The 288,358-nt window shown below is 37.3% G+C and overlaps 4 protein-coding genes and 1 long non-coding RNA gene across 13 annotated transcripts; 3 read left to right on the top strand and 2 right to left on the bottom strand.

Moving 5' to 3' along the window:
• The first annotated feature begins 14,077 nt into the window (after nucleotides 1–14,077).
• On the top strand, nucleotides 14,078–16,900 carry LOC127155702 (uncharacterized). The gene is made up of 3 exons (XR_007825636.1): nucleotides 14,078–14,295; nucleotides 15,284–15,396; nucleotides 15,845–16,900. It is a non-coding gene; the product is annotated as an uncharacterized LOC127155702 (long non-coding RNA).
• A 56,968-nt stretch (nucleotides 16,901–73,868) lies between these two features.
• On the bottom strand, nucleotides 73,869–92,573 carry actr3b (actin related protein 3B). 2 transcript variants are annotated; one of them, XM_051098111.1, is made up of 13 exons: nucleotides 92,443–92,573; nucleotides 92,296–92,347; nucleotides 91,428–91,483; nucleotides 90,936–91,060; nucleotides 88,015–88,125; nucleotides 87,526–87,621; nucleotides 87,021–87,128; nucleotides 86,727–86,870; nucleotides 86,190–86,363; nucleotides 86,007–86,099; nucleotides 80,146–80,271; nucleotides 75,896–75,979; nucleotides 73,869–75,468 (listed from the first exon to the last, which is right to left on the bottom strand). In XM_051098111.1, the coding sequence occupies exons 1-13, from the start codon at nucleotides 92,537–92,539 to the stop codon at nucleotides 75,373–75,375; spliced, it is 1,362 nt and encodes a 453-aa protein (XP_050954068.1). In that variant the 5' UTR covers nucleotides 92,540–92,573; the 3' UTR covers nucleotides 73,869–75,372. The 2 variants fall into 2 exon arrangements, with proteins under 2 accessions (XP_050954068.1, XP_050954069.1); XM_051098112.1 differs by lacking the exons at nucleotides 73,869–75,468; nucleotides 75,896–75,979; nucleotides 80,146–80,271 and adding an exon at nucleotides 83,489–85,838.
• A 1,507-nt stretch (nucleotides 92,574–94,080) lies between these two features.
• On the top strand, nucleotides 94,081–98,212 carry xrcc2 (X-ray repair complementing defective repair in Chinese hamster cells 2). Its single transcript, XM_051098113.1, has 3 exons — nucleotides 94,081–94,147; nucleotides 94,459–94,540; nucleotides 97,014–98,212. The coding sequence occupies exons 1-3, from the start codon at nucleotides 94,109–94,111 to the stop codon at nucleotides 97,799–97,801; spliced, it is 909 nt and encodes a 302-aa protein (XP_050954070.1). The 5' UTR covers nucleotides 94,081–94,108; the 3' UTR covers nucleotides 97,802–98,212.
• Nucleotides 98,213–105,726: 7,514 nt separating this feature from the next.
• On the top strand, nucleotides 105,727–250,837 carry kmt2ca (lysine (K)-specific methyltransferase 2Ca). Of its 8 annotated transcripts, none has more exons than XM_051098097.1 (61): nucleotides 105,727–106,081; nucleotides 122,949–123,113; nucleotides 139,800–139,897; nucleotides 148,553–148,703; nucleotides 151,807–152,022; nucleotides 158,498–158,649; nucleotides 158,721–158,830; nucleotides 166,092–166,254; nucleotides 166,497–166,668; nucleotides 168,931–169,045; nucleotides 170,409–170,584; nucleotides 174,751–174,914; nucleotides 185,644–185,751; nucleotides 185,837–186,663; nucleotides 191,492–191,611; nucleotides 195,938–196,054; nucleotides 199,466–199,570; nucleotides 199,822–199,926; nucleotides 203,608–203,789; nucleotides 205,824–205,988; nucleotides 206,202–206,311; nucleotides 206,845–206,922; nucleotides 207,943–208,155; nucleotides 210,880–211,008; nucleotides 211,773–211,892; nucleotides 211,978–212,102; nucleotides 214,988–215,177; nucleotides 217,810–217,908; nucleotides 218,191–218,238; nucleotides 220,211–220,348; nucleotides 221,908–221,940; nucleotides 222,140–222,274; nucleotides 222,423–222,573; nucleotides 222,669–222,895; nucleotides 224,681–224,754; nucleotides 224,851–225,045; nucleotides 226,528–228,378; nucleotides 228,490–228,818; nucleotides 228,906–230,635; nucleotides 230,940–231,051; nucleotides 231,222–231,288; nucleotides 231,377–231,440; nucleotides 231,558–231,790; nucleotides 232,256–233,932; nucleotides 234,180–234,383; nucleotides 234,836–234,997; nucleotides 235,115–235,244; nucleotides 236,128–236,278; nucleotides 236,533–236,711; nucleotides 237,214–237,350; nucleotides 237,438–237,657; nucleotides 238,280–238,419; nucleotides 239,095–239,190; nucleotides 241,427–242,573; nucleotides 243,940–244,076; nucleotides 244,685–244,827; nucleotides 245,409–245,583; nucleotides 247,112–247,228; nucleotides 247,336–247,409; nucleotides 248,670–248,778; nucleotides 248,874–250,837. In XM_051098097.1, the coding sequence occupies exons 2-61, from the start codon at nucleotides 122,950–122,952 to the stop codon at nucleotides 248,964–248,966; spliced, it is 14,952 nt and encodes a 4,983-aa protein (XP_050954054.1). In that variant the 5' UTR covers nucleotides 105,727–106,081; nucleotide 122,949; the 3' UTR covers nucleotides 248,967–250,837. The 8 variants fall into 8 exon arrangements, 7 of the variants coding, with proteins under 7 accessions (XP_050954054.1, XP_050954061.1, XP_050954055.1 ...); XM_051098104.1 differs by having other exon boundaries at nucleotides 105,728–106,081; nucleotides 244,685–244,815; XM_051098098.1 differs by having other exon boundaries at nucleotides 105,728–106,081; nucleotides 234,833–234,997; nucleotides 244,685–244,815.
• Nucleotides 250,838–260,218: 9,381 nt separating this feature from the next.
• Nucleotides 260,219–287,894, bottom strand: galnt11 (UDP-N-acetyl-alpha-D-galactosamine:polypeptide N-acetylgalactosaminyltransferase 11 (GalNAc-T11)). Its single transcript, XM_051098334.1, has 12 exons — nucleotides 287,771–287,894; nucleotides 284,624–284,908; nucleotides 282,591–282,714; nucleotides 282,125–282,291; nucleotides 279,770–279,895; nucleotides 279,234–279,474; nucleotides 278,416–278,533; nucleotides 271,274–271,426; nucleotides 266,857–267,072; nucleotides 265,912–266,016; nucleotides 261,586–261,723; nucleotides 260,219–261,234 (listed from the first exon to the last, which is right to left on the bottom strand). Exons 2-12 carry the CDS (start codon nucleotides 284,868–284,870, stop codon nucleotides 261,103–261,105), a joined length of 1,767 nt encoding a protein of 588 aa, XP_050954291.1. The 5' UTR covers nucleotides 284,871–284,908; nucleotides 287,771–287,894; the 3' UTR covers nucleotides 260,219–261,102.
• Nucleotides 287,895–288,358: the final 464 nt, after the last annotated feature.

Here is a 288,358-nt window from a genome sequence, read left to right as displayed (position 1 = left end):
CAGAGCACAAATGCACCACAAGGGATTATGGGTGATGGCAGCAGGCAGGGCTCACAATTCAGATGTTTGCAGATGGCTAAAGCTGTGAGCCAAGTGACTTTTTCAATGAACTTTGGAAAAGTAAAATCACTCGTGTTTATTAGTATCCTCAAGCAAACTTTACTTTAGACGGTATTACCAGAAGCCACTGTGATCACAATTCATTTGTGCAGGACAGATGGTGTAGAGAGAATTCTTCAGGCTATATCTGAGGTGAATGGTGTTGTGGGGCATTCATAGAGGGATTTATTCACTGGAGGTCGCTGAATCACTGTGCTGTTGGTTTCTCGTAGGCATTACTAAATTGCAGCATCCACCTGTTTTAGATAGTAAATCACTGTCTAGACTCCAGTTGGAATTTGCTGCTTATTTGCATAAAGTTTTTGCATTTTTCATTTTGCAAGTTTTTGCAATCCACTAACCTTTCACAAACACAAAGTTATGTATGTCTGAATGTCTAAGTAAAAATACACTAATTTGAACTAAATTTGCACATAACTTGGACAGTTTAGCATTGGATAAAAAATAAACCTAAAAAATAAACCTTTGGATAAAGCTAGGTTTGAAATTATTTTCAATTTTACTGACAAATTTAAAGGTTTTTACAAGTGGTTTCGAAAAGTGATTTTCGAAATCTCTTTTTTTATCACTCCATAAATCAGAATATATTATCAACTGCCAGAAAAAAAAATAAATAAATGAATAAATAAATAAATGAATTAATGAATTAATGAATAAATTAATGAATAAATAATCACCAAATAAAATGTTATATAAATTATATATTATCTATATAAAGTTTATATATATAATTACCTATATTATTATTATATATATAAAGAATTATATATATAAAGGAAATGTTAAAGAATGTTAAAGAAAAAAAAAACACTTAAATGGCAAGTAATACAATGAATTAAAAATGGCATTTTGAGGTAGAAGGACTGAAATAGGATTTTAAAACTGAAAAGTTTGGTTCATGTCAGTACTGCTAAAGTGGATATTTTTGGCCCAGTGCATTAGAAAAAAAAAAAAACATTTTGAGAAAACTGCCTTTAAAGGGGTCATCGGATGCCCATTTTCCACAAGTTGATATGATTCTTTAGGGTCTTAATGAAAAGTTTATAACATGCTTTGGTTAAAATGTCTCAGTGGTTGTGTAAAAACACCTTTTTTACCTTGCCAAAATCAGCTCTGCAAAAATCATCCTATTCAGGTTGACGTTGCTTTAAATGTTAATGAGCTCTGCTCGCCCGGCCCTCTCTTCTCTCTGTTTAGCAACGAGCTCCAAGGCGACTGCAGAGATTCATAAAATAAAACCTTATACTCACTTCTGCTGTAAGTGAAGCTGGATCACGAATGATTCGAGCATAGACGCATTTGTTTAGATCGGGTGGCGCATTCCCTTCACAAACAAAAGTCATCCACTGCGTCTTCAGTGGCTCAGATGTTGGGAGAAAATGACGACTGTTACAACTGCTAGCTGGAGTGCCCATGAACTCCATTGGAAGGCACTCCAGTCCAGACTCTTGCTATAGTTTTCTGGACTCCATTTCCCATGTTTTCCTTGCCCCTCATGTGATCTGGTCATGTCTCACCCTTGTCTGTGTGTTATGTTCTGATTGGCTCCTCAGTTGCATGTGTCTGCTTCTCATTGGTTTGTTTTGTCATGTGTTCTCCTTGTCTAGTATATAAGTTGCTCACTCACTCTCTAAGTTCGCTGATTGTTGTTAGCTTGTAGCGTCTTTCTAGTTTCCGTGTTTCTTTGTTTGTTTGCCTACGTGTTCCTGACCTTACGCCTGTTTTTTGGATTACTCTCTTGGACTGTTCTTGGATGTTATTGTTTGTTGGTGATTGACCCTGCCTGTCTGACCACGCTCTTAATAAAAGCTGCATTTGAATCCTCAACTCTGGGTCATGCTCCAAACGTTACAATGACTACTATGATTATGACTATCATTATTACCTCCAACAACACAACACCTCAATCACTTAGGAGCCATTCTTGTCTACGTCCCTGTTCCGGCAAAGAAACAATGCCGATCGGACTGTTACTGCTCTTTCAAGGTGGGTCTAAGGTAAGATGGCCGTGTCAATCACCTATCATGGGAGCGGCCTCTGTCAGTGTGTTGTCACACAGACAAGATGCTGAGAACGGCTTGATTTGAAAAAGGGAATTTATTTTTACAGATTAAATAAAAACCACTGGGTGGATTTTTATCATTATAGGGTGGTTGTGTACACACACTGCCAATGCACATTTATGTTCAAACAACATGTAAAAGTTAACTTTGTATCCGATGACCCCTTTAAATATATGCAATGCATTGAAAATCTACAGATGCATATAGATGCTTGTGTTACGCTGTATATGTGTTATGGTGCTTATGTGATGAAACCACTTAAAATGTGCTTCTGTAAAACACTCTATAAGGTGCAGACTGAGATAAATGAATCTAACTAGTATCTCAGATTTTTGAAGAATGAAGAAATCTGAAATATCTGTTGCTTTCTTTTAATAAAACAGTTTTGTTAAATATAGAATTGCTTCTAAAGGCTTTCAGCTCAGACTCAAGAGGTTCAAGCTGTGCTCAGAACATTTAGTCAAGTACCTGTAGACTCAGGTTTCAATTAAACACAAGAAGTGTAATCCAAAAAATGTAAATGTTTCTTTTCATTATGCCATTGATATGTAACAGCACAGAAATGTAAAAGCACTTTCAGAAATGTCAGAAAACCAGACATCCTTTCTGTTGTTTCTGTGTGAAGCAGTATATCATTTGATAGTCCCTACCACAAAACATCTCAGTGCGTATTTCTTTTTCCTCCCTGCTGAATTCCCTCCAGTTGTTTGATAGTCTTTGAGCAGTCGTACAAGAGATTTAATGGTGTTTAAGCAGGATACAGTCTATTGCTTTGACTGATTGGTGTAGCGCTGTGAACCCAGAAGTAACATTGTGACCTAACAGCACTATTTGTTCAGTGATTTACTGAAGAATGTAAAGGGAATGAATTGAGTCTAAATGGCAATTATGTTCCGGCAGCGGTGGGCAGCAAACTTATGGCTTCATGTGTTGCTGCAGGAAATCACAGTGACATACACTATATGCCTGCCCAGGGATTTCTGTAGCGCTTGACATTGGAAAACTGGCAAGTCTAATACATCCTAAGGGACATATTACAGATGTCAAGTTCAGTTTTTTGCTAAGCTAGCGCTTTCATAGGACACAGCTTTTGCAAAGGTCTATAGGAGACCTAAAACAACATTTATTGGAAGAAATAAAATGCATTAGTTCCTAAAACCTATTATTTTCTGTGAAAGACTGCTGGGCAAAGCATATTGCAGATAATGCAGAATTTTTATTTATTAATCTTTTGCTTGTCATGTAGAACACATGATCTTCGGAACCAGAATCCAAGAGCAATATTAATGCATAACATATAATCTATATTTTACACTCATACTCAATTTTACACTACAACTACAAGGCCATAATAAGAGACTGAAGCAATTATACACACAAGAAATCACTGAACAAATGATTATTTCAGGTAAACAAAGATAGTATGCATGTTGAGCTGTGAAGTAAAACTAATGACTAACAATGCTGATTTATGAGAGAGCAATGTATCCATGAAAGAGATGGGACTGAATGAATAAGGTGTGCAGCTTTCACTTCACTGCAGATGAAACATTCAAAATATGAAAGAATTCTCTTTCATTTCGCACATGGACCACACACAGGGAAATTTATCTTAGGCTCCAAAAAAACAAATTTCCCTCAGGGACAATAAAGTATATAGTTAGTTAGTTAGTTAGTGTGTACTTGATAAATGAAAATATTCAAACAACTTATGTGTATTATTGTTGTCACGTAGGGAGGGAAACGAGAGACGTGCGGATCCATACGCAAACTTTTATTATAACGACGAGACATAGACATGGTCAAAGGCAGGCAGGGTCAGGCAACAGCAGACAGGAACACAGACAGCAAGAACAAGAGTAGAACTAAAACAGGCGGGGGTCAGTCCAGCGGCGAACGTTATCCGACAGGGGCTAGGCAGAAGAGTGGTCAGACGAGCGAGGGTTCAAAACGAGACAACGGAAAAACTAGACACGGGGGGAAACTAGGAGATACGCTTAGTACGACTGCAATGGAAAATACAATACAATACAATACAATACAATACACGGCCAGGAGTGACAGGAAGACCGGGGTATTTATACAGTCTCTGATTGGATGGGGGGAAGTGCAATGGCTGATGGGGAGTGTAGTCCGGGGTGTGGTGTGGCAGTCCGTGCGTGACAAAACGCAAGAGCGACGTCTGGTGGTGAGCGGTCCGCAGCTCACCGACCAGATCATGACATAGCCCCCCCCCAAAGAGCGGCTTCCAGACGCTACAAACGAACCATAGTCCAGGGGAGCGGTGGGGCGGGGGTGAGACAGGGCAAGGGCTGGAGGGCCAGGTCCCTGCGGAGGACCCGGTGATTGAGGCAGGACCGGCAGGGCAGGAGCCCTCCAGGGCGGAGCCGGAGGCGGAGCAGGCAGTGCAAGAACCCTCCAGGGCGGAGCCGGTGGAGCCCTCCAGGGCGAAGCCGGAGGCGGAACAGGCGGCGGTAGAACCCTCCAGGGCGGAGCCGGAGGCAGAACAGGCGGTGCTAGAGCCCTCCAGGGCGGAACAGGAGGCGCTAGAAGCCGGAGGCAGGCAGGCAGTGCTAGAACCCTCCAGGGCGGAGCCGGAGGCAGAACAGGCAGTGCTAGAGCCCTCCAGGGCGGAGCCGGAGGCAGAACAGACGGCGCTACAGCCCTCCAGGTCGGAGCCGGAGGCAGAGCCAGCGACACTAGAGCCCCCAAGGGCGGAGCCGGAGGCGCAACAGCCCTCCCAGGCGGAACAGGAGGCGGAGCAGGAGGCGCCGCAGCCCTGCGGGGCGGAACAGGAATCTGCATCACGCTCTGGGACCTGGGGAGAGCAGGGACAGAGGAGGCAGACAGAATAGAGGGAGAAGGCGCAGCAGCCCTCCGGGACGGAACAGGAGGCGCGGAGCAGCCCTCCGGGCGGAACAGGAGGCGGAGCAGCCCTCCGGGGCGGAACAGGAGGCGGAGCAGCCCTCCGGGGCGGAACAGGAGGCGGAGCAGCCCTCCGGGGCGGAACAGGAGGCTGCGTCATCGACTGGGACCTGGGGAGAACAGTGACAGAGGATGCAGACAGGAAAAAGGGAGAAGCAGAGTGTTTAGAGGTTAACGCCCCCTCCATAAGAGGTTTACGGCAGGCGCCGACACCTCTGGAGGCATTGGCGCAGCTTCTCCGCGGGGAAGGCCTCTGGTGCAGGCTTGTGATCCGACAGCCTCTGGATCAGGCAGCTCTGGTGCAGGCTTGTGATCAGACGAGAGCTCTGGTGCAGGCTTGTGATCAGACGAGAGCTCTGGTGCAGGCTTGTGATCAGACGAGAGCTCTGGTGCAGGCTTGTGATCAGACGAGAGCTCTGGTGCAGGCTTGTGATCAGACGAGAGCTCTGGTGCTGACCTGTGAACAGGCGTGTCCTCAGGAGCACAGTGTGCAGCCCACACACACCACATGGCCACTGCCACTAAGGGAAGAGCAGCAGTGATGACGTCACTTGGCTCGTGGGGATCTGCTGTAACGTGGCTTGACTCAACATGGCTTGACTCAGGAACAACATGGCTTGACTCAGGAACAACATGGCTTGACTCAGGAACAACATGGCTTGACTCAGGAACAACATGGCTTGACTCAGGAACAACATGGCTTGACTCAGGAACAGCATGGCTTGACTCAGGAACAGCATGGCTTGACTCAGGTGCATGGGCACAGCTGTGACAGGGCTTGACTCGGGAGAACAGCAGCTGTGGTTTGACTTGACTCAGTTGCTTGACCGGACTTGGAAGCTTGAACTGACCCTGGGGTAGCAGCCGCGACGTGAAGGAGCGCCACTTTAGCTGCCCATACCGCCCTTAGGGGTGAGTCCAGCACGTGGGCCATCATAAGCCGCAGTCTTGGGATGTCAGGAGAGACATGACCGGACTCAAGAACCACGGCTGCAACTTTGCTTGACTCAGGAACAGCCGCTGTTATGTGACTTGACTCAGAAACCGCTTCAGGAAGTGCGGCCATGATGGGTGCAGACTCAGGTGCAAAAGACATGACGTGAACAGGCTGTGGCTTGGCTGACGAGGCGTTAGCAGGCTTTGACGTAGCGCCCATCTTGTGCAGTGGCTCTGGCGTGGCAGCCATCTTGTGCAGTGGCTCTGGCGTGGCAGCCATCTTGTGCAGTGGCTCTGGCGTGGCAGCCATCTTGTGCAGTGGCTCTGGCTCAGGATTGATGGCTGTAATTTGACTTGAGACAGAAGCGACAACTGTAATTTGACTTGACATCGGAAACACAGTTTTAACTTCACTTGCCTTAGGAAGAGCAGCGCTGACTTGACTTGGTGCAGGAAACGCAGCTCCAGCCTGACTTGGCTTAGAAACTTGACTAGATTCAAGAAACACAGCTGCAGCGTGACTTGGCTCTGGCATGGCAGCTGTGACGTGACGGAGCTCTGTTTTTGCCGCCATTTTGTGAACGGGCTCCGCCGTCGCCGCCATCGCTCGAGCGCGCTCTGACACGGCCGCCATTTCACGAGCGATCCAAGCGGCAAACGTGTCCGTAGCGTCGCGCTCCGGCGCGGCCGCCATCTTGCGAGCGGGGTGCGCGGCCGCCATTACCGCATCGTCGCGTTCCCTCTCCGCGACCCCCACAGTAAAGGACGAGCCCACACACAGAAGAGCAAAGTCCAAAAATAAACAAAGTGATGAACGCGGACCCTCGCGTCTGAGTTTCGATTTTAATGGTTGTCTGGTTCCATCAATGAAAATGTCTATCAAAACACAGTCTGGGAGATCTGAGTAATGAGCAATGTCCAGAAATTCTTGGATGTAGCCCTCGAGCGTTCGTGTGCCCTGCTCGAGGGCTAACAACAGTTTTGTGGTGTTCATACCTGCGTAGTGTCCGGTTGAGAAGTTGCTGGATCCTGGTGAGGCCGAGTATTCTGTCACGTAGGGAGGGAAACGAGAGACGTGCGGATCCATACGCAAACTTTTATTATAACGACGAGACATAGACATGGTCAAAGGCAGGCAGGGTCAGGCAACAGCAGACAGGAACACAGACAGCAAGAACAAGAGTAGAACTAAAACAGGCGGGGGTCAGTCCAGCGGCGAACGTTATCCGACAGGGGCTAGGCAGAAGAGTGGTCAGACGAGCGAGGGTTCAAAACGAGACAACGGAAAAACTAGACACGGGGGGAAACTAGGAGATACGCTTAGTACGACTGCAATGGAAAATACAATACAATACAATACAATACAATACAATACACGGCCAGGAGTGACAGGAAGACCGGGGTATTTATACAGTCTCTGATAGGATGGGGGGAAGTGCAATGGCTGATGGGGAGTGTAGTCCGGGGTGTGGTGTGGCAGTCCGTGCGTGACAAAACGCAGAAGCGACGTCTGGTGGTGAGCGGTCCGCAGCTCACCGACCAGATCATGACAATTGTCGATGGAAATAATACTTTATTTAATTCTCACTGCAGTGGCTGGGGTGTGACCACTAGTAGCAGCAGTCCAGGTTTCATATTTATTTGCAACTGTAAAGTTCGACAGCGCAGTTGGTAACGTTACTTTATCAAAATAAAATACAGTGAACCAAACATCAGCGCACCCGCCTCACTGTGTCATCGTTAGAACGTGACTGAAGTACAAAGTCTATAATTTACATTATAAATAATAGTTTGGCATTTGGATGCATCGCAAATATGGAAATATTATGGAATATTTGGATTTGTGCCAAATGAGAGAGGTAAGATACAAGAGCACAAAGCTCCATTTTTGCAGACAGTTGATTGTGCAAGCCTTTAAAGTAACGTTATACTCCTTTGTCAGTGAGAGACACGTTCAGAATTACCACATGATCACTGTCTAGTGGGCTTTGTTTTTGTGCAACTCCTGGTATTCGCTGTTCTTCTGCTGGCAGTTATCAAACAGAGTTTCATTATTTCCCCCTTCTGGATTGAAGGTGAATTGCCTGTATTCGTTGTAAGACCTCATGCACCGAACCGAGATGCCCGTACCGTGACGGTTCAATACGAATACATGTGTCGTTACACCCCTAATATATATACTTACATTTTTATAGCGCCAGCTGTGGTCCAATCATTTCCATGGTTTATGACACATGGAAATTTACACTTACATTATACGGAAGACGCTGTATCCTATGCTGTGAGTAAAATTGTTTTATATTCACTTCCAAAAGATGATGTATCTACAAAGATTGTATTTTCTAGCGATCGTTCAAAAAATAAGTAGTTGTGTATGTTATGTTGTGTAACAACCCTGCACATGTCATGCTAACCGGCTAAATCACGCTTCTGTAGTTCTGTTGTTCAGCTGTGGACCCACTGTAGTCTGACAATTTGTGATTGATGAAGCTTGACTGTCTGTCTGTCTCATTAGTTGGAGTAATGATAAAGGATGGCACACGAAGCGGCTTTCACACCGAATGCGGAAAGCGCTGTGTTATGAAACCCATTCATTTCAATTTCTTCCGCCCTGCGAGGACGGCTTGTTTCGGCCTCGACCAAAGCGCACGCGCCGCAGAGCGTGCACGCCGTGGACAAAGTTCAAATGAGTTGTTCAAATGAACTTTTGCCGCTGCGCTCTGAAGGGCTGCACTGAATCCAGCGGCCAGCGCAGCGCTTTCCGCGTTCGGTGTGAAAGCCGCCTTAATGCATTATACATTGTTAAAGTTTACAACATAGAGGTGTGCCCGGTTCGCTTACATAAGCAAATTGCGAGCACTTTCCACGGTAGGCCGTGTTAACTTGTCGATCAGCCACTTCAGCCGTTTCATCGTCAGACTCTGGCTGGAATTGGTAAGGTAAAATCGATGCCATCTTTTCTATGTATTGACAAGTCTCCAGGGGTGTCAGTCAGTTATGGCAATGGGCGTTTCGTTTTCCGACACGCTGTACGCGGTAGACCAATCATAAAGGACTGCGCCATCTGACCAATCACAGCAGTGAGGGCTCACAGAAAGGAGGGGTTTAGAGAGACTGATTCTTCGAACTGCTTTGCACGAATCATTTAGAAATGGGGTAAAATTAAATCTATTTTTAGAGAAAACTGAAGTGTTTTTTGACCTTGCATACATGTAAACCTGTTTTGGGAGTCTATTAAAACAATATTAGCAACCTTTAAAATGGCATAATAGGGGCACTTTAAAACTTTGCGTGCTTAGAATCACCTGTTGCATGCACTCAGCAGGTTTCATGAAGTTTTGAGTGTTAATTTAGGCTTTATAGGATTTGGGGTAAATTTGAACAGGCCCCTTTTCTAAACAACCCCATTATACCTTCCCAAAGGGTAAATTTTCAAAAATATTTTTGATAATTATTGGCCTAGGGAGCCCAGAGAATTGTACTGCAGTGTTTTTTTTTTCTAGATTGTGTAAAGACTTAAGACTAGTTTGCAACAGTAGGTTTTTTACATCTTCTCAGTCATTGAACAAATGATTTAATTGACAGCAGTGGTTCTAGAGGCAAAGTTGTCCCGAATTAGGGGGGTTCTATTGTATGATATTAATATTGTGCATATGTGCGAAAAACTAGTTGACATACAACTGTTTACCTTTAAAAATGTGATATTTTCCCCCAGTGGCCAATTTCTTTCAAATTTCTCTCAGACCTTTGAGGCTGTGAGTCGAACAGGCCCACCAAGTTTTGTTCCAATCAGCCTCCATTAACCTTGTCTAACAGGTGCTCAAATTTTGGCAATGTTTTTTTGAGATATGCAAATGTCCTTGTAGGTGCTGTGGCACTTCGGACCAAGACTCTGCTCACCGATTTTCATGTTGATAGGACAAATGGTTACACAGTTTTTATGGGTTTTTTCCCCTCTTATTGTGCCACCAAGTGGCCAAGCTCTGCAATTTGGCCTGTGGCCTCAGATTGAGCTCTGACATAAATGTTCTGAGTTTGGTGGATATATCTCATTCCGTTCAGGAGTTAAAGGCATTTTACTAAAAGTGGCCCTGCTCCTTTCACACGTTTTAGCGCCCCTTTGCGATGAAAGTTCAACTTTTTTTGACAATCACTGATATGCACTCTCTAGAGAATCGTTCTGCACTGGTTTGGTTCTGATCAAGTGAAAAACCTAGGACTAGTACGCAAAAGTAGATTTTTCAAAAAATGCGAAATACCCGAAAGTTTCACGTTGTAAGCAGTGTGAGTACTACCATCCCTCCAAGTTTCAAGTCTCTACGGCATACAGTTTGGTCTGCATGATTTTACGTGGAGATTGTTGATCTGTGACCATTCTGACAGTTACAATAGGTTTTCAGTGCTATGCGCTTGAACCCCTAGTAAAAAATTAAATAAAACAGTCTAAAGTGTTTTACTGGTTTTACTGTACTTGGCCACCAAGCTGTATTCAGCTGGTCAAGACAGACTGGTGTAATGGGAAGGGACTTTGGGAACTTGTCATGCTGTGAGGCTGACTAAGACTAACAAACCACCCTAAGGGTTTTAACAATGGATTATATATGAATCAATGTTTCAACATGTTTGACTCCACGTGTATGCAGCCATGCCATTATTGTGGACTGATTATAATAAATATTTGACAGAAAAGTGGACTGAATTTTTCAAATGTTCTGCTTTCCTTACAGTTAGTCTGAGAAATTGATCCTTTCTTAAAGACACACAGTCATTAGAAGGATTAGTCCACTTGGAAAGAGGTTTCCAGTTGAAATTAGTCCAAGTAACATGCGGAGGGATTTTCTTTGGAATGGGTCTTAAATGAAAGCTGAACTCAACTGAGGTGCTGTGACCCCAGCAGGCTCCAGGCAAGACATGCTGACCTCTCCAATCAAACCTGAAACTCCCTGTGGTGCAGCAGAGAGAGGGTTCACTGTACACCAGGGACCCAATTTAAGCTTGCAGGTCGGTGACTTCATGGTTGAGGGAATGTGAGGATTCATTACGTGAGCTGAAAGAATCACACCCCGCTGTACTCTAGAGTGTTATTGCTTTCTCCAAACTGAGAGATGGGAAAACCATGCACTCCCGTTGCCTTAACAGAGTAACTGTATAAGACAGTAGCCTGTGACTTTTTTTGAGACAAACTATTGAATCACCTGTGGATAAACTAATCAGCATTATGACTTAAGCATAAGACTTGGAATATATCCACGGGTGGTATGGACCACTTTTATGGTGTTTTGTGTCCTCTTTACAGCTTTAAAAGAATTAGTTCACTTCTAGAAAAAAAAATGCTAAAGATTCATCCCTATGTCATCCAAGATGTTCATGTCTTTTTTTTCTTCAGTCGAAATGAAATCAAGTTTTTTGAGGAAAACATTCTAGAATTTTTCTCCATATAGTGGACTTCAATAGTGGCCAATGGGTTAAAAGTCCAAACACTATGCAGTTTCAAAAGGCTCTACACAGTCCTAGCTGAGGAATAAGGGACTTATCTAGTGAAATGACAGGTCATTTTCGTCTTAAGTTCTTCTTCTTAAATTGATGTACTTTTTAACCAGAAATTCTCACCTTGCAATAGTTTTTCGCCCTACCCTACCTTTCTGAACCGAAGAACACAGAAGAAGAACTAACCATGTGTGATCTTTCTAATGTAATTACGTAATGCGTGAAGATGCGCATGCGCATTACAGAGCTAGTGTAAGACCAGCATTTGTGGTTAAAAAGTATATACACATTTTGTCAGCACCGATAACCTTGTGGGCAGAACGCCGACGTGCAGCGTTGTTGCGCTTCGGGCGTCCTGTGTTCAAATCCCGGCTTGCAGACCTTTTCCGATCCCGTCCCCTTCTCTCTCCCACTTAATTTCCTGTCTCTCTACTGTCCTATCAATAAAAAGTATATACACATTTTTATTTTTTTTTTTAAAAATGACATTATTTCACTAGATAAGTCTAGGACTGTGTAGAGCCTTTTGAAGCTGCATTGAAACTGCAGTTTGGACCTTTAACCCATTGTCCATCATTGAAGTCCACTATATGGAGAAAAATCCTGGAATGTTTTCCTCAAAAAAACTAACGTGGTGTTAGTTGTAACACACATGGTTTAAATTTTTCCACACATGCTAGCATAACCAAATTTACGGTATTTACTAGTTGCCATAGCAACACTATACAGAGAAAAAAGTGTGCCAAAATTCAAAAGCAGTTTGAAGATATCGCTGAATATTTATTTTACCATAGTAAAGTAAATTTCTGGCTGAAGTAAATTTTTCATTTCAGTTTTTAGTAGTATTAATTTAAAATAAGACAAATATGCTATTATTTTAATCTCCAATCTGTTATTTATCAGTTCAGTTTATTAATGCTTGGCAAACCAGCAGAAGACAATAATTTTAAATTCCAGTCACGCTCATGGGGAACGTTGTAACACTGCGTTACAATCTGCCCCTCTATATTAAACTATGCTATTCTATGACATTAGCAATGTAATTTTCACTAATTATTTTGATGGATTTTAATAAGAAACCACAAGAAACATGTGAATAAAGACTGACAATCGATGTTTAATGTTCAGAAATTATTATTTCAAGAAATGTAAAGCATTTGGCTTGTTTATGTGTCTTGTGTTCTATGAGAGCTGTGTTTGGAGGAAGGGGAGGGTTTTTTTTGGAATGTCAGAATGTGTTTCATCTATTTGCGCACATTGTTTTCAACTATACTGTATAGCTGTGTTTTGCGATCAGGGTCCTCCCATGCATGGTTGCAATGTGTTCATTATTTTTATTTCTTAAAAAAACGGCATCATTTTATTTGAAAAAGTTAATCATTTTATTTTATTGACAAAATATTTTTGTTTGTGGTCTATATTTTTTAATTCGATCAGATAGCATTTTAAGCTGTCATATGGCCATGTTACAATGTACCCCACCTACGGGGGCATGTTGTCACATTTCACTTCCTGTCTTTTGAGGTAAATAACGAAAAACGTATACACTGTAATTATGAAACAAAGCAACATATTTGTACTAGACAAGTGTGAAATTAACATGGAAAAAAATGATACTCTGAACCCAACGTGGTATTAGACAAACTGATAAATTCAAAAAGTGTTAGGTTGTGGCCCGCACTCCCCTACACACAAAAGCATATGGGTTCAGAACACCATGGGAAACAGCATGATGAAACTATTCCTTTAACACACTTTCCACCTGTATCAATCTAATCAGTATGTACTCGTATTGAAGCAATAAATCGTTTAAAAGTGAACACAACTGCATTTTTACTGGGGCATCAGTTCAGTACAACAGTAGCTCGCTTATATAGACCGACTGTGGGCATTTGCACTTCAATTACAGGATTATTGAAGAATCAGCTATTTTTTAGGCGCTGTAATTTGGTGCAACGAACCAACCCCAGCCGTGTCTGTCGATTTGAGTGACCACCCTAAGGGGTTACTAAAATATGTATAGACAAATTTTAAATTACAAACCAGTAGAATAGTGTTGAATTATAGATAACCCCTGTGGATTTTCATACAGTACAGAAAACCACTTTTCTGTACAGTGTGCATTGGCAAGTTATCAAGTCAGTACAAGAGGATGAGAACATATGATTAAATGTTCTGCTGCAACATTACTCCATATATTCAGCCATCAAATCAATAGAAAAGCAATGCAGATGGTGTTGTAGAAATGTAAGGAGAAAATATATATATTTTCCTTGTCTTTATATTTTAGATTCAGAACCTGTTTATTTTTCAGTGCAAACAGACAACATTTTTATTGCTCAGAGGCTGCATATCTCAGAACACTTAAAGTATAGCTCATCCAAAAATAAAAATTCTTTTTTTATTCTATGGAACATATGTTTAGAGAAAAACAAAAGTTTCAAAACAATTCTCACTATTAACTAGCTACTTATTAGGATGCCTATTCATAACATATTGGCTTTTTATTAGTACGTATAAAGCACATTGTCACGTTACACAGTAAAAATAGCTGGGTTATTTTTTTAACCCAATAGATGGGTTACACATATTGGGTCACTGTGTTGGGTTATTTTCTAAAACGTTGGGTTATTTTTTAAACATCGTTGGGTTGTTTTTAATAATAACCCAGCGTTGGGTTTAATTGGTTCCCGCGGCGACAGTTCAAATTTTAACGGACGACGGTGACTGACAACAGAAGAAGCTGCTGCTGCATCAGTATGAGGTGAGTAATAGGGTTTTGATAACTCTTATAACATTATACTTATACGAAGAACGTGAAATGCACTTCAAAATTGAACTGTTGTTGTTGTATGTTTGTTTTTTAACGAAGTTGTAGTTTCCTTTAGTCAGTGTATTGTAACGTTACTGCAGAGAATGAGCTCCATTGTAAACGAATAACTTAACGTTAACGTTACCTTAGCTGTCCCAGTTAGGCCGCTAGCAGTAATAAAGTAAATTAAACTTAGCAGAAAGTTGTAACTGTTTAGAGATGTATTACAGTAACCTAAAGTTAATAATGTATGGTGAAATGTATATAGGACTAACGTTACTTATGTTACTGAAATCACCGTCTACCATTACTACAGGTTTAGTATTATTTTACAGCTGATGAAGGGTTCTAGACGTACGGTTTCTGACTACAGTTTGTTTGGTCGTACTAATGATTATCACATTTAACTTTAAATGGGAAATGGCTAATGCTAAATGAGACATTGGTGTTGATTTGAACCGCGCCGCACGGACCATTCAGCTTCGGTCCAGTATGTAACGTTAGCTCAGCGGCAGCTCAGGGAGATGCGCTCAAATTCAGTTAATTCTCTGTTAGAAAAGTCTAAAAATAATCACATTTTCCCAAAAGAAAGACGTGATGGGAGAAACGAAGCTTTTCAAAGTTTCGAATCAATTAAACGAATTGCTTCGCAAAATGATTCACTGCTTCCAATCGTTCGTGACACAACGGCGACGCCTGCTGGTCAAAACAGGGCAAGCGTCAGTTGTTTGGAGCACTAATTGTAATAACACTAAATTTGTTTTTATGGTTTATTTACATTGAATATTGTTATGCATATATTAGAATCGCCTCTACTTACAGCCATTTCTCATATAAAGCTATGACAGATTTGCATGTTTTTTTTTTTTTTTAAATGTGTACTAAATGTGTTTATACCACTGATCTATATATAATGACTATTATACTATGTCTATTATAGATCAGTGGTTTATACTTATTTTTAGACATTGGGTTCTTCAGTGAAGGGAAAACTACAACAGTGGAATCTCATACATTAAACATACACATGCCAATTAACTGAAATATTTCAAGGTAAGTAAACTATTTATATTAGTGATCCATATACATTACCAGTCAAAAGTTTTTGGACAGCAAGATTTTTAATGTTTTTAAAGAATTCCCTTCTCTCTAAGCCTACATTTATTTGATCCAGCATTTCAGGGGATCCAATACAGCATTTAAAATAACTGCTTTCTATTTGAATATATTTTAAAATGTAATTGTCCAGTCTTTTCAAAGCTTTTAAAATAGAAAGCAGTTATTTAAAATAGTAAAAATATTTCACAATATTACTGCTTTTACTGTATTTTGGATCAAATAAATACAGGCTTAGTGAGTAGAAAAGAATTCTTTAAAAAACTTTAAAAAAATCTTACTGTTCAAAAACTTCTGATTAGTAGTGTAGGTTTTCCAACAATTATGAAAAAATGTTTCTAGTTTATCTGTAAAATGTTTCTTCTTCTGCTTCATCTTATCACAGAGGAAGGAGTCAATGAAGGAAGTTTTATGCGACCGGATGACACCAGCATTGCTGCACTAACTCCAAGAACTCCTCCCAAGTTTTTAGCATTTTCAACGGTGAAGCAGTGGAACAGAAGACCTTACTACAAGCAGTGGATCTGTGTTTCAAACATTTCTACATGTATGACATCAACTACCCAAAGCTCCTCTGCACCCATTTGCAGCACACTGTCTTTAATATTCCAGGAGTTCTTTCAACACATTACCTCTTCCTTAGAAACTTTGTATTTATTGATCTGTAAAACTTTTTATGTTGCTGATTATCAGCAAGTCCAGCAGCCAGCAGATTTACTTTGTTTTATTATTATTATTATTACTTGTGTTTATGATTTTTTATTTTTGTTTTATTGATAAAGGTTTGTATGTTATGTTTGTTTTATTTGTGCACATTTGTGTATGTGTTGATATAAATAAATATGAATTGATACACATTTATGACCCTGGACAACAAAACCGGTCATAAGTATCATGGGTACATTTGTAGAAATAGCCAAAATTGCATTGTATGGGTCAAAATGATCAAATTTTCTTTCATGCCAAAAATCATTAGAATATTAAGTAAAGATCATGTTCCATGAAGATATTTTGTAAATCTCATAGGTATATCGAAACTGAATTTCTTATTAGTAATGTATTGCTAATAACTTCATTTGGACAACTTTAAAGACAATTTTCTCAATATTTAGATTTTTTTGCACCCTCAGATTCCAGATTTTCAAATAGTTGTTCTATCCTATCAAACCACATATTAATAGAAAGCTTATTTATTGAGCTTTCAGATGATGTTTACATTTAAATACAAAAAACTCGACCCTTATGACAGGTTTTGTGGACCAGTCACATTTGTTGGTTTTGAATTCAGTGTACATCTTGAAAATATGTCAGTTGTGTTTGCATATTTGTGTTCTGAATGTATTATATTTTCACATTCTTGTACACTTATTTTGTAAACATTTGCAGTATGACTGTTTTACATTTAAAAATATATTTGTAAAAAAAATATTTGCATATTTAAATAAACAAAATATTTATTTGAAAACAAAGTAGTGTTATAGTGTATTTTTATTAAAAAATAAATAAATAAATAAATAAAAACTGATATAAATGAATCTAAATAATTAACTCAACTATTGGGTTATTTTTAACCCAACTGGATTTTAACCCAATTCATTGGGTTAAAATAACCCATAGATGGGAAGGTGCTATACCAACCCATAGTTGGGTTACTAGTTGGGTTATTTTTAACCCAACATTTTTTAGTGAGTACGCTGGAGCAAGGGAATGTGAAGATGAGGATATGTTTAGAATACAATATAGAGATGCATCTCAATAAATTAGAATGTCGTGGAAAAGTTCATTTATTTCAGTAATTCAACTCAAATTGTTAAACTTGTGTTTTAAAAAATTTCAGTGCACACAGACTAAAGTAGTTTAAGTCTTTGGTTATTTTAATTGTAATGATTTTGGCTCACATTTAACAAAAACCAATTCACTATCTCAACAAATATGTTGACATGCCAATCAGCTAATCAACTCAAAACACTTGCAAAGGTTTCCTGAGCTTTGAAAAAGGTCTCTTAGTTCACTAGGCTACACAATCATGGGAAAGACTGCTGATCTGACAGTTGTCTAGAAGACAATCATTGACACCCTTCACAAGAAGGGTAAGCCACAAACATTCATTGCCAAAGAAGCTGGCTGTTCACAGAGTGCTGTATCCAAACATGTTAACAGAAAGTTGAGTGGAAGGAAAAAGTGTTGAAGAAAAAGATGCACAACCAACCAAGAGAACCGCAGCCTTGAGAGGCTTGTCACGCAAAATTGATTCAAGAATTTGGGTGAACTTCACAAGGAATGGACTGAGGCTGGGGTCAAGGCATCAAGAGCTACCACACACAGACGTGTCAAGGAATTTGGCTACGGTTGTCTTATTCCTCTTGTTAAGACACTCCTGAACCACAGACAACGTCAGAGGCATCTTACCTGGGGTAAGGAGAAGAAGAAATGGACTGTTGCCCAGTGGTCCAAAGTCCTCTTTTCAGATGAGAGCAAGTTTTGTATCTCATTTGGAAACTAAGGTCCTAGAGTCTGGAAGAAGGGTAGGGAAGCTCACAGCCCAAGTTGCTTGAAGTCCAGTGTTAAGTTTCCACAGTCTGTGATGATTTGGGGTGCAATGTCATCTGCTGGTGTTGGTCCACTGTGTTTTTTTGAAAACCAAAGTCACTGCACCCATTTACCAAGAAATGTTAGAGCACTTCATGCTCCCTTCTGCTGACCAGCTTTTTAAAGATGCTGATTTCATTTTCCAGCAGGATTTGGCACCTGCCCACATGCCAAAAGCACCAAAATTTGGGTTGAATGACCATGGTGTTGGTGTGCTTGACTGGCGAGCAAACTCACCAGATCTGAACCCCATAGAAAATCTGGGGTATTATCAAGAGGAAAATGAAATAATCCAAGGGGAAAATAACAAAGGAACTCAGGCTGACATGTATAACAGCGAACACCAGGCACAGGGAAACACAGCGCTTAAGTAATAGGGAGTAAACAAGGATAATTAATACAACACAGGTGTAGAGAATCTAATTAACAAGAACAGGACACCTAACCATATAAGGAAACAGGAACTAAGGTTCGGGGTAAAACACAGAACACAAAGTCCAGAATCCTGACATATTCTGCATGACAATCTACATCCCTAATCCTACCCAATATCTAAACGTAACAACAACCTGACTATTACTGATAAGCAGCAAATTAGTAATTTATTGAGGCAAAAGTCATAGCTAATGGTCTGTTAATAGCGAGAACTGGACCTAAATAAAGTGTGACCAAGAGTTTTTGTACAGTGAAAGTCAGTGGGATCCAGTAGTTTTTTAGACCCTACTTTCATTCCATGGCCAAAAGCTGTTCAAAATACTGTATCTTTGTGTTCCACTGACGGAAAATGAAAGGCAAACAGATTTTGAACTACATGAGGGTGAGTAAATAATGACTTTTTTTTTCATTTTTGGGAAAACTAATCCCTTTAATGGAGTTTTGAACTCAACATCACTCAGTAGTCTTTGGTTCATTAAATGAGTTTCAAACTTACATAATCTTTGCATAGAGTAATTTAGTTGTGTTCAAGAAAAATGCGGGGTGTGCTGCAGTAGAAAAGAGATGGATGGGTAATGTACTTCATGTTAATTTTGCAGTGACAATTTCAAATTATGTTTGTTTATTGTCATATAATGACACTGTTCAGTAGACATCACTATTGGGCTCATAATGGGATGCATTTGAAGGACTATCAGCACCAAAGACAGACAAGCATGTGATATGAGCTGTAGAGGTCTGGCGTGCATGTGAAACTCTTTTAGTCTGTCTTCAGTGCCATAAGTGACGCTTTTGAATCAAAGCTCAATTTACGAATGATCAGCAAATAATGCAACATTAATAATGCTAATACCTCATATCTAGATTTAAAAAAAAACATGGCTGTTATGTAGTATTGTACACTAACACACACACTCACACAAGAACAAATAAAAATGATATATTCTATATACAGGAAGCCAATGCTGACATTTCAAAGCTGGAGGATAGCTCTATGAAATCAGACACACAGGAGAGATGCACATGGAGGCGAGGAAATGTGGTGTAGAATTCCAAATCAAGCCACAGGACAAAAGTTACAAACTCCAATTCGCAAGTAAAGAGGAAATGATATTCTGGAACAAAAGTGTTGCCTATGGCTGATCTGAAACTCCCTCCAAAATATCATGTTCAAAATCCATGCAGGTTTCAAAATAGCCAAAATGAAAGATTAAGCTCGCTTCCTTCTAAAAATGTTATGGTAGCGTACGGTAAAGATGTTAAGGAGGGCAGGCCGCTCTTAAAAGCCCACAAACTAGATTATATGAAGCAGAAAGCCTTCTCTAACAGATCCTCCTTATATTCCTGCAGTCTTTAGAAGCTATAGGCCAAGTGTTGGGTTACAGTGGCACTGTAGCTTTGCTTTTAGCTGTAGTAGAGGTTTTAAATCCAATTTGATGTATTTTTAGGGAAGATGAACACTAACAATGATTGTGTATGGGAAATTGTGTTTGCTATAAGCTTTTTTTAGCCCACACAAGACTGGAATAACTAAAGGGCTGCTGGCATCATGTTTAATACACTTACAGGGTAAAACTGGTTCTATTTCGTCACATTTGAAATAGATATTTATTGAGCCTGTGGACGGAGTTGTTATCATTTGTATTCACATCCAAGTCAACATGAAACCATTCACAACCCATGTCACTTTTTGGGGTGAAACGGAATATTCAACAATATTCAAAAAAAATTAAGACAGGATGTCATTATATCTTTAGAATTAACTGGAGCACGAAACCCTCATCCCAATGTGTTGCCCCACCCAATTTTCCAGACTTCACTCTCGGTTACTTGGTGAATTGTGTTGGACAGTGGTGCAAAACTCATTTCCTGGAAGGCCAGAGCCCTGCAGAGTTTAGTTCCAACCCTGCTCCAACACACATACCATGTAATTTTCAAATAAGCCTAAAGGACCCGATTAGCTGGATCAGGCTTGTTTAATTAAGGTTGAAGCTAAACTCTACAGAGCTGTGGCCCTTCAGGACCTGTTTTGCACCCTTGGTGAAGGATTATTTCCTTTCTGAAACACCAGCACCCACTTTTGGGAAGGCTTGTCAACCAGAGTGTAAGTCAAGTTCACCATCTAGTGTCTCTATGTCCTAATGATAGTGATAGTGTGGTTCGTGAACGAATCATTTTTTTGAACCAGTTCACCAAATCACAGTTCACTCTTCTTACTCTAGTGCTCTAGTTACTCCAACACTAGACTGAGCTTCGAACAGCTTATTTCCGACATGACTGACATACTGAAAACCGTCTGTCAAGGATTTTATAAATGGGGTCAAAATGTGTGTTTCTGATGTCTTTTGTTGATCAGCACAAAGTACAACAAATAATATGCATTGTAAATACACAGTACAAATAATATGCATTGATTTTTTTTTTTTTCAAGTTAACAGTAGTTGTAGGCTACTGACAGCATTCTCTCTTGAGTTGAAAGTACAACACTTAAGTTGCTATATTCAGACTCCAGATCTTTTCAGACAGACTGTTCACACTATAAATTGCAATTGAACAAATCCAATTTCTGACTCCAGACATAACCAGTCTATCTGCATTGGATGTTTAGTGACATAGTCGTACCCACATGTGTGACAAGACTTTCAAAACAGATGCAGGAAAAGTGGAAGTGCATCATCTTGCTCTCCAAATAAGCGCCTTGTTGAGTTGCGGTCTAAAACTCCCCTGTCACACAAGAAAAACTCAGTGACAGAGGGGACTGGTATATATTGTGATGTTGTGTGATGTAGTCAGCTTCACTGTGCAGTGAGGGATGCAGTGTCTTCCAGCATTTCCATCATAGGTTTTGGCGTTATTGCTGTGTCACATTAAGAGTGGCACAAAAGACAATTTGAAATCCGGTTTGAGCAGCCAGAGCATCCAGACAGAGACAATTCTGTAAAAATTCAATTGGAATCACATTTAAAACCACCTCCATATGTAGTTTGAGTCAGATTTTTTTTTTTTTTTTTTTTTTTTTTTTTTTTTGTTTGTTTGTTTGTTATTATTTTTTTTTTCTGTCTAGACTTTCAAAAACCATCATCTGGATATGCAAAATAAATAAATAAATAAATAAAAAGAAAAGAAAAAACAGGCTTTTGACTACTGATACTACTACTTATTAGTTTGTGTGATTATGTAAATGAAATGGTTAAAAAAAAAACTGACCAGTTTATTGAAACAAACTGTCTGAAAGAACCATTTAAAAATTCTTATTACTAAACGACACACTTCTTTTAACATTGCCATTCACTATAGACCATTAAATTTTTTTTTACTAAAGAAAAACATAAAAAATGGAGTCAAAGGGGTGTCCAGGGTGACATCTGATTTGCCACCCCAAAATTTCATTTCCTGCTGGCAGTTTGATGCTGATAGACATCTCGTTTTACCTCTTGTTAAAAGAAGCATTTATTTTGATGTTTGGCAGAGTGAAGCATTTTTAAAATTGAGAACGAATGGAGAATATTGATTTGTTGGCTGCGAGATAAAGTGCAGAATAATAAGGATAAAAAGAACATACAGAAAAGAAGATAATATTTCCACGTCTCTATAAACTCTTTTCATGATTGGGAAAAAAAATGTTTACAATTTTAAGGTTTTGCCCATACACTCACTCACACACACACACACACATGTCTGGTTTATTATCTTTGTGGGGACTCTCCATAGGCGCAATGGTTTGTATACTGTCCACACTGTATTTTCTATCCCCTTACCCTAACCCTACCCCTAAACCTAACCCTTACAGAAAACTTTCTGCATTTTTACTTTCTCAAAAAATCTCATTCTGTATGATTTATAAGCTTTTGTACCCATGGGGACCATAAGCCGGTCCCCGCAATGTCAAAAATTTCAGGTTTTACTATCCTTGTGGGGACATTTGGTCCCCACAATGTAGCAAAAACAAGTACACACACACACACACACACACTCATGTTTGTTTTTGTGAATTGAGGGGACTTTCCATAGACTTCTATAGATTTTATACTGACCAAACGATATTGTCTATCCCCTAACCCAACCCTAACCCTAAACCTACCCCTTACAGAAAATATGTTTGCATCATTACATTTTCAGATAAACATCATTTACGATTTTTAATAATTTTTTAACAAAAATTTCAGGTTTTACTATCCTTGTGGGGACATTTGGTCCCCACAATGTAGCAAGAACAAGTACACACACACACACAAAAACACTGCAATTAGTCATAGCAGGAGGGCAGGCTGCAGGGCACTGAACGTTCCTGTTGTTGCATCATCCTGAAGAAAATGGAGGAGATTCCTACTTTCTTTAGATGTTTTGACAAAAATACCAGAAAAATATTTAAATTATATCAATGAGATCATATCCCACAGCTGCTTTTTATGCAGTAATTTTGACTTCCAGCATACAAACCACAACAACATGGATCATGTGGCTTGCTGATTATTTTAAGTATTCTAAGTACTTCGGCTGAACAGAACAGGAAGAAATTTGAAGCAAAAAGTTTTCAGGTGCCACTTGATGACTTGACTTTGATTTGCTAAATGGTAGTTCAGTTATTCCAAAGTAATTATGCCAAAAGAATTTTTAATTACCCAAAATTCAATATGGATTTCAGTTGGAATCAGTACAGAACAGGGGCCAGAAAAGGTGCAGTGGACATAATCACCATTAAAAAAAAAAGAGAGAGAGAGAGAGAGAGTTCTGAAGCTTTTAAGCTCCTGTCATAAGTGATAATGAAAACACATAGGACACAATATCCAAGCAGTTTGAAAGCATATCCCAGCTTAGAGCCTGCCCTGTGGCAAGGACATATTCATAAGCATTTTAATGAGTATATATTTAACTGAAATTAATGACAATTAACTTTTGTGCAATTAACCAGAACAAAAGTTATCATTAACAATGTCAAATGTTTGTGTACAGTCACCATGCAATTTACATATGCAATTATACACCATCTAAAGTAATAAAGCATTATTTTTCTTGTTTCTTCAGGACTTTAATTATAAACAACATACGGCATGGGTAAAAAAATGGGCCAGGCCCAAAATAGCTAAAAACAAATTACTGGTCAAAACTTTTTTTTTATCAATAATTAAGCAAAAGCACTCCTTAAAAGGTCATTGTTGTCTCAGAAAAATGTCAAAGACAGAACAAAGTTTTTGGCAGAATATGGGAAGTTTGATTCAGAGTGGTTCAGCACAATTATATGAAGTGATGAATCACAAGAAAACACAAGATGCATGGAGATGCTCCAGTTATGTCTTTGAAAATCTGGTGAGAAATACAGTAATGAATGTTTCTCTATCACGGTGAAGCATGGAGCATGTCATGATGTGCGGATCCTTTTTGGCTGCTGGTACTGATGAGAATGTTCTGCTTCCCACAACTAAATAGAAGTGGCCTGTCCATCAGGCTCATGTTTTGTCATGGTCAGAGTCCATATTTCAACCCTTTAAAGAATATTTGGTCTTTGCATTAAATGCCAACTAACTGGGAAACATTTTTGAACTACTTGTGAACTGTTTGAAGCCATCAGTATTGAGTGGAATGGTAACACTTTATTATAGGGACCAATTCACATTGTTAACTAGCTACTTATTAGCATGTACACTACCATTCAAAAGTTTGAGGTCAGGACATTTTTTTTTTTTACTTTTATTCACCAAGGATGTATTAAGTTAATAATTAAAAGTTTATTAAAAGTTAATAATAAATAATTTACATTGTTATAAAATATTTATATTTTGAATAAACACTGTACTTTTTAAACTTGTTATTCATGAAAAAATCCTGAAAAAAAAAATCACAGGTTCCAAAAAATATTTGGCAGCACAACTGTTGATATTATCCAACATTGATCATTCTAATAATAAATCCGCATATTAGAATGATTTCTGAAGGATCATGTGACACTTAAGACTGGAGTAACAGCTGATAAAAATTCAGCATTTCATCACAGGAATAAATTATATTTTAAAGTATGTTAAAATAAAAAACATTATTTTATATTGTAAAAACATTTTGCAATATTACTGTTTTTTTTTCTATATTTTTAATCAAATAAATGCAGCCTTGATGAGCATAAGAGACTTCTTTAAAGACTATTACAAGTCTTACTGACCCCAAACTTTTGAACGGTAGTGTATATTACTAGCATTTTGGCTGTTTATTAGTACTTAAAAAGCACATATTCTGCATGACCATATTGTACATCCTTAATTCTCCCAAATACCTAAACTTAACAACTACCTTACTAACTATTAACAAGCAGCAAAGTAGGAGTTTATTGAGGCACAAGTCGTAGTTAATGGTTTGTTAATAGCGAGAACTGGACCTTAAAATAAAGTGTGACCAGTGGAACAACATTGACTTTTCTTCCTGTAAAAAGCTGTCTGCAAGTTTAAACACACAGCTTAAACATTTAAAGAAAACAAAGGAAAAGGCTATTCCATACTAACTTTATCAACAGTAGTCGTGCAGTTCTTGCTAATTTCCAAATTTTTTTAGAAATTTGTGGTTAGAACAATAAAATGCGCACAGTTTGAAGCTACATATTTAGCCTTTTTGGCTTTGTCCCCTTTTTTCAGGAGAGTAATATAAAAATAAAGCAAGTACAAATAAATAACACAACACAACATAATGGGACAGTTCTCTCTTTTTAATTAAAAAAGCAGGAAAGCAGCTTTCAAATTTGACACGACAAGAAGGAAAGTAAACTTTTTTTTTAGGTAGACTCTTACTTACATATTGTATTATTTTGTGTACTTGCATATTATTTTTTATTGTATAACTATATGTTACATATAATAGTATACAGTGCGGCTTGAAAGATTGTAGAATTTTCTATATTTCTGCATAAATATGACCAAAACGTTAATCATATTGTCACACAAGTTCTGAAAACTGACAAAGACAACCCAATCAAATAAATGAGATGAAAATATATACTTTGTCATTTATTTATTATGAAAAATTATCCAGCGTTAAATATTTGTGAGCTGCAAAAGTATGTGAATCTCTAGGATTAGCAGTTAATTTGAAGGTGAAAGTCTAACAGATAGGAGTCTGTCTCTTCAGAAGTGTTTTCAGTCAGTTGGATGACAATTAGGTGTCAGTTTATGCCCTGTTTTATTTAAAGAACAGGGGTCTATTAAAGTCTGATCATTTTTGTGAAAGTGAATCATGGCACAAACAAAGGAGATCTCTGAGGACCTCAGAAAAAGAGTTGCTGTTGCTCATCAGGCTGGAAAAGGTTACAAAACCATCTCTAAAGAGTTTGGACTCCACAAAACAGTCAGACAGATTGTGTACAAATGGAGGAAATTCAAGACAGCGATCTCAACAGAGATCACTCCAAAGCAAGATGTATAATTTAAGAGGTTGCAAAGAACCCCAAAATAACTTCTAAGCAACTAAAGGCCTTTCTCACATTGGTTAATGTTGAAGTTCAACATTAAATCATTGTTTCCTAATAACTATTACCTTCCTAATAAATCAAAAATATTTTACACTTCCCATTAGGGATGTGCCTGAATCCGAATGCTGTGTTCGGAAAGGAAATGACATGTACTACGAAACCCCTAAACCGAATAAATACGAGATGGGAGAAAATATATATATATATATTTCTATGCTTTCTCTCGCAATTATATTGTTGGGAAATTATACTGCATGTAAAGTGCGCGCATCAGGGAGCCCTTATTAATATGCACACTTTTTTATGTCACTTTCGAGATTTGCGATTGCACATGCTCTGTGTATACTAGAGCGGCAGCACTTACCACACATTTTACAAGATTAGACGTCAGTGTCAGTGTCAGTGGTGCTCAGGATGTGCAAATCATTCGCCATCATTCTATCAGTCATCTCTCCTTATTCTGTGTATGTGGTAAGTGAAATTTTATGTAAGGTAATGTAACAGGCAACCGCTAACAGGCAGCTAACCATGTTCCTTTAGTGGCTGTGTAGAACATCACAATTACTTGCTCTGGCTGAAAATGAGGCAGGATGTATTTGTTTGTCTTCCTCCACTGAGTTGCAGTTTTGTTCCAACAACGTCCTGTTATTAGGCTAGGCTATTATTATTATTATATTAACTAGAAAATAGATTTTTTAAATTTGTGAATCGATGCAAATTACTAGAGGACTGAATCGTGATTCAAACGTGAATCGATTTTCCCCCCACCCCTATTAACCACCAAATCCTCCTCTTGGCAAAGGGCATCTCAGGAACTGCACTCCGATGGTTCAAGTCTTACCTTTTAGATAGGTCCTTGGAGGAGCGAGGTGTCCAAGTCGCAACATCTATCTACTGGAGTGCCTCAGGGCTCAGTTCTCGGACCACTCACTTCTTTTTTTGTCTACATGGCATCACTAGGTTCCGTCATTCAGAAACAGCTATGCTGATAACATACGGAGACGATGCTTATTCAATTTTCATTTCATTCCCGACGATCATCTCAGCATGTCTAACAGACATTTCTTGCTGGATGAAGTACCATCACCTTCAGCTCAACCTTGCCAAGACAGAACTGCTTGTAGTTTCAGCCAACCCATCACTGACAACTCATCACAATTTTCCATCCAGCTAGGCCCATGAACCATAACACCTGTCAGCGCAACCAAGAATCTTGGAGTTGTGATTTATGATCAGCTGAATTTCACAAACCACATTGTTAGAACTGCCAGGTCTTGCAGATTAGCCTTATACAACATTAGGAAGATTTCTTTCAGAATATGCAACTTGTTCAAACTCTTGTTCTGTCCAGAGTGGACTATTGCAATGCTGTCTTGTTACAGCTCTGTTTATAAATTTGTACTGGCTACCATTTTATGCTTACATAAAATTCAAGGCATTGATGTGTGCCTAGAAAACAACCACTGGCTTTGCACTCCTTTACCTACTCCGAATTCACTACTTCAGAAGTATGTGCCCTCCAGAAGCTTGCATTCTGTAAGTGAACAGCGCAATTATAGTGTTATCACAAAGAGGCACAAAATCACTTTCACAGACTTTTACCTTACCTGTCCAGCTAGTGGAATGATCTGCCCAACTCAATCCAAACAGCTTTAGCCATTTTTAGCCATCTTGAGGAAACATCTAAATAACACATCTTTTCCACCTAAATAATGTCTTGCACTTTTTGTTCTATTTTTATACATAATATATTTATTTTTAATTAAATGTATGTATATATTATTAAGATAAAGATTATTCATATAATAAAGATTGTTTTAGCAATATTAAATATCCATAGCTGTCCATGTCCAACGGAATCATGCAAGCACATATAAGTACTCAGCGGGAGCATATACATGCTCTGAAGAAGCGATAGTTTCATTCATGTTCACATTAGAGCAAAACATGTAGTCGCATGCCTGCCTGTGTATCTAGGTATTATAACAAATACTACTATTCTATCTGTGAGCAGGTTTCTTAAGTGCTGGTTTGAAGTTTCAGCACTCAATACAATCCCCCTGCAGTGAGAGCACCCATGGGCTCTTTTGAGCAGAATATCTCTCTGGATCAATCCTTGTGAAAGACTGAAACTTACAGAGGCCAACAGAATTAGTTCACTATAGAGACACTATAGAAAGCTGGAGAATGTTTGTGTTTCAGCTTTCTTACAAAAAGATGTGTGCATGATTTATGGAATGTATGTTTTTATGATCCATTTCACATTTCACATAGTTACTTTCTTAAAGAAACATGCTGTCCTTTTTCAGTTAGGGAGTTTTTCATTTTCTCCTTCGTCTAGACATACAGTCCTTTTCCAGATCTTGTGGTCTCTGTGTGGAATTTGCATGGTGTTGTCATTAAGGTGATCTAACAGCTCTTTTTTATAATGAGCATTTGATTTTTGCAGCTGAACAGAAAGATAAAAGTTATCTAGCTCACTCCATAAAGTGTCATTGTTTCGACACCCTCATGTGGTTTCAGATGAATTTTTTTGCTCTTTTTGTCATATGTTCTGTCCATTTTACATTGGCAAAAACTTTGAACTGATTACAAAGCTGTTACAAAGGACACTCTCTTGAAATAGGTTTTAAATGTTTTTTTCGTTATCAAAGAGAAATGACACAGAACAAATGGAGCATGTAAAAGAAACAGTGGCAGGACTTTTTTGGTGCTGCTTTTAACTATGAGGGCTTAAGTATGTGACAAATTTAGATTGCTCCCTTAATCAACTAAGCTGTCTACACTGCAAGTGCTTGTTGTGGTGAGTGATCAGTTTCTATTTTTAATGCTTTGCAGAGCTACTCTGTCCAACATATTATTCCTGCTTGTCTGTAATAAAATTATTTTTCCTGTAAATTTTATTCATTATATATTAATACATCATTCATACTAGTGTAAATATTTTTTTTTTCTTTTCAAATGTATAGATAGTTGTAACAATAATAAGCAATTATTTCATTGTTTAGGCCAGTGGCTGTTTTATACTGATGGATTTCCACTGAAAATGAAGACAGGGTTTCTGCAGGTTTTATGAGGGTATACATTTAATACATTTTAAGTCTTAATACTTTTTAAGACCAACTAAAGAAAATTTAACTAAGGAAGGAAAAAAAGGAAAGGAAAAAAAATTGAAGGGAAAACAAAAAAGCAATAAGTATAGTTCGAGATTTACTTTAATTTTCGAATTTGCGGCAATTCTAACAATTGTTTGTTTTTAGTTTGTTTTTTTTCCTATTTTCGTTGCTTTCCTTCAGTAAAAGTGCTGTGAACATTTTACTTTCACTTTCAAATTAGCGGCAATTCAGCATCAAGCAATTGTTTGTTAGTGTAGTTCGCTTGAGTTTTCCCTCATTTCTTCACTTTCCTTCGGTTTTAAGTAGTGTAACGGTGTGAGTGAGACGAGAGGCGAGCGGATCCATCTGCAAGCTTTTATTAATGGGACGAGGCAAAGACATGGTTGTACAGGCAGGGTAAAACAGTAGCAAACAGGAATATCAAAGGCAAGACGTAGAGAATAATCCAAGAAACGAGCAAGAGCCCAGTGGGCAGGCGGCGAGACAGTCGAGACGAGATGGCCAGGCGAGGGAACTAAACACAGGAAACTAGGAAACTAGGGAACTAGGGAACGCTAACAATGAAAATAACAACAACAATACTCCGTGACTTGCAAGGGGAAAGACCGGGGCTTTCATAGCGCCACTGATTGGTCACAGGTGCTGACCCAATCATCGCGCTGAATGATGGGGAATGTAGTCCGGGGTGAAGTGCAACAGTCTGTATGTGATGATAGGGTGAGAGTGACATCTGGTAGTGAGCGGACCGCAGAACACCGACCACCGCAACACAGCCCCCCAAAGAGCGGCTTCCAGACCTGAAAAACAGTCCTGGGGAGCGTTGGGAGGGCCAGGAGACTGAGGAGGGCAGAAGCCTCGGAGCAGGTGGAGCAGGAGGGCAGAGTAGGAGGCACAGGAGCCCTCCAGGGCGGAGCCCTCCATGGCAGTAGGAGGCACAGGAGCCCTCCAGGGCGGAGCCAGGAGGTGCAGAGCCCTCCAGGGCGGAGCAGGAGGTGCAGGAACCCTCCAGGGCGGAGCCAGAGGCAGAGCCGGAGCCGCAGGGGCCCTCCAGGGCGGAGCCGGAGGCAGAGCAGGAGGCGCAAAAGCCTTCCATGGCAGAGCAGGAGGCACAGGAGCCCTCCAGGGTGGAGCCGGAGGCGGAGCAGGAGGTGCAGGAGCCCTCCAGGGCGGAGCAGGAGGCGCAGGAGCCCTCCAGGGCGGAGCCGGAGGCAGAGCAGGAGGTGCAAGAGCCCTCCAGGGCGGAGCAGGAGGCGGAGTAGGAGGTGCAGGGACCCTCCAGGGCAGAGCCGGAGGCAGAGCAGGAGGCGCAGAAGCCTTCCAGGGCGGAGCAGGGACCCGCGTCAAGGACTGGGACCTGAGGAGAGCAGGGATAGAGGAGGCAAACAGAGTAGGGAGAGAAGCAGAAAGTTAACGCCGCCACCATAGGAGGTTCTACAGCTGACGCTGACACCTCTGGAGGCATTGGCGCAGCTTCTCTGACTGGTGAGGCCTCTGGGTCTGACTCGTGGTCAGACGAGACCTCTGAAGCGGACTTGAGATCAGACGGGACCTCTGGAGCAGACTTGAGACCGGACGGGACCTCTGGAGCAGACTTGAGACCAGACGGGACCTCTGGAGCAGACTTGAGACCAGACGGGACCTCTGGAGCAGGCTTGAGACCAGACGGGACCTCTGGAGCAGGCTTGTGAACAGACGTGACCTCAGGAGCTGACTTGTGAACAGACGTGACCTCAGGAGCTGACTTGTGAACAGACGTGACCTCAGGAGCTGACTTGTGAACAGACGTGACCTCAGGAGCACAGTGTGCAGCCCACACACACCAAATGGCAACCGCCATTAAGGGAAGAGCAGCAGCGGGTGGCAGGGTCTCTTTACTGGTGGGTTTAGAAGGTGCCGATGCCACTGGGAGGCTGGCTGCCCGCACTGACACCAGACTTGACTCTTGTCGATCAGGCGTGTCATAACGAAACTCTGGACAGACAGTGGAGATGTAACGGGGCTCTGAACAGACAGATGAAACGTGACCTGGCTCGGGACGGACAGACGTGACGTGACTTTGTTCTGGACGGACAGACGTGACATGACTTTCCTCTGGACGGACAGACGAGACGTGACTTGGCTCTGGGCGGTCAGACGAGACGTGACTTGGCTCTTGGAGATCAACTGAGACTTGACTTGGTTTGTGAAGTTCAGTAGTGACTTGACTTGATACATGAAGTCCTGCGGTGACTTGACTTGACTTGGCTTGTGAAGATTAATAGTGACTTGACTTGAATCGTGAAGATCAACTGTGACTTGACTCGGCTCACTAAGACCAGTTGTGGCTTCACTTGACTTTACCTTGCTGGAATAGCTGTGGCTTGACCTTACTAAAGCAGATGTGGCTTGGCTTGACTTAACTGGAACAATTGCGAGTTGACTTGACTTTACTGGAGCAGCTGCGGTTTGACGTGATTCAAGAGGTGTTGTAGTGTATTGACTTGACTTAGCAGGATCAGCAGCTGTAATGTGACTTGATTCAGGAGCCGCATCTGGAAGGGCGGCCATGACGGGTGCAGACTCAAGTGTGGCGGCCATCTTGTGCAGTGGCTCGGGGTGCTCGGGTGAGACCTTGCTTGACCTTGAAGGAACGGCAGCTTTGACTTTGCGTGACTCAGGGACAGCAGTTGCAATCTGTCTTGACTTGGGGAACACAGCTTTGCTTGGCTCAGGAACAGCAGCTTTTACCTTGTTTGACTCAGGAGCGGCAGCTTTGACCTTGCTTGACTCAGGAACAGCAGCAGCTTTGAATTGGTTTGACTCAGGAACCGTAGCTTTAACTTTGCTTGACTCAGGAACCACGGCTGTGACTTTGCTTGACTTGGGGGATACGGCTGTGACTTTGCTTGACTTGGGAGATACAGCTTTAACTTGACTTGCCTTAGGAAGGGCAGCTCTGACTTGACTTGACGCAGGAAACACAGCTCCAGCTTGACTTGACACAGGAACAGCAGCTGTAGCTTGACTTGACACTGAAACAGCAGCTGTAATCTTGCTTGACTCTGGGGTGGCAGCTGTGACTTTACTTGACTCAGGAAACACAGCTGCAACTTGACTGGACTCAGGAAACACAGCTGCAACTTGACTGGACTCAGGAAACACAGCTGCACCTTGACTGGACTTAGAAACTTGACTTGACTCGGGAAACACAACTGCAGCTTGACTGGACTCAGGAAACACAGCTGCACCTTGACTTGACTCAGGGACTTGACTTGACTCAGGAAACACAGCTGCAACTTGGCTTGACTTGGAAACTTGACTTGACTCAGGAAATGCAGCTGCAACTTTATATGGCTCTAGTATGGCAGCTGTGACGTGACGGAGCCCCGTCTTCGCCGCCATTTTGTGAACGGGCTCCGCCGTCACCGCCATCTTGTGAGTGCGCACTGGCGCAGCCGCCATCTTACGAACGGGCACAGCTGTCGCCGCCATTTTGTGCACGGGCTCTGTTGTCGCCGCTATGGTATGAACGCGCCCCGGTGCGGCCGCCATCTTGTGAACGGGCACAGCTGTCGCCGCCATTAGATGAGCGCTATCCGTAGCCGTCGCCATTGCTTGAGCGCGCTCCAGCGTGGCCGTCATTTCACGAGCGAGCCAGGCGGCCAGCGCTTCCGTGGCGTCGCGCTCCTCATCCACGACACCCACGGTAGATGGCGAGCCCGCACACAATAACACAAAGTCCATGAAAGCAGCCTGAGATGAGCGCGGGCCCTCGCGTCTCAGCCTCGCCTTTAAAGGCTCATTTACGCCATCGCAGAATATCTCAATGATTACACAGTCCGGGAGGGTAGAATAATTTGAAATGGCCAGAAACTCACGGATGTACTGTTCAAGTGTGCGTGGTCCTTGTTTGATACTGAAAAGAATTCTGTCTGTGTCCATATCTGTTGACTGTCCGGGGGTGAAGCTGCTGGATCCTGTTGACGGAGTATTCTGTAACGGTGTGAGTGAGACGAGAGGCAAGCGGATCCATCTGCGAGCTTTTATTAATGGGACAAGGCAAAGACATGGTCGTACAGGCAGGGTAAAACAGTAGCAAACAGGAATATCAAAGTCAAGACGTAGAGAATAATCCAAGAAACGAGCAAGAGTCCAGTGGGAAGGCGGTGAGACAGTCGAGACGAGATGCCCAGGCGAGGGAACTAAACACAGGGAACTAGGGAACTAGGGAACGCTAACAATGAAAATAACAAAACAATACTCCGTGACTTGCAAGGCATACACACCTTGATGTAATATAAAATAAAAAATAAATTACATAGTTTAAATAAAAATCAGCAAACTCTGTGGAACCTTAGATAAATGGCAGAAGTCAACAGGCTTTTCAAAATCCAAAATATTTTTAAAACAGATGCTTTTGCATTTGGTTTTTTGAAATTCTTTCTCCATAGGCTTGTCTTTCTCACCTCTCTCTTTTTGTCAGTCAGCTCGGCTCACTCTTTTGAAAAAATGAAATGTGATGCAACTGTTGTTCGGCACACTGCATTGAGCAGCCAAGTTCAGTTTTATTTGTATTGTCTGTTCTCTAACTGAACTAAATTATTTCTATTACTATTAAAGAAAAATTAAAACAACAAGTTCTTCTTTGGGTGACTGACCGGTAAAGCAGCACATACCGCCATCTACCGCATATTGTTTAATGAATATTGAGCGACCTAAGCCATGTAGCACAGAAATTACTCTTTCACTTTAAAATGAAACACGAAGAAACAACCCCTAACGAAAATGAATGCCATGATCATATGAATTTAAGACTTGCTGCTCTGATTTAAGACCTTTTCAAGGCCTTATTTCACAGAAAAGCAATTTAAGACTTTTAAGACTTTTTTAAGACCCGCGGAAACCCTGGAAGACCTTAACTTCTTAACATAATATTTGTTTTATTATTAATTTACTGCTACTGAAATCTAGCCTAACAACAGAACAGGTTTCTATTAATGAACACTTCCATAGTCACTTCCAGTCTACAGGGTGTGAAAAATACAAAACATGAGCACAGATATACTGGCAGTCCTGGTGGTGAGAGCACAGTTTGGATTCATGAATTATGAAAACAATCTTCGACATTCAACAGCACAGCGAGGGCAACTCACGCAGGACTCTTCAAAGTCATTCACAAAAGCCGGAGATGGCTGTAATGCTCAGGTAAACATGACCTGCTGTGAACAGCTAAAGGAGAGAGAGGAAGGATGATTGATATTTAGGCTGAGAGATGTTGAAAGTGGCATGAAGGTGATGTGTCTCAGCATACCCCTGTCTGTGGGGACTCACTGATGAGACATATCACTGCTGTTTACTGTGAGTCTCACCAGGGGACCGAATCCCCAGGTTGAGTCACCGCTGTGCCCATGTCCTCATTTACACTCGCAAGACGGCTACCTTTGAAACTTACTCTGACAATTTAAAAGGCCAGTTCAACTAGAAATGAAAAATCTATCCTCATTTACACACCCTCTAGCCTGTCCAAACCCATGTATGAATTCACTTCCAACAAAATACCATAAACTCAACTTGTGGCTGAATAAACAGACATCACATTTTACAGTTTACATTTTACAACACACTGACTGCACAAAACAACAAAGATAGTATGAAAACGTGTAGTATGCTTCACGAATTAATGATTTTAAAGGGGTCCTATTATGCTATACTTTTACAAAGTCTTGATTTTGTTTTGGGGTGTACTGTATGTTCGGTGGTTCGAAAAACGCATTATTTTTCACATAATTTACATTATTACAATACCTTTCTCCCAGCCTGGCACAAATGGCTCGATTAGTTCCGGGTTTAATGAAGGTCTGCCTTCTGAAAACGAAATGTGTTGTGATTGGTTAGCTGTCCCACTGCGTTGCAAATGGCGAACAGCTTAGGCGGTGTTTTGGTACTGCCATGCCCCTTGCCAAAGCAACAAGTTCCATGTACAACTCTTAGCGCAAGCTAGATTAAAACGATACTTACATTTTAAATATGGATATTTTTCTTTCAAAAACGCATCAGTTCACTACAGGAGGCTTATATTGACCCTCCGGAGCCATGTGAGGCACTTTTTATTATGGATGGATGCACTTTATTGGACTTGTTTTGGACTAATGAAGAGAAATACCCATCTATGCTGATCTAAAGCTTGGAAGTGCCAGGATAATTTTTAATATAACTCTGATTGCATTAGTCTGAAAGAAGGAAGTCATATACACCTAGGATGCATGGAGGATGAGTACATAATATGCTACAGTAGAGTTGGGTCCTCAGCCTGCGAGATCGCTGATACATGATTTTATCATGCTAATTTATTTAATTATTTACATACTTAGTTTCATTGCCCGAAAGTTTATGCATTTTAAAAAACAATCGTGGCCACTCTAGTCAGTGTTTGTGTTTATACCCGCCACACTGCGGATCGTTGAAGCATCTCAGAAGCTGCTCTCTACACTGCATAGCTAAAGTTAGGCTAATCCCCCACCTCGTCCCTACCCACCCCCCAACCACCTGAATTTCTGTAGGCGGGATTTATTTTAATGATATTCTAATGGACCGCATTGTGACATCATAACATACGGAAAACAACGAGGTTGTCCAAAGGAGCCATTCGTTGTAGTTCTTGAAAAGGGATTTTTTTAAAAACAAAATATCTCCCTTTGGAGTGGACTTTGAGATTTGTAACTTTGTAGACCCAAACATACACACCACACTGACTAAAATTCAAAAAGTGACAAATCATAATAGGACCCCTTTAAATAACTTTTTTTTAAAACCAAATTTTACCATTAAGCCCTGGTAAATACATTAAAGCATTATGGGTGCAAGGTTTGCATAGACAAGCACTACTCCCCTTTCACAACATTTTGTTTTTGTTATACTGTTTGAAATTAAATTTCAGTAGGTTTTAGAGAATCTTTTGAGTTGAATCTGTAGTTTCAACAATAAGTAACATCAAAAAATATTGCTAAAATCTTTTGAATTTGTGTGCCTTTTGTGGTCAGCTTGCTTTGACACCCTTTGATATCAACAACAAAAGATTTATATATGCATATTTAACCATTAGCAGATCTTACAAATAATCAGTGCAAGAGCTAATAATACAGTACTCCTATGTGTTGTTACCTGAATGATACACAGCTGTTTTTTGTTTGTTTGTTAAGTGATAGTTGTTCATGAGTCCCTTGTTTGTCCTGAATAGTTCAACTGCCTGCTGTTCTTCAGAAAAATCCTTCAGGTCCAACAAATTCTTTGGTTTTTCAGCATTTTTGTGTTTTTAAACCCTTTCCAACCATGACTGCATGATTTTGAGATCCATCTTTTCACACTAAGGAAAACTGAGGTACTCTTATGCAGCTATTACAGAACGTTCAAACACTCACTGATGCTTCAGAAGGAAACACAATGCATTAAAGGAGAAGTCCACTTCCAAAACAAAGATTCACATATAATGTACTAATCCCCTTGTCATCCAAGATGTTCATGTGTTTCTTTCTTCAGTTGTAAAGAAATTGTGTTTTTTGAGGAAAAGATTTCTGCATTTATCTCCATATAATGGACTGATATGGTGCCCCAATTTTGAACTTCCAAAATGCAGTTTAAATGCGAATTCAAATGATCCCAAATGTGGTTGCAAATGATCTGAGCCGAGAAGGAAGGGTCTTATCTATGAAACGATCAGTTATTTTCATTTAAAAAAGTACAATCGTATTTTCTCCCTCAACAAAAATCATTTCAAAATCATCCTACATTGCTGCAGAAGTACCGACCCAGTCTTTGCAAAGTGAAGATGCAAAGATCAAACGCCCTTAACAAAATAGGTAAAACAACAATATAGGATGATTTTGAAGTTGAGGGAGAACATGAGATGGGAGTTTTTCAACATACCCTAACTGTCATGAACCAGAAAAAAACAGTCCAGGCAGAGTAAGACAAGATGAGTGTTTGACATTAAAAAGTACAGTACTGTGCAAAAGTCTTAGGCCACTAGTATTTTCATCAGCTAAAAAATGGTTTAAAGTCAGTTAAAGTCAGTCTGTTGCTGTAGTGTGTCAGTAAGAAATATCAGTTTACATTTCTAAACATTCATTTTGCCATTAATTATAATAATCCAATGAGATTTTTGTATGGAGCACAGGCTGTTGTCAGACTCACTGTTGTCTGGTCTCACCAGACCACTTTGCACAGTACTGTATATACACTGTATTATTTTATAAAAATAACTGATCGTTACACTAGATAAGACCCTTCTTTCTCGGCTGGGATCGTTTATAACTGCATTTGGGATTTGAAGCTGCATTTAAACTGCATTTTGGAAGTTCAAAATCAGGGCATCCTATCAGTCCATTATATGGAGAAAAATGCTGAAATGTTTTCCTCAAAAAACAATCTCTTTATGACTGAAGAAAGAAAGACATGAACATCTTGGATGACAAGGGGGTAAGTACATCATATGTGAAACTTTGTTTTGGAAGTGGACTTCTCCTTTAAAGGGGTCATCGGTTGCAAAGTTCAGTTTTTTCATGTTGTTTGAACATTAATGTGTGTTGGCAGTGTATGTACAAATCTACCCTATAATGATAAAAATCCATGCAGTGGTTTTTAAAGAAACAAGAAACATAATAAAAATCCATGTAGTGGTTTTTAATTAATCTGTAAAAAATAATATCCCCTTTTTAAAATTTGAAAAAGGGGATATTATGTTTACAGATTAATTAAAAACCACTGCATGGATTTTTATTATGTTTCTTGCTTCTTTATGAGCTAGTCAGAACAGATCACCTGGAACAGAGAAAGTTAAGGCTCTGGAAAGTTACTTTGTACCCCATTGTGACTGAACACCAAAGGACAGGAGGGAACACAGACCTGAAGCATTTATTTTCCTGCTTGTCAAAACATCCTGTCAAAACTGTCATGCATTATAGACTGATCACTCACAAGTTGAGAACCACTTAACCCTAATGATGTCATTTATAAAATGTATTGGTCTCAATTAAACATGACTTTTGAATGTCAAATTTTGGATTTTCTCAATATATCAAATATTAGCATAGCATTAGTAGCAATTTCAAGCTAAATGTTGGGGAAAAGCTCAACTGATAAAAGCGGCTGAATGCGTTTGTCTTAACACTTCAAAGTTGTGAAGGATAAGGCCATATGTTAAGCCAATTAACACAACATTAAATGAGGCTTGACAGCAAAAACAACAAATAGGACGTGCGATAATGAAGGGTCTGTAAGATAATTACTTCCCCTCAATTAGTCACCATCATGACCTAATTTTCGATCACAAACACAGAAGTGCTGCGAGCACATTTCTCAACTCAATTTAACACTTGCATGCACCACAGGGGACAACTCTGCAAGATAACTGGCAGAATTTCTGAATATATAAAGAGAGAAAGAGGTGTGAATCCATATTGGTCTAATTCATGTGTTAATCAGTTAAGACACTGATAAGTTATGACGGTTGAATATCAAAGAACTATACTGTATGTTTTTGGCTGGCTTGCAATATTTAATGCCAAAACTGGAACCAGCACTGTAACGCATGAACACATCAACCAGTTTGGTCTATGTTGTTGAAATATTACTTGGGGGCTCGACTTACTATTTGGAAAGTCAACCCGAGTTTGACCAGTTTAAGGCTCTCCCCTGTTCCTAAATTAGAACCACGTCGAACAGGCTATAGCAACCCTTATGACATGCACATGTACTCACACACACACTCAATTATGCTCTTTAGTAGATTTTGTTAAATGGAATGGCCATGCTGTTTTTTCCTATTCACCGAATCATTTGCACAGCTGTCCTTTTATTTTCTCCCTTTTTCTATCCAAAGCAATAACAGCAACACTGAAAATGCCGTTTAGCAGCAAATCTCATGCAATTGCTGCCACCTCATTATTGATTATAGTTGTGCCATGTACCGATTGGTTTGACATGATTATCATGTTTTATCATGTTTTCAAGTTTGAATTTTGGGTCAGGCCCCCAAAATGCCATTGGCATGTAAATAAACAGCCAAAACTCTTAAAGCTGGACATATATTTTGTGATTTTCAATTGAAAATGATCCTACTCTGTTAACATGCTCACATCTCATTCAAAAATATACTCCCGAACATTAGCATGACGCAGTCAGTCATGAGACACACGAGAGCCAGAGATGGCAAAAGCAGACACATCCTTCACTCAAGTAGAAGTACAGATACTGATGTTTAAAAATACTCTTGTAAAAGTACAAGTACTGACTACACTTTTTTACTTAAGTTAAAGTAAAGAAGTATGGGCTCAGACATGTACTTAAGTAAAAAGTACCCATTATTACTACCTGTTTTTGTGTCACGCTGGTAACTGAACCTCAAGTCATATTGACAAATTAATACAAAATAACTTACATTTAAAATTTGTTAGCTAATGAATGTTGGCTAAACAACCAGAACAAGGCTCTCTCATAAACTTCCTTTTCAGACTCTTCATTTTCCATGATTTCTCTCTGCCTTTCACTTTGTGTGTGTGTGTGTGTGTGTGTGTGTGTATGTTTTTGCTACATTGTGGGGACCAAATGTCCCCACAAGGATAGTAAAACCTGAAATTTTTGACATTGTGGGGACCAGCCTGCAGTCCCCATGGGTACAAAAGCTTATAAATCATACAGAATGAGATTTTTTGAGAAAGTAAAAATGCAGAAAGTTTTCTGTAAGGGTTAGGTTTAGGGGTAGGGTTAGGGTAAGGGGATAGAAAATACAGTGTGGACAGTATACAAACCATTGCGCCTATGGAGAGTCCCCACAAAGATAATAAACCAGACTGTGTGTGTGTGTGTGTGTGTGTGTGTTTCACTAATTTTCTTGTACCTGTCACTTTTCCCATCGGCCATTTACTGTTATGAGCAGAACTGTCTCCACCTTGTTGCAAAACAACCACCTCATTATATTCTATTTGCAGTAACAATTTTCTTTTGGTTCAATTTAAAGTATCACATTATGACCAAATGTTCTTGTTTTATCTTAAAATGGCTTAAATACTATACATTTAAGAAAACTATATTTTGTTTGTTTTTTGGCAGATTGAATTGATTTAACTATAGTTACCATGGATTTTGGTTTTAATTTTCAGAAGGGTTGTATTGTTATCTGCCCTAGCTCCCTCTGAACTTATTACAAAATGATGTTTTATAAAATTTGTTTGCTAAATTGCTACTGTAACTTTACAGTAGATAATAATGATGTTTTGCCTCTATAATCCACCTGGGTGCTTCCACTCCATTCTCGAGTCACTTACAATAATTACTCTGATAGAAACCGTTTGGCGGAGACGCAGAGCGCACGCGAGCCGAATCGCGTTGCCAGTCAAGACTAACCGAACCGAAAATTAGTTTTTAAATGTTAATCCACCAAATGCTTATTAAAGGGGTCATCAAATGCTAAGTTTACTTTTACATGTTGTTTGAACATTAATGTGTGTTGGCAGTCTATGTACACATCTACCCTGTAATGATAAAAATCCATGCAGTGGTTTTTAATTAATCTGTAAAAATAATATCCCCTTTTTCAAATCGAGCGTCACAACGACAGAAGCTGCTCCCATGATAGTTGACTGACATGAGCATCTTACCTCAGATCAGTTGTAATAGTCCAACCTCCATTGTTTCGATGCCGGAGCAGGGAAGTAAGTTAAATAAGAATATCTCTGATTGATTGACTGAGGTGTTGTGTTGCTGGATGTAATAATGAATATAGTGGTCGTCATTTACTCCCGACATCTGAGCTGCTGAAGATGCAGTGGATTACGTTTGTTTGTGAAGGGAATGCGCCTCGCGTTCTACATATAGCTGTCTATGTTCGCACGAATCATTCGTGATCCAGCTTCACTTACAGCAGAAGTGAGTATAAGATTTTTTTATGAATCTTTGCGATCGCCTTTCCTAATAACGTGCTAGTTAGTAAGTTTAGCGGCTAAACGCGGCTAAAGTAAACAGGCTCCTCACTCCACAGAGAAAAGAGAGGGGAGGGGCGAGTAGAGCTCATTAATATTTAAAGAAGCCTCGACCAGAACAGAATGATTTTTGCAGAGCTGATTTTGGCAAGGTAAAAAGGGTGTTGTTTTAAACTACCATTGAGAATTTTTAACCAAAGTGTATTATAGACTTTTCATTAAGACCATGAAGAATCATATCAACTTGTGGAAAATGGGCATCTGATGACCCCTTTAAAACTAAAGTAACAAGCCTGGTTTGAAAATGTAAGAAGTAGAAAGTACAGATATTTGTGTAAAAATGTAAGAAGTAAAAGTAAAAAGTAGTCAAAAAAATAAATAGTGAAGTACTGATAAGTACAGTAACAAAGTATTCGTACTTCGTCAATTTGTGATGAGTTGGGAGTGAGAATGTGTTGATTTTTTTCTTCTCACGATAAGTCTTGGCGATGGATGTTGGTAGATTTAAGTATGTCGAAGCCACACCACACTAGCCATTTATTTTAATCTTAGGACACATACGCATATATCGTTACAGAAGCAGCACGGAGAGCCACTTCTGGGACGCTTCTCACACTGAAACGAGCCGCAGACAGCTCTGCAGACTTGTGCAGCATAAATAAGTGGTTATCCATGCTTTAATGGCAATGAAAGAATCACATAAGAGGTGTTTTTTTGGAGTTTATAGTACAAGAATCATCATGTGACTTATGTACGCATGGTGAGCTACAAATGCAAAAAAGCTGTTTCCATTGCAGTGTTGCGAAAAATTCCTTTTTTGAATTGCCTGAAAAACCACCTCATGCAAGCGTAAAAACTTTTTTGTGATATATGATTTTTGCGAAATTTACTTGCAGGGCCACCGCTATGGTTTCTGGGCCCCCTGGACAGCATATTCACTTGGGGGTTGGGGTGTCCCCCTCAAAAGAAATTACAATCACGTTCCTCTCATTAGAAATCGCATTCACCCCCATCGTCATGCCCTTGGAATCGCCCTAACCTTCCCCCCCTCTTACGGCACCCCTGTTTACATGTTCCCATTAGGCGTATTTTCAATTTGCAATTTCAAATTGTGCAGTTTGAAGGGTGATGGAAACGTAGCTACAGGCCCTCCATGGATGGAGGTAAATGGACTTATCTTGTTTGTCATTTGTTGGCAGTCGAATAACTAGTGAAGAAAATATTTTTTCCACTCAAAACTGGATTATGTGGCTGTGACGGACACACCAGGCTCTTCCACCAATCAGCAATCTCAATCTCCAGAGTTCTAATTGCATGCACCTGATCGTCATCCACTAATCACCAGCACCACAGTATAAGAGCACACGATTCACACAGTCACATTGTCTGGTATTCATTGTGGAAAGGACTCCATTATTATGCTTATCTGCTTCAGGCTTCCCCATTGCCTTTGGCTTCTCGTTGTGTTCCTGTGTATGTTTGTGTGCTCTGATGGCTTACCTGTTTCAAGCCAAACAAACCAGCTTCTGGAAAACTCCTCAGACATCCTTCAATCTCCGAAGTCTGGTAACGGAGTATACCTTCATCAGTATCAGCGTATTTCTCATCAAAGACTCTATATCTGTCATTACTCACCTGCTGCTGTTGTCTTTTACGAACTGTACAATAAACCCATCTGTTTGATTCTTACCTGTCTGTGTCTGGAGTCTGACTACACGTTACAGTGGCTCTGAATTATGTATTTGTTTCTTCGATTGCTAACCAAATTAATCATGTAATTAGCACCATGTGACACAAAGCTAATTTGAAAAAGTAGAAAGGTTTTAAAAAAAAAAAAAAAAAAAAAAATTTTTTTTTTTTTTTTTTTTTTTTTAAAGCACTGTTTCCCAGTCCTGTTCCTGGGGCACACCAGCAGCACACATTTTGGATGGACCTTATCTGCACTTTCATTTCAGGTCTTGGAGTCTCCACTAAAAATGTGACGAGTTGAATCAGGTGTGTTTGATTTTATAAAGAGTCTGAAAACGTGTTGGTGTGTTTTAAAATATTTGTACATGCCAACTGTCACATACAATCGAGTAGTGGTTTTAATTGACACATTTGAAGTGGGATACATGCAGATATCTAATAGTAGTGTTAGAACACATTAGAGATACAGATTATTTTAATTTTAAATGTTATTTCTCTTTAACTGGCTGTACAGTTCACAGTGTATCTCCTGCATTCACTTTACTCAATGCATACATTATGAAATGCAGCAGTAACAGAAGTATTTCTATTTAATCTGTCTTTTTGTGTTCTGAAGCACGTTACACATATTAGTGTTTAATGCTAAGTGTTGCATAATGTGCTGTGTATACTGGCCAGTACACAGCATACCAAACACACATTGTGTCTTTGCGATCACTAAGCAAAAACATCATCTGCAGCATGCCAATGGACCTGGTTTTGGCAATGATGTATTTTTGAAGCTCCAGCTGCAGGCTGGGAAAGAGTGTCATGCCTTATGTCCCCCCTCCTCTCTGTTGTTATGTTGTGTTGGGTTTGTTGGTCACTCTCAAAGGTCTGATGCCGTGTTAATGAGCCCCTTTGGGTTCAGTGTCAGATGCTTCTGTACTGACCTTATCCTCAGGCTGTCAAACAATGTTACGATGTGGGTGTTTGTTCAATTAGGGGAACTTCTTTGTCCTCTGGTTTGATTTTGAAGAAAAACAAAAAAGGCTTTTAAAATTGTTAGAGTTTGCAAGGGGACATCATAATAGCTTTCTTCTTTGCATCTCATTACGTACTTAATTTTAGGTTGCTGAAATTCTATTTTGGCCTTTCCTTATATGATACATTGTAAAATATGATCTGAGTGGCTTTATTAGTTGTCAAACTAGTGCCAAACTTGTCAGGCAATCAAGTTTTTGTGTCATAGCCTTCAACTTTTCTCCAAAAAGTCATAAATGTCATCACAATCACACAACATATGATAAAGTATCATTTTCAAGATTTCAATTAATCTGAAGTGCCCCATGTATGTGTGCTTCATGAGAACATTTAGGCAGTGGAAGCCAAACTAGGCTTTTGAGCAAAACTACTTTATTAATTATTATATATTCTTTTAATATGGAAATTCGACCCTTCAAAGGCATAGCACAGCACTACAACTATAACAAGCTTTATGGCAATGTTCTGAAGTATAGCTTGTTAAAAGGTGTCATGCAGTTCATAAAAAGTTAATACATTATTACATCAAATGCTGTCAACTATGTGAGTATTTTTGATGGCACAGCTGAAGGTCATATTCAGATAATGCTAATAGAGCTGAAGAGTAATTTAATGTCAAGCACCAATTAAGTGGATAATATGTATGCAGTCATTAAAATGGTCATGCTTTCATTTGTAATGAAAGACTTTGAATAAGAGGTCAAGATCATACAACTCTTTTAAGATCAAAAATGTCAACTAGAGTCAAGGTTCAAATGAAACTCCTGTTTAAAAAAGGTTCTTATTGTCCACTGATGTGAAAAATATTTGATTTATGTGTCATTTGTGCCAAAGATGAGTTTCGCTAAATGCCAGTCTGAACCCATTTAACTTTTGAAAGGATTCCGCAATTAAGAATTGTCAAACTCCAAAAACGCCCAATAAATTTACTTTTATTTTTATGCATTTAGTAGACACTATTATCCAAAGTGACTTACAATAGAGGAACATAAGCAATTCTTCATAGAGCTCAAGCTAGAGCAGAGGTGAAATGCAAATACTATAAGTGGAAGACTTAATTTTCTTATGTGTTTAAATGCCTGATATAAATAATCTGACTATCATCACTAAGTGCAGACAGCTCGCCTTGTTGGCAGAGGCTATTTACATTAACTCCACCTGACAGGGGCACGACAGCAAACAAAAGTACGAAATCGCTCATAACTCCTAAACCATCAGTCGCAGACTCAAGTGTCTTATGTCATTGGAATCCTTGCCTCAGATTTGACTGTGAGCCTAGTGAAATTTCGCATTTTTTGAAAAACCAAACCACTGCAGAAAGATTCTCTGGAGAGAAAACATCAATAATTATCAAAAAAAAAAAAAAGTTAAACTTTCAACTCACCGTCACAAAAGGATGCCAAAATGTTAGAAAGGGGCAGGGCCACTTTTAGTAAAATACCTATAACTCCTGAATAGAATGAGATATTTTAGCCAAACTTATCTAAGATCTCAATTTGGAGCTTGGCCACTTGGTGGCACTATTAGAGGGCTATAAAATCGCTATAACTGCACAACAATTTGTCCTTTCAACATAAAAATTGTTGTGCATGGTCTTGGTCTGAAGTGTCACACATGTCTATAAGGATATTTGAGTATCTCAAAGAACATGGCCGCCATTGGCCAACGAAGTTTGAGCACCTGTTAGACAAGGCAGATTGGAACGAAACTCACTGGGCCTGTTTGACTCATGGCCCCAAAGGTCTGAGAGAAATTTGAAAGAAACTGGCCACTGGAGGGGTAAAATCGCATTTTTCAAAGGGCATAAACGATTGTATGTTTCACGTTTTTTTGCACATAAGCGCTGTAATTCATATCATATGATAGAACTCCTCATTCTGGACAACTTTGCCTCTAGAATTACTGTTGTCAATCAAATCGCTTGTTAAATGATTGAGAAGATGTCAAAAACCTACTTTTGCAAACTAGTCCTAGATTTTTTGATCAATCTGGAAAAAAAAAAAACACTGCAGTACAATTTTCTGGACTCTCTAGGTCAATAATTACCAAAAACATGTTGAAATTTACCGTTTGGGAGGCTATAACGGGGGCGTTTAGAAAAGCAGCCTGTCCAAATGTACCCAAAATTACAGGAAAATATATATATATATATAAAGGGCTTATGCACTACATTCAGTGTGATATTTACTTTGCAAATATTCTTATTTATTTTTTGAAAGCATTACATTTGACTTTTCCGTTCATGCATTTTGCCAAAGCCATCAAAAGTGAACTTTCACTGTTATTTATTTTACTCTCGTCTGTATAAATGTAATTTGTGATCACCTGAACATAGTTTAGTAAACTGAATAGGTAAAATGAAATGTGTCTTGTCAGCTTTACTTGATAAGTTGTTTCATCAGTATAACCCTACTCGCACAAATATGTATGTGTATTTAGTACAGCAAAATTAATACACACAAAAAGTGGGAGAGAAATGTGTGTGAAAGTGAACAGAACCTGAAACATCAGTAAAAATATATCATAAATAATAAAACGTATTAGGCACGCACTAAAATATTCAGGTAAGCAGATAACTTTCACTAACTTTCACATTAAGCATATTCCCAGAGAAAATCTAGGCTAAAGTGGCTTAATGCATTAAGATGCACTATTCAGTATAGACCTTATTTATTAGATAGGCTATGTACAGGAAAGCAGATAAACCAAGAATATATCAAATTAAGCATATTCCCATTGAAAAACATTTTAAAGAAAATGCTTAACATGCAAATCAACATGTTGCATTCATATTCTGGGCTATTCAGTAATCTGCTTGCCTATGTATAATGCATGCATCAATAAGATATATAAGCTGAATTTGACCTTTTAATATTACGTAATACACTAGGTCAAGTTAAGCATTTTTCACATTAAATTTTTTAGAATGTCCCGCTGTTTTTAGTAATCGAACATTATAGCAGGTTCTGTGTATGGTTCGCATGAGCCCAAAACTTGAAGTTTGTCCACATATCTTGTTTTGTTGTTTTTTTTCTCGTCTCTCTCTTTCTCTTTTGAGAGGCAATCTAAATATTTGTGGCTTGAAACTAATGGAATATTGATTGGCCTGTGCTGCAGTTCTATGTGTTTTGCCCTCCAGGGCTCCACGTCAGTCACGTGAAACTATGAATTTATAATTTTGCTTTTCTCGTCATGTTTATTTATTTGTCATTTGCCTTTGGAAAAAGCATAATGGCTAATTTGGATCACCACTTCAGCCAATCATACAAAGGCAGTTAAGTCAGTGGTTGGCTTTCAAAATTAAAAATTAACAGTCCGTTACAGTTTAAGAACGCAAATTGCTAGTCACTAAAATTTAAGATTAAGTTTTATTCTGTTCACTTAAAAAAAAAAAAAAAAAAAAAAAAAAAAAAAAAAAAACAGCATGATACATAACTCTGATACTAGTCACTAAAATGTAATTTATTTGTTGAAATCTGGAAGCCATAGAATGAATACCTTTTTATTTATTTAGCAAAGTATTTATATTTTACCTTTATCATCATCATATGCAGCAGTCACAGTCATTACATTTCAAGTCTATTATTGAAACTTGGAGGCAACAGAAAGAACATATTTAATTTCCATTTAACAATATACAGTAGAACAAACTAATTTTATTCCTTTATTCATTAAAATGCATTTTTGAACATAAGGCATATAATAGTCTTTACAATTCAAGTCTAATTTCTGGTAAAATCTGAAAAAAAAATGTTTAGATAATACACAATATTACATATCTTTTATTAAATAGTACTGCGACACATATTTGCTGGTAATAATAAAATAAATGACTCATACTTGTCGCAAAATTCCCTTCTCTTAAAAATATAATTTTTACTGAGGTAAAATCTACTTATAATTCCCAACAAAAGTACTTTTTAGTGTAAAACGTTGAAGATTACGCTCTAAAAAACGCTGGTTGTTTTTTAACCCAACCGCTTGGTTATACCTGCTGGATCATTATGTTGGATAGTTCCCTTTCGAACGTTCACTTCACGTTGTGCATGGGGTTATCTGTCAAGGTTGGGGAGTAGGGAAGAGGCAAGGACTCAAGTTGCAGGAGAATGGGCTTTTTATTTATATAAAAATAAAACAAAAAACACAACAAAAACTACCCCGTGGGGGAAAAAACACTGCTGGCAGCTTGGCAGGACAGGATCGGGACACAGACAGGGAACCATACGATGACGAACTCGCCCAGGACTGAAAACACAAGGACAATAAATAGAGAGCAAACGAGGCAGGTAATGAGGACAACACAGGTGAGGCAAATTAACCAATTATCAGGAAACAAGATGGGTGGGGTCAAGACAAATTGACATGAGAGCACATGGCACATGAAAACAGAACAAAAGCCATGTGCTCACACAAAAACACGAGCACATGGCCAGCAAAACAATTTACCGGCCATGTGCAAAACAAGACAAACACGCAGCTAATGAGAAAACTCATAAGCTGCGTGTTCACACAACACACGACATGAAAGCACGCAGCCAGCGAAAAACCAGCTGCGTGCTACACATTACAAGACATAACATAACATAACAGCACGCAGCCAAAAACTTGAGCTGCGTGCAACACCAGCACAAGACAACACAAAACAAATCACGTGGACAGAAGAGCATACAGACCGAGCAACCTCCAGACCGCATGCTCCCGCAATAAGACAGAACATGGAGCATGAGTGTCCGAACCCCGACACGAAACCGAAACTCATCAAGACATGAATGGCGGGATCCGAACACCATGCTCCAACAAGAAACAAGGCACGCAGACAACATGAAAACAAGACATGATGGGAGTGCCAGGGCTCTGTCACAAAATCACAAGAAACCTAGACAGCATTGACAGAACCCTGACATTATCTCCCTTTTTACCCTGATCTGAAGCCTGATTTGTTCACATTTGTGTAGCTGCACAAACCAATGGTGCTTTGGCCCACCAGAAAGGGCAGAGCTTATATAAGTCGGCTTGCAGCGCCATTTCATCAGAATCTTCTTCTTCAGCAACAAGACCATCTTTTCGTTGACTCTGCAATCAAGAAGCCGAAGAAGGAAGAAGCTCAGCCTGCAGCTCGATGCCGTAGAAGAGAGCCCACACAGAGCAGTGAGCTCACTGAGACAAATTAGTCTTGCTCTTCTATGCTCACATATTACCTTCTTTATGAAGGCAGCCCTCGCTCTCCTGTTTCTCTTCTCTCAGCGAGCTCAGAGAAGAAAAGCAGTGGAGTCACGGAGCTGAGAAACCAGGTTTGAGTGATCTCACTACATGCTTTTACACACGAGGAGAAGCGCCCCTCATGACAACGACCAGCTCAATCCTTCTAGGCAGATCTGAGTAGAATGCTGTCACATCACTGCATAGATGTGTGCGTCACTGAGGCTGCGTTCACAGAGACAGACTGCCTTCAATTTAAAGCATGAATCTCACGCTCGCGTGTTGAATTCTTCACTGAGAGCAGCTGCCCTCCCATTTTTCTTCTCTCAGCGGGCTCAGGGAAAGAAACGGCGAAGTCTTGGAGCTGAGCAATCAGGTTTGAGTGGTCTCATGCCGGCATAAGCCTGCTTGCTTGCTCTTCCCCGGTGCTACGATCCGCTAAAGGCGGACCAGTCCTTATAGGTGGATCGGAGTAGAAGGTTATCACCCTGTTAGCACTCCCCGTGGCAGATGGCGATCAGGGTCCTAATGTTCTCTGCCCTGTAAGGGCTTTGAGAGTATGCTTAGAGCATTCGAGCCTGTTCAGACAGTCAGAGCAGCTTTTTGTTGGCTTTGGAGGCTGCCTCAAAGGGCTGCCAGTTACGAAGCAAAGGCTTTCTCGCTGGATTGTTGATGCCATAGCTTTGGTCTACGCCTCAGAAGGCTTACAGTGCCCTATAGGTGTGAGGGCCCATTTCACTCGGGGAATCACCTCTTCCTGGGCCTGGTCCAGTGAAATTTCTATTGATGAGATTTGTGCGGCCGCTGTTTTACAATTTAGACATGCCGGCCTACAGGTTCGGGTCTTGTCTGTTTAATTCGCCTATTTCCCCCTGTGGGTGGAAATGGTTATTCTAAAGGCCCCCAGCTATGCTTGGGGCCTGATTAGCTCACATTCTTGGGGGCCCTTCGAGACTGGGCTTGCAGGGCAGGTACACATCTGTATCTGCTCATAGTATGGCGTGATTGGATGCATTCTCCATACACAACGTGAAGTGAATGTTCGAAAGGGAACGCTCCGGCTACAGGCGTAACCTCGGTTCCCTAAAATAAGGGAACAGGCATTATGTCACTAGTCGTGCTATAAGCTGCATGCGAATCTATGTTGCTTCAGTCAAATGATTCTGATAAAATAGGACTGTGAGCTGATTTATATAGAGGTCAACTCCGCCCTTTCTGGTGGGTTAAAGCGCCATTGGTTTGTGCAGCTACACAAATGCGAACAAATCAGGCCTTAGATCAGGGTAAAAAGGGAGATAATCCCATACACAATGCTCATTCCCTTATCTCAGGGAATTCGGTTACGTTAGTAACCAGAGCGTTTTTTTGTGTAACCCAGCTTTTGGGTCAGTGGCTGGGTCAATCTCACTGACCACTGAAACTATACACCCCTCCCCCTCCCTCCGACGAAATAACCCAGCGTGGGCACTTTAACCCACCTGCTGGGTTACAGTTGGAGCGCTGGCTTTTCATTCTCCTCAGTAGAGAGCGAGTCCTCAGCGCTGGTGATTTAGTGGACTTCTTCATTGAAATTAAGGTTTGCATACGTTTTATTCCATTTATTTCAGACTTTATAGTCCTGTGCTGTAAATTATTTTTATTTTACGCAACACAACATACAGACGAGATGTCAGTCAACTAAATGCGTCAGCAAAGGTCATTTCGTGTGATGGAAACACTCTGCCTTGCATAACATAAACTGATTTTATTTGTTTTAATGCTGTTTTAAATAATTTGGATTTTAAAATATGTTATTAAAACTTAGTACTGTTTATTGACAGGTTATGAAGTCAGTCACATTATCTTTCAGCTACGAGTGAAATGCGAGGCGGTGGTCTGAAGTTCGTAGTTTTCACAGGAAATAACAGTCCATCGTCGGCTCAGATTTCAGCGACGCACGAGAATCTGCACTATTTCGTTTAACGAATAACGGAGAACCGTTTCATACACTTGAATTAAAATATTATTTTTGAATGTTATATTTTTATTTCTAAAATGCTTGTTAAATTAGTTTAAATGTATGCAAAATTGAAAACTATGCTGCATAATTTAATTTATCTTATATTTTTGTCCATGGATGTTTTTACTTATAAATAAATGTTCATGTTTGGATTATTACTGTTGCCTCTAGTAATTCTGTGTCTGATTTTTAATTTCCAACCTATTTTTGTTACATTTTAAGCCAACAATAGTAATTTTCAATTATTTTTTGAGTTAATTAAAACAACCCAGCATGCTGAGTGTAGCAAACAGGTTGTAGATTCAATAAATGATATTTGATATTAAATTATATAGCTATTTCCTTACAAATGCTGTTTGTTCAGCATAATGAAGCCTTCTTCTCCTCTCTTCATATTTTCCATAACCTCCTAATCTTTAGCAGAAGTGAAAAGTTAGTTAAGTCTTAGCAAGAAATGAATAGCATGTTCGGCATTTTTCACAGCATTGATCGGCTGTCTGCTACTGATGTCAAATTTTCATGCACACGCAGCACGCACTTCATAGTAAATCTTGATTTCAAGATCAAAGCCTGGGTTGACAGAGAAAGTTAATGATCAGCGCCATGGTACCAATACAGCCCCCTGCAGTACTGTGTCATCTGACCTAGTCCAGGGGTGCCTTAAGACCCCTTTTATTGCGGCACAAGCCCCAGTGAAGTGCTGCTGTGCACTAATAAAACATTATTGACAAATCCCTGTCTGTCTCTCTGTCAACAGAGACATTACAGTATATTGATCTGAGAATCATTTTGTCTGATCAGATTTGGACGCAGTCTTGTGATTAAGGAAGCATCAGCGTCAGCATCAGCTTTAGATTGAGAATTAGCAATGGTAAAATTGCAACTGAAATACTATTATGATTAGTTTGATCTGTCAGATTGCTTTGCAAAAGGGTTTGAGGTTGTTGCTGACCAGACATAGGTTCAGTTTGAATACTAAAGATCACCCACATTGTGTACACATTCAGCCAATGACAATTTTAGAAAACACCTAGGCATTGTTATTTCCTACATTTAGCTTTGAATTACACTTTAAGGGCAAGACCTTTATACTTGTGCTGTAGCTCCGCTATATGGAATAAAAATAACACTTTAAATCTCACTGAATGGATGAGTTTTGTTTTCCACACTACAGTGATGAGATTTTCATTCTAAGCATCTTTGTTGCCTTTGGCGATGATGGAGAAAGGAGCTGATTTTGAGTGGTGATTTATAACAGTGAATATCGCACAGCATACAACAGAATTACTCGGCATGCGGAAAAAAACTCAAGCAGACTGGGTTTTTTTATGGAAGAGTTAAATAGATAATCAAGCTAACATGTACTTATATAAATAAATAAATAACAAAAACAGAATATCCTGCAGCAATGGGTAATGCTGGAAAAAAATGAGAGCAATAGAGCAATACTATGAAATCCTTTAACTCTTCAACACACCCTTAAAGGGGGTGAAATTAAATGAATAGACTCTTCAACTATAATATGCTTAGTTTAGGAGTCCATAAAAGTGGTAGGTAAGACGTGCTTATGTATTAGCTTTAATGCACCCTATATGGCTGTGAATCCATGCCACAAACTGGTGCAATAAGAGGCTCCAAGTATGTAATATAAAATATGGAAAGTTAAAAAAAATTGCTACAGTAAAACTTGCCCAAAATGTGCATTTCATTAGAGCAGCAACTCTTACAGCTATGAAGCTTCTGTGTTTGCTTTGATACACTCTCTTGTGGTATGACTGACAAGAATACATTGAGGTCGGAGGAATTTACCTGTATCCTAGGGATAGTTCACCCCAAAAAAATAAAATTCCGTCATTGCAAACCTAATTTTCCTTCTTTTTTTGTAACTTTTTTTATACTTTTAATTCACGAGTTCACCCTTACATCTAATCTGGTTGAGTAAACAGTAAGAATATTTTGGCGTGCTGTCCTGGGGGAGGGCTCCAAGCCCGGAATATGGCCCGAACCCAGAGAACTCCCCCCATCCCAAGTATAGGATGAGTATAGATTAAGAGTGAGGAGTTGGGGTGGAGGGGGGATGCCCGAAAAACAGTCGAATGACGGAGGTAAGTCGGCTGTGTGCATATATATGACTTGTGCTAGTTTGGATGATTAGCTAGATGAGTTGCACCTGTGCCAAATAGTTGGTTATCTGATCGTGCTCCTCCCGAACTTTGTTATCAAACATCGTAACAATTCCGGTTCAAACATAAGGCTGAACACTGCTACTGAGAGTTTCTGATATTTTAAGTGCATGAGATTGTCTTGTCTTGTTTTTGCCATCTCTTGAAGCTTGCCCTCTTCTGAAAAGGGGGCTGGGAGCACCAGCTCATTTGCATTTAAAGCGACAAACACAACAACTGAGTGTTTTGGCTCATACCCTAAAAATGACAATTTAAACAAGCTATAAAAAATTATCTGTTGAGTATTTTAAGATAAAACTTCACATACACACTCTGGGGACATCAGAGACTTATTTTACATCTTGTAAAAAGGGGCATAATAGGTTACCTTTAAGTGGAGGGTCATGCATCAATTAATTACAAACAATAAAAGAGTGGCCTTTTATTGTGGCCAGCCTAAGTCACACCTGTGCAATAATCATGCTGTCTAATCAGCATCTTGATATGCCACACCTGTGAGGTGGATGGATTATCTCGGCAAAGAAGAAGTGTTCACTAACACAGATTTAGACAGATTTGTGAACAAACATTTGAGAGAAATAGGCCTTTTGTGTACATAGAAAAAGTGTTAGACTTAGAGAGTTAAGCTCTTGAAAAATGGGGGCAAAAACAAAAGTGTTGCCTTTATAATTTTGGTCAGTGTATATATTACATTACATTACATTATATTATATTATAATATATTATATTATATTATATTATATTACATTTTTGAACTAAGTTTAGCTAATTAATTTTAATCGTTTTAATAATTTTGTAATTTTCTGCACCTTGACCTTGTTCTTATTATAATGAACCGCTGTCTTTGAAATTTTAAGGATGAAAGCAACCTGACATGCATTGTATCCCTTTGCCAGTAGAGCCATAATGAAACCCTTATTTTACTCACTCAAAACTTTTCTTTTTTTTTTTTTTTTTTTTTTTTTTTTTTATTATTTGATTCCAATTACTGTTGAAGTACTACTAGCACTGTTTTTGCTATCCAGCTTTTCTTATTGCAAGAGGATAGCGATGACCACAACAGTGTTTTTATACTTTTCCTCATTAAATAAGATTTGGTTCAGGTGATAACAAAATCAGTACTTCATTAAGCAGAATAAGGTGTGCTTGTGTTGGAATTCAACAGACTGGAATGGAATGGCTGCCATACATGATGCTGATTTAAGAAAAAAAAAAAAAAGAATGGTGTCTTAATTTTTACCAGAGCTGTATATAATGTGTGTGTGTGTGCTTGTTTTTGCTACATTAGCTACAAGGATAGTAAAACCTGAAATTTTTGACATTGTGGGGACCGGCCTGCAGTCCCCACAATATTAAAAAAAAATATTAAAAATAGTAAATGATGTTTATCTGAAAGTGTAACAATGCAAACATGTTTTCTGTAAGGGGTAGGTTTAGAGTTAGGGTTGGGTTAGGGGATAGACAATATTGTTTGGTCAGTATAAAATCTATAAAGTCCCCACAATTCACAAAAACAAACGTGTGTGCATGTATACAAAAGTTGTATTTTTGGACCAGTTTTATTACATTTTCCCCTTGAAATAAACAGCTGTGTGTTTGTAACAAACAAATCCTTCATCAGGATGTTTTTAACTTAAAACTGTTGTTTCTCACTAAAATAGTCCTTTATCCATAACATTGCATTCTTTTGTGTTCTTTTAATTTGTAGTGCTTGTTTTGTGTATTTTTGGTGAATTTTGTAATTGTGTTGGCAGAAATGGCTGTTTATCGCACCAGTATTCTATACCTGCTTCTTTCACTTACTTTTCATCTTCTTCTTACAGTGTTTGCAGCACACTGATTTTCTGTGTATTCATTGATTCACCTCTCCTATTAGTTGTTGTGCCCACCCCAGGACATTTATACCTTTCCATTAGTGTGCCCTTTGTATGCAAAAACCTTTCTTCTTCTTATATTATGTGCTTCTCGCTGGATTTGCTTTTTGCTATGGGTGATTAAAATACAATGTACCAAAAACATACACTGTGAATCTCTAAATATGTATTTATAAATATTTATAGGTCATTGTACTATATTTATTGCACTAAAAAAAGATACTGTTTCAGAACTCAAACCTTCCTCTGCAGTTCAAAAGGAACATTTATTATTTCCATTCTACAAAACAACATTTTATTTTCTTTAATTTTCTTGCTTTTACTATAATTGGGCAGCGACAGCATTGACAATTTTATGTGTGTTTTTATGTCTCTGCATGTGTGTGTGTCTATACTGTATGTGTGTGCATATATGGGAGGGAGAGTGGGATAAAGAAAGCATGCTTTCCACCGATAGTAAAATGTAATTTTGTGGGATATGGTCTGTCATTTTTATCCTTTTGTTTGTTATATTTATTGGCTTGCTCACTGTCTTTGTGGCTTTTGGTTCTTTTGCTCTTAGGCTGTAAGAACCTTTGAAACTGCAGTCATCTGGCAAATTGATATGGTATAGTAAATTGGCTGAGACCTGCTTTTCCAGAAAAATTGCACACCCTAATGTTTGTCAAACAGCCAGATTGAAGCATTCAACAGCCTCGTAGTCTAATTTCATAGAATAGATTACACTTTCAATAAAATGTTTTCAACTGGTTTGTAAAAGGTCTTTATGTATTTTTTATTTATTGCCATTTTTCTATTGCATTTACACTGTTCTGACCAGCAGGTGTCAACAGCATGTGGCATTTTGAGCACTTCGAATAGTGGATCTTTTTGCAAAGCAATTGGTTCATTTGACTTAAAGTTTTCTCCCATTAACTGCTTAATGGACTGAACAGAAGAAATTAACAGAAAAGATTTAGTATTGTATGTAAAGTAATGTATTGTTTTGTTTAATGAAAAATAAGTTTGTAAGTCTTATGCTAGTGTTAAAATTCCATAGAATTGTTTTGTTTTTATATTATCAAAGTCAACTGGGACCAGTTTGATTACCCACATTCTTCAGAATATCTTCTTTTGTGTTCAACAGAAGAAAGAAACTCATACAGGTTTGGAACAACTTGAGGGTGATGAATTTTGAGTTAAACATTTCCTTTAATTACACTCAGGTTATGGCAACATTGTCATGGTATATGAATGCTAACTAGCAAATTTGCAGTTTGAAAGATGTAAAGTGTGCATTGTTTAGAGAAAATAAATCTCAGGAATTTAAATTTAATAAATAAATTTCATGTTGGTTTAATATGTTTTACCAGAATGGATTTTATATTGTAATGAGAAGATATATTATGCCGCTGAATGAATTACACCAACTGCAGCATTATTGAATTATCAGATCTATATTTAAAAAGGCAACATGATGTCACTGCAGCATGCATGTGGAGACTATTCAATATTCAGTCTGCTAAGGGGAAAAATGTGAGCTGTGTACAGAGGGCACTGAAGAGAAAGACAGAGAGATTTAAAGTGAGGTGGACAGACAAGAAGAATATGAAAGTGGGTTGTTTTTTTTAACATCCTAAGTTCTTGGCCCACTCTCTGAAATGATGCTGTGTACCGCCTCCAGCAGAAATCCATTCATCTCAGTCAAGTTTTCCTCTTTTGTTAAGCCATTCTCTTCAGTACAAAGCATCCACTGTGATAAAGTACAGTAGTCAGGGTATGGAAGTAAACAAAGGTCTGTACCTTAAAAAAAAAAAAAAACAGGGCAAGGACTTCCCTGCACTTCCATTAACAACATTGTGCATTAACACATACACACACACACACACACACACACACATTCATTCAGAAATACACAATATAAGCCCAATTATTTGTCTATCACAGTTCTCCTGAAGTTAGTTAGTGACCTTGCACCGTAAGCTGGGAAAGACCTGGAAACTGGCAGAGATGTTAGAAGAGACCAGGGTGAAGTAGGCGGAGGAAGTGCCCATGGAAGAGTGGATGGAAGAGTCCATGGAGAAGCAGATGGTGGAATTATCCATGGAAGAGTGGGTGGAAGAATCTATGGCTGAGTAGACCGCTGACAAGAGCCTAGAGGTCTGCACAGGCTTTAAACTGAAGCCCGAACCTGGCCCGTACCCGAGATCTTCTGACCCGACCTGACCTGGCCCGACCCAAATCTGTTAAATTTAGAGCCCGAACCCGACTCAAACCCGAAATTGGTTTTCACAACAAATAACTAAACTTTTCAAACATGCTGTATTTTGCGATTGCATGCAACGGCCAGTAGACAAATACAAAGAAACGGTTTCATTAAGGCTCACTGCCAGTTCAACATACAAGACAAAAAAAGTACTTACCAGTTAGGAAATTTTAAGAACAACAGGTGCAATGGTCACATAAATTCTGTTGAGTTTTTTTTAATGGTTGTAAAGACAAGATCATAATTCTTCCGCTGTGCAGTTTTCCTTGTAAACCATTATGAGTTTTTCTGATTGCTGCATCGCAATCATTGCACTCAGCTTATTAATAAGCGTATGCTGTTTGCCATGTTGTGACAGAGAGACAGCTAGATCAGAGCAGACACTAGAGCAAAACAAATTTAGTTTTAAATACAGCCTATTCAATAGGATATCCAGCTAGTATCAGCCAGTTGGCATGATTTTAAGGCACAAACACAGAGATTAAGTGTGGTAAGATCACATTTATTTGAATTAATTATAATATTTATATGAATTAATTAACCAGAGAGAGGGGAATGAAAGTTGCGTGTGTGATTATCTGCATCCGTGCATCTCTCTCTGTCTTTACAAACAATGAAGCTGAGTTTAGTTATAGCGATTTTACCACTCGTTGCTGAGAAATATAATGTAGCCAGTCAGTATCGATGCTATTTTATTAATAAACATTTCTCTGTGCCACAGAGTTTCTGTGTTTGCCCTGCACGTTCTCCGATCTCTACGTGCAAGTAATGTGTGTGCGTCAATGAAAGCGTAGCCTGCTGCACATAGTTTTACCGTAGCTACAAACCCAAGCCCGACCACGAAGCTATTCGTTAAATATTAACCCAGGTAGCAGACCTCTACAAGAGCCCAGAGCACAGCGGGAGGCAGCCAAGATGAGGATGACCCATGGCGGAACTGATGGAGAGAGTAGCTACGGTTGAAACTTGAGCTTGACCGACTGAAGATGGGGAGTCCCAGGCAATTCCGATGGACCAAGAGATCTGGCGACCAAGGACAAGGAGACAGAGGTGTGGTTCCGACAACAAGCAGCCAAGGAGGAGCCTGGGGGCTGGTGGACCAAGGAGACTCTGGTGTGAGCGTGTACCCAGGTAAAGCCTGAGGGATGAAGGAGCCCAACGGAGCCGTATGGGTGGAGGGCTGAAGTGCAGCAGACAGCCCGGAAGTCCGTGGTGACCCAGGTGGAACCGGTGGGACAAGGGTGCCCGGTGGAACCAAAGGGATGACAGTCCTGGGCAGATCCAAGGGTGCGAGGAGCCAGGGCATAGACAAATGGTAGACCCAGGGTGGAGCTTAGTGGTCCCCAACAGATGAGTCTGCTGGCTCAGGCTTAGTAACAGGCATTGGCTGGGCCTCTTGGTCTGCAGTAGGCTCTGGCTCTGAGGTGGTGATGAATCATAAAAAAATCCTTCCACCTATGGTGCAAAGTTGATATACTTTACCCAGCATCCAGCAGGAGTTTCCTCTTGGCATCACCATCCGGCTCTCGTCATCAAGTCTGACCCAGAATCCCTCCATGAGCATGATGTCACTGCAGGTGGTACGATGGCAGGTGCTCAAAAACTCCTCCACATTAGTGGTGTTCGGTTCTTGAACGAATCATTCTTTTGAGCTGGTATTCAGGAATTATCTGGTAAAGTCGGTTCGAACTGAATCAAACTTCAGTTCCGGGTTTTTGATGCAGGATGCACAGCCGAAGTAGCACGTCTGACTCAAAAAGAACCCAATGACTCGGTTCGACCAACTGTCGTAGTTTTCCAAGAGTTACCGAAGACGAACAATAAAGCTGAGTTTAGTTACAGCGATTTTACCCACTTGTTGCTGAGAAATATAATGTAGCCAGTCAGTATCGATACTATTTTATTAATAAACATTCCTCTCTGCCACAGTGTTTCTGTGTTTGCCCTGCATGTTATCCGATCTCTACGTGCAAGTAATGTGTGTGCGTCCGCAGTGGGTGTGGGCACTGGGTCTGGCTCGGAGGTGGTGATGGATGGTGAGTGGGGCTGGACACTGCCAATGAAATTCTCTTCTACCTCACCCACCATAAAAAAATACTTCCACCCATTGTGCAAAGTTGATATACTTTACCCAGCATCCAGCAAGAGTTTCCTCTTGGCATCACCAGCCAGCTCTCATCATGGAGTCCAACCCAGAATCCCTCCATGAGCGTGATGTCACTGCAGGTGGTACGATGGCAGGTGCTCAAAAACTCCTCCACATTAGTGGTGTTCGGTTCTTGAACGAATCATTCTTTTGAGCTGGTATTCAGGAATTCAAAAAGAACGCATTGACTCGGTTCAACCAACTGTCGTAGTTTGCCAAGAGTTACCAAAGACTCAGAAAGAACGTACTGGGCTGGTTAAACCAACTGTCGAAGTTTGCTGAGGATTACTGATCGAGGATTCTGATGAGTGAGTTGATGATACTGGGCAAGCCTGAGGCACGTACTGGAAATATGCTTATGATTACTGCTATAAATGAACATTTTATTAAAACCTGCAAAATCCTTTCTGTCGAGAGATACAAATACATTTCACTACAGTTTATTGTGCTTACAGACTATTTTTTTAAGTTATTTAAGCGAAATCAGTGAGTTTAGAAGACTGGTTTAGTCCTTCTTTATACTGTAGACATGTAAGGCATTCCGCGCTTGTGCATCAACGTCTAAAATGTGTACTGTAGGTGCTAAACGTTTAGGAATCTTAATCAAGTTATAGGCTAGTCAATATTGGACGTATCTGACATAAAGGATCCGCAAATGACACTGTGACCACAAATACCATTAACTTAAGTGAATAAAAACAATATGTGCTCACACAATAACTTTTTATTGAATTTCTCAATATGCGTTGATACAATTGACTTTTTGTTTTATTGATACAACATGACACAGAGTTGTTAGAAAAAAAGAAGCATAGTGACATCATTGTTTGACAGCACCAGGAACTGATGAAATCGCCTTTTTGAACCTGTTCAGTGACCCAAACTTTCTGATAAGATACGGTTCACAAAAATGAATTGGACTCTGAGTCACTACTCTACATAATCCTCCCTGTCTCAGCCATCTTAAATAAAAAATTTTAATCCCTTACGTCTGGGGAGAATTCCCCATTGGGGCTACATTTATGGAAGCAATCTCCATAATTTTGGAGTCTGGTATTCTGTTACAATCCAGTTCAGAAGATGATAAAAAAGAAGAAGGTTCAAACAGGTTTCCAGAAACAAAAGGATCTTAAATATAACAAACACAGATAAGACATATGCGAGAAGACACTATAACAGTGTGTCTACACACAAACAATGCCAGATGGCAACTAAATGAAAAGGAGGAACTTAAATACACATAAATGATTAACTCAAATGATGAACAGGTGATGACTCATTAATTAGAAACCATAGTAACAAACAAGGAGTGGGAAACTAGAACAAAGGAAAACAGGGGTGTATTCCAGAAAGCAAGATTAATTTACCATTTGCTAAACCCTGAACTCTCGGTTGATTCACCCAAACCTTGCTTACTCAGGTATGCTGGTTCCAAAAACACGTCAGAGAGTAAGTTCATTCAACATGGAGTATGTTCCTCGTTAACATGCAAGACATTTTCAACAGATGCTAAAATAAAGCACGCCATAATGCTTCTTTCTTCTTCTATCGTTCAAAAGGTAATTTACATACTTTGTGCATATCACCACCTAATTGGTGGTTGTGCAATCTTTTTTTTTTTGTTTAATCTTTAATCCATAAGAATAAACTGTATATTGCTTGTTTGATGCTAATTATATAAGTCATACCAGACATGTATTTTTATTATAAAAATAGCCTACATTGTAGAAAAGGCAGATCTATGACGTTGATGTGTGAGATGATATAATAAAAATAAACAGTGCCTTGTCATAATAGTGTTTTATTATTTATATTTAACTTATATTATAAATGGTTCGGATCACTAAAGAATTACACGATGAATCTCAGACGTATCCGGACGGGATTAGATTTCTCAAAGGACAAGTTAGCCGAGAAGCAGTAATTATTATCTGATTTACGAACAAATGTAAAAACAATTAGTTAATGAACTGGGCCGCGCTTTGTGTTTTTGTCTCAAAAAGAACTGGTTCATAAGAGTCATTTGTTAATGAAGCCGACTACACTGGGCGCGCTGCGTGCACATGCAACCATCGTGAACAATTTATTGAAAGACGTGTTTTTTGCCATTGTTTTTCCTTAAACTGTCATCGCTGCTTCTGAAAAGTAGCATATGAAACACTGCTTACATTTATATTTTATTCTGTGATAATTCCGGAGGGCTCCGCCCCTGCTGAGTCAAAAGTTCAACATTACTGTACAAAACTCTTATTTAAAAGGAAATTAGGGAAATTGTTGAGAATTAAGTACTTGCAAAAGAGGTGGGTTTAGCTGTTCACAAGTTGTGAAGGTCAGGTGGAGATTGGCAGCTTGCTGTACTACAGAAGAACAGAGAGATAAAATTACCAATAAAATTGCAAATATTAATTTAATTTATGCTACACTGAGTTTTTTATGATATAGCAAACCTTCCCCTCAACACATACACATGTACTTCTAAACTTACCATTCTAAAGCTGTTAGATATACAAAGGAAGATGGCTGAGATATGTGAGATATGTCAGTCCCAAGGCTGACTTTGATGATAAATCTCTGAGGAACAAGTGTTGGAGGTTCTCTTTGGATTAAGTAGGTATCTAAATAACAGCAGAGAAGCATAACGGACAGATTTATGTTGTCCTATTCCCAAGAATGGCCATATCCCTCCGGTAATGGCTGCTGAATCAAGGCCCATAAATCCATTTGATGTGATACAGCCCTGAACAGGTGATGGCCAGTGTGTGGCCCATGCATTTCATTGACTTACACTTTAATAGGACAACTCTTAGAGGCTGGACAAGACAACAGCAATGGCATCAAACCTCAGTGAGTTTGAATAAACATTTGTGAAGGCTGATATTATCCAAAGTCATATTTTAATAATTTATTCCATGTCAAAGCTCTGTCTGGTCTTTAGCTGTGAAAATTGAGTAACTGTAATGCAGAAGACAAGAGAGAATGCTGTTTAGCGCTTGTGCTATATTCGTAAAAATTCATTTAGTGTAATAAAGCAATAAGCATGTTACAGACATCCACATTCATGGAGTGGGAGGTTGTGAAATATAGATTAGTTCGCTTTTTAAACTGCTGGCAATTAAATAATACAAGCTTTCTCATGGTTTGCAACTACATCCTTTTTTAAGAATCTTAGATCTACTCTTGGAGTTATTTTTCAGAAACAAATTGTATTTGTTGCTTTCACCCATACAAAACATCCAATTTTGTGGTTGACAATTGAATTATGTTTTGGAAAACTGCAATTTGAGAGCTAGTTATTGTCTCGTGCTAATCATCCCTTGTTGAATATATAGTCTTCAAATCATTTATCTGTAAGACAGGATGAAAGCTATCTTCGGTCTTCTTTCCAGGAAATAATTTTCTATGTACAGTAGCTGAGGTAAAAATCCCTAGTGTGTTATTAGCGTGTGCATTACCATTTCCGTTCAGTAACCAGCTGTAGCAAGAATAGTTTGAAAGAATAGTTTTTAATTAAGGGATGAATGTTTTTCTCCGCATTTCGTTGGGAAAGTGAATTACTATGTTTCAGAAACAAATGGGGTTTATTGCGATTTATGCATATATGAAACATCCAATTTTGTAGTTATGCATTGTTGGAAAACTGCAATATGCTGGTTCCGAAATATTTAATCCTTAGTTGCTTAGATACAGCCTTCAAAACATTTCTACATAATTGAAAGCTACCCTAACCTGCTTTCCCACCAAATGTTCATCTATGTAGCGTTGTAACGCCAAGCCAGCAGAGGGAGCTCTCACCCTAGGACTGCCTGCACGCTCCCTCTGCTGCTTCTACTGCTGCTTCCTGTTTGGGACTATATAAAGACTGACCATGTGCTCTATACTTTGCGAAGTATTGCCAGTTGAACCTGCCTTACCGAGCGTTGTCAATTACTCTGTTGGATTACCTGTTGCTGTCTTGCTTTGTTTCTGGTTTTTGAGTTTACGGATTACCCCTGTCGGATTTGATTGCTGTATTGGACTGTCTTCTCGGTATTCGACCCACTGCCTGTGTTTTCACTCTGCTGTTTGGATTACGTTTATGTTTCGGACTGATTTTCCGGTTAATGACCCTCTGCCCGTTTCATCGTGTATGTTTGCTGTTGTTTTTAATAAACTTCTGCAACTGGATTCTAACACCGCCTCAGCGTCCACGTTACAGAATACTTCGCCTCCCATGAATCCAGCGGAAGTTGCTAATACACGTTCAACTATGGACCCAGCAGATCGTCTTATCCATCTCCGACAAGGTAACCGTCCAATCGAGGACTACGTGTCCGACTTCTGTGAACTGTGCTATCAGGTGAACTTCAATGACACATCTCTTAAAGATCTTTTCCGTTTTGGTTTATGCAAGGACATTTCATATTTGATGCCACGCAATACCCCACATTGGACTCTTGAAAATTACATAGATCTTGCACTCCGGTTAAGCGGTTCATCTTTCACTGTTGGGATTGCGGACGAGGGACCCCGCAATCCCGCAGTAACCACCACACCACAGCCAGCTCAAGTCACGTCCACCAAGCCAAAGCCTGTTCACGTCATGCCTGCCAAGCCAAAGCCTGCTCAGGCCACGTCCACCAAGTCAAAGCCAGTTCCAGTCACATCCACCAAGTCAAGGTCTGCTAGTGTCACGTCTGCCAAGCCACAGTCTGCTCACGCCACGCCTGCCGCTCCAGGGCCTGCTCACGCCACGCCTGCCGCTCCAGGGCCTGCTCACGCCACGCCTGCCGCTCCAGGGCCTGCTCACGCCACGCCTGCCGCTCCAGGGCCTGCTCACGCCATGCCTGCCGCTCCAGGGCCTGCTCACGCCATGCCTGCCGCTCCAGGGCCTGCTCACGCCATGCCCTGCCGCTCCAGAGCCTGCTCACGCCATGCCTGCCGCTCCAGGCTTCTCACGCCATTCCAGAGTCTGCACCTGTCATGGCCGCCCGTCCAGAGTCTGCACCTGTCATGGCCGCCCGTCCAGAGCCTGCACCTGTCATGGCCGCCATCCCAGAGCCAGTCCACAAGATGGCTGCCATCCCAGAGCCAGTCCACAAGATGGCCGCCATCCCAGAGCCTCTCCACAAGATGGTCGCTGTCTCCAAGTCACGCTACATGATGACCCACGTGCTGGACTCATCCCTAATGGCTGTATGGGCAGCTAAGATGGCGCTCCCTCATGTCACGGCAGCTACCCCTGATTCAAGTCCCCAGATTCAAGTCCAGCTGCAGAGCCAAGTCCAGCTGCAGAGCCATCTTCAGAGTCAGGTCAAGTTGCAGCTGTGTCTCCTGTGTCAAGTCAAGCTACAGCTGCTGCTCCAAAGTCCAAAGCTTCCAAGTCCAGTCAAGCTCCAGGGTCAAGTCAAGCTCCAAGGTCAAGTCAAGCTCCTGTGTTAAGTCAAGCTACAGTTGCTGCTCCAGGGTCAAAAGCTTCCAAGTCCAGTCGAGTTTCAGGGTCAAGTCAAGTTTCCAAGTCCAGTCAGGCTTCCAAGTCAAGTCCAGTTCCAGGGTCAAGTCTAGCTACAGAGCCCAGGGCTACAGAGTCAAGCAGAGCCCGGTCAAGCAACAGACAGAGCCCGGTCAAGCAACAGAGCCCGGTCAAGCAACAGAGCCCGGTCAAGCAACAGAGTCAAGTCAAGCAACAGAGTCAAGTCAAGCAACAGAGTCAAGTCAAGCCAAAGCTACTGTTCTCCATGAATCAAGCCAGGTTTCGGCTGTTCCCCATGAATCAAGCCAAGTTACAGCTGTTCTCCATGAGTCAAGCCAAGATACAGCTGTTGTTCTCCATGAGTCAAGCCAAGATACAGCTGTTGTTTTCCATGAGTCAAGCCAAGACACAGCTGTAGTTCCCCATGAATCAAGCCAAGTCACAGCTGTTTTCCACGAGTCAAGCCAAGATACAGCTGTTGTTCTTCATGAGGCAAGCCAAAACACAGCTGTTGTTCTCCACGAGTCAAGCCAAGTCACAGCTGTACCTCACGAGTCAAGCCAAGTCACAGCTGTGCCCCACGAGTCAAGCCAAGTCACAGCTGCTGTTCTCCACGACTCAAGCCAAGATGCAGCTGTTCCCCACGAGTCAAGCCATGTCGTTCCTGAGTCAAGCCATGTCGTTCCTGAGTCAAGTCACATTGCAGCAGATCTTCACAAGTCAAGTCAAATTGCTGCTGTCTTCCCTGAGCCAAGCCACGTCACAGTTGATCTCCATGAGCCAAGTCAAGTTGCTGCTGTCGTCCATGAGCCAAGCCAAGCCACGGTTGTTCTTCATGAGCCAAGTCAAGTTGCTGCTGTTGTTCCTGAGCCAAACCAAGCCACAGTTGATCTTCATGAACCAGGTCAAGCCACAGCAGAACTCCCTGTGTCAAGTCAGGCCACGGCAGGCCTCCCTGAGTCAAGTCAAGTCACGGCAGACCTCCATGAATCAAGTCAAGAAACCGTTGTTCTATCAAAACCTCACCAGATCCCCTTTGACCTTCTCAAACCACCTCATATATCAGCAGCAGAGCCCACGCTCCCAAGCAGAGCCCACGCTCCCAAGCCACGCAGAGAGCTCCCAAGCCACGCAGAGCCCACGCTCCCAAACCACGCAGTGTCCACATTCCCATGCCACAAGTCCATAACATCCACACCCTCGAGGTCAACAGACATCCCACTACCTACTGTGCTACCTGTAATGGCCATCGCCATTTTCAGTGTGTGGGCTGCACACTGTGCTCCAGAGGCCTCGCCTGTCCACTGTCCAGTCGGCCCCAGACGCCAGGGGCCTCTTCTGTCAAAGGGTCTGCGCCAATGCCCCCAGAAGTGGCAGCTCCGGCTGCAGAACCTCCTAAAGGGGCGGCGTTTCCCCACGGACTCTCTGCCTGTCCTGTCACGGCCATGAAGGCCATTGATAACTTCCCTGCCACACCTGCCAAAGCATCTGCGCCCATGCCCCCAGAGGTGTCAGCGCAAGCTGTAGATCCTCTTATGGGGGCGGCGTCCCAAGATGAACTCTCTGCCTGTCATGCCACGGCCAAGGAGATTGTTTGGGTGCACACCGCTCTGCTATGCATGTCATTAGGCCCACTATGGATAACTCTACTCCTGTGTGCTCTACCTGCCCTGCAATGGCTCCTTGTTCTGCCTGCTCTGCCTGCCTCGCCATGGCTCCCTGCTCTACCTGTTCTGCCTGCCCCACCATGGTCCCCTACTCTGCCATTGCTCCACGGCCCAGGCCCTCCAGTACTTCACAGTCTACTACTGCTCCACGGCCAAGGTCCTCCAAGGTTCCACTGTCTGCCATTGCGCCACGGCCCAGGCCCTCCAAGGTTCCACTGTCTACCATTGCTCCATGGCCCTGGTCCTCCAAGGTTCCACTGTCTGTCACAGCTCCACGGCCCTGGTCCTCCAAGGTTCCACTGCCTGCTATTGCGCCATGGCCCAGGCCCTCCAGTGTCTCACGGTCTGCCACAGCTCCACGGCCCAGGTCCTCTGAGGTTCCACTGTCTGCCACAGCTCTACGGTCCAGGTCCTCCAGTGCTTCACTGTCTGTCCCTGCTCCACGATCCAGGTCCTCCAGTGCTTCACTGTCTGTCCCTGCTCCATGATCCAGGTCCTCCAGTGCTTCACTGTCTGTCCCTGCTCCACGATCCAGGCCCACCTGCTCTACATGGACCTGGCCCTCCATCCCACCCCCTGTTTTGCCTCTGTTCCCCCACCCACCTGGACTGTTGTTGTTGTTTTGAGCGCCAGGAGTCGCTCCTAGGGGGGGGGATTCTGTAACGCCAAGCCAGCAGAGGGAGCTCTCACCCTAGGACTGCCTGCACGCTCCCTCTGCTGCTTCTACTGCTGCTTCCTGTTTGGGACTATATAAAGACTGACCATGTGCTCTATACTTTGCGAAGTATTGCCAGTTGAACCTGCCTTACCGAGCGTTGTCAATTACTCTGTTGGATTACCTGTTGCTGTCTTGCTTTGTTTCTGGTTTTTGAGTTTACGGATTACCCCTGTCGGATTTGATTGCTGTATTGGACTGTCTTCTCGGTATTCGACCCACTGCCTGTGTTTTCACTCTGCTGTTTGGATTACGTTTATGTTTTGGACTGATTTTCCGGTTAATGACCCTCTGCCCGTTTCATCGTGTATGTTTGCTGTTGTTTTTAATAAACTTCTGCAACTGGATTCTAACACCGCCTCAGCGTCCACGTTACAAGCGTAACACATTGTTTCAGCATGCATTAGCATTTCAATTCTGTAACATGTGCTTTAAACAGGTGCACAGAAGGGACTGCTGTGCAAAATTCCCTCTACTAGATCAATGCAAGATCAAGTAATCAAATGGTTCTGAATCTAATTTATCTGCAGTGCCAATAAGGCTTCATAAGACTGCCAAAAACATAACCTTACGGCCTTCACTTAATCAGACTGTGGAAGAACATTTCATTTAGGAAGTCTTAAAGTAAAGGTCATTATTAATGTCAGAGAACTGACGTCTTGTTTGGGCATGTGTCTGTCTCTTAAGAGAGGCTTACCGGAAAACATCACTGGGTCTAAAGGGCTAAGCAGCAAATACTTATTAAATATTGTAAATTAAATTTCAGTATTGAAAAATGTACCGCAGCAACTGGATTTTCATTACATTGCTATAACAGTGAGAAACTCGGGCCTAACTTCAGTAGTTTAATTGAAAGGATATTTATGCCTAAACATGCATGAAAATGTCTTGCCTTCGAGGAGAGAGAAAAATACAGATAAAAGAGCAATCAATTGTAGCGCATAATGAATAGTAAGTACAGAACTCATGAATAAAAATGCTAAATAATTTTGCCTTGTGCCATAAACATAGTGATTAGCATATCCTCTCTGTCTGATGCCAGTTAGCCCTATGAGAGTGTCTGAGTTTGGCATCCGTCACAGTCTGTCAATACAAATGTGTCAGTTGGCAGTGCCCAAGTGGCATGGTCGATACTCCCGCTGCCCTCTGACAATCCTGGCATCCTTCGCCTCAGCTCCCCAGGGACCAGCTGTGTGCCAGTCGGCCCGTTTTCTGTTGTGTTACCCAAAATGCCATGCCAATATTTCTCTGGCCATGCGTCCCTGAGATAATCAGCATGTTTCCACTGAATATTTCATTAATGGCTTTAGTACAGCTCTTTTTTGGCTCCTGAATACATTTGATTGTGTAAGTTGGTACAAAAATATAATTATTCTTCTACATAAACAAACACTAATAATGTACTAATGGGCAACAGCAATTTTGTTCGGTTTAAAAGCTTTTACATATCCTCTCACAAGCTGCATTCCTGTTTCAGGTTTAAATGACTAAATCAAAAACCAAAAGCCTGTTTTAGTGCACAAGCAGTAAATGGACTGGTCATGTTGGCTAAATTAATTTGTCCTTTACCCACCACACTGTATGTCTTATTTGTAAGTTGCTGTGGATAAAAGCTAAATTAATTAATGTAAATGACAAACATGTTGTTTGATCCTCAGACTGAATAAGTGATGTCTTTTGTTTGTTTGTTGTTTTGTTTCTGAATTTTACATGAAACCCATTCTCTGAATCCTAAAATGTTGGGGATTTTACTTTTCTGTTTACTTTTAATTAAGATACATTGCAATAACCAATTTTATATTGAAAGCTAGGATGTCTTTTTCCTTGGTCAAAGACAAAAATGAATAAAAATGAAATACTAGTTGAAAGAACATTGAAAGCACTCTTCTGAACAAACCCAAGGTGGGACATTTTCATTTTACATTTCATTTTTTAATTTTCTAATCAACATAGGCTTATGTTTAAAATAAATAAATATGTAAATACTTAAATAAATAGAGTTAATTAGAGTATGCAATAATATTATACATCATTGTAATTGTGTGTGTGTGTGTGTGTTTAACTGTGCTGTATTTTTTATTTTATTTATTTGGAATATTATATTATATTTATTTATATGGAAAAAAAACAAGGTCTGAAAGATTGAGGGACTTGCTATTTCAAATTTGATAAAAGCTTGTGTCTTGGATTCAGATTATATTTTCACTCAGATCAGATAAACCTCTCAAATCAGATTAGATCATTAAACTGTAAGACTGAGCAGTAAAACAGCACTGAAGAGGTGTGCAAACTATACATGGCTCTTTTACAAAACAGATTAAAGGACAAGTCCACTTCCAAAACAACAATTCACAAATAATTTACTCACCCCCTTGTCATCCAAGTTGTTCATGTCTTTTTGTTTTCAGTCGTGAAGAAATGTTTTTAAAGAAATGATTTCAGGATTCTTCTCCATATAATGGACTTCATTGGTATCCCGATTTTGAACTTCCAAAATGTAGTTTAAATGCAGCTTCAAAGGGCTCTAAATGATCCCAGCCGAGGAAGAAGACGTCGAAAGGTCAAGCGGAACTACAGACCAAGTGTTTACAAAGTGAATGCGCAAAGACTAAGAAAGTGCAAGCGAGTTTGAAAACGCTGTTTACAAACAAAAAGGTACAACGATGTCCTCCTCTCAAGTTGTAGAAGAAAATAAGATGGAGTTTTTCACCACACTCAGTACACAGACGATGAACTTACACGTGATTCGTAGTAGTGATGGGAAGTTCGGCTCATTCTACCGACTCGGACCTTTGAGTCTCCTTCAGCAAAATGAACAAATCTTTTTTCGAGTCATTTCATTCATTTTAGCAAAATGTAATTAAAATGTTACATTTTACTTCCCTAACACATTTACTGCTTACACAAACCTTGATCACACTACAAACAAGACAAAACCATAATGCTATAAGAAACAGAAAAGATTAATTCATTGTTTACCTGGGTCTTTAGTCTATGATTAGCTCACTTCACCTCTTATCTGACAAGTTTTCGGGTTGAGTCGTTCGTTCATCATGTGACAGCCCCATAAGACAAACGAACGTCTCGAAAAACCCGAAGATTTGAAACAGGTAAACTAATTCAGAACCTGATAGGACGTTGTGCATGTGTGACTAAATGAATCGTTCTTCCTGAGTCACATTAAAAATTTGTTCAAAATGAAAGAATCGTTCAAGAACGACCCATTACTAATTCGTAGCATCATGGACGCACATCCCAGAGGCTGTGCTACACATGCTTTTGTGCTTAAAAAGTAAAAAGTAAAAAATTGGGGCACCAATGAAGTCATTATATGGAGAAATTATTATATTATATGGAGAAAAATCCTGAAATGCTTTCCTCAAAAAACAATTTCTTTACAACTGAAGACAGAAAGACATGAACATCTTGGATGACAAAGGGGTGAGTAAATTATTTGTAAATTGTTGTTCTGGAAGTGGAGTTCTCCTTTAAAGCATTTGGATTGTTAAAAGATGTTTGTTCATGTATGATATGTGCATTTAATCTAATGTCTTTGTAAACCTCCCTATTGCATGTGATGAACATATTTTATACTTTAAAATAAATTTTAAAGAAATAGTACACACAAAAAGTTAAATACGCTGACTATTTACTCACCCCTTAGGCCATCGAAGATGTAGATGAGTTTGTGATGTTTTTATCAGCTGTTTGAACTCTCATTCTAATGGCACCCATTCAGTGCAGTGGATCTGTTGGTGAGCAAGTGATGTAATGCTAAATTTATTCAAATCTCTTCTGATGAACAGCAAATTTTATTTTTGAATAAACTATTCTTGGAAAAATTTACAAAATAAAAAGCAGATTACATCTTGTTCTGTGCGGTTGGTTTTCTGGGTAAAGTGTACTTGTGAGGTGTCAAAATGTGCTAATTGGACACAAGCTCCAGTTCTTGGGACAGGCCTGTAAAGTTGTTATTTTTTGGAAGATAAGCAGTGAATTAAAGAAAAAATCTTCAGAATGTCCAAATTACTTTCCATGCTCTTTGTTGGAAAACCTGGTTAAAGCTATCTACTGAGGTACAAACTAACACACAAATAGCTATTATAAAAGGACAAGACAGACAAATTTTCACTAAGGTTATTGATCTACCCATGGGGTAGGCCAAGCCACACTGTGATGGAAAATGGTGTGTCCTTTCAAACATGAAACATTTGAGGGCAATTTCACCTTGAGGAATTCTTTCTGAAGGTGCACTCACTATGAAGATCACAATCAATGTCTCTAATGTCACAAACTTCATAAATTCACTGTTCCTTTCTAGTTGTGGTCAGTTTGCTACCATTAAACAAATGCAGACACAACTAAAGTAAGGTTAGTTCACCAGCTCAAGGTACAGAGAAAAGCCTCATGTTAGACAGTTGCTGACAAGCTGTTACCTGAAGTCTTGTGTCTGATCAAAGGCAGGTGGATCAGGTGAATACAGTATAAAGTCAGATGAGCAAAAAGAGAACATGCCCTAAGGTGTTAATGGAAGCTCATAGGAGGGCTTGACTTCTGAGAAACTTCTAAAAAGGCCAAATGATGCACAGACAGGCAACTACTGAACTATGGGAAATCAAAAAGAATACCACTGTTCAGTTACAGTAGTAATTAAAGCAACAATCTTAAAAGATGGGTCGCTGTCAGGATTATGGACCTGTTATGTTTTCTGTTGCCTATCTGTTATGTCTTCTGTTGCCCATCTGTTCCTGGTTTCCTTATTTGGTCATGTTCCTGTCCTCATTTAGTTTGATTATAATCCCATGCACCTGTGTATTACCAATTACCTTTTGTATATAAATTCCTGTCTGTTCATTTCTCCCATCAGGTCTACTTGTCATGCTCCTGTCCATGCTTCCTGCTCCTGTCGTGAATTTCCCCGTGTTTGCATATTAAAGACTGTTTACGTTTACTCATGCCTCCTGCATGCTTCCTAAAGATCGAAGCATGACAGAAGACCTGACCAACAACAGTTTACTATGTGCTTTACTATATGCCGTTGATAGAGAGCCTGAGCTCGCCACAATTGAAAAACTATCGCCGCATGGAGCAACAGAACAACGGATCGCTGTGGAGCCGGAACTGCAAGTGACAACAGTCCAGGTGCAAGAGCTGGCTACAACGCCCACCACACAGACCTGGGAATAAGGACTGCGAAGGAGAATCTTTTAGACTGGGATGCTGACCTGCCCCCTCTCCTCCCTCCCTCTTTGGAATCCTCTGTCACCCCTGTTCCCACGTCCAGTCCAGAGTGGGTTGCGAATCCCATGTCCTGCCCAGAGAGGGTACTGCTTCCTTGTCCAGCCCAGAGGGGGCTCCCACTCCTGAGTTTAGCCCAGAGAGGGCTCCTGTTTTCAAGTCCTACCCAAAGAAAGATTCTGTTCTTAAGTCCTGTCAAAAGGTTTCTGTTCCCAAGGGCAGCCCTCCCACCCGCTCCTGCCTCCTCCGCTGTCATCTGGCAGTCCCTCTGCTCACCCTTAGCCCACCATCTGTGCGGTGGGCTCAGCGTGGGTCTGCCAGTCTTCACTGGCGTCGTGGCTGGAGGATCCCCTGTCTCCGCCTCCAGCCTCAGAGTCCGGGACTCCACCTCAGGCCATCAACCCAACAGCTCCACCATGGCTCCTAAATCCCTCCTCTCCACCGTGGCCTGGCAGTCCACTGGTTCCACCAGGCTCCCTCGTCCCTCCGGCTCTGCCTTGATCTGTCAGGACTCCACTCCTCAGGCTGCACCTCATCCATCCAGCTCCGTCAGACTCCAGCTCGATCAGATTCCTCCATCCCTCCGGCTCCACCGCGGCCTTCCGGACCCATGCCTCCGCGTCAGTCGCCGGTGGCGTCAGCTCCACCTTGGCCCTCCGGAACCTCCTTGTCACCCTAGCTCATCGGCTCTCCGTCTCCGCTTCGGGCTGCTCCACCACTTGCTCCGCCGGCATCGGTTGGCCCCCTGGAATCGTTAGCTCTTCCTCCTCCATGGCTCCTCTCTCCGTTGGCACCACCGTAGGTTGTAATCATGGCTCTGGCCTGGGTCCCACCTGGCTCCTCCTGCTCCAAGTCCCTCCTGTCTCCATCTGGTCTGCCCTGGTCCTTCCTGTCGTCTCCCTGCCTCCTTCTATTTCCTCCTTGGCTCCTCCCTCCATCATCTCCACCCAGGAATATGTTTGTTGTCCTCCTCCCAGGCATCCGTCCTTCTCCCGAGCCTTCTCCCGAGGGGCGGGGGCGGGGGTGATATGTCAGGATCATGGATCTGTTATGTCTTGTGTTGCCCCTGTCTCTGTTCCTAGTTTTTCTTATTTGGTCATGTTCCTGTCCTCGTTTATTTTGATTATAATCCCATGCACCATCTCCCCTGTCGGGTCTGCTTGTTATGTATGTGTGTTTGTTCCTGCTCCTGTCATGGATTTACCCCTGTGTATTAAAGACTGTTTACATTTATTTCTGCTTCCTGCGTGCTTTATAGTAATGGTATATTTAGAACTATATAACTTTCAAAGCCACCTTATTATTTATGATTTTTTTCTCTCTTGTGAACTATTTTCTTTAATAAACTAAAGATTTACTAGAGAAACCAGATGAGATTCAAAGGTAGGACAGGAGAAAGGACTAAATGAGACTAAAAATGGAAGAAAAGACTGAAAGAGACAAAGAGAAAAATAAAGGGAACTTTCAGAGAGAGGAGCTTTAATTAACACTAGCTTCAAACAGCAGATTTCTTCTTGGCAAACATAGTTGCTTAGATATTACACTAAGTGCTTCTTACTGCTATGTGTTGAAATAACATACATACAGTAAATAGTGTGCATATGAGGCATAAAATAAAGTACATTTTCTTTCAGACAAAAATAATTTAATAAATATTTCCTCTTATATCAGCTATATACCTAACCTCCAGTAAGAATACTGTACTGTTTCAAATTCACAGTTGTTAACTGACCGCCCCCAAATCCATTTACTGCATTTACTTTAATACAAATATAAATTAAATCTGAAATAACCCATCATATAATATGGAAAAACTCTATGTATGTACAATTCAATGACATTCTACTTTTCATTCAGTAAAGGCTGATACAACACAAGCTCAGGCACCTACATGCATCAAGATCACAGCAAAACACCATTACAGTGTCAAATCCTTCTTCTGAAGGGTCAATATCCAGCAATGTTTAGCTCCAACTAGTCCCAACACACCTGTCTGGAAATTTTCAGGCTTTACACCTTTACATAGTGCACAATTTGAGGTGACAGCCATTTGTAGTGGTGTCTGAAACCATAGTCATTTAAATGATTATCTTTCATGCAAAACAAAAGGAGAAGTCTTTCAATATAGCTAACGACCATGTCTATTAAGCTTAAAAAGGACAAAAAGCAGCATAAGTGTATCAAAACAGTTATCTGTATGACCATATCCCAAGTTTTTTGGGCTCAGTTGTTCAAAAAGTTTCCAGGATCTCCAGGATCAGGTAATCCATCTTACTTTTTTGACAGTTTTTCAAAGCAACAATGGATTGGATAACCCTAATTCAGATGCAAACTGTTTTAGAATACCTGGATAGCCTACTAGCTATTTGACTGAAAAACAGAGCAATTTTTAAGTCCTTATTCACAAATTCAATTTATGTTACTTTTATTTTTCAAGCTTAACAGCCACCAGTCACTGTATGCTTTTATTGTATAAAAAAGCTGTTTGGACATTCTGTCAATTTTTTCCGTTTGTCATATGGGTCTGAAATAGCCTGATGACAGAATTGTCATTTTTGGTTGAACAATTTTTTTTCTAAATTATGAATAGAACAGCAATGTGTTGCAAAGTATACAGACACAACTTTATAGATTCACCTGAGCAGCCTGCAGTCAGTGTGCAATTCTTGAATTCATCTTTTATGCTGCATTTGGAATATTGAACATTCAGCGCTTGCTATCAAAGCACAAGCCTCAAGTCTCCAGATCCAATCCACATAATACCCTTGTGCCTGGCTTTGACATTTTCACTGATAAACAAAAAGCTTTGTTCTTTCTATTCTAAGCTTGTCAAAGCCCGAATTATTCCTTTTCAAAGAGGAGTGGCAATCAAAGCGTAGTACGGGGAGGTGATAAATCGATTGAATTGATATCTAGGCTTACAGCGGGGTGCAAGACCAGCACTAGGACATGATGCCGAAGACTGGGTTGTGACGACAGATTCTGGGTCCATATTCCTCGTAGGCCTTCTTCGAGTGGCAGACATGGAAGAACTCAGGCTGTAACAAAGGAAATTTAAAGGGATAGTTCACCCAAAAATGAAAATTACCCCATGATTTACTCACCCTCAAGTAATCCTAGGTGACTTTCTTCTTTCAGACGAATACAATCAGAGTTATATTCAAAACAAATTCTGGCTCTTACTACTTTTTTAATTTTTATAATGGATGAATGCACTTTATTAGACTTCAAAATCTCAAAACCCATTCACTGCCATTACAAAGCTTAGAAGAGCCAGGGCATTTTTTTTTATATATAACTCTGACTGTATTTGTCTGAAACAAGAAAGTCATATACACCTAGGATGGCTTGAGGGTGAGTAAATTGTGGGGCAGTTTTCAATTTTGGGTAAACTATCCCTTTAATAAAAATGTTTTAAAAAATACTGTAAAGAGACTGTGACATAATTAAGTATATGAGCATTACCGTAGAAGCCAACATCGATCCCCCAAACCACACGGCATAGCGCTGCATGTGATGAGATATCACTTGTACCTCTATGGGCTTGGGCTGAAAAGAAAACCAGATGTGCATAAAGAATATACATAAAGTGATTCACAGAGAAACAACGCACACAAATTATAACTTTGCACACAAAGCACACACAAATATTGGATAAAATAATCCATTTTTTATTACTGTGATAGAGAGACCACGGAGCAGTCTTTCATCACTTTCATCGTTGTTTTGTTATTAAAGGGAACACTGGATGCCCATTTTCCATGTTGTATGATTCTTTAGGGTCTTCATGAAATGTCTGCAACATACTCAGGCTAAAAATCCTCAATGGTCATGTAAACCTCAAAAACAGCTCTGTTCACAGGGAGTGTTTCTGTGCATATCTCTTTAAATTATAATGAGCTTCTGCTCACCCCATTTCTCTCTTCTGTTTTTTTTTTTTGTGTGTATTAGGTGGCACGTTACCTTCAAAAAAAAAAAAAAAATGAAGACTCTTACAACATAAGGACAGTGATTTTAACGGTAAAAGACTGTAAAAATGTTACAGTAAAAACCTATTAACTGATTAAGTTGCCCTACTATTTATGGTGATAAACTGTATTGTACATTACATGCAATTTTACTGTTTTTAGAAGTAAAAAAGAATGTATACTTTACAGTGAAAAAAACGTAATTTGACATTCCCAGAATTCCCTGTCTAACATTTCACATTTGATGCTTTTTCGTTTAATTAACTGTGATTCATAGTTTTTTCTTGTTAGTTGTTAGTGTACATGAGCGTTATATGTTACAGCTAATGTTGTTAAATTAATGTTTATTGCATTATTTCAGTTTCATGTGTGTTACCATGATGGTGTTTAATGTTTGTGTACACTGTGCACCTCATATATATGTTAGTATTTAAAAGCTGTTTGTGATGAGATTTGATTCTTCATGTGACTTTTTCATCACCTGCTTTTGGTGAGTATCAGTGTATTGCAAAGATAAGTATTGCAAACCACAGCTGCCAGTTTTTTACCATAAACTTTATAGTTTTTTTTTTTTTTTTTTTTTTTTTTACAGTGTGGAAATGATCTTTAAAAAAATACTTATTTTATCTATTTTTGGAAATATTTATGTGCAAATGTATTGCTGGCTTCACGCCATGTCGTAATTACTGTAATTCCGAGATCACGTGACTTTTTGCTCATAGCTTTCCATGTTGTCGGACTCGGATGTAGCACCTAAGTAGCGCCAAAACTAACCTGAGGGTGGTCATGTGGTACATCTGTAACTGGTTTAAGTCATAATTCTAAAAACATTCTGAGTTTACAAGTTGTAATTACGAGTTCAGGAACACTTGAGGGATTTGGGATTGATAGTGTTGCCATAGAAACACATAATTCAGATGTCACGTGTTTTCATCTTGGAATTACGGCATGGCGTGAATGCAGCATATGTTTTGCTCTTATCCGTCCTATTTTTTTATATTTATTGGTGTTTGCTCTTAAAGGGGACATCAAATGCCCATTTTCCATAAGTTTGTATGACTCTTTAGGGTCTTCATAAAAGGTCTGCAACATACTTTAGTTAAAATTCCTCAATGGTTATGTAAAACATTCACAAAAACAGCTCTGTTCATAACGGGCCATTTTGGTGCTCTTTAAATGATAATGAGCTACTGCTCACTCCACCCTTTTCTTCCGTTTTTTGAAAAACGTTACCTTCAAAAACAAAACTAATCCACTACGTCCTCAGTGGCTCTGATATTGGGACAAAAAATAAAGCTAAAAAATGTTTACTTTTACACCCCACTACAAAACACCTGCATTGCTTGCAAACATTGTTGTCACTACAGCTGCCTAAGTGTGAAGAAAATGCCAGACAGCGTAAAACTGTCTGTGGTCGTGGGCGGAGCTTGAACAATATGACGTCATACAGCTTAGAAAATCAAAACAGCTTAATAATTGAGACTGTTTAGGGTTTTTAGGGATTAAACAAGCAGTGAATACATTTTTATTATTGTAGGGTGGTTTTGTCCACACACTGTTAAGACACATTTATATATATAAACACCATGTAAAAATGAATTTTGCATCCAATGTCCCCTTTAAGAATGTGTTCACACTTGTAGTTCAGTTCGTTTGGATTATTTGGTCTGGACCAAAAAGGAAAATGATACATTTAGAGTTCATACTGGCATTTTTGACAGCGAACCTAAAGATAACGAACCTAAAGGCATAGTGATACGTTCACAGTCTGATTGGTCAGGCTGAATGGCATATATTTTCTGACGGAACTCAATTAACACTCTAAATAAAGCTGCGAGTGTATGACATCTAAGTACCCATTCACTGATCGGTCTGCTCAGCACTGCTTTAAGTCGATATGTGTCGTCTGCTGGACTAAGTGGGCTTATTGTTGCATGTATATGATTTTATTTTCACCACCTGTGAATTCACAAAGAGCTCATAAAAGGCACTTTACCACCTCATTGCTCCATGTTTGCTCTCTGCTCATTTTGTTTTGGATACACCGCTTGTTCCCTTCATAAAATCATGTCGCATATCTTGTCATTACTTCCTGTCTTTGGTTTGTTTTGAAGTATTTGGTCCGTGTTGCATTCATATATCATTCAAACCACACCAGAGTTCATTTGGAAGCTTGTTTTGTGCGCACCAGAGTTCGGATGGCAGCATTCACACTTGCTCAAATGAACCGCACTACAGAGCAATACAGCCAAACACAACAAGTGTGAACACACCCTAAGTCATTTTACTTACTGAACAGAATCCATAAGACAAGAGTTACTTTTTATGAAAATGGTACATTCCAATTATTGATGCAGAAAATTGTGTGCATGTAAAGTTGCCGTCAGTAGTATGTTTGAGAGCTAGTGGACAGATTGTGTTTTGATATCAAATTATAAAATTAGGTTATTGTTAGTACTCCTTGAGTGTGGATATGCTCCAGCATTTTTTGAGGGGAGTTAGTACTGTGAAGACTGTGTTTTTATTAATAACCATTAATCAGGGATTCTGTGGCTCTTTAAAAGAATTCATAAAGTCATGTCATTGAATCTTGCATGAATTGCTAAAATTAAATATCTTCCTCTGTACTTGTATCTTGTTTTCTAGGAAAAATATCTAAACATTTGCTAAATCAAGATATATTTGCTTGATATGCAAAACAAAAATAACCATCTTTCAACTGTGTATGAAAACTTATTTTCCCTTTAAATTAAGTAGATTAATCTGAGCCCATTGGCAGATATTTGTTTTTGTTTAAAGGTCTCCCTAGACATTTTAATTTAGAGAACATATTTACATACTGTTTTCCATGCAATTTAACATTTTCTTTCCTTGGTATAAAAAGGTCTTTAAAAAGTAATAGAGTTACTTTGGTTATTTTCATTTTAAAAAATACAATTTAAATACTTTATAATCTCAAATGCTTGTCTTGCCTTGCTCTCGTTGAACTCTGTGTATTCTGGCTCAAGACAGTTAGGGTATGTCGAAAAACTCAGATCGTATTTTCTCCCTCAACTTCAAAAATAATTTCAAAATCATCCTACATCACTGCAGAAGTACCGACCCAGTCTTTGCAAAGTAAACATACAAAGAAAATCAAACACCCTTAACAAAAAGGTAAAACAGCGATATAGGATGATTTTGAAGTTGAGGAAGAACATAAGATGGGAGTTTTTCGACATACCCTAACTGTCCGGAACAATGAACCAGAACAAAAACAGTTTAGGCAGAGTGAGACAAGACGAGCGTTTGACATTAAAAAGTATATAAATTGTATTATTTTTATGAAAATAACTGATTGTTACGCTAGATAAGACCCTTCTTTCTCCTTGGTCCATCCAGGTGGGATTCTCCTTCCTACAACTCGGGAGCTTATTACAAATACAGTTAATTATTTTTACAGTTTAAGAACTGAATAAAAAATTAAATAAACATTTTTCTTATTTTTCTCTGCCATCTTATTTTTCCAACAGTGAAATTCAACAGTGCATTCTGATGCAAGCTGTTAAGATATATGGAGTGTTGGGCAATGCAGATTTTGGGCAAAATAATTAAGAACCGCTTAAAACAGCCTTTGTGTTGACAGAACCTATGACACCTTAAAATTCTGCCTCTCTAGGCGGTTCACTAGGTTTCAGAACAGAGCAAGAATCCAAACTGCACTGTAACAAATGATGAATGTGAGAGTGATTTGAAAAATTGTCAGACCTTTATTCTTCCGCCGCTGAGCTCCTCACTCAGTCTGAGTCTGGCGTCCACCACTCGCTTCAGGTCCCTCTGTAGTCTACGGCCAAAGTCCCGAAACATAGTGGACCCACCAGACAGGACTATGTTCTAATGCACACACAAACACACACACACACTTCACTAACACACACACACACAATTCGGAAATATCTGCCTTTTCATTATGTTCACCCAAAAGAACCATAGTACACAAATATATAATTCATGGAAAAACTAATGCAAAAGCATCTACAAACATGCACAAATTTGCTTCTGTTTACATGGACTCATTTTCATGACAAGGATAAAGCATCTACTATCAATGTGCTGTATATTAAGGAGTAAAACTTAATTTAAATAAAAATGAAATCAAAATACAATCCACAAGATTACAGATGCTAAATCACTGAAATGAAAAGGAACATTTCTGGGTAAAATGCAATACTGTGGAAACAAGTGATACATTTAGATTTTGTCCACTTTATTAAATTTTCCGGTCCACAGAATGTTGCATTATTTCCTTTATATTTCTGCAATAAACTATTGTTGTATTTTTTCGGCAGACACTGAAACTGGGCAAGGCCAGTAAAGTAACATGCTGGGAATAAATGACCATAGGCTGACTGAGGTCATCTTATAACTGGGTATCTGCAGGAGAAGTGTGTTTCATTACAGGGCTGAGGGTTCAATTTTTACCTAACAAACCTGAGAAGAGTTCCTGCTACTTGGATTAGAAAATGCTGGTTTCGTCTAGGAAATAAAAGGCTGGCTTCTTCCATCATTATTGATGATGAGTTTAAAGGGTAGAAGGAGCATGGCAGTGGACCCTTTCGCTGGGGTGAAGAGCTTTTAATCTACACTGCATGCCAGAAGCCAGTAAGAGACATGCATACTAACATGCACCTTTTTCATTTGCCCTCTGTTCTTCGGTGATATCAAGATGCAAATACTTCATAATTCATTTAATCTATAATTCATTTTTCTACCTGAAAACTTAACCCTCCTGGAGAGGATAATCAAATAATGTCAAATTTACACTGCAAAGGTGGCACAGAAGTGCTTCTGAAATGGCATTAAGGTTTCTTTATTATTTAATGCTGCTCAAAGGTGGAATAAATACACTGATACTGCAATTACAACTGCATAATTTTATACTAGCAGCTGAGGTGGGTCAGAGAAGGCATAATTTAGTGTGGCTTTTATGCAACATTATGTCTTTACTCTAAATTTTGAGCAGGCACAAAGCAACTATGCCTTAATACATTTGGTTTAAATTTTGTAAGGTCCTTTGCGTGACCATCTAAGCCTAAAGTGGTGTAAAATAATCTTTCTTTGGCCACTGCAAGATGTGATTGTCTTTTTTCCCCCTCAGGTTATAATGAAAGCTTTGTGACATTATGCAGCTTTACAGTTCACAGATTTCAATTGTAGATATCTGCACAATCAGTCCATGTACTCTACATCAAGTACAAACCTATTTCCTATGCCCATGAAAGACAACCAATGAAAGCCAATTACAGTATAAGTTATGTGTGTCGCTGCCTCAACACAATCTTTCTCTAACAAAAACCTCTACACTTTTTACCATTTTTTACCAAGTAAAATGAGTTAAAAAAAATTCAAAATGAGTTCAAAAACTTTAAAATATTGCTGACAAATGAAAATAAATTCAAATTTTTCAAGTGCTATCCTGTAGTACTTGTTATCTGTAGCAGAGGAAATAACAGAACTCGCTCGCAGATTGGACCATCATAAATTTTTCAGGTGTCAAGACAATCGGTGAGCAAGGTTTTGTGGTGTAGCTAAATGTCACTGCATGCAATCTATGTCAGGGAGATAAACAGTTGTTTCGCAGCAAAAAATGCAACACTTTTCTCAGAAAATTGTTCCAATTTCAAATGTTTTGGTATTCACATGCTTATTGTTTTTGTTTGCAATGCAACAACACAAAAAAGAGAAGAAAAGACAAACTTGATAAACTTTCACACAAAACTCAAAAATGGACTGGACACAATTATTGGCAACTTGTCAAAACTGTAAGAAATAACTGCTTTTCAAGCATGTGATGCTCCTGTAATTTGTATTTAGACACACCTGTGGCAAGTAACAGGTGTGGGCAATAGATTAATCACACTTGCAACCAGTTAAAATGGATAACAGTTGACTCAACCTTTGTGTTGTTTGTCACACTGAGCATGGAGAAAAGAAACAAGTGAGTTGTCTGTGGATTTGAGAGAAAAAAATGTGGAAAAACATTGACAATCTCAAGGCTACAAGTACATCTCCAAAGATTTTAATGTTCCTGTGTCCACTGTGCGCAATATCATCAAGAGGTTTACAGCCCATGGCATTGTAGCTAGCCTCCCTGGACATGGACAGAAGGGCAAAATTAATGAAAACAGGGTACAGGGTACAACAGTGTCAGCTCGCACTATCCCTTGAAAAGGGACGCTATGGTAGGAGACCCAGTAGGACACCACTGCTGACACAAAGGCATAAAAAAGCAAGACTGGAGCTTGCTAAAACTTATGTGACAAAACCACAATCCTTCTGGGAGAACGTGCTGTGGACAGATGAGACAAAAGCAGAGCTTTTTGGTAAAGGACATCATGGCACTGTTTACAGAAAAAAATGAGGCCTGGTGGAGGTCAACATGGTGGAGGTTCAAAGATGTTTTGGGGTTGCTTTGCTGCTTTTGGCATTAGATGCCTTGACTGTGTGAATGGTATCATGAAATCTGATGATTACCAAAGAATTTTGGGGCGCAACGTAGTGGCCAGTGTCAAAAAGCTGCTTCTCCACCAGAGGTCATGAGTCTTCCAGCAGAACAATGACCTGAATCACACTTCAAAAAAGCACTCAGAAATGGTTACAAACAAAGTGCTGGAGAGTACTGAAATGGCCAACAATGAGTCCAGATCTGAATCCCATAGAACACCTGTGAAGAGATCTCAAAACAGCAGTTGGGGGAAGGCATCCTTCAAATCTGAATTACCTGGATCAGTTTGCAAAAGAAGAGTGGTCCAAAATTCCAGTAGAGAGGTGTAAGAAACTCATTCATGGTTACAAGAAGAAATTGATTTCAATTATTTTTTTCCAAAGGAGGTGCTACCAAATATTCTGTTAAGGGTGCCAATAATTTTGTCCAGTGCATTTTTGGGGTTCTGTGTGGAATCGTATCAGATTTGACTTTTCTTCTCTGTTTGTGTGTGTGTGTGTGTGTGTGTGTGTGTGTGTGTATTGTTCCACTGCAAACAAAAAAATAAACGTGGGTACCAAAACATTTGCAACTGCAACAATTTTCTGAGAGAAGGGTTGCATTTTCTGACAGTATTGCAAGGGTGCTGATATTTTTGGCCATGACTGTATATTCTTAGATGAACCAATTGCTGTTCAGAGGTCTTTGTTGTTGCCAAGACTTTTTACACCTCAGTAAATTTTGGCAGAAAAAGAAAATCAAACTAAAAGAGCATCAAAACACTTTCCACTTAACTTTCAGTTCCTTCAGTATAGTCCACAATGAAGTTTGTTTTGAAGGCAAATGAATAGGAATCATTTCAGCGCATTGTGATGTAGATGCGCTCTATTTATCAGTGTGCATAATTGAATTTGTCAAGACACTATTTATTCAGTCAGCCTGAGTTGTGAGATATAGAAATGGATACTGAGGTTATTTCAGCGTTGTTCATCCCATTTACAGGGATCAGTTAAAAAGCTTTCTCTATTCTAGACAGTGTAATTGTGAGCTCAGTGGATAAACACTGACCCCTGCTGGAAATTAAAATAATTAATCCTACGCAAAAGCAACATGCAGTCAGAAGTTCTGTTTTCTCTTATTTTTTTGCCTCAGGATTTATGGTTGTATGCTGGGCTCCCATTAATATTTTTTACAGATTAAAAGAATAGAAAGTAGGGGAGGAAAATGAAAATGAAAAGACGTCTCTTCTTCCAAACAAATTAAGCCAATTATTTTTACTCTAGGTTTCTAGGCCTAAAAACAGTTGTCCAGGGAGTGTAAACAAGATAAAGTCAACTTGCTCCAATAAGGACTTTGGAAAGAGAGGGAAACCCTATGAGTTTCAGTTCAAATTTGATCAAATTGGATATCATAAATATGTCTATACCTTGTTAGTTGCTGGCCTTGTGCAAATATAATCAACTAATGTCTTCACTCACTCAGTTCTGTTCTTGACAGTAAAGTATGAACACTGTAATGTACAGTGTCGGTGCTAACAAACTTACTGAAAAACCAGAAGTTGTGCTGGTCTATAGCTATAGGACAAAGCAATGTAATTTCTCTTCTTGTAATGCAAATTTACCAGGATATGAGGGTAAGTGCTTACTGGAGTTTAACACTCTTTTCCACTTAAACTGAATAATCTTGAATAATCAAATGAATGTAAAAGGATAAATTTACAATCCCCTCCACTTGTATTATAATGGTATTAGGAAATTATAGTCATCTAAATCCACTGTATCTATTTTTGAATTAAAGGGATAGTTCATTTACTCATCCTCTTGTCATTACAAAACTGTATGACTTTCTTTCTTCTGTGGAACGTAAAAAGAAGATCATAATTTCATAAACATATTATGTTTGCACATTGCTAGACTTATTTGTACTATTAACTTATTATAAAACTTAACTTATTAGTAAAAATCACAAAGTTCATTTAACTCTGGATCCTCTTATGCTCTTACTGACTACTACAGCCTTTGGCAATGTAAAGAACGTTTGTGACAGAGGCAAAATAAAAGTGAAAAGGTTACAGAATATTCAAATTAAAGTGTTTTGAAACAGTTCACATTAAGCAGGTGACATGGAAATAGAAGAGGATCATGTTTGGGTATAAAAGGAGCATTTCAGTCTTTGCAAGCGAAGTTGGATCATGTCTCATCACTTTGTACCAAATTTAATGACAAAAGTGTCAAACAAATCAAAAATCACATTTTTTAAATAGACAATCACAAAGAATTTAGGTCTTTCACCAACCACCTCAAATAATATTCTGAACAGATTCAGGGAATCCAGAGAAATGTCAGTCTGTGTAGGGTAAAGCAAGACACCTCAGGTGAATGTGGATGACCTTTGAGCCCTCAGATGGCATTGCATAAGTAACCAACATGCTAAGGTGTTAAATATAGCCACATGGGCTCAGGAGTACTTCGGAAAACAGCTGTCACTTAACACATTCTGCAGCTGCATCAATTAATGCAACTTGAATTTCTGTTACTCTAGCAGAAAGCTATACATCAATTCTATGCAGTGATGCCATGGGGTTCTCTGGGCCAGAGCTCATCTCAGATAGTCAAAATGAAGATAGAAATGTGTGCTGTGATCAGATGCTGTGGTCCACGTTTGTTTTTGGGAAAATGGATGTTGAGTTCTCTACCAAAAACCAAAGGCACCATCCAGACTTTCATCAGCGACAGATGCATGAAAACGAGTGTTATGCAGTGGGGTGCAGCAGAGCAAACGGCATTGGTGAGTGGAATATGTGCGAAGGTACCATTGAAATGGAGGCATGTATTGGGATTGTACAGACACTATACTGCCATCAAGATGACGTCTTTCATGGGAAGTCCACGGTTATTAGATCAAGACAATCCCAGGTCAGGATTCGTAGACACAGGCTGAATGTGTTAGACTCCCTGTCTGCAGTCTAGATCTGTCTCTTAATGAAAATATATGACCAGTCATGAAAAGGAGAATTAGACAATGATGACAATGATTCTTAATATTATGGCATTTGGCGAAACGTCTCAACTTTACTGGAATTGGGGTTATACAAAAATACGTCATCACTTCAGCACTCTGCTGCATGATAATAATGATATCATACCTTGTAAAGTGGTCTTCTGACATCGATAGGGCAGTTCTGAATGACTTCATCCACTACATCTGAGATGGGCTGCATAAAGTCCGGGTTGGCAAACTACAGAGTGAAAAGACCTTTTACTACAGAGTTTCCAAAGGTCATTCTGGGTATACATGCTGAATAATTCAGAGAGTGTGGTCTTTTTACCTCGGGGTGAAAAAATATCTCTGGTCCCAGAAAACGCTCATATCCAACATCTATTTGAAATTCATTTTTGCTGATAGCATTGATTCCCTTGTATTTTTTTATCCACTTGCCAGGGTCCATGTCATATTTAGTGAACTCCTTCACTATGTCTGGACAGATGTAGCAATACCTTTCCTAAAATAAATAAATAAATAAATAAAACAGAGTAATGGATAAGGAGTACAAAAAATTGTACTGGACATAAATATGGCTATTATATGGATATTATAAAAACAAACCCAGATAATCAGAACCTGTACACTGAGTGTACATTATCCCAGCTACTACACAGCCAACACATAATAAACATTGACATCAAGTATTGATTTGAGTTTAAATGAACTCATCTTGTGTGCAAATTAGCCGAAAGAAGTAGACAACTGTGAAATATAAGTTTAGTTTATATCATACCAAAAACATTTGATCACTCAATGTCACAGTTCACCAATCAGAATGAAGCACTCCAGAGAAAGGAGTATAATCCCTACTGATACTCACTTTAACAGCTTTTGCAGTCTCCAGTGACTGTTCTGGAGGAATGCCAATCTCTCTCTCTCTGAGCAGCTGTTGAATGAAGTAGGTTATGTCTCTTCCTGCTATAGGGATGTGCTTTATACAGCTGCCAATCACATAACCTTCTGCCTAAAAGATAAAAAAGAAATAGTAATCAGCCATCTAAATTGCTGAAGAAAGCTCTAGCAGCATTTATTTGCACATCTCACTTCATCTAATTTTTTTTTGCCTCACATCCCTACTTTTTGTGGGCACTGTATGAAAATCTGTGTTGTTTACCACTGGTATAGCATGAGTAACTCCATCACCGCTATCAATCACAATTCCTGTTAGTGTCCGTTCTCCAACCTGTCTTGAAGTCCATGATGCAGCCAATGCCAAAACCGCCTGAAAAAATAGTCACATAGATAAAGTTTACTTATATATAAAGTTTATATATATATAAAATGGGAGACTTGCTTCATGTATTTTATTTTATTTATTTTTTGTTCTTTTTCTTTTTTTTTCTTGGAATGACTACCATAATCACAACAATACTTGTGATTATGGTGACTATTTTATAACAAATTTCATAGCTACTCACATATTTCATATTTTAGCCTTTGAATTCAATAGTTTAAACAGCATTCCTAGCAGTTTAAAAATGGACTGTGATGTTTAAATTTAATTTAAATTTGAATTAAATTGACAGGGTGATATATATGTTACTGTTCTTTCAAACACAGCTTTCTTTGTTTATGTCATCTTTGTATCTGAGTTGACATATTTAAACATAAAAGTTTACCTGAACAGCAATATATAGTCCTGGGACGTTGAAGGTTTCAAACATAATCTCAGCTAAATATTCACGGTTCTCTGGGGTATTTAGAGGAGGTTCTGTCTGAGAAGAAAATATAGCACTGCAACATCAGGATAAACAGGCACAAAAGGTCTGCTGAATAAATGAAATGTGGTCTTTTGTAATGTAAAATATCAGGTGCATATAAAGGGTGTTTTGTCATCATCAAATGGAGCAGCGAAACAAAGGCACACATGCAGAAGACACAGTGGATACATCCTGTTTGTGACATAAACACTGTTGCACTCTGGTATAGACAAAGCAGCATAATCTATCATTATGCAAACAATAAATATTTCAATGGTAGCTTTAATTATGTATGTTCTTCCTCTGTTTCTCAGTGGGAAGAATATGTTTTGCAAATCACTTTAAATTACTTTGCCAAAATACTCCATAATCTCATCGGAAAGGTCTTAGAATGTACAGTAGACATACCATCAAGAAGTTGTGGTCTTCTGGCTCAGCTCTGAGATATTTAAATATGACCTGCTCCATGAACTTCTCCATGAGGTCCCAATCCTCAACAATACCATGTCTGATGGGCCACTAATGTGTAGAGAAAAAAAAAGACCATTATTACATGAATTCTTTATTACTGTAGTCTTATTTCACGTTGTCCCAGTATATGCAACAGTATATTGCACATATATATTTATTTTTAAAAAAAGCAAGCAAGAGTTATGAAATATGATGTCATGAGGTGATAAAATACATATTTTGTTAAGTGTGAGATGTATACATTTCATATACACAGATTTTTCCAATGTTCTTTTGGCCTTTTGATCTTTGTTCTCCAAAACTTTCTTTACGGCTTCATTTTTGAAACAGGTTCTCTTGCAGAATCTTCATGTAGTTTACATCATCCATTCTTCTTTCTGTTGTAAAAAAAATGGTCTGTCCCTGATGATGTAAGGCAACCCAACAGTATTACGCTACCACCCCTTGAGAAAAAGAAGTGTGCTTACTGCTTACTGAATGTGTGAATGTACTGAGTATACTTCAAATCTCTGGTATATTGTTAAAAATAATGTAATAATATGAAATAACAGACCACCTAATTGAAATTAAAAGAGTGCACTTTCATGTTTTGTAACACACTTAAGTACTTGTTTAAAGTTAAAAGGGTTACAATTTATTTTAAGGTGTCCTTATTACAGTCAGTGTGGAGGGTAATGCATTATAAGTAACGTGAGTTACGTAATTAGATTACTTTTTTTTTAATAACTAGTAAGGTAACACATTACTTTTGATATACACGAAAATATCTGAGTTACTTTTTCAAATAAGTAATGGCAGTTACTTTTGTTTTCCCATGTCCTCATTTTGAAATAAATCGGGGGTAAGTGCAGAGGCGTTGTGTGCGCTGTGTAAACATGATGTTACTGTAGTTTTAGACCAAATGTAAACATGCATTTACTCATCTCACTCGCAAAAAACAGATGAAATGCAAAAAACTATGAAATGCAAACTCAGAATATGACAAAAACCTGCAATAATTAAATGTTAAATAACACAAATATGCTTTATGTATTTAATCCCCTTGTATTAACCTTTTTTTTTTTCTGCTGACCTTCGACGATTCAATTCAATCATACTAATAAGCAAAATTACTTTAGGCTAACATTAAACTAACATTTTAATATTTTTTTTTTTAACTAACATTTGTGCTTCATTTTTTATTGCTGAAGAGTGTAGAACCTTCACCTGCGTTCCACTGTACAGACGTGAATTTACTTTTCCTTCAGCCTGAGGCTGACTCATTTCACTTTTGGTGTGAAAGGACTTTTATGTTTACTAAAAATAGAACCTCTTATATTAAAAACAAACAAGCAACCCCTGCCCGGATTTAAAAAGTGTAACACATTACTTTACATAAAAAGTATAGAAGTAGTGTAATTAGATACTTTTTTAGGGAGTAACACAATAATGTAATGCATTACTTTTAAAAGTAACTTTTAATTATACATTTAAGTACTAAGTAATATTAATTTACTATATGAAGAGTTCAGATGCAAGAGCTTCTAAATCTATCTGATGTACTTCTTTAAAATTAGCATTTCTTTCTGGCTACTTTGTATAGGTTTCTATGTAAGTACTGGTACTTCTGATTGGGCTGAGGCTGGAATTTAGTGCGTTTGAAGTAAAAAAAAATATTTGATAGACATATACTACGTGTCAGGAGCATTCACTCAGTATCATTATCTAATTTTTAGGCTTTTAGCTGGTTTTGCATCTGAACTCTTCATATGTAATTACTATATGGTTAGTGTTAGAATTACAGTTACTTGCATGTAATTATGTATAATTAATTGTTATTATAAAAGTAAGTGCATGTAATGTGTAACAAGGACAACTTAAAATAAAGTGTATTTTAAACCATGTTTTAATAATATTTTGTAGTACTTTAATTAAGTATACTTACTTTGACATTTTAATAACATACTAAAGAACATGTAAAGCAGCTGATTATAATTTGAACTGTAGTGCATTACTCAATAATAATTTGGATCTCATATTTGATTGTTATTTTCCTGTTTTTTACTGTGAAGCTGCTTTAAAACAATCTGTATAACATAAGGCTCTATATATATAAAAGTGACTTGACTTTTTCACAAATTCTGCTGCTGGTATGGTATTATTTTTGTGGCTGACAGTGTCAAATTCTTATCAAACATGATTTTTAAAAGCTCTATCACCAAATCTCTCCTCACACTGCAAGCTGAGCAATGGTTTCTTTTGTGCCTATCTTTCATACAGCTCAATATCATGTCAAGCCCTTGATATGGTTGACTGGTGCCCCTTCACTCTGTTCTCAGTTATTGAACCCAGTAACTCCTTCAAAGCGATCCTTCACCTCTCAAGTCTCCTTGTTCAAGCTGGATTTTAAAAGACAGCCTTTTCTAGGCAGTGTCAGAGTAGTTGTACTTTACACTTCCTGATAACTGAACCACTGCTGCCCCCTGACATTTCCAAACGTTTAGTACATTTCAAGAAATTGTTGGATGACTGCAGTTTTTTCTTCTTCTTATACACATGTACAGTATTTCCAGATTAAACAGGGCATTTGAAATAATATATTAAAGTAATCAACCTTTTTTTTAAATAGTCTGTTTATTACTTGCTAGGAAGTTGCTCATTTTATATTTAAAAACGGTACATAAGCTATACATCTAAAGGCTCTTTTTAGAAGTACACTAGTAGTTAGATGGACTCTTGGGTGTTTAAGTATTATATATACAATAAGTCAGCATTAGTACTTTCTTAGTACAACAAATATGCTCATAAACTTCCTGGAGTAGGCTGTATAGTGTCTACAGGTCTAAAACAGCAGACTATTTGCTGAATCAGATTATCACCTTGGTTGCATAGTTGGGCTTATCAATGGCTTCATCTCCAATGAAGAAATCGAGGTCATCTACCCCTTTCATGAGACGTCTCTGTGCCTGATCTCCAACACTGGCTGTCTCTCTGATTGCAATACCTGCAATGACAACGCTATAATCAGTTTATTATTGTAGCTCTGTGAAATCCCAAAGTACATTCATGTAAAATATACTCAGAACACATATGAATATATAACAGTACCTTTTGAAAAAAACAATACAATCAATAATTGTTATAAAAGGATGTGTGTTGTTAACACGCTCAGAGCCTACAGTAAATTGAGGTTACAGCAGTGGTGAATCAAGAGTTTTATAATAGCTTTAAATAGTGCTTCCCTAAGGCAGAGTTTAATTAAATTCGTGATCCAAATATTATATCCTGGATCTGAGTGCTGGACATGCAGTATTAGTCTTCTATGATCTGCCCTGCTGTGCATTAACAACTAAAACTGGCAGGCAGCTCACAGGATGGCATGATGAACTGGGGCTCCGTGTTTCCTGCATAACCAATCTTGGTGTACCTGAAGAAGAAGAACAGTATATCATCATCATGAATGAGATGAATGAGCCAAAATGACTTTGCTACAGTCTATTTGTTTATAATTTTTCAATCAGTATTTCCACTGAGTACACGGCCTGTCCATTTATCAAACAACAGCTGTGGTAGTTTATTATATAGCTATAACGCACCTGATTAATGTCTTAACATGGCAGCCAAGTAAACCAAGACCAACATAGTTTAGATGAAACCATAAATCATACCAAAACCATAACAGGAATATTGCTTCATATACACCCAGAAATCAGAGCCTCTTTATTTTTCATATGCAGATACTAGATGTTTACATTATCAAAATACTTTTACTTCTACATTAGTTTTTACTATGTACAGGACTGATTCATCCGACAGCTCAGAACAGATATAAAATATGCATGTATGCCATTTAGAATATAATCTTCATCCATATTTGTGAATTTATGCACCTGACCCTAATCATAACACATTACAGCCCTTAAAAAGCATTTTAAATAAAGTTCACGAATAGTAGCCTATAGTAATTTGTTATATTTTCTACCTCAAATACATGCTTTCATTGCAATCATATAATAACATAGGTATCTGTTATCTGTCACAGATAATAATAAAACAAAATGCTGAGGCGAGTATTTAGTCAAAATAAGTTATAGGCTTCAACAGCAAATACATACAACATTTGGCTTTATGGTTTATCAACTTGATAACAAAACTTTAATATCATGTCTGTCAAGCAGAAATTAAAATCTGGAGGAGTATGAACATTGTCGGTCGGAGTGTGACAGTAAACAAACTCACCCTGTCCCGCAGTCAATCACGCATGGAGGGGGCCGCACTGCCATCACCAGCACTAGATACAAACACAGAAACACATCCGCATGTCACAACAATAACGACGTCATCTACATAGAAACCATGTGTCGCTTACAGGGTTGTCAGGTGTACCTTTATTGCGGTGTGAATTATCCCTTTGATTATGGCTTGCACCGTTATTTTCCGCGACTACTTCCCGAGTCAAAGGGAAGGCAAAAAATAGAAACATGCTGGATCCACTCGCGCTGCCTCATCATGGTCCACAGGGCTGACAGCGAAATTACGAATCCTACTATGGTAAAGGCAAGAAGGCGCGTTTATTAATATTCATAAGCCAAGTTTTCGCCACACGAAGGTAGCAGAGAGACGTCACGACGTAGTTAATAATTATGAGCCAAGCCTCCGCCACCACAGATATAAAACGTTCGCCACTGGAAGGTTACTGAGGAACGTCAACATGGCGTAATTAATATTCATGACTTAAACAATCACCATAGTAGGTTCCGTAACTTCATGAGCTGGCAAAATGCCAGTAAACAGACCGCAGAGCGCGTGGCGTATTATCACTGTTTACTTTCTTAACCTCTTACGATTCAGCTTTAATGGCAGACCTAGATGTATAAATTGCTGTGTGTCAATTTGGTCCAAGATTATGGTGAATCTATTTGGTTATCTAAGTTAATCTAAGTTAAAAGACATGAGCGTATATACCTTAGTATATAAATATGTTATCAATGAACGTTGTAAAATTTAGGGACAGGAACTCTATTGATTATTATTATTATTATTATTATTATTATTATTATTATTATTATTATTATTAAAGATTACTTATTGTGTGTATTGTTGATTTGGCAATATTGTATGTCAAATAAACAAATACATACATACATACATACATACATACATACAAGTATGCATACATACGTACATACATAGATAAATAAGCAAGCAAACAAGTTGAAATCGAATTATATCAAAGTCCCTTTATGCCCTTTATAGGATAAACTCTAGATGGCAGTCGGTCCTCATTTTAGCGAGGTATATACTTTATTTAGAATGAGTTGTATACATTGGTAGTACCACCGTAGTGTGTGAAAGCGATGCTGTATAAAATTATCTTTTTACCTATTATTTATAGTTATCAACTATTTTTTAGTATTATTTAATGATACTATGCACAATTATGTTTATTAGTAAATACTTCTATGTCTTACTTTCAAAGCGTTTTAAATGAATTCCAACTGTGTTCTCCAGACGTATATTTATACGCAGCGCCACTGACTTAAATTGCATTTCAGGTAATTAAATAGTTGTAATTAAATATATATATATATATATATATATATATATATATATATATATATATATATATATATAACACGTATGATCTGTATGATCTAGCAACACTATAGAATAGAATATTATGAATTATATCAAATGGTACAGTCTCAGAAAGAGCTTGGTGTAATTAATTAGTCAAGTAATGCATTTCTTTAGTACTATAATATCTTTTATGTGAATAAGTGTTTGATATAATTGGAATTTAACATCCAGAAGAAAAAAAGTGAAAGACAAGATGCTTACCCTACACAACTCATTTGTTTTAAATCTTTAAATAAATGATCTCATATTTTATAAAATACGCCAAATGTAAAATAAAATGTTACATTTAAATACATGTGTTGTTGTGGTTTCTGTTTTTGTTGGACGCTGGAGGACTTTTGTTTTGAAGTGTAGTCGAACGCTTATTTACCAGGAAATGGAATTCCAAAATAATTGCGCGAAAAACAACGAAATGACAGCACGAGTTAGAATGGCAGAGAATGGTGCTCAGGTATATCTGACAAATCAGTTCACACTAAAGCTTTAAGGGAACTTCCAATTACTTGATACATTCAAACGTATGCTTGCATTATGACTCGCTAAATGCATGGACTATTCCTATAGATTCACATTAAAATAGGTTAATTCAGATTATAATTACAGTTTTGAATCTAATCTTAGTTGATATGGAAGTACAAATCGAGGTTCAGGCATTTTTAATACATTATGTTTAAATGGAATCGTACAAATGATAGTACTGGCATAACATTTCGTATACCTTTCTTGCAGTAACGTTAAACATCAGTGTTTGTGCTTTTGTAGTTGGTAAGCAGACTTGAAGGACGACAATCATTGAGGGAGATTGAACCCAATATATTTCCTGTCGACGGTGGTCCAGGTCAAGGTAAACTAAAATCAAACTGATCCTACATGTATTAAACGGAGTTTGAATTTCAGTAGTGCATTAACATCAACCTCAATGTTGAACAAAATTAATAATTTAATAACTGTCCCCTTTTAATGTTTGAGTTTGAATTTGAATTGAATGGTATATAACACAGGGTTCTGAAATGAAATATGAATTTAAATGACAAAATAATTAGTGCAACACCAGTGAAATGACTAAAAACAAAACAAAACAACATACATTTTTGTTCTTCATACGCTTTAAAGTTTATATGAAGTGTACCAAATATTTAAAATACTGTCTTGATGTTGTTTTCACATAAATTTGGAAATGTGAAAATATATTTATGATTACTTTTGGGTTCATTAGAACATTCTGGGAGGTGACCATGGCCTACAAAATGATAGCAAATGTAATTATAAATCTGAGGTATAATTACAAATTTTGATAGGTGGCATTTGAAACATTGATTATTGATATGATTTAATTTTTGTGAAATACCAAATATGTGTATAATTACATCTCATTTGTAAGTTGCTTTGGGGTAAAAAAAAGGCATCTGTTAAATTAGTACGTGTAAATGTTATGGTTAATACATACTGAAAAAGAAAAGACTTTCACTGCATCTTAATTTTACTTGCTTGATTATTATTGTTTTATTTTTCGTTATTGGGGGTATATGGGGAAGTGTTTCAGAAACTTTTTTGAAATCAAAAAGTTTTGCAGTACCATTTGGTGCCATTACTGGCTTAAAAACAACACAAATATGATGTCCTTGCAAGAGAACCCCTTCTGAAAATGTACAGAAGCTAAATTTATACTGAGAAAAAATCTGGCACGTTGTTTCCTCATAGAAGCTTCTGACAGTAGCTTTTATAAGTAGCTTTCATATTGTCTTAAAAAAGCCTTAAAAAGTCTTAAACCACTTTTCCGTGAATTAAGGCCTTGAAAAGTCTTAAATTCATATGGCATTAATTTTCGTGAGGGATTGTTTCCTAGTGTTTCATTTAAAGTGAAGCGAAAGCATAATTTCTGTGCTACATGGTTTAGGTCGTTCAGTATTAATTATACAATACGCCGTAGATGGCGGTATGTGCTGCTTCATCTGTCAGTCACCCAGAGAAGAACTTGTAGTTTAGATTTTGTTTATAGTAATAAAAATAATTTAGCTTAGTTAGAGAACAGACAATACGATTAAAATATACAATTAAAAAAAAATATATATATATATATATTAATAAAAGTTTGTTACATTACGTTATGTTAATGCCGCTAATTTAAAAGCGAAAGTTCAAGTGCTCATGACGCTTTTGCAAACTACTTAAAACCGAAGAAAAGTGAGGAAAAGAGGGAGAACTCAAACGAACTAAAAACAGCTGCTTGACTCCGAATTGCTGCTAATTTGAAAGTGAAAGTAAAATGTGCATGGCGCTTTTAAAACAATTAAAATTAACAATTGCAACAACTAAAAACAATTGCAGTTTAGTAAATTATAAATAAATTATAAAGTATTTTGTTTGTTTTTTTTCTACCCATTATTAATATTAGATGTATCAAAATGAAAAAGAAACATTTAATTAAATCCAAATCTGCATAGGGCTTTTCAGTCTAAATTAGATTTTTTTTTTTCATTACTTCTTACTAAAAAGCAGAATAAAAAACATTAATGTAACATTATTTCTGTACTGTTAATTTAGTACTATGTTATCTATTTGTATTTTGACTTACCTTTTATTTTGTATGTTTAGTTTTCTTTCTAATAATAGTTTGTTTTCGTAATTTTATCATGATTTTGTCATGTCAATTTTAATAGTTTGTTTTTAATATTTCTATTCCTTTTTTAAAAATTTAATCTTATTCCAGTTTTAGTAGTTCAACTTATTTCATTTTAGTTAGTAGCCAAGACTGTAAGTTTTTATTCTGATATTTATATTTTATTTCAGCTTTATTTCAATCAACAAAAACGAACTGTATTAGTTATAGTTTCAGTTAACAATACCAACACTCAATATAACATTCATTAATTATTACATTAACAAATGTTATTTTATTTTATTGTATTTTATTTTCCCTCTGGACAACTGGTATGAATCAAGTGGTGTGATCAGTGGATGAGAAAAATTATTTTAAAATTATTTACAACATAATCAATCACTGTTGCTTTTTAATAAAGTATTAATTTCAAATGATGGTCTTTCTCTACCCCTGGTACTACATAAACAGAACAATCATTCAGCTTTAAATTCAAATATAAATTACAATTCCCCATCCTGTTTGCTATGTTAATTCAAATTAGCAGTTGAATAGAGCACTTCAGTGATGACGTATATATGGCCATCCCAAAAGTTAGGATCACCCCCAAACAAAAACCCAGTTGGATTTTTTCATTGGCTTTTGGATTATTCCAGAAAATGAGCTCTATGCAGCGCTATTAAAGTTGACATCTCAATTCAATTCTGCATCCATACAGGTGACGTTGTGGAGTTTCATGGCTTGGAGGGCACAGGTAAGACAGAAACCTTGTACCACCTCATCACCCGCTGCATTATGCCAATCCAGAGTGGAGGTCTGGAGGTGGCGGTGATCTTCATTGACACAGACTACCACTTTGACATGCTGCGCTTAGTCAGCGTCCTGGAAGGACGTTTGTCCGAAGACTCTAAGGAGCGCGACGGCTCTGAGGGCGAACCCGAGGAGAGGGTACGTTCATGTCTGTGTCGGTTGTCTGTAGTGCACTGCAACAGCTCGGTACAGCTCCTCCTAACCCTGCACTACCTTGAAAACACTTTCTCCAGCCAGCCCTCCCTTGGCCTCCTGGTCATAGACAGCATCTCTTCCTTCTACTGGGTGGACAGATTCAATGGCGGCGAAAGCACTGCTTGTCAGGAAGCTAACCTGAGAAAGTGTGCCGAGTTGCTGGACAGACTCCGCAGAAACTATGGCATTGTGATTTTCGCCACCACTCACGCCATAATGAGGAACTATGGACCTGATCCTGGGGTGTCAGAAGTGCCCGGCTCATCATCATCATCTCGCAGGTGGAGGTCAGCTGATAGTGCTACAGACTTTGACAAGCCCTACCTGTGCAAAACATGGCAGAGAATAGTAACTCACAGGATGCTGTTCACTAAAAGTCATGTGTCAAAGGACCACAAGCAGGTTTTCTCCACAGCATGTACCAGCATAATGACCAAAGGTGTCAAAAGATGCTTGTTTCATGTCATTGAGGACGGTATTAAATTTGTATGTGACAAGTGAGCATGTATTGAAATTCTCAGCACTGGACATATTTGCTTTTGGGTTGTCACACAATTAGGAAGGCTACTTGGCGGATACAAAAATTCTTAAAATGCTTGTCAGTGTTATAAATGATGAATGCAATACTTTTTCTGTTTTCTTTACTAAAGAAATAATTGCTATGGACCATTAAAACAGAAAACTATGTTGATTTATGTTGTAGCTGTTAGATTAATAGCTAATGAAAACCTTCCTTTCCACTTTCCCAGTCACTTTTATTTATACAGCACTTTATGCAATAGAGATTTTCAAAGTAGCTTCACAATAATAAACAGGAAAATAACTGAATCAGTGATGCAAACTTAATATATGAGGCAAATTTTTAATTGAGGTCATAAGTTTACATACACCCTGCAGAACCTGCAAAATGTTAATAATTTTACCGAAATAAAAGGATCACAAAATGCATGTTATTTTTTATTTAGTACTGACCTGAATAAGATATTAAACACAATATATGATTACATATAGTCCACAAGAGAAAATAATAGTTGAATTTATAAAAATGACACTGTTCAAAACTTGATTCTTAACACTGTGTTGTTACCTGAATGATCCACAGCTGTTTTTTGTTTGTTTGTTTAGTGATAGTTGTTCATGAGTCCCTTGTTTGTCCTGAACAAATTCCTTCAGGTCCCACAATTTTTTTTTTTTTTTTTTTTTTTTTTTTGTTAGCATTTTTGTGCATTTCCAACAATGACTGTATGATTCTGAGATCATGTTGAGACCATCTTTTCACACTGAGGACAACTGAGGGACTTATATGCAACTAGTACAGACCTAGTACAGGTCCAAACGCTCACTAATGCTTCAGAAGGAAATGCAATGCATTAAAGGGGTCATCGGATGTCCACTTTCCACAAGTTGATATGATTCTTTAGGGTCTTAATGAAAAGTCTATAACATGCTTTGGTTTCTCAATCATAGTGTAAATAACACCTTTTTTACCTTGCCAAAATCAGCTCTGCAAAAATCATTCTGTTCTGATCGAGTTTTAAATGTTAATGAGCTGTGCTTGCCCCGCCCCTCTCGTCTCTTTGTGGAGTGACGAGCCTGTTTACTTTAGCCGCATTTAGCCGCTAAACTTGCTAACTAGCACATTATTAGGAAAGGCGATTGCAAAAATTAATTAAAAAAAACCCTTATACTCACTTTTGCTGTAAGTGAAGCTGGATCACGAATGATTCGCACAAACATAGACAGATATTATGTAGATCGGGAGGCGCATTCCATTCACAAACAAATGTAATCCACTGCACTGCTCAACGGCCCAGATGTCAAGAGTAAATGATGACCACTATGTTCATTATTACATCCAGGAACAACACCTCAATCTGAGATATTTTTGTCTAACTTACAGCCCTGCTCTGGCATCAAACAATGGAGGTCGGACTGTTACAGCTGATGTAAAGCAGGTCTGAGGTAAGATGCTCATGTCAATCAACTATCGTGGGAGTGGATCAAATTGAAAAAGGGAATATTATTTTTACAGATTAATTAAAAACCACTGCATGGATTTTTGTCATTATAGGCTAGATGTGTACATACACTGCCAACACGCTTTAATGTTCAAACAACATGTAAAAGTGAACTTCCGATGACTCCTTTAAGAGTCATGGGGTGAAACCATTTTTAATTAAATAATGATCAGGGTAAATTTGACTTATTTTGTCTTCTGGGAAACATGCAAGTATATTCTGTAGCTATTGAAGGGCAGTACTTAATAAAAAAAAAAGATGTTTAGGCAAAATAAAAAAAATCTTCTGTTCAAAAGTTTACACCCCAGTACACCTTCATGTATTCATTTTTCTTCTGAAGCATCAGTGAGCATTTGAATCTTGTGTAATAGTTGCATATGAGCAGTGTTGGGGGTAATACATTACAAGTAATGTGAGTTATGTAATATTATTACTTTTTCCAAGTAACTAGTTTCTTTTTTAAAATAAGTAACGCCAGTTACTTTTCCCCACATTTACTGATTAAAAACTCTCCTGTTCCCATGTTGAGAGAAATCGGGAGTAAGATGTTAGTTCTAAAATAAATGTGAACATACATTAATTCATCTCATTTACAAAAAACAGATCGAGTATTCCTCAAAATAAATAAAAACAGTGAAATTAAACTCAGCATATGACGCAAACCTGCAATAATTAAATATGTTAAATAATACAAATATCCTTTATGCTATCTATATGCTATATCTAACATTTGTTTTCCATTTGTAACATTTGGTTTTTTATTGCTCAAGAGTTGACATTTTTTCTTCTGCGGTCTACTGTACAGACGTGAATTTACTTTTCTCAAAGCTTTTGTTTTGCTTGTTTTGTTCCTTTTTGTTGTGAGGCTTTTGGTGTGGAAAGGCTTTTACATTTGCCAAAAATAGAACTTTTATATTAAAATCAAACAAGCAAGCCCTGCCCCGATTTAAAAAGTAACGCAAAAGTAAAATAACGCATTACTTTCCATAAAAAGTAACTAAGTAATGTAATTAGTTACTTTTTTAGGGAGTAACTCAATATTGTAATGCATTACTTTTAAAAGTTTTCCCCAACACTGCATATGAGTCTCTCAGCTGTCATTGCTGGAAAGGGTTCAAATACACAAAATGCTAAAAAACTAAAAATTTGTGGGACCTGAAGGATTTTTCTGAAGAATAGCAGGCAGTTTAACTGTTCAGGACAAACAAAGGACTCATGAACAACTATCACATTTTTATAAATTCAGTTATTATTTATTTGTGTGGACTATATGTAAACGTATTTTATGTGAAATATCTTATTCAGGTCAGTACTAATTAAAAAAAGAAAACATACATTTTGTGAGATCCCTCTTATATGGGTAAAGTTAACATTTAGCAGATTCTGCAAGGTGTATGTAAACTTTTGACCTCAACTGTAAATTCAGCTCTAAACAGCTGACAATAGTGTCATGCATTCACTTCAGTTCATTAACAGTAAAGTTCATCAATTAAGAAGCAACTTCAATTCTGTTATAAGCAGCTCAAGATAATTGTTCTGTTATTCAGCTCAAGTCAATTCAATAACAGTTTCAGTGTTCCAAAATTTATCAAAGATTTGATTCGGCTGTAAAGCAGCTCTACAAAAGACAAGTGTCATTATTCAGTTCATTTGAGTTTAAGATTTGTTCTCATCATTTGATAGTGTTAGTGGCATCAAATCAGTAATATTAATTTTGAATGTTGAATGTTACATGTCTTTACAGATTTATAGAATACGCGGGGGACATGACTGTTCCATTCTTTAATCAAATTAGCATACAGGCAGCTCTGAAGTACAAAGACTAACATTAAAAGAAAAAAAAAAAGCTGATAGCGAGCCTAATGGCTGGTGTACAAGTTTGTTTACAAGACAGAAAAAAAACTTGTGTGACACCAAAAGACCATACTGCACAAAAATAAAATAATGGATTTTTAAAAACCCAATTAAAGTTAAATATTACAACTTCACCATGGCCAGATCGATTCCTGTAAATCTCAAACATAAAGTGCAATGCATAATTTAAAATTAGTTGGCATCACCAGTGCCGTTATGGTGAAAATGGGATAACAGAGGCTGAAATAACAGTAACCCTATGATCTACTCAATTTTATTGATAAAGCATTACCCTTATTTTGAGTAAGTTTTAAAGCAGTGAAATCAATTACATATGTGCCCCTGGACCACAAAACCAGTCATAAGAATCAATTTTTGAAAACTGAGATTTATACATAAGCTGAATAAATAATTTTTCCATTAATGTATGGTTTGTTAGGACAGGACAATATTTGTTCGAGATTCAATTATTTGAAAATCTGGAATCTGAGGGTGCAAAAAAAATCAGAATATTGAGAAAATCACCGTTAAAGTTGTCCAAATGAAGATCTTAGTAATGCATATTACTAATTAAAAATTGCATTTTGATATATTTACTGTAGGAAATTTACAAAATATCTTCATGGAAGATGATCTTTACTTAATGTCTTGATGTTGGTAATTGTTGGCATAAAAGAAAAATTTATAATTTTGACCCATACAATGTATTTTTGGCTATTGCTACAAATATACCTGTGCTGGTTTTGTGGTACTGGGTTACATATACCTTATTAATTTAAGGTAACTTTAAGGTACCGAGTTAGGCAGATCTACTTATTCTATTTATTTATTTATTTATTTATTTTTTACTTAACTTTACTCAGTTAATAGGCTGGCTTCGCTGCTTTAAAATGTAAAATATTTTAAGTGTAAAAATGTCAGCTTGCATCTGTAAAACTTTGTCTTGTGGGGGATGCTGGTAGGCCTATTCTTACATGGTTCTGGGCTTTCTTCCTCCCATATCTCACCTGGGCCGGCGTACACATCTGGCGGCTTCTTTGTTTTTTCGAGACACCATAACAAGCCAGCAGGATACCAAGATGAAAGCCAAGTCAACAACAAGCAGGCACGCATTTCATTTAAAGGGGCAGCCTTAAGAGCAGAGACCAATTACGACGAAATTAGTATGCCATGTTTGCATTTTTATTTATGTTATATTAAGCCATACAAGTCTTAATACCCGGCTCTCTCTTAAAAAAAAAAAAAATAAATAAATAATTGAGATTATATATATATACCACCACCCAATGTTTGTGCCACTGTTGCCTTACACTAACAGTATTGTTGATTACCAAAATAATTTTTATGTTTCCGTAATGATTAATCCACCAGTATGTGTAAGCTATTTTGTCACAGTGGTGTTTCTAATGCTAAAACACAATTATTGTTGTTATACATGGATTTTATTTTAATAGTAAAAATGCCCAGTTACAGTCAATAAATACAGTCTAATAAAATTGTTAAGCACTTTATGTGCTTCAATTTATAAGACCCCCTGTAAAAAAAAGAAAAACAAACACAAAAATATTAGGAATTTGTTAATAACTTAAATAATAATAATAATGGTAATAAATAAAGAAGTATTATCATTTATTATAAGGCAAATAACAAACTGAAACAACTAAATAATCTTTATTCACACACATAACCAAAAAAACTTAATGTTTTGAATGGCCTCATTTGGCCTTGATAACAGCTTGCATTCTTGCTGCCATTGTTTTTATGTACTTTTTTCACAGTCTCGGTTATTGATTTCAATTGGACATGATAAAATAATAATAATAATAATAATAATTATTATTATTATTATTATTAAAAGTTATTTACTATTTTTTCTACCTTTTTTGTAAAACAGTAAATTCAAAAATTACTGGACAACAACAATTATATCTTAGCATTAGAAACGCCACTAGCATACACATACTGGTGGATTAACTATGTAAGTCTTTCATTAAGTAATTAAATTTGATGAATTACATCTATTTAAATTTGGTGGTTCCCGTTGCAAAATACAAAAAAATCCACATCCAGGCACTCACATAGTAAGAAGAGTAAAAAGCCTGACGAAGGCCTGCTTGGGCTGATACGCGTTGGTGTCTTTTTAATATGTAGCCTAGTCTTAAAATAAAGGCTTTTTACTTTTCTTACTATGTGGATTTTTTTGTATTTTGCAAACGGGATGGAGCGCCTATACTTTTGCCTGTGATTACCTGATGCGCCACTGGTCAAGATTTTTTATTTAATTATTAAATTTAGAGGTGTTTGGTAGATTCACTTAACACTAACGTACTAATACTAAGTGTGTGCACTAGTAATGTTATGGATTTGTACAAATCTCCAGTTCTTAAGCATAAAATTTTGTGGAATGCCAGAATAATTCTGAAAAAAAAAAAAAACAACAAAAAAAAAACAACACATTTCGTAAAATTGTAAACCAACAGCCCTTTTCTGATAAATTGCATTGTTTTGGTCCTTCGACATGACAACCACACGTGGTAAATATAAAGACACACGAAGAATTAAACTTAATCACAAGAAGGTTTTCCACTTGCTAAGTATATATATATATATATATATATATATATATATATATATATAGTGCACGGTAAAGGTAAATTGTAGTTATTTCAATGAAAAACCATCAAAATTAAAAATCACACAGGAAATTCTGGAGATGTCAATTTACATTATTCATCATAAATTATAAGATGACCTTTTCTTTTTACTTCCAAAAAACTGTACATCTAACAGTGTTTTACTGTAAAGTTGCTTTAAATGTCCCGAAAGATCTATTACAGTTTTTCACCATATATATTAAGGAAACATACTGTTAAACAGTTACCAGGTTTTTACCATAGATATTTTATAGTCTTTTACTTTTAAAAATATTACACTATTTTTTACAGGGCATCCTATAATCTTATTTAGTAAAATAATAATAATAAATAAAAAATAAATAAATAAATGTAAAAAAATAAACACTGAACAGCAATGGCATGACACCTAAATCACCTAAATGTAATTCCATGATCTAGACCCGCTTCTAACAAGGGCTGACTTAAGTGTAATTAATAGCTTTAACCCTTCCCATATTTAGCTATATTCCACGTTTGTTAATTTTTAATTCAACCCCTCTAATGTCATTATTAAGTGTACAATAATTATGAATATATTTTGTAGATTTGTAGTATACAACCCAAATCTAATAAATGAACAGTGTAATTATCATTCTTATTAAACTAGATTTTAAGAATCTAGATGGAAAGTTTAGTTATTATTTGTTAATTTATTTTTTTATAATTGTTATTTTTACTTTTAGAATTTGCATATTAGAGGCAGAAACTGGTAATCTACAAAAATAATGTACTGAAAACCCCTTAAAATCCCTGAAGTGTTTGATATTGAAAATAATCAATTTTGTTGTTAAACACTGAGGACACCCTTTTGTAACCAGTCGCATGCACAAGCTCTCACACTCACAGCGTGGATCATTCAGTAAGCGGGAAAGAGGAAACGTGTCGAAGCAGAGCGATGAAAGCATCAGTGAGACACTGTCTTTCAGACACTGGTGCTTCTTTCAGGCCAAGAAGCTCATTTCCTCTTGCACCTGGACTGCTTTGGACATCTTCCCTAGAATCCTTGACCTTTAATGAGCCTCTTTTTTATTCCAAAAAAAAAAAATAGAACACAGAATTACAGATGTACTTATAAAACACTGCTTTTATGTGTTTTATTCCTATATATTTGGTAAATAACTGAGATGGAATAGTGTGCAATTATTTGTCAAATTTGTCTACATTCCTGGTAGGAATATTCCTTAATTATACATAAAGCATGAGTACAGTAATTATCACAAGCTTATATATATATATATAAGCTTGTGATAATTACTGGTTTGTTTACATCATCAAAAATCATGTAAACATTTTGTCTCTCACTATATTTTAGGGTGACCTCTTCTTCATTGTCGTTTTATCCTTTCATTGACTTTATGTATCAGAATAGTATATATACATACACTGTAATAATGGTGGGGGTGATATGGAAATTTACAAAAAAAAAAAAAAGGAAAAAAAAGAAAAAAACTGGTAACGTTACACGTGTGAATGTATCCTATATGCAGACTATTAACAAAGAGAAAGTAAAAAGTTTACTTTGAAGCTTTTTTGTTAAAAAAAAAAATAATAATTATGTAGCCTACTGATATGCTAATAGAATTTGCTATGGTGTTGTAAAATACTAAAGTCTCGGACATTTAAGAAATGTAGTGTAAAAATATTTGCTGAAAGATGATGAAAGAGTCTGAGTTAAGTAACACTGTCTTTGTATGTCGATAGGCGACATGGACTCAATCCAGCTCAATTTCCAGACTCTACTTCCGCGTTTTACCATCCACCGCTGACGACTGAGAAGACTTTTTACCTTGAGTATGTCCCTATGTATCGCTCCGCAGGGTCAGTGATACTTTTTAAAAATACCTCCATGCAGTTTTAAACCTAAATAACCTCTATCTTTAGCACATCGCACGTCATATATTGGGTTTATAGATGTTCTGTACGAGTTGCGCGCAATTTAAAACGGTAACACTGTCTTAAACGTCAAAGTGGGTCTATTTGTCCGTTCTGTGACAGGCAGTGTTTCGGTCTCTCTTAAACATGGCCACCATGATGGAGTAAACGCTACAACTTTAAAATTCATATAATCGAGGAAAACTATGCTTCTTTCACCCAAATGAGGAATGTTTCGACCTGAAATATCGTACCAAACGGCTAATCCACATGAGAGCTTTGGGAAAAGTTTCTTCTTGGATTACATTCTGAATTAAGTTGGCTGGAAGCTGGAAAGGAAAAAAGAGAATTGCATCAATTCCGTAAGCATTAGCTACTCTTCATCATTCCACACGCTTTCCGCCGTATTCATTTGTTTATATGTTGGTGTTTGTAGTTTATGTTTTGATGAAAGGTGCGATATTTTGATGTTTGAAGTGAAACGCAAGTGTTGTTTTGGTTTTCATCGGAAAGTGGCGATAGTTGCAGCCTGTGTGAGTGTGAAGAGTAACATTGAAACATTCTAATGACAGATTGTTATAAAGTCTGAGAGCGCGCATATATCATTCCGCGGCTGTACGTCTCTAATTTGATCGAGGTATTTAACTAATGACAGGTAACTCCCTAACCGTCAGAATAAACGAAAGTATTGTATTTCGGTTGGGACTTTAAAGGACAACGAGGAAGTAACGAGAAAAAAAATATTTATCCGGGTTATAAAATAAGTTTGTATGCCGTTTGATTCAGTCCAGAACAGTAAGTGTGGCCCGACGTTGTTTAGTAAACGTCACACCGACGTTTGGTGGCAGAAAGTTGTTTTGTTTTCACATGGGTCCAGCCATCTTACTCGAGCTACTAAACTAACTAGTTTCCCTCAACCCAGACTTTGTCCCCACGGCTAACCTGCTGCTTTCATATGTTGATTGTATAACTGGAGTTTATAACTTCCTAAGTTGTGGGAGTTTTAATCAAGTTAATACGCAGTACTATAGATATGCTTTTCCAGCTTGTAAGGGTTAGTTGACATGACATGTCAAGCATTGACAGCAGTGTGACGTGTTATACGGCGTCTATAACTACTATTCCTCGTTCTCTTTCCGTGTCACGAATAATTGTTGTACATCGTTTTTATGAGCTCATATTCATTGAGACACTGTATGGAATGTTTTTGGTATTTTTTTTTTTCCATGAAAAAGTTTTGTCTAATGTAATAAACTACAAGATTATTACATTATGAGTTAAATGTTAAAAACTTAATGAAATTACGTTGCCAGTTACTTCATTTTAAGCATACACTTTTATTTATACATTTATACAATTCGTGTATTGTATTTCTGTGCATTGTAAATAAGGTTGTAGCCTATTTGTCATCCACTCAAAGACACTTTAAGGTATATTTGGAATGGTGTACTGTTTACTGTGCACAGTATTTGTATTTTCTGTATGAAAATGGCTACATTGTTGTATGCAGCACATTTTGGCGTAGCACAAATGTGTGCAAATCTGTATGACAGAATGCATCTTGCATTTCCAGTGTGATTATGTAATATTTTCTTTACTTAATATTTGACCAGACTAACTAGTACACGCATTTAAATCAAATAAAAAAATAATAATAAAATAAATACAATGTGATAACTGGACCCCATTTGTATATTGAGTATTGAGATAAATAGTACAAAATAATAATAACAATAATAGGAGGCAGTATTTAGTCCACAGTATTTAGAAAGCTATTTCCATTTTGAAGATGGCCTTTCCGCTGCTTCTGCAGCTCTGCTGAACAATTCTCATAATAGTAGGAGACCAATTTTCACTTTAAGTGGTTTAATGAGACACATGAGAATTGGTTGAATTCAGTTGCATCAATGGTAGCCTCTCCAGAAGAGTTCAGATCTGACCTATTCTTCACAATCCACCACAGTGAAGCAGCTTGACCTTATTGAATGTGCTTACGTTCAAACACTGCTTGGGAAAATGGTCTGGAAAGCAAAGGTTGTAAATAACCTACCAAGTTTTTTGTGCTTGAAGTTATTGCTTGTTTGAATTTAGAGTCACAGGACGGAGAACGACCATCACATTTTCTGCAGTTACACTTGCAGCCAATGTAGTTATCATGATGTTGTTTTCATAACAAGTTCTGCGGTACCTGGTTGTTGTCTGGTGTTACATGCATTCAGTGATCATTGACACCAGAAGCCCTCTGGTTTGGGCTGCTTAATGTCCAGTCCCTCACTTGGGCCTGTGCTGTGGAGTTTCAAGTTGCTATTTCGTCACATTTGTCTTGGTGAGAAGTTACCGAAACTAGTATCTGGTGAAGGATTGACTTGCCCTAGCATGCTCAGTTTACTGTAATCTACCAGTGTTACCTGGAATGAAGTCTGAATTCACTAGAGCCATGTTTGCCATGGCAAGAATGCTGTCAGTGTTTCTTACGGATTTTCGTTGTGTAATCGAACTATTTTTTTTTTTTTTATCTTTAGTATAGTTAATGTATTATTTTAAATATAAAGGCTTTAATGTTGCTTGCTTGTTGTATACACTACTGTTACAATATATAATATATTGTTTAATATGCAATACGGTCAAAAGTTTGAAATAATTGCAAAAAAATGTAAATGTCTTCAGAAGACATTTTCTATAATAATAATAATAATAATAAATAATTATTATTATTATTATTTATGAAATATTATTTCAGTTTAAAACAAGTGCTTTGTATTTAAATATTTTAAAATGTCATTTATTCCTGTGATGTCAAAGCTGAATTTTCAGCAGTCATTATTCCAGTTGTTAGTGTCACATGATCTTTCAGAAATCATTTTAATATGCTAATTTGGTGCTCAATTATTATTGGTACTCAGTTATTAATAATAGTTCTTATTATCAATGGTGAAATCATAATAAATTTTTCAGGTTTCTTTGATGAATAGAAAATTCAAAAGAACAGCATTTATTTGAAATTACTTTTTATAAACACTTTTGCTTTTCCTTGCTAAATAAAAGTATTAATTTCTTTTTTAAAAAAAGGTTACTTGTCCCAAACTTTTGAATGGTAGTGTATCACTGTTTCCAAAAAAAAAAAAAAAAAAAAAAAAATCAGCATTGATGGTAATAATAAACCGTGTTTCTTAAACACCAAACCAGAAATTAGAATGATTTCTGAAGGATCATGTGACATTGAAGACTGGAGTATTAGCTGCTAAAATTTTCAGCTTTGCATTACAGGAATAAATTACATTTGAACTTGTATATTAAAATAGAAAAGTTATTTTAGGTTGTAATAATATTTCACAATATTAATGTTTTACTGCAGTATCATTTGAATGCAGTGAGTATAAGAGACTTTTTTCAACAGCAAAAAAAGAAGAATGGTGTTCCACACTTTTTCAAGTATTTTAAATATTGATGAATACGTTTTTTTTGACACAATGGGGGTTTTCATTTTCTTGGTAGGAATTTGTACCCAATGCTCTCTGCCACAGTCCTCCGTAAATTCTGATATGACAAAGTCCATAATCTGATTGTGATTAACATACGTGCGTGTGATAGTCTTGTCGTGTCCTCCTCTTGTCACCCTGCAACTGTCTAGTTCATAGATCCAATTTATGGACTGAAACAGATGGTTATATCATTAACACTGTAATCATGGAACATTTTCCAGAAAATATATGACAGAGTCGCAAGTGGCTCCAGTGTGTGTCTAATCATTTGAAAAATTGACACAACACCGTAGGCCCTATCAAAGAAGGAGAAAACCTGAAAAGGATTTTTTCCAGACTCAGTATAAGCTAAGCTCAATTAACAATGTTTATTACCACAAAACATTATTCGGATGTGTCTCTCCTTTTTTTAATAAACCAATCAATTAAAAAAAGTAACATAAATAAATACATGCATACATAAGAAAAAAAAAAAAAAAAGAGTTATAGTGAGGCACCTATGGACGTCAGTGGGGCCAATTAGTCAACTTTAAACTACTCGCTGTTTCAATAATATAGCCAAAAGTTTCAAACAACGTTCATGTTAAAATGATTTAAGTGTAGAAAGATCACTTATTAGCTTTTCTGTGTGACATTGTATTGAATTGTTCAGCCTTTTTGACATGACAACGCAACAGCGTAAACCCTGCAACACGGTGAAACATATTTTAAACACATTTACAGCTGAAGTTGTGTTTGAGTGATATGAAAGAAGTTTATTTAGATGCTTTTATTAATTTTTAAGCTTCTCTTTTCTGCCTTTGGACCTTATTTACCTCCATTGTAACTGCCTTACTGTAACCTCAGTTTTTGCTTCATTTGAAAGAAAATGAGAGAAAAGCCAAAATGAATGTTTGTGGTAATCAACATTATGCATGAACCACAAATGCTGTCATTTGAGCTTAACTTGATATTTTTTTTAAAGAAATAACTCAACACCTAAAAAACATTTTGTTTTCATTTACCCATTCACACTTTTATTTATACTTGTATGGACCACTTTCAATGTCCTTTTGGTGCTTGATGGTGTAGGACACCATTTACCTATACTTTATTAAAATGTAGTGATGATAATAGTATGACGAAGTTTTTTTAGTTCCCCTGGGCATTAAACACACAATGCCAAATAACTCATATGATTTGAAGCTTACTTACCCATCAAAGCATGCCAAAATCAAACTTGTAACATTTACCATCAAATCCTAATAACTTGCGAGCCATATTGTAAGAAGGAAACTTTTTCTATCTAGATTTAAAAAAAAATCTAAAAATTTCTTGACTAGGGCTCCAGATAAAAGTTCTTTAGCTCCTAAAATGAAACACTGATGTGATTTCTAGTTGACACTAAATCACTTAATAAAGATCCAAAAGTGCTTCACTTTACTGAGTGCAAACTTTAATTTCTGATAGTCACTGCTGTGTGCTGCATAGAGGTGGGTGATATGACCAAAATCTTATTTCATGATATGAGATTTATTTATTTTTTTTAAACAAATAAGAAACTTACAAACAATAAGACAAATACGATGGAGCAGTTAGAAGCTAAATTAAACCAAATTTGCAACAATGCTGTCTGAGAGAGACCGCTTTCTGTGTGTGCGCTTTGCCTGGATGTCAGTCAACACAAGTCGAGTTGACACATTGAGTTCTCTTAACACAGCTTGTTGTGCCTTTTAACATCATGCATGTCCAACTCTTTATTTTGTCATTAATGCATGTTTCTTTATCACTCTAAAGTGCCAATAACTTTAAGTTGTACTGTGGCTATGTGGATTTATTTATTTATTGTGAAATGGCATTGATTTGCATGTTGTCATTGAATTGAAGTACATGTAGTCACATTGAATGTACATTAAATTACATGTTGTCAAATGAACAACATATTTATGATTCCAATTTATTTTGAAGTGGCAAAAATTGACTGGTCTTTGTGGGAATCAGTTGTGAAAGCAGTAATGGTTCTAAACAATTCCAAATTCTGACTCCCACCGGATTTCGGTTCGGTTCTGATATCTTGCCACTTGTTTTTTTTTTTTTGCAACAAATTAACAAAATACTCCCTTGAACCTCTGTACACTGGAAAAAGCAGTATATGTCTGCTTATTTTTTCTTTTGAGAGAGGTATTATTTATTTATTTATTTATTTATTTTTTTTTTTTTTATTTTTTTTTTTTTTTTCACAAAATAGAATGCATTTCATTCATACTGGACACCAGAGGGCGCCTTCGTGCAGAAAATATATGCGTCAAAGAAGTATCACTGCTGACGTTCTGTTCCAGCTTCTCTAATATGGATAAAGGCATTGCTATTGCTATAACTAAATAAAAACAAGATATAACGCATTAGGTTAGAAGATGCTCTGCGTGTGTTGCTTTTTTAAATATAAGCGGGGAAGCGTTTTTAGCACGTGAAATCGCGGGCACGCACACAGCAATTCGGAGGGAAATAAAACAAGGAAGTTATTTAAATGCAAAACAGAAAAACCATAATTCACAAGCGCGTATTGAACCTTAGAAGTCGTACTGATCGGTTCAATATTATGTTGCACATCGTGACATCCCTACAAGGCTCCTAATCTTGTTTTAATGATGTAATTCCATTTAGGAAGAGTAATGATTACATATGCAACCTAAACAACTAAATGTATTTACACTTAGTTGAGTTGTGCCTTGTACAATCCTACACCACTTGACTTAGTTTTAGTGATCAGTTTGCTATCTGTCAGAAATGTATTTTTTTTAGGGCAGGGGTGCTCAATCCGACTTCTACAAAGGGCAGGTTTTGTTTCATGTTGGTAGAGCCCTGCATTTCAGCCCGAGCCCGACGAGCCCCGACTTTTTTACGCCCCTAGGGCCAATTTTCACATCATAGTTCAGATGTGGGCCAGGCTTCGGGACTGTTTTAGGCTTTTATTTTTCTATTTTAGACATCTACCAATTATGATGATTTTGAAAATTTGAAAATTTCCACACTGGTGGAAACAACACAAGACTTCACTTTCGCTTTCACATTCGAGACCGGCTCTGAAGGTGTTTAGTGTCTACGCTAGCGCACACAATAGGCTAAAGCTTGCCACAAAGCATCGGCAAAATTTATTACCAAGAATGTGTTGGGAGGTTGGGGGAAGTAAGGAAATTTTTTTAAATTATTTATTCAAGGATGAAGTTGCCGATCCTGACTTGCCGTCTCCTCTTTGGATGCGCTTTTAGGGTGAAATGCATCTTTACAGATTACTTTATAAATAAGTTTTTGTTTTCGATTTGTTTTGTTTCATTACGTAATAATTAAAACTTTCTATAGATATATTTGTCATGTCTGTGAGGTATGTATTCCCTGAGTTTTGGTTCATTTTTCTGAAGACGTCAGAAAGTGCCTTGTGTTTGTTTTCTTTTATAAAAGCACGGTTTGCAACATTTTGTTGATATATTAAGGTGCACACAAATAAAAGTAGACCCTTTACAGTTCCGAATGATGTATTACTCTTACCTTTTTGAGCAAAAATGATGGAATTTTTTAAATTGTCTCCACTGAAAAAATGCAAATGACTGCTCTGGCGTCTCTGTGTCCTTCAAAGCAGCTTTAGCTTCCACTGCACACAAACAATTGGATATGCTCCTAATAGCGCACATTTATCTAGGTTTAACGTTTAAACTAACATTGTTTTAAACTTGAACTGTTTTATATCTTGATTTTATTTTAGGCAAGACGTGAGGATTTGAGAAGGAAAAATTTATCAAACAGACTATTGGTCTGTTACTTTAAAAAACAAAAACTTATGTTTAACGAACAAAAAAATGCCTCAAACCGCTTTTCTAAATTAACTTAATAAAAAAACAAAGCAAAATATAATCACATACAAAGCTAACTGTTTTAATAGCTGAAAGTATTGGGGAGAAGGGGAAAAAAGACTTGTTCGGGTTGGACTCGGACAGAGAATTCTGATAAGCTGATAAATCTAGGGCCTGAGCATCTCGGGCCAGGGGCAGCTAGGTCTATATTTGAGGCCCGTGCAGGGCTGTACATGTTGGTGCACATGCAAGAACCTGCACATGTTCATAAAAATTCAGCCACATAGAACTTTTGGTACTTCATCTTAATCCCAAAGTCTAAAGCTGGTAAGTTGCTAATGATAAACTTTTGGCATAAGTTCAATTTCTTACTCAACTTGAAAGGCACATTAGCTCCATCCTGCCACAGCACACTTGTCTGGAAGTTTCTAGTATCCTGAAGACCTGGATCAGGTGTGTTTTATTGGGGTTGGAGCTAAACTCTGAAGGACAATGGTCCTTTAGAAGCAGGATTACCCCTTGTTGTATAACTTGGTCTTTTCATGATTGGATGTGTGAGGAAAAAAGTGTCATTTAATGTGATGTGAGCTTCACCTTGTTTGATTCAATTTCATTGTCTATGGGATGTTTTTATTTGTATTTATGATGATGTTACTGTCCACTTCACGTTGAGTTTAATTTTACACGGATGCTAAGGTTTTTGTAGGTCTGATAACTTAGAAAGGTAATCCACTTCTCCTAAACAAGCCACACTATTTGTGGTATCGTTGTCTGTTGCTCAAGTGCTGAAGTTTAATTTTTAAGGTTCAGATCAAACTAAGCAAACACCATTCCCCCCTCACTGGGTCCAGTACTTTTGCCAAGAAAATTGACCTTTTTGTGCTCTTTACAACCGTTTGTCACTCTTATTACTCCTTTCCAGCAGTAAGCATTGTTTTAATGTCTGTTTGCATATTGATCACATTGATCGAGCGTGATGTAGTTGACAGAGATCTTTGATTAGTTACTGACAAAGTGGAGAGAGAGTATGTGTAGTATCTAATCATGACTGTTTTAATGAGAGGAAACATTTGAAGTATATTGTGCCGATGGTGTGTAAGCTATTTTTAAAGTCACAATTCCCAAAACTGTTAAAAGTTGTACATTGTACTGTTGATAGGTGAAGTAATGAAGAGCTATTACAGAATAATTAGACTATATTCAAATTGCCTCCACAGTTTTATTGTAAGTAGAAATTGTGTGGCTTCAACACTGGTGGTCGATATGAGCTTTTGGCCTAGTGCACTACAGATGGCAGCTTTTTGCTTCATGTTGGTGCACACGTGATAACCTGACCATGTTCTTAAAAATTCAGCCATGTAGACGTTTTGGTACTTCACTGTACTCCCAAAGTCTAAAGCTGTTAAGTTGCTAATGATAAACTGTTGGCATAAGCTGGCAGGCTAGATGCTGGCTTTCTGGTTCTCTTTTGTGTACATGCTATATTTAGCAACTTCATCCCTGGTGTTTGCACTTGTGTTATCTTTATTGCGTTGCATAATCCACGTAATAAACACGAATTTTGCATTTACAATTTGGACATGTATCCCATGGGTATGTAACAAATGAGAACAAATGGAAAGAGATGTGTGTTTTATTTGATAGTCACATTTAGTCTAGTATTTTAAAGGGTCCTATATTTAAAATTTCAACAATTATTATTGGACAGGACAGACCCTGTTCTGCAAATGTTTGAAACTGTGGTAAAATGTAGGGAATTATAAAATGATTCAGTTTGGTTGGTCATGAACTGATTGCCTGAGCAAAGTATGCAGTGCGTACTTAATTAAATTGCAGCCTTTTGAGATTTGATAAGGGCACTAAGCCATATCGCGCTTTTGATTTTAGTTCGTTTGGCAGATGCTTTGCCAAAGCAAGACGCAAGACACGTCAAAGACATGTAATGTTATTATGAGAAGTGTAAAAACATTTTATAAAACTGGCGGGACAGATTATACAATGGTCGACCGCCAGAGTATAGGTAATTAATGTTAAATACTGTATAGAAATTGTATAAAAAATTACAATCTAAAAACAAGACAAACTGTTTTTTAAAGCACAAGTTAAAATCGCTAAATAAAAATAAATAAAAACAAGAGCTCTCAATAAATGGTAACTAGTAAAAGTCACACACATTCATTTAACTGAGCATAGTAATTTTGGCCTATATTTGATTTATCACCTTACAGTGGTCCACTGTTATTCAAAATTACCCATGTACTTGTTTTTTTGTGACAGCAGTAGCCAATTTTTTTTTCATAGCCTTTGTTAAACATTGTTTCATTGGACAACATTGGGCATTTTTTTTTTTAAATAAATAAAGATATTTTTCATCTAAATAGAAAACTGTAGAAAATACCAAGATATATAACATATCGCCAAAAATACCAAGATATGATTAATTTTTCCATGTATTATTACTTGAAAAGTATCATAACGATTGCTTTTATATTATTAGTAATGGAAAGGCAAACATTGTATTACTTTCTCAACTGCCGTCAGCATTTAGCAAAGATGCATTTATATAATTTATAAATTATATAAATCTTTGCATGACAAATGAACATTTAATTTCAAATCAAGTTGTGAGATCTTGTGAAGTGTGCAGTTGTATATATCGGTCTGTGCGAATTAAATGCGTACAATAGGACTGTTCAGCTTCACTGGAGACACCTGATCAACAAATTTTAAACTCATTATTTCAAACTGTGCTGCGGTTACCTTGGCTCTCAATGCACACAAAATTCTCAGAATACTGAGTGCTCTGCTAGTTACAGTGTTTACTTCCTTTTTAATTATATTTTTATTAAATATTTATTTATTTGTTAAAAAATACTCCGTCATCTAAAGTATAAGCATAGGTATCAAGTATAAGTGTATATATGTGTGTGCAATGTTTTTTTTTTTTTTTTGCACATTTGTTTTTTAATCCATTTTCAAATGATTTCAAATTTCTTAAATGTGAATTAAAATAAATAAAATTATATCGGCTTTATATCGGTCATCGGCCATCCTGCTTTTCAAGATTTCGGCATCGGCTGTCATAAAAACAATATTGGTCGTGTATAGTGCTGGGCTTTTTTTTTTTTTTTTTTTTTTTTTTTTTTTTTTTTTTTTCCAGCACATTCTTTTCAGCACATTCAGCATTTCCAGCACATTTTAACAATACCTTGCTGATAACTTTGATCAGTTTGGTCACTCAGTGTAATCGTAATATGAAATTCATACCATTTCATTTCTACTATTGGCATGTTTTTTTTTTTTTTTTGCAGATAACTGATTGTTCTAGGAATCAGCTATCTGTACCGATTTGCAGAACCAATCAATCAGTCAATCTCAGAGCATCTGATGGGGCAAGCTGCATTAAACGTTATTGCCTCATTCTGTGTTTTTATAAAAATACTTGGATATTTTTAACTCGATATTCCGCCCAGCTCTAACCAGCAGGCCTATTACTGTATGATGTGGCAAACCTAATTAATACATTTGATTCTAGTTTGCTGTAGTGGTCCCAACACACTTCACCTTTACTTTACAAAGACTGCATTTTGCAATACTCTCATTCTCATTTATTTATTTGTTTTTTTATTTATTTCATCCATTGCTTTCTGATTCTCTTCTTCTGCGTTTGTGTGCACTCTTTAAATTGTATAGGTGCTTCACTACCCCCGCAGCTGGTTTTTGTTTTGTTCATCACTTAATTAAACATAAAAAAAATAGATTTTGGAAATCTGTGAATTTAATTGAATCCATATAAGGTATCTCTCTCTCTCTCTCTCTCTCTCTCTCTCTGTGCTATTAAAAGGGTTTATTTATTTAATTTTTATTTTATGCTTGCTTGTTTGGAAAAAGTGTATATCTGGTGGGCTACAGCAAGTCTGTTTTTTTTTTTTTAAAAAAAAAAAAGTTGGTCCTGAAGATTTTAAATTTTAACCAGTCAGTGAACATTTGAGCATGACATAAGACGGAAGCAACTTTTTGATTCTAGAATGGAGCTTCTTTCTAAGGAATGTTCTTCATCACTGGATAGCACTTTGGACTAGCAAAGTTTGCTACTCATATAGCATCTTTACTTTTGCTCCTCAGTTAGCTGGCAATTAGCAACTGCCATGTATTTTTGGTAAGCTGCTTTTAAATCAACATTTCAGCATGTCATACTTTGTTTCCAATGATTATTCTTCCAGTGTAAGTGAATTTATGCCAACTTTGGCTTATAACACTGTTAGGAGCTGGATGGGGTGTGAGGGTGTTCCAATAGTGAAGTAACAATTTTAAGAAGTAACAATTTGGAGGAATATAAGTAAAATTATGATCTCACATGAGATTTGAGTCTAGACGTATCTGTCTTCTAGAAAAGCTATTGTATTCTACTTGGGGTGGTTCGCTCCTTTATGGACACCACCATGTTGACATCACATGACTAGCCATGTCATGCAATTACTACCGTATTGTTCCAAATATAATTTTCAGGTCTAGACTTCAGGGTCATAATATAATATTCAGGGTCTAGACTTTTACTTTTTTAATAATACACCCGCAACAATAGGTATACAATTTATTCGCTGTTTGAAAAACTGTGGAAATGAGAGTGTTAAAATTAGTAAGTTACAATATTTGTCTTTTTTATTAAACTGTGATTACGTTAAATACAAATTCAGTCATATTAAAACATTTTTGACATGACATACTTGCCTAAAAAGGCAGGTTTATGATGTGCGTATAGTTAGTAGATTAAACAATCTATATTCTTGTATTCAGAACAATACGGTAATAAAAATGTTTACTTGACATATTGCAAAGTTCGGTCAGTGCTGAAGGCACTTCATTAATCGTAAACGTGAAAGTACATATAAACAAAACAAGCAGACCAAACATCATGGGAAAAACTAATAATATACTACAGACACAACATAGAGCCAGAGTAAACAGCTGAATCAGCATTTGATGAAAAGGAACCAAACAAAAGCAACAAATATCTTCAGGGTGAAGTGGCAGCATTTAAATGTCGCTGATGTCTAACTGATAAATAAGTCGATTATCAAAATAAGCGTTAAATGCAGCCCTACAGCAAGTATTTGCTGTAGAGGTTACTCCATTTACTATATGTCAGTGAGGAGGCAGTCTAGGCCTCCTGAAAGGCCCCCTTCAGAAAGACTTGAAGTGTTTGTTGTTGTCATTGGGTCTTTCTTGTGTAGATTAACAGCACTGTTTCCTCTAAGCCTGCAGAATACTGAAGTCACTCGCTGCAGAATTGATGTCGCTTGCCTAGTCTTGTTTTTCTACAGCCAAGCCAATACTGGCTCAGATAAGAGCGCAAGGCGAACTGAATCATAGCGAGGCATCTCTCATCTGATTGGCTGGAGTTCACTGAACAGCCACAGTGAGAAGAGTCCTGTGCCTGACCGGAGCCTCTCAGATTCCCAAGTGATCATGAGAGAGGGGGAACGGAGCATAAACAACCCTGTATGCATTTTTATCACATACTTAATAATTTTGCTGTGCTGATACCAAAAATATTTGCTGCTTTGTAAAGCAAGTGTTAAAACTGATATTGCTCATAATTAAGGTAGTGATGCTTTTAACTCAAATTTTACTGAAACCAGTATATATATATATATATATATATATATATATATATATATATATATATATATAAACACATATATATATATATATATATATATATATATATATATATATATATATGTGTGTATATATGTATATATGTATATATATATATATATATATATATATATATATATATGTATGTATATATATATATATATATATATATGTGTTTATATATATATATATATGTGTGTATATATGTGTGTGTGTATATATATATATATATATATATATATATATATATATATATATATATATATATATATATATATATATCAATTTAACACATTTTTAGTAATGAACACTGTATTTTAGCACTATATTTTAGTGTAATTTTTTACTTATTTGTTTGTTGATTTTTGATTCACTTTAGTTGTAGTAGGGTCTCAGCCCAATTTTCACTCACACTTATTGGGAACCCAGTTAAGTAGAAGTTTATTGTAATACAATACTGAATTCGTCTTGATTGATCATATTAGTTTATATATTATTTAGAAATGCTTTTTTCTTTTCCTGTTTAAACTCTTTAAAAAAACGGAATAAATACCTGTTTAGTTTTAGTGTCTTTTCTGTGACTGGTGTAGTGTTAGATTTGTAAAACAACTAGTTATAAAGTGGTTAGAAATGTTCGTAATATTAAAATAAAAGGATGCTGGAGTGCTTTGCACAGCAGATTTAAATCGAACCCCTCTGTTTAGTAGAATTGAGACAGAACAGTGTATCTCATGCAGACTATATATTTAAATATATCCCACAAAGCCATGTCTTTTATCCTTTATAAATTTAATCAATTGTGCAGCCCTGCGATTATCTTTCAAATGCTGACATATATAAACCGTTGAATGACTTCCGTTTCCTTCATTGCAGTGAGTGGGTTTGATGTCTGGTTGCGGTCAGGTAGAGAAGGGGCCCTGTGACGCCAACAGTGAAACCAGCATTCAAGTAAGGAGCGGTGCAGGCCTCTCTGCTGGGCGCGGGGGTTTTCCTCCCTCATTTTCCTCCTCTGTCCTCAGCATGACTGTGCTGAATAAAATCTCTAAATTAATTTGAGCAGTGCTCCATGGAGAGCAGTGCCGTCACACTGAGTAGCATCTCTCCCCAGTGTTCATCCACACACAGCTGTGCTCACGATCATCAGCTATGAGTCAACAGCACTGCTCTCCTCAAAATTACCTCTCAGTGCTGGAGAGAATGCTGCAATAAGGCGCAGGGTTGGGTGGGATACAACATGCAGTGGTTGAAATTTTTCAGCCGGTAGAAATCCTGCTGTAACATTTATCCTGGAATAGATGTATCCATCCTGCTATAACATTGTGGCATGATGTAACATGGACTAATACAACAATACTGGGCTTTCTGACCAGCCTAACATGGCAACATTGACTCAACCAGTGGTTGATTTTAGCTTTTTGAGACAACCAATTGGACATAAGTTGTTTGAAAACAGTCATTATTGTAGCAATTTTAGTGATGCTGTTGTGGTACATAAATTACACCCTTCTCAAGCAGAGTTTAGTTGTTTTGCTGTTGATGAGTAACAGTAGGCATATTTATGTGGACATTTTTGGAATTAATCCAATCTGATTTCAGACTCTGTTTATATGAACCTTACTCTTTACAGTCTAAATCACATATTTGTTGACGTGCTGTATGTGTGTTCAGAACAATACTTTAGCATGTGTGTAACAGAACAAGAGAAAGACACAGTGATAATACAACCAGAGCACCCATGAGCATAATTGGGATTTTTGCCCTGATGACATATCTAAAATTAGAAGGTGTCATATTTGTCAAAAAAGCTTTTTAGCTAATATTTAGTAACTATGCAGTCTCTAACTGATCAGTTCATAAGATGAAAAATAAACATAGGTATGTTTGTAAAATACAAGTAAACACCCATCATGGCACTGATTGAGAAAATAGTTGGATTCAAATGTTTACATGCTTATTTTTTTCTGTTTATCATCTCTGTTTCTGTTTCAGTTGATTTCAGTTCCATTAGAATTTTAATGTGGATCGATTGAGGTGCTATTTAGATTATTTGGGTGCATGTAAATGTGGCTAATGAGACGTGCTGTATTAATGTGCTATTCATTTGATGTGCAGAGTCAAAAATCTTTAAATAAAGAAAATAATCAGTTAATTTGATGTTAACTAAAGTTGCTGGATTATACATAATGTTTCCTACTGATTGATTGCAGCATGATTCACACCTCTGCTTTTCCAATCAATTGAACTGATTTTATATATATATATATATAAAAATCATGAATTAGACACTGTACATTTCACTGTACATGTTTTTTTGTTGTTTGTTTATTTGTTTTTTGAATGCCCTCTGCACAAAGTGCGCAATATAAATTAGTAATGGCTTTTTATTGTCAATTATTTTTTGGATTTTCATCACAAGTTATAGACTTTGGACATAGCTGAGTTACATCATTGTCTATACATTGGGTTAGGGTACTGTACCTGTGATACAGGTTCTTGGCTTAATTTACATGTCCATTGAATGTTAATGACAGCTAACGGTCATTGAGCAGCTATATTTGCTTATTTGCAAGAATCCCTATAAGGCTGTCACGATTCTTCCATTCAGTTTGAGTACTTGATTTTAAAAAATTCCCAGATTGCATTTTCCCTGTGTCGAGTAACCGGCAAAATACAGGAAGTGCCACATTTCACGGACGAGAATCTATGAAACAGCTTTTTAGACAGTTTTCCAAGGCTGCATGATGTATTAAACCCATAAAAATCCTAACAGAGAATAATGCTATTGTGAATTCACAAACACAACATGGCATGGCACTTTCACTTTCAAGATAAAAATAAATATGATTAATATTGTCGTTATTTAAAATGTAGTAAATTGTTAAACATTTCTTTGTCCTACATGGACCTGCTGTTATTATAAATGTTGCAGTGTTATTATTATTATATTATTATATAAGTTATAATGTAAGTTATTATAACGTTCATCTGGAAATGCAGTGTGTGCCATTTCATCAGTTTTGAAAGGTAAATCATTTATAAACCTACGCAATCAAACGAGAAAACATCAGTATGTATTTCAATACGCTAACTGTTCATTGTGATTTTAAAATAAAAGCTCAAACCCTCACCCTGAGTTTTCACATTTTGATGTCCTCATATTTAATAAATTACAGTGGCTGTAGAATTTGTATTGTAAAGAAATAGCCATGTATTAACGATTAAGTGGACATTTGAATTAAATGTTGTTTAGTCAATATTAAACAAGGATTAGACTTTGTAGTAAAGTGTAAAAACAATTGTTAGGACTTTGGCACCCTCTGCATACATTTGTTATAATGCGTAATGTACGTTAGTTCAGTTTATAATACATTATGTATTTTTAACAGTTTTGTTCAGTAAAACCACATGACTACTTGCTTTTTGATACTTTATTTGAATGAAATATTTTTGCTATTAAATATGTATTTCGAGTCATTTTAAAGGCTATTGCTCATTTCTGTCTATTTTAATAACCACAGAAATACACATTATAATTATCCAATTGCTCGATTAATTGTCAGAATAATCGACCGATTACACGATTACTAAAATAATAAATAATTAGTGACAGCCCTAAGCCCCAGTTCTGTTTGTCTGTTTTGCTGGTGGAATTTAATAAATTCTGTAGATAAAATGGAATAAAATAGAGGAGTGTTATGTTTACCTTTATAATGTTGGGCCTGTCTGTTTTACTTGATGTGGTAGCTCAGTGCGACTTATTACTCAGAATGCTGTTTGTTCATTCTCATGTTTAAAACTCTACTAAAACTTCATTTTGCTACGCCGATGCTTGATTTTTGTATGTATGTCAGCTTGATCCTCAATTTGAAAACCATGAAAAAATGTTTAATGTAATGCATCTACAACAGAAGCCTGTAATTTGAAGCTTGTATTGTTGTTAGAGAATTATTACTTAAATTATTTATAAAAATGTTTGTTACTTTAAACATGAAATGTCTAAATCGTCTATGTATTGGGCCTTTTTTGAGGACGAATGTCTGGTTAAGCAATAATGATATTATTCCTTTAGTTTGCTGAGTTTAAACTGTGCTTTATCAATCATATTTACTTAATTTTTTTAATGTATTTATTGTCATGACAAAAGTGGAAAGATTTTAGTTTTGTGCAAAGCTTTTAAATTGGTTGTAGGTGTTTTTTTTTATCAGACCAGTGTCATACTAACACATGCAATGTATGAATATGTTTGTGTCTTTGTGTAGAATGTCATCAGAGGATAAGAGTCTGGAGCCCTCTGAGCAAGGACCATCTCCTCCCCTGAGCAGTGCTGGGGCCACGCCCTCAGGGAGCCCGGCCCCCTCAGATAAACGCCCACGGGGCCGGCCACGCAAGGATGCTTCCTCTGTCACCACCAAGTCCAAAAGAAAGTAAGCGCATCTCCTGTTCACTTGTGACAGTGTTTGCATATGATGACACACCTTGAGAGCTGACCTCGTCTCTGCTTTGCATTTTACTTGGTGTTGTTTAAAGGAGGATAAATTTGAAAAATTACTGAGCATTTGATTATGTTGAAGGGCTTGAAGAATGAAACCACTGACACTTGTGTGTGGACAATTTCAGGTTTATGAGTCATGTGTTATTTAGTACTTCGTGATATGCCACTGATTGGCAGAACTGAAGGTTATCATTTGCCCAGAAATCAGATTGAGTCAATAAGGCTTAACTCCAGGAACGATCGTGATATTTATGGTGATTTATGAGGCTAGTTAATACTGTCATGTGATTATGATGACCTGATTATCTTTCTTGCCCCCCTGCAATCCCCCCCCCCCCATTTGTCAGTATTAAAGTATTAGCCAGTTTTCCAGCTTATCTCCTGAACTCCCCTATGCCCATTTTAACTAATCATTAAGCACAGTGAGTTATTTAATCAGTTTCTATTAAGAAACTTTTTGGTTTAATTATGTAATTGGGGTTAGATGTACATTAAGGCTCAAGGAGTATGTTTTGTCAACCCAGTATTCAAAGCTGCATGATTTAGGGTACAAATTTAGTTTTTGTGTTTATTTTTATATTATTTTATTTTATTTTATTTTATTTGTGATTTGAAATGTAATTAAAAAATCTAGGTCTGTGTTTGGTTGCAATCAGTGTTGTTATAGTTACAAGTTACTTCTTACAAATGGTAACTGTGTTAGTAACTGAGTTACATCATTATAAAAGTAACTAATTACAATGGAAAGTAACTATTGTGTTACTTTTTTTTAAAAAAAGTTCAAATATATCAAATAACTTGGATACCCCCAATAGTAAATATGTTAAATGAATGAAATTTAAATTTAAACGCCCTAGAAAAGTGGGGGTTTGGACATTATTGGCATGAATCCTTTTTAATTTGTGATAATTTTGCACTGATAAGGGACAACACAAACTACGAAAACATATTTTATTACATAAACAGTTTATACATAGAGAAAACTTACATTTTCGATTCGCCACAATATCCACCATTAGCAGCTATTACAGCACTGCATAATCTGGGCCTAAATTCATTGTATTCTAAACGTAATTGGCAATCAATTGTTGAAGCTATTAAGGTGTGCTGACCCAAAAATCTTTTAAAAACCTGGGCCAAGTTTAAACCAGTAACCAGGCATCACAGCTGGCAAAGGGGCATATCTGACTTTGACATGTATATAGTGCCATTATTATGTAATCAAAATGAAAATTATTATTGCTGGTCTTCAATGATAATGTCAAGCTACTTTAATGTATTTGCACCGAAAAATAATAAGGATTTATGCTGATATCGTCCAAAACCACACTTTGCCAGGGGTGTTTCCAAACTTTTGGAGGGCAGTGTACACTTAGCATCAGTTATCCAAGCATTATAATATGACATTATGATAATTTAGCTTTAAAATTTAGTAATTAGAATAACCATGTATAAATGCATATTTGTCGTATTGACTGAACCTATTGACTGGTTGTGGTGCTTAAGATATTGTTTGTAATTTAGTTTTTCTACAAAAAAAGGGGAAACTAAACTAAAAAAATAAAAATAATACTTCAAAGAAAACAAAACTATTATGAATTCTACCACTAATAACAATATAAAACGCACTAAGGATTAATGAGCTGCTGGGTTCATGAATATTAATCACGTTGTCTGTGTTCGCTCGAACTGATTTGCTGAAATCAAAATAGGGATGATAATAGGTGAGTGCCAACCAATGAGATTGCCGTTTGCGCATAAGTTCCGCCCACTACTTGAGAAACTGGCAGTTCTTTAAAGCAGAAGAATTCCAAAGGAACTCCGTTACTTTGACAGAAAAATACAGCAAAGAATATCGTTGACGTGTAGCTAGGGCTGTGCAAATAATCAGATGCAATTATTATGCACATTTTGTCAGCAATGCTGGTTCCGTGATTAGTCGTAAATCTCTATCACCTGCTGTCAGATGAAACTGCATATACTACAAAGAGCCGTAGTTCACTGACAAGCTACGCAATATCTATATGTGAACTACGGCTCTGTGTAGTTGGTGCCGCTCCATCTGACTGCATGTTTGGAAATTTACGACAGAATCACGGAACCGGCATTACTGACGAGATGCGCATGATAATCGCATCCGTTTATTTACACAGCCCTACATGTAGTGTATCAATTCTGCATGGTACTGTATATAAGACTCTTTTTCTCTCTGTATCTTTCTTTGCGTGTGTGTGAGACAAAGCGCCGGCTAATCGTGTGCCTTCACACTAGAGTTTTTGGTTCATCAAACACCAGTACGCTGCGCATCCATTCAGATGAACTGGAAATAAAAATTATATTAATATTATAATAAATTATAGTAACGCCAAATTTTATTGTCAGTTACGGTAATGCTGTTGTAACATGGGAAACAATTATTCGTTTGATTTGTCATTACATTAAAATAATGCGTTAGTAACGCCATTTATTTAAAACGTCATTATTCCCATCACTGACAGTAATAAAAATAATAATAATAAGTAAATTTACATTACACATTAATGTTTTTTTTTTTTTTTTTTTTTTTTTAAACATTACTTTGGAAAATTACAGTATTTTACTTGTACATTATTAATTTCTTAATTTTCGAAATTTAAACCGTTGAACTGCAGAGAGCTCTTTATACAAGTATGAGAAGATGGTTGCCATGTGTTTTGTTCAAAAATGCATGTTATAAGTGACCCAAACTCAGAGCAAATGCTACTCCACACAAGCTCCATCTTTACATTTATTGCAAACAGAGCCTATCATTCTGAGATGCTGCAAACACTGGCGATTCGTAAGCTGCTTGCATGTAAAAACACAATGGTGAGCATCACTGTGAACTTGTAGACTTTGCAATTTGATTATCATACTAAGCTATATTGTGATTTTGGTTTTATTTTGATTAATCGTGCCACCCTACCAATGTGTGTGTGTGTTGAGAGGGCTGTATTCTGGTGAAGTATTCTGCTGCACCTGGAAGAGGCTTTCAAGTGTGTCGATGTGCATTAGTGTGGAAGAGCTCTGTGAGGCACACAAGGAGATGGTGCTCTAGAAGGACGACATTTTCTTTTTGCCAAGTTGATTTTGGCTGCAAAATAAATCTGCTCTCATACAGCATGGGGCGTACGAAAGGGAAATTTTCAGACTGGCTGTATTTCGAATGACACTGTGTCTACACCAAATGTGAGTGGCGTGACTCAACAAAACTAGATCGCTTTCATTATAGTCAGCCAAGCCATCTACTTGATACGGCTGATGTGGTGCATCATCAGTTTATGGATGCCCTCGTCCTCTTTTGAGGTTCTGCACAGCTACTCTTCCACTTTACTTCCCCCTTTTTTAAAATAACTCAGTAGTTCACCCAAAAAAAATCATTGCTGCAAATGTCGCTCCAAAAAAATCTGACTTGCTTGCTTCTAGGCAGCACAAAAGAAGAAAATTTGAAGGCCGTTTTCCATGCAGTTACATTGAATAGGGACAGTCTTTCAAGCTACCAAAAAGGACACAAAAGCTCCACGTTATAAAAGTGGTCCATATGAGCCCTAGTCTTCTGAAAGAATAGCTCTGTGGGAGAAACAGATGGGAAGAGTTTATTTATTTATATTTAAATTGGATTTAAAAACATTTGATTTGCTTTGTTGAGTGCTTTCTATAGAGTTCTATAGAGTACAGTACATGGTCATGCTGACTCCATGGAGATGGCTATCATCAAAGTGATTCAGTCTTGAATCAAGTGATTCAAAGGGGGCAGTTGTGGCCTAATGGTTAGAGAGTCTGGCTTGTAACCCAAAGTTTGATTCCCACACCGGCAGGAATTGAAGGTGTGGCCTCTTTCCACCTTCAATACTATGACTGGCTGCCCACTGCTCCAGGTGTGTGTTCACAGTGTGTGTGTTTGTTCACTTCTCACTGCTGTGTGTGTGCACTTGTGATGGGTTAAATGCAGAGCACCAATTTTGAGTATGGGTCACCATACTTGACAATACGTTGCGACTTTCACTTTTTTTTAAATAGCCACTCACGAAGTACAGATTCACAAAATTCTGTGTTTATTATGTTTCACTAATTATACCATGAGTTTAGAATACACTTAAATACATAAACCTTTCATTTTTTTAAGAGTAGGGCGTTTGGTGTGTATCAAGCCTGTGATGGGAATACGGGGCCTCCACTATGAGATCAAGTGTTGGCTGTCAAATAAACAGTGCAGATATAGGGCAGATTAGTGAGGTACCTGATACTGCAGGTACAGCCCTCTGTGGACCTACACGCCATGTTCACACCATGAATGTTGTTTCTCAATGCACAAACACATTCAGTTGAGATCTCAGTTTTAAAGTGATTGTGTAGTTGTCTGAACTGTCTGAAAAGAAAACCTTTTGTTTAAAGGGGAAGTGTCTGTTTTCTGCAGTATAGCAAGAACACTGGTTTCCAAATTATGACTGCTTTTGTACATTTCCCCAAAACACTTTCCCTCTTAGACAAATGGGTATGTATAAAGGTGATGTGTGCAGTTTGTTTTGAAATACTGTGTCTTAAAAATATTCAGAAGTTCTTTCATAATTTACTCTATCTTATGTCATTCCAAAACCAAAATAACTTTATTTTGCAGATCACAAAGAAAGCTGAAGAATTTTGGTAACTAAACAGCTTTGGTTTCCATTTACTTCCATTGTATGGACCAAAAGACATTTCTCAAGTTAATATGCAAGGAATGATTTGAAGGTAAATAAATAATGACAGACTTTGCATTTTTGGGTGAACTACAATTACAACAACAATTTATGTAATTTGTAGGTTAATTCCTGAAAAGTAAACACAGAGCTAGATATGTATAGTTGAGATAAACTATTGCATTTGGACATCTTTAATGCTTGATTGTAAAAATCAGTCTCTGAATTATTGGGTTACCACTAGGGATGCAACAATGCAGTTATTCCACGGTTCAATACGTACCTCGGTTTTTAGCCACAGTGTTCGGTTTCAATAGCTTCCCACATCAGTGTTTTGTTTTTTTTTTTTTTTTTAAAAACTAATTGACAACTAAATGCTCCTGTAAACCTATGTACACTGGAAATAACGTAGATTATTATATGTCTACTTCATATTTATTTTGAGAGAGGTATTATTTTTCCGATTTTTATGCAAAATAGGATGGGTTTCATTCATACTGGACGCCAGAGGGCGCCCTCGTGCAGAAAATCCACATATGCGTCCATGAGATAACAATATGGTAATAGAGATAATATGAGAGATATTAGATAATAATCTCTAATATGGATAAAGGCATCGCTATTGCTGTAACTGAATAAAAACAAGATATATCGTTTAACATTTTGAATGAAAAATGTAAGGACAATAAACACTCGTTTGCAATAATATATGGTAATCTGTGTTCTTCAAGCCATCACCGTGATTAAGTATATTTGTAAGCCACTGCTATTCGACATACAGTATAGAATATATTATCTGCCTCATTCTGGCTCATCCACATCTGATCAAAAAAGGAAGTTATTTCAAACACTCGACTGATGCTGTGAAGTAAAACTAAGTTATAATGTTCTCTTTTGTTGGACAACAAGTTTAGAAAGGCTTATTATTGCATTTCATTAGAAGGGAAGATGCTCTGCAAGTGTTTCTTTTTCAAATATAAATGGGGAGGCGTTTCCTCATCTCAGCAAGTGAAATTACAGACACACGCACACAGCAAATTTTTAAGAGAAATAAAACAAGGAAATTATTTAAATGCAAAACCAAAAGACGCAATTCACAAGCGTGCATTGAACCGTGGATGTCGTATCGAACTGTTCGATATTATCTTGAGTATTGTGACATCTCTAGTTACCACTAGGCTTGTCTGACTTTCCACACTCTGTTCACTGACCATCTCACTGAGTATGTTTACATGCACATTCTTAAGCCAGTTATGCTTAAGCCGAAAATGCACGTGGTCATGTAAACGTGGTAACCCGTTTTCTTTTATCGGAGTAAGGTCATAAACGGTGTAAGCATAAACCGTTCGACGCAGGTAGTTGTTTTTTTTTGTTTTTTTTTGCCTTTTACCCCGATTTCACGCAACATGTAAACGCAATACTGTCGACTTAAAGTGCGCATGTGTGATACATGACAGGAACACATTGTTAGTGCAGATTTAAGTGCATCTAGACAGAGCAAACACTTTGCATAAAGAAAGAAGGAAATATATTACAAAAGCAAACTCTTTCATGACTTGTTGCAAGCTTTACCATCAGAACTGACAAACATATGGAATGCTCTGAGCCGGATACGCAAATGATTATATTTTGACGTCACTGAAGGGAAATAACCTGATTTATTAATAAAGTCATGTAAATGCAGCTTACTTGTGTTGTCAGGTTAATGATGTGCATGTAAACAGGGGAACCTGGTTATTTTAATAAGCTGATATCTGTGAGTTATCAGCGTACTGTTGTGCTGAAGTTTTTATTTGACATGTTTGGTATGCATCAGATACAAAGAAGAGTTCTTCAACTGACCCTTCGCAAAAACCTGCCCTCCTTAGTTTACGGTTGCTGTGTCCGACAAACAGTGCCACTCTCACACTACACATCATGTTCTCCCGCAGTGAAAAATACATTGTGGAGCAAAAAGGAAACTGACAACATGCCGACAGACAAGACAGAGCAGGTTATTTCTGGTATGAAACAAGGTCTCAGCTTTATGTTGTTGTCATTTTTAAAGAAATTCAAACAATAAATACAGTTTTGTGGCTCTTTAATGTGTTGTGACAGATCATTGTGTTGCCTTATTAGATCAATCGACAGGTAAACCAGTCTTTTCTTCTTTACTTAAAGCACGAAAAAACATCCATGAACATCAGACCATATTTTATTTCAACCGCAGAAAGACGTAAACGCACAACAGTTTTCAAGTTTAAGTTAACCAAAGTTAATCTACTATCCTGTCTTATTTGTTTGTCGGACAGAATGGCAGATTCAGCGTTATGATTGGTGAGATCTCCTGTCAGTCAAGCTGTTTGCGAAGGATCATTAGACCTTTGTCACATTCTGCGTGTCGTCACATACGGCTACAATTAGTAGCGTAAAGCATAAACAAATTTCCGCCCTGTATTATTGTTAATGAACAGACACCAGTTTGGCGAGGAAAATTAAACTAATTTAGCTGGACTTTACAATAAACAGCAATATGCAAAACTGTTTATTTTTTACTGACACCCTACTATGTATGTCATCCTTCATTTTAATGTGTAACTTATTTTGATTGACGTGATTGTCAGCGCTGGTGCTTTTGAAATTAAATGAATTGCTGTGCTGCTCAAATTACTCTCAGAGGAATTGTTGAAGTGATTTACGTTTATTTTTTAAATTATTTTGTTTATTCTTGCAGTATAACTATTATGATCTACCTCCCGTTTTCATATAAAGTATAATGGTATTCAATAAACGCACTCAATCACAGAGGATATGACTCATTTATGATGATCAGTATTGTTTTGGAATAATCGTCTATGGTATGATGGTTTATTTGAACTTTAATTTGATATGATTATTGAAGATTGCATCATAAAGTAAGTGCATGAAAGGTGTAAGCATTTGTTGAATATACGTTTCCCACAATTTAATTTAATCATTCAAAACAGACTTTAGTCATAATTAATATTTTAAGCTTTGGCTAATTGACATGCTCTTTAATGTGAAATGCTGTTTGTATTGTTTTCTTGCAGTTTTATAATGGAATAATATGGTCAGACTCTGAAATGTTGCGTATACACATACAGTATGGTTTGCGCTGCCCTTTAAGTTACGAAATTTACGTTGGAATGTCATAAAGCCATCTTCCTTGGTTTTACAATATTCAATTAATTATTGTAAACGGAGTTTGGTGTTTTTAGAAGACGTTTCTGTGCTGAATTTTACATAAATCACAACTGTCTTGTGCTATGGACACAGCCATTGATAAAGGCTGCAGCGAAAGTGTTTTTACGCTACTATTTGAAACTTCTGCTTTTCGAACACGGAAGTGTGATAACGGCCTATTCCATATGCACATGCTGTCTGAAAGTTTCTGTGCACACATGCCTAAAACATGCACTCATAAAGCTGCTGGTCACACATCATCTAAGTACTGAATTTAGTTCTTTTTGGCGGCTTATTGCGCTTAACTGATTAAATACACAATGCTTGTGTATTTACATGTCTTTGTGAATGTATTTGTAAAAGCTGGTTACATTTCAAGGGAATGCAAACTTTTGGGAAAATCGGATGTGTGTCAATATAGTGAATCTGTGCATGTTGCTACCTGTTCCCTTAATGTAAATCAAACAGTAAAAGGCAAAGAAAATCACTTGCTACTTTTGACTGAATGACTTTTGTAACTTTAATAACAATAAGTGCATACTTAATTGTTACAGTAACTTAATTGTTTACTCATAGTTTATTAACTTAGTTGGATGTCACTGATTACCTTACCTTGTTAACTTAGGGTTTTTTTCTGCACTTAATTGTGTAGAAATTGTAGGGAATTCTATAGTTTTAAAAATGTTTAATGTTTAACTAAAATACAAGATTTTTTTATATGTGGGCCTACTTGTGAGTTAGTTTGATTTGAGCCTGTTGCTGACATCACTTCTTGTGTGTTTACCAGGGTGTTGACTGTTGTACCGTGAAAGTAAGGAATTGTTGTGGATTTGTTGAGCATTTTGTGGGCTTCTGTTCCCCTCTCAAACTCCTCAGAGACTGTTTTTAATGCTGGAAGCTTTGCTTCAGTAAGTCAAAAACTGAACTACCTAGGCATAAGCACAAGGTGAGGAAACAGTTAAGGTGTCTGTGGAGAGACAGCAGTGCTGTTATGAAGGGGGTGTGCCGCGTTTCAGCCAGTCAGTCCAGCCCGGGTTTTAGGCTCCTCCTTTCTGAGCTGGAACTACTTGCACTGAAAGCTTTTTCCCCCCTCTCTGCTTCCCTTTTGCTCTCTCTTTCTGGCACTCTCTCACTCTTTCTCGTACACTCTCTCGTGCTTTCTCCTGCTATTCACCAGTGTGCCATGACTGTGGCCATGAGTTCTTGGGGAAAGGAAATTTCAAACTGATAGTCATGCAGTTTTGACTTTTATTTCATATGCAGGAATAAGTAAACATGTTGCAGTAAATTTGTTTATTATTGATGTCTGAATCGTTTAGAGGGGGTCCAGAAGTCTCAGACAAATGAAATGCTTTATTTAGCATTTTTCTAACTTAATCTTTTATGTAGTTTTATTTGTTTACTTATTTATTTATTTGCAGTGTATTTTGTAGAGTCTGACTGAATGAATTTTACCTATAAAGATAAGCAGAATGGACTACACTATCCGATAACTGATTATGAAGCAAAAGTTTTTAAAATGGATACTGAACATTTAACAATAAGTAAATAAATAGGTTTGAAAAAAAAATCTGAACTATATTACAAAAAAATAAGATGTACTGAATGAAGAAAACACTGTATATATACACAAAAAAACATGTACCGTGTATATAAACACATACACACAGAGACACGCATACACACGTTTATATACATTTATGAATGTATATTTTATATTGACCACAATATACACTATTGTTCAAAAAGAAATACTTCTGTTTTTATAGTCTTAATAATAGAAGTACATACAACATAAGGACATGTAAAAATAGTGATATTAAAGGCATGTATAACAAAAACGCAGATGTTTGTTGAACACTCCAACCACTGCAACCAAATTACACTCACAGAGAAAAAGTAAAATAAAAAAGGGTACAACAGCTGTCCCTGGGGCAGTACCCTTGCAAAAATGACAAAAATGTACCATTTTGGTAGTGATATTGTACACTTTATGTACTAATCTGCAACCGTTTGGTAGTAATATGGTACAGAGTTTACAAAAAAAAAAAAAAAAAGCCAGTTTATTTTAAAAGTTTATTTTAACTTTTACATCAGTGATTTATGTGTGTATAGGGAATAAGGAATTTGATATTTTTTGAGTTTACCCATTTTTATGTACCTTGTAATCCTTTGCATTTCTGACAGTCTGTATTTTTTTAGTCTTGTGTTTTGTATATTAACAGACTAGTGCAGAGCTCTGTAAATGCCATGAGCACAATCCCTCTGGGAGCGTCCTGACCCTCCGTGCATCTCAGCACTGCTTAACGGCTGTTTATTTACCTTCAGGTTACTCATTACCCCAAATCCCATCACTTGTTTACCTTGTTACCCCTGATGATAAAGTACACGTAAAATCCATTTAGTATGACCCTGCTAGCAAAACAAGAATCTCCAGAGGCCTTGGTTTTATTTATTATGCAGATCTTTCTCAATGTGAACGATGTTAACCTCTTATTTTTGATTCTTTTATTAAAACCCATATGTATATGTGGAGGAAAAAGAGATTAGTCCCTCTGATAGTTTTAAATGTACTCTGCAGCAAAGTACGTGATCATTTGCATTCACATGCCCTGGTTATACAATACACTGCATATGCCTTAGGCATGTGTACATGTAAAATAATATCAGATAGCCTGGAGCACATTATTCTTTGCTGATAAAATAAAACATCTATTTTAGATAAGCACTTGGAGTTGCAATTATTACAGCTTTCCTCTAAATTGCTCACTGTGGAGCTCAAGCTTTCTTCTACTAAGCTTTCTGTTACATGGCAAAATATGTGTACACCATTGTATGGGTTGCCCTCTTTTTTTTTTTTTTTTTTTTTTTTTTTCTATAAAGGTTATAACACTGGATGTTGTTGGTTTCAAAATTAGGTGACATTCGTTGGCCGTCCTGCTCTCTCTATTTATTATGGTACAGTCACTTTTTTTTTATTATTATTATTATTATTATTATTAATCATTTCCTGTCAAACATCAGCAAGTGGTGACTGGTATTTGCTTTTAGCAGTAATTGGTAATGCAACATTAACATTTCACTTAACACTTCCATAAGGATCCGCACTGACCCTGAATTAGTCATGTGTGGCAAGACTTTTGACTGTGTTAAGCATTTCAGAAATATACAGTATACCACAGCAGTAGACTAGCACAACCATAAATAAATAAATACATACATACATATGTGTACAAAAATGTGCAACAAATGTCAGTTTGCTGTAGAGAAAACAAATAAAATGTAAGAAGTACTGATTATTTCCAAACATAATTAAAGTTCAGTGTGCAGTTCCGCTCATGGTTATGAAAACGCCTTTTAGTACTGGTCATTTCCACCTCACTTTTGAAAAACAGTCAAGAAATTCTTGTGAAAATGTTGTTCCATTTGTGGGTTTGTTTTACATCGTCTTATAGGTTACACATGAATATCTGTGATGTTTAATGAATTTTAAAGCAGGTTATGTAAAATGAAACTTATAGAATCTACTCAATAAAATGCCCTCCAAAAGTTTGGAAATGCCCTAGAAAAGTGGGGTTTTGGAAAATATTGGCATGAATCCTTTGTGATAATTTTGCACTGATAAGGGACAACACGAACTATGAAAACATATTTTATTACATAAACAGTTTATACATAGTAAAAATTTAAATTTTCGATTCATCAAAATATCCACCATTAGCAGCTATTACAGCACTGCATAATCTGGGCCTAAATTCATTGTATTCTAAACTTAATTGGCAATCAGTTGTTGAAGCTATTAAGGTGTGCTGACCCAAAAATCTTTTAAAAACCTGGGCCAAGTTTAAACCAGTAACCAGTCATCACAGCTGTCTGACTTTGACATTTATATATTGCCATTATTATGTAATCAAAATGAAAATGATTATTGCTGGTCTTCAATGATAATGTCAAGTTACTTTAATGTATTTGCACCAAAAAATAAGGATTAATGCTGATATCGTCCAAAACCACACTTTTGGAGGGCAGTGTAGGTAACATTTTGCACTTAATTTGTTTAGGTAGTTGTGCGGAGGCTACCTAAATAACAGCTATGACTAAATTAATTAAGGTAAAGTTTGCCTAACATTTGTCAATACATAGCACAACATGTTACTTATCAAAAATGAGTAGCGTTAACTCTTGGTTGTTATTGTGTGATTTAAAACAGCTTGTGAAGCAAAATGTTTTCAACGAACAAGTAAAAAGTTCACTGCACTCACTTACTGCTTATTTTGCTTGAGTGGAGCAACATACTTTTAAACTGAATGCATGTAGCCACCCACTACCTAACCATAAGCTCCATTCTTCAGCAGTGGTAAATAAAAATAAAAAAAACTTCAGCATAACAGAAACTCTTTTAAATGTCAAATTCATTGCCCACTTTCAGTTAACGATGAAAAGATGATTCAGGTAGTTTTAACAAATTAAGTAAATTAAATGTTCGGCAGTTGTGTTGCTTTTACTCATTTTCAGGTAATTTAAGAAGCATTTATTTGCCGTGTACTTTTTTTCAACATCTGAAAGCTAACGTTCACCGGTTATCCAGCATTTCACTCTGGTGTTAAAGGCTAAATGGCATTAGGGAAGTTGGCTAGCCTTAAGTTGTTGTGTCGCTGGGGAAGATATCACATGTAATGTGAATCTTTTGAGAGACACATTATAGAGGAGGGGGTTGTTGACCTGGATTAAACCTGTCTCAAGCACAGCACAATAGCCTGCATTTTCAATGATGTAGGTCATTGATCAGAGCACTGGGCGCCAGGCTAGCAGGCAGCAGCAGTATCCGTCTCCATCCAGAAACCTTAGCCTGGAAATGTGATGCCTATTATACTACCCATGCTGCATTGTGCTTGGGAAGAACAGTAGTTTTTCAAGTCCCACAATTATTTGGGTTTCATCCAGTGTTTTTAGAATAACTGGTCTGTATTTTGCTGTATTTATAGTGAACTTGTTTTACATGTAATGTGTTTTGGTACATCCACATCCAGTGTGAGGTTTGTTGACTTGTCTTATATGCCGAAAGTTGTATGCATGAGAAGTTTTAGGTCTGTAGATCTTGGTACTCTGAGAACTACAGGATCCTTTGAAAAAGTGCCAGTGCATGGTTGCCCTTGTGTGGACTTTAAATGGTAAAAAAAAAACTAAAAAAAATGGCTTTATTTTTATTTTTAAAATAAACATAAGATGTATTAATAGTAATTACACAAATCTTTCATACAGTTATGTCAAAATTTTGGCATAATATTAGAGACTTTCCATTAGTAGGGAGCACAATAGGGCCTGAAACTCTTAAAAATGTTATAATGTCTTTTCTCTCAAATAGTTGATTGAAAAGAGGTGCTTAAGCTTCATACTTTTGTAAGTCAAAGGAATAGTTCACCTAAAGTTTTTTTTTTTTTTTAAAGCTGCAGTCCATAACTTTTGGTGATCTAGTGGGTAATAAACAGATCTGCATGTGTCTTGCGGAAGTAGCCGGAGCTACTTCTCTCTGTTTACGTCTATGGCAAATCACGTAAGTACTGGGCTACTCCGCAGCGGTTTCTACCAGAACCAGTCCATAATCACAATATAAAAACTTATTATAGGTGTACTGTAGTGGTTCAGGATAAGTCAAAAACATGGTTTGGAATATGGATTCGTGATGTACTGATGTATTATATAAAATTTGTCAATTTTGAACACAAAATTATTTTTTTATTAACCCAAGTTAATTTAGTCTTATTTACATATTTGACCCTGGACCACAGTTGAGTTTTACTGTTTTTGAATCCATCCAGCCGATCTCAGGGTCTGGCGGTAGCACTTTTAGCATAGCTTAGCATAGATCATTGAATCTGATTAGACTGTTAGCATCTTGCTCAAAAATGGCCAAAGAGTTTCGATATTTTTCTGATTTAAAACGTTACTCTTCTGTAGGTACATTGTGTACTAAGACCGACGGAAAATGAAAAGTTGCAATTTTCTAGGTCGATATGGCTAGGAACTGTACTCTTTATTCCGGCGTAATAATCAAGGAACTTTGCTGCCGTACCATGGGTGCAGCAGGTGTAGTGATATTACGCAGCGCCTGAAAATAGGTTAACTTCTGTCAACATAACCAACGTGACCACCTGCTTGCACAGGGAGACTTTTCAGGCGTTGCGTAATATCACTGCGCCTGCTGCACCCATGGTACGGCAGCAAAGTTCCTTGATTATTACGCCGGAATGAGAGTGTAGTTCCTAGCCATATCAGCCTACAAAATTGCTTTAGAGTTTCCATCAGGCTTAGTACACCTACAGAAGAGTCAAGTTTTAAATAGTAAAAATATCGAAACTCTTTGGTCATTTTTGAGCGAGATGCTAACGGTCTAATCTGATTCAATGATCTATGCTAAGCTATGCTAAAAGTGCTACTGCCAGACCCAGAGATCGGCTGAATGGATTCAAAAACTGTAAAACTCAACTTTTTAACTCTAGGGGAGTTGGAAAATGAGCCTATTTTCAAAAAAAAGTGGAGTGTTCCTTTAAGACTGGCTTTGTGGTCCAGGGTCAAATATGTAAATAAGACTAAATTAACTTGGGTTAATAAAAAATGTGATTGTGTATATTAAAGTAACTTTTATTAGTATTTATAATTATGCTGTTCTCTTTATTATTATAATTAAGTAGTGATCATGTTCCATGAAAATATTTTGTAAATTTTCTACCGTAAATATATCAAAACTTAATTTTTGATTAGTAATATGCATTGCTAAGAACTTCATTTGGACAACTTTAAAATCGATTTTCTATTTTTATTTTTTGCACCCTCAGATTCTAGATTTTCAAATAGTTGTAACTCAGCCAAATAGTGTTTTATCCTGACAAACCATACATCAATAGAAAGATTATTTATTCAGCTTATTTAGATTTTTATTTTAAAAAATTGACCCTTATGACTGGTTTTGTGGTCCAGGGTCACATATAAGTATTGATCAACACACATACATAAAGCTTATCTAGCATAGTAAAGCTAAACTCACAAACCTCCTGTGTAAAACACATTTGAGGTTCTGTTTACCCTATTTTATGTGCTCTATTTATGTTTGTTGATAAGTGGTTATCTGTGAATAAAAGTTGAACTTTAATGAATCCTTTCATTAAAACAAACAAAGTGCAGATAAGAGATTAATTATGCAGTGTAGCTTCTTTTAGCAAGAGCCAAAAGTCAGTGAGCTTTCATTAAAATCTAGTGATTTGAGAGTTCAGAGATTATAAATGGAGGGATTTTGCTCACTTTATGCAATTCTTTCAAAATTTAAATAAGTTTTGTTTTTCATGTTGCAAAGAAGGCCAACGTTTTAGGAGTGACGACTACATTTAAATGTGTAGTTAATCCACTAAATTAAAGTTCCATGTCTGAGTCGATGACAAAATTGCAATTATTGACGTAGTGATAGCCATGGCAACATTTTGGCAACTTGTGGCTGTGAGCAATTAAACATGTATGCAACAGTTTAATGTTTTGTGTTCTCTTATTTTTTACCAAAGTATTATTAGGGGAAAAAGATGCATTTTGTCTGGTATTTCTTGCTAGTCTTAAACAGTGCACTTTGTGTACTGGTTTAGATCTATCTAAAAAATATGTAAACTTTTTTTTTTTTTTTTGTACTTTTAGCAGTGGGTACATGATGTAATCAATTCAAGGAGCTAATTTTGCAATGTGTTGTTTGTTGATTCTCATTTTTGTTGTTACTGTGTCTGGTTTTCTATTAGCAGTCTAACAGAAAACCAGACACAGTAACAACAAAAGTGTCATGATGACAGCAGTGCAGCCCTGGTGTGTAAAACCTGCAAGTGCTGATATTTTCTTTAATATAAATGTAGTTGAAATGAAATGTTTGTTATATTTTGCAAAACAAGATTTCATTTCATGGTATATTAATGCTGTTAAGCAGGAAGTGAATTTGACATCTCCATGCACAGAACAGACTTTTTATACACTTTAAGGTTTACTTTAAAACTAAATAAATAATAGATCTGCTCAAAACCCGTCTGCAAGGGCTCTCCAAAGAGCTTGTATGTTTAGTGTGCTGCGTGTAAAGGTTTTTTTTTTTGTTCACCTCTTGATCGCGTCTGTTGTAGGGAACTAGATTTTGTAACCATAGTGACGAGCAGCCGAGCACTTGCTGCAGGCCACACTGAGCCTCCATTGGCTGCTACATGCGTGTTGACATGTTGGTTACTGCTGGTGGGGGAAGGGTGGAGACTCACACACTGACCCGCACTGTCATGAAGATCACTAACCCATATATCAGCACTCATCCTGCGAGTAAAAGAGTTTTACAGCAGCGATAACCTAGTGTAAGGCAGTTTCTGACTTTTTAAAGTAGAAGTGCTTGTTTAAAAGTGAAAATGTTTTTTAAACCCTCTGCCAAATGGTGCACATTCACAAAAACATGCAAATGAGGACCAAAGACTTTTATATGTATGTATTTTTTTAAACCTTCTTCCTATCAAAAGAACAGTTTAGTAGTTAGATGAGCTGGTTTCTACTCTACACGCTGATCTAAAAACAGTTTAGTGGTCTATTAATGATGGATAATGTTAAGATTGTTAGTACAAGATAATCTTCAATTTGCAGAAAACACTGTATTAATGTTGGGTGTGTGTTTGTAGGACAGTATCGTCCAGCTATTGTGAAATATAAGCATTGTTGTTTGGTTTGTGTTGCAGATCTCGTAGTCGAGGTCGTGCACAGGCCGATGATGAGGACAGCATGGATGCCACTGATGTCACACCAACTCCAGATATTGACATCGCATTGGAGATGGGTGAGACTTTTTTTTTTTTTTTTTTTTTTACTGAGTTTGCTGAGTTCTGTAACTACAATATTAGTGAAAGATTTGTATATCTTGAGTTGCGAATTTAACGTCTGAAATGGTTTTGTTGTGAATTCCACTGTTCAAATTACATGTCTCACACATAAACAAATGTTTAAATTTGCAAGCCATTTAAAATGCATTGTCTGTGCTGCATTTTTCCCATTAAGCGAATGAAAATCCTGTTAACTGGCGTGAACTTTTCACGTTCTTCCTGGATGATCTTTACTGTTGAGCCCTGGATGCGATAAAATGACTTTTTTTTCACTGAAAAAATAATACAAAGGCAATAAATAACAATAAACAATACAAGCTCTGTTTTTAAGATGCGGTTTTATGAATCTCAAGTGGGCAACTCTAACTGCAGGTGTAAACAGGCTCTGAAAATTGATTTAGTCAAAAAACTATTTAAAACAACTGACCCTTATGACTGGTTTTATGGTCCAGGTTCACATATAAGCATTGATCAACACACAAACATAGAGCTTATCTAGCTCTTAAAACTAAATAAAACTAAATAAGTAAAGCGCAACTCACGAACCTCCTGTGTAAAACACATTTGAGGTTCTGTTTACCCTATTTAATGTGCTCTATTTATGTTTGCTGATGAGTGGTTTTAATAAATACTTTCGTTACAACCATCGAAGTCTGAAAATTGATTTTGGCCACTTTCAACCAATATATAGTGCTGATGCTCATGTGGTCAGATACATTCGAACAGCCCCGAAATACCATCTCTGCTAATGACCTAATTCTTTAAACATTACAAGACATGTTGTTAAAGTGTGCTAGTCAGATGGATTTAAACTTGTGGCAGACATCTTAAGTTTGGTTTGAAGGTGAAAAAGTTTAAAAAGAACAATGGCCTCTTGCCAGGCCTGATTCTATTACTGGGTCCCTATGGTTTCCCCAGTGCAAAAAAACGTGGACTGAATCACAGAATCCAAAATCGTAAAATGGAATGTACTGTATAACACGTAATGTTACGGAATTTGCCAAATTCTGGATGAATAAACCAAAAGTAGGCCAGGACACTTAAATCAAAACATGATATGGGCTAATATCTGTGAGTACTAAGCCATAAAATAGCATTTAAATATGAATCCTGCATGTTCTGCATGTCTATGTTTTATGAATTGCACAGACACGTGGTTTCATTTACTACACTCATACTAAAGCGTGTGTGAAGCTTGCAGTGTTTTCAGCCTCTGCTGCTTCATTATACGAGTACGTAAACACACAATCAATCTCTAGAACTGCTCTAAGAGTCACTTCATGAGCATTTTCCCATATTTTTTTGAAAAAAAAAAAAGATCATCATATATAAACAGATTCTTAAAGGTCTTCGTAGCAAAGTTTGGTTTAACTTGAAGAAACTGTGACAAAAAAAAATGCTTAATGTAATGACAGTACTACTAATAATGGGGGAGGGGAATCAGATAAATAAAATAGCAATCAGTTTTTTTATTTTTTTAGATATGCTTTTGATTATCAAAATTTTATGAAACCATTAAATCCAGAAAATGAATAGAAAACACAGAATTTGGCAAAATATGACTGAATTTGAGAGAGAAAAAAAAGTGTTTCATAGGGCCTTAAAAAAGTAACTTTTGTTAAACCTTCAATAAATGGCTGGTAAATTATGTTTCATGATTTCGAATAATTAGACATGCTTTTTGGTTAATATATTTAACTGTAACCATTAAAACAAAGTCTAGAAAAATTAGAAAAAGAAATCAAGAAAAGTTAAAACGGGGGAAAAAAACACAATTTGGAAAAATTGTTTCACCGCCTCAGCGGAACGCTCTGTTTGAATAGGCGTGGCAGATTGTAGATTTGAAAGTAAATGCCCACTGCTATGATTGGCTGTGCTATGAACAGCGTGATTCATTCCTCATAGATGGATGCCGCCGTGATTTAGGCTTAAAACACATAAATAGCTCAGTACATCAAACGATCTGTATGAAGAGATAAAGCAATAGTGGCCACGTAATGGAAAGTTACTCACACTTTTGTTGCGACATCCAATATAGGCGGCACAGCGTTGTCTTTTAGTTTCAGTATTTTTAAAAATCCTGTGTTGAATTCTGTCACTCCGGTTAGTAACGTAACCTTGGTTTCCTGAGATAAGGGAACGAGCGTTGTGTTACTGATGTATGGGTAAGTCTAAACAAATCTGCGGTAAACTGAAGTAAACAAATGACTGAATTCTTACTGGCGCGGCCTGGAACTTCATTCGAATAAAATTCATCCACTCTTTCCTAATGTTGGGATCAGAAAAAAGGCAATGTAACAGCCATCTCAGCCATCTTTATTGTTTGGTTAGACTGCCTTCAACATAAGCTGTTTTTAGACTTACAGCAAAGTTTTGAGGTCTAAAACTTACAGGATGTTTTTATAGTACGATGACCTCTTATATGTCAAAAGATCGAGGCAATTTTTGGTTTCTCAGTTCATCACCGCTTTACATGCATAAATGGAAATGTGTCTCTGTTGTCCACCTGTTATCCAGTTGACCAGAACACATGGCCACATTGTCATTTTGCCTTTCCTGCATGACAATTGTAGCCCAATTTACAAACAAATGACTTGATCAAACAGATTGACAAATTGGTCATGAAATCATGAGTCATAATTGTTTATGTTAGTATAGTTGTGAGACTTAAATCAATGGAAAAAGGGTTGTTCAAATGGCAATGATCAAAGTTACAAATTCAAAACTGTTTTTTTTTTTTTTGTCTACGATTGTAGTATATAGTTTGGTACAGGCCTTGTGTGCACTATATTTCATAAACACTATATTTCATTCTGTGTAATCTCACATTAATGTATTTTGGCATGAGATGAATAGTGTACAACAACTTAATAGATGTTCTGTGGTGCATTGACTGATGTTCTGTCAATTATTTATGCAAATATTGATTGCAGACTGTTGTAGTTATGAGATTCTAGGGAAAATTATTTTCCTGTTATTTTCATTTCCATTGAGTATTTGCCACTATCTCTTTTTCTGGAGCACTAATTGAAGAAAAATGAAAAGGAAGAAAAAAAAAAAGAACATCCAACCCCCCTCTTGCCCCTTTGCACTTTCAGTTATATTCTGAGGTGTTAGTCAGTGAGATGGCAGATGATTAACACTCACAAAAAGCTTTTAACATCTTCATTGCTTTTAGTATGCTAACACTCTTTACTCTGGTACACAGTTTGCCTTTCACCTAAAGCTTTTGATGTTTTATCTGTGTTCTGAATCCATCAATGGCTGATAGCATATGAAACATCAGAAAAGCACTTTAGGTGTCACTGCTGCAGTTTTTCACAAAAGTGTTCTGATAACCAGTCATAAAGTCTTATCGTCTGATCTCAGCCACATCCTGGAAGACTACTGCAGAATACTGTAGTTGTTATCCCACCCAAGACTAAAGGCATTATGGGACATGACCTCCCTTTTCTGGGTATTCATGTGTCTAATGTCTAAATATGTAGTGGTCTTGCAAGCTGGACTTTTAACTATTGACAAGCTCTGGTCCACTGACTGATATGCAGATTGTCCAGTTGTCCACAGCTAATTAGTATTTAATTTATTAATTAATTTATTTTTGGTCAATAAATAAAAAAAAATATTTCACCGACAGATGTCACATTATTTATTTATTTATTTATTTATTGTTGGTCCAAATGACATTGTTTTTAATTAAGTTTCTTATGTTAATTGAAGCTGCATTTATTGGATTAAAAAAAAAAAAAAAAAAGCAGAAACTGTAATATTGTGAAAATATTAGTACAATTTGTAATTCTTGGCCAAACAAAAAATTTTATTTAATAGGCTATCTCATAGGTCATGCATTTGATTGTGCCATTTGGAGAAATCTCTTGTCAGTTTTACATGCAGTATGCATTTGGCAGTCTATGGATGATCTATGTTTGTGTTGTCTGAGCTACGGCTATTTTTGCAGTGTCCATCATCATGACTGTCACTCTTTTGTGCACTCCATTAATTTGTGACATTAGCACATTAGTGTTTCCTGCTTTTCCTAGTATGAGGGTGGTCTAAACTGTGACCCTTCTCCAACCCAGACTCTCTCATGATCATGACACATGACAGCTTTTTCCATGAAATCTTCTATGAGAACAGTCATTTCCTGCTAATCATTGCACAGAGATATTCCTGCTCTGGGTTGTAGGATTTTCTAAGGGAGATGGGGTGAACATGGCTAAATAGCATTAATACTTGATGTATATATTTTTCTTTCTCTAGTAATAAAGGCCTGTTTTGATTAAACTGTAGAGATGCAGGTGTGTGTCTAGACAGTAGAAACAGCACTAAAATAAAGATGCTGCACACGCTTCAGTGACACAGCGGCTGCAAGATATTTATTTTTCTACATTTCTCAGCACTTAATGTCACAACAACCCAAAAATTGTCCAAAGGGGATGACACGGAGTCAGAATAACCCTCAGTCTATCGACCCAAAAGTGCAAAAATGTAGTTATGACACCAAATACTTCTTATGACATTTTGCTAAGACGTTATTTTTGTCTAATTCCAAAGTCCAAATTTTGGAAACGGGGTCGTTTTTATAAATTCAATTATTATTTACTTTTGTGGACTATATGTAAACATCTTTAATGTGAAATTTCTTATTCAGCTCAGTACTGAATAAAAAATAATATGCATTTTGTACTGATGCTTCAGAAGGAAATACGATGCATTAAAAACTTTTTGAATTTGAAGATCAGGGTAAATTTAACTTATTTTGTCTTCTGGGGAACGTGTAAGTATCTTCTGTAGCTTCTAAAGGGGAGTACTAAATGGAAAAAAAAAAGAAAAAAGTTATTTAGGCAAAATAATAAAAATTTACACATTCTCATTTGGTTCAGAAGTTTACACCCCTGGCTCTTAATGCATTGCTTTTCCTTCTGGAGCATCAGTGAGTGTTTGAACCTCCTGTAATAGTTGCATATGAGTCTCTCAGTTGTCTTCAGTGTGAAAAGACGGATCTCAAAATCATACAGTCATTGTTGGAAAGGGTTCAATTACACAAATGCTGAAAAACCAAATAATTTGTGGGACCTGAAGGATTTCTCTGAAAAACAGCAGGCAATTTAACTGTTCAGGACAAACAAGGGACTCATGAACAACTATCAATAAAAAAACAGCTGTGGATCATTCAGGTAACAACACAGTATTAAGAATCAAGCGTATGTAAACTTTTGAACGGTGTCTTTTTTTTTTTTTATAAATTCAACTGTTATTTTCTCTTGTGGACTATATGTAAACATTTTTTATGTGAAATATCTTATTCAGGTCAGTACTACATAAAACATAACATGCATGTTGTATGATCCCTTTTATTTTGGCAATATAATTAACATTTTGCAGATTCTGCAAGGTGTATGTAAATTTTAGACTTCAACTGTATGCCCATACTCACAAGCTTACGTCATGAGCTACGTTTGTGTTTTAGGCTACGCATGGTGGGAAATTGACTTATTTTTCAGCTGTAGTCATTCTGATATGTTTTCATCTTCAGTAATGTATATCAAACTGGCGCACACCTGTTTTTTTTTTTTTCCCCTCCGTTGTCCTGGTTTCTTATGTCTACTGACATGAATGCTCTTTTGAGCAATGGAAAAACAATGTTCTGTCTTTTGAAACGTCGTTTTAACAAGTGCTGTGTGGGCAAGTCTGCCATGAGACAAGCCATTTTCATCCCTTTAAAGGTTGATCTAAAGGCCACGGCTCCCATTGTAGTGGCTTTTTGTGACGCAGTGTATTTGTGTTTTGTGCTGCTTTTTTTTTTTTTTTTTTCTTTTGCATTGTTCTTCAGGAGAACAAAGTGTCAGTATCCACAGGGACAAGAAAAGAGAATTTTGAGATGCGGTGTTGTAGGTGATGTTGTTGCAGATATACTTTGCCATTCAGAAATTTGGGGTCACTAAGGTTTATTTGTTTTTGATAGAAATTACTTTTATTTAGGAAATATGGATTGAATTGATCAAAAGTAACAAGTTACAGTAAAGTTTTGTGTAATGTTATAAAAGGTTGAAAAGATACATGAAAGATACATGTCTATCTTTCCTCAGAAAAAAAAATTTAATCTGGGGAAGTTTTTGAAATTCGGTTGATTTGACACGGAATGACCCAATAGCAAATATGTTGCAAGCATGTTTAAGAACTGCTGTAGATATACATTTTCCCATCTTCCTCGTGGGTTATTGTACTTGCTGTCTGCCAGCTTATCTTGCACTGCATTAATGTAGCACCAGCAGATGACATATTTGCAGATATGCACATCACAGTGCTGCAAGACAACATTCTTCACTCATATGGCCGTTCCCACCAATCTAGTAGATATATAAAAATGTTTCCCAAGAAACAGCTTGCATTTCTGGTTATGTAGAAACACTTTATTGATAATTATTTGTTGTGTTGAACATGATTTATGATGTATTTGCACATTCTGTAATTTATCAAATTGAGATTTGTGAATAAGATTGTGTGTAGCTCCTCTGTACTTCAGTACTAGTTTATTTCAAATATCTTATCCAAATAAGCCTAGAAAGTCAATTTTAAACATTAAAAAAGTATTCTTTTTTTTAAATATATAAATTCCTGAGTGTGAGTTTGGTTAAATTAGCAAAAAAAAAAAAATGGTTTTAGTGGGTTTTAGAGGTATTTTTTAACGTTTTTAATTTTATTATTGTTTTTGAAATTCTCTGCACTGAATGGTGAAAGAAACAGTCAGGGACAATTAATAATATTATTATTAGGATCTATGTAAGGGATTTGGGATAATGGCAGACATATATTGAATGACTGTTTGGAAAGTTACTGAGCAGTACAACCAAACTAATTTCCCTATTTACATATGCGACCCTGGACCACAAAACCAGTTATAGGTAGCGCGGGTATATTTGTAGCAATAGCCAAAAATACATTGTATGGGTCAAAATGATCAATTTTTCTTTTATGGCAAAAATCATTAGGATAATGATAAGGAGAAGTCCACTTCCTGAACAACAATTTACAAATAATGTACTCGCCCCCTTGTCATCCAAGATGTTCATGTCTTTCTTTCTTTAGTCGTAAAGGAATTATGTTTTTTGAGGAAAGCATTTCAGGATTCTCCTTTGTTTTTTGGTGCCCCAATTTTGAACTTCCAAAATGTAGTTTAAATGCAGCTTCAAAGGGCTCTAAACTTTAAAATATTTTTTTTTATTCTTTTGAAGCACAGTGTAGTACTAGCTCTGGGATGTGCGTAGAGTATGGCGAAAAAAGTCCATCTCATTTTCTCCCACAACTTCAGAATCGTCCGACATCATTGTACATTTTTGTTTGTAAACAGTGTTTGACTTACTTGCACTTCCTTAGTCTTCGCGCATTCGCTTTGTAAACATTGGGTCTGTAGTTCCACCTACGTTCCACGTGACCTTTCGATGTGATTCAATAGTACGTAGCGTCGTGGTCGCGCATCCCAGAGCCTGTGCTACACAAGCTTTTGTGCTTAAAAAGTAAACAAATTTTTATTTTCCGAATAAAGTGACCGATCGTTTCGCTAGATAAGTCCCTTCTTCTTCGGCTGGGATCATTTAGAGCCCTTTGAAGCTGCATTTAAACTACATTTTTGGAAGTTCAAAATCGGGGCACCAATCAAGTCCATTATATGGAGAAAAATCCTGAAATGTTTTCCTTAAAAAGTAATATGCATTGCTAAGAACTTCATTTGGACAACTTTAAAGGTGATTTTCTCAATATTTAGATTTTTCTCCACCCTCAGATTCCAGATTTTCAAATAGTTGTATTTCGCCCAAATATTGTTGTGTCCTAACAAACCATACATCAATGGAAAGCTTATTTATTCAGTCTTCAGATGATGTATAAATCTCAATTTCAAAAATTTGACCCTTATGACTGGTGTTGTGGTCTAGGGTCACATATATATGTGCATGAGAAAGATATACAAAGCTACAAAGTTCCTTCCAAAGAGGGCTAGGCTATATAGCAGTAAGCTCTGTTTTAGACACTTTAATAGCAAAGTTTTCTTCTGGGAATGTACACATCACAGTATCCCACATTTAAATAAATCCACCCAACAAAAGCAGGAGGGGACGAGATCTGGTTAACTTAACTTAGTATTGTGTTGTCGCCATGTTCAAGAGATGCTGGTTCACAGACTTAATATACTGTGTGAACCTTGTGTGTATTTGACACTTTAGGCACAATAAGACATAAAAGAGAACTTAGTGCAGTGCTCACACAATGCGTGACAGCCAACTGTCTGTTTGTACGCTTTGGGCTTCACACTCAAAAAACGATGTCGGAACAGTGTGAGAGTAAAAACGTTTAAGAGTTTAAACTGGCAAGGGTTTAAAGGCATGCAAGCAATAATCTTCTGTGATGCTGAAGGACTGCAGCCACATAACTGCAGTAGAAATGAAAACAGCCATAGAACTGCAACTGATAGAATGCACTGTAACACAATACTAATGAGCTCTTCCTGATGGCAGATCATAGACATTGTAATGATTCACAGTCTAATATCAACATACTGCACACGCGTAGAGAAATGGATATTAATATTGTGACTGTTCTGTTGGAATTCATAGATGTGGTGGAGCCAGAAACGGATGATGATTTCCCTGAGCCACTGGATCTCAGCCCCAGAGATGAAAGGCCTCTGTCCCCGCTCTTCCAGCGCTCCGTGTCCGAAGACTCTGCTGGCTCCTCTGCCTCCACCACCAGAAAAGCCAAAACTAGGTTGGTGTCAAGCACGCACACACACACACATTCTCGGCTAACTCAGAGCTGCCCTTATGTGTACATTTAAAGGTTGAGCGGCAAGTTTTTAATGTCGCCCTGAAGAGGGTGAGAGAGTTTACACAAACACAGTGTGCTGATGAACAATGTTTGGACAGAAGAAAGTGTACAAGTGAGGGTCAGTAGGGTTTTAGAAGACAAAGAGGATGTGTATGTCAAATCAACGAAAGCCTCTAGTTGCCTGTGTGTTTGTGTCAGTGGCGTGCAGTGGTGTTCTGAAAAAAAGTTCTCACTGTTTCCATGTTCCACTTACACCTAATGTTGACACATTTTTTAAGTTTAAATGACCTTTTTTTTCACATTCATAAATAAATTAACGTTCTGTTAATTAAAGCAAGTTACATACAGATTACAGTTCACATTTATTCCAAAATAGCTGTAAAAATGCAGAAACAAATTTCATGTATATTTTGTTTGTAAACTCATGTTCAGCTGTTTTTTTTTTCAAATAGTCAACTTGTTTTAGGATCAACAGTCTTCAAAGCACAGTAAATACTACAGGTGTCATGATGGTCATGGAGAAACTGATTTGTGTATGCAAATGTTTTCCCTGCACCGTTGGGAAACGCGCATATACTACTGGTCAAAAGTTGTTTCTTTGAACCAAAATTTGAGCACTAAATCAGCATATTAAAATTATTTCTGAAGGATAACGTGGCACTGAAGACTGGATTAATGGCTGCTGAACATTGCATTGCACTTGAATGGCAGCTTTGCCATCACAGGAATACATTGCATTTTATATGATACAAAAATGTAAGTTATATAATATTTCACAAGATTACTTTTACTGTATTTTTGATCAAATACATGCTGTCTTGGTGAGCACTTTATGCTCTTTAGAGACTTTAACATTAAAAAAAAAAAAAAAAAAAAAAAAAAAAACAATTATTCCAAAGTTTTGACTGGTAGTGCTATACAGTTTTATGTGAAAGTTTGTGAACCCCTTGCAGAATCTGTGAAAATGTGAATAATTTGAACAAACTAAGAAAGATCAGACAAAATGCATGTTATTTTTTATTTAGTCCCGTCCTGAGTAAGATATTTTACATAAAAGAAGTTTACATATAGTCCACAAGACCTAAAAGTAGCTGAAATTATTAAACTAGCCCTGTTCAAAAGTTTGGGAACGCTTGTGCTCAGTGCTCAGTTGAACTGTTCAGAACAAACAAGGGACTCATGAACAATCATTACAAAACAAAAAAGCATTCGTAGATCATCCAGGTAACCACGCACAGTATTAAGTACCAAGGGTTCCCAAACTTTTGAAGGGGTTATTTTAATAATTTCAGCTATTTTTTTTGGTCTAGTGGACTATATGTAATCATTTTTTATGTAAAATATCTTACTCAGGACAGTACTAAATAAAAAATAACATGCATTTTGTAAGGTCTCCTCTTATTTTGTTAAAATTATTCACATTTTCACAGATTCTGGAAGTTGTATACGTGTAAGTGTAAGTATACAACTGTATACGTGTAAGTGTTTTATTTTGTGAATTGTATGTGATGAGAGAGAAATATGTAATGTTCTATTTGTGAAGGATTTGCTTGTTAAGGCAGTTCATTTTAAAGAATTAAACATTTTATTGTTAATCAGTCTGGATAGAACTCGATTGGTGTGGATCTTGGACTGAACTGATCACTGAAAACTGAGTTTTCAGTTGTGTCAGATATCATAATCTACAATTCAGTTTAAAACATACACATAACGTTGAAAATCCCAATTATAGGATTTTTGCAGAAACAGAATCCTGTTGCAAACACTGGCACACAGGCATGGCCACAGCTAGTGTGCTTTTTTTGCACACACTGAGTGAAAGCGAGGGAGTCTGGGGGAGGGGACCGCTGAAGACCTGCTGCTGTCATTAGTAAAGGGAGGGGGCGAGAGAGCGCTCTCTTTTGGATTCCCAATTAGCACAGATTGTGCACTCGCTAATGTGTGGTACCATTTGCAAAATGTGAGAGAGGAGAGAGACCCCCCTTCAGCCAGTGCTGCATGTGCATCACATCTCCCACTGACAGCAGCTCTCATGGGCCGCACAACGAACAGATAAAGAGTGTTTGAGAAAATAAATGAACTCTAATGAGAATGCTCTGACAGTTATGACATTTCACTAAGATTTCCCACAATCACAATGTTTACGAGGAAAGTATTGTCGGCAAATACAATTAAATGCAAATACCCAAGCTGAAAAGCCCAATAATAGAAAACACAACCAAAAAATCATGACTGTTTAGACTGATGACTACAAAAAAGGTAGTTACATTTCAGCGCAGTTGCTAATTGTTTTTCAGCGTGACATCTGTACAAGAACATGCATGGCCTGACTGTGAACTTTTGCATCAAGATGGCAATTCATTTAATAGAAAATAAAGCGGTTGTGTTATTATTCAGAATTCATTTATTCACAGTACATGAACTAAGGCTTTCTGAAATATGTTTAGTTAAGCATATTTACATATTAAATTCCAGCCAAATCACATTATATATATTTTATTACGCTGTATCATGCAGACCTAGCTTTCAGCCAGTGTTTAAACAAAGTTGGCAGTCGTAGGTTGATTAGGAGCTCTTGTCATTAGACTGATTTGGGGTGTGATTTTACTGTCAGAGCCATCCAAGGATGTTATATCCTCTCCCGTTATCCTATTTGAGTTTGGTCTCCCAGTCTGGGGCACTGGGGCATGGTCTTTAAGCCACTGACTACTGAAATTGTTGCACAAATAGAACAGTGCGGATTGAATGCGGAACTGCTTAATGACTTGGGGCAAAACACTCTACCCAAGTACTTGAATGCAGTCGCTTCTGGCTATGAAAGGTCAAATTCAGTTTTCTTTGCCATATAAAATGCGTCAATGGAATTCATAACATTGCATGTTGCATTCTTAGCATTACACTATTTATTAGGCATGCACAATAGCAGAATGCACGTGCAGTGCTGGCCAGGCATTCATATCTACATTTGTGTACTTATTAATGTTTTTGTTTCTAATCAAATAGTTGAAAGTCTGAAAAGTCTTTCTTCTCTTGTTCCTCTCAGAGAAAAGCTCTGTGCCTTCTGCTACTGTGGAGAAAAGAGTCTCTTGGGTCAGGGTGAGTTGAAATTGTTTGGACCCACGCCTGGTTACGTCCCCCTGCACATCCGGAACCGCCGTGGCAGCTCTGAGAAGGACGACGATTACCATGACGACGACAATGATTTTGATGACAATGACAACAACCGCAGCCCAGGGCATCGTGGGAGTGGCTTGAAAAAGTGAGTTGTCACTGCTGTTTTCTGGTGAAAGTGCTGGAATGGTTGTCTGGTGAAAGTGAAAGTGATAGATGTTTGATTCTCCAAAATTGTTTTGGAGAAAAAAAAAAAAAAAGAAATAATTAAGTAATTGAGTAATTAATTTATATGTTAGGTTAGGACTCTTCATCTTCAACTTTTAATGACTCTTGCATTTAGTACCATTCTGTTGTGAGGAAATAGAGAAGATATAGAGAACAAATGTTAAATTCCAGTTTGTTTTAGCTTATTGCATTGTGTGTACATAAGTGGCATGCGGAATGAGAAAATACAGGACGTGGTATTCATTGTGGAAGTGGCTTGGTACGTTTCTGAAGTGTTTGATTGACGTGGCTTTAAGCTGTGTTGTGTAATGAGATTGTGTAGAGGTGAGAGTTGAGAAGGGTTCGCAGGTTTTGTTTGCGGTGGGGACTAAAAGCCCCTTGTTTAAAAAGCAATGACCCCAGTGACCCCTGCAAAGCTGAAATAACACTGAGTGCTGTGCTAAGCACTATCTCATTAGAAAGTCTAGCGTAATTACTCCTCGTAATCAAACACAATGAAACTGTAAACTTAGTTTATCTTTGTAATGGTGAGGTTTGAATTTTTCACATAATCTTAATATTTATTTTTACATTCATTAAGTATAATACTCTTTAATACCTTAATTCTTACACAAAAAAGTATTGCTTCAAACTAAAAGTTCAGAATGTTCTTTTTTATTTTTATATAAGTAAACTTATTAAAGGAAAACATGAAATAGTAATCATTTGCTCAACTATGTTTTTTCAGACCTGTATGACTTTCTTTCACCAAGCTAACATTCTTTAAATCCTTAAAATGATTGTTTTAAATACTTTTATTTTAATACCTTGACTGGATTTAGTATACATTCACTTTCACTGTATAGAAAAGAGCAGCTTAAGAAAAGCAAATCATGGATTTAGAATGATGTAAGTGGTTATATGGCTGAATTTTAATTAATTAATTTTGTTAAATATTCCTTTAAATTAGGGCAAATAATCCTTGTTTCAGGTTTTGAAAATGGAAAACATTCCCTCCCCCCTCCAAAAAATGTATTAAAGGCTTTAGCTTTTCTGGATGGAATCTGATTACTTAAGTTTTGGGTCACACAGAACTTGTGTTCTCTTCCATTGTGCTTTCTGATGGAGAGGAATGAAGTGCTTTGACCCAAATACGCTGGGAGTTGCTAATGAATCCAACACCACAATTCAATTTGGGTCAATTAATTTGGTGCCAGAATTGCCTGATGATTAGTTACTAGATGGAGGGTTAAAGGAGAAATCTATAAGGGAGAACTCCACCGACAGCCTTTCACAGAGCTCCACGTGACCTGTTGTTGTCAAAAGTTCCTGTCCACAGCCACCCTCAGGCTCATTGGATGAGTGCCTAATTTGCTCAGCTCTTCTCAACCAATCAGAAGGGACCCTGAGGAATAGTGACATCATGCTGTCTGTGCAATCTCTGGCAGCCTGCCAACAGGCAGTGGATTGTTGTGTTGGAGGATTCTGATTGGCCGGTCTGTGCTGGAACTGTGCCAGTTATTGACAAGGGAGTGAAAACAATAACAGCTCAAAAAAGCGAATGAGGACCACTGCATGTCATTGAAGGTGGAGACTGTTAAGGTGAAGCAGACATGTAAAGCTTTGCTGTGAGTTTTTGTGCCATGAGGCAGTATAAACATTAAACACTGACTGACACAGACTGTTTTTTTTTAAATTATTAACACCTTATTAACACTTGAGGAACTTTGCAACTTAGTATAATGTAGTGTGGTAGAAACTTAATGAAATGTCTAAAGTGGGCTGTCGAAATAAAGTGTTAGCTCCTTGCTTCAAAATCTAGTGAGCAGTGTACATAGGCACCTGTTAAGTCAGCTTCTTAACAATCAAGAAACCTCATGAGTGATTTGCAGTGCTTTTTGTAGACATCAACTGCTCACAGGAGACCTGTTTCCAGAATGATTTGTTTATTTTACATCTTTGTCACAAAGCATTCTAAGGTTGTCTGCTCCACAGAGGATACATGTCATGCTGCTTCTTTCATTGAAGAATATGTGTTGATATCACTGTGAAATAGACATTTATTTTTAAATTGTAATTGTTTTTAAACCTAGTGAGATTTCTTGCTGTGTAGTGTCTCCATAAACAGCTGAATTCTAAAGGTTAATTCACACTGCCCCAAAAGACACCAATGTCAACAGTCCCAAGATTATAGTACATCAATTCTCTAAGACCAACTTAATGAAACTAAAACAAGCACCAACCAATGCAAACAGGGATATGTTTGTATTTATGCATCTAGCAGGCACTTTTATTTAAAGTGATTTGCAATAAAGGAACAAAAGCTATTTGTCACAGAGCCAGTAATAAATTTGTCATATACAATGCCGGGTTTATTAGACTGCTAGGTGAGGAACCAAGCTAGAGCAAAGGAAAAATAGAGAGAAGAAAAAAGTTTTTTTCTTTTGTGTAAGTTCATTAAGGATGTGGGGGTGTGATTAAGTGGTTGCGGAAGAGGTATGTCTTCAGCTGGTTATTGAAAGTTGTGATAGTCTCAACAGTTTGAATAAAGGTTGGCAGCTCGTTCCACCAGAGAGGAGCTGCAAGGTGTGACTCGTTCATTGGCCTTCACTGGCGGGAGAGCATACACTTGTAGGAGTCAATTGAGGTTGGGAGGTGCTGTCCTAGTAGCAGCCCTGAAGTGAATGCCAAAACCTTGAATTTGATTTTGGCTGTGACTACGATTGCAGTAAGATCAGAAAGGGTCTGACGTGGGTTCTGTTTGGCTGATTAAAAACCAGGGCCCGTATTCACAAAACATCTTAAAGCTAAAAGTATCTCATAACTTGCTGATTTAGGTGAAAATCTTAAAAATAAAGGGCGTGTCAGTCCTAAATTTAGGACTCATAAATTTTTGCTCTAAGACGATTTCACAAAGTGTTTTAGCGCTAAAACTAGTTCCTAAATCTCTGAAACGTTAGGAGTTGTAAAGAGGACTCCTAAGTCACTAAGACCAAATCACAAACTATCCTCCCTGCTGAAAAAACAAAAGAAACCATCACAGAAATTCTAATGGTTTCCACTACAAATACAATTACAAACATTACACAAACCATCAACTATTAACCATTAAAACTATTTAAAAAAAAATTGTTTCCTGTGGTTTTGGGATTTAGTGGTTTTAACAAAAAAAGGTGACAACTTTTCAGAAGAGACCAGCAGTCACCATTGCATTACCATTGCGTTACCATTAAAACCAGTGCAATTCCCATTATAACCAGTAAAACCATTGCAAATTCTGTGATTTGTTTATATATTTTTTTCCCCCAGCAGAGTTAAAATGGCTGTTGCTGGCAATCTGCCTCGGAACATAAACATTTTAGAAACACTGCATTTATTTGCACACACATGTTTTCCCATGCATCTTTTTTGGTTTTAGAGGTTATCCCAAGCCTGCATTTTAAAATTTTTATTTGGATATCGCAACATTTTTATTTTTAAACCTTTATTTGATTATGGCAACATAATATCATGCTTTAAATGATTGCTGTGCATATATCTCTGACAGAGACCCCTCCCCTATCAGCCAATCCCTGTTTGCATAACTAGCAAGCATGCTGACATCATTCATAGCAACGAGGTCAACCCTGCCCTTACTCTTAGTTTAAAGGAGAAGCCCACTTCCAAAACAAGGATTCACATATGCTCACATTTACTCACCCCTTTGTCATCAAAGGTGTTTGTGTCTTTTTCTTTCTTTCTTTCTTTCTTTCGTCAGTCGTAAAAAAATTGTTTTGAGGAAAACATTTCAGGATTTTTCTCCATATAATGGATTGCTATAGTGCCCTGATTTTGAACTTCCAAAATGCAGTTTAAATGCGGCTTAATACAATTCCAAATGCGGTTGTAAACCGAAGAAGGGTCTTATCTAGCAAGACGATTAGTTATTTTCATTAAATAAATACAATTTAAATACTTTTTAATCTCAAACGCTCATCTTGTCTTGCTCTCCCTAAACTCTGTGTATTCTGTTTCAAGACAGTTAAGGTATGTCGAAAAACTCAGTGAAGTTCTGTAAGTGGAGAAGGAGAGGAGCAAGCACTGAACCTTAAGTAACCCCAGGCATTAGCTTATGTGACTCAGACGCTCCTCTTCTCCTTGAAATATCTGCTGGTGAGAGAGGACTGAAGCCACCAAAGTACTATATCTGTAATGCCCAAGGCCAGAGAAGATGGACAGTAGGATCTGGTGGTTTATAGTGTCAAAGGCAGCAGACAGGTCCGGTACAATAAGGACAGACAATTTAAAGTTCACTCTTGCCAGCCGAAGAGTTTCAGCAGTGGTCAGTGGAGCAGTCTCCTTGCAGAGTCTGCTTTTCAAGCCAGAGTGGTTGTTGTCAAGTTGCTTGTTCTGTTAGAGAAAAACAGAGAGCTGATTAAACACAGTTCAAGAATTTTGGACAGAAAAGGAGGAGAGACTGGTCTGTAGGTTTGAGTTTTGTTTTGTGATCAGTGGGGTTACCCAAGCCTGTTTAAATGTGGTGGGAAATTGGTGCGAGTCGGTGCGGGTAGCAATGTTGGTGAGATCTGCTGTAGTAGGTAGAGTGGATCAGGTCTAAGGGACAGGATGTGAGACAGCTGGCACACAACTTCGGAGACCTCATTCTCTATGAGGGGAGAGAAGGAAGAGAAGAGTGGAGTGTGTGTAGGTTGGCTATGCAGAGAACTGACTGTTGTTTTGTTGCCACCTTATCGGTGAAAAAGCTGACAAAAAAGTCATCAGTAGTCAAAGAGGACATGGAGAGGGACTGAGTAGGGGGGTAAGGCGAATGTGTTTGCCGGCATTTGTCGGCATCTGATGGTGCAATGTGAAATGGCCTTAAAGGGATAGATTGCCCAAAAATGAAAATTTTGTCAGTAATTACTCACACTCATACATGTCGTTCCAAACCCGTCAGACCTTCATTCATCTTTGGAACACAGATTAAGATATTTTTGATAAAATCCGAGAGCTTTCTGACCCTGCATAGACAGCAACACACCTAACACGTCCAAGGCCCAGAAAGGTAGTAAAGAAGACATTGTTAAAGTTGTCCAGAAGAAATTAAGTAAAGTCATTAATTTTGTTTTCTTTGTGCACAAAAAGTATTCTTGTAACTTCATAACATTACAGTAGAAACAGTGATGTCACATGGAGTATTTTAACATGTGACAGTATTTAGTGAAGTATTTAATGACCTTACCGTGTCAGGTGCTTTCCTGTGTATACAGGGTCAGAAATCTTGGATTTTATCAAAAAAATTTTAATTTATGTTCAAAGATGAACAAAGGTCTGACGGGTTTGGAACGACATGAGGGTAAGTGATGACAGAATTTTAATTTTTGGGTGAAATATCCCTTTAAGGCTGTATCCTAATTCAAAAATAACCTAAGAATGGTCTACATAGGTCTACACAACTTTACTGACAAAAATAGCTTCTCGCAAAGCGTGCAGTATACTCCGCCAAAATCGATTGCAGTACAGTTTGACATTAGCACATTGCTAAGCTAATAACTTTAAAAGTGCATCGAATAATCAGACATTGGGTAAAATTGACATTTTTATTACATTGCACAGATTTTATTCATGCGTTTTACTATCAAATAAAATATTTTTATCAGTGTTTCTCTCTGGCTGTCTTGGATCAATTTCTAAATGCATTCTTTGAATGTCAATAGGAAAAATACCAATTTGTAAATGACTCCTGTAAGTGTATTCCTTTCTCATTAAAATATTGAAAACACAAAATACAAAACTCATAAATCCTAATTCAGCAATATGAACCAAAGACGTTAATGGAATTGTTTCAGAATCATGGAGTTCCTTACAATACCCCTAATGTCGCCAGTGTCACGCCTCCTCTGATGCAAGAGGAAGTAGCCCACCAAACGGTATATTTATATTTATGCAGATGTTCTGGACAGAAGAGGGATCGCATACAGTAGTCTTTCATCCTGTCCCCGCTGCAACCCACTTCTGGCTGGCCCTCTTCAAACCGGCTCCCTTTTTAAATGTTAATTCCTTTTTTTCCGCTTCTCTGAGTCTCTGTAGCTCACTCTCTCAGCGCCACATCCAAGCAGCCAGTCATTCCAGCCCCCCACCCCCTTTCCGGCTCTCTTTCGTCCTCTCTCTTTCTCTGTTTCTTTCATACTTTGCTTCTAAACAGCCAGTCCTTGTGTAGCAGCCAAGTATGATAACCCCATACCTCGCCATTGCAGACAGGGCTTCATGGATGTTGTAGTTGCACCGTAGGCCTTTTTAAAACATGACTGGGATGCTGACGTCTAGAAAAAAATTGCCAAGTGTTTGTAATCTCACTACATAGCTGTCACCTTCAAATATTGTTTTGTCTGTTTTTACAGATTAAACCTAATGTGTCCATTCACATGTTTCCTCAGGGTCAGCTCTCCAGACAGCGGCCTGCACTCAACCTCTGCTCCTGGTAGTACAGATCCTGCTGCTGAGGAGCCCGGCCGGAAGTTCTGGGATGAACTGGGCCAAATTGGCCTTCCTGATGACATTAACGTTGCATCTTTATTTGACCCCACTGGTAGGTAAACCTACTCTACTGTCGCTGTTTTTGTCTTTCAGTGGCTGATGGTGTTTATTATTCTGTTGCAGGCCAGTGTTGCGCTCACCTGCGCTGTGCAGCCTGGTCGGAGGGAGTATGCCGCGGGGAGGGACAGTCTCTGCTGTATGTGGACAAAGCAATTGACTCAGGGAGCACAGAGGTGAGTGACACCCAGACAAGCGTTTTCAAATGTCTTGTTGGCGGGTTTGTTTGCGCTTTCAACTTTGAAACGGTTGCTCTGTCAACTTGTACCATTTTTCGTCCGTCTTGCCAACACCCAATCTGGCACCGTTCCATGTGTGTCTACCAATGAATAGGTAATTCTGTTTTGTAAACTTGCTGGTCTCCAAACAGTTATATTGGAGGCAGAGGGTTGGGATAATTTCCTCACCAGATACACTTTTCAAAAAAGCAACTAGAAAATGCTAAACAAAACTAGAGCTCTTCCATTACAAACTGTCAGTTGCATCATGAAGGTTGATATTTATTTTAAGATTGAAAGATGACAGTTATCAGTTATAATTTACCAGTGTTCATTTATTAATGTTTAAATGTTTAAATGGCTCTAGTGATAATGTTAGATAATGCTGATGATCTACAGTTGAGGTCATAAGTTTACGTACACCTTGCAGAATCTGCAAAATGTTAATTATTTAAACCAAAATAAGAGGGATCATACAAAATTCATGTTTTTTTTTTTTTTTTATTTAGTACTGACCTGAATAAGATTTTTCACATAAAAGATGTTTACAGTCCACAAGAGAAAATAAGTAGAGTTTATAAAGATGACCCTTTTTGAAAGTTTACATACACTTGATTCTTAATACTGTGTTGTTACGTGAATGATCCACAGCTGTGTTGTTGTTTTTGTTTTTTAGTGATAGTTGTCGACGAGTCACCTTATTTTTCCTGATAAGGTAAACTGCCCGCTGTTCTTTAGAAAAATCCTTCAGGTCCCACAAATTCTTTGGTTTTTCAGCGTTTTTGTGTTTTTGAACCCTTTCCGACAATGACTGTATGATTTTTCGATCTGTCTTTTTACACAGCTAAGGGACTCATATGCAACTATTACAGAAGGTTCAAAATATATATATATATATATATATATATATAAATTATATTATATTATATTATATTATATAGTTAGGCAAAATAAGAAAAATGTACACATTGTCATTTTGTTCAAAGGTTTACACCCCTGGCTCTTAATGCATAATTTTTCCTTCTGGAGCATCAGTGAGTGTTTGAACCTTCTGTAATAGCTGCATATGAGTCCCTCAGTTGTTCTCAGTGTGAAAAGATGGAAAAGAAGTAAATCATTCAGGTAACAACACAGTAAGAATCAGGCGTATGTAAACTTTTGAACAAGGACATTTTTAAAAATTCAACTTCATATTATTTTCTCTAATGGACTACATGCCTTTTTATGTGAAATATTTAGGTCAGTACTAAATAAAAAAATAACATGCATTTTGTATGATCTGTTTTATTTTTGGTCAAATAATTAAAATTGTGCAGATTCTGCAAGGTGTATGTAAACTTATGACCTCAACTGTAAACATAAAAAATAGGGGAAAAGAGCGTTCACAGCTAAACATCTAGTGGCAACGAATTAAAAAAAAAAAAATCAGGTAAAAATGAACTAATATCGAATGATAAATGATGTGGTAATATATTGCGGTTATAGATATATTGTGATGTGGTGTTAATATATTTAGCACATGCAGAAATTGTGTAGAGCAGCAATTTACTGCAATCTGACATTCACTTTTACTTACTTGATTTACATTTCAAGTAAATAAAGCTTGCAGTGTACTGTTTAAGAGCAGGTTATATAGTAACATAGTTGGATAAGTCATTGTTTCTCTCTGTGGTCTTGTGGGCTAAATTGGCAGAGCTCCACTGATTCCTCGATCTAGCATCATTTTAGTTGCAAATAGCTATTAGTAGGGTTGAGTGGCCCGGTTTTTGCACCAATTTGTATTTTTGAATGTAGTTGCAAACTTGAGCTACAAATTTCCCTGAGAGTATTTTTTTGTGGAGGACTGACAAATGCTCACTGTTGATTAAGTATTCAGAGTTAATCATGAATGGGGTTATTATTGGCAGTGGAGAAGACTGGAGAGGTTGTGTCGGTCCCCTGGTCTTTAAAATATTTTCTAATTAGGAGCGGAGCAGTTCAGAACTGCCACAGCCGTCTCTCTCTTGTGCAACTCCACTAATTAACACAATGCAATGTGGCAGACGCAAGGGCACATGGAACCCGGGCAGGGAAAGCACATTAGGAGTAATTAATTTTATATTCTCTTCACCTGGGATCAGATTCTTGAGGAAAAACACATTGAAAACATATATATATATATATGTATATATATATTTGCACATATACAGGTTTGGATCTGTCAAAACTCCAACCATCCAAATAGAAGCTTTTAGTCTAATTGTTGTCCATGTTTTCTATTAGATGAGTAATATTTCAGAAGCCTATCCTTTTGTTTTGGTGTTTCTGCCTCTGGCACTCACTAATCTGATATGTCTTGCACACTTTGCTCTGCTTTTCTGCAACAGCAGAAGCTGATAATGAGTCAGTGGGGACAGTTGTTCAAAAAAACAAATGATCCAAATGATGAATTAGCTTTACGTCACACTAGGTTTTCCCTACATGTGAGACCATTAGAGTGGTTGCTCTGCAGCTTCACCCGTTTAGCAGCTTTATCGCCTGCACGTAGAAGCTGTTCAGTAATCCAGTGGACTTTGGCTGAATGTTTTGTTACTGTTTGCCTGACAGAGAACAATTTATTACTGGGGTGACTGAGGTCTTTCATGGTAGACCTTGTCATCGTAACACCAAGCCCAGTTGATTTGCTGTATGTTTAGTAGCTCACAGCGAAAGAACTGTGGAAATCTGTGGAACATACAGCTTTTTTTTTTTTTTTTGGGGGGGGGTGTCATGTAAAAATTGCATATCTAAGAGCTAACAAAGTGCTTGATATTTATTGTAATAATTCTTTATTAAAAGTAATGGAACACCAGTTTGTACCCAATTTGAGAAAAGTGCCAGCTGCCAGAGGGCATTGCCAAGATGGCTACTGAGTGAACTGACTTGTTCCAGTAAGGATTTTGTTGTGATGTAGGTTTGGCCTGGCAGTGAGCCTCACTGAGCTGTGAAATAGTAAAGGTCAGAGGGCTGACGATGGCCTGAACTTCACACAGTCCCTTCCACCAGATCATCTTCTTCTGACTTTATTTGCACATATAATCTGCTATTGGTGCACCATTAGTTTAGCTTACAACACAAAATATTATATTTTTTTTGCGTTTGTAAGCAAATGTGAAGACGTTTTTTGATAAATCGTGCACACTAAAACTGAGGACATGCTCTTAAGTAAATCAGGTAAATTTTGTAATGTGTTGTTGACTTTTATACAACAAAACACATTTGCAATAATTTGCAAATGTGCATGAACAACTTCCACAATAAAGTTGTATTCAGGATGATGTCTAGAGACTGTTTCAAATACTATAAACAGAATCGCTGCGTAACTGCAGTCCACACACTAACAAGGTCTCCACAGTGCAACCATTTCAGTCGCATTTGCGATTCTTTTATTTAAATAACACAGCAGTGTTTAGTTTAAAAATGAACTTGCGTTTTTAAACTAGGGAGTCAATTATTCAATTTTCGATTCATAAAGAGAGCCACTTGCTTTATTCCTGAATGAATCAGCCGTTCGAACGAATCAAATGAATGATTCAATAATTAAATGAATGACTTGCCACCTACTGGCAGTTTTAGTTTCATTTTTAAAGTATCTTTTCAGTTATTTAAATAATTTAATATTTATGTATTCAAAATTTTATATTTAAAACATTAATCTCAACATTAGTTTATGAATTTGATTGCGCTCATGCCACCTCTGAGCCTTATTAAACATACAAAAATACATACAAGCCACTTTTGTGTTGTTCTGTGCCACCTAATTTTTTTTATCAGATTTTCGGATTATTGATTAGAAGGTGCTCCTGAAAATTTGACTGTGCTCCTAAATTTTTTAAGTTAGAGAGAAAAGTAAGCGTAGAGCCCTGCTGACTGTCCGAGACACAAACCAGCCGACATTGTGCACAGTACAGCACACTCATCCAACACTTTACTGCATCTTTCATCACTGGCCTGCTCCGTTTGGAATGCTGCCATTATGCCTCTTTGCATATAGGATTTCAAGGAGGGATTGCTGTTCTACTTTATAATAGTGTCCTTGGAGTCTTGGCAGCAATAATGTATCAGCTGTAGCTTTTTCACCCCATGAAGGCGATGGTTTCTGTTTGTTACATTATTTGAGGCACGGGATAGAGTGATGAGATACCCACCTAACCCTGAGAGTGGACAGTATGGCCATAGAGCTCTATATGGCTGTCCTTCAGAGTGATTCAGAAAAAAAGCATTGTGGTAGAGGCTGCTGTCAGCCCCAGTGGACTCACCGCCTGGGCGATAATTGCTTAAAGCTCAGTGTTAAAAGGTATTTGCAGATTGTTGCATTTGGGCTTTAGGCCAAGGGTTTTTAAAGCATGAGAGAGCTAGAGAGACTGCTGACTAGAGACATTTTTAGTTTAGGGCCGTTTTCTCAGGCCCTGGCGTCCTCTATTATTCAAAGTGTGAGTGCTTTTTCCATGGTGGTGATTTAAATGTCTGGCCGGTTTTCATCCGAGTCCTTATTTTGAATGACATTCGCCTTGATCCTGAATGCTTTACTAGATGTATCCGAAAGGTTGAAAAAATATGTGATGAAAGAGGGGGAAGTGTGTAACGAGCAAATGGACCTGTGAGAGGAACAGCATGTTATGACGACCTTGCTGTTCAGGGTTTATAGTTTTGTACCACTCTTTCTGCAAGTGCTAATATAAGATGCAATTAACAGATGACAATTTTTTCCAGTCATGTTCCACAGCATTTTTGATATACATCAAAAGCAAATTTTATTTTTAAAAGATTATTTAAAAAGCCTGATGTTAATATAAATAACAGATTCAATTAAAAGATAGCATGTGTTTTTCAAAGAAGTAAATAGCTTTTTAAAGTGATTAATCAAGTGAATCTGTAAAACCAAAAAGTGCACTTAACTTCACATGTACCATGTGATGAAGGGGAAAAAAAAAGTAAGTAGAAATTAATAACATACATTGTATTATCCTAATAAATTTAACTGATTTCCTTTCAGTTCTGTTCAATTGTTTGCCACAAGCTTATTATTTTGTTGTTTGTTTGTCATTCTGGCTTTTTATGTTCCCAATACTTTGAAGCCAAAAGCTTATGTCTTAATGGTCATTGACCTATGCTGGGGGGACTGATGCTTTTGGTGTTTTTTTTTTTGTTTTTTTTTCTTCCCTCCCACATACACTGTTAAGGTGTTTAGAGGGTTGTGTTGTTTTGTTTTAAAATCCTAAAGGTCACACCAAATATGTGTGAATACACCTTGGTTTCTTGCTAAAGACATCTGTTTGCCATGCAAGGTTCAGTACTTGTTTGTCCCACAGTTTATCTTGTGTTTCTGGATGTATAAATATTATATTTGTACAAATTTTGAAGTAAATGATTGTACTGAATGATTCATCATCACAAATGAATGCATAAAAATAATTAAACTGTAAATAAATCTAAACTTGATTCAGGGTAAGACATTAACAGGTTTTTTTGTTTGTTTGTTTTTTTTTAATGCCACTGCCAAGTTCAGATGAGCAAGAGCTTTTCTTTGTTTAACAATTCTGTGTAATAAATCATTTGACAGAACTGTCAAAGAAAGCAATTAAACGGTATATGCAAAGGTATTATAGGATTTGCCTTATCTATTTTTAGTAGTAGAAAAGAAAATGCTATAGTACTTTTACTGTTGTCATAAACATATAATGAAGTTGGCATTACCTTGTCTGTATTTGTTAAAATACAGTTGAGGTCAAAAGTTTACTTACACCCTGCAGAATCTGCAAAATGTTAATTATTTTACCAAAATAAAAGGGATCATACAAAATGCATGCTATTTTTTATTTAGTACTGACCTGAATTAGATATTTCACATAAAAGGGGTTTACATATAGTCCACAAGAGAAAATAATAGTTGAATTTATGAAAATGACCCCGTTCAAAAGTTTACATGTGCTTGATTCTTAATACTGTGTTGGTACCTCAATGATAGATGTTCAATGATGCTCCAGAAGGAAAAACAATGCATTAAGAGTTAGGGGTGTACACTTTTGAACAGAATGAAGATGTGTACATTTTTCTTATTTTGCCTAAATATCATCTTTTTTTTTTTTTTTCATTTAGTACTGCCCTTTAGAAGCTACAGAAGATGCTTGTTTCCCAGTAGACAAAATAAGTTACATTTACCCTGATCTTCAAATTCAAAATGTTTTCACCCCCCAGCTCTTAATCCATTGTGTTTCCTTCTGGTGCATCAGTTTGAACCTTTGGTAATAGCTGCATATGAGTTCCTTGGTGTGAAAATTGGATCTGAACATCACACAGTCATTGTTGGAAAGGATTCTTCTAAAGAACAGTGGGCAGTTTAACTGTTCAGGACAAACAAGGGACTCATGAAGAACTATCACTAAATAAACAATAAATAAAACAATAATAAAAAAAAAAAACATCTGTGGATCATTCTGGTAACAAAGTATTAAAAATCAAGTGTATGTAAACTTTTGAATGGGGTAATTTTTTATAAATTCAACTGTTATTTTCTCTTGAGGACTATATGTAAATGTCTTTTATGTGAAATATCTTATCCAGGTCAGTACTAAACAAAAAAAAAATAACATGCGTTCTGTACAATAACATTTTGCAGATTCTGCAAGGTGTATGTAAACTTTTGACCTCAACTGTGTGATTCCCACTGCACACAGACTTATCAGTGCATTGCTGGTTACATTTATTTTTAATCATGTTTCTAATTGTGTGTGTGTGTGTGTGTGTGTGTGTGTGTGTGGATAGAGCGAGAGTATGAGTGTGTGTTGTGTTGTGTGTATCAGTTTTATATCGACTTTCGACCACCATGCTCTGGCAAAGCTATTGGCACAATCATCAGCCATTAAAAAAATTAATGTCGGTCATCTACTACCCCTAAATTCAAGATACGGGGCTCACCAGAAATATCTTCATAACAAAAAAAAACAATAATAATAACAGAAAAACACTCTCTCAAATGCTTAGTTATTAACAATCTGTTACTTAACCTGAAAAAAAAAAAAAAGCCTAAAGAGGGTAAACATTATAAACGTGGAAGATTATTCACTTGAACGGTTTTGGACCTGTGTAAAAACACTGTTTAATCTAAACTCTGCATCTCTTAATAGTGATGTATGGAGTATTTACTGGACTGAAGCTACACCTCTAATATATGTATATGTTTCTGTATTAACTTTTATAGTGCTGTGCATACTGTAAGCGCCTTGGAGCATCCATAAAGTGCTGTGAGGAGAGCTGTGGGCGCTCCTTTCATTACCCCTGTGCAGCTGCTGCCGGAACCTTCCAGGACATAAAAGCATACACCCTCCTCTGCCCGGATCACATCCAACAAGCCCTTGTCCGATGTGAGTTTCTCTGTTACACATGTTCCTTTCTGCTGATTCTTTCACAAAATGTAGAGGCTTGTTTTATATATAAATTATTATTATCATTATAACAGCCATATAATATAAATCAATTTTAATATTTTAAACCTTATGCAAACAAATATGCTCATGACAGACCGATGGAGCATATCTGTTCATATTGCATGTAAGAAATACCTTGTGTAGTTGGAGACACATTATATATTGACTCTCCCTTACAGCGAAAGATGAGGTGAACTGTCTGGTGTGTGACAGTTCTGGAGACTTGCTCGATCAGCTCTTCTGCTGCACGTGTGGCCAGCATTACCATGGGTCCTGTCTGGACATCATTGTCACCCCACTGAAGAGGGCCGGCTGGCAGTGTCCTGAGTGCAAAGTCTGCCTCACATGCAAGTGAGTAATCCAGCTCACCTGGACATTAATTACTTAACACAGTTGAGTAATTAAGTTCAGACCTCTGGGGAATTTAAACACTCATTTTTCGAAAATTGTACACTTTCCCTTTGCACCCCTTGTTTTTCACTTTCTCTTTCCTTTCTCTGTTTTATTTAAATCCACAAATGTTCAAATCAGTGCAGAAAATGTGAAAGTGTATAATATTTGAGCCTTTATTTTTTTTATAATTTTATTAATTTGTTAGTCATTAGTCACTGCATGATCTCATTAGACATTTTACTCTGTAGGTTTTTCCTTTTAGTGTCATGTTTCTTTTGTCAAGCTGAGTTTAATAAAGCTAAATTTGTTCTGCTTTACCAGCATCATATTGCTGTTTTAGTAGTATAACAATTGAGTTATTATGTCAGTATCTATGCCATGGACAAAACCAGAGCTATCCTTAGGGAATTTTGTTTCAAGTTATTTTTTTTTTCATCCCAGACACACTAGCTATGATTGCTACACCTTTAATGTGTGTTTCTATGTGTGTATATTGTTCTGAGGAAGCAGAACACAGTAGAACATATTATGAGAAGCAGAATTTTTACAGTAAAAATGCAGCTTTAAATGCAGTGTGGTCAAAATGGTTTGTATTTTATTTAAACTCTGGATTCTCCAGTGTGATTTGCTGCTTAAGTGAGTGATGGTGGGTATCAAATACAGCAGGGCTGGGAGAGGCAGAACATGCATCCATCTCGATCTGTGAGTGAAAATGGCCATAATGGCGATGGCTCAGCTAAGCTGTAAATATCAGATGACGTTCTCATTTAATGTTGATTTGCATTGGCTGAAAATATAGGCCTGGAAATGGGTAAATCTCCTGAACGTCACCCTCACCTCCTCTCGGTTCTATAAATCTCACTTTCTCCCATCTGATTTACCAGTTAGAGACAAGTTTGGGCTCTGAAAAGCCAAAGTAAAAGTGTTATTGCTCATGGGGAGAATGTAATGGGGTGTTTGTTTGCCTGGGTAAATGTAGAATGAGGCTGTATTTGGCTGATGCCAATATCTTGACAGTAATTGAGTTGATATGTGACCCTGGACCGCAAAACTAGTCATAAGTAGCACAGGTATATTTGTAGCAGTAGCCCACAATACATTAGATGGGTCAAAATCGATTTTTCTTTTATGCTAAAAATCATTAGGATATTAAGTAAAGTTGTTCCATGAAGATATTTTGTAAATTTTCTACCGTAAATATATCAAAACCTTATTTTTGATTAGTAATATGCATTACTAAGAACTTAATTTGGTCAACTTTAAAGGCAACTTTCTCAATATTTTGATTCCATATTTTCAAATAGTTTTATCTCGGCCAAATATTGTCCTAACCTAACAAATGGAAATCAATGGAAAGCTTATTTATTCAGCTTTCAGATGTATAAATCTCAAAAAAAAAAAAAATGACTCTAATGACTGGTTTTATGGTCCAAGGGTCACATATGTTATTTAATTAATGTTCGACCAATATCAAGTTTTAAATTTGCTGCAAAAAAGTGGAAATTAGATCAGCAGTTAACTAAACTTTACTAAATGTGCATTTTGTATGGGCCATATAGTTAAACTTCTGCTTTTGATGTTTCTCAGTAATTTATGGTAGCACATTTTGGCCAGGTTTCAATGTAAAGACAGAAGTTCTGTAAGAATGTAATTCTTGGTTGATAATAGGCATAAATATTTTACATTGGAATCACAATTTACACAACAAAATCAATGCTCAATTTTAGGTTTTTGAAAAATCGAGGGGATTTATTTATTTATTTATTTATTTATTTATTTTTTTTTTTTTTTTTTGAGGGGCAGTTCTTTCAGTTCAATTGTCTAAAACATTTTATTTATAATAATACCAAAAAAGTGGGGGGGGAAAGATACAAAAAAATAAGAAAATTAAAATAAAGGGGCTAGATGTAGAGAACAGGTCTTTTTGTCAGTCAATTGATATTCACTTTGCTGTTATTTTGCCTACTGTAAAATCCCATTGGTCCATTCTCTTTTCACATAACTGTACATTAAACATTAAATAGCTTCTGATTGGCTAAAAGCATTTTTCACTTTTGGCCTGCTTGTCACTGAAACCTAACTGGCCACTAGCTGCAAGCAAACTGTCAACATTATATAGGTCAGAATGTCTTGTTTGCTTGAAATTTGCAAAAGCCCCTAACCCTGAATCTGGAATCTATCTTTAATCTACTCTCTTTTTTCCCCCCGTCTGGTTTGTAGAAACCCAGGGGATGACAGCAAGATGCTGGTGTGTGACATGTGTGATAAAGGGTATCATACCTTCTGCCTGCAGCCCGTCATGGACACAATACCCACCAATGGCTGGAGGTGCAAGGTAAGCTTGTATTTGTGTATAGACTACAAACAGCATTGTGACAGTGATGCTGGCCTGCTGTGAGTAGAGAGACCTAGTGCTTTCATTTCCGTTTTGAGTCTGTAACATGCAACACACACACTTCTTCCTTTTTGGTGTTTATGGACTGTGGGGTTGAAGAGTGCATTGGTTTTTATCTCACCAGCATACTGTATATTCCCTGTGGAATGATGCTGGAGCTTGATTTAATCACCATGATGAATTCATTACCTCCAAAACGCTTTAGTTTAATTATTCCTAATGTGCAAGCTGTGCTAGAAGGTTTCGATGCACTTCTCCTGTACCCTCACTTTGAAGACGGAGATGTGTGAGTGAGTTGTGGAATAGATGTTCATCTTTCAACGATACAAGCTTTGTGTTTTTTTCGTGTTTATTTTCTCAGTGGGAAAGTTAAACTATGATCCAAACCAGTTAGATCCCAGATGAATTAGAATATAAGAAACTTTGATTTGAACCAAAAAATATGGTCTTAATTGAATCAGAAGGTGCAGTACACAACTCTTGCAAAACACTACACAATACTTTCCTAAGTTAAGTTTGTAGGCAGATTGTTAGCAGACCCCTAAAAATCCTGCTTTTGTGAAAGAAAACAAAAGCTGAACCAAATTACACACAGATTTCCGCTATCACTTTGTGGAGGCGGCCAAGAAGCCCCACCTGTCATCCAGGACTCGGCACAGGAGTCAGTCCATCATCAGAGGCTTGACAGGGCTTGGATATTCTGCTAAGGGTCTGTGGGTGGTTATTAGAGCTGATACTTGCCCCTCTTAAACATGCTGAAATGCTGCTCTTGATGAACTTGAAGTGCCTTTTATTTATGTATTTTTTAATTGACATGGAATTTTCCGGTGCTTTGCTCCCATTGAGAGCTGATGCAGACAGCTGAACATGATTTTGAGGATTTATAGAGCTGTAATTATGCTGGAGCTCAATCCAAATTGATTTAAGAGAGCCCACAAAGTTTGTAGTTCGCAATTGTTGTTAGGTTCAAGTATAATTGTTCAGATGTGAGTTGTTGTCAGATAACTATGCATTTTTTATCTTCTCTCTCCCTAAACAGTTTTAAAATTAATTGTAATACTTCAAGCAGATAGTGTCCGCAGTGCATCAACAATACCGGCTTATGTGAACATGTAATGCAGCAGTAGAATTTGCAATACTGTTTACACCACTGTAAAGTTTATACAGTATATTTATGTAGATTTTCTATCCGTTGGCAGGACTGCTTTACTTTCTGTTTACAGTTTTAAAATATTCTGGATTTTTGTTGGCATTAACTGTGCATTAGATGATGTTGCAGTGAGTTGTGTGTTGTGTTTTGCAGAACTGCAGAACGTGCGCTCAGTGTGGCATGAGGCCTAATGGCCAGTGGTCATCTAATGGTGTAATGTGTGAAGGATGTCAACAGCAGCATGATTCATCGCTGGTCTGCCTCATCTGTGGGCAGAATCAGGACTCCGGCCACCCTCTGGACAAACACTCATGCTGCACTTGTAAGAGGTAGGAAATGATCCATATCACAGGGTCTCAAGTGACCTGTTGCTTTAATAAAACAGTTTCTGCATAACAACAATAGGACACAGACGTCCATTAAATGGATCATATGATGCAGTTTCTTGTTTTCCTTTGTATTTGGCGTGTTACAAGCTGTTTGTGCATATATAAGATCTGTAAAGTTGCAAAGCTTAAAGTCTCAAACCCAAAAACGGCTCATTCAAACACGCCCCCCACGTCTACGTCATGGTGTGAATAGATTTGCATAATACTGCCCATATTTATGTGCAAAGAAAGAAGGCGTAACTTTTTATACCGGCTGTAGTATTGTTAGGGAGGACTGTTTCCTGAACCTGAGAGAGTAGCCTACAATGCCAGCTGTACACAAAGGGTTAAGGCTATAAAGTGGGGCAGTTCTAACATTGCAAGGACAGTCTGGCACTTCTGACTCACAACCTATAAGTATGTTTTCATATTTAAAGAATTTTTGAGCAGTGTAGAATAGTGCTTGTTGTTTGTCGTTTCTACGATCACAAATGCAGACATGGTGTAATGTTATGCAGCACAACGCAATGTGTAAAAAGACGAGAGTCATTGTAATCAGTAGTCCCCACTAAATGTGAATCGGCATCACAACATGGTAAGGGGCATAACATTTCCGTCACATGCTTGAGGTATTCAGCCAATCACAATGCTGGCCAATCAGAGAATACCTCGCTTTTTAGAATGATGCTTTGTAAAAATCGAAGCATTTCAGAAAGGTTGGGCAGAGAGGAGCAACAATAAAGTACAGTATGTGGAAAATAATGTGTTTTTTGAACCTTAAACCACGTAAAACATTGCATTAGACCAAATACACAAAATAATTTTTAAATAATTCTAACTTTTTAGCAATCTCATATGACTCATTTAAAGGGGTCATGACACGGATTTTTATTATTATTATTATTATTTTAATACATTCCTTGAGGTTTACTTAAGTGTTTTTTGCTCAAAAAACAAATTAATATGTGAGAAAATGATTATTTTCAACCCTCATCTGTCTAAAACAACCTATTGTAAGGGGCATGCCCTTTAATGCTTGTCTGTAATCTGCCACTGTTATCAACAGTATCAGTGCAGCACCCCCTCACTATTGCATGTGAGTGTTTTGATAACATGATCAAAATAAAATGGTCATTTTCAGACAAAACATTATGAAATCATTTACTTACATTTTGTGATGCAGCTCCAGTTAGATCTAGCACCACTTCATCTTTCAACAAATGTTTCTTTGTGAACTCTCCATGACACTGTGCCTCGTTTACAAAACAACATGCTCCGAAGTCCTAACAAACAATCCTATGACACAATCCGGGATGCCTTTAAAAATAAACTACCCGCTTGGTCCTTGTGCTGGGATCCTTCTGATATCAAACACATCAAGACAAACGTCCTTTCACTCCATTTGTCTTACTGTCGACAGACTCAAGCGTGTGTCAGAAAGCGAACACGTATCTGTGTACTGTATCCAGTGTAGACAAGATAGCAGCAATGATTGTAATTTCTATTTGCATTTTATGCAACACGACAGTCACGTTCAGCATATTTAAGTGTCAGCCATTAAGCGACTGCTTAATTAATGGACTGCTATGGGGCCCCGAGTGTAAACTTCCAAAATGCAGTTTAAAGGAGAAGTCCACTTCCAAAACAAAGATTCACTTATAGTTTACTCACCCCCTTGTCATCCAAGATGTTCATGTCTTTTGTTTTTCTTCACTCATAAAAAAATTGTTTTTTTGAGGAAAACATTTCAGCATTTTCTCCATATAATGGACTGATATGGTTTCCCCTAAATTTTGAACTTCCAAAATGCAGTTTAAATGCGGCTTCAAACGATCCCAAATGCAGTTGTAAAGGATCCCAGCCGAAAAAGAAGGGTCTTATCTAGCGAAATGATCGGTTACTTTCATAAAAATAATACTAATTATATACTTTTTAATGTCAAATGCTCGTCTTGTCTTACTCTGCCTGGACTGTTTTTGTTCCGGTTCATGATAATTAGGGTATGTCGAAAAACTCCCATCACATGTTCTCCCTCAACTTCAAAATCATCCTATTTTACCTTTGCATGTTCACTTTGCAAAGACTGGGTCGGTTCTTCTGCAGCGATATAGGGTGATTTTGAAATGATTTTTGAAGTTGAGGGAGAAAATATGATTGGAGTTTTTCAACATACCCTAACTGTCTTGATCCAGGATACAGAGTTCAGCGAGAGTAAGACAAGATGAGCGTTTGAGATTAAAAAGTACTTAAATTGTATTATTTTAATGAAAATAACCGATCGTTTCACTAGATAAGACCCTGAAAAAATCCTGAAACGTTTTCCTCAAAAAACATACATTCTTTAAAAGTAAAAAAAGGCAAAACAGCGATATAGGGCGATTTTGAAGCTGAGGGAGTACGTGAGATGGGAGTTTTTCAACATACCCTATCTGTCATGAACCGTTAAAAAAAAAACAGAGATTGTGAAGAGCAAGACAAAGGCAAGCATTTGACATTAAAAAGTATATAATTTGTATTATTTTTATGAAATTAACAGATTGTTTCGCTAGATAAGACCTTTCTTTCTCAGCTGGGAATGTTTACAACCACATTTGGGATCGTTTGAAGCTGCATTTAAACTGCATTTTGAAAGTTCAAACTCGGTGCACCATAGCAGTCCATTATATGGAGAAAAATCCTGAAGTGTTTTCCTCAAAAAACATAATTTCTTTACGACTTTAAGCGTGCAAAGACGACATCTATGTCAAAAGATCAATGGAAATTTGGTTTCTCATGTCATGACACCTTAAAATGTTATTTTATTAAGGAAATTTTTTAGTGATCCATAATTCATCAGTGTCGTCTTTAAGCTTTCGAGTGTTTGGTTTCTAAATGTTGGTTTTATTTGGATGGTTTCCTAGTGTTTGACACAAACCAAGTTTATCCTGGTTGCAAATGAACTTGTCTGTGAAATAATCTAAACTGTATTTTCCTTTAAAGGCAAATCTGTCCTTGACATTAACACTGCTACTATAGTATTATTACTGCAGAGCTTGAAGATATAATCTCTGACATGAAAATGCTGCTATAGGGAGAAGAAATGTTTCACATCATATCTGTTATTATGTTGTGTATTTTAGCATGTCTATGTTGACCAGTCAGCATTCGAACTGGAGATATGTTTTATTAAATTATTTATACAAACCTGAATACTGACAGTATAGTCTCAGGTGTTATTATCCATTATTAGTGTAAGGACTCAGTGAGTGTTGACGAGTAATAGCTGATTACTTCTCTGCAGGCTTCAAAGACTATGATTAACCAATAGAGAAATTATCTATCAAATTCAAAAAGGTCTGCTTAGAACACGGTAATTGAACCGGGAGCTTTAGTGAGTGGCTCAGTGATGTCTTTGTGAACGTAAAGATGCTCATACAATTTGTATGGAAGATTAATTTGATTATCTTGCTTTGAGCACTGACCATGGGTCAGACATGTAATTGTGTTCAAAGTTCATTGTATTTAATTAGCTCAGAGACAATTTTAGTTATGTTAAGGTTTTAGGTGTGTTAAGTGTTTTCCTTGGCATTTTTTTAAGCTGTTCAAGATTTCCTAACCACAGCTCTGCATTAGCAATATGACACTATTTGACAAGTCACATCCAATGTTTTCTGTGCATCCTTGTTTGATTAGCATCACCCAGTGGAATTGCCCAAATACTCCCCCCATCTGCCATTGGTTGGCCGAATAGAAAGTCCGGCCTCAATGTCACAGCATTGATCGAACAAGAAACTCAAACTGTGATGGGACTGATTAGACTGTGGCCAGAGTCTAGATTATTATGGAAAACACTGTAATGCTCATAGCATAAGACATTTAAAAAACAGAAATTTTCTATGGTGAACATTGTCTGTGTACAGAAATAGATTTCTGTCCATGTACAACATATACATTGAAGGATGCAAGAACTGTGGCTCAAATAAAACATTTTTCCTTTAACAAAAATTATACAGGTTAACATTTAGTAGCAGCTTTCATATATTCGTTCATTCATAAATAAGATGCTGGCTTTAGGCAGAAGGTGTTTACCTTGATTGGGGCATTGATGGTTGTCACAGATGGTTGTTTATTGTGCGTTTCCCTGTCAGGTGGGTTCATGTGGACTGTGAGAGGCAGGAGGGTGCTGACCCTGACACCCAGGTGCAAGATGGGTACACCTGCAAAGTGTGTAAGCAGGTGGAGGAGGAGAGCAGGCACAATCAGCCCGTCAGCAGCCAGGATGCTTCGTTCACTGACCCAGAGCAACCCGAGGGTGAGTACATGTCTCACAGACCTTAATACACTTCTTATGGAGGTTGTTGTCCTTGCAGTTGAGTTCTGGACACAAAGACCATGTTTACATCTGCATCTATGTCCGGTCATCCAATCAGAGGTGGTCAGCTGAGACAGATTGCAGTTTACACCTGGCATTAACCTACTTATTGAATTCATCTCCTGTCACCACTTGTGAACAGATTTTAAAGAGAAGGTCTTACTTACAGTATTTATATAGCACAAATGGTATTTTTAAAAAAGCTGAAGCTTTTATCTCATGCAAATTAGTGTTTAAACAACAGATAATATGTGGTCAGAAATGTTTTTGACTACCTCCAAATTGATATGATTTATCGGGTCACGTTTGCACCTGTATTTAGTGATTACCACTTGAGATCATAAGTCAATATATAATAAAATTGTTTTGCGTTTGGTTTAGTTTCATTTTCCTATTTAGTTTTCTTTGGGCGTGTGTTTAGTGTAGCTCTTTCTTTCTTTCTTTCTTTCTTTCTTTCTTTCTTTCTTTCTTTCTTTCTTTCTTGTTCCTGTTTACTTTGTTGACTGCTGTTCTGTGTGTGTTGTTGGTCAGTTGTAAGATGCTGTAGGCCGGTTCTTGTCATGTTAAGCACTCTTCTTGGCTGTTACAGAGGCTGTTACATTGAGTGTGACAAAGATGTAGTGCATGAGCCTCTCTGCTGTCACTGATTGTAATTACAGTGTGTTTGTCAGTTCATCCAGAGACCTGAGTGTGTGCGCAGGTTAAGAAACACAGGCGTCACGTCTTAATAAATCTTTCATAATATGCCCTAAATGAGCGTTTGCATTTTTCAGTGTCATGTAGGGACCACATTCTCCCTCCCTAGTGCAATGTGAAGTCAGTATGACATGAAAATGGCCTTGTTTACAGTTTCCATGTTTATTCAAAGGGGAGAGTTTTTGTCTTTGTAATCTTGACTCTCCACCAATCCCTCTTTTTTGTCAGTTCACTTTTTCTCATTCTGTATCACCTGGCAATAAGTCACATTACAAAAGTTAAATGTTTTGCAGATGCCATTTCATATTGACTTTATGGCCAGTTTTTGAGTGTACCATGGAGAATTAAGTAAGACATTTTTATTTTCTTTTTGTTGCACACTACAAAGCTCTCTAAAAACTGCAACTGAAGAAAGAAAACAAATCACCTACCAGCTTCCTGTGCTCAGAGTCTCAGCTGGTGACCTGTCATCAAGACGCTGGAAGCTAAAAGCAAATCGTATTTTCTTTGGGCCCTTTATTAGGATTGGTAATGAGAATGGACTCTTTCTGTAGCCTGATAGCAAAGAGATGAATTTGCCATGTGCCTTTGCAGTGGTTACATCCCCCAACTGCACCTTATTACCAATGATTTTTTTCTTCCTGTGGGCCTGTGGTGGGGAGTTGATGTATGTTGGCATGTGGTTGGCAGAAAAGGATACAATCAGACCCGCCTGTAAGGGCTCTTTGTAAAGCCAGTCATGCCAGCAGCAATCCACTGGGCCACTGCCAGCAGCTAGAGGAAGCAATCATCCCATTGTTGGGCCCCCAAGAGAGATGGCTCTAATCAAGACAGAGACGCCCACCTGTTAACCAACCCTACCACACCCCCACTTCCTGATAAACACACACTGAGTGCACACATGCACACGTACATGCTAGGGCTGTCACGACACCAAAATCTTCATAGCTTAGGATTGCTAGCGAAATTTCAGAGTTCTCAATATCATTTAATACCACAGCACAAACTTATATGCTGTTGAACACAGTACTGAAAAAAAAAGCTTTCAAGTACAAAGTGCTTCTCAGTGAAATAAACATTGGTGTAATAATAAAAAAAGAGGTAATTATTCATGTAAAGTGTAACCAAAAAAGAACAAAAAAAACAAAGAGCATGATAATAACAAAAATGGGGGGGGATGCGGTTAATAGACTCACTGACCCACTTTAACCCCCCAAATTTCACATTCAGTTTGTTTGTCCAGATAAGTGCGTAAAAAATGCAGAGGGTCTGAATAAACATGCATATTCACTCTGAGAGTAGGTTGCTCTTATAGAAAAGCTGAAATGCAGCAGTTACCCCCTGTTACCATGGTAAACAAATCGGTGCCTATCCATACAAAAAAAAAAAATCTGTTGCACTGGCGACATGAATGCTTGTGTCAGTTTGAACAGATGCATTAACAGCCATCCAAATTATTCACAGTTTTCTTTGTGTGAACAGGACTTTTGAAGTATGTTATTTAAATGTGAGTTTGGCAACCAGTTTTTGATTTTTTATTTTTTTTTTCTCAGTGAAGCAGATAGGATTTAGTCTTGCATTGCTTACTGCTTACTATTAACATAAAAGGTTGTTAGCCAACTGCTCTGCATGTGCTGCAGGTGTCTGAAAAGGAGTTCATTTGGAGTGTTCTTATACGAACCAGAAGTGCAGAACTTCACCAGTGACAATTCAAAATGCATGAATGTCAAGTCGAGCTTTACTGTCATTCCGCTACGTGTGGACATACAGTGGAACGAAATGTCGTGTCTCGCAGGACCACGGTGCTACATAAATTAACGTAAATATGAACATAGAACACTAGACATAAGATAATTTTTTAAACCTACACATAACTAACTTACTAAAAGTGGTAATCTAACTATACATATACTATACAGTCATGGCCAAAAATATCGGCACCCTTGCAGTTCTGTCAGAAAATGCAACCCCTTGTTGCAGTTGCAAATGTTTTGGTACTTGCATGTTTATTTATTTTTTGATTGTTTGCATTGGACGACAAAAAAAAAACAAAACAAAAAAAGAAAAGTCAAATCTGATACAATTCCACATAGAACCCAAAAAAAGCACTGGACAAAATTATTGGCACCCTTAACTTAATATTTGGTAGCACCCCCTTTGGAAAAAAAAAAATATCTTAAATCAGTCACTTCCTGTAACCATGAATGAGTTTCTTACACCTCTCTACTGGAATTTTGGACCACTCTTCTTTTGCAAACTGCTCCAAGTCTTTCAGATTTGAGGGATGCCTTCTCCCAACTGCTGTTTTGAGATCTCTCCACAGGCATTCTATGGGATTCAGATCTGGACTCATTGCTGGCCATTTCAGAACTCTCCAGCGCTTTGTTTGTAACCATTTCTGAGTGCTTTTTGAAGTGTGTTTGGGGTCATTGTTCTGCTGAAAGACCCATGACCTCTGGTGGAGACGCAGCTTTCTGACACTGGCCACTACATTGCGCCCCAAATTTCTTTGGTAATAAGATTTTATGATACCATTCACATAGTCAAGGCATACAGTGCCAGAAGCAGCAAAGCTATCTCAAAACATCTTTGAACCTCCACCATGTTTGACTGTAGGGACTGTGTTCTTTTCTTTGAAGGCCTCACTTATTTTTCTGTAAACAGTGCCATGATGTCTTTTACCAAAAAGCTCTACTCATTTATCCACAGTACATTCTCCCAGAAGGATTGTGGTTTTGTCATATACGTTTTGGCAAACTCCAGTCTTGCTTTTTTATGCCTTTGTATCAGCAGTGGTGTCCTCCTGGGTCTCTACCATAGCGTCCCTCTTCTTTCAGATGGCGGCGGATAATGTGAGCTGACACTGTTGTACCCTGTGTTTGCAGATCAGCTTGAATTTGTTTGGAAGTTAATCAGGGTTCTTTATCCACCATTCAAACAATCCTTCGTTGTAATTTTTTTAATTAATTTTGCTCTTCCACAGTAGGTTAGCTATAGTGCCATGGGCTGTAAACCTCTTGATGATATTGTGCACAGTGGACACAGGAACAGGATCTCTGGAGATGGACTTGTAGCTTTGAGATTGTCAGTGTTTTTCCACAATTTTTTTTCTCATAAATCCACAGACAGCTCTTTACACTTCTTTCTTTTCTCCATGCTTTCTCCATGCACACAACACAAACGTTGTACACTTTTCTCCATTTTATCTGGTTGTAAGTGTTATTATATGCCACAGGTGTGTCTAAATTACAGGAGCATCACATGCTTGAAAAGCAATTATTTCTTACAATTTTGACAAGGTGCCAATAATTTTGTCCAGTCCATTTTTGAGTTCTGTGTGAAATTTTGTCAAGTTTGACTTTTCTTCTGTTTGTTTGTTTGTTTGTTTGTTTGTTTGTTTTTTTTTTTGTGTGTGTGTGTGTGTGTGTGTGTTGTTGCAGTGCAAATAAAAACAATAAGCATGATATTTTTGGCCATGACTGTAAATAGTTAACTATACATACAACATAACCTAAGACCGTACAAGTACTTTACACAATAACTTTGCATGATATTGTGCAAAAAAGAGGTATTTAAGGTTAAGAAGCAAATAGTGCAATATGATTTGTGGTGCATTTACAAGTGGCATGCTTTCACTTATGAGTCTCAGCGTTGGACTTTTCAGAAACCGCAAGTTCAACAATCAATAATGTTTCACGCCATATCTTAAGCCATTAAGCGAGGTAAACATTGATCCATCGACTAATTAGGTACTTATGTGGGTGACTGGTTGATTAGTACAAAGAAGTAACCTTGTAGGCCCTAATGTTGTTTTGGCATTGAAGTAACAGTACTTTTGACATCTTCAGTACATTTATAGGTAGGTAATTACAGAACTTCTTTGGTTTTATGGCCAAATGTTAGAGTGGGTATTTTCCCAACAGTGTGGTAAAATGACTCCACCACCTATCTAAAGGTTTTTTGTTGCCATGGATGCGTAATGCCATCAGTGATTCATCCTGACACGGCTGAAAAGAACCACAGTCACGCTTACTCACATGACCCAGTGCACAAACAACACAATCACCTGAGCTGGTGCACAGATGGCTGATTGTAGCTGCTGCATAGCTGCTTTGAGATCTGCTTCTTTCATGATGTTATGAAGTGTTAATCTGTTAGGCTGGAGGCTAGAGCCCGTCTGATGTCATTCCCACACTGGGAATGGTAAATCCTTTAAGTTCATCTGCTTTGCTCTCAGGCAGTGTGCAACGCTGCCAGGTGACACTGTCAGGTGAGAATTGATGAGTGAAGTCAGTGCGAGGGCTTATGGGAGTTTGCAGACCCTGAGGCACACCCGATCAGCAATAATAGGTGTTTGAAGCCCAGCATCAGCCAGAGAGCAGGCTTGCTCTGCTCTCTGGAGTGGGAATGTGTCAGTATCCTGTTTTAAGCTCCTCTTTTTCCTTGTCTGTCCAGTCAGACTACAGTCATTGCACATCAATGCCTCATGACCTCAGCGGCCTTTCCTCTTGTTTGAACTCTACATGTCCATTGAGGTACCCTGAGGCCTGTTTACATGCTGCCTCTACTGGGCAGCTCAACTTCTTGAACCTTGTACTTCTGTCTTCCCCCAGTGGCGAATTGAGCTTTTTGAGGGCCACAGTATAGAACAGCTCTTAAAACACTGTTTTTGTGTGTTGTTTTTGGGGTGTCACAGTATTTAAAAAGTGAAATATCAAAATCATGTTATTATAACACATAGGAAAATATTGTAAATTATCCAGCGCCTTTAACAATCTTGGTTGACAATCCAAGTTGTGCCGCTCTTATGACGGTTGCCGCCTGTCATGAAATAGAAAGAAGACATGTTGTGCAGCTACTACTACAAAATCATGTCAGAGATGAGATGAAAGTTAGACCCTCTACCTGCACCTGAAAAATGTTAATTCACCAGTGTGGGAGTTTTTTGGATTGTTTAAAAAAAGACAAAGTGTTAGACAACCCAGTCTGCAGGAAGGGCTAAAATTCTCTGCCTTTCTCCCTCTGTGTTTAAAGTGTGAGGAAAAACAAGAAAACACACAAATATACCAAATTACTGATGAATTTAACTTGGCATTATTTATTTCTGTGGATATTGTGATTGTGATCATCTTGAATTATGTTGCCGCAATAATCATAGTGGAAATCATTGAATGAAATGAATGCAGTAGAGCTGCCCTCGACTAAAGATTTTTCTGGTCAACTAGTAGTTGTTCAGTGTAGGGCTGCAAAATTAATCGAATGTGATTTCCATGTAATATTGTCAGTAAAGCCGTTTCTGTAATCAGCAGTAAATCTCCATCACCTGCTTTCAGATGGAGCAGCATTTACTACATAGAGCCGTAGTTCACTGACACACAAAAAATCGCAGATGATATTATTGCGCGATTATGAAATTGAAAGAAATCATTTGTGATAATGATAGCTGTTTGCGTAGCTTCTCAGTGAACTACGGCTCTGTGTAGTACATCTGAAAGCATGTGAAAATACCACATTTAATAACATGTTTTTGCTCCAAACTCACTTCATAATGTCAGTTGAGTGTTTGAAATAATTCTTTCTGTGAGATGATATGGCTTCTTACACAGAATAAGGCAAGAACATTAATCAATCATTCTTAATCAGGCGAAAAACAGTAAGTAGGCTGCATTAACTGAAATTTAACTATAATTTATTGAGAAACTAGTTCTTTCTTTGTTTTCAGCTTGCAACACTGACTCGTCATCTCCGCCGTAGTGGATGTTCTTGTATGCTTGTTTCATACAAATTACATAATCTGAGAATATTTGTTTTGGTTCATGTGAAAGTAGACATTTCACTCTCTATAGATATATTTTTCGTGTCTATAAGGCAAGTATACTCAAGAGTTTTTTTTTTTTTTTTTTTTTTTTTTGATTCTCTGAAGTTCATCCTGTTTGCTTTCGTTATTTTACATTAGCGCAATGTTTTGTTGTTATTGTGATTGCACACACACAAATGTTGAGTGTTTACAGATTTAAAAGATGTATTACTCTTACTTGTATGGCCAGAAATGATGGGGTATGTTAAGAGCAAGTGACTATGCATAGACACTTGAATAGTGCACATTTTTCTAGGCTAACATTAGATTGAGCAGCCATGTCAAGTTGCTACTACTTATATTTAGATGATAAGCCATATTTGAGGTTGATGAATGATGAGCGAGCATTTGCATGGCCCGATGTATTGTATTACCACATAGACCAGCCATAGACTGCCTGACTTCGCCACTTTCTGTGGAATTGTTTTTTTTTTTTTTTTTTTTTTTTTTTTTTTTTTGTTTTTGTTTTTTTTTTTTTCTTCAAATAAAATTTTGGTCGACCAAGCCTCTTCTCCTCGACTAACAGTATATATAATTCAGAAATACAGCTGTTTCATTTAGGACAAGCTCACTAGTTCTATTGCTCCTGTTAATTTGTAGATCATCAAACGCGTTATTTTAACTATTAAATTTTAGTGCGTAAATGATCCTGCTTATTGGTGCAGTATGTATAGTATGACACATCAAGTCATGTGGCTTGTTGAGGATAAATCAGTTCAGATGTGTGCTTTTTTAAGTGATTATAAGTGACTTACATCACGTTTTTCACACAAAATGTGTTTAACTTCAGGAGACCCAAGGTGTTGTATGCATGCATCCATATACAGTAAGTATGTGTAGATGTGTGAGTTTGTGGCGTTCTTTGTAGCGCAGCAGTCTGGGGGAGGGGAAGATATTCTCTAGACTGTGACTTGTCCGCCTGGGTTAAAAATAGCTAGGAGCTCTAAACCAGTGAGGCTTTCATCTTCCCTGTGCTGCTAGTAGATTGTAAGTGTGGAGACGTTATCAGGACACCGCAACCAGCCTCACTTCTCTTTAGCACTCTCAATGATGGCTGCTCTATCCTGAGTCTTTGATGGCTCTACACTGTTTCGTACACCCCAGGTTAGATTAAGGTTGGGGATGTTTAATGGCATGATATATAGGTTTACATTTTTAACATATTATAGAGCATGGGAGTCTACGTCACTGCGCATTGCATTCCGGGTAGTCGCCGCCATGTTTTAGGACACGCTAAATAGCGTACAATGACAATAAACATAAATCACTAGAGGAAAAAATGACTGTATTTGCGTTAATGTTAATGTGAGCTGCTTGCACTTGCTTAGAATAAATGTACTAATATTGGAATCCATTGCGTTCATTCGAGCACAGAGTCATGTGGCCAGAACACGACACATACACACTCACAGAAGTCATATGGTCTACTGTACCACACACAGGACCAAATTAATTTCTCTTTTGCAGTTTTTAATAACTAGGTGGCACTGATATATCTGCCAGATAAAATAATCACACCAGTTGATCATGTAAGTGAACCATCGCTCTGCACATTTTGTGTGTATCTCAGATGTCTGTTGTGTTCAAAAGTAAGTGCCCTGCGAACTTGAAATATTCCACCCTGATTACAGTTCGAAGACAGCGTATATGTTCCATTCAACAAACATTAAAGTGTGCGACAAGACGACATGAATTTAAATTACATTTATTTACAGAGGCATATTATGCCACGCTTCTCCAGTAAGTTCAGTGTGTGTGTAAATACGATGCAGGTGGTGGCGTAGTGCAAATCGATGAATGAATATTCCTAAATAAAGTAAACACTGATGTATTTAATCATATATCATATCATCGTAATTTCATTAAGGGATGAAGTGCAATAAGTTTTATTGGACTTAAACTGAAGAAATACACGATTTCTTACAAAGAGCTGCTTTGAGTTGCTGACAAATGAGTTGCTTTATGAACAAGGACAGTGATCGCAACGAGTCATAGCACAGATTAAATTACATTTCCAAACGTGTTATTCATAGTGTGAGCACTTACAAATTCATGTGGATCGGAAATTATGAATCTGTAATTAATAATAAATACAAACAACAAAGCCAGATTTTGAAGTTGTTTATTTTCATTGAGCTGCTTTCGCCATTGTGTTGTTTCAAGCTGAAAAGCATAAAATTGCGCTTCATTTTAGATCCGTTCTCCACTCCGGTCATGTCAGCGGATATGCCAGTTTATGTCACAGCAAGCGTTTTCCATTCTAATGTGTTTTTAAATGAACAATATAAATTTTAACATCTACCTCCTCAACATCTACCCAGTGTAGACTGTAGTGTCCGTGTCCGAAAGTCCCAGAATGCCCTGCGTTGCTGACGCAACTCATACTCTATAGGTGGTCATGCAAAATAGGATTTTCTTGTTCTTTTTAAAAAAAAAGTTGTTTGATATGCTGTGTAATAAAATGCTATATCAGTAACTTTAGGCTCCACCCCAGACAATTAAGTGAAACTAAACTGTGAAAGTTATTTATTTTTCTGAAATTGTCATGTCTGTGACATTATAGCTATGAGCACATTTATACATCTAAAAAACTATTCATATAAGTCTTCTGATTGGATAAACAACAGCATCCCATAGTGATAGTATCCGGTAAATGCATCATTTTTTTTTTTTTTTTGTATTTAGTGAGTTCTCATCAATTCAGCCTACAGCCTATCAATTTAAGTTGTTTGTTGTGGAAATGCATGCTTTAAAGTTTGAACTCCGGCATGCGTAAGGCATTTAAACACTGTTTGCTTTTGTTCAAACAGTTATTCTGAAGTCTTGCGTATGAGTGATTAATGAAGAGTGCAGAGCATGGCTCGTGTTTGTTTATTCATTTCTGTGTGCCCTGTATGAGGCCATCTCAGCAGTGTCTAACAAGAGCAGGGCTCGTAAATATGTTGTCATGGTGATGCCTGGCACAATGGGCTGCAGTGGCAGCTGAAGTATTCCTGCTCCCTGTTCAGAGTGAGGGAAGCGTAAATGTATGGTGGAGGAGGGGGCAAATAGAGCACTGTTGAATTTGATGTGTAGGATATAGAAAATACAGATTAAATATTAGTAGAAAATGAGGTTGTTCTATTCATTCTCTGAGCTGTCACGCTATGTTGGTTGAGTCCCAGTGATGAAATGTGCATTTAGATGCGATTTAGAATTGAAAAAATGGTTGTTTTGTCAAAACAAAGCAGTTCAAATCATTTGCATCTCATCTGAATCATAGTGTGAGTGGTCACTTTGAATATAGCTGTCATATTCATGAACATCTGTCAAGATACCCGATGTTTGAAGTTGTTGAAGAAACCTTAAAATATAATTGATCTAAATAGTGGCTGGTTTGAGCTCTGTAAGGAGCAATATATAATAAGCAATCATTGTTGTGCCCTTTGAATAACACACTAAACCCCAGATTGCTCCAGGGTGGTGGAACAAGTAATAAGTTAGCTATGCCATTCTGTGGTGTAAATCACGTGAAAATCTCAGAAAAGTGCACTGATCTTAGTTGTGTGGTGCTAAGGATTGTTGAGTACCTGCTGTTTCATTATTTCGAGCAGTTTACTGTTGGTCCAGTGTTTTGTGTGTCAGATTCTTTGGTGCATGTTGTGATGCAGTTTGAGCAAAGATAATTGGAGTTCTGACAACCAAACACAAGCAATTTATTTTAATTCAGGAAAACAGTGAGTCAGTGACAACAGTGTCTAAGATAAAGACAATTTAAAAGTTTAACTTTAATGACTAAATGTCATTGGTGTAAAAGTAATAATGTTTTCCTTACGGCTTGAATACATGTGAATACATTGTTGATCATCTCTAAGAAAACATTATTAAAAGAGTATGCCATCCAAACTACATAAATGGAGATTATTTTTATGAATGTCATGGTTTTAATGAGTTTTTTTTTTTTTTTTCAGAGGTATGTTAATGTCACTAAGTATGAACTGCCTTTGTACTGTGTTTTTGAATAAATTAAATAGAAAAAAATAAATGTAATTTCTTTGATCCTTGTGGATGTTCAGAATAGTAAATACTTAGTCAGTTGTTTCCTTGTGAAACTCAACACTTCTCTTTCCTATCCAGATGTCTTCATGGCTGTTGAGGAAGTAAATGAGGCTAAGGAGGAAGTGGTGTTGGAGCCAGAGGCCAGTACTAATCCACTTCCTACAGTTCCAGAAGAGTTCCTGTCATGTAAGTTTTTTCTTTTAGTAGATAATCTTGTCCATAAAGTGTGCATAATGTTTTGTAGTAATGTGTTTTTCCCCCTTTTGCACAGCTGCTGAACCTGCCCAGGAGATCCAGGTTACTGTCACTCTGACAGAGGGTTCCGAGCCTCCTCCGTGCACCTCCACTTTAGTGGGTGTACCCTCCCTCTCCTTTCAGGCCTCTTCCACTACTGAAGACAATAATCAGGAGCACAGTCTCATTGGTGCTTTGGAAATGGGGAAGGAAACAGAGGATAAACTGCCTGATACTACAGAGGATGAACCTGAAGCGGACGTTTCAAAAGCTCTTCCTGCTTTGCCAACCAAAGAAACTTCCCCCAAACACACTCGAGCACAAGAGGAAGAACCCATGGATGTCTGTCCCTCAGACCCCTCCAGTATGAAGGATAAAAGCATGACAAATGTTCCAGAATCCCAGAGTGTTGCTGAGGAAATTGAGCAGGGTCAGAAGCAAGACAAACAAGAGCATGAAGAGGAGAAGGTGGCAGATCCTGAGGTCGCTTGTATTTTACCTGAGCCTGATAGTGTCCCACTGGTTGCAGAGTGCAGTCCCACCGTGGAAATGGACACTACACCTGTCAGTGACCACAGTTTCTCCAGTTTCAATTCTCCCATTGAGGATAAGAGCCTTGTCTTGAAGCATTCCCCAGGACTGTCCTCCGAGGGCTCAACCAAGTTGACGCAGTCCCCATTTTCCACTGAAGCCTCACCGAGGGAGACATCTCAAAGCCAGACGCCTACCCATGGCCTGAATCCGTCTGGATACAGCCCCAGTGTTTCCAACACCACCTTCTTCCCCCTTACGCCCAAGATAGGTATGGGAAAGCCAGCCATCTCGAAGAGGAAGTTCTCTCCAGGAAGGCCAAGGGTAAAGCAGGTAAAACTCCTGGTTTTTGGCCTTTCTTTCTTGCTGCTCGGCTCTTGGTTTTCCCTCGGTCTCTTTAGAACACTGATTCTGTCTGTGATCCACAGTTTTCAGCCACACAGTAATTACTCCTTTGCTCTCCATGTTCCTTCGTCACATTGATTAGTGCCAGAGCGTAGCGTGTATTAATTAACATGGAAAGGCTCTTACTGTGCTCTCTCTGGCTCAGTCTTTGCTTCGCTCACTCATTCTTTTTCCCGCTCTCTTTCCTGCCTCCCAGTTCCCCCCAATCCCCCCACTGCCCTTCTCAAATACATCACTCACAGTATCCCGGGAGAGAGGGGGCTGGGAGTTGGCTCCAGAGCCAGAGGTTTATGCTAGTGGAACATAAAGGAGTCTTTTTGGAGGTGTGTAATTCGGATAACTGCTCACTGAGCTGGAAAGCACAGCACAAACCCATTTCCCCTTTGAGCTCTGGAGCAGGGAGGATGCTGAGAACTTCTTTTTAGGGCCTTCTAACTTGTCATAAATCTAAATTAATCCTGGCATTGCGGTGTCTCTGTGCCCAGTAGAGTAAACTTCAAAGTACAATTAATCTTAGCGTTCTTCGAAACAAAGATTAGAGTGTGTTCTTTCCTGTCTCACTGGTGCTCACCTTGGCATTTCACTTTGGGAATACTTTCAGCATCATTGATCTGATTGGCAGATCATACCACAGCTCCCAGCAGGGCTTAGGCTCGATATGTAGTCTTTGCGAGTGGGAAAATGCAGGTATTAATGCTGGCAATGCCAAGCTATTGTACCTAAGAGTTAGTTCACCCAAAGAAGAGAACTGTCATCTGTTACTTACCCTCATGTTGTTCCAAACCCTTAAGACTTTTGTTCATCTTCTAAACCCAAATAAAGATTTTTTTTAATGAAAGATGTATTTTGAATAAAGTAAGATTTCTGTCCCTCTATTTGAAAATCCATGGAACCATAACTTTTATTGAACTTGTTCATAAAGACAGAATTTAAGTGGTTTACTTTATCTTTTTATGTGAAGAGCAGATTTAGTTTAGGAAGTTTGACGCACGTATAAACATAATGCCAAAAATACGGAGGATCAGTTGTGCTTGCTTGACGGTTGAGAACCAATTAGTTTTTTTCTCTCATCTTCATTTGTTCATTTGTTGTGGCTGAAACTAGCATGTTCTGGTGTCCGCAAAAACCAATGAGGTTTGTTTCTCGCACGTCTTGCAAGTTTGAGCATTTGTGTTTACCATGTATGAGCTCCATGCATTTGTTGTTCAGTGTACCGTATATACATTTGAAATGTTTACATACACCTTGCAGAATCTGCAAAATGTTAATTATTTTACCAACATAAGAGGGATCATAATAAATGCTTGTTGTTTTTTTTAGTACTGACCTGAATAAGATATTTCACAAGACGTTTACATATAGTCCACAAGAGAAAATAACAGTTGAATTAATGAAAATGACCCCGTTCAAAAGTTTACATACATTTGTTTCTTAATACTGTGTTGTTAACAGAATGATCCACAGCAGTTTTTTTGTTGTAGTTTGTTTGTTTTTAAATTAGTTTTGTTTTAGTAATAGATGTCCGCGAGTCCATTGTTTGTCCTGAACAGTTAAACTGCCCAATGTTCTTCAGAAAAATCCTTCAGGTCAAACATATTTTTGGTTTTTCTGCATTTTTGTGTATTTGAACCCTTTCCAAAAACGACTGTATGATTATAAGATCCATCTTTTCACACTGAGGACAACTGATGGACTTATATGACACTATTACAGAAGGTTCAAATGCTCACTGATGAAAAGCGATGCATTAAGAGCCAAATATGTAAACATTTTTCAACAGAATGAAGATTACATTTCTGTACATTTTTATATTTTTTCCTAAATATAATTATTTTTTCATTAGTAATGCCCTTCAGAAGCTACAAAAGACAAAATAAATGAAATTTACCCTGATCTTCAAATTCAAAAAGTTTTCACCCCCCGGCTCTTAATGCGTTGTTTCCTTCTGAAGCATCAGTGAGCATTTGAAGCTTCTGTAATAATTGCATATGAGTCTCTCAGTTTTCCTCAGTATCAAACGATGAATGTCAAAATCATACAGTCGTTGTGGGAAATGGTTCAAATAATGGTTAAAAAAAATGCTGAAAAAGCAAAGAATTTGTGGGACTTGAAGGATTTTTCTGAAGAACAGCAGGCAGTTTAACTGTTCAGGACAAACAAGGGACTCATTAACAACTATCACTAAACAAAAAGCAGCTGTGGATCATTCAGGCAACAAGTGTATGGAAACTTTTGAACGGGGTCATTTTTATAAATTCAACTGCTATTTTCTCTTGTGGACTATATATGAACATTGTTTATGTGAAGTATCTTATTCAGGTCAGTGCTAAATAAAAAACAACATACATTTTGTATGATCCCTCTAATTTTGGTAAAATAATCATCATTTTGCAGATTCTGCAAGGTATATGTAAACTTTTGGCTTCAACTGTATGGTCAATTTGTATTTCATATAAACTGTGTCTCTTTTAAATAAATGTGGATTAAACCACCTAATTGTTATGGATGTTAAAAATAGCTTGTTGTATCGAGTGTTTTACAAAGATGAGCGAACGTCTTGTCGGTTTGCAACAACATGATGGTTAATAAATGCTGACCAAATTTTATTTTTGGGTAAACTGTCCCTTTAATGGTGCTGTAAGCAATTACAGCTGTTTCTAACTTGCATCATTTTGCTAACCTACACTACACATCCTGTCTTTAAAACACAACCCTCTAAAAGCATGTTAGTAACCTCAATGTCAGCAAAACCAAACAAAATTATTCACAGGCAGAGAGCATTTCAGATTAGCTAAAATAATAAAAACTAATTTAGTATGTCAGGACATGTGTTTCAATTATATCTGTCAGATATTCTGTAGTTTTTCAGATAGCTAGCTATATTGATAATTTAATAAAACATGCTATTGTGTTTGGATATACTTTTTTGTTGTTTTTAACATGGCGTGTAAAATCAAATGACTAGAAGAGTATATATGTGTGTGTATATATGTTAGTTTCTATGTCTCTGGTCGCTTTTCTCTCTGGAGTATGCGCCATCTGGGCACAGTGTAATTTGAAGGGTGGGCAGCTGTCATTGGCTCCAACTGAGATTTCCGGTTTGGTGTGTATAAGTGCGTTCATGAGTATGTGCACGCCCCTGTGTTATCGTGTGTGCGTTTGAGAGAGAGAGAGATTTTGTTTTGTTGTGCAAATGAGCTTCTAGCACTTTATCGTTTTCTTGAAGTAACTCCCGCTGACTCTCTTCAGAGACGATCAGGCATGCTTTTTGCTCTGAATTTTGTATAAGTTTCGGAATCCTATAAGGATTAGCTTGAGTTTTCTTTTGGAAATATGTATCACTTGGCTGAAAGAGATTTCATATTGCCACATATGTCTTGTTAAAGTGTCTCTTGGGTGCCTACCCAATAAGCTAAAAGTGTTCACCTCTCCATTTATTTTACATTTGTACCATGTTTATCCATTTTGAAAAGCCCCAGGGCTGGAAATTCTGTACAAAGACATGCTTCTTCCTCAACACACTCTTACCAAACTAACATTGCATGGTTGTCAATAAGCAATTTAAGGCATCCCCAATATCAACACCATGAATATGTCTCATTCTCATTACTTAGATTTTATTATTATTATTATTATTATTATTATTATTTATTTGCTTGTTTTTTGATGTCTTTATTCACAGGCATGTTGGCATGATATTTATTTCACAGTTGCCTCCCTCCTCTCACTCTTTAACTTATCATTCAGGAGAGCTATTCTTTTCTTCTTTCTTTCTTTCTTTCTTTCTTTTTAATCTGTGATAACAGTTCTTGGGTTTTGTGCCTAAGGAATGGTAATTTGTTTCATTAAGTACTTTTGTTTTATTAGGAAGTAATGTTCTGAGTTCAATACAGGTTACGCTCAATCCACATCAAGAATTTGTTAATGATGATATATTATTATAATAATGTTAGTAAAATTTTTTTTTTTTTTTTCTCCAATATAATGGGACAATATTATTGTGTGTGGTAAATGACAGCATATTACACTGTTGTCTGGAGATGTTAAGTTGTATTGGAGCTCAGACATTCATTTAAAAGAGTGGTTTGGGACAAAACGATACATGACGGGGGAAAAAAGAAACCAATCCGCAGCTGTTATTTATTATTTATAATTTAGAAATAATTTTCATTTTGTAAAACAAAAAAGGCCTTGCGGTGATTGTGTTATGCATTGTAATTATACTGACTAACCCTCATTAGCTTGTTAAACAGGCTAAATGCTCCCCATGACGCTTTGTGCTTTATGAAATTCTCAGTTTATCTCAAAGAGCTGCTTGTTGTCATGCTGACTCGATCACGCTCGTTTAGTACAAACAAATAAACAAGGTTGTTTCCATGGAGGCGTAATGCCTCTTTATACGAGCATCCTCGTGTTTTTTTTTTTTTTTTTTTTTTTTCTGTTTGTAAGGGATTTTCGCAGACTTCTCTACAAATTGAAACTCGCTTAAAGCAAATACTCACAATTGCTTTTCTTAGGACAGAAAAAAAGATAATTGCATAATGTCACTGTCATGTTTTAGGAATTTGTCCCAAACTTAATATCTCACTGTACTGGCTTGATATGATGCATTTGTGTAGAAGTGTTGCATTCATGACATGCTATGTTCTTGTTGCTGGCTTTCACATTTATGTTGCTGCATTTTGTCGCCCCTCATCTTCCCCTCATCACCAATATGCCCTCCCCCCTCCGTCTCTTCTCCGCCGCTTTACCTCAGGGTGCATGGAGTAACCGTAGCGCAATGAGCTCGCCCTCCTGGTCTCCAGAGCGCTTGGACGCCTGGGACAGCCCTAAGACCAGGCCGATGCACGGGCTGCCCATCTGGACCATGAGATTGGTAAATGAAGGGGAGGGTGTTGAAGGGTTTGGGCCCTGCAGGGGGCTGAGCTTTTAAGGTGGGTGTGGGTGGGAGCATCAGCTGGTTTAGTCTAGAAAGTAAGCTCAAAAATGGTACACGAATTATGAGTGAACACACATGAGTACGTAGTATATGTTAAATGACTCTGTGGTTGTTGCTCAAAAATGTACGTTTGTTATAACTGTAGTATTCAGGCCTTAATTTTATAATACATCAGGTTCACAAACACATTCATTTTTAATGGCAAATTGATTTAGAAGTTAATTTAGTGGTCATTCAGCAGTAGAAACGGCCACTAGAACCAGGGTTTAAAATTGGGCTGGAGCCATCGGGGGCTGAGCCTCTTCACTCTAGGGTTTGAAATTAACGCTTCATTAACGCCAGACAAGTAACCTGATTAAAACATCAATATCAGTAAGCAAGTACAATAATATTAGGTTGCTTACATTTTAGGCGCAGTATTGCAGACTGCTTTTGTTCTATTTCAGCAGTGAAAATAATTCCAAAAACACAACAGAACCACAGCACATCTCACATCAACCAGCTGATTCATTGCTGAATGATTCATTGTTTTGAACAAATCGGTTGAGTCAAAGTTTCATTAGCCTTGCATGAACATCTGATGAATCAGCTGTTTGAACGAGTCGTTTAAACGAATGAATGACTCAATGACTCACTCATTAGACACTCACTTGCTGTAACCTACTGGTGTTTTAATTAAGCCCCCCCCCCCCATCATTTCTTATTTGTGTATTCAAAAAAATATTTAAAACAATCTCATAAAATTATTTAATGCAGTTGTATTTTATTCAGTTTTAATGGTTTAATTTAATAATGTATAGATAACAACAATCATATTATTGCAATTGAATTTAGAGATCAAATGTAAGAATTTAAGTATTAATGAGGTTAGGGAGAAAATGCCCTCTATAAAGGTAAAAATGCTCTTGGATGGTAAATATAAAAAAAAAAAAATGCAGATTTATATGCCACAGCTGATAGAAATCTGATGAAAATATTGCTTCAGAATAAATAATATTTGTCTCATCGTATTAAAAAAATCGTAATATACAGTGTACAGCATAACTGAGTACACCCCCTCTAAAACGTAACAAATTCTCAATTACTCTTTACTTAGAAGACTTGTTAGGGTTCCTTAGAGATGTAATGTTCCAACAAGCCTGCTTGATCAGTTACCAAAGAAGAATGTCAAAATTATTCAGCAAAATAAGATTTTCTTATCAAAGTGATAAAATGTTGTGTTGCAAAAATGAGTACACCCTTCTGAAAGTTACTAAATAAAGCTTAAAAAAAAAAAAGTGTATAGGTTTACGGCTATTTTTGATTAACAGGTAAGTATATTGAACCAAAACTTAAAAAAAAAAAATAAAAAAAAAATCCTGACAATTAAAATATATAGCCCACTGAATCATACTCAGACTTAATGCTGGCAGCAATGGAACCACTTGGGAAAGAACTGCCAGGTGACTTATTACTTAGTATAAAAGAAGACAATGGTACAAGTGGAATACTAAATCATTGTTTTAAGTGTTAAAATATAGCAGAAGTAGCACTGACATTAAAACACAATGGACAAGACTCCTGAAATAATCAGGTCTTCACTTTAAGTTTTCATTTAGTGATTAGTGAATTTTTGCTAGAAAAAGAGCAGGAGAAATAAGTATCTCAGAGCCGCCAAAAGCTATGAAAAGAGTGACACTTTATTTTACAGAGTATGAAGCAGCCTGCAGAAGTGACATGCATGGTTGTTGTCACCACTAGAATTACCTACTGTAGCCAAAGCACAATAAACTCATTTTACCTTTTGCAAGGCCCATATTTACAAAATATAGACTTCTGGAAATCCATACTTTGGTGTCAAGAGACCAAGTCAATCATTTTGGATCCAAAAGCATCCAAAATGTTCTGGTGTTGCTAGAGGAGGAGTACAGTGAGAAGTGCCTGGTACCCACAGTGGCGTTTAGTGGTAGTTAAGCTCTTACAGAGGGATGTATAAGTGTTGAAGGTGTGAGGGAGTTGGACTTTATCAGTGCTGTCATGAATTCACGCACCACTGTGTGATGGAATACAAAAACTTGAACCAGAAGATGCTACCCTCTTTTCATTCTCTGCATTATTGGGCATTTTTTCAGCATGACAATGAAGGTGTTCATTTTCAAAAGGTGAAAATCATTCAGTGGACATGTATTTCACTCAGTCTTAACGCTCTTGAGCAGCTGTGGGGGATTCTGTAGAGACTAGCTGAGAAAAACTCCCCATTAAAGACCAGGGCATTTAAGGAGGTCGTCCTCCAGGAGTTAAACAGGACAGATGTGAAAATTTGTCATGAACTCTACACTCAGTGCCAAGAAGGGTCAGAGCAGTATACTTGAAGTTCTGGAATTATGCTTAAAATACTAGAATATTATACATTTGTTGAAGTAAATCTAGGGTGTACTAATTTCTGCAATTCTTAGTTTGAACAAAATTGGCTAGTCTACTTATCTTACAGAAAATATTGGCATATATTTTGTTGTTTTTAATGCTGTCTTACATAGTGCTCATGGCGTGAGATTCTAAAAAACTGCAAAAATGGCAACATAATAGGCAAAAGCTTTCATCTGATCAATATTATAAATTAGGGATGTATTGAAAGAGGGTTGTAATAATCAGGCACTGTAATATCAGTGCCTGTTACTCAAAAAAATTGTCAGGTTTCATGTCATAATCATATGCTGACATAAACAAGGCTGTATGACCTAAACAAGTGTACCTAGTAATATGATAATATTTAATCCCCTCCTGATTCACTGAAGTCATGATAGATAAATGCAAGCCTTATCCCTCATTATTAATTACTGAATATTCAGTTTAATTCTGTAATGCATGACATTGCAAAGGGCAATGTTTTGATTTACTGTTTTATGTTGTTATCTATTGCACATTTTCATGTTCACATTGTACATTAATATAATAAATATTTCACATGCTAGCATGTTCATATAACAAACCCTGTCTACAAATGCATGTGCATGAGACACTACAGTTGCATCCTTCCCCTTGCAGCAGTATCTCATCAGAATTGCTGTTCTTCTCTGTGGCTGCACTCGAGCAGATTTAGAGGAGTGCTTTCCTTAACCCTCGTCTATTTTTTCCCTCTCCATAATTCATTTCTGCACAAATTAGACTCAGACTGTAAAGGCGACGGAGTGCGCCAGGCTTCCTTAGGCAATCTCTCTAAATGAAGTTGACGTCTCCTGTCTGAGTAGTGCTGCTTGGCTACAGTGAGGTAATTACCTGGGAGGAAGTGGGAATTGGGCCAGAGCTTCAGCCTCGATGCAAACGCAACGTGACACCTTCAGAAGCAGGGCGAGTTGGCAGAAGCCTGGCCTGAAATGTGATCTGTAAGTCAGTGTAGTGTTCAGGGAGTTGGACTGAACCTCAGAGGGTCAGGTCTTGAGATGGATGGATGAGTTTGTATCACAAACACAGATGCAACGGGTTTGGTGCTTCCAAAAAGTTTTCCACCGTGTCAAGCTAGGTTATAGGTGGATTCGGGTAATTATTTCTCCTAAAACTGCAAAAGCATTTTCAGTGAAATCAGTCAAGCAATAGTACCATTTTCTATTAGAGAACAATATGTGCTGATTTTTATGTGAGCTTGGTGATATAGCAAATTTCAGTGCAGTTAATACATTTTTTTATTCTTTTCTTCTTTTTTTTTCAAAATTCTTTAATGTTCGAGAGTAGCTGTTATTTTTAAATGCTGGTGTGCTGTTAATAATTTCACCATTATAATTCAGAGAATAAATCTAGTTGAAAACAATCCACATATGACTTGTGATATGAGTAATTGAACATTAATATTAAATACTTTAATATAAAATACTTTTACAACTTCATTTCAAGGGAAGGGTGATACTGTTTTTTTCCTCCTTCAATGAACATTTCTGAGTGATGATACAAAACTTAAATCAGTGTTTGAAAAGTACATTTAAAAAATTTTACAAGTAGATCAAACTTAGCAACTCTTTTACCATAATTAGTGAGGTTTACATCTGCTATGCCATTATAATACATTAAGCAGACACAAAACTTGCCTACTGTCACAGTCTGTAGAAAACTTAATGGCCAGATATAAAGCACATTAAAGTCATTATATATATATTCCCATGGTGATTTATTTTATATCACCAACAAAACAATATTTGTTATATCATTTAGTACTATATATTCACAATTTTCCCAAAGTGTGCCTTCAGAGAAATGAAATAATATCCTTTCTCCCTGTCTTTTGTCTGCTAGGGTCGTGGATCTGGCTTTCCCGGAAGACGGCGACCCAGGGGAGCTAACCTGTCTGGGAGAGGTGGCAGGGGACGCTCTAGGCTAAAGACGGAGAGCAGCCCTGTGGTGACCCCTGGGGTATGAAGCCCCCACCTCTACAAGCATAAATAAAATAGCACTCAGATGTGCTTAATGCTCACATTAAAGCCTGAGAAATGCACTCACACTCAGTAGAGCTTCAGCAGCAGTTCTTGGCCCAAATGGCCTTTTCAAAATAGCAAATGCTGACATTTTCCCCAACACGAACGACTTGTGATGGGAGAGATTGAGCCAGCATGTACTTGGCTGCCAATATGATAAAATAGGCAATTTTGTACTCAGCAGCCGTCCTGTAGTTTACACACACACAATGAACATGTCATCTTAAGTTTGTCAGCCAGTCTCATTACAGTCCAAAACCACACTAAATTGTCAAATAAAAGCCTGTTCACACTGAGTGTGAATTTTCAACATGACAAGCCTTTAAATTTAAACTATCTATTTCTGTGAAGCACATTACACCAGCTAAATAAAGCAACGTTACTTTCCCTTCATCTATAAAGTTAAATACATTTTGCATTTTTTTTTCATGTAGATGATTTGTAAAGGATATTGTGCATCCAGCTGGTTGCTATCACAGAATAGCCCGACAGACTTGGCAGCTTGACATGGAGGGCTTTATTTTACATGCCCTCAATCTAAATAATTAGACACAAAATACTGATTTTGAGTTGAAATATTTGAACACAAAGCTTTCGTGAAGAAAGCAGTTGCTAGCAAGTTGCAAGACGGCATTTTGTAACATGAAGAATTACGGCGATAGAAGACATTGATTTAAGATGAAACTATTTTAAAATCTTACCAGTTTGGTAATTATCTTACAATTTGTTACAATTGTCGCAAAGCGTCAGCAGCTGCATTTGTATGAAACAAGAGAGCGAGTCTGCAATACTAGGATGACATGATTAAATGATTGTACACAGAATATTTATTTAATATTTTATTAGCCAACCAAACGCAAAGCTTCCACAAAGAAAAAATGTTCTTAGCAAGCGAATATTGCCGACTGCAGTTACCTGAATGGGCCTGTGTTATTAGTTTTTACCTGTTATCGGGGAATAACATACCTCGGAATGACCAGTGACTGACCAGTCAGAATCGATTATTCCATGTAGCCATGTAATAATAACAGGTAATGAATAATAATATGATATAAATACAGCATTCACACTGCACATGTAACAAATATGAACCCTGCATTGCAGAACCAGCACTTGCAAGCAAACCCTATTTGTGATGCGATCTAGGAAAACCCAACACATGGTGAAATTTGACCTTTTTTAGGTTTTGATACCATATGAAAGCTGGGTTCAGCCCTTTCCAAAACTGTTTTAATTTTGTCTATAGCTTAAACGTAACAAAAATTATGGCTATCTGAAGTTGGCTGATAGCTAAGATTTTCAGCAGTGGAATTTTGAGAAAAACAGGTTTAGAGTAAGATGGGTTTTACTTTCACTTCACAGGTTTAACGAGAGCTGTCTGTCAAGTCAGGACCGCTCTACGGAATCATTACATAAACAACGGAAAGAAGATATTAGTCTGTTTATCATGGGCATAGTCTTTTTGATCACCCCTTGTATGTTTAGATAGCACAAATACTATACCTTGTAGTTTACATTTAGAAAAGTGAGCGCAGCGCAACTGTTCATGTACTGTGCATATAACAAACTGTCATTGGACTCCTGCTCTTTAGTAACTTCATCATCTGATCCTTCATCTCTGGATGTGAAATAGTCCATTATAGCATGATTTAGGGCACTGACATCACCAAGATTGAGCAGATTGAGACAAGTAAGATTGTTTAAGTGAGCAGCTACTTCAGACTGCGTTGTTGCACTCCGCCATCTCACGATATTAAATAAATAAATAAATAATTACCTTTACGTGCCATAGTTTACACAGGACTGGCAGGGAATGTGCATTGATATACCTTTATTAAATATGTTATGTGGTTTATTTTGATAGGTTAACTTTTTGTGGTGTTCAGAGAAAGCACCTCCGCAGTGCAACAGTCATTTCTGCTTGCTGCAATAAATTGCTATTTTTCTGTACTAAAAGTCAATTTTGCCAACATATTTTCAGAGACAATAGACAAGGTGTTACAGAATAATAATTTAACGAAAACCAAATTTTGACAAAAAAATTAACATTCAGCCTATTTTTCGAATTTCCTGAAAACGTTCCAGTGTGACATCCGACAGGTTTTCCCATATCGCATCACATTTTTAAAGGTGCATTGCAAGCTTATTCACCAAAAAATTAAATATTCATCAATTACTTACCCTCATGTTGTTCCAAACCCATAACACTTATTCATCTTCAAAACACAAATATATATATATATATATATATATATGTATGTATGTGTGTGTGTGTGTGTGTGTGTGTATGTGTGTGTGTGTGTATGTATATATATATATATATATATATATATATATATATATATATATATATATATGTGTGTGTGTGTGTATATGTATATATATATATATATATATGTGTGTGTGTGTGTGTGTGTGTATATGTGTGTGTGTGTGTGTGTGTGTGTGTGTGTGTGTGTGTGTGTGTGTGTGTGTGTGTTTAAACCTGAGAGATGTTTGTCAGTTTTCACTAAATCTTTAAAGCTTTGTAAAAGTAATCCAACTGAATTAAAACATTCATCAACACACATACATGGAACACATCAAATGTGACCCTGGACCACAAAACTGGTAATAAATTGTATATTACTAATTATCAATTAAGTATTGATATATTTACAGTAGGAAATTTACAAAATATCTTCATAGAACATGATCTTTACTTAATATCCTAAAGTTTTTTGGCAAAAAAGAAAAATCAGTGTATTGTTGGCTGTTGCTACAAATATACCTGTGCTACTTATGACTGGTTTTGTGGTCCAGGGTCACAAATATGGTCAAATTGGAGCTCATCCGTACTTGCTTGATGTATGAGAACCAGTGAGGTTTGTTCTTGCTTGTTATGCAAGCATGTATGAGTTCCTGCAAGAAGCAAAGAGGTTTGTACTCACACTTTAAGCAAATACATTTTAACTTCCATTTACCATATTTAAAGTGTTCTGTGTATAATGTTGATCATTTGTTTATGTGTCGAAAGAAATATCTTTTAAAAAAAAAAAAAAAAGAATATTTTGAAAATGAACAAAAGTCTTATGGTTTTGGACATTATGATAAGTAATTGATGACAGAATTTTCCTGGGCCCAGTGTATGCATTGGTTTGGGTATACAAACTTTACTTCTGTAATAGCCTAACGGCAATTGGTAAGAACAAACAAATGTTTTCCGTGGATGTTTCAATTCCGTTCTGTAATTACATTGAAAAATTTCCAGAAACAACTGTGATGACATTAGACAGAGTGTAGCAATACGTTAGAAACAGCAGGATGTGATCTGAGCAAATGTAAACCGATGTCATGTGCTCTGTTACAGGTGAGCTTAATGGATGCTCCCTATGTGGTAAAAGAAGAGGAGGAGAACTCCATGCACAACACTGTAGTCCTGTTCTCCACTTCTGACTCCTTCACACTTAAACAAGTAAGTACATGAATTAACTTAAGCCAAAAGGAAGCATTTTTGCAGTCGGGGGGTGCTCGCTTAGTGGTTTTGTGTTGTATTTTTTTTTACATGCAGTAGTATTTGTGCACATATCAACATCAACGTGCACTAAGGCAGCACCATAGTTAAGTTCGTAAAACCTGTGAAACAGGACACATTGTCCTGCTCTTAAAATATGGGTGTGGGATTTAACCTTACGAGTGGATGTCTGATCTCTCTTGTTTCTCCAGGACATGTGTGTAGTGTGTGGGAGCTTCGGTCAGGGTGCTGAGGGCAGACTGCTCGCCTGCTCCCAATGCGGCCAGTGCTACCACCCTTTCTGCGTCAATATTAAGGTAAGACCCCCCCCTATCAATCACAGCTGACCCCGTTCACCAGCACTGAGATGTAATGGTGTGAATTATGAGCTGCTTTTATCTAGTGAACGTTAATGGTGTATGAGATAAGTGTGACAGGTCAGTGTGTGAGAGGACCTGGATGAAAGCAGCCCGAGGGTAATGAGTAAAATGTTAAGAGGATTATGAAGCACACTATAAAGACCGTGTCTTATGTTGATAGACTAAAGCAGAGATCTTTATCACGTAAAGACAGCAGTGACAGAGGAATACATCAGGGTGCTTTCGGTATCTCTCAGTGCTTTGAGATATGCCAAGTAGAGAAACTTCCTGATCTTCATTTAATATAAGAGGCCCAGATGGATTCTACTTTTTATTTTTTCTGCCCACGTCCCCCGTGCAGATTCTGAAATCTGCTGAGATTAATGTGGAGTTCTACACACAGAGAATCAGTGTGGGCCTGATTAAGAACAATTAAAGTAATAAACCTCAAGTGGCGGTGAAAAGTGATTGTTGGTCGTGGAGAGTGGCTTATTAAGTGTCTAAAATGGCAGCACCAGCAATATGATAAAAACGCAAGTGTTCTATAAATGTATTATTAATAATAACCACAGTAATATAGTTTTGTGTATCCTGACATTTAATCATTTAGTCTTATTTACCCCTGCAAACTCCATCAATAGTTTAACTACCCCTTCATTAAAACCAAACCAAAATGTGTTCTTAAATCTCATATTATACTTAATTTCCTTAAAAAAGTACTAAATGTGCTAGAGCTTTCCTACCAAAAAAAGTAATGAGATTAAATGATTACTTACTTTTTTTTTTTTTTAATCACAATTTTCTTTTTTTCTTTTTTTACCCCCTGGAATCTGCTTAAGTGCCACCTGAGGGAACATGTAACCCTTGTTGGGAATCCATAATGTAGTTCATTAGCTTATCTGCAAGCTGTTTAAGGTTGCCAAGCAACATACATTCCTTCTTTTTGTTGCAGCTTAGTACATATAGAATTTAGCTGATGCATATTCACAAGTGTGCATTTATCAGCTATTTTACAGCAGCTTCAGACATGGTTGGTCCCATCAGAAAGTAGAGCTTGGAAACAAATGTGCACAACCTAAATGCATGTATGCGTGGTTATGTGTTTCTTTCTTTCGTTCTTTTTTTTTTTTTTTTAATTCAGTATCCAACAGCCAAATGTCATGGCCAGGTGTCATGCATTCTGATATGTAAGCCCAGCACCTGTGAAGGAGCTGTGTGCCTCCTATTCAATCATCCATTGGTCTGTGTAAGCAGCTGACTATTAACAATCACAGCTGCTTAAGATAATTGCTCTTATCCCAGAACAAGGACATTTATTTCAAGATAATTGATGAAAGTTCTGGTATTAACTAACCGTCATGTTGTTTTAAACCCATTTGATTTTCTTTTTCCATTTAATGCAATAGGTAAAATGCTGCTTTTTTCCAAACAAATAAAAGTGGATGAAGACTTGTGAAAAGTGACAAAGAAAGCATGATAAAAATGCTAGTGTGCTATATTTCTAGTCTTGTAAAGCCATATGGTAAACAGACTGGAATTCTAAGTCATTAAACGTCATTGGTTCTTTTAGGGTTTGAATGAGATTTGAGAGCTGCAGCAGAGAAGAACTCCAGACAACCAACACTTTGAGCTTCAACAAATTTGTAAAGACTTTATAAAAGCAGTCTATATGAATTTAATGGCTTATTCAGTTTTCTGAACAGACATGATTGCTTTATGAGAATAATGATAATTTTGTCAGGCATTTGTCAATGCGCATACATGGAGCGCATAAAAAATGGTGGACACCAGCTCATCCCTAAAAACGTCACTGGTTCTCATGTGCAGTTGAGCTTCTGTTTACCATATTTGATGTGCTCTATGTATGTGCATTGATCAAAGTTCATAAAAAGCCTAAATAAATGTGTTTATCATATAAAGTAATTGTGTCCCTTCATATGGATTATTTTGAAGCTCCAAGTTTTGGTTTTGTTGACTTTTAATGGAAACACAGAAATCTCTCAAATTGTTAATTTTTGAGTGAACTAACCCTATAATGAGGGCTGGGATTGATGAGTTATTGACTACTTTATTGTGTTCTTTTGGAGTTTGACTGCCACTGGTCACTAAAGTTGAGGTCAAAAGTTTACATCCCCCTTTCAGAATCATTAAACATGGTAATTATTTTACCAAAATAAGAGGGATCATACAAAATGCATGTGAGTGTTTATTTAGTTCTGAGCTGAATAAGATTTCACATAAAAGATGTTTACATATAGTCCACAACGGATGGACTATAATAGATGAATTTATAAAAATGGCCCTGTTCAAAAGTTTACATCCCCTTTATTCTTAATACAGTGTTCTTATCTGAATGACCCACAGTTGTGTTTGTTTGTTTATATTTAGTGATAGTTGTTTATTGTCCTGAACAGTTAAACTGCCTGCTGTTCTTCAGAAAAATCCTTCAGGTCCCATAAATTCTTTGGTTTTCCACCATTTTTGTGTATTTGAACCCTTTCCAACAAAAACTGTAAGATTTTGAGATTCGTCTTTTCACACTCATATGCAACAACTAACGTTCAAACGCTCACTGATGCAAAATAAAAAAAAATGTCTATTCTGTTCAAAAGTTTTCACCCCCTGACTCTTAATGCACGGTTTTTCCTTCTGGAGCATCAGTGAATGTTTGAACCTTCTGTAACAGATGCATATGAGTCCCTCGGTTGTCCTCAGTGTAAAAAGTTGGATCTCAAAATCATACAGTCATTTTTGGAAAGGGTTCAAATACACAAAAATGCTGGAAAACCAAAGAATTTGTGGGACCTGAAGGAACAGTTTAACTGTTCAGGACAAACATGGAACTCATAAAAAACTATCAAAAACCCCAGCTGCGGTTTCTTCAGGTAAGAACACCGTAGTAAGGACCAAGGGGATGTAAACTTTTGAACGGGGTCATTTTTATAAAGTCAACTATGATTTTCTCTTGTGGACTATATGTAAACATCTTTTATGTGAAATATCTTATTCAAGTCAGTACTACATAAACAATAACATGCATTTTGTATGATCCCTCATATTTTGGTAAAATAATTACAATTTTGAATGATTCAGAAAGGGGGATGTAAACTTTTGACCTCAACTGTATGTATAAAAAAGCATGGCGTGAACATATCAGTTTTGCCTCATGAAGCACTAAAAGAGTCATATTGTGTGGAATGATGTGGGAGAGTAAATTACGGCTATTTTAATTTTTATTTGAACTATTCTGTTATCACGCTTTATGTTCAAATAGGGTTATCAGATTGTCATGTCAAGCATTTCTGGAAAATTTCCTTCATTGATATGCATCAAATGGCCCCTTTCCCCAGGGGGGTACAAACCCAAAAGTGCTAGTGAACAGCAGGCAGACTGGACACATTTGTTAGTAGAGGATGATGTGGTTAGATTGATTTATCAGCACCCACATAAATTGATCTGTAAATGCCAGCAAATCCTTACTGACAAATACCTCTGACTCCAGAGACACCTTACGGCTGTGTTCTTTGTGTTTCTTATATCCATCCAGATTATAGCCTGCTAAATATATAACCCTCCATTGCCCTTTAGACTAGTGCTTGACCTGTATCCTCTGACCTCAGGTGTGTGTGTCTGTTTTAGATCACAAGAGTGGTATTGAGTAAAGGCTGGCGCTGTCTGGAGTGCACAGTGTGTGAGGCATGTGGGCAGGCCAGTGACCCCGGGCGCTTGCTGCTCTGTGATGACTGTGACATTAGCTACCACACATACTGTCTGGACCCACCACTGCAGAATGTACCCAAAGGCAGCTGGAAGTGCAAGTGGTATGTACGCACACACACAAACAGAAGTCTTCGCTAAAATTAGATGCAGCTTTGGACCACAGCCCAGTTGGATACTTTCATAGTTCTGTCTTCATCTTTGTCATTATTTTTTGAACCATCAAGATTATTTTCAAGCCCATGGTAAATGCATAGATTGACACATTGTTTTTCTTGCATGCATTGTAACTGAATGTGACCTGTCAATATGAGGGTTGATGAGTGGGATTTGTGTATGGAGCTGCAATAGCTTCAAAATTAACATTTTCAAAATATGATTCACAAATGCTTTGATTCAAGAACATTGAAAAATAAAATAAAAAAACACTAATTGTCAATTGTCAATTGATGGTAGCGAACACTCTTAAAATTAGCACATAAAAATCTATAGCGTTCCACAAACACATAGTGATTTTTAAATGCAGATCTAACAGTTGTTTTGCATGTGTGCATCCTACTTTGCAAAATAAATTATTAGTCTGTAAATTGCTTTTTGGCAGTGAAGGCAATGAATGTTGTTATAAATGCAAATTAGCTTTCGCATTTGTGAGTCGTATTAAGTAAATATATTCATTTTAAAGGAGAAGTTCACTTCCAGAACAAAATTGTACAGATAATTTACTCAACACCTTGTCATCCAAGATGTTCATGTCTTTCTTTCTTCAGTCAATAAGAAATTATTTTTCTTGAGGGAAAACATTCTCAATATAGTGGACTTCAGTGGTGCCCCCAAGTTTGAACTTCCAAAATGCAGTTTAAATGCAGCATCAGATGGCTCTAAACGATCTCAGTCAAAGATAATAGGTCTTTAGCGAAACAATTGGTTATTTTCCTAACAAATTAACAGTTTATATACTTTTTAACCTCAAATGCTCGTCTATTCTCTGCGAAGTGCATGAGTGGTCTGTGTAATCTGGGTCAATACAGTTAGGATATGTTGAAAAACTCCCATCTCATATAAAAGTATAGAAATTGTCGATCTCTAGATAAGACCCTTCTTCCTTGTTCGGGATAATTTAGAGCCATTTAAAGCTGCATTTAAACTACATTTTGGAAGTTCAAACTTGGGGGCACCATTGACATCCACTATAAAGTGGAAAATAATTTATGAAATTATAAAGAAACATAATTTCTTATCGACTGAAGAAACAAAGACATGAACATCTTGGATGACAAAAGGGGTGAGTAAAATATCTGTGAATTTTTGTTCTAAAAGTGAGCTACTTCCTTAGGATTGTTTTAGCTCAATATTTGAGAGCTACAGTTGATGGGAACATTTTCCATAAATAATGAGCTGAATTTTGGACTGTTTCTCATAGAAAGCTGTAATGTGCTTCAGAACACTTGTAATATAATGCATTAGTCAGATGGACTTATTTGTGAGGAAAATACTTAATTGTCCTAAAAAATTTCATAACATCATTATGCAAAAACTTAAGTGTCCTAATGATTCCCTTTAGTTTCTTTATTCAAAATATAGTCTTGATCTCGGGGTGAAATATAACCTGGACATTTTCTTAACAGGTGCTATGGTTTCACCTCTATGACATTCTCTCCCAATTTTTGTATTTAAATCTCACTTCCACTCTCAATGCTGTAGCATTATCTCTTTGTTAGCTTCATATCTCTCATTCCATCCCTCTCTCTCATTTTTCTCTCTCTTTCTCTAACCATCTAATAGTCTCTTGATCTTCAGCAGCTGTTTTTAAACAAGATCGAAAGGGATTTCCTACATATTTGCTGTAATGTCACATGTAATCCTCACTTAAACAGAGCTGGGTTTGCACGGCATTGTGGCGCATTCATTCAGAGCTTTACATGGATTGGAGCCATTTAAATATTTATTTTTAAGGCAGCGCAGTCAATGCTAAGCCATGTGCAAACAAGAGGTGTGTCCATTCACAGAAAGGCCACAAATTGAGTGTAAAAGAATGGATTTAGACATTTATGATTAAAAGTGTGTGTGTGTCTGGGGTGATGTGCATTTGCACACTCATGTATTTTATATTGGTGTGTAACTGCGTTGTTCTCCATCAGGTGTGTATTGTGTACTCAGTGTGGAGCCACGTCACCTGGCCTGCGCTGTGAGTGGCAGAATAACTACACGCAATGCGGTCCATGTGCGAGTCTCACTGTGTGTCCCGTATGCGCGCACAGCTACAGAGAGGAAGAGCTCATTCTACAGTGCCGGCAGTGTGACAGGTGGGTGGCACTCCATCATGCCAAATGCCATAACGGCAGAATAAAAGAGTATCCTGGGAAATGGCTCAGCGGTAGATTAGTACTTGAATAAACGCAGGTGTTGATGGGGGAAATATTCTTCATGTTAAGCATGTGATATTTGCTTGCTTTGTGACTTATTCTTAATGGCTGACTGGTTGTGAATGTGGTCTAATCATGACGTTTGGTCTGCAGGTGGGTTCATGCCTCATGCCAGGGTCTGAACTCTGATGAAGAGGTAGAGAGTGCAGCAGATGAGGGCTTTGACTGCTCTCTATGTAGAATGCAAACCATGCCCACGCCTGGTAAGAGCCACAAACTTCTGGAATTTTCACATTTTCAAAAATCACATTTAATCAGCAAGCGTTAGTGGTTTGGATTGGGTTTGTAAATTGATTTCATGCCTCGTTCTGTTTGTTCAAACTACAAAGAACTAAACAGATTTGAACTGGATATGCCAAAAAATCAGATTTTTGCTGCATGGCTGAACAAAAACGCCTTAATCATAACCTCAGGTGAATACGCTTCAGGAATTATCTCTCGTTGATTCCTGTATGATGTGCGTGTTGATGCCCGATTTTTCTGTAACAGATGGACACTAGAGTGTTTTGGTCAATGAAACTTTGTTCCAGCAAAACGTGGTTCATTAAAAAAAGCAGATGGGCTGAATTTTAAATCAAGCTGCAACCTGTTCATGTGAATTAAGCAGCAGTTAATGTAATCTGCCTTTAATGGCTCCAGACTGTCCCCTTATCAATAAATAACTAAACAAATGACTGAATATGCAGTGTTAACCTGAAATAAGTCAAGGTTCCCTCTTGCTTATGTGTTATTACAGGTGGCACAGTGGCAAAGCTCATGGATATCAGTGAGCCTCCTGTAGTGGCACAGTTTTTTACAAAAGTCAAGGAAAATGGTATTTATAAATACTTTTTTTTTATATTTAACTTTGCTTCAACAGTTTTGCTGTCACAGTTATGTTGCTTAAAGGAGGAGTTCACTTCTAGAACAAAAATTTACAGATAATTTACTCACCCCTTTGTCATCCAAGATGTCTTTCTTTCTTCAGTTGATAAGAAATTATGGTTCTTGAGGGGAAAAAAAACAGGAATTATCTCCGTATAATGGACTTCAATGGTGCCCCCAAGTTTGAACTTCCAGTATACAGTTTAAATGCAACTTCAGATGGCTCTAAACAGTCCCAGCCGAGGAAGAAGGGTCCTTATCCATTCTCTAAGTCTGCGTGAACTTTTCGGTTTTTTTTTTTTGTTTGTTTGTTTTTCCGGTTCAATACGGTCAAGACAGTTAGGGTATTTCGAAAAACTCCCATCTTGTTTTCTTCCCCAATTTCAAAATCGTCCTACATCACTGCAGAAGTACCGACCCAGTGTTTATAAAATGAATAAGCAAGGAAGATCAAACGCCCTGTACAAAAAAATGGTAAAACAGCGATGTAGGATGATTTTGACATTGAGGAAGAAAACGAGACGGGAGTTTTTCAACATCCTCTAACTGTATTGACCCGGAATACACAGACTACACATGCATTTGAGGTTAAAAAAAAAGTATATAAAATTGTCAGATTGTTTCGAAAATGACAGATCGTTTCGCTAGGTAAGACCCTACTTCCTCAGCTGGGATCATTTAGAGCCCTTTGAAGCTGCATTTAAACTGCATTTTGGAAGTTTAAATTTGGGAGCGCCATTGAAGTCCACTATATGGAGAAAATTCTTGAAATGTTTTCCTCAAGAAACATAGTGTCCTACTGAAAGACAAGAGAAAGACATGAACATCTTGGATGACAAGTGGGTGAGTAAATTATCTGTAAGTTTTTGTTCTGAAAGTGGACTTCTCCTTTAAATTGCTTAAAAGACAGTGCAACAGTTTCAAAGTTCTCTTGCTGTCGTCATTATCATTGTGTTCTTTTCTGTGCCAGAATTCCAGCGGACCTACACTCAGGATGGCGTGTGTCTGACTGAGTCAGGCTTGTGTCAGCTCCAGAGTTTATCTGTCCAGACTGCTCGCCGCAGACGACCCAAACCCAAACTTAAGCTGAAGATCATCAATCAAAACAGTGTGGCTGTGTTGCAGACTCCCCCTGACCCTCAGGCTGAGCTCTTCAGGGATGGAGACATGGATGACAGCAGAGGTAAAGAATGTGTTTGTGTTTAAAGGTGACATTTCATTTTTTTTTTTTTTTCTTCTTTTCCTAATGTTAGCCCCTCCCAAAATTCACACCATTGGTCGAGTAAGCCCTATGCTGGGGTGGTCAGGATGCTCAAAGAAACTCAAATTCTTGTCTCTAAATGTTAAAAAGGATAAGAGAAAGTATTTTAACCAGGGTTCGTACAAGGTGCTTAAAGTACTTGAATTTGACATTTTGAAATTTCAGTCCTGGAAAAACCTTGGAAATAGTATAATTTCCTGAAGAGGACCTTAAAAAGTGCTTGAATTATTGAAAGACAATATATCGAATAAGTCAAGTCAAGTCAAGTCAAGTCGAGCTTTATTGTCATTCTGCTACATGTGTGGACATACAGTGGAAAGAGATGTCGTGTCTCACAGGACCACGGTGCTACATACTAGTTAAGCATAATATAAACATACAACAGTACACGAATAAGAAAAGCAATTATAGACCTATACAACGGTTAACCATCTGACTATACATATACTATACATACTATAACTATAATAAATAGTTGACTACACATACAAAACTGAGACAACATAAACTTTACATAAGTACTTTACATGACGTTTTACAAAAGAGATGTTTGTACATGAAATTGTGCAAAAGAGATATTTTGTGCATTAAATTGTGCAGAAGAGAGATTTTGAGGCAAGCAGCACATGGTGCAAAATGATTCGTAGTGCAATGCACAAATAAACATATAATCCTATTGAGTCTTTGTAGCAGGGAGTGTTTATAGAAAGTGGGTGTTTATAGAAAGTGTTGAATAAGTGTTGACTTTTGTCAATAAGCATATGTCTTTTCACACAAAATTCACACAGTTTAAAAAAACATCATACCCTTTTCGCTTATTATCAGAAAACAATCATGCTAAGTAAGTAGTAGTACTTAGTATTGTTGTGTAAACATGGCTGAAGATTCGAAAAGAGGAAGAGATGAACCAAATCAAGTGAGTCATTTATGCTGGAACTGCTCTGATTGATTCAAACTTGTGACTTCATGTGATTCACTAGCACAAACCCGATCAAATTAAAAGAGCTGTTCGTTTTCAAATGTGACATCACTTGTAACGATTTTAAAAAAGCACGTAGTGATGGGTGATGAAACTAAGCTTTTCAAAACTTTGAATTGGTTAAACCTTTGCGTCACAAAATGATTCACTATTTTGAAGCACTCCAATCAGATCGCGTAGAACAAAGTAGAACAAAAAACAAGAATGAAAGAAAGTATACACAAATACAAATCCCTTTATTAACAGTGTTACTGTAGTAAAAGTGTAGTATACTTTGTAATATTTTAGTAGTAATACTTTGCATGTGCTTCACTTTATTTTTGACTTTTTTGAAGTGGAAGTCATTGTTCAATAAGTGAGATCTCTGAAGTAGTGCTTGAAAAGTCCTTGAAAGTCTTGGAATTTCATTTTAGAGTATCTGTACAAACCTTGTACGAACATCACGTTTAAATGGAATTTTGTGCATATTGGCCACTCTGTTCTGTGTAAAAATCAATCAATCAATCAATCAATCAATCAAATCAATCAATCAATCAATCAATCAATCAATCAATCAGTCACAACCACTAGACTATTAAATTTTGTTTTCAGGGACCATACCTGATTCAAAACATTGTTCTGTTAGTGGGATTGATATACCACTTTTGTGTATGTTAATATCTTCAAGTAAATGTTATTTTTATATTCTGTTTTCATTTTAATTTTAGCTAAAATTTTTGTGATTTTACTGTGTTTTTGTCATTTTTTAAATCTACGTATGTATTTAAGTTTTAGTCTAGCTTGAATATATATATATATATATATATATATATATATATAGAAGGAACAGAGTGGAGTGTTTGGAGAGAGAGAAAAATTGACAGGAAGGTGAGCCATGTAATGAATTTGACTTGGAGAGAGAAGAGAGCCTTTGAAAACAGCAGTCAGCAAATTATACCTGCCTTGGCATTTCAGTGATCAGAGACTGGGCGGCTCTAACTGAATTAATGGCCGACCCCTCCGTCGTCGCGTCAGTCTGAGAGAGCAGGTGGGGGGTAATGAGGAGGAATGGGGCCACCAGTTTAACCCCCTCTCCGCCAGACATCATATATAAAATAACAGTTTACAGGTTAAAATTTCCTGAATAACTCAGTTTCTGAGTTAGCACAGAGTTAAATTCTAAGAATTTAACGCATGATTATTCTGTTGATTCAAATGATTTCCACCCCATTAACTTAAAATTATTTTATTTTATTTATTTTTTAATATGTGTATGTGCTAGAAAATCACTGTTTTTAATTAGTATTGAGACATTATTTACAGGGCTTCAAAAATTCTAAACCTCATATGAAGAAATAGAAAAACAATATAAAATTTAGTTGCAGATTAAATGTCTCATTTCATCTTTTGTTAAAACTGAATTAAAATGTGGCTTTTTAAATATTATTTGGTATGCTATTTGTGGAATGCACCAAAGCAGTTTTTGAAACAATGTTTTGTTTTTGTCATCTTTATATTAAGTCAGATGGCATTGAATGCACGTGTGTTGTTCTGTGGTTATTAATGGTATCTACTGAACCACACTGTCTAGTCAATGATGCAAGTGTTTTTGTATATGTATATTTGTGCGGTTTAGAGAATATTCTGTCAGCATCTAGACTGCTCTGTGTTGTTTGGCCGCATTGCAGAGGGCGACCCGATGGACTGTGATGGGAAATCTGACTCCAGCCCTGAGCGGGAGCACTGTGATGACCACCTGAAAGGGGCCGACGGCAGCGACAGCAACAAGAAGAGGAAGAGGAAGCCTTACAGACCGGGTGAGAGCGCAAGAGAGAGAAAGGTGCACTTATCGGAAAGGACAGCTCCACTGGACTGTGAAATAGTGCGGCTGCAAATTCTGGACCTTAAATAGCATCCCACAGTGCTTTGCTCTTTAAAGCTCCTTGCCGGGGAGAACTCCGGAAAGAACATTCTCTCTGAGCTTTTTTCTGACTAAAGAAGCAATCTCTTTAAAGTAATGTCCTTTTTAAGCACTACCTTCCATTTCTTTAAAAAAAAAAATGCAGACAGTATAGATGCAAGTGTATTTGCACAGCTTTTTTTGTCACATCACACCTTTGATAGACACACTTTCTATTTAACGGTGTTGGTTAAGGCAAACATCATTGTTACTACATTGTGAATTTTGTTATGAACGCTGTTCCTTTCATTGAAATGTTTACAGCAATTGCAGTACGTAAACCAACCCCAAGTGTCTTTCCTCATTCTGTGTCCATGTGGCAGACCATGGCAGTGTGGGGGTAGTTGGGTCAGATTCAGCCAATGTGGTACAACCAAAAATAGACTTACCTGAAATGGTTGCTCCAGGAGCGTAGCCAAGATGAATCACTCTCTCCCGGCCCAAAGCTAATACGTCATCCTGAATTATGGAGATGAATGTCAAGACGTCACTGTCAGGGTCCCACATTATTAATTCCTGATTGCATTCATCACCCAGTTTAGGGGTCCAGCAGCTGTTTTTTTTTCTACTGACACTATTTTAAGTTAAATGAGATTTTGATTCCCCATCTTCCCTATTTAGGTATTGGTGGGTTTATGGTGCGTCAGAGGAGCAAAGCAGGGCAGGGGAAAGGCAAGCGGTGTCTCAGTCGAAAAGACTCCACAAGCTCGCTTACAGAGAACTTCACAGGAAAGGAAGAAGGTATGGTTTGGACATCTCAGGTTTTCGTGTATATTTATTTTGGGGAATACTCTTAGTTGTTGCATCAAGGTTTTCTTTTCACCAGGTTGGAATGAACCAGATACTCCTGTGGATGGGCCTCCCATCATTAGTGAGCCTCTGGAGAAAGTCAAGAAGAGATACAGAAAGAAGAAAACCAAACTCGAGGAGGCCTTTCCCTCATACCTGCAGGTCAGTCCCACAAATATCAGTAAAAGTTTTTCTACATCGATTTCCAGATTATTTTTTTGTGTCTCATTACTAAGGATGTGTTCACACTTGTCGTGTTTGGTTTGATAAAAATGAACTCTGGTGCGATTGCTCTCTTAGTGTGTTTAATCCCCCGAAATCGCTAAAAAGTTTGGTCTTGGTCCGTTTCCAAACAAACTTTGGTGCAGTTCGAATTAAATATGAATGCAACACGGACTAAATACTTCTAAACTAACCAAAAACAGGAAATAATGACAAGGTGTGACACTATGCAACATGATTTCACAAAGGAAACAAGTGGTTTATTCAAAACAAAATGAGCGGAGGGCAAAGGAGGAGGTAAAGTGAGTGTTATGAGCGCTTTGTGAGTTCGCAGGTGGTGAAAATAAAATCATATACACGCAACAATTTGCACACTTAGTCAAGCAGACAGCATTAGATGTATTCAACTTAAAGCGGCACTGAGCAGACCCATCAGTGAATAGGTACTTTGATGTCATACACCCGCAGCACCGCTTTAGGCAGTGGCGTAGCAAGTCAGTCCCGGGCCCATATGCAAAAAATTTGTTCGGGCCCCCAATCATTATGGACTCCAACTTGGTTGAGTTGTTGATTTTTCTTAAGTACATAACACTACGTGAGTATTCACAAGCTGTTTTATTTACGGTGTAAATTAATGCTTGAAAATAATATTTAACGTTTTCAAGTCCATTCATTATTTTTGGCACGGAAGTCTATAAATACTAAATGCCTATAAATTCTGTCAATTTAGACCAAGCGGCATGTGAATCAATGGTCTTTTCCTCTTTAATATTTGCAGCACGAAATAAACATGAAAAAATTAATGCATGATGAAAAAATGAATAAAAATGACATATCACGAAATCGATCAATCAGAAATGTCAATCAAAAAAAAATATGTCAGTCACAATAAAACATCTTGTGAATAGTCATAATAGTAGTAACATAACATTTTGCCAACATAACAAGCCTATAACTTTGCCAACATTGTTTTATTTTTCTCATAAATCAGCCGGTTAACCGAGTTGAAGTCTACATTTTTATTGCTGTTTTTCATGTTAAAACAGTAGCAAAATACACAAGCAAAAATGATTGTGTATTTTAGGTTTCCACTGTTGTTAAGAAAAAAATGCAAGTGATCGCACTGGTGCTTCCATGTCCTGCAAAGCACACGTTAGCTTGCACTCTCCAAACAAACGATTGGATATGCGTCTGACAGCGCATATTTGTCTAGGTTAAATGTTTAAATATTGTGAAATGCATCAAGTGTTTTATGTCTATAGATTTTATTTTAGGCAAGTCGTGTTGATTTGAGAAGGCTAAATTGATCAAACATATACTCAACTCATTGCCAGTGGCCGCTTGTTCGTTACTTTGAAAAACAAAAGCTTAAATTTAACAAAAACAAAATGTTCCAAACGTGTTTCTAAATTAACTTAATAAAAAACTAAATGAAATTTAGGTCGAGCGCACCTTTTCCTTTTGTTTGGAGTGTTCAGTGAGTTCCGTCATGAAGTATACGTCATTCAACCCAACCAGTCAGGTTGTAAATGTGTATATCTGTTTTCCATTTGAACTGGTTTATTTAAAAATAGACATTTCACTCTCTACAGTAACCTATAAAGTTTCTAAATTTTGCGCTCAAGTTCTGAGAGACCGTGACAGCAGAAATCGCATCCTGTTTGCTTTCAATATTTTACAAAAGCGTGATGTTTTGTTGTTATTGTGAGCACACACAAATAAACATATTTTTTATTTGATTCAAAAGATGTATTACTCTTGTCTGTACGACCAAGCCTCTTCTCATCGACTAACAGTTAGTCTGCTATTAGGGGGCAGCCCTAGAACACACCCTAAAAGTCTAAATCCTAAAATCTTTACAGCTCACATAACTCATTTTTTATAAAGAGGTTCCTCAACATATTTTACAGTTTGAACTCTCTGGAATTGCTTTCCCCTTTCACTTCCATTATTCTTGTTTTTACAAACTGAGTCCAAACTATTTTCTTTGGAAATTGAGCATACTCCACAGATGTTATCAATAGAGCTTAAGTTGTATTTAATCTGGAACATTATTTTAACCACAAGCCACTCCAGAGGAATAAAGCTGTAATAAGTGTACTACATAAGTCACTTTAGATAAAACTCTCTTCTAATGACTTAAATACTAGATCTCTCAGTTAACATAGCCATCCCTGTCAGGACATTTCTTCACGTTAAAACTGAATCTGTTTAAACTGAGGAATGAAATGTAGAGATCAGGGATTTTGTGAGCATGTGCAGGGTTGACACACGCTCTTAAAAAGACCATCATGCTCAGCATGAAGATTCAGTGATGCATTAACTGTAACAGCTGTCACTTTAGGCGTTCCTGTTTGTCAAACCTGAAATTAGACGTAAAGGTCATCACCAGAGGAATGTCTTGAATCAATGATTTAAATTGTAGCACATTAGGGTCTTTAATGTTTTAACACAGCAGGGGCTCATCACATTGATAGTTTGGTACTGTTAGATATTCTGAAGTGGTACAAATGTGCTTTACCATGTAGCACTGTGGCTACCTTTTGACATTTAGAGCATAAAAATTTCATAAGATACTAAAAAAAGCTACGATTTCCACTTGGTGGGTGACAAAATTTACACTGAAGGATGAACATGAGCCATATCTAGACAGCAAATTATCATAGAGACTTGGATAAACCCATTAGATTACCCTAGAAATCCTGGTACCCAGAACATTGTAGCAACAGCATACCAATGCACTAGAAACTCTTGAGAATGTGGAAGTCTAGTATTTACTTGGTGTGCTTGTGCATTATTAACTTGTGTACATGTATGTGTTACAGGAGGCGTTTTTTGGGAAAGAACTTTTGGATAAAAGCAAGCAGACCAAGTCAGCACTGGAAACAAGGCTTGTGGAGGAAGAAGCCAGTCATGCAGACAGCAAATCACAGAGCAGCAGCTTCCTGGACCCTTTATCTGACCCGCTTCTGAGTACCACTTCCACTCCAGTCTCGTCTAAAGCAGGGCCACTGCGTATGTTCAGTTGTACCTTCATATTTAGAAATATAGATAGATAAATAGAGCTCAAGAATATATTTGTCTATATACTGATGTCTACACACATATTTTCCAAATAGACACACACAGGGCTGCCCAGAGATATTAGAAGTTCCTCCAGTGTGTGCTTTTGTTTAGAAATGAATTTATTTCTTCTGCTCTGACCAGTCAGGTCAGATTTTTCTGCTTTAGAATGCAGTGAATTCTGCAGGGAGGTATAATGCACATTATCATCGTTCCTCCCGCTTTACCATCTGCACACACTCAATGCATCACACAACCCACTGCAGAATCCTACAGTGCAGCTCCAGAGGTTTGCATTAGAGACCGTCTCGGTTCATCTTTTGCCACGGGGACTAAAGAAGATGAACCATACAAATGAACTTTTTTTGCCCCCATGTGCTCATTTTGTGTCTTCTTGCATACTCTTGTAGGCTGAAGAGCTCGTTCAGACGCTTCATTCTTCACCATTTCTCCTTATCCTCAGTTCTGTCAACCCTCATTTACACCCAGCCCAGCAGACCTCTGCTCGTAGCCAACCTAACATGTTTTTAAAACCCAATTTGCCAGCACTTTTCTGAATTCCCTGTCGGAGCTCTCTGGGAGGATAGGAAGCTGGCAGTCACAGTGCAGTGTTTAGAAAGCTTGTGCGTATTCGTTTGGAGAGCAATCACAAAGCTATTTGAAGGCTTTCAGGGCCGCTTGTTTGTCCTTAGAGATTTTCATCTCCCATAGAGTGAAGCTTCTCTTTCTGCTCTGCAGATTCTTGTATTTAACCCTTTCATGGAGTTTTAGTCTTGAAAAGTGTTTGATTTAGGAATCGCATTATGCATACATCTTATTATAAAGAATTATAAAGAATATTTCAGTACAAGTTAGGGGTGGGTGGTATGACTAAAATCTTATACCACTTCAAAGGATATGCCAAAATTTTGAAGATAAGGAGCAGGGCATGCGAATGTCGTTGAAAAATCTTTAGGTTTTTATGGACATGTCACCCTTAATGTTTAAGGTGAATATGTGAGCAAATTTGTATTGCTCTAACAGTGTGGCTCTGTTCCAAAATCTAGTGAGCTGCCTTGTGGTTTATTTTATATAGAGGCAGCTACCTTTTAAGTCAGCTCCTAACTGAAATGCAGCCTCATAAGGTGATGATGAATCATTTACACAAATTACAGGTTTTGGAGGCTTTCAGTTGCACAGCGCACACAAATACTGGTCAGATTCGTTCATTTAAAGGATTAGGTGACTTCCAGAATAAAAATTTCCTGAAAATGTACTCACCCCCATGTCATCCAAGATGTTCATGTTTTTCTTTCTTTAGTGTTTGTTTTTGAGGAAAACATTCCAGGATGTTTCGCAATATAATTGCTCTTTGCATCGGAGAGCTAGTGCAAGACAAGAATTTGTGGATAAAAAGTATGTACGTTCCTATTTTTCTTAGAAAACGACCAATCGTTTTGCTAGATAAGACCCTTTATTCCTTGGCTGGGATCGTGTAGAGCAGGGCTGGAGAACCTTGATCCTGGAGGGCCGGTGTCCCTGCAGAGTTTAACTCCAACCCTAATCAAACACACCTGAACAAGCTAATCAAGGTCTTCAGCATACAGGTTGGTATTTTTTTTTTTTTTTTTTCTTCTTCAGGGTTGGATCTAAACTCTGCAGGGACACCGGCCCTCCAGGATCAAGGTTCCCCGCCCCTGGTGTAGAGCCTTTTGAAGCTGCATTGAAACTTCAATTTGGACCTTCAACCTATTGGGTCCCATTGAAATTCACTATATGGAGAAAAATCCTGGAATGTTTTTTTCTCAAAAACCTCAATTTCTTTGACTGAGAAAAGAAAGACATGAACATCTTGGATGACATGGGGTTGAGCAAATTCTCAGGAAATGTTCATTGTAGAAGTGAACTAACCCTGTAACTGTTTTATATAGAAAATATTTGATTTTAAATCAAACAATTGTCTCACATAATTTGCCATCTTGGATTTTGTTCACTAATCTTGTCGCTGTTCCTTTAACGTGAATGGTACATTCAGTAAGCTGTATTGTGACATTTGGTACTGTGGACTTAAAGTCTGCATTGAAACACATTACAATAATCTCCTCTCCCCTATTGTGTAGAATAATGTAGGGGGAGGCTTTAATTTTATTAACTATTGTTAATTTTATTTATTAGTTGGACAGGTTGTTTGGGCATGTCATAAGAGATGTTGTTGTGAGGAGGGAAGTCAAATGTTGTTGATGTAAATATCATGACAGCACGTACACAAATGAATCATTTATAATGAAAACTCCAATATTCCATTAAAAAAAGATCAATTTAGATTTCATGGTAACTTTAAAATGCTTCATAGGCAGCTTGCTGGGTTTTGGATCAGAGCTTTTTTTTTTTTTTTTTTTTTTTGGATATTGTTTTTCTAATATCCAAACCGTGTCCAAGTGATAGAAGTTGCACCTCTGTTATCAAGAAGATTTTCCAGTTGACACATTTGTACCATCACACAGTATATGTCTTGCCCCTCAGCCCTTGGTAACATTTATTGAAGAGCACTTGGTGATCAGTATGGATACTCGTGCTCAGAAACGCTTGTCTTCTTGATCTCTAGCCAATGTGGAGGATCCCTTAGCCGAGCTGGTTCTACATTCAGATGATGATCTCCTGGGAATGCTGTCCGATGACCTAGTCAAGCCAGGCGCTGAATCAGGTAGACTCAGTCCCAAGATCTGTCCATAGGATAGTCTCCCCTTTCTCTTCAGTCTGCAGATGCTCTAACAGTCTCAGAAAGGACACCTGCAATTGTGTCTTCACAATTGCAACTCCACATTTCTTCTGCATTTTCACACTTGCATTTCGCATTTTTACCTGGTTTGCTATGTTTCTCTTTATTTGTTGTGTCTAAGCATCCTCCTCCTTTTCCTTATTACATTTATTTTTTTACATTTCTGTTTTATAATTATTTGGTTTTATCTGGTTTGGGTCCTTGTAGGTCTTGATTTATGCCCTTTCCAGGTGGACAGTTCCCCCTCTCCATTCGGTAAGATCCCTGCACAGCCTCTCTGGCTGTAGAAGTAGAGCTGTCCCCCTCTCCTGGCCTCTTGGCCCCCCAAACAGGCCCTCAGACTTTTTGTAGTGCCAGTTTCTGCATGACCCCTTTTCTGACAAACACACACGCTCATCTTTGGCTTTCTGCATCTTTTTACTAACCACAAACAAACTGCATGTTTTCCTGCACATGAACCTGTTGTGACACTGAGGTGAGAACTAAGCTGTCCTTAGATGGATGTTGGATTTGGCCGCTACTGTAATTTAGTTGGCAGCTGTGATTGTTTGCAATCTGTGACATTTTACTGAAGTGTGCTTGAAATGTGCTATGTGAAGTTCTTTTCTTTTCTCAAGGGTCTAATTTAGTTAATATTTTATTTTTTTCTAATTGCCAGCTTTTTAGTTGGCAAGGACACATTCCCTTTTCTTTGTGAAATGGCCTTGCTGTGCAAAAACTAGTGGTTTGAAAGTGATGTAACTGCTTTAGTGTGAAAGCAAGTTGCACAGGGTTACAAAAAGTAGTTTTACTTCTGGCTAACGTGTAGTGTATAATCATGCAGTCAGGGGTTGTGCTTTAAAAAAAAAAATCCATAATTTACAGAATTATAACGTTGACAGCTAACTATTTGTTCCCGTCGTCTTTAAAAAAAACAATAAGGTAAATGATACGTAAAATAATAATAATCCTGGTCTTTTGCCATAATACTCTAGAGTACTTTAGAAACATTCCCACAGTGAAAGGAGGCTAATGGGGACTAGAAGCAAACAAAGGGAAATTAAAGTTTTAATGTGAAAACAAAGTAGGAGAGAAACATGAAAATGAACAAAGAACTTACGAGAGCAGAATAAAAATAAATAAATCCAACAGAGGACTTGATAACTCTGTCCTTGTCAAAGGTTTAGCCATCTCTTATTTAAAATTGCGAACATTACAGATGGATAAACACATAACATGACAGAAAATTAAAAAAAAAAAAAGGTTTTGTCAAAGAGACAGATAACTATCATTTGTAGCATGTGCAATATATATGTAAATATATAAGGGTTTGTTTTTAAGCACATACCAATGTGCTTGGTTGAGAGAAAGGTTTTGAGTGAAACACAAAGTGTATTCACAACATGCTATCAGACTTTATCCTTCAACTTTACAATGATAGTCAGGCAAAACAACAAAAATAAATGTGATTAAAATTGCTTACTAAACTTATAAGTGTAAAGTTAAAGTTACATTACAGTTAAGTTCCTTTTTTCACAGTGTTTAAACGAAAATACAGGCTGCACATCTCAGCTTTTAAACACTGTACCAGACTTGCCTTGCCCCCATAGACTTTGTAGGTGCATTCACTGTAGTGTAAACACAACTGATGCCACATACTCTGTTCTGCCACATAGCCTGTTTTGAACCTGGAAGAAGAACTTTACGTGAAATCAAAGTAATTGACATTAAGAAGCTAGGTAGCCATTAGACCAAAGCATAATGGCTGACTCCGATGACAACATTTAATATGATTAATCATTGCAATTGCTTGCTTTTTCATTGATTAAGCTCTCATGTATTATAATGGAAAACGATAAGCAATGATGAAAGAACATCCATTTTTCTAGAGACTTTTTCACACTCAGTTGAGCAGGCAACACTAATTAGGTTCCTGTTTTTCTTGGAAAATTGAGTTGGTGGAGAGGATGAAAGAGAGCAAGAGAGAGAGAGTGAGAAAAAAATATATTTTTTACTCATTTTACCATGACATGAAATAACAGTCCTCACTCTCCCTGTTTTTACTTTATCTTAGCAAACATTCAGGCACAGTAGAAAATAAATTGCTTATCAACACTGATTTAGGCGTTTGCAGAATGACAGCTCTGTTTTTTTTTTTTTCTGCAGATCTTTGCAAGTTGAGTTTTGTATTCAGTAGAGATAAGAAACTAAGTTTGAGAGTAGCCGTTTAACTTTCTCTTTCTCCCAGCTGGTTTGGACATTGGCACCCTGCCGGACGATCAGTCAGCACCTCCTCAACCTGGCCCTGCTCGAGGGTCTCGCCCACTACAGGAAGAACCTCTGGATGTAATATTGAGCCCTGAGCTGGACAAGATGGTTTCTGATGGTAAGAGCACTTTGCTAATGGAACTTTGCATTTACTATATAGGCACTATAAAAGTATTGGCACACACCTCTTGATTATTAAATTTAGGCGTTCAATCAGAGTTATTGACACAGTATGTAAAATCAAGCCCCTAGCCACTTTGTGGGAAAAAAATGGGTTGTTCTAAAGACCTGAATTCAAGCATGGTACTGTGATTGGGTGGCACCTTTACAGCAAGTCAGTTTGTGAAATTTCATCCCTGTTAAATATTCTGCAGTCAACTCTAAGTGGTATTATTGAGAAAGTTGAAGCATTTAGAAACAGCACCATCAGGCAGAAAGTGGACGGCCAACGTCACAGAGTGGGGTCACTGAGTGCAGAGGCGCATGATCTGTAAAAGTCGACAACGCTCTGCTGATTCCATAACTGAAGAGTTCTAAGCTTCCATTGGGATTAACATCAGTGCAAAAACATGGCGAGAGATTCATGGAATGGTTTTCCATTGACTAGCATCTGCATGCAGGCCTTACATCACCAAGTACAATGCCAAGCATTGGATGGAGTGTTGTAAATCATGCCGCCACTGGACTGGGATCAGTGGAAAAGTGTTCTGTGGTGTGGTGAATCACACTTTGTTGTTTGGCAAACTGATGGGCGAGCCTGGGTTTTAGTGGATGCCAGGAGAATGTTACCTGCCTGACTATATTATGCCAGCTGTACAATTTGATAAATGTGCTGATTATCAGGTGTTGGGCTAGGCTCTTACATCCATTAAAGCAAAACCTTAATGCTTCGGCATACCAAGACATAATGCTGTACTTCCAACTTTGTGGGAATAGTTTAGGAAAGGCCCTTTTCTACTTCATCATGTTTGTGCCCTAGTGCACAAAGTAAGATCCAAAAAGACATGGCTGGGTGAGTTTGGTGTGGAAGACATTGACTGAACTCAATCCAATCATACACCTTTGGGATGAACCGGAACGGAGGTTGCGAGCCAGGCCTGTCCAACATCAGTGCTTGACCTCACAAATGCTCACAGGAACACTCCCAAATCTTGTGGAAAGCCTTCCCAAAAGAATGGAAGCTGTTGTAGCTGCAAAAGGGGGGGACCAACTCTGTAATAATGTCTGTGAACCTAAAATGTAATGTCAGTAAAGGCCCTGATGGTGTTTTGGTCCCAATATATTTGTCCATATAGTCTGTATTATCCTTGCTTTTATAGCTTGTTACATTTGCGTTAGATTTTTAGCACATACATATGATCAGTGTAATGAATTTGATACATTTGATTTTGATACCTCTATTAAATGATGAATATTTCTTGTTTCTTCCTTAGCAAACAAGTTATTTTAACCTTAGCAGTTTTTTTTCTTTTACTTGTCAATTGTGGTTATGGTCTGCAGACTTAAATGTAAAGACTGAAAAACAGTTCGGCATTTTTCACACAAAAAAGTGTTTGGTGACTACTTGTCTTTTAATGTTTTTAGTTGCTTTGCCGTGATATATTTGATTTTCTAAATGTTAAATTTTAATTGCCTAGTTATATTTCCTTTTTTTTTTTTTTTTTTTTTTTTTTACAGGGGCCATTCTGAATAAGTTCTACAAAATTCCAGGTTTGTTGCTTTCTAAAATATTTTGACCGTAGCATTCTGCGACAGTAAATGTTTTGTATACTCATTTTTCTGAAATGTGTTTGCCTCCCATTTTTAAAAAAAGTGTATAAATGTATATAAAAATGCATTCATTTCTTAGTTGGGAGTTGGTAAAAAGTCTTTAGATTTGAATATCCTTCATTCTTTTGATTCCATATAGAACTGGAGAGTAAAGATGTGGAAGACTTATTCACCGCAGTGCTTAGTCCAAATGCTAGCCAGCCTCCTCAACTTCCTCATCCACCCAACACTGCCCCCAATGCCTCAGCTACAGCAATGTCTCTCCAGAACCCAGGTATCAAGTTGTCTGCATTATCTTTTCATATTAACAGTCAGGTCAACCACACAGATGTGATGATGTTGTGTGCTTGTAACTTGAGTATCACATGTAAAATGTACTGCTCATTTTAAAAGTGCATGTTTCTCAATGGTTTCATTTGCAGGAGATGTTGGTGGAATGTTCCCACGCATGCCTGTGATGAATGGCATGATGGGGCCAAACACCCACTTTCCTCCAAACCCCGTGATTCCTGGAGCAGGAGTGTCTGGCACGTTCTCTTCCATTCACCGCATGCCTTTTCCAGAAAATGTGAGGTGAGTGAATTCATATTCTGAGTAACATAGATTGGTACTGACATATCTGTTTATAAAATCTGGTGACATTTAATGGTTTGATGTGTTCACTAAAGGGAGAAGAAATTCAGCCAGATTGGGGGTGATGTGATTGGTCCTTGGGCTTCTCCTGTTCCTGTGCCTGGATCTGTTCCTCCACCAGAGGTGGAGACTGACACCATGTCCAATGCTCAGAGGAGCACATTAAAGTGGGAGAAAGAAGAAACTCTTGGTGAAATGGCCACTGTGGCTCCTGTTCTTTACACCAATATGAACTTCCCTAACCTTCAAGATGAATTTCCAGGTGAATGGATTTTCCTACAGCACTACAAATGAAGAGTTTGGTTCCAAAACGCTATAAATCCATTTGCTTAATTTGAGTAAAAATATGTGTTCTTTTTACCAAGAAAGTGACAAGATGAAAACCACTATTTTCTGTTTCAAACTTTCACATAGCATCTTTAGGTTATAGTAACATTTAAAAATTCAAAGCCAGATTTTGATTTTCAAAGACCATTTTTATTATAAAAACTGATTATTTTTTCCCCAAAATGCAATAAATCCATCAGGGCTCGATGTGTACTTTTCTTTTTAGGAGCACTTGTGAGCACCTTTTAATCAATAATCAAAAAATCTGCCTTCCCATTATGAGGTGATATTTGACTCCTTAAAGTGAAATAAAGGGGGATTTTATTTTTACCTTTGTAATGGCATTTTTGTAACTTTATTAAAAGTATGCTATCTTTCATGTCAGTTGTTTTAATAATATATCGTTTAAAGCTTTTTGAAATTTATAATTAAAACAACAGAATAAGAACAAGTAGAATAAGAATAAGTTAACAATAAAATGAAATCAGTATTAACAAATTAATTTGTACTACAGAGGTGGCACAGAAGAACACAAAAGTGGCTTGTAGATGTATTTTCATTTGTTTAATGAGGCTCAGAGGTGGCATGAGTGCAATCAAATTTATAAATTCATGTTTAGATTAATGTTTTAAATATAAAATTTAAAATATGGAAATATTAAATGGTTTAAATAACTGAAAAGATACTTTAAAAATTAAACTAAAACTGCCAGTAGGTGGTGGCAAGTCACTGATTTAATTACTGAGTCATGTAATTCATTGGAATTTGAATGGCTGATTCATTCAGGAATAAAGCCACCCTGCGTCCCGATGTGCATACTATCCACCCTATCTGCCCTAAATAGTATTGAAAATTACTACTATCACATAGAATTTAGGATGGATAGTATGCAGATTGGGATGCAGTCTAAGTCTTTATGAATGGGAAATTGAATCACTGACTCCCTAGATTTGTTTAAAATGTACGCTCATTTATAAACGAAACACCGCTGTGTTTTAATGGAGATGTGCAGCGGCTCAGTTGTGACTTGTTTCGAACATTGACGTTGTTTTTGACGTCGAAATAGAACAAAATCAGTCAATAGTGTAATGGTCAGACAATGTAAGTAACTTAATATTAACTTCTTGTTTATTTGACTGTTATATTAAATCAATATCTCATTTACAAACTTCCTTAAAAATCATTAAAAAGCTGTCACTCATCCTAGTTCATCACGTTCTCACAAAGTTCCATTATAATCAGCGAAGCTCTCTACACTGCACAATGAATCTCTTATTTACAATCTCTCTACACTTTGTTTATGAAGGGATTCGTCTAAGGGGTTTGTTCGATTCGATATGTCTGTAATACATTACTTAACGTTGCAAAAACACATAAAAACCTTTGAAGCTCTCCTCAGCAGAAACACAAATATGCTGATCGGGTCAGTCGCACAGGTGCTCCTAAATATTTTTTTCATAGTCGCACAGAGTGTTCTGTGTGGTTGGCGATCACAAAGTAGATGAGGAAAACTAGGATGCTGGGTGTATTCAAAGAGTCGCCTTTACTGTTTACAGTGCGTGGAATGGTGCGCTGTGATTGGTTAAGCGGATGTATCACATTCTGCAGAGAATTTTAAAATGGCGTTTATTGCGTTTTGGAACCAAACTCTTCAAATAAAATTGTCAACTTGTTAAATGGAGTCTAGTTAGAGACCAACCATCTGACTTTTTTCCCACAGATTGGGCGACTAGAGTGAAGCAAATTGCAAAGTTATGGAGAAAAGCTAGTTCTCAGGAAAGGGCGCCCTATGTGGTAAGAGACTCTGTTAAACCTCAAAAATGCTAATATTGGTTGTGTTTATATACATATATGAGAGTTCTGACTTTTTGCTTGGCGCTGTCCTACTAGCAAAAGGCAAGAGACAACAGAGCAGCTCTTCGTATAAACAAAGTTCAATTGTCTAATGACACAATGAAAAGACAGCAACAGCAGCAACCAGCTGATCCCTTTGATCCCAGCGTTCCCATGGACACAGAGCTGCTCTTCAAGGACCCGCTCAAGCACAAGGAGTCTGAGCATGAACAAGAGTGGAAGTTCAGACAGGTGATTGACAGCCCAAGGGATATTATAGCAAAAGCTAGGCTGTGAGACTGTGTTAGGCAAAACATTGTGTCTCAACCTCTGATCAAGCTTTCACCATCATGTTTAAAAAATGGGTTGAGCAGCACAATATAATCTTTAATCAGAATTTGTTAGAAATAACAAGTAAAAGTCAGTGCTGCTTTAAAGCATTAAATGGTAAATAAATAAAAGTTAGAAATGCACAATATTGTAACATTATCGGAATCTGCTGATAAAGGCTTAAAATGTACAAATGTAAAAAAACAAACAAAAAAATATGATATGATAGTTAGAATCAATGTTTTCGATCGCCACATTTAATTTGAGAATACACGTACATAACGAGTGTCGGATATGCAGTTTCTAGCACGTCGGGTAGCAGCAGAGGCTGCCTTACCCTTGTGATACTTGTGTTTCTGAATAAATAAAGCAGTATGGATGTCATAAAATCACAAGTCCGTTTTGATTTAAAGGTCAGAAGCTATAGCTTACATGAGTAAAAATCACAAACATGACACTTAGTAAATTAGATCATTTAATATATACAGATTTTTTCATTAATATGTAATATATTTTTTTTTTTCAAATGGATTTTGAAAACCATAATACAAGGAGCTCTTTTGCTTTAGCCTATCTATTAATGTTAAATCCACAAATAAAATGTTAAGGTTTCAACTGCTCTGCTCTGATGGGGGAAAAAAAAAAAAGAAAAAAATGATTTTTTTGCAGTCTTATTGGTTTGCAGGTTTTATTGCAGTTATTTTTAAGGCTTTTAATGTACTTTAATTCAAAAAAGTACATTAATAATGTTTATTAGTTCATTTTATTTTAGTTATTTTAGTTCATTATATTAGTTTAGTTTATTTGCTCAAAACTTACCAACTTAAAAAAATTATTTGCTTACAGTTCCCACACAGTACAGACTTGACGTTGTTTCAAAGCAAAGAGAAATGTATATCAGCATCGGCTATCAGACAAGATAATTTGAAAAATATCGGATATCGGCAAGAACCTAATATCGTACATCCCTAATAAAAATGTTTACATTTTATTATGCACATGCATGTTAGTGGTCATTATAGCATTATTTTAATTTTTCCAAAGTCTTCTTACATAATCATTTTACATTAAGCTTTGTCATTTTAAACTGTAATCCAAGGTTTGCTTAAGAAACAGAAGGAAAATGTCCCAAAAAAAGACAAAGACTTGGAATCAACAAATAAACAGTCTTTTTAGATATAACATTCAGCCATAGTTGCAGGATGTTTTTAGAGGATAATTTCTTAGGATCCCAGGCTGAGGTACAGTTCTGGCATGCATCTGCTAAAACCCAGTCTCAACAAATATGGAGTGTAACTGTTTAGTAAAAAATAAATAAAATAATCTGGCCAAAAAAGAATGTAAGCAATACTGCATTTTTCTTTTAAGTGCTAATTAACCCAATATCTTTTTTTTTCCATGCAGCAAATGAGACAAAAGAGCAAACAACAGGCAAAAATTGAAGCCACGCAAAAGTTAGAACAGGTTAAAAATGAGCAGCAACAACTTCAGAAACAGCAGCAACAGCAATTCAGTGGAGACACCTCTAAAAGTGGTAATCAGAGTCCAGTAGCAAACCAGCCCAACAATGGAGGTAATGCTTCTCCATTGCAAACATTAGCTTCCAAGGACAGCTTTACAAGGACTCAGACGCCTGGAACGGCAACATCGGTTGCATCAACAGATGATGTATTTCTGCGTCCTCAACTGCCACCCCCTTCATCCACAGCCAAGACCCCTACCCAGGACACTCAGTACCCACAGGGTCCCTCATCTCAGCCTCAGTCTCCTCAAATGTTTTCACCCGAATCATCTGGATCCCGTCCTTCTCCTCCATGGGATCCGTATGGCAAAATGGTAGGAACTCCCAGGCCACCACCATCTGGCTCAAGCACGCCTCGCAGAGGTTCTGTGTCTGACATGCAAGAAAGAAGTCGGCCCTCGCCAGCCCATGAATCCTTTGGGTCTCCAACATCCACCAGCATCGACCCATATGCAAAGCCTCCAGACACACCTCGGCCATCAGACCCGTTTGTGAAACCTATGTGCCCACCTAGACCAGGACAATTACCTGAGCAACAAGGACGACATTTTATGAGTAATGTCACACCTGGAGATGGTTTTTCCAGGCCAGGCCAAAGATCGGAAGCATATCAGCGCATGGCCCACAGCCGCATGGTTCTTTCTGACCCATACTCTAGGCCACTGTTAACACCTATTCCAGGGAGTAATGAGTCAGGATCTGTGCCAGTGTTCAAAACACCCATGCCTCCTTCCCAGGTACAGCAAGACCCATTCAGTACAGGGCAACAGGGCATGAGAAGGGGGTCATCTGACACTTTACCCCAAGTTCAACATTCTGATCCTTATTCACATCAGCCTCTTACACCTCATCCATCAATGGGAGATGGTTTCAGTAATGAGGGCAGAATGATGCGTCCAGGACAAGGGAGTCCTTTTGCCCAACCCTTACCCATGAGCAGACACCCTCAACGAGATCCATATTCACAAGCACCATCTACACCTAGACCAGACTACTTTCAGCAAATGCCTGATCCATATGCTCAGCCTCCTGGTACTCCAAGACCACATGATCCATATGCCCAGATGCCTGGCACCCCAAGACCACACTCTGATCCATATACATTGCCACCATCCACACCTAGAACTCCAACAGTTGATCAGTTTTCTCAGTCACAACCTAATAGTCGCAGACAATCTCCATCTCATGCTATTGATCCATATGCTCAGATGCCAGGAACTCCAAGACCTTCTTCTGGAGAGAGATACCCTAAATCACCAAGTAGTCAGAGAACCACAGATCCCTTTTCACATCCTTCTGGAACTCCTAGGCCAGTCAAAAATGAAGCTTATGATCAACCACCTGGAACACCAAGGCCAGTTCTTAATGACCCATATTCTCAACCCCCTGGAACCCCACGTCCAGGAGCTGACCCAGAAGCCTTCCCTAGACCAAATCCCAGAGTAAACTTCATGTCTCATCAAACGGATCCACTTAGCCTTCAAGCACAAAGTAGAATGCAGGACCCATTTGCTCGTCCCTGTGCTTCTGATTCTCAAACCCCAAAACATCCTGGGATTTCAGATGAAAGTCTATCTCTACAACATACAAACCCTAACCAGACTCCTGTTCATGATCCATTTGAACAAGCTCCTCTAACCCCATGTTCACAAACAGTAAACACGGGCAACCCATCAGATACACAGAACGCAATGCAACCACCACTTGGAGAGACTGAAGAGAAAATTAAACAGGTTTGAAAACACATTATTTTTCCATTAAGTAACATCACATTTTCCTTTAATCTCTGTTCTATTTTAAATGGCGTTAATTAATTGTGCACTGTTATTGCTCTTTTTTTTTAGCGCCAAAGACTACGGCAGTTAATTCTCAAATCGCAGCAGCAAAAAAGTGCAATTAGACAGGAAAAGGGACTCCAGGAGGCAACTCCTGCTGCTGCACCTGGGACTCCAAGGCATTGGTCACAGGAAGATTCTGGACCTCAGAATGATATTTTTGGTAGACCCCCACCTCCATATCCAGGTACTATGAGATCTTCACCAGTTCATGCAGGACAAAGATTTCCTGGAACTTTCCTTGCCGATCAACGTGGGCCCATGCCTGATGAACCCCAATGCTCCCGACCACCATTCCCCAGGGATCTAAACAATGGCATGAGTCAGCAAGGGCAAAGGTACGTTTTTTTTCTTTCATCAATTGTACTGTCAAACTAGTAATTAATTGTGTGTTTTAAGTTATCTTAAAACCTAATGTCTTCCAGATTTGGATTTCCTCCTGGAGCTCCAAGTCAAGAACATTTCCTCAGGCCCCCTCACCAAATACAAGGTGGACCAATGGTTGACAATGTTCCACCGCATATGAGGCGACCTGTTGATGTTGTGAGGTCAATAGGCAGTAGTCATCAAATGGGCCTACCCCAGCATTTTCCACCACGTGGCCTTCCAATGCAACAGCATAATATAATGGGTCAACCATTTATTGAACTTTGTCACAGGGCTCCAGAGAACAGGGTCAGACTACCTTTTGGTCCATCTAATGCTTTGGACCATCCTAATCATTCCCAGAGACTCCCTCATGGCTTCATGGGAGGCCAAAATATGGCCTTTACAGGAAACCAAGGTCCCAGAATGATGGATCCGATGTTGGGCCAGTCACAACAAGGATCAGTCAATCACTTACAGACCTCAGGCACTATGGATAATCTGCATCACCATACAAATACAACACCACAGCAGACCCCTCTGCCAGAACCACTTAGCCATTCAGTTAGTAGTGATTCAGTTACTCCCGCCGAATCTGCACTGCTTCCTGTCACAACCTCTGGTCCAACAGAGGAAATTCCTTTGCCTTGTAGCGATGGTGTTGAGAAGCTAGAAACAGATGACTCTGCTGTGAAGGACCTTGATGATGTGGAGGTCAAAGACTTGGTTGATGAAGATCTGGACAACCTGAACCTTGATGCAGATGATGGCAAAGATTTAGACTTGGAAACAAATGATCTTCATCTTGATGACCTTCTAGGATCTGGAAAGTTTGATCTTATTGCTTATGCAGATCCTGAGCTGGACCTCGAGGACAAAAAAGATATGTTTAATGAAGAGCTGGAACTGAGTGATCACATAGAAGACGACCATGGGGATACCTCAGACCTTCAGAAAGCCTTGTCTGAAAAAAGAAATGCCAGATGTGGAGGTGTGTCCTCAACTCAGCCTAAATCAGAGGGATTACAGGGTCCTAGTGAAGTCAAACTAGAAAAGAGTATGTCAAAAGAGGGCCAGGATCATTCTCAGTCTGAAACTTTAAAAACTGAAAGCCAAGGTCTTGGAACCTCAGTGGATGACCATCAGTCTATGACTAGTAAAAGTGATCAAGATGATGCCTCTGGTCTTTTTGAGGAATCTTGCACAGATGTGCATACTGGATCTGCTCCAGTACTTTCAAGTCTGTTGATCAAGGAAAAACTAGAGGACACTAGGAGTGAATCCATAATTTCTCCTATCTCAGGTGACCCCAATTCCCAGGCTAATCTTGGCTCAAACATGAGTATGGTGATGATGCAAGGACAACCCCAAGAACACAGGATAAACCCTGGAGTAACAATGGGGCACAGGATAGATCCATCTCTAACCCAAGGGGCACTTTTAGGTAACGCAAATTTGATGCAGTCTGGTAACCAGCAGGTACCACTTCAAGGGTTTGGACCTTTGCAAGGACAACAGGTGGAGCTAAACCTGCCTATGGTTGGTGGTCAGCAGCCTGTTCCCCATCCTGTAAACCACCAAACTCAACAGGGCATGTTCAATCCTGGGGTTACAGGGCAACAAGGATCTCAAGCACAACTGAGTCAACAGAACAGGCCTCTTCTGTTAGATGAGCAGCCCCTTCTTCTTCAAGATCTGCTGGATCAAGAGAGGCAGGAGCAGCAACAGCAAAGGCAGATGCAGGCCATGATCAGGCAACGGTCAAGTGACCCTTTTTTCCCAAACATTGGTAAGCCTGAGCTCCACTTTGACTAACTGATAAATGAGGCTTGTTGTACCTGTACATTGTCAGTAGTTAAATTATAACTTGGTTCAATACTGACAGCAGCTCCTATTTTACAATTCTGTTTGCACTGTTATTGAATATAGTTTTTGTACATTTCTTTTAATATTAGCTTTTTTGCTTAAATGTTAAATATTTACAATGTATGTTATGCATTTCTTTTAAGCTGAAAATACTTGAAATGTGAATATAACTGTGATGTACAAGTCACAATCCTGTAATTTCTATGGTGATTTTTATTACTTTGTAGACTTTGATGCAATTACTGACCCAATCATGAAGGCGAAGATGGTGGCTCTGAAGGGCATTAACAAAGTGATGGTACAGAACAGTATGGCTATGGCACCCATGGTTATGAACAGGTAAAAACTCTACTATGTAATGTGGCACCTCTGAGCAGTTCCTGCAGTAGAACAAAAAACTGTTTATTACCCTGATTGGCCCAATTCTTTACTTGCATCTGAACATGGCCACATGCAATTTTGAGTGGTTCATTTCTTTGCATTGAGTACGTTCATTTCTTTTCTAACAGAATGCAACAGATTCCAGGATCACATGGCCCAGATACAGCTGGTTTTCCACAACATTTTTTTGGACCGGTATGTCCGCAGGTTTTATGTAGTCTTATTACCTTTTATCACCAGCATTAAACCTGTTCTAATAACATGTACAATAATTTCCTTTTAGGATGGAAAGTTGCCACCACAGATTGCAAGACCCAATCCCCCAAACTTTGGACCAGGGTTTGTCGGTAAGTTCTTTTTATTGTTATTATTATTATTATTATTATTATTCAGTGTTTACTCAGTTGAGTACTTCAATTAAAGCCTGACATCCCATAAATCTTGCAACTTTTTTTATTTTCCAGATGATTCTCAGAAAAAACAATATGAGGAGTGGCTTCAGGAAACTCAACAGCTTCTTCAAATGCAACAGAAGTTTTTGGAGGACCAGATTGGGGCCCACAGAAAATCTAAAAAGGCCCTCTCTGCAAAACAGCGCACTGCAAAAAAAGCTGGACGGGAGTTCCCAGAGGAGGACGCAGAACAGCTGAAACATGTGACTGAACAGCAAAGTGTGGTTCAAAAGCAATTGGAACAGGTATTAGAGTTATTTTAAGATGGACAACTAATAAAACAATCCACCAAATACTTTGTCATGTTTTAAAGTGCAGCAAAACTTAGTTGTTTTGTCAGTCAAGTTGGGAGTGGTTCACTTCAGGGCAACCAGTCAACTTTGGATTCTGTTTTATGAGGCACCCCCTTGCACACGTGCCACTCAAAGTAGACAAACTGTCAGTAAGACAAACTGTCATTGAACAAAAGTATATCTTGTTTTTTAATTTCAATTATGCATTTAATCAGAGAAGGTGAGACACAATTCAGTAAGTTCAGCCACTCAGCAATTGACTCTTCCTTTAATTATTATTGTTCTATTACTTTTTGTCAGTGGAGTGGAAAATATTGACATTATTACTAAATACATGTCATTTGACATTTTTCAGAATAAAATAAACAGCATTATATCTCTTGTTCACACACATTTATCTCTACATTTCTCATTTAGATACGGAAGCAACAAAAAGAACATGCTGAGCTTATTGAGGAATATCGTGTTAAGCAACAACAACAGCAACAGCGCCTCCAACCTGGTGTGATGGGTCCAATGAAGGCCATGCCAGGAATGCCTGGACAGGGCCCTGGAATGGTGCCTGTTGGACCCCCAATCGGCCAGCCTATGATGGGTCCTATGTTGCCAATGCAACAACCTCACTTTCGTAAGCCTACTCACATGCCCAATGTGCCAGGTTGGCATCAAGGTGCTGCTGGACCAATAGTTGGACCCAGGATGCCACCTCATCTGCCTTCTCAAATGCCACTGCCTAACCCCACACAGCCTCTCCAGGCACAGCCACCTCCTCCTATGGTTCCAGCAGGTAAACCTGGGCAGCCTGGCCCTGTAGCTGGAAGTAATGGTGGAGGATCTAGCAGTAGTGCCCCTCATGTGAAGTTTGATGATAATAATCCTTTTAGTGAAGGCTTCCAGGAGCGGGAACGTCGAGAGCGCCTTCGAGAGCAGCAGGAGAAACAGCGAGTGCAGCTTATGCAAGAAGTGGAGAGACAAAGAGCATTGCAGAGGCTAGAGCTGGAGCAGCAGGGCTTGGGGCTTGGCCCTGACAACAGTGGGGGTGGTCTTGCCCAGATGCCCTTCTATAATTCTGACCTGCCACAGGAATTCATGCAGACACCCAGGCCTCAACAGCCACAACAGCAAATGGGCCCAATGTTCCCTCAGCAACGAAATATGCCTTTAGACTTTGTGGGTCCAGGTCCATCCTTTTTGCAAGGTGGTGAGCGCAGACCTATGCCTGGGAGTGGCTCCTTTGGCCCAGATATGGGTCCTAATTTTCAACCTAAGAACCCCATGATGCATGGTTTCACCCCTGGTCAACCACGTGCACCTGGGTTTGGAGGGCATGGTATGCCACCCCATGGTGGAGCTGAAGCTTCCTCATTTGGTATGGATTCCACAACCCCTTTACCTCCTAATTTCCCTGGGTCAGGGCAGTCCCTTATCCAGCTTTACTCCAACATCATCCCTGAGGAGAAGGGCAAAAAGAAAAGAAGTCGAAAGAAGAAACAAGATGATGATGCAGATTCAGTCAAAACTCCTTCTACACCTCATTCTGACATAACTGCCCCACTTACGCCATGTGTATCAGACACCTCTTCCACCCCAACACGTAATGTTCCTATCATGGGAGACCAGGACACATCAGAGTTTTCCAACCCCCTAGGTTTGATGGCTGGCCTGCAACCATCCTCAGAGCTGGAGAACCCACTCTCTGGAGGGACTCCACTTAGGCGACAGTCCAGCATGGGCTCGGAGGCAGAGCGAGGCCTCCTCCATGATATCAAGCTGGAAAAGTTAGAAGCCAGTGTGTGCCAGAAGGCTGAGGGAGAGGCAGCGTCTGGCCAAAATGCACAAGAAACCGGTATAGTAAAGACAGAAGGGGGCAATGAGATAATCTCCCCCAGCCCATCATCCCAGAGTCCAGCTCAGAGCACTAAAGTGGACAACAATGGGAATGAGTTACTTAAACACCTTCTAAAGAACAAGAGCACCCCTCCTCCTTCCTCAACACCTCTCATGCATCAGATGTCCAATGACAGTATACGATCAGAGGATGAGGGGTTGACAGACAGCAAGGGCTCTTTAAGACTGGACAGCACAGATTCTTCGGTAAGAGTTTTAGGGTTACCTCTCTACACAACCGGTTAAAAATATGAAGCTAAAAGTTATAATCTTGAACATTTAAACACTTTTGTAAATGTAGACAGATCAGGGGTAGGCAAAGTATGTGGGGGGGGTAATGTAGGGTGTCAATAAAGTAGCATTGTGAAATTGTGAAGGTAGATTTGATTGTTTATTAGCTAGTCCTGGTCTGTCTTTTCTTCTTGGAGCTGAAAGAGTTGTTTATTGTCTATAGAGTGGCTTAAACAGCCATTTGACGGGCAATCCAGATTTGGAGCCTTCTGTGCCAGAGCAATGCAAAAGAAAACAGCGTAACAAGCGAACACCAAAGAATGGGGCTGAGAAGCCGCTGTCGCGCTGGAAGAAGAGAAAAAAGGATGATGAAGAGAAACAGGCTGTGTACACCAACACAGACACACTGATGACTCAGCTCAAGCAGGTAAACACCTACTACTATACCCAGAATCTGTCTCAAGACCAGAATCTTCTGTGACAGATGTAATTAAAAATAAAGTGCATAACTGATTTCATGATCATTCTGATAATTATGATCATTATGAATTATGATTATTATGAAGTGCTAGACTTAAACTGACATCTATTGTTATATATATATATATAATATCATTTATGGTTAACAGTAGAGAATTATAACTGAGATGTAGACATATGCATTTGATGTGCAGACTTGTTATTATGGTCATCTATACTCACTTTAATTAGAGCTTATGCAGCTTATGTCTGTTCACAACTTGGCTTACGAGTGAAACCGGCCAAAAAAATAAGAATAGCGAGATGCTGGCATTGGTTGCTTACATCATCATATGCATATTTGAACAATACTGTTGTTTCACTCAAAATACGTGTCCTCCATTCTTATCCTTACAGCAGCTGTCTATGCTGCCCCTGATGGAGCCTTTGATCGGGGTAAACTTTGCACATTTCCCCCCATATGGCAGTGGGCAGCTGAATGGAGAGAACAGGCTCTCTGGATCTTTTGGAAGTGCATCACTGGATGGAGTATCTGATTACTACTCACAGCTCATCTATAAGGTTTAGCTTTTATGTCCTTCACTTCCTTCACTATATTGTGGCTATGTTATGTAGACATGGTGGATTTGCAGATTTGAGGTCTTCAACTAATTTTTTTTTTCTTGTTTGGTCTTGTAGCAAAACAATCTTAGCAATCCTCCAACACCTCCCGCCTCACTGCCCCCGACACCACCACCTGTAGCCAAGCAGAAGTTGTTGAATGGTTTTGCCACTGCGGAAGAACTGTCCAGGAAGGCAGAAGTTATGGGTAAGCATGAGGGTATAAACTGCCTGAAATAATTTAAGGGCATTTTATTATATAGATACAACGTTTAGTAAGGTGAATGTTCAATAGTATGGTGTGTTCTTAATGGCCATGTCAATTTCAGTCACATTGTTTTTAAACAGATTTAGACAGAATAGACAATATAATGGCTTCCATAGAGATAAACATTGGGAGGCCAAAGGTTGACCAGCAATTTCTGAAGTTTAAGCACATCCTTTAAATGGGGGAAAAAATATGTAAACACATGCAAACACACATTAGAGAACAACACTGAAAAACTCAAATGTGGACCACAAAACCAGTCATAAGTAACACAAGTATAATTGTAGCAATATCCAACAATACATTGTATGGGTCAAAATTGAGTTTTCTTTTATGCCAGAGATCATTAGGATATTAAGTAAATATGATCCATGAAGATATTTTGTGAATTTCCTACCGTAAATGTATCATAACTTAATTTTTGATTCGTAATATGCATTGCTAAGAACTTCATTTGGACAACTTCAAATGCAATTTTCTCAATATATATATATATATTTTTTTTTTTGCACGCTCAGATTCCAGATTTTCAAATAGTTGTATCTCTGCAAAATATTGTTCTATATTAACAAGCCATACGTCAATAGAAAACTAAATCTCAATTTAAAAAAAATGACCCTTATGACTGGTTTTGTGGTTCAGGTTTACAAAGGTTTACTGTAAAATGGTTCATCATAAACAAGAAAATAGGAAATGTTTCAAATCATAAATGTAATATGCCACATTATAGTGTAGGTATTATTCTTTTATATTATAGTTATACATTAGCTATTTTAAAAATTCCTCTTTGGTCATCAGAATTTTTTTGTGATTTATGTCTCAGTTTCTAAAAGCTTGGGTCAGAAGCAGCTCAATAATACTCCATTCAAAGCTGAAGATGACCTGCTGGGACACACCATCACTCAGGGCCCAAAGACTGTTGATGTTCCTGCTTCACTTCCCACTCCACCCCACAACAACCAGGAGGAAATTCGGTAGGTTTTTTGGTGCTTCTTCCACATTAAGTCTCATGTAGCCAAACTTTTGGCCATTAACATAAAGCCATAAAGCTATTTATAACCTCAACTCACTTTTTAAATAAGCACTTGTGCTCAAGCACATCTTGTTGCATTATGCATCAGATCACTGGTCCAAAGGTGAGCTGTCTGGCCCAGAGACTACCCATTGCTGACCAAAAAGTCTTGGTTTAGGTTAGTATGTATATAATGGTTCTGTCTGTCTTCAACAGTGGTCAGGAGCATTGTGTCGACAGGGACACTCCAGACAGTTATGTTCCATCATCCTCTCCTGAGAGTGTGGTTGGCATGGAGATCAGCCGTTATCCAGATCTCTCTAAAGTAAAAGAGGAACGGCCATCCCCTGCTGTCTCTCCAGTCATTCCCATACTTTGCAGCACCAGTGGTAAAGGTAATCTGAAGAGACTAATAAGAAAGACTAATAAAAAAATAGTAAGCTCCCTGCTGAGGTAGCATTTTAAGACATTGTGTGCATACACTTGATGCGAAAACTGTTTTAGAATAATGACAGGGTAAGCAAAAATAAAAGATAATGGGATGGTGCTTATATAAAGTGCTGGCATATGTCTTCTGTATCTACTCATAGAAGGTAGACAAAATAGGTGTAACAGTGCATACCCACTTTTTAGTGACGAATTTTTCCCATAGTGATTTTTTTTTTTTTTTTCTTTTTAAAAAGCATTATGAGCCATGAACTAAGCTAACCAGGTATGAGGAGAATCACAACGTTACTTTTATTTAAGGCAAAAAATTGGACAAAAAGATGTCCTAAGATAAATGGATCACAGCCATGCTAATGTTTTGTACAATGATGTAAATGTTCAGTAGCAAGATATTGTTTTCAAAAGTTGAGTCTAATTTAATATTGGCAACCTTGTTGTTTTGCCTCTAAGGTTCTGAAGCCAGGCAGTGGGACATCAAGACAGAGCCACCAAGCAGTTTCTTTGCTTCACAATTTGACCAGCTCTCTACATGCTCACAAACTGACCTGGTATCTGTATCTGTTACCCTGAACCCAGTGGCAGCACAAGTGAGTGTCTTCTTTCTATAGCAATAATGACTTCAATGCAAGAATGATTACATCTCACCTCTAAACATATGTCTGGTTGTGTCCCAGAACATTCAAGGAGTTGTGTCAGCACTGGCAAACATGCTTTGTGTGTCCATACCCGGAAACTTTGAGGTGATTCGCACTCCAGGCCCAGAGCACCGCAGCTCAATAGACATGTTGAGTGGACTTAAGGTACCCCCTCAAACTGCCATGTTCCACCATCAACCTGGTATGAGGTTCCACAGACCACCGGGTGCCCCACTGTCACACCAGACATTCAGCGGAGGTGCGTATGTGTAAAACAAGACAGGCACTCATTTCACCCACATCAAAAGACAGACTTCTAGGTGCAGACAAATACAGTTATTGATTATGACGTCAATATCTCAGGGCATTTTGCAGAAGCATGTAATGTTTAAGTACGTAATGTCACAGATGGTTTAGAGTTTTGAGGTGCTATCTGTTGGGTTTATTGTCTGTACCAAGTGCATGTATTGTGCCTACCAAGACTTTTTGGTTGCTTGAAGTTCTCAAATTATCTGTTGTGGTTTCTAATACACTTTCATGTTTTAAAGACAGAAGTGAACTATTAATGCAGTTCATTGGATTGGTTAAAATATGTTCAGCTTGCAGTGAGGAAAATAAAGATGTCTAGGGGTTGACCATCACTGTCTGTTAAGACTTGGGTTTGATTACTCAATCTGAATATTTGAAGAAAAAAAGTTTATGTATGTGTGTGTCGGAAATAAACATGTATTTAAGTATATTTGAAAGTAACAGCACTTAGGGTCAATAGGCAGTAAATACTGTCAAAACATGCAAGCTTGATGGATGTAATCAGTCAGAACTTAAGATCTCTGCCAAATGCGTTATTAGTATGTTTTATTGATATGTTTCTTTTATTCCAGGTTCAGTTATGATTAGACCAGACTATCAAATGGGTGGAAGCAGTCCAGGACCTAAACCACAGTGGTGCTCCCATTGCAGGGTAGTGGTTCTTGGAAATGGTGTTCGGAAGTCCACTAAAGACCTCCCAATAAATAAACAGGTATGAAGTTGATTAGGGCTTCCAAATTACCCTTCCCAGATGACTGTCATTTATAGCATGTGTATTCTAGTTTCTCATGGATGCCTTGTTGAGTCATTACATCTCATATCACTGCCTAAGGGCTTTGTGTTTGCTCAGTCAGTTGGTGTGGGTCTAGACTACATCCTCTGAACATAGCACTGAAGAAGGTTGAAGCCAAGGGCCACAGAGCACTTGAAAATGTGCAACCCCCTCAAAGTCCCTCAAGGAGGCACAGAATAGCGCTCCAATTATGCTAATCCTGTCCCTGATGGGAAGTGAAAATCCACCCTGCTGTAGTCACTGAGTTAACTGACATTACCCAAGGGATTGTGTGTACCAAGGCACTTTTTGTTAAAGGCCGTGAGATACCCAAGTTCAAAAACAGTTAAGCCCATTTCAGGTCATTTAAATCATGGGACACCTTTGATGTCTCCCACCCTTATCCCCTCCCTTTCCTTTTAATAGTATGCAAATCTAATTCCTTATGGCATCAACAAAGGTTTGCAACATATGCAAGCTTTGATCTCTTGCCAGTGAGGCACTTCGATCTAATGATAATTTGCGACAGTAGATGGGAAATGGCATGCCCTGTTTCCCCCTGTTTTACAGCTCCTGCCTAGGGTGAGCCTAATCTTATGAATGTTCTGTTTACAGGGCCATGGAAGAGCAGAGGGGACCTTTGTCTTCTGCAGCCATAACTGCTTTGTTCTCTATGCAGCGGCCATGCAGACTAAATTGGTAGATGGCAGGGTAAGTACAAACCATAACAAATAAGGTTACAGTCATGAACTGCCTGAAACTGCAACTGCAAGCTTGTTGTGCTTGCAAACTGACAGTGGGATCTGTTGTTATATTTAGAAAGCTAAGTGATGGGACTTACTCATAGAGTGTCTCCTTTAATAATGGGCATAAATTCTTAAATGGTTATCATGAGGCCAATGAGAATTATTACAAACTTCACCATTAAATTGCACAAAGTGTTTAACCTGCACAAAGTATTTAGGGGCCAAGCACATTCTTCCATTTCTTCCACTCTTGAGTCTACAGCAGCCCATCGAACCGCTTGCTGGAAAGTTATGAAATTTGGCACACTGGTAGAGGACGGTCTCAACATTAACCATAGCAAGCTGCAGTCTTTAACCCTAACTCTCTAGCACTACCACTTGTTAGTTTCACTAATGTTTATGCTAATAACTTTTAAACCATAAGGTCTAGAAGGAAAAGTTCTTTTCCTCTGAATCCTTCGCTCATGGCGATTCAAATGAACACCAAAATTTAAAAACTGTAAGGTTTATTTTTTCCGCTATTTTTAATAGTTACAAAAAAAACTACTTTTTCTAACTCGTCCTAGAGGGTTTGTCTGATTTTCACCAAATTTGACTCACATCATGATGGCAAAAAGTTGTGGAACAAAAGTTTAGTCAAACCATTCTTGAATAACACGAATTTGTCAAATTTCTTGAATTTGATGAAGAGCGCACAAAAATGGATGGGAGGCTATATCTCCAATGGTTTGGCGTATTGACGCCAAACTTGGTGTGTGTTATAACAACCATGACCTGAAGTTACCTGCACAGTTTCTGAGATATGAAAAATGGTTATTTTTTCGTATAACTTCTGAATGGTTTGGCCAAAAATCACAAAACTGGTCTTTTTAGATTTTGTTGCAGTATGCCAAGTTGAACCATACCCAATTTTCCCTTATCAGCCATTTTGTGCGCGGCCATTCGAAACAATTTTGTCGTAAAATTATATATTTTACAAAAGCTTTGGCATATCGTTACAAAAAGTATGTACGTTCGGCACCATGCCCTGACAGTACTCAAATAGTTTGGGGGCAGTGTCACCTTGTGGCTGAATGTTCTAAAGAAATTTTAAAAAATGCTAATAGCATTTGATTAAATTGGCCTATTGTAATGAGAGTTCTCAGTATGTTACTTGGGTCATGCCAAGAACATAGATACCAGTTTTTCTCATAATCAAACAAACTTCTTGTCGGCCAATTTTATTCATGTTAAAAAAACTATTTTTTTTTTTTTTTATAAACTCCTCTTAAACTGTTGGTCCACTTTTCACCAAATTTGGCTTCGATCATCTTCAGACAATGATGACAAAAATTTGTGGATTTCGTGTCGATATATGAAACGGTTATCGTTAAACACGTCAACTATTTGCTGGAATCATGCCAAACAGCGTCTGAGGCTGTACCTCTGAACAACTTTGAAATGTTGACACCAAACTTTGCGTGTGCCATTGTCACCTCACACTGACCTTTGACAGCAATTTGATAGCAGCGCCACCTATTGGTCAAGACTGATAATATCTTTTGATCGCATTAGCCCTTTGTAATAAAACTGGTCTCTAAATATTCTTTGGGTCATGCTGCCATAACCTACTTTTTCTAACTCCTCTTTGACTGTTGGTCCAATTTTCACCAAAATCAAGTCAGATCATCTTCAGTCTGTGCTGGTAAAAAGTTATGGATTTTATTGATAGATAAAACCATTTTTGTATAGCAGTGCAACAAATTTGAGGCATGATGCCAGACTACATCTGAGGCTGTATCTCTGCAAAGCTTTGACATATTGACACCAAACTTTGTATGTGCCTGTGTCTCCTTACACTAAGCACACCACATCAGTTTGATAACAGTGCCACCTATTGGTCAAAATTATTATCCCATTAAATCATATTACTGAAGGTTGTATTTATTATTTTTTAGTAATTTTGACTAAAATCATCCTAAAATGGTTTTAATTACTCATTGTTGCAATTGGTCTGCTGCTTCATGTCATGGTTAGCTCCTCATTTTGCCTGTGATTGTGCTTGGCCCCTTAATCGCTGCTTGCAGCTATATTTTATCACTGTTATTTACAACATCAAAAGAATAATGTTATAAGATGTTACTATTTTCTTTAAGAGAATAGTCTTATTGCCCAAAGAATGCAAACTCAAAATTCCGTTTTGTCTTTGATGTCTCTTACAGTCAAACTTACCTCCACCTTCTGAAGACAAACAGAATCCTACTAAGGTGCTTCATCAGTACAGTAACAATATATCAGATCTTGATGTGCACTGTTTGGCCCAGCTACAGCCTAAGCAGTCTCCACCCCAAACTCCAATAATATCTTTCCCCTCCATTACTTCTGAGACACTCAGAGGAGATAGCAAATCTGACGCTCTAAAGGTCACAGTCAAGCTTAAGCCTCGTCCACGAGCGGTACACAACGGTGGGGATGACCCACGGTATTCATCAGGAAAGCGCTTTAAGACTCTACGTTGGAGAAAGTGGAGCGTTCAAATTATAGTGCCTAAGGGTAACTACCACCTGCCGGAGGAGGAAGAGGTTGATGAACTACTGAAAAAACTGGGGACGTCTCTTAGGCCTGAGCCCATGCCCAGAGACTTGCGCCGTTGCTGCTTCTGCCACGAAGAAGGTGACGGGCGCACTGATGGGCCGGCCCGTTTGCTAAATCTTGATCTGGACTTATGGGTTCACCTTAACTGTGCCCTGTGGTCTACTGAAGTGTACGAGACCCAAGCTGGAGCTCTTATTAATGTAGAGCTGGCCCTGAGGAGAGGCCTGTCGGTGCGCTGTGCGTACTGTCAGCAAACTGGCGCCACGAGTGGCTGCCACCGCTTCCGTTGCACTAATGCGTACCATTTTACTTGTGCCCTTAAAGCACAGTGCATGTTCTTCAAAGACAAGACTATGCTGTGCCACCTCCACAGACCCCGAGGAACTGGCTCAATAGGAAGTGGGTTGGCAGGGACTGAGCATGAACTCCGCTGCTTTGCAGTGTTCCGTAGGGTCTACGTACAGAGGGACGAGGCACGGCAGATTGCCAGCATTATCCAGAGGGGTGAGCGGGAACACACCTTCCGTGTTGGCAGCTTGGTATTCCATGCAGTTGGTCAGTTGCTCCCTCAGCAGATGCAGGCTTTCCACTCAATGTCTGCCATTTTTCCTGTGGGCTACGAGGCCAGCCGGATCTACTGGAGCATGCGTCATGGGAACCGTCGTTGCCACTACGTGTGTTCCATCGATGAGAAAGACGGTGAACCTGAGTTTATCATCCGTGTAGTGGAACAGGGTTATGATGACTTGATTCTTACTGGATCCTCACCAAAAGGTAATCATTAGCACATGATGGCATTTACACTGTTAACTAGTTCTGTTTTTTTTCACTCAGTGATACAGTTGAGGTCAAAAGTTTACATACACCTTGCAGAATTTGCAAAATGGTAATTATTTTACCAAAATAAGAGGAATCATACAGAATTCATGCTATTTGTTATTTAGTACTGATGTTGTTGTTGTTGTTGTTGTTTAGTGATAGTTGTTCATCAGTCCCTTTGTTTGTCCTGAACAGTTAAACTGCTGCTGTTCTTCAGAAAAATCCTTCAGCATTTTTGTGTAGTTGAACCTTTTTTGAACAATGACTGTGATTTTGAGACTTACGTAACTTATATGCTACTATTACAGATATATACAGTTTCAAATTCTCACTGATGCTTCAGAAGGAAACACAATGCATTAAGCTGGGGGTGAAAACTTTTTGAATTTGAAGATCAGGACATTTAACTTATTTTCTCTTCTGGGAAACCTGTATCTTCTGTAGCTTCTAAAGGGCAGTACTAAATGAAAAAATGTGATATTTATGCAAAATAAGAAATATGTACACATCTTCATTCTGTTCAAAAGTTTAGTTGGCTCTTAATGCATAGTTTTTCCTTCCGGAATATCAGTGAGCATTTGAACCTTCTGTAATAGTCGCATATGAGTCCCTCAGTTGTCTTCACTGTAAAAAGATGGATCTCACAATCATACAGTCATTGTTGGAAAGGGTTCAAATACACAAAAATGCTGAAAAACCAAAGAATTTGTGGGACCTGAAGGATTTTTCTGAAGAACAGCCGGCAGTTTAACTGTTCAGGACAAACAAGGGACTCGTAATCAACTATCACTAAACAAAAAAAAAAAAAAAAAACAGCTGTGGATCATTCAGGTAACAACACAGTATTAAGAATCATGCGTGTGCAAACTTTTAAACTATTATTTTGTCTTGTGGACTATATGTAAATCTCTTTTATGTGAAATATCTTATTCAGCTCAGTAATAAATAAAAAATAACATGCATTTTGTATGATTCCTCTTATTTTGGTAAAATAATTAACATTTTTGCAGATTCTGGTGTATGTGAACTTATGACCTCAACTGTATCTGGTACTGATCTAGCTACAAGTGTGTAAACAACAGTGTGTAAAAATATTAAATGAGATTTTCCACGTTTCTATTTTCAGGCGTTGTAAATGAGATGATCAATTATTGAAATTGCATCTAAAAAATATATATCTGATTCTCCTTACAAAAAGCATCTGCACATTAAACCTTGTATTGTAAAGTCATTGTCTGAGAAATCTCTATTGCGTTGAATTCTCCAGTTGTTTTCTGGGAGGGAGTCAACTATATAACAGTTTCCTCATGTTGTGTTGCAGGTGTGTGGGATAAAGTTTTGGAGCCCGTGGCTGAGAGAAGAAACGAGACAGGATCTCTGAAGCTTTTCCCAGTTTACCTGAAAGGAGAGGATCTGTTTGGGCTGACTGTATCTGCTGTTACCAGGATTGTAGAATCTGTAAGTGAAAGTCAAATCATGCTTTTAAGTATTAATGAATGCTCTGATTTTAGCATTTGATAGATAGGAATGTTTAAGATTTAATTTGTGGGTTTGAAAAGAAACATGGTATATTTAAATCTGAGCGGAAACAACAAATTAGATTTTTAAAAGCATAAATGGACCACCTTTTTTTCAATTCTCTTTGGTGAATGTATGTCTACATCTCAACTTTTGTGTCTGTCCTAGTACCCAGTACCTTTTATACTTATGTGATGTATCTCCAGTATTAAGTTTTCATGAAGTCCATGAAGACTGCAAGTGTACATAGAACTTTTGAATTCTATTTTTTTTTTTTTTTTTTTTTTTTTTTTTTTTTACAGAGCTTTATTTACACAGTTTGATTTTCAATACTTTGCACTTAAAAACTGAAATTTTAAAAAAGTAAGAGTCAAAAGATTTATTGTGGAGCTTCTAATTAAGTGATTAAAAGGTGATATAAATTAGAATATCCAAGCAGATTTATATTTTGCCCCTGAGATATTTTATTTTTAATTAATAAACTCTTTATTTTTTGTAAACTTTACTTTTCTTAGTAATGGTATTGTAATATTAATTCTTAATTTTAGCTTCCTGGAGTTGAAGCTTGTGAGCAGTACACATTCCGTTATGGCCGTAACCCTCTGATGCAGCTGCCCTTGGCCATCAATCCATCTGGATGTGCCCGCTCTGAACCAAAAGCTTGCACACATGTCAAGAGGTTCGTGTTAAGGTATTCTGTATAATTTAAACTTTTTTTCGTCCATGTTTGTATTGGATTTCCTGCTTTCCCTGTGGTCTGTGAGTGAACATCTACTCATGTCCTGGTTTAGCCTGTGAGCTTGGTTTACCTTAATCAATCCATTTTAATAACAAAAGTTATGAGAATTGGTTTATTTTAAGTTGGACGTGGACAAAAACTCATGCAATTCAATTAAGTCTTTTTAAACTATTTATTAAAATGAACCCGGCTCATAACCTGAGTCATTTGTTTATGAATCATACTACGTTGTTCATGTTGCGTGTTTACATATACGTTGTCTGTTGTCTGTTCTCATCACATTCAATTTACATGGCTCAGATTAATTAATTTGTTTTACTTTGGCACTGTAGACTCTAGTATACTATTGAAGTGTTTCTCTTAGAACATTTGGTCTGCTTCAGCAGAAAAATGTAATGCTGGTATTGTAATATTCATTAATTGAAGTAAATGTCATAAATTACCTCAAAAATGGTTAGAACCCAATAGAACCCAATCTAAGCCAGTCCTGTTTGTTTTTAAACTAAGCGTAAATGCTTGTATTTCTGATGCAGGCCTCATACCCTCACCAGCAGTAGCTCCTCTAAGAACCTGCAGAGCCCTGGGAACCCAACTGAGATGGGTGTTGCCCCATACAGCAAGCAGTTTGTCCATTCCAAGTCCTCCCAGTACCGTCGTATGAAAGCTGAGTGGAAGTCCAACGTCTACCTGGCTCGTTCACGCATACAGGTAGAAAGATCATTATGGCTTATGGGATTTAGTAGATTAAAAGAGATAATGTTTGGAATAGCATGCTAACATAACTACTTACACTATTTCTACAGTAAATGTATACCCTGCACAGTGTGCAAATGATCTGTAAACAGAAAATACCCAGATGACCAATTGCATCTGACAAAATGTTCCATTTACAAGAGTGCACTGTGTGAGATGCTGTTTTCCACAATACAATGCAATTAACTCAACCTTCTATTTTCAGTATGAAGAGTAATCAACATGATTTAATTTAATTTAATTTAATTTAATTTATTATTTAATAGTTGAACTGCCAGCAGTTAGGCCATTTTTTCCCATTACAATGCTATAGCATTCTACCATTTAAAATGTTTTGTGTAATGCCTACTGTTACAGTTGAATACAGTAAGCAGTATGCATTTAGTACTGTGCAGTATATTTAAAAGTCATTCCGTGTCAACTCAACCAGAGGTCTCCTGCTCAAATTTTTAATATTTTTTCTGAAAAAAAGAAAGATAGACATGTATAGTGATGAAAGCCAACATATTAAATGTTATGGATGAATATTTACTGAGTAATCCACTATTTTATAGAGGGGGGACAAAATGGCAATTTTTACCTGAGGTTCAGAGTCAACTTACAAGGAGGAAAATGATTTCAGAAAGATGGCAGCATCATTATCTTATTTTACACAGAGATTCATTCACAGAAGTCTATTAATAAAATTCTGACACGTGAAAAAAAAGAATATTTATGGCACTCAGACTGGTAAGATCAGTGCAGTTGTCTTGACAGAAAGAAACGAGATACATCTCTAGTTTTAACATTATTTGTTCTTCAGACTTTCCTGAAGAAGTATATTTTTAAAAACTGACCCACATTGGGTTTTTGATCTCTGAAAATATGTAAACTTTAATGATTTACCCCTGGAGCCATATTGAAAATTCAATATCTCTGGAACCGAATCTCATAGAGCATTAAAAATAAAGATGCCAAAAGGAAAGTTTAAGACCCAGCATCTAAAAGGGCATTAAAATATCTTATACTTCTTGAGTTAAAGGCATGCAAACTTGCCGTTTCCTCTTTCTTTTTTTTTAATGGTCACCATTGGCACATTATGTAACAAAGATTGCTAAAGTCAACAGATTTTTATAATAGACTTACCAATCTCTGTGTAAAAATAAGTTAATGATGCTGCCATCTAAAGTCATTTTTACCCCCCTGTAACTTGACTCTGAAATTTTAGGTGAAAATTGCCATTTTGACCTCCCTCTACAAAATAAACTGTTATTCAGTAAATAATGATACATGACATTTAATATTTTGGCTTGCATCACTATACGTGTTTGTCTTTCCTCAGAAAAAAAAGAAATATAAAAATCAAAAATCTGAGCTTGGGACATTTTTGAAATTTGGTTGATTTGACATGGAATAACCCAACTAGTATTCCATTCTGAACATAACCTGTTTTTATCTTGACTCAAGCCTTTAATAATTTAAGATTTCTATTATTTTAATTCAGGGTTTAGGGCTGTACGCTGCTAGGGACATTGAGAAATACACCATGGTTATTGAATACATTGGTACCATCATTCGCAATGAGGTGGCAAACAGAAAAGAGAAGATGTATGAGGCACAGGTATGCATTGTAATAAAACTGAATCTAAAATAATAGTCATATTGAACAAGTGCATGTTTTGTCCTTGTGTTGTTAATTGATTTTTGTTTGTTTCTTTGTTTTTTCAGAATCGCGGAGTCTACATGTTTCGCATCGATAGTGAGCATGTTATTGATGCGACTATTTCAGGAGGACCTGCAAGGTGGAAAATTACCTTAAATTATTTTTTTTTTTTAACATGCCAGCAGGGTTAGCTTTAGACACTGAGGCCAGAAAAAATACTTTACACAAGTACACAAACACAAATGCTTGGCCAGTACAGGGCTCGACATTAACGCTTGTCTGCTTGTCTGCTTGTCTGGGTCAAGTGGATTTTGTGAGGGGATAAGTGAAAAAGAATTTTACTTGCCCAAACGGACAAGTAACCTAATTAAAAAATCAATAACAAACAATAACTAGGGCAGCACCGAAACTTTGGTGAGAATGATTCTGATTGTATTACTTTCAGTGTAAATGGTAACTGATAATGGACCGTATCAAGGTTGAGGCTGACTCGCAGAAAAATCAGGCGCAACAGCACACACAAAGAAACAAACATACTGCGGTAGGAAAAAAAAAAAGATAAATATTGTATATTACATATGATATATGTAAACAACATCACACAACCAAGTACCAGCACGACTGCAAATGTGACATTAATTTTATACAATAGTAGTTCAATAAACAAGTAGTTAATATTAACCGACTTACATTTTAGACACATTATTGGCCGTTTTTGACATTTTGGGCCTATACTCAGCATGAAAGCCTAGAACTACTGAGCATATGGTATGTTTAGAAATATATTTTTATAAACAAAACATATGTTTTAGTTCAACTTTCTTGTTAAAATTGGCAACAATAGTACTTTTCTAACACTGTTGACAGTCAATTAATCCTCTCTTGACACAGGTTTGCTAGTTTAACCAATGTTAGGGGAAAGACTTCTAGTGTTTCATCTATGTGCTTCTAGAGTAAATATCATCATACTGTACAAATTATGCGAGAATGGGACAAACCATCTCTTTTTTCGGTGGGGGTAGTTCTAGCGGGTAACTTAGTTGACAATGTTTTTTTTCAGACACAAATAAACCAGTTATATCATAATAAACACTTTTTATTTTTGAAGCGCACAACCAAATGTCTTGATAACTTAATCTAACTGAAGGCCAATCATAAAAAAGTTTTTTTTTTTTTTTTTTTTTTTTTTGTTTGCCTCAGACAAGTAACTTTTTTTACTCTGACAAGTGAATGACAAGCACAACGAGCCCTTATATAGCTAGCTTTTAAATATCAACTGCATTGCTTTCTAACACAGCAAATTGCAACATCACAAAATCATTTGGCCTTACTTGCTTATTCTGGGCCTGCTGGTAAATTTGTATGTAACATTCTTTTTTTTTTTTTTTTTTTCAACTAGGTATATCAACCACTCCTGTGCACCCAACTGCATTGCTGAGGTTGTAAGCTTTGAGAGAGGTCACAAAATCATCATCAGCTCCAACCGCAGAATCCAGAGAGGCGAAGAGGTAAAACTAGTTTATTCCACCAGTCTGATAGGAATTAGTTCTTCACAATGACACGGACATTTAACATTCTGGTTGCCTGTTTTTTTCTTTTCCAGTTGTGTTATGACTACAAGTTTGATCTGGAGGATGATCAGCATAAAATCCCTTGTACCTGTGGTGCAGTTAACTGCCGGAAATGGATGAACTGAAAGATGTATCAGCAAAACAATTGACAGTTCAACGTATGCATTCCTTTCCATTATTTTTTTAAGCCCAGGAAATTACATCAATTCTAATTTTGATATATATATATATATATAAAAGACAAACCGAAGGACAAAACAAAAAAAAAACGTTGTTAGGGCATGCTGTAGACCGCAGAGCTGTAGGACGTTTTAAAGGCGTAATGGCCTAGTATTCATAAAGTTAAAACGACTCCAGGAGTCTGTTTTGGTTCAGTGGCGAAAGAGTTGATGTAGTTTATGATTGAGCACCTTCACCTAAAATAAAACAGGCTGCACACTGGTAACTCTGAATTGCAAAGACAATGTAAATGAAAATGTATTTTTTCCTGCATGAGAGACAAGACGATGCGCTCCGGCAGATGGCGAATGAGTGGTAAACAGAATTTTCAGGTGGGCTTAGGCTTGAAAGTGCTGGCCACAGCCTTATTTAGATATAAAGAGGCAGGTCCTCTGGGTAAAATAAAAAATATATATACACACACAAATATATACACATATAGTTACAGAAATGTAGACACCACTGAACAAGGAATGTACTGAGAAGACTTCCTTAGGGATAAAGCTAAGGGAATTATTAACTTGCACTAAAACAGAAAGATACCGTTTAAATACTTGATTCCATGAGTCAGTTTATTTTTTCCTTTGTTTTGATTTCTGTAAAATAAGAGACAGCTTTTGTATTTATTATTGATTGAAACTATTTTTTAAAGATGTGGAAAAGCAGAGTCGAGCTGCTGGGAAAGCCTGCCGATCGGTCAGAACATGTTACTTTATACGATGTGTAAATATCCGTCTATAAATGAAAATTTTTAAATACTCGACCAAATGTTACCTTAACTTTATCATAGCTGTCTGGGTGACCTTTTTGTTTGTTTTCAACAAAATGAAATGGAAAAAAAAAAAAGATTTAAAAGAAGTATTTAAGAAGGATGTCAAGATATCATTTTGAGAGTATATGTATTGTATAAAATTGTACAGATTCTGTAAAAAATGAATTCAGAGTATTTTTGTTGTATTTAGAATGTAGAATCAATATTGTCTAAAATGATCTGACCACTTGAAGAACTTTTTCCTTACTTTTGCCATTTTTTTTTTTTATATCTTCACAATCAAAACGAGCACCAATCATGCTATGGCGATTGTGAAATCTTAACTCTGTTTATCAGATTAGTATGCGCTGTGAATTCCCACCCATAATGCATTTGATAGTTCCCGATAGCGAGCACTAGCTGTTCTTAACGCTCCACAGCATAGACTCACATGTAAGAACTTCAGAGCTGAAGTTCAATGCCTTTCACATTCAGAAAACTTAATGCATAGACATTTAATGAAATGTAAAGTACGCTTCTTTCTTGTTTACATTTAAAGAATAAAAGATGACTTATTTTTGGTGTTGGTAAAAGTAAAAATCATGGTATGATGTCACAAACGCAATGAAATAATTCAAACCTGGTAGTAGCACTTTGCAGACCAGTTTGAAATGAAGTTTTTTCATGTGCACAACTAATGTGGACTGCAACTGTTGGTATTCTTAAACAGTCCTGAGCTTGTAATATACCTGGCATGATGTATTTTTTCAATTTTCAGATAAATCAACTGTACATAATTTCTCAATGACTGGCTGTAATAAAATTTGTTTCTTGGATATTTTTTTCCTTCTTGTACAATATACAGACATTTAACAGTATTTGTCTTTTTTTTCTTTGTCCTGTATAGTAGTATCCAATGTTAAAACGAAGCTTTTTTTCTTTTGAAGTATACAATGTGTGGGTTTTGGAGTTTGTGGAATCAGATTTAGAAACATTTACAAAAACAAAATAAAATATTTTACGTCATGTTTCTTTTCCTGTGTTCATTGTGAGGTTTAAGCAAAAATACATTCATGTTCAAGACTATATTTTATTCTGCACTTTTGAATGGATATTAAGGTAGTTTATGTGGGCTTTGTTCTTATTTTTTAATTTTATTAATGCTGGGCCAAAGACAGAGTTGAACTGTTGACTCTAGCAAGGAGTGAACTGCAGTTTGTTTCTTTCAAGACGTGATTGGCTGTTTGTCACACATTTATGTGCACACACTCCATGAACTCAGGATCAAATCTTTGGTTGACAGAAAAAGTTGATGATCAGCACTGTAAGAAGCCACAGACTGCCCTGATCCAGATTCCACTCCACAATAGGTGCTTGATCCCGTTAATTTCCCAAAATGGCTTGATTATTATAGACAAGAAGAAAGTCGACAGTTATGTTGTTTCCACACCATTTGGGATGATCACATTCAGAGCAAATGGTCATCAAATGTAGAATGGGAAAGGGTGTGGGACACCAAGAACCATCTCACTTAACTTCATTAACATACAGACCACAGCTGTTGTGACGGGAGCGACTTCATTTACATTAAGGGTAATAAACTGTAACTGTATAAAAGGTTTGGGCATTTGGGGTTTATTCCAATTCCTTTAAACCCAATGTACTTTGTCACTGCTATGCTGCATTAATCACTCTGATATTTACTATCCTCATTTTTTCTTAAAAATTAATATTGGTACCAATAATCACTTAAGGTTAGTTCACCCAAAACTGAAAATTAGCCCATAATTTACTTACCCTCGAAGCATCCTAGGTGTATAGGACTTCCTTCTTTCAGACGAATTCAACCGGAGTTAAATTAAAAATAATACTGTAATTTATTAAGCTTTATCATTGCATAGGCAGGTGTTTCTCTTCATCAGTCCAAAACAAGTCCAATAAAGTGCATCCATCCATAATAAAAAGTCCCTCACAGGACTCTGGGGTGTGAATAGATTCCTCCTGGGGTCCGTTCTTCGTACCTCGCTAACTAAGTTAGCTGGATTTGATTGTTGACGATTTCGCATGATCTTGGATCGTTCGGTTCTTCGAAGCTCATCCGGGACTTGCTGTCATAGCAACAGATCCGTAAGCGTAAACCTGCTCGGGAGCAGGCTTATTTCATGTAAGCAGGATTAGATTGCATCTAAGCAAATTGCATTTAAGCAGAATTGATACTTAAAATCTGTCCCAACCACTACTACTTTATTACAAGAGTACTATTGACCCAGGGACAATAATTTAAAATAATAATAATAAAAAAAAAAATTATTTGAAAATAATATAATAATGTTGTGTAATCTATAATAGACAGCCAGGTTTACTCATTAAAAGTACTTTATAAATGTATTAGAATCTTACACACATGTTATACAGATAATGTAGAGGCGTGCATTAATTTGAGTGATGACAGCTATTATGGGAGTGGCTTTATGGAGCACATGAGATACAGATGTACAGAACGTGAGATCTTGACCCTTAAGAAATTTTAATTAATGCTGTCACGTAGCAAATTTGTTTCAAATATAAAATTAAATGAATTGCTAATTATTACATTGAAATAAAAAATGTAAAGTCTGTACAAATATTAGAAATCGTGAATATAAATAATTGGGAATAATGTAAAAAAATAAATAAATAAATAAATAAATAAAATAAAAACAGTGCACATTTCATTGATCTATTATAACATTATGTAGTTTTGTTCGCTTGGCTGTTTCCTTATAAAAGTCCAGAAATTTGTCATGTTTTTCGTCAGGTGTGTTTTTTAATCATATGATGTCATTACGTTGCTGTCTTGCCACCAGCCAATCGCTGCATTGCTGATCATGGTTTTGAGTATCGATACATAGCCCCTTTTAAACCAACAGATAACTCAATCCAGCCATACTAATAATCAACAACAGGTGCGTTCGAAGAACCGAATTAGCCAGGTCATGATTAGCGCGATTATGTCATCTTGGATGTGTCATTTGATCTCGGATGTAATAAGCGACGTGTTTTTGTAAGAAAAATATCCATATTCAAGAAGTAAGAATCACTTTAAAGGGATAGTTCACCCAAAAAATGAAAATTTGATGTTTATCTGCTTACCCCCAGGGTATCTAAGATAGGTGACTTTGTTTCTTCAGTAGAACACAAACGAAGTCAAACCGTTGCAGCCTGTCAGTCATATAATGGCAGTCAATGGCTACCAAATCTTTGAGAGTAAAAAAACATACACAAACAAAACCAAATTAAATCCTGCGACTCGTGACGATGCACTGATATCTTAAGACACGAAATGATCGACTTGTGCGAGAAACTGCTATGCCCTACTGTCCTGAGCGCTTGCATAGCATTAGGCGCGTGACATGTGTACGCGCTCTGGCGTAATATACGCAAGCGCCGATCTCCGTGCAAAGTGTAAACAATAAGTGACGTATAAGCGCAGATCGCGTCCAGCGCTTGCTTATACTACGCCAGAGCGTCCCAGATGCTGTGCAAGCGCTCAGGACAGCAGGACATAGCGGTGAAACAGAGGTAAAAAATTATATAAATACTGTTCAGTTTCTCGCACAAACCGATCGTTTCTTGTCTTAGGACATGAGTGTATCATCACGAGTCGCAGGGTTTTGTTTGTGTATGGTTTTTTTACTCTCAAAGATTTGGTAGCCATTGACTGCCATTATATGACTGACAGACTGCAACGGTTTGACTTAAAAATCTTCGTTTGTGTTCTACTGAAGAAACAAAGTCACCTACATCTTGGATGCCTTGGGGGTAAGCAGATAAACATGCTGCTAAACAGCTGGTCGTACCCGGAAGCAGTTTCAGGCGGACGGTGTCGTTTTGCCGCGCAGAAGTGACGAACGCGCCGTGGAGAGATCAAAAAAAAAAAAAAAGGTCACGAATTAAAACGAGGATTTGTGGAAAACGAGGAAAGTGTGGAGAATTTTGATATAAACCAAGAGGAGACTGGTTTTCCCTTTCCAAATTAAGGAAACTTTTTTTGAAGTAAGGAAACTTTGCTTCATTTGTTCCTGTAAACAAACGTTGATTTTTACGTAGGGCTGGGAATCGATTCCAAAAAGAATCGATTCCGAGGCGTTGGGGGCAGAATCGGAGGCGTTTTCAGTTCAGCAGAGCTTATCTATGGGCGCCTCTCAAACGAAAAACTGCAAAATACAAAGGCTGCATATCTCGGCTGCTGTCATCAGACGTCGATTCACGAAAATAAACTTAATGAAAAGAGTCAGTACTGAGCTCGTCTGAGTTTGAGGATGCAGCATCCATTATTTTGCCTCTTGCTCGCTAATAGTGATTGGCCGTTTCTCAATACCAAGTACGCAAAGTTCGGACTTGGTAGTTTGACTTGGGAGTACGAACGCCCGAGGACGGGAGGACGCAAGTCGTGTAATTCTGCAAATGGAACAGCAGCGTACTTGATAACGTCTGTCAGCTCGCCTTTTCTACTCCGGTTATCTTCACTGTATGTATTTACAATACGACGAAATATGATATCAACCACCACTGCCTATTTTCCTTTTAATTTAACCATATTAATAGCTGCAAAAATGTAGTTCAGGGAATGTACAACATTACAGTGAAACGAAATGTTATATCAAACAGCATTGCCTCATTTCTGTTTCTATATCTAAACATATTAATAGCGACAAAAATGTGGTTCACGCAACGCTTACACGCATTACAATAAAACGAAGTGATATCAAACACCACTGCCTCTTTGTTTTCTTCAAAACATTAACCACAACCCTCTTTTCGTACTCATTAAAAAAATTAAAACATATTAATATGTGATTTAGACGATATGTGCACTGTGTATAATACATCTTTACTTTATATATAATAAAATGAAACATGACAAGCACAGCTCTGCCTTTTTTGTTAAATGTCAGTTTTAATTAACAATATTAGCCATTATAAAAGTATAGGTATAACGTATAAGAGACATATGTAATCGTAAATGAAGACAAAAACAAACAATTCAGTCGAATGCATGCTAAAAAGTCAGCATTGAATTACGATTGATAAATAATTTATGAAGCATAACTTTGATAAGATTCACGAGACCATTAATAGATTAACGAGACCAAAAATTAACTGTTAGATTTACCCAAAACGAATTATACCTCTCGATTAACCACTACAGAGACGTGAGGACCAGCGGCAAACGTCAGAAGGACTATGGTATGGAATATGGTGCCCCAAGTTTGAACTTCCAAAATGCAGTTTAAATGTGGCTTCAAACAATCCCAAATGCAGTTGTAAACGATCCCAACCAAGGAAGAAGGATCTTATCTAGTGAAACTATTGGTTATTTTCATTTAAAAAAATACAATTTAAATACTTTTTAATCTCAAATGCTCATCTTGTCTTGCTCTCCCTGAACTCTGTGTATTCTGGTTCAAGACAGTTAGGGTATGTCGAAAAACTACATACTCGCATTTTCTCCCTCAACTTCAAAAATCATTTCAAAATCATCCTACATCACTGCAGAAGTACAGACCCAGTCTGTGCAAAGTGAACATTTAAAGAAGATCAAACAGCCCCTAAAAAAAGGTAAAACAGTGGACGATTTTGAAGTTGAGGGAGAACATGAGATGGGAGTTTTTCATCATACCCTAACTGTCATGAACCGGAAAAAAAAACAGCTCAGGCAGAGCAAAACAAGACAAGTCGATTGACCCTATTTTAATATGCCTTGAACAGAGATTTTTAGATGGATACCAAGGCTTTTTAAGTATAAGGTAGAATCTGCGAACTCTGGCTTCCATGACTGCAATACACTGTGTTGATGTCTATTGCACCCAAATTCTTGAAAAAAAACCTTAGTCTGAAAAGAAATATTTTAAAAATTGTTTGTTTGTTTTAAAATCTTTATACATGCAACTGTGCATGACCACTACAATCAGGGCCTATCACAGAAGAGAAAATACACGGTAGATCAGGGATAGGCAACGTCGGTCCTGGAGTGCCGATGTCTTGCAGAGTTTAGCTCCAACCCAGATAAAAACCCGACCTGCCTGCACAGCCCCAGTAATTCTGAAGACCTTGATTAGCTTGTTCAGGTGTGTTTGATTAGGATTGCAGCTAAACTCTGCAGGACAGCGGCACTCCAGGACCAACTTTGTCTATTCCTGATGTAGATCAAACTCTGAAGTACGCCTGTCTTACATACTGTGACAAAGTACTCAAGCACCCAGAATTCACAGAACCACACGTACAGTACACATTTAACTTGTGTTCTGTTTCTGTCCTCCTAACCACTGGAGCAATGATAAATACTTGCACACTGAAGATTCTTTACTCAAGCATCACTTAAAAGCGTCTTCATTTGCGCTCAAGGGACTTGCTGTTATGCAGCTGAGGTTTGGTTTGAGTAATTCAAAAGAACTATTAATAAAGCAAGATGCTTCGCTGAAATATGTGAAATGTATGAATTATTTGAGTTCAAAAGTACAACTTTTTAAAGCTATTGTGACCCATGAATTTACAGTTTATGACAAAAAGGCTTCCACATACAGTAGGATGCCTCTGTGTTTCCTCCCTCAAGCAATCTCAGGAAGCTCCCTCCCTCCATTTTCAATTCTCACCTCTGCATGATGATATGTTCTTCATTCATGCTGGACTTTAAATGGTTTTCAAATTAAGGTCTTAAGGACAAAGAGCAAGGAACCAAGGGTGCACAATTTAGAAAATGAGAAGCACCCAAAATCACAAAACTGCAGAACTAGCAGCAGAAAATTTCCCTTCTCTGGGGATAAATAAAGTTTATCAAAAGAGTCAGTTGATTCTGCACAGTTCTTTTGAGGTCTGGCACTGAGTTTGTGAACTGTGGACATTGAGGATTTTAGTGAAGCGAGACGTTTCTGTCTACTACTCACACATTCAATCAACAATACGTTTTTATTGTCTTAGCGACCTTTCATGTCTTTTTGGCCCACTGGGAACCTTCTAGTTAGGCTGCATTATTCAAATCTGTCAAAATACTACCATTGCACATGTCTTACACTTTTTTTCCTGTCCATGCAACAGAGCACACAACCACATGTCCATGTAATGCAACAAAGCATCTTTTGCAGAACCTGTACTCTTTGAATGGACTGACTCAAAAAGCTAGTTATGTGGTATTATTAAAATATTTTAAATGATGGCTTGTCAGTAGTTTTTTAGCTAGTTAGCATCACTGTCATGTAATGTACACTGACCAAAATTATAAACGCAACACTTTTGTTTTTGTCCCCATTTTTCATAAGCTGAACTCAAAGATCTAAGACTTTTTCTATGTACACAAAAGACCTATTTCTCTCAAATATTGTTCACAAATCTGTCTAAATCTGTGTTAGTGAGCACTTCTCCTTTGCCGAGATAATCCATCCACCTCACGGGTGTTGCATATCAAGATGCTGATTAGACAGCATGATTATTGCATAGGTGTGCCTTAGGCTGGCCACAATAAAAGGCCACTCTAAAATGTACAGTTTTACTGTATTGGGGGGGTCCAAAAACCAGTCAGTATCTGGTGTGACCACCATCTCACGTAGTGCAACACATCTCCTTCGCACAGAGTTGATCAGGTTGTTGATTGTGGCCTGTGGAATGTTGGTCCACTCCTCTTCAATGGCTGTGCGAAGTTGCTGGATATTGGCAGGAACTAGAACACGCTGCCATATACACCGATCCAGAGCATCCCAAACATGCTCAATGGGTGACATGTCTGGTATGCTGGCCATGCAAGAACTGGGATGTTTTCATCACCCAGGAATTGTGTACAGATCCTTGCAAGATGGGGCTGTGCATTATCATGCTGCAACATGAGGTGATGGTCGTAGATGAATGGCACAACAATGGGCCTCAGGATCTCATCACGGTATCTCTGTGCATTCAAAATGACATCAATAAAATGCACCTGTGTTCGTTGTCCATAACATACGCCTGCCGATACCATAACCCCACCGCCACCATGGGCCACTCGATCAACAACATTGACAAACCGCTCACCCGCATGACACCATACACGCTGTCTGCTGTCTACCATCTACCATTTGTAGGTGAAGATGCTGGATGTGCAGGTCCTGGGCTGGTGTGGTTACACGTGGTTTGCGGTTGTGAGGCCGGTTGGATGTACTGCCAAATTCTCTGAAATGCCTTTGGAGGCGTCTTATGGAAGAGAAATGAACATTAAATTCACAGGCAACAGCTGTGGTGGACATTCCTCCAGTCAGCATGCTAAATGCACGCTCCCTTAAAACTTTATCAGGTTATGGGCACTGCCATCTATCCACATGGTTCGGCACAATCATCTAAAAGTAATAGTAACTATTATTAATGGTTAATAATGTTTTTTTTTTCTTTTTTTTTTAATTACGCTGATACCATTGAGTTTTAGAGAAAGGTCTACACAATAATCAGTTCCCTTACCTGTCCACGAGATGGATCATGGGCATCGCTACCCAGGATTTCCAATATGTTCTTGTTTGTTTTTCTTTTCCTTGTCTTCTGTTTTCAGTGCTTTTCTGCTCTTTTGTCTGTAAAGGCACTGATTCTCCCATTCTCTTCGCCGGTGCCAGTGAGAATTCTCTTCTCATATCTTGAGTCACAGTCAAACTTATATATATATATTAGGGCTGCACAATTAATCAGATTTCTAATAGTGATTACAATTACAGATGCCACAATTATGTAATCGTTCAAAGGCACAATTACAAAAAAATCCACTTACATTATTCTGCTTTCTTAATATATATATATATGTGTGTGTGTGTGTGTGTGTGTGTGTGTGTGAGAGAGAGAGAGAGAGAGAGAGAGAGTGTAGTTTTCCTACAGGTTATCTTAAGGTTTTTTTCCTCATTGTTTTAATCATTAAATTGTATGTATTTATAATATATATATATATATATATATATATATATATATATAAATAAGAGAACAAACCATTATATATAGAGAGAATTATATATAAAAATGTCATGCAGTTGCTTCAAACAATAGTATAAAGCCATTCAAGACATAATTCAATGTAAATTGTGATAATCGTAATTAAATATCGCAATTACAATATCAAGGGAATATATATCAGGGTTCCCACACCTTAGTTAACTTCAAATTCAAGGAACTTTCAAAGACTTTCCAGGTTCAATACCCTCAAATTCAAGGATTTAATGTGGGGACACATTTCAAGTGAGAGCAAGGTTACATTGTGTAACCTTAGAATGTAAGATACATTGTTACAGGTTCATGTGTCAAATACAACTATGCAAAAAAGCTTTTTTTGTTTGTTTTTGACAGAGCTCTCATATGACAGATCCCCTCAAAGTATCACTACAAGCATTTCTTTCTCTTTAATACAGATAATGCTTGATCATTATTAAATTAGTCATGACAAAAAATTATGATAACCAATGTATTTTTCTATGAGCCATTATAAGGTTGTCAGGCTTAGCTTGTTAACTTGTCAGCCTATTACAACTAACACTGTGTGTTAATTGATATTAGGCTAATATTGTAGACCTACCGATGTGTTGGGTTTTGCTCAATGTGATGTTAAGTGGCAGATCAGTGGGCTTGCTGCGGTTGAATAAATAAGAGACGTCCTCAGTCCCAGACAAAACCTAAAATACTATGTGGAGGACGCAAAACAATTAAATAATTATAATTATTTAATTATAATATGACCGCATGGTGAACCTATGAACCAAACTCATATTTAAACACGGTCTCCATGCTATGTACACATATCTATCTTCAAGTACAATTTTGGTTGTATTATTGTGTCCCCTTCTAAAATTGCTCTTGACAACTACTGTTAGATGAAATTTTCGCCTTTGAAAACCTGTTTTTGGTTTTGCCTTTATGGTGTATGGAGTGTAGATTGATGTGGCAAAAAAAAAAAAGTAATTTCAAGCAGTTTAACATATGGCAACAACATAAAACGTGAAAAAAATGAAGGGGGTATGAATACTTTTGCAAGGCACTGAGTATATTTAAAATAAACCTTTACAACTAGGTCCCCATTAACTAAGAATAAGCAACTTATTTAATGCTATATATATATATATATATATATATATATATATATATATATATATATATATATATATATATATATATGTATATATATATATATAACACTTTAAATTGTTCGCTCCAACCAATACCACAACCAATACTTTAATTTTACTAGTTAATATGCCATTTTTTAAAAATAAAATTAATGCTTTAGAATTTTTCATTTCATTGCTAGCTCAGGTTAACTAATTGTAATTAGTTACCAAAGTGTTACCAAAAACACATCTCATACAAGCGAAGACCATTCAGATAAACTCTTTATCAAAAACAAAAAAAACAAAAATCAACCAGTAAATGTTATATTCTTATATCATTGTATTTGCAATTTCATGTACAAAATTACATTAAGTGCAGTTTACATTCACATTGGACTTTCAAATATTTGTACCTTTATCCATGAAAGGACAGTTCACGGGGGAAAAAAAATACATTTGAAGCTTTCAGAGTCAGTCCAAAATGTTGAAAAACACTGTCCATCCATCTTTTCCAAGCTTCTTGCCTTAATGCTAACTGTAGTAAAGTAGCTTACCAATACTTATTGGTTTTATTAATTAAGCTGTTCTACCGAACTGGTCTTATCTATATTGGAGTACCAGCAATAATAAGAAATACTAATTCATTACAGAACGACCCAATACATTTTCAGTTTATTAAGGTCAAGGTAAATCCAGTGGTCATGAAATCAAATAAAATCAGATGAAGGAATTCAAAATGACAGGCTTACGTTAACTTGATTGAAAAAACGCAAATACAATTTAAGTAATGCTAAGTATTGATGCATTAATAATTAAAAATGTTGAACTTAAAATCTAGCAGACTATGATTATATTTATTAACATCTAACATCTGTAATACATTGAAAATAGTTTTTATGTGCAAATCGTTTACATTTCAAGAACTTAAAATTATTAAAACGTACAAATACTTGAATAAACACGATTTTTAAAATACTCTCTAAAAATAGTCGTTTCTGAGTAAAGAATATGGGTCAAAAAAGCTTCAGACCAAGGCTGAAACTGAAAGTTGAGCTCATTCTCATTGCAGGCCCTCAACACATCCTGTCACAGCGATCTGGACTGCCAAGGGTCTTTTGTCCATTTCTGAGCTGACAGCACTGCGGCGGTGCAGTTCAATCCCCAGCCAGAGGGGGGCTGTAGTTGTTCCTCACACTTCCAGCATCTTCAACCATCTAACTGCCACTGCTGGGACCGGGAATCATCACAGATTGCCATGGTAACATATCCTTTGATGCTGAGAGGGTCGACAACAGCCAAACACTGGCCCACTGACACCTGGTACAGCCAGTTATTTTTCTGAGAGAACAAAAAATACATTATTTGCATTTTATTGCGTATGTTTACACTTACTTTTGCTCATTTATTTACACATGGCATATGAAGTGGTGCACATAATGGTGCACCTAGACCGATCTAAACAACAGAGGGACATACGATAAGCATGTCTATATATTGTAACATTTTTTTAGCTTACCATGTGTGTATTTACATTAGCCTTTACTTTGCATATTAATAAACAAGAAGTTTGGCTTAAAAAATCAGTTTATTCAGAGCAATAATGGTAATCAAAATAGCTGGTAGTTGCAGCCCTGTTGTACAGTACAAGGGAAACATGAGTTAAAAGACCGTAATGGGACGATTTCTCACCCCCAGTGTCCACTGCTGAGATCCACCTGAGCCATGACACTTCATGAGGCGTGGCGGGTCGGAAGAACGAATCTCAGACATGTCCAAACACAGCAGCCCGGCTAGAATTAACTCATGCTCCTCATCATAGGCCCATTCCTGCAAAACAACACACAAAAACACAGTACCAATGAATAAAACTTAAAATATGGTCTTCAGATATCTTTAGATACAATGATCCAATTCAACCTGTTTTTTAGACTTGTTAAACAGAAAAACTATTTACATTTCGTCAAAGGGGACATGAACTATGTTTGGGTTTTTTGTTTTTTTTGTACAGTTCTCTCAGGTCCACTTATAATGTTATCAAGAGTTTTACATTAAAAAACCCATAATCAGGAAAACATTTGAATAGGTGTGGCAGACTGTAGACTCAAAAGTAAACGCCCACTGCTATGATTGGCTAACAGTGTACATTCATTCCTCATAGATGGACATTGCTGTGATTTAGGTTTAAAACACATAACTCAGTACATATCAAACAATCTCTAAGAAGAGACAAAGCAACAGAAAGCACATTTAGAAATCCAATGCTCTCCATTGACTTTGTATTGCGGAAAGCTGCCTCCTTGTCATTTCTGACTTATAACAAAAAACAGAACTGTCTAAAAGCTGTGACAAAGTGTACAGTAAACAAGCTGAAAAATCCAGAACTACGTTTTTATAAGCTGTCGACCCAAAAAAACGAGCATTTAAGGGCACAGACAGTTGTAGATGTCGAAGTATTTCATGTTGGGCCATTCAATTGGATCATTTCTCCAACAAAAGGAAGGTACGGAAATGAGCACTGACATAGACCAATAAAATTTAGTTTCTCAATATATCTTCTCCTCTTGTTCACATAGGGTGCTGAAATAATCCTTTAACATGGTTAAAAATAATGAATGCTTCCTTTGCCGATTAAAGGGGCCATCGTATGCCCATGTTCCACAAGTTGATATGACTCTTTAGGGTCTTAATGAAGTCTATATAATATGCTTTGGTTAAAATTTCTCAATGGTAGTGTAAATAACACTTTCTTTTTTTACCATGCCAAAATCAGCTCTTCAAAAATCATCCTGTTCTGGTCGAGGTTTCTTTAAATATTAATGAGCTCTGCTCGCCCCGCCCCTTTCTTCTCTCTGTGGAGTGTCGAGCCTGTTTGCTTTAGTCGCGTTTAGCCGCTAAACTTGCTAACTAGCACATTATTAGGAAAGGCGATCGCAAAGATTCATAAAAAATTCTTATACTCACTTCTGCTGAATTAAAAATGATTCGCGCGAACATAGACGGATATATGTAGATCGGGAGGCGCATTCCCTTCACAAACAAACGTAATCCACTGCATCTGCAGCGGCTCAGATGTCGGGAGTAAATGATGACCACTATGTTCATTAATACATCCAGCAACACAACACCTCAATCGCTCAATCAGAAATATTCTTGTCTAACTTACATCCCTGCTCCAGCATCAAAACAATGGAGGTCGGACTGTTACAGCTGATGTAAGGCAGGTCTGAGGTAAGACGCTTATGTCAATCAACTATCGTGGGAGTGGCCTCTGTCAGTGTGACGCCATCTGAGAATGGCTTGATTTGAAAAAGGGGATATTATTTTTACAGATTAATTAAAAACCACTGCATAGATTTTTATCATTATAGGGTAGATTTGTACATACACTGCCAACACACATGAATGTTCAAACAACATGTAAAAGTGAACTTTGCATCCAATGACCCCTTTAAGTTTTCCTCCAGTGGGCAAAGTTCTCAGAGTAATATGACACGTTGTGCTCTACTTTTGTGTCTTTCGTTTTTTTGGGCTTATAAAAGGGTAGTTCTGGGTTTTAGCTTGTTTACTTTACACCTTGTCACATAGCAGATTTTAGATATTGTTCTGTTTTTTGTTATAAGTCAAAAATGACAAGGAGGCAGATTCCCACAATACAAAGTCAATAGTGAGCGCTGGATTGTTCATTGTTCAGCTGATGCTGTTGGTTATTGCAAACAAATCCACGATAAAATTAAGTAAGAAAATGACAGAGTTCTTACTGACGGGGTCTGGAACTTCATTAAAAAAAAAAGTTCATCCACTCTTTCCTAACATTGGAATCAGAAGGAAAGCAACGCAAACACTGTTTTTCCACAAAGTGCACAGCATCTTGTATTTAGAGCGTTCTTTATTGTTTGGTTTCTGCGTATACTTGTAAGTTCACCTCTCTGGTTAGCAGTATGCGCGAATCAGTGGGCGGGGCTAAACAGCCAGTGATATCGATCTTCTTCTGTGGAGGTGGCGCTTATCTACCTATTACATCATTTCATAGCAGTTTTGAGTTCTAAAACTTACAGGATGTTTTTTTTGTTTTTTTTTTAATAGTACAATGACCTTATATGTCAAAAGATCAAGGGTATTTTGGTTTCTCAGTTCATGACACCTTTAACGTTAGTAGCATATAATGGCATATAACATTAATCAACAGTTTTTTAGCTGAGAAAAGTAGCTTTTAACTACAGCAATGAAAAATGGCACCATTCCACATCATTAAAAAAGTGTGGGGTCTGTAAGGTTTTTAAAGCCTCTGATTCTCATCAAGGCTGCATATATTTAATCAAAAACACAGTAAAAAGAAATACTGTGAAAGATTTACTTCTAATATAAATAATAAGGATCAAAATCATGCAATACGATAATATATGAAGTCCACAATACAGTATTTATTGTGACATTTAAAAAAGACAAACAAAAACCTGGAAAGAAAAATTACATTTTGTACATTTTAAAGTTAAATTCTTCTATCCAATGCACTTTGAGAGTTCAAAAATTAAGAGCTCAAACCCATGTCCCTAAGAAAACTTAAGTCAGAAAAAATGTCAGTGAATTACTTGTACCTGAGGGGACTCAACCCTCTTTTTAGTTGTGATATACTGTCTTAGTCTAAATTACATTCACACTGGTGTTTCAAAAGCCAAACAAATTAGAATATAATAATAATAACCATTTTATATTATTGTTATTCATATTACAGTAACAGCCATGTATTGTAAAACAACTGCACTGCAAAATAAGTGAAAATAATATTTCATAGGTACATTTTTTTTTTTTTTTTTTTTTTGCTTTGCACTACAGTAGGTATATTACAATGCTTCTTTCTTAATTTCTACACTTGAAAGAGATATTTTCAGTTTCGACTGCAAGAACGTTACCCATTTAAACCACTACCTGTCAACAATTTATACTGCACTTTTAAGCTTTTATTTTGACGGAAATGACAGTAGAACTTTTATTTTGAAGGACAACTCCAGCTTCAGTGAAAACAGGCTTACAAAATGTGCCTCACTAAAAATCTAGTAAAATGCTGTAATCATCTGCCCTGAAAAAAAAACAAACAAAAAAAACACTTGAAACATGCCCAAAACACAACTTTAAAGACCTTTTATAGCCCTATTCGGACGGGACTAGTTTTACAGGGGGTTGTTAGAGAATTTTGTGTTTCACAGACGTACTTTACGATTTTAATCCCATCCGAATCTGCCATGTCTGTGTTCTTCTCACACAACCTCTGTAATAATTCCAAAAGAATTAACCTACTGTTTTTCGGCAAACTTAGTGATCCTCTGAGAAAACTAATCCCGTCCGAATGCAAATGTCTGTGATTGCCGAATATATTTTTTTCACAATCCGTTTCCTTGTGTGTTTTGGCCAACGTGAATTACCATAGATGCTCTTACCACGTGCATTTTTGATATGTTTGCCTGCCGGCAAAGAAATAAAAAATAACTATATTAAAATCAAGAGCCAGATCACGTTAACTACTGTAATATCAGCATCAGGTCAGATTACTTACGTTCATTTCTGCACTCATTAACGTTACATAATGTTTTAATTACATATGTACATTTATGAATATTAAAAATTAAACATTGTTTTATTACAAATAAATAAAATTAAATAAAATAGTTAAACTAAAGTAACCACACATTAACCATTCTTTTGCTATACTAGCCATACAGCTTCACCATGGTATTTGTACTAAAACTGTTTATACTACAGTAATTAATCTGAATATATGCAATGTACGCGTGAGTGTGTGATTTCTGCAACACCCAGATGTACGAAACAGACCCTACCACCTCTGTAATAAACACGGAGATGTTCGTCCCGTCCGAATTGATACATGCCGATTGCAGACGTCAGGTGACAAGAATCTAGAATCACTGTCCTATCACAATAAAGGCAAGAATGCCCAAAAAAAAAAAAAAAAAAAAAAAAAAAAAATATCAGAGAATGACAGCAGCCTGATGAACTGACCTGCTCAGGGTCCTGTGGGTCACAGTCTCTCACCACCACAGCGCCCCCCTTCTGACTGGGCCGTCCCTGTGCCACCAGACACTTGTCAGATAACACATTACGCAGCTGAAAGAAAACACACACAAATTATTTTTGGAAAAGCATATTTAAAAACTCCTACAGATATTTTATTGTATGGTCTGGGGGAACATATTACTGCAATTCATTTATATAGATTGACAGGTGTACAAAAAATTTGACGTTTTCTTTTGGATTTGAAATAATAGATTTCTGTATAAATAAGTAATGTTTTAAAAGTTTCATCTAAGATTTGCAAATGTTGACTGGAGAATTAAAAGTAGAGTATTGAAAGAACAGGTCGAAAAATAAGAGGGATTTGTGACATCAGCTGAAAAGAGAGAGCATAACATGCACTAATCTCTTACACTATGACCAGGAACATGTATAAGGTAAGTAAATTAAGTCCATTTTAATTTCAAGTTGACATAAAATCCTGTAATTTTGTTATTTTCATAGAAAAATACTTAAAAACACCACTAACCAGTCCATTAATTACAGTACATAATGATAACTTACAAACTTTAGGCTTAGAAAAATACAAAAAAAAAAAAATTTGATGATATTCTAAATATTCTCTTGCATAACACTAATATAGTGCAAAAATAATGCAATCCATTAGTGGACTTAATGAATCGACTGACCAGGTAGTGTTCAAAAGCTGCTCTACTGCCCTCTGCTGTTTATACAGACAGCTGTCAGTTCATTCCATAAAGCTCTGTATTCACTTCTTTCACTTGGAATACAGTACATAATGATGAGATCAAAAGAAAAACAGAGTGTTTGTATGTTGTGAGAGTCAAACAACAGCCAAATATTCATGCAGTCCTTTATTGACCAGCAGAGCTACATGATATGGTAAACATTAGGGTCAATGTGAGGTCTTACCCGACCCCGCTGTAGGACTTTGGGTCGCTTCAAACCCTTGTTGATAAAAACAGGCTGCTGAGGCTTGTGTGGGGAGGACACCTGCATTTCAGGGTAGATATTGTCCAGGTACCATTTGAAGGAATGACACTGCAGCCGCTTTCGAATAGCCACCCGTTCGCTGATGTCACCGTAGTCACGGTTCCTCAGCTCTGGACGCAAGGCAAAGTACTGCTCCTGATGTACACACACACATATGCAATAGAAATATTTAATTATTACATTTTACTGAAAAAGCATATGCAAGACTAAACATTCTCACAAATGAAAAGGAGTGTTTACATCGACATGTTGTAGCCAATAAAGTATTAAAGGAATAGTCAAAAATGAAAATTTGCTTCAATTTTACTCTTCCTTTAGGTCATCCAAGAGGCAGAGGAATTTATTTCCTCGTGGGAAAAAAATTGGAGAAATTCAGCATTACATCACGTGCGCTGAAGTAATTGGGTGCTGTCAGAGTTTAAACATTACAATAATCCACAAGTAATCCACCCTCATCTAGACAATAATTAAAGTCTTTTCAAGTAAAAAGCTGTGTTTGTACGAAACAAAGTCCATAATCCATAATAATGTTTCCTCCAGTGAAAAAGTCCTCCAACATCAAAACATCAAAATTCCACCAACATATTTGTTTAGACCCGTTTCGGATTATTTTCACTCTAAATAGTGCCTGATGTGTGCATATTTCTCTCCTGCAATGGTTTGACGTTAGAAGCGTATTAATGATGGATACATTACTAACACATTTTTCACTCCACAAGATGTTAATTGATGGACTGGAGTCGTGTGGACTACTTGTGGATTATTGTGATGTTTTTATCATTCTGACGGCACCCATTCACCGCTAAGGATCTAATGTAATGCTAAATTTCTCCAAATCTGTGTTGGCAAAGAAACAAACTCATCTACGTCTTGGATAGCCTAAGGGCGAGTACATTTTCAGTCAATTTTAATTTGTGGATAAACTAATCTTTTAAAGCCCCTGTTTGCATACTTCAGAAAAGGCAATGCGAAAAACAAAACAAAACTGTGCTTCTACACAGCCGCTGAACATTAGAGATGCACTGAGAAAGTAACTGTATTGTAAATCCTGAAAACAAATTATGAGGTATTTCATTACCACATAACTTCTGGTCAGTAAATAAATACGAAAAAGTACAGCATAATCTTGAAATTCTATCAGAACAGCCACACACAGAGCAAATTTAAGAGTGATAATTGCTTTTTAATACAAGAAAGAACAGTGAACAACCATTCAAGTTAAGACGTACATTCAAAATTTGTAAATAAATCCAGACGTCTACCCAGTTTTTATAACCCTGCACTTCACATGAGTAATCAGTGTCCAAAAGACCAAAATTTCTAAATTAGCTTAGCTGAAAATATGATAAATCCCAGCTATTCATCTCTGATTGGACTGTATTATACAAACACATGTTTTTTGCTAAAATGCAGTTCTGCTCTTTTGTCACAAACTTTTGTCAGGTCCCTACGAGCTAGTGAATATTTATGAAGAACCCTCTTATATATTAAGTTAATTTTTTTATTTTAAATGATTTTGATGTCTGATAACATGACACAGGTGGGAAAAAAATGTTCTTTTTGTATTTCAGTTCTTAATTTTATTGTTATTATTTTAAATGATTTAATTGTGGATTGCATTCCCACAAGAACTAAGAGCAGAGTTCGTACAGATACTGTAAAGTGAAATTTTAGGACTTTCAAAGACTTTTCAAGCACTACTTTTTTGGTTTCCAAGGACTTTAATCAGAGATCTCACTTATCAAACAATGTCTTCCATTTCAAATTCTAAAAAAAAAAAAAGAGAAATAGATAAAAATATACTAATAAAAAACTAGCAGAAATAAAGTGAAGCAAAATATTACTACTAAAATATTACAAAGTATACTACACTTTTACTATAGTAAAATCACTGTTAATTTTCTTAGGGGATGCAACTATACTGCATTAATGGTTAAATGTTTTCTATTTAAAAAAAAAAACGGTCACGATCTGAATCAAATGATTTGCGCTCCACATTCTGAAGTCCCATTCGGAATTTGATTTAGATCAGGACTTCAAATTGTGTATCGTGAATCATTTGATTTGAATCGTTCGGTTCGCTAAGTGATTAGTGAACCTGTTCTGATCTAAATCAATGATTTGCAATAGGCGCTCCGAAGTCCCAACCAAAATTAAATAATTTGCGATATGTGAAGTTCCAATTTAAATCAAATGATTTGCGATACTCGATTTAAAGTCCCGATCTGAAACAAATGATTTGCGATACACGATCCGATTGGAGCGCTTCAAACCAGCAAATCATTTTGCGACGCAATGGTTCAAGTGATTCGGAGTTTCGAAAAGCTCAGTTTCACCCATCACTACGTGCTTTTTAAAATAGTTACAAACGATGTCGAAATTTGAAAATTAATGGCTCTTTTAATTTGATCCGGTTTTTGCTAGTGAATCACTTGAAAAGTGAATAATCGAATAATCGAAGTCACGAATTTGAATCAATTGGAGTGGTTCTAGAATAAATTAGTCAAATGATTTAGTTCACCTGTTCCTCTTTTCGCATCTTTAGCCATGTTTACATGACACTGTCAGTACTACTACTTGCTTAGCTTGATTATTTTTGGATGTTATCTGAAATAAGCAAAAAAGGTATGTTTTTTGAATTGCGTGAATTTTGCATGAATGATATACGCTTATTGAGAAAATTAAAGACTTATTTAATTGATACATTGTCTTTCAGTAATTCAAGCGCTTTTCACATACCTCTTGAGGAATATTGCTATTTTTATGGGTTTTCCAGGCCTTAAAATTTCAAAACGTCAAATTCAAGTACTTCAAGCACTTTAACCACCTTGTACAAACCCAGAGGCAACACATCACTGCCTCTGAAGACTGCAGCTGAGCTGATCACAAATTGTAAACCAACACCACCACGGGAAATACTTGGCATACGCACTTGGAACAGACAGTTTAACTCCTATCCAAAAACTAGTCAGCCACCCACCTAGACAGCATTTTAGGCATCACAGGTGTCATCCCAATGTCAAGCCTGTTCCAACAGCTAGTCACAATTTTGCCTAATATACTAATTTAGGCATCATATACAGTAAGTATAGCAATTCTAGAATACACTGCAATGAAATGAGTGAAAAACTGACATGGTGTAACTTAAGAACCCAAGTGTTACATAATGTGTTCTTGAACTGATGTCAGAGTTATTCATAATGAAGTACCCGTGTATGCGAACAGCACAGGGAAAAATAAAAACTCACGCATTGGCTGGAAAGTACTTCAACACTATTAACACATCACTGAAGCAAAAAATAAAAAAAGAGCAACATAAACAGACTAAAAAAATATTGCTGAGAAAGTAGATGACACTGTTAACCAGGATCTTGAGAATAACCGTTTGGAGCCGAGCATTAATGTGTCTGACACAGGTAATTACATTCTCCTCTAACTGGGCCAATTATCTCCTAGACGAGGAGCCAATTATGATGAGCCTTTGAAGTTCTGCAGAATGGACGCAGCTGTAAAATTCAAACACGCATGAAGAATTTCACACATCTCCATCATGTAATGGACCACGCTGCACGTGTTGCCAACAGCAATGTACAACAGCTCCACAGCTGTCAATGTACAACCCGACAAAAAACAATCAATTTATTGAGTGAACTCAAAGACTCAGGGTCAGCGCGGACATGCTATTTATTTTATACTATGTAATACCTGCTCTCATCTGTCTGTACAATAAAAGGTCACAGTTTGTACTCTAAAAGAAATTGTGAGTGAAAAACACAAATTTAAGGCTGGAATACACTGCACAAGTTCTATAAAACACTAGCTGTCACACACTTTCCGACTGTAAATGGTTACAGAGAAACACTAAGCTTCATACACTTGCTGACAGAGGATCGCACACTACCAGATTTGCAAAAAACTTGTCCAGAAACCACAGCCTTTTCTGTGAAATCAGTCAATTCTGACTTCCCAAAATTTGCAGACTGTCTCTGACTTTCAGCAATTTGTCCTCCAGAACACAAACTGGGTTTTAACAAATCAGCCTTAACCTTAACCTGTCAAAATTTAATAAGAGACCTGGCTCAAAAAATAAAATGAAACTACAACATCGACAAAAAAAACAGAGCAACTAACTCTTGAAATTCAGGCAATGCTGTATAACTGGCTGTTCTTCCCGAAAATTGATCCACTACATACTGGTGCTGCAAGTTTCTCATATTACAACACAATCTCCCTTGTATACAAATGCTAAAAGACAGAACAGTTACTAAGCATTATTTACAAAATGCTTAATATTTTATTGTTATTTTTATAAGAGCATTATGCTATTGATCTCTACCTTATAGTCATCCATCCAGACATGGGCCAAACGCAGGGAATTGTGGGCCATTGTATCCTGACCTCCGGGGGACCCATAAGGCCGGCGTTTACGGAAGATGTGCCCCACCCTGGAGCAGGGAACAATCAGTAACTGTCCTCCACACATCCAAATCTGATGGAAAAAAATATATACATTTTAAACCAAGTGAGTCATCAAGATTAAAAAAAAAAAAATGTCTAAACCAAGGGCTCCTAAACTTTTTTTGTCAGCCAAACCGCTTGAAAGTGAATGTTTACTTGAAGTATACCCTGAGGAAATTACAATAAATATAATGACACATTCGTGCTCATAGTTCTCTAATATCTTTTTCCCAAAAAAAAACTCTATGTATACAAATTGTATAATATCCAAAGTACACATTTCTAGTAATTGTGCAGTTCATTCTCATATAGTATTTTCAGAATGTTTTGAAATATTTGCCCTCTCCCCAAATTTGTCAGTACCGAAACACAGTAATAATAATTTAATTAGGGTTATATTGACCCATCTACATTGTAAATATATATACATATTAGGGGTGAAGCCGAACCCGAATACGGTATTCGGAAAGGCACAAATAGCGTGTTTTTTTACAAATACTTATTTCGAACAAATACTTAAAAAAATGTTTGTATTCGGGAACAAGAAAAACTTTATGTCAAAAAGCTGTGTTTCCTCATGAGACCGCAGTGCATGCCCGCATGAGTGAGTGAGTGACATTCAGGAGTCGGGGGGGTTGGGGGCAGGGCTCGAAATTGCGACCGTTTTGGTCGCATATGCTCCCAAAATTTAATCTGCGCGACCTCAAAATATATTTGGAAGCAACTTTCGGTAGCCAAACTACTTGAGAAAGCCAACTTACTGAAATCCGACTTAAACTTAAAGTTATTACTATTCTTCTGAGACTAAAATTTCTGACTCTAACTCCTCCTACAGCTTTAACTCTACAAACTCCAAACTCAGCCCAGATCTTCAGACTGATCTGGCCGGGTGTGCTATATCTTTTCTAACTGATCGGACTTACGGTTTTCCTAAAAATGACGTTTAAAACTGGGAAAAATCCCATAGACTTACATTGACGGAATGTTCAAATGAGCCAACACTTTTCAAATTTCAACTGTCAAAACTCCCAGAATCCTTTGAGCCTCAATCAAACTTCCCTTCTATGTAGTGTATTTCTAATCCATTCAAACTCATTCAAACTCATCTATCTATCTATCTATCTATCTATCTATCTATCTATCATCAAATTATTACTATCTATCAATCTATCTGTCTATCAATCAATCTATCTATCTATCTATCTATCATCAAACTATTATATCTATCTATCTATCTATCTATCATCAAACTATTATCTATCTATCTATCTATCTATCTATCTATCTATCTATCTATCTTCAAACTATCTATCTATCTATCGATCTATCGATCTATATATCATCAAACCATTACTATCTATCTATCTATCTATCTATCATCAAACTATTAATATCTATCTATCTATCTATCTATCTATCTATCTATCTATCATCAAACTATTACTATCTATCTATCTATCTATCTATCTATCTATCATCAAACTATTACTATCTATCTATCTATCTATCTATCTACACGCTAGCAACTTTGCTAATCATGCTAGAAACATACTAGCAACTTGCTAAGCATGTTAGAAACATGCTAGCAATTTTGTTAATCATGCTAGCAACTTGCTCATCATGCTAGAAACATGCTAGCAACTTGCTAATCATGCTAACAACTTTGCTAATCATGCTAGAAACATGCTAGCAAGTTTGTTAATCATGCTAGAAACATGCTAGCAACTTTGCTAATCATGTTAGAAACATGCTAGTGACATGCTAGTCATGCTAGAAAGATGGTGTCGACATGCTAATTATGTTAGAAACATGCTAACAACATGCTAGTCATGCTAAAAACATGCTAGCGACATGCTAGTCATGCTAGAAACATGCTAGCAACTTTTTAATCATGCTAGAAACATGCTAGTGACATGCTAGTCATGTTAGAAACATGCTAGTGACATGCTAGTCATGCTAGAAACATGCTAGCGACATGCTAGTCATGCTAGAAACATGCTAGCGACATGTTAATCATGTTAGAAACATGCTAGCGACATGCTAGTCATGTTAGAAACATGCTAACGACTTTGCTAATCATGCTAGAAACATGCTAGCGACATGCTAATCATGCTAGAAACATGCTAGCGACATGCTAGTCATGCTAGAAACATGCTAGCAACTTTGCTAATCATGTTAGAAACATGCTAGCAACTTTGCTAATCATGCTAGAAACATGCTAGTGACATGCTAGTCATGCTAGTGACATGTTAGCGACATGCTAGAAACATGCTAGCGACTTTGTTAATCATGCTAGAAACATGCTAGCGACACGCTAATCATGCTAGAAACATGCTAGCGACATGCTAGTCATGCTAGAAACATGCTAGCAACTTTGCTAATCATGTTAGAAACATGTTAGCAACTTTGCTAATCATGCTAGAAACATGCTATCGACATGCTAATCATGTTAGAAACATGCTAGCAACTTTGTTAATAATGCTAGAAATATGTTAGCGACATGCTAAGCTAGAAAAATGCTAATGACATGCTAATCATGTTAGAAACATGCTAGCAACTTTGTTAGTCATGCTAGAAACATGCTAACGACATGCCAATCATGCTAGAAACTTTCTAATTATGTTAAAACATGCTAAAAACATGCTAACAACTTGCTAATCCTGCTAGAAACAGACTAGCAACATGCTAGTAACTTGAAAATAATGTTAGAATCATCTATCTTTCTGTCGATTGATAATCTGACCAATACTATCAATAATATCTATCTATCTGACAGACTACATTCAAACTTTAAAACTTCTAAATATTTCAGACTGAAAACCATCCAAACTTAAAACTTCTTAAACTTCTTAACTTCTTAAACTATTTAAACTTTTTAAACTTCTTAACTTTTTAAACTTTTCAAACTTTTCAAACTTTTTCAAACTTTCTGGTCCGGCTTTCTCAAGCCAACTTAAAGTTTGTCTTGACGAACTTTTTTATCTAGTTTTTTGATTGTAGGCAATAAAATGTCTCCACAACCTGCTTTTGAAGAAATATATATTTTGTGCTACAGCGCACATTCTGTCAGACGCAATTCTGGCGCCTCCGTCTCAATATACTGTACAACGCGGCACATTCACATCAAATGATAACTCAGCTCCAGAGTTCCACTCACGCAGGGTCGTAATTTCCACTGGGGACACACTTTTCAAAATCCCGTTTGTGTCCCACCACTTTTAAAATAATGTTAAATTTTTGTTAAATTAATGTCTTGTATTGTAGAATTCACGCTCAGCGCCGCCGAGAGTTTCGCGCCATCGTTAAAACGAAACCGAAAGTAAAACGCGCGCGCGCATTCAAAAGCAATTTTAATACCCCACGTTCAGAGCGCGACTCCCCAGTTAACCTTAGCATAGCTTCCCGTCACTCATTAACTTAGTTGAAACTCCTCACATGGATGTGGGCAACCAAATAGAAAAGCGTGTGGCTGCTGCTGAGTGTGTAGAAGTGTAACGCAAAAAAAAAAACTGGATTTTTACGCCTATTTTGAATTTTACTCGAATACAAATACAAATACTTTTCCCCCTCAACAAATACAAATACAGATACAAATACCGGCTGCTTTGCACACCCCTAATACATATATATATACATATATATATACATACACACACATATATACAGGTGCATCTCAATAAATTAGAATGTCATGGAAAAGTTAATTTAAGTAATTCTATTCAAATTGTGAAACTCGTGTATTAAATAAATTCAGTGCACACAGACTGAAATAGTTTAAGTCTTTGGTTCTTTTAATTGTGATGGTTTTGCCTCACATTTAACAAAAACTCACCAATTCACCATCTCAATTATGATAATAGCTCAATTATGCACAGACTTTTCAGACTTTTGAACACATATACCTCAAAATGATGGGACCTCACAATTATAGCTATGAGAGAGAGGAACATATGAATATTTCCAAATCATAAATGTATGAGTTTAATAAAAATTAGGCTCGGACAATGGACTAAACATACACTGTTTCGGCAGTGACAAAAAAAATGAGGGAGACTTTTTTTTTAACATAAATTTTTCTCATTTACAAAGAAAATATAAAATAAATATTTTTTTGAACTTCAAAGAAACAAAAAGATATTTTAAAAACAACAAAAAGTTATTTCAATATAGTTCATAAGTTGAAATTTAGGGGTTAGTGTTCGGGACAATAAATGATTTTAAATATATTAAGCTTACTAATATTTTACATATTATTGTGGGTTTTAAGATTTGAATACTTAAATGTAGGGATGCACGATATTATCGGACTGATATCGGAATCGGCCGATAATGACTTCAAATGTAAATATCGGCATCGGCCCGATATGAAAAATTATGCCGATATGTTTTGCCGATAAGATGAATATGTTAACTCACATGTGCTAAGGGTGTGCTAGGGATTAGATCACGTCAGCAGTGTGGCTCATTCTTGAAGCAAAGTTTTGACTGAATGAGGAGTAGATTCACTGTTTTGTATCGCTGCATTTAAACTGAGAATACACATACAGAATGATGCATAGCAATAGCACGTGCAGTGGAAGCAGCGGCTATAGGAGAAAGCGCGCCGTTGTTCCATTTGGGATAATTTACTGTTGCCTGTTTCATATCCAGTCACTAGATCGCTAAATGCACATTTTAAATGGTTTTATGGTGCTCTTTGTTGTATTTTGAAACCCAATGGCTGTGTTTGCACATGACATGATCTGCATTTAAAATAAAAAGTAATTACGGCGCGCGGTCAGTGAATTCTCTTTCTTCGGCGGCGCAACGGCAAAACACACTGTTGCTCATATGAAACATTTTTCGTGAATATGACACAAGTGAGGTACAAAGCATTCTTTATAAGTTAAATAATTGGTTAGCAGGCAAATGTTAGTAGCGACCATACTTTTGGATTCATGCAGTTCGAGCCAATACATTTAAAGCCATAAGCGGCTGTGTGTCCTGTTTTCCCGGTTGGTCACGAATTGCCACAAACTTAATAATATTTATAGTTTCTTTTCACAAATCATCACCGTCTCACCCTTTAATTTCGCAGGTTTGTTTTCTTGTCATTTACTTTTAATCCATGTTGTCGGATCATTTATGCGGGTAAACTGCGTGTGGGAAATAAAAGATTTCGTGGCAATAAATTAAGAATTCGTTAATACGACTTTTTAATTCGTTCCCTTATTTTACAAATTAATAAATTAATAAAACGTAGGAACGAATTAACAAGTTGTAGGAAATAATTATGTTCGTGTCCCGCAGCCCTGTCAGAGCGCAGTGCACCGTATAAAATAATTAGAAATTATAATTAAACATGACTTAGTGACTACATTTCTATTACTTTCTTTCCATGTTGAATGCCTTTGTATTGCAGGGCTCTAGAATGATCAAAACTGTCACTTTTTTTTTTTTTTTTTTTTTAAATGTGCAAGTTAAAATTTGACGTGGTCGCACTGCTCCATACAGCGCGGGTTACAGAGTTACAAAGCCGTGGCATATTCAGGATTTCACTGATCACGCAAAGAGTAGTTTTCGTTGTGAGCGCTTCGGGTGTAGAGCCTGGTTTGTATTTGTAGTGTCAGCACGAGCCAGGTGGTGACGGCAAAAAGGACGCGACTATTCTGGAAACGATGGCGGACGGAGGATTTGGTTTTCGAGTAGGGTAAAAGACCGCTTGTTAAACCAGAGAAGGTAAACATGTTGGTATTCTTGTGCAAAAAAAGTGTACTGTTTTGCCAGTTGGTCACGAATTGCCACATAACTTAATATTTTTATTTTCCCAAATCCTCACCGTCTCACCCTTTAATTTCTTAGGTTTATTTTCTTGTCATTCACTTTTAATCCATGTTTTCGTATCTCTTACTGTGATAAATTGCGGGTGGGAAATAAAATATTTCGTCGGAATAAATTAACAATTCATTAATACTACATATTAATTCGTTCCCTCATTTTACAAATTAATAAATTAATAAATCATAGGCACGAATTAAGAAATTGTAGCAATGAATTATGTCCTGTTCATGTCCCGCAAAGCACCCTCACAGTCACCCAGTTTAGTTCTACTTTTCTGTTTTCGTTTTGAAATGTTGTATTCAGATTGCGAATTCGAAAGTGAAAGCATCCGAAGTTCGGCTTATAACATAGCAAAAGTGAACTTAATTTACAAAATTCAGATCATAAATAATGCTAGTCTACTGATGAAAAAGAAGGGATTGAATTTAAACCACTCATTACTATTTATTTAATCCTAACGAATAAGTTATTGTTAAAAACTAACTTTCCAAATAAAATGATATATATCGGTATCGGTATCGGCCAAAATGAGATGAAAAAATATCGGCATATCGGATATCGGCAAAAATCCAATATCGTGCATCTCTACTTAAATGCTTTTTAAATTTGTTTTTGGTTGTGGGACAGCAGTTTGCACCAATTTGTAGAATGGCCCACATATATCTGAAATGCAATGAGACATTTTCATATTAAATAAAATTTTATACAGCTACTGCAAATAACAAAGACACTACCGTTAATGGAAAGTTACTTTTAAGTTCACACTTGGGTTTACTCTTTACAAGAACTATCTAATACTAGAGGTTGCACAACAAATACTTACACACAGCATTTCCAAATGCGTGTTAAATTCACAGCGTTTGCTGAGTTAGTGAAAAGCAGCCTTTAGGGTAAACAGAGCCGAAATCTAAAAACACACTATTATAAAGCTGCATGCGTATAAATGATCCCTCTGAAACAGCAGCACAGCAGACAACATACTTATTTAATTGAATTGCAGCCTTTGATTTCATTTTATAAGATATATTTCAATTAATTGTGCAGCCCCATTTTTTTTTTGTAAAGTTACATTCAATTTAATTAATTATTAACTTTTGATCCGGTCTTGCTGTTCCCTTATGAACCCCCATCTGGGAAAACCTGGTTTAAAAAAAAAAAAATTTGAAACTATGTATCTTAGCGTATGCATAATCCATTTACCCGGAAAGAGATTTCCAAGTTTTCTCCACCCCAGATGTCCATGCCGCGGTCATACTGACCAAGCTCATAAAAATAATTCCTGTCCATGGCAAATAGCCCACCTGCCATTGTGGGAGACCTGCAGAGAAACATGGAGTCATATCTCAGTTCCACAGCGGGGTTGTGTGCACTACCAGCAAAATTATGAACAAACTGGACTGAATGTGTTTCGTATGATTCTAAAACACCTTTTGATCTACAGGCATTGCTAGACAAATAGATTTTTTGAAAAATAAAAGTTTTGTTTAATATTTAGGTCACTAAATAAGTCCCATACTTTGATTTGACTTCTCTGTTATTCTAAAATCTGAAAAATACAAATGAAAAAGAACGAGCAGATGTGTCCAAACATTGTACATGAAAGGGGCGAAAGGGCAGACAACTCTGTGGTTCAAATTCTGTGCCAAGAATCCATTTGGCAGGACTGATTCTAAACAGGACAGTCTATGACTCCAGGGTTCAAAGTGTTGGCCCTCATCCCCATCCATGAAAGCAGCTTCAGGGACAGGATATGTAGCAGTGGGCACGGTACAGTATTACAGTGTGTGCAGTATGATTAAAATCGTACATCCCATTTTGAGTTACTCTGTCGATATTGTAATGTTACAAACGTTTCGAATAAAAAAAATGTACCCCATGTTTATTTGGTGCTTAATGGACTCAGAGCAAAATATTATAAAATTTGCTTTCAAAATGGCTAATTTTGCAGAAAATGCAAAGAAAATGCAAGAAGTTTGCATCTTTGCATAATTAGCATAAGTAAAACACTCTGGTAATACCTGATGGATCCATCGGGGCTGTTGAGTTCAGACATGGGTACTGGATCCCACTTAAAGTGCAAGCCCCAGTTGAATCCCCCCCGGACAATAGGAGAGGGGCTGTATACTAGTGTGTCTGCGCTGATGATGTCGATGACTGGACAAACCACTGTTTTTCTGTTTTCTTTGATGGGTGTGAGCAGAGGCTGGAGCCATGCCTCATTCACCTCACAGTGACTGTCCAGAAACACCAACACCTCACCTGAAAGAAAAAGAGATGAAGACAGCCTTAATGAAGGAAATAGTTGCATGCTTTAAGTGTGAGATCCAATGAGGTACAGCTATACGTGTTCTTTATATGTGTTATAAAGCATATAAAGAAACAAAGTCTTGGATTACTTTTATGATGTCTTGAACTTTGTAAAGTGTCAAATTTTAGGTTGCAGAGACTTTTAATGAAGAGACAGAAATCTTTTAAGGTTTCATTAAAACGCCTTTTTTTGTTTTGAAGGTAAACAAAAGTCTTCAGTTTGGGTAAACCATCCCCAAGGTCAGACCTGTAGCATGCGATGCCCCAATCATCCTTCCACGGATCAGCCCTTCCCTCTTCTCATTACGAACTAGCTTCACTTTCTTCTGCAGGTGCTGCTTTATGTAAGAATCCAAGTCTTCCTTTAGGTCATCTGTCAGATGTACAAAGTAATATCTGATGAGTCAGACATCCAGTGACCCTTTAGGCTTACTTCATTTCTTACCCTTCATTCACACACTCCTTCTTCTAGCTAACATCTTACAGGCAATAGTTAAATCGAGGGGATCTGAAAACTGAAAGTGTTATGGATGACAACTCTGAAGAGAAACACAAATTTTGACAGGTGCTTTAAACATAGTTTAACATGTATAGGCGATGTACTGACCAAATGATTTTGTGCACATACACACAGGCCTACTATCTGGGTCATGATATGGCATTTTGTGATTTGTTGTGTTTAGCGAATTTAAACGGGGATATATTAAACTCTTTTAAACAGTTATATTCTTTACTTGGAGAGTTAAGTGAGTGTTGACCTAATTCCACAGTATATTTTTTCCAAAAAATAACAGTGTAGATAGAATATTTATTCTTGGAATAAGATTGTTGTTTTTCTTTCTTTTGTCCATTTGTTTATTTATACACATTTATTTATTTATATTCGTACAAGGTGCCTAAAGTGCTTAAAGTACTTGAATTTGACTTTTTGAAATTTAAGGACTGAACAACCCTGGAAAATAGCAATACTCCTGAAAAGGTACTTGAAAAGTGCTTGAATTACTGAAAGACAATGAATCTATGAAAATCTTTCACGCAAAAATCACACAATTCAAAAAACATCATGCCCTTTTCGCTTATTTCAGTTAATGTAAGAAAACAATCAGGCTAAGCAAATAGAAGTACGGACAGTGTCGTATAAACATGGCTGAAGATGCGAAAACAGAAACAGATGAACCAAATCAATAATTTGGGCTGGAACCACTCACATTGATTCAAACTCGTGACTCGTGATCATTTATTTCAACTGATTCACTAGCAAAAGCCAGATCGTATTAAAAGAGCCATTCATTCATTGCTTTTCAACATTGCTTGTAACAATTTTAAAAAGCACAAGTGATGGGTGAAATGGAGCTTTTCAAAACTCTGAATCAGTTAAACCATTATGTCACAAAATGATTCACTGTTTTAAATAATTTGTTTCAGATCGGGACTTCAAATCATGCATCGCGCATCATTAGATTTGATTGGACTTCACGTATAGTGAACTGCTTGATTTAGATCGGAACTTTGTGCTACGCCAATCATTTGTTTCAGATCACGATTTCAAAACGCGTATTGCAAATCATTTGATTTACATCGGAAGGAGTTTGTGAAACATTTTGCGAATTGAATAATTCTAAAAAAAATGATTTGCTATACACAATTTAAGGTCCCAATCTAAATCAAATGATTCACAATACAAATTTCCAATCTAAATGATTCACGCTCCAAGTCCTGATCCAAAATGATGGTTCGGAAATCATTATTTAGATTGGGACTTCAGAGCGTGGATGGCGAATCATTTGATTTAGATCGAAACTTGGGAGTGGGTTCGTGAATCTTTTGCTTTAGATCGGATCTTAGAAGCGCGGTTCGTTAGGATTTTAGGTGCGGGTTTGAGAACCATTTGTTTCATAACATTTCGAGATGATTCTGCTAATCTCTTTTCAGATTTTTTTTTCTTAATCAAACCATTAAAGCAGTAACTTATAAAAACAAAACAAAGAAAAGAAAGTATACACAAATACAAATTAACCGTGGTTTTACTATAGTAAAAGTGTAGTGTACTTTGTAATACTTTAGTAGTAATACTTCACATGCCCTACACTTTATTTTTGCCATTTTTATTAGTATATTTTTATTTATCTATTTATCTTTTTTTAGAATTTGAGATAAAAGACATAAGTGAGACCTTTGATTGAAGTCCTTGAAAATCAAAAAAGTAGTGCCTGAAAAGTCCTTGAAAGTCCTGGAATTTAATTTTACAGTATCTGTATGAACCCTATTCTTTCTTTTGTTCGTTCGTTCGTTTATTTTATATAGCACCTTACAGGCTACACAGTAGCTCCAAACTGTCATTCAATTTTCCCCCTTTTCCAGCGTTACGTTGTTTACACTTAATAGCGAATCAAGTCTTTAGCTTTGCAACATGCAAACATGCTAAATTTATGTTAGTTGAGTCACTTGTGTAAAAACATAATAAAGTCTAGTCAAGTCTACTGAGGTAACTCACTAAGGTTTAGGACAGATCCAATGTGTCAATCATTATCATGCCTTGCTTCAGTTAACCAAAACAAGAGAAGTGATGACTGAAAAATTTTAGAGAAGCAAAGTAGCTTGCCCAGTTCACTGTGGTCATCCACCAGTATGATCTCATGGAGTAGGTAGTTTGGTGTGCGATCCAGCACACTGTGAACCGTCCTAAGGAGGGCAGAGAACGCCTCATTGTAGAAGCAGATCACTATGCTGGCTGTAGGCAAGGTCACGGGATAGTTCCTGTCCCTGCACCTGTTGGGAACAGTGTTCATGTGATGATTTACAGCAGCATCACACCAAATCACACGTCCCTTCACCTGCATTTACACAATACGGCATGTTTTACACAAAACCATGTGCACCTTGACCCCATAAAATGCTCATTTCTCTAGGTCATAAACAATGATTTACCTGAAAATTAAAATTCTATAATTATTTACTCACCATTGTAGAGAGGGGGAGGGGAAATGTCACATGAACGTTCAAAAACAGTTAACAGAACACACTTAATGATTTAAGCAAGTGGTTAGTACACCGATAGATGTCCGTACTTGTCATTCCTGGTGTCAGGGACGTCTCTGTGGTAGCCAAGCCGGTTACTGATGAGAACGTTGAAGGCGTGCTTATGATAGCCCATATCTCGTACCTCTTGGTCTTTTTTGTTAAAAATCATTCCTGAAAATCAAAATCAGAACACTCATAAAACACTGACTTATTACTCTGTGGATGCTTGTTAAAAGAAAGCTGCTTTTTCAGAGGATTTAGTAGGGCCCACAATGTAGGACAGATGGTCTAGTAAAAAATCTTTCAAACTGGTGGATTGATTACAGTTTCACAACATAATATAGGTAGTAAGTGTGTTGTCATGGCAACAAAAGCTGCTCCAAAACCTGCCTCACTGCCTGCAAAACTCATATTACAGTGAACAGCCAATTGTATTCAAGTCTATTTTTTATCCCTGTTAGGAAAACTTTTTTTCAAGCCATTTCATCTTTTGTAAGTAGCCAAACAGTCTTTTCTAATTACCTGTGACAAACTGTCAAAAAACAATTTATTCTAGAAAGTACATGGAGAGACGTCAGCTTGACACCAGTAGAGCTTATTACTGTAAATGAGCAGCACTGGCTCATTTTCTCACTCGCTGACAGTAATGCTGGATAATTTAGACCAGTGGTGGGTCGCAACCCAAAAAAAGTCTGTGAAAAATGCAAATAATAAAAATCAACGAACCAAACAGCCGTGTTTTTTTAGGATAGCTGACAAACAGTTCATCAGGGATGAGAGAACACTTTCCACATCATCTGCTGTTGACGTCAAAGGCTAGGCTAAGCAGCCAATCACACTCTACAATACCTTGGCGCAAATTCATATTGTGGTAGAGGCTAACCAAAATTAGACAGATGCCAACATGGACAGAATGTAACACATACCCTCATTCTTGAGAATTAGTAACAAATACAAAATATTATTCGGATTTAATTAAATACATGTTTGTTTGCTTTTTTTTTTTTTTTCTCAACTTGAAGTTTATTTTATTTTTTATAAAGAGGGAAGCAATTTTTTTTTTTAAGTTTGCTCTGCTGATATAAAGCTGAAACTGCATTCTGTAGATATAGATAATAAAAAAACAAACAAACAAAAAAATAAAAAAATAAATAATAATAATAATAACAATAACTATAACTATAACTATATATATATATATATATATATATATATATATACACACTACCGTTCAAAAGTTTGGGGTCAGTAAGACTTGTAATAGTCTTTAAAGAAGTCTCTTATGCTCATCAAGGCTGCATTATTTTGATTAAAAATATAGAAAAAAAAAACAGTAATATTGCAAAATGTTTTTACAATATAAAATAATGTTTTTTATTTTAACATACTTTAAAATAGAATTTATTTCTGTGATGAAAAGCTGAATTTTTATCAGCTGTTACTCCAGTCTTAAGTGTCACATGATCCTTCAGAAATCATTCTAATATGCAGATTTATTATCAGAATGATCAATGTTGGATAATATCAACAGTTGTGCTGCCAAATATTTTTTGGAACCTGTGATTTTTTTTTTTCAGGATTCTTTCATGAATAACAAGTTTAAAAAGTACAGTGTTTTTTCAAAATATAAATATTTTATAACAATGTAAATTATTTATTATTAACTTTTAATAAACTTTTAATTATTAACTTAATAATACATCCTTAGTGAATAAAAGTATTAATTTCTTAAAAAAAAAAAAAAAAAGAAACAATAAAAATGTACTGACCCCAAACGTTTGAACGGTAGTGTATATATATATTTTTTTTTTATTATTATTATTATTCTAAAAATATATAATACATAATAAAAATAAAAATAATAAAAAATATTCAAAAATAATATACTAATAACAAAAAAATATTAACCACATTTGTATGTGGGTTTTTTTTTTTTTTTGGCTATTAAAAGCCATCATCAACAACAATATTACTGCGCTACTTGATATCCAATATAAAATCTGGATCAGATCAGCAGACCTCTACTCCTCGCTATATGTCTATAAAGAGAACACATTTCAAATTAAAAATGTCCACTAACCCAGCTCTGGAGAAAGGTCTGGCTTGGGAGCCTCATGTCCTTTGCGGACTTGACTGCCGTCTCTGCGATGGATCGCCGGGCCACGAGTAAAACGAGGCTGAAAGCGGTGCTGCCCCTGGATGGGCACATTTTTGAAGGACAAATGGCTTTCCTGGCTGAGGTTGAAATATAGGAAGAGTAGAATCGACCAGGTCACGGAGGTGAAAAGGCAACCATAGCAAAAGTAGCGCAGAGTGACACTGCCCATGGTAATGCTAGCATCCTTGGCTGGCCATTATCAGGCCCCTGAAAGACAACATTGACAGTTAAGAAATTAAGTAAAAGTTAAACATGATGTAAAATCCTTTGTGGATATCAGGGTTTGAACAAACATTGTGGCAAACTGCACTGTACACTATGGTAGCTATATTTGTGCAGCTATCAACTGGCAAGACTGATTTATGTAATTTACACTACTATTCAAATGTTTGGGATCAAAAAGACTTTTGAATGTTTTTAAAATAAGTCTCTTTCTGCATTTATTTGATCGAAATTAAGTAAAAGGTATAATAATGTGAAAGATGTTAATTAAAATTTTTTAACATGATCCTTTATAAATAATTATAATATGCTGATTCGGTGCTCAAGAAACATTTCTTCTCATTATGAATGTTAAAAACAGTTGTGATGCTTAATAATTTTGTGGAAACCATGATAGCTTTTTAAGTATTCATTGGTGAATACACAGTTCAAAGGAACAGAAAATCAAAACATTTTATCAATTTAATGTGCACTGGTTAAACAAAAGTGTGAATTTCTTTAAAATAAAAATAATAATAACCACAAATTTCTGAACACTAGTGTACATGTAGAAACATGAAGTAATACAAAAATAAAAGCCAGACATTTCCTAAACACATCAAGCTTGATGTGTATATAACCATTTGCTATGACTTCCAAAATAAGACTGTTTTATAATGTAATGCTGTTTTTGCATTAATGGGAGATTCATTATTAATTTATTAATAATCGTAATCTTTCATTTTCGACCTTTTTTACTGTCCAATATTATGCATTACTACATGGTTATTTACTTTATAAATCATCCAGTGTCATTTTTAGACATTCCAATATCTAGAGGCACATACAGTTGAGATCAAAACATACACTTGTTTCTCATTACTGTGTTGTTACCTGAATGATCCACAGCTGTGTTTTATTTTTTATTTTTTGTTCAGTGATAGTTGTTCATGAGTCTCCTGTTTGTCCTGAACAGTTAAACTGCCCGCTGTTCTTCAGAATTGTTTTTTTTTTTTCAGCATTTTTGCGTATTTGAACCCTTTCCAGCAATGACTGTATGATTTTGGGTTCCTTTTTTTTGACACTGAGGACAACTGAGTGATTCATATGCAACTATTACAAAAGGTTCAAACACTCAGTAATGCTCCATAAGGAAAAAAAAAATGCATTAAAAGCCAGGGCTGTAAACCTTTGAACAGAATGAAGATTTTTTTTTTTCATTCTTTCATTTAGTACTGCCCTTCAGAAGCTACAGATGATACTTGCATGTTTCCCAGAAGACAAAATAAGTTAAATTTACCCTGATCTTCAAATTCAGGACAGACAAGGGACTCATGAAAAACTATCACTAAACAAAAAAAATAATAAACAGCTGTGGATCATTCAGGTAACAACACAGTATTAAGAATCAAACATATGTAAACTTTTGAACAGGGTCATTTTTATAGAACTATTATTTTCTCTTGTGGACTATATGTAAACCTCTTTTATGTGAAATATCTTATTCAGGCCAGTACTAAATAAAAACAGCCTGCATTTTGTATGACCCCTGTTATTTTGGTATAATAATTAACATTTTGCAGATTCTGCAAGGTCTATGTAAACTTTTGACCTCAACTGTACCCGAGTAACACTAATGCCCTCAGTAATTAAAAGGTGGAAGGACAAGGTTGAGACAATGCTGCATTTTTTTGGTTTGGTTTTTTATGTTGGATATGCAGGCCTATTTCAAAAGCATGCATTAGTCAATCGTTAACACGCACTTTGCACAACATTTAAACCGTAACATGCTGGACAAAAAAATCTGAGTAAAAATAAATCAATTTATAGTTTAATTTAGACTTATTGCATTGCACCACAGGAATGGCAAAGACACGTGTCATTCTTTAAATCCATCCAGACATCCAGCGGCCTCAGTAACATGAGAACCCATTCAAAATCTGAAACCAGTGAATGCAATCATATGGAATTACAGCACAGCTCCTGTGAATGTTTAATTTATGCCTGGGTCCTAAAAGCCAACACACCACAATAAATAATAAATAACCTTGTTGTCTTATACACCTGGCATCACATAAATACATGTATTACAGTATTTGTAACAATTCTCTTTAGTAAACGATAGACCAATATGTTGGCCAGGCTAGTTTGTCAGCTGATGTTTGGCCATTTTCTGATTATCAGCACCTGATATATATGCACACTTAAGTGAGTGTTAGATGATTTGGGATAGAACCAGAAGGTACCATAAGAGTTGTAGTCCAAAATCAGGCAAAATTTATAATGCACATTTTTGTGCCCACTGTGAATTTTAAAGTTGTTATGAACTATCCATAACTGTTCTGTTCTTACACGAACAAGTTATGAGAGACAGAAATCAAACAATTCATCCATAAGCTTTTCTTCAAACATCAGACACGCATAAGCAAATGCTGCGCTTTGTCTCAAAACACTGAGCTGCCTTCAGTAGACAACATCATAGACCGTCTCAACAAACTAGTGAGCTACCCAACCAGACAGCATTTGTGGATACGATAACATCAAATGACCTTTACCACACAACAAAAGTCAAAGAATTACAGGTTGTGTCTCAAAAACTAAAGAGGTTTCTAAACAGCGCTGATGGTGCCCTACATACTGCTGACTCGGAACGCACAAAAATCCCTGCTGGTTTTTAAAGCTCCTCTGACGCCCAAACATGATGTCTATGTAGGCGGCTCACTAGGACGCAGGCATTATGAGCTACGAGCTAACTCGCTAGCTGCACCGACAAAACAATAACTGCTGTACTGTAACCTGGTACTGATTTAAAACCTATCTAAAATGTTTCATCTCTGGTAATAATGTCAGCATGGTACAGTAACTCACTCGCTGATGAAGTGGTCTTTCACAGCTCCATCGCTCTCCTGCGTTCAAGTGTTGCTGTCCGTTACTCGCTGGTGTTGAGAAGCGGTGCGGCTGCGCCTGACTGACTCTGTTGCCGCCTGCTGGCCGAGCTACAAAATGGCACCACCTGTTCCTGACTGGAAATGTTGACTGCTGTGCTCTCTCCACACTAAAGAGAATATTATTAGATGACTCCCTCTTCTGAATTGTCATGAAACCTCTGAATACGATGTCGGATGGACGGAGATTGTCAGCATTGTGATTCATTCTGTTGATGACAATTTTGAGGTTAAAGAGCGACTTGTATCTGTCACCACTACATCCGGAGACTATGCAACCATAACCAAAATTATAAATGCAGATCTTATAATTACCGGCCTTAACACTGACAGAATTCTTAGCCAGGTGTATGATCGGGCAGCAGTTATGTTGAGAAAGTATGGAGGGGTGCAAAAACTTCTGCAGGACAAACCAAGCTGAAACATTCCTTACACACACTGTTTAAGCACAAACGACATCTAGTGGTTATTCATACATTGCGGCTGAATGTTTTTGATTTACTTTACAAGT

This window comes from Labeo rohita, chromosome 24 (genome assembly GCF_022985175.1).
Source record: "Labeo rohita strain BAU-BD-2019 chromosome 24, IGBB_LRoh.1.0, whole genome shotgun sequence".
Classification (NCBI taxonomy): domain Eukaryota; kingdom Metazoa; phylum Chordata; class Actinopteri; order Cypriniformes; family Cyprinidae; genus Labeo; species Labeo rohita.
Note: the sequence above shows the minus strand (reverse complement) of the source record. Positions and strands in the feature narration are given on the sequence as shown.

Excerpts from the sequence above, each read along its gene's own strand:
- xrcc2 (XM_051098113.1), top strand. The coding sequence starts at position 94,109 with ATGACAGCACGAGTTAGAATGGCAGAGAATGGTGCTCAG. Across the intron at positions 94,148-94,458 it reads TGGCAGAGAATGGTGCTCAG|TTGGTAAGCAGACTTGAAGG; the intron begins GTATATCTGACA and ends GTGCTTTTGTAG. Across the intron at positions 94,541-97,013 it reads CGACGGTGGTCCAGGTCAAG|GTGACGTTGTGGAGTTTCAT; the intron begins GTAAACTAAAAT and ends GCATCCATACAG.
- kmt2ca (XM_051098096.1), top strand. The coding sequence starts at position 122,950 with ATGTCATCAGAGGATAAGAGTCTGGAGCCCTCTGAGCAAGGACCATCT. Across the intron at positions 236,279-236,532 it reads AACAACCAGGAGGAAATTCG|TGGTCAGGAGCATTGTGTCG; the intron begins GTAGGTTTTTTG and ends TGTCTTCAACAG. Across the intron at positions 245,584-247,111 it reads TGGCTCGTTCACGCATACAG|GGTTTAGGGCTGTACGCTGC; the intron begins GTAGAAAGATCA and ends ATTTTAATTCAG.
- galnt11 (XM_051098334.1), bottom strand. The coding sequence starts at position 284,870 with ATGGGCAGTGTCACTCTGCGCTACTTTTGCTATGGTTGCCTTTTCACC. Across the intron at positions 279,475-279,769 it reads TGGGGCATCGCATGCTACAG|GTGAGGTGTTGGTGTTTCTG; the intron begins GTCTGACCTTGG and ends TTTTTCTTTCAG. Across the intron at positions 266,017-266,856 it reads AAGTCCTACAGCGGGGTCGG|CTGCGTAATGTGTTATCTGA; the intron begins GTAAGACCTCAC and ends GTTTTCTTTCAG.
- actr3b (XM_051098111.1), bottom strand. The coding sequence starts at position 92,539 with ATGTTTCTATTTTTTGCCTTCCCTTTGACTCGGGAAGTAGTCGCGGAA. Across the intron at positions 92,348-92,442 it reads TAATTCACACCGCAATAAAG|TGCTGGTGATGGCAGTGCGG; the intron begins GTACACCTGACA and ends GTTTGTATCTAG. Across the intron at positions 91,484-92,295 it reads GTGATTGACTGCGGGACAGG|GTACACCAAGATTGGTTATG; the intron begins GTGAGTTTGTTT and ends CTTCTTCTTCAG.